Source organism: Patiria miniata, unplaced genomic scaffold, assembly GCF_015706575.1.
Source record: "Patiria miniata isolate m_02_andy unplaced genomic scaffold, ASM1570657v1 HiC_scaffold_1, whole genome shotgun sequence".
NCBI classification, from domain to species: Eukaryota; Metazoa; Echinodermata; class Asteroidea; order Valvatida; family Asterinidae; genus Patiria; species Patiria miniata.
Genome location: NW_024037047.1, coordinates 7,167,794 through 7,390,189, shown reverse-complemented (window position 1 = coordinate 7,390,189; position 222,396 = coordinate 7,167,794). Strand labels below are relative to the sequence as shown.

Genomic DNA, 222,396 nt, shown 5'->3' with positions numbered 1-222,396 from the left:
AATTTATGTTCCCCTATTCGAAGCTTTGAGTGGCAGCATTAGGTCCCAAAAAAAAATAGTCGGTCTCTGGTCAGCGCGCGCGTCGATTTTAACCATGCGCGTCAATCTTTTTTTTTCCTCCAAAATGTTCCGCGGTAGCTCCAACAGCGCCCTCTATTGCCGCACTTCCCCAAATTTTTTTACCAAAGAGCATCAAGGAATTGGAAAATGCACCAAGGCAAATGATTGAGCGCACTAAGGCAAATTATGCAGGACACCAATGTACACGAGGACACCAAAAAAAAAAAGCAAAATAGTACCCCACCTTGTCTGTACAATCGATAATCCAAGCTTGAAATAAAAAAAAGCCGCGTCGCCGCATCAATTCCGGAACTTTGGTCTGACCAGAGACCGATTTTTTTTGTTGGTCCTTACAACTGCATTTTTTTTGTTTCAGCTGAAACCGTTTGGCCGTGTTTAATATTTTGAATATTGTTTTAAGAACCGATTCATGGTTTGTTGGCCGAGTTCGGGCGGGTCCATAGAGCTATATTAAATGTAATATAGCTCTATGGGTGGGTCTTGTTCTTGACATGGGCATCATTCTTGCAAACCCCGACGGATAGGCGGTGTGTGATCATGTTCCGAGCGCAGTGTTCGTGGGTTGTGTTCCCTCCGTTCGAGTGCCAGAACAATAAAAAAATTATACTCGCGTCAAGAACAGACCGCCCGAACTCGGCCCCCGTACGGCCTGTGCGTGCGATAAGGTTTCTGACTGTCAATAGAGGGCGCTGTTTCTTATTTTTTTTTCTCATGTAGAATTTTCGGCGTTTTTATCCGTATTTTCTCATTCCTAAACAAACTGTGGATCGGGGAACAAAGTGTTGTTTTTTTCAAAAGGGTACACCATAATCTACATGTCTGTGGAGTTTTATAAAATTTGGTGAACCAGGCGAGCGAAAAAAAAGGCCTCGTTCCACGGACTTGATGTATGTAGTAGGTCTTTTTCTTTTATACCGGTATCTAAAACAGCTTTGTTCGCATGGATGTGTTGTGGTTTGGCATGAAAATTGCGAATTTTCTGACGCCTTATTTACTGCCTTGTTAGCCTCGCGTTGCAGTCACTTTGTGTGGACGAGAAATGCGACCAGCTACAATTCCGGCCAAAATGGTTGGGACACTTCCTGAGCCTGCCACGGTCACCCACTCCCCCGCTCCCCCGGTCAATGTTGTTCTCTGCAGCTGATGGAGCACACACCGCGCTCCAGCTGATGGAGCACACACCGCGCAATGAGAGACAACATTGAACGGGGGCCGGGGGCTTGGGGGCCCAGCGAGATTTGGCCAGGATTGTAGTATACGCGTGACACGGCAACTGACTGTGCCAAATTCCATGCTTGTATCATCAACGGCACAATCCCATCCTATGTGAGGGCAGTGAGGCCTTCAAACCGGGCCTGGTCACTGAAGCAAAACATTCGTACAGTACTAGGGTAGGGTGTAGTCTATACAGGACACTGGCTCCGTGGATACAATGCTTGGCTGTCTCGAGCTTAAATGCACAGTGACCATTACAGAATATCAACGCGGGTACCATATTGGACATCGTGGATAGAGATTGTACATCTATCTTCCATTTTCAGGTCACTTTTTAGTAGTTTGACGATAGAAGCTAGGCTATGATTTGTAGAAGGTCGCATGTTTTCGCCTTTACCGTAGTGTTCGGTGGCTGCTTGCTGTATGTTGGTGAGTGCATGAGTGTGCAGAAGTTAACTTAATGGAGTTGTCCAAAGTGGGGTTTGGGGTTCGAGCATAAATTAGGAAATTCTCGGATAACTTTTCTATAGTGCTCACTTGATATGTATATTTATGTGTAAATCTCTAGTTTCGCTTGTGTGTTTGTTTTTAAGCAGCATTTCATTTGTATGTTTTGGGGGTGTTTGTTTGTTGGGTTGTTTTGGTTTGTTTGTTGGGTTTGGGGGTGTTTGTTTGTTTGTTTTTTGTTTTGTTTTTTGCCCAATGTTTTGTTTGGGCTTGTTTGTTGGGTTGTTTGGGTGTTCGTTTGTTAGTTGGGTTGTGGGGGTGTGTGTGTATTTTGTTTTTTTTTGCTTGTGGGGGCATTTGTGGGGTTATTGGGGTGTCGGTCTGATGGGTTACTTGTTTGCTTGTTGGGATTTTATTGTTTGTTTGCTCATTTCCTGTTTATTTGTTGGGCAGTTTGTATAGTTGTTAGTTTGTATAGTTTTTGTTTCTTGTTTGTTGACATGCTCAGTTTAATACTCGTGTGATGTCTTTCTTTCAGTGGGTTTATGTTTTTCAATTTCGTTGCACCTTCATATTTTGGTCTGTGTTGTTCATTTTTGCGATTATACTGTATTTGCTGTCCATTTTGTTCTAACTAAATGTGTGTATTTGTGTTTTGTTTTGTTTTGTTTGCTTTGCTTTGCTTTGCTTTGCGTTGCGTTGCGTTGCGTTGCGTTGCGTTGCGTTGCGTTGCGTTGCGTTTACATTGTATTCTTTTTATTTTCTGTGTAGACATTTCGAGCATGGGTAGGCAGGCCTTTGTTTACCCTGGCCGGTTTGAAATGTTATAATGTTCTTGTTTTCTGTCCGTCTATCTCCTCTCCCCTGTCAAACTGTCTACCCTCCCCAAGGGCGGATCCAGAACACAATTTTTTGGGGGGCAAAAAAAAAAATTGGTCCCACAAAAAGTGGGTCAAAAAATTATGGCGTGGGGTTCGGGGCCCGCTTAAGGCTTTAAGGGCCCCGAAATTTTTTTGGATTCTAGATGCTCTGTGGTGCGATCTGAGGCAATTTCTGACCACTTTAACCAATGTTTTTTTGAGGAAAAGATGGTGGTGTACTCATTGCCTGCCTTTATTGCGATGTCACATATACAAAAAATTGGTTTCGTTTTTTGGGGGGCGGGGGCATGGCCCCCTTTGGTCCCCCTGGATCCGCCCTTGACCCTCCCTTCCCTCCCCCTCCCACCAACCCATTCCTATTTGCATCAGTCTTTAGTCTTGTCAGGTCATACTTTTCAATTTCCATTTTTTTGTTCACTATTTTCTGATATATATTTGCTTTGTCATTGTACTTTTGTTCATTTGTTGGCCGAATAAATAATAATAATAATAAACAATAATAATAATAATAATAATAATAATAATAACAAGCCAGTATGGCCCATCAAGCTGGTCTGTATCTCCGGTTTCAGTAGCATAACACGACTGAGCATATTTAAATTCTCCCTTGGAAGGGATATCCCGCTAGTCCATCGCAGGTTACTCCCCATAATGCAGGTATACCCCCTTTATACTCCTGGGTGGTGAGAGGCACACGACACGACATATGAGCAGCAGCTGGATTCGAACCCCAGATCCTATGATCATGAGTCGCAAACCCTAACCACTAACCCACACTAGATCGTATGATATTAAAAATTTTCAATTCATTGCTAAAATGGACACAGTCAAAATTAAGTGCCAAAATATTATGAAAAATTCTACTACGGGGTGAGTAAAAAAATCCGAAACCCAAATGTCGGGACCATTGTTTTAGTGAAGTTCTGCATGTAGCACTTTCAAAATCTAGGATATGAAAGCCCAATTCATAAGCTTTCTTTTAGTACAAGAATCATTCAAATCACTCATGTACTTTTCGGAAGTTACGGAATTTTAAACACAACCACCGTTTTAAAGTTCTGTCCACGGATCACAAAAAGGGTAGTGTTCTTTCAGCAAAACGAAAACAAATCACATAGGGATGTGTATGAATTGTTTTCGTTTTGCTGAAAGAAGGCACATCTTTCTATAGTAATCCGTGGACAGAACTTTAAAACGGTGGTTGTGTTTAAAATTCCGTAACTTACAAGGTACATGAGTGATTTAAATGATTTTTGTATAAAAGAAAGCTTATGAATTAGGCTTTTATATCCTAGATTTTGAAAGTGCTACATGCAGAACTTCACTAAAACAATGGTCCCGACAGTTGGGTTTCGTTTACTCACCCTGTAGATTGTAAATAAATGGTAGGAACAAGCGGGGGCCGCCCAATAGTCCGAAGGTTCTTTAGTCCGAAGGTTCTTTAGTCCGAAGGTTCATTAATCCGAAAGTTCATTAGTCCGAAGAAAAGAAAAGAAAAGAAAAAGAGGCGCGAAGACAAAGTGGTGTAAATTTAATGAGTTGAGGGGGGGGGGGGCCAAAATGTCCCTGCCCTCCCTCTAAAGCTGATAAATCGAGAATGTGTTGAGAAATACAAGCATTTGTTGGCAAAAAGAATTTTGCCCCCCTCTAGAAAAAAATCCTGGCGACGCCCAAGGTAAGGACCAAACCATCTAGACAATAAAAAACGACTCTTCAAATACTGCTCCCAATTGACCCAATTTCATTCAGTTTCAAATCGGTTTCATATACGAGAATAAGAATTACCGTTGCCGAGTGACAAAGTATTATACCACAAAAGGGTGGAGTCCAACGTATTAATGATTTTTTTTTTAAGGAAGGGCTGCGAATTATCAATAGAAGCCATGCACGTTTTCTCAAAAGGTCAGTAGGCCTATCAACTGAGCTGCACTTTCGAGAGGTTACAGTACTTTTTGAAAAATAATTCTGCTTCATTTATTATATCTTTCCTTCAATCGGCAAAATTCATTCATTTTTAGCAAAATTGTGTGCATTAAAAAGTCAGTATTGACTGTAACACAAATAACCACCCCTATTTCAAATAAATCGGCCCAGGGCGCGAAATCTTTAATTAAACGGAGGGTCTTGAGACTTAAGAAAGCCTGACGTTTGATTTCCTTCTTTCAAGATGGTACTTTAATCATAGAAGTCATATTTTCCTCCTCAGTTTTCTGTCTCGAGCTGATGGGCAACCACAGGAAGCTAAACGACATAGACGGCTTGAACTTACGCAGCAGGTTGACCGTTCCCAGACCTGCTGCTGGCGTTAGTGCATCGTTGGCGGGGCACGCGGTGATACCAAGCAGCAACAACTCATGGTCTGCAAACAGTGCATGCACCCAGGCCGATATTGAGAGACGATCGGCCACAGTCGTGCTAACCACGACCAACGCTGGCTTCCTGGACGTGACGGAAAACATGCTGGAGAGCATCAAGCGGACCCGGGCCTGCCCCAACATCACGGTCATTGCCGAAGACGAGCCGTCTTATCAACGCCTGACCCAGAGAATCCAATCCCAACCGGGACTCCACGTCCAGAGAACCCCCATTGGCGTAACTGTATCGAAGAGCCTAAAGCTACACTCGCGAAAGTACAATCGACTTGTACGTCGTCGTCCGCGGTACATTCTCGACCTCCTCAAGAAAGGCTACGATGTCCTCTTCGTCGACTCAGATACCTTTTGGTTTAAAGACCCATTCAAAGACTTTCAAGAGAGCTTTGATATCGCTATGCACAACGATGACGTGAACATAACGATCTTCTGTGCCGGTTTTGCTTACTACCGACCAACGGAGAACACCTTGCGTTTCGTTACGGAATGGTTGCGTTTGTTGGACAAGGAAAAACAACCAAAAACCGGTGATCAATCAACCATGAACAAGTTAATCTCGAGGAAGCTAATCCCGAAGCTGAAAATAAAGACACTTAATGAGACCAACTACCCAGACGGAAGGAAGTATTTTCTACAAGCTGGTTGGAGAGAGGCGCACAGTGACACGACCGTTTTGCATCTGACTTTCATTTTCGGCCACGATGCCAAAGTGGCGAAACTGAAAGAATTCGGTTTTTGGCTCATATGAACGCACGATTAACTTAAGTGAATAGGTATTGAAACTTAACTAAACATGTCACAGACGACACACACCCAAGTTTACGTTACATACCTGATGATCTGTTGCACGGTACCCTGTGGGGACATGAGCACAGTAGGGAACAAGAGATTGCATACGTCTCCACAGGGCAATTTCTAATACGTGTCCACAAGGTTATCACCATGAAATACATATATGAATTTACTCAAAAAGTAGGAATTTCCAAGGTGTGTTGATTAGTCACAAATTGAAGTATGTTATGTAAGGGATATTAAGTCCGAATTTCAGCCCAGGAAATTAATTCTGAGTAAAATAGGAGCAATTTGAAACTACACTTTCAAACTCGAAAACGTTAGTACACGAGAACAAAGAAATAACTCCACAGGGATACAAATTCCAGTATGGGTGTGGACATTCTTTTGTTTTCGTGTTGTTAAGAAAAATCTGTGAAAAAAACCTAATTTTACTCACACTTTGAAAACTTTTTCTGGCGAGCTGCGAAGCAGATTCGAGCCTATTTAATACCAATTTCTGTCCGTCTGTCCGTCCGGACGACCGGGCGCCTGGGCGCCCGTCCGTCCGCATTCAGATTACAATGTTGAAGTTTTTGGTTCTAGCTAATTTGGTAAAAAAAAGAAAAGGAAATGCAGTTTACATGTATCATCTCTATAACTTTTAATTAGGTTCATTTCATTGCAGTAAATTTTATGATTTTATTGAGGAATTGCAATTTCAAGAAAATGGTAAAGTTTTTAATTGTTACATGTACGGTGTGCATATACAGTAGTGTATCCAGCATTGGATGTCATGGGGGGGGGGGGGCAACCGCACATCCGCGCCGAAATGTAGACATGTTGTTTTTTTCCTCCGGACACTTGGCTTCCGTTTACAAAATCCAAAAGCGTGGGGGCGCTCTTCAAAAAATGACCATTATTATGCATACTGCAAATTATTTTTCCATTTTCACGGCGCATTGTAATGCTTTTTGAGGGGGGTTTTCGTTTTTGGGATTGATGTCAAAACTCTTCAACCATTTATTGAAATAATTGCTGAACAAATAATTTGTGACAAAAGACCGCCGGGGGGGGGGCAGACTGACCCCTCTGCCCCCCCCCCCCCCCCCCCCCCCATTGGATACGTGTGTGTACATGTACCGGTATAACATGTACATGTATGCCTTCATTTCCAATGTAACACATTTTATATGTGTAATTTTGGGGGAGCATTTGTGTGTATGGGCATGTGCTTCTGGTTTGATCTTTTGGGTTTTATGGGGTGGGAGTAAGGGTGGGGTAGGGATGTGTGGGGAAGGGTGGAAGATGGGATAGGGGTTGGAGTAGGGGCTTGGGTTTGGGTGTAGGGGTGGGTGGAGATGGGTAGGGGGGGTGTGGTAGGTGGGTGTAGGGGTTGGGTTAGGGGAGGGGTGGGATGTGGGATTGGAGTAGGGGTTGGGGTGGGTGGGGATGTATGGATGGGTATGGGTAGGGGGAGAATGGGGTGTGTGGTTATTGGGGGTAGGGGAGGGGAGGGAGATAGGGATTGGGGTGGAGATGGTTAGGGGGAGGATGGGGTGGGTGTGGGTAGGGGGTGGGGGGAAGGGGTAAGGTTTGGGGGTGTGGTGGTGTGACTAATGAATATAACCATTCTTGTTCCTCATTTGAGGGGACTACACAAGAGGTTTTCCCATGGTAATATGGGGACCAAAGACGCTGTGGGGGCTGCAACAAGTCCCAACAACTAGGTCCTAATTATCCTAACTATGGAAAACGTCCCCATAACGCGGTGACGGCTATCCCATGTACCCGTGTATTTGAAAGGACATTTGTTGACTTTTTTGTTGGCATTTAAAAACTGACCCCTACACCTTGGCACATCATCCTGAATCCTGATCCCCTTCCATCATGCCCATCCTCAACCCTACCTTCAGCCTCCCTTCCCGCCTTCGACAGAGAGCCATGCATGGCGGCTTCGCCGTTCTAGTTTTCTATGATGATTCCCTTTAGTGTTTCTCTTCATTTTGCCACAGATAAACCTTAACCCCAAAAATGCTTCTAAGCATGTCTTCCAGAGAGGGGTAAACATTTTGTGTAGACCTGGGCAAGTCCACACAATGTCGCTGCTACCTGGTTTATGTGGACATCTTTTGTTCGGAAGTCCACACAGTGAATGTAATGCTTGTACAAGGCGAGTAAAAAAAAATCAAAAAAAACCGGAACCCAAACCCCCAAAAATATATTTCTTATTTAAAAAATATGTAGCACAAAAAATAATAATGACTGGAAAGCCAATTCCAGAAACTACTTTTAGATGAAAAAATTATTGCTTTATCCGTTCAAAGAATATCACCATTTAAACGCAATGACCCTAAAAGCTGTTTCGTCCAAAAAAGCAAGTTATTGTGTGTTCTGACTGTTTCCAACAATTAACAAAGAAAATGACACAGAATACTTGTTTCAACAACTGTCAACAACTCCTATTAACAACCCTGGTTAGGCAAACAATATGATTTATAAAATCCATTTTTTTTGTAAAGACGGGCCTTCAAAGGGACTTTGTTGAATATTTTTAACTTTTCAACTGAGGTTTTATCGCTGGTGATGTTTGAAGGAAATTGTGACGACGATTCTTGAAATCGCATTTTTGGACGAAAGAGGTTTTAGGGTCATTGTGTTTAAATGGTGATATTCTTTGAACGGATAAAGCAATTTCAGTAATTTTTTTCATCTAAGAGTAGCTTATGAAATGGGCTTTCCAGTCGTTATTATTTTTGGTGCTACACTGTACATATTGGGGACTAGTGGGGGGGGGGGGGCTTTAGACCCTCCCCCCAAAAACCCACTTTTGTTTAGCTCCCCCCCAAAAAATGCAATGGCAGTAGCAAATGTTAGAAGGTGATGTCACATGCGGTGTAACCCCCCCCCCCCCCCAAAAAAAAAAATAGTCGCGAGAAGGGGGCATCTGGACACTATTAGGTCATATAGTGTGCATGATTGTAGAGTTTATCAGTGCTCCCCATTAAGAATATGGTACGAGCCCCACCCCCCCCCCCCTTCCCCTATTGATTTTCGGAGGCCAGTGTGTTTGGAGAAAAAAACCGGTCTACATTTCAGCATGCCTCCCTACAACAATTTCTGGATCCAACCCTGCTTACCCCCCCCCCCCCTAAAATATAGGCTCTACTGGTCCAGTGCACATCCTAATAACGTTAGTACCTATCCTTGCTCGACATAGGCTATACGTCAGTCCAAACCTCGGGAGTCGCCACAGGATTTTTTCTAGAGGGGGGCAAAGCACATTTTCCCCCCCAAATCCCTATAATTTCCAGCATTTTTCCGATTTATCATTTTTTTCGAGGGTGGATAGGGACATTTGCCCCCCATTAAATTAACAACAATATGAATTCGCGCCCCCTTGCCCCCCCCCCCCCGCGACGCCCATGGTCTTAACCTCAGAAAATTTCACGAAACTTGAAGAGAGCAAAATCCTAAAGATTTCGTTAAATTTTGAGTAAACTTCCCGAGTTTCCAAAGTCTTATCGAAATTCCCAAGATCTTGGGGAAAAGGATCTCAAGGCCGGATTGTTCACCTTCGTGGTGAGGACAAAAGGTCGTTTCTCAAACTACGGCTTCGTCCCTGTTCCGGCTTCAGGCACGCACAGTTTAACAGTTTGGCAATGGAGTTGAGCCGGAAACAGAACGAAGCCAGGGCTTAAAAAAACGGATGTGACAAGCACATAGACCACTGATCTCTATATAAAGACTGGATAGCGGATATGCATACAACATTCACACAGTAGACTTTGCATATTGACCAATTCGCCCCCGGTCTCACGAAGATGGCCGCGTATAATACGAACGTTCTACGCGTAAATACGCGCGCGTTGTATCAACAGTTGACGCGCATTTTGGTCACGTACACATATTATGATGTTCTAAAAGGGACACATTTCCGTAGTGATTATTATTTCAAAACGCCGAAAAAGTTATATTTGCGGCATTTTAGTAACCACGACGTTAGAAAAATTGTAGTTAACCTTGGTCAGTGGTGGTGGTCAAAATATAAGTCAAGTGAACCGCGACGTTACAAAAGAAATCATGCTGTCTATAAAAACGGCAACTTGTCCTTTGTAGATCACCAGCCGGTCTCACCAATATGGCGTCAAATTCGTACATTGTGCGGCTCTGTATTAGCTATCCAGTCTTTATATAGAGATCAGTGACATAGACATAAGCATGACAAGTAGCCAGAGTTCACTGGGTCAAGCCCTCTAGTGACAAGTCCGAGCCAATTACACACATGCGCATTACAAATTCATGTGGCGCGCTGCAAATTACAATAACAAGTAGACAGGCACCACATTGTAGACCGAGATTTTCCCGATTTTTGTCTCGTAATTGGTGAATAACAGAACAGACGCCATGGACCAACAGAATCTGGTTCAGATTCTCCAGGGTTCTATTCATCCAGATACCCGGGAAGAAGCGGAAAAACAACTCGACGAAGTGAGTATGGGAATGGCAAAAATCTTGACAGAAAAAAAACCCGGCCTCGTGTGTGACTTGACTATGGCATTTTTGACACATGCATCTAATCTATATGATCTAGCGCGCCGTGGTATTGCGCAAGCACATGTCTGCCACAGGTGTGCAAATGAATCACATATTTTTATCGCAGTGGCTATTGTTACGGCAGCCGTAACGCATTTCCCACTTTCTATCGTTACGGTAGACTGCAACTTTTATAAAAACATGAGAAGAAAATATAAAATTAGAAGGAAAAAAGTGAATTTGAACGTTGAAATTTGGACTTTATTTCCCTTTTAAAAAAAATCCTCCAAAGCCTCAGGTTATAAAAGGAAACAAATTCGAGTGCAAAACTGAGATTCGAACCCGCAACCTCGCGGTGCAAAATCCTACCCTCTATCGACTGGGCTGTCGCACTGCTCGCTAAATCGTGTGGAAACAAATAACTATATACCTGCGTGCGTATCAAAAAAGTATCGTAGAGGGCGCTAAACAACGACTGCCGTAACGATAGCCACTTCGTATTTTTATGCGTTTATTTAAGCGGACACATAGTTTATGAATTGACATGATTGATGACAGTTGTGTATGCATGTGCAATGAATTAGGCCATATTTCATGTTTTTTTTTCTGTACTTTCAGTTATCAATTAGAAATATGAAATAGAATAAAAGTTGAAACAAACCAAAAATGAATTTTATGAGACAAACATCATGACAAAATGTGCCACCCATTCATCATTCATATGGACGTGCCTTGCTGTCTTGCAAGATTATATATAGCCGGTAATTAAAAGGGGGAGTATTCGACCAGATAAGAAAAACTGGGACTGCCTAGCATGCCTAGTGTGACAGTTTGGCAATGGAGTTGAGCCGGAAACAGAACGAAGCCAGGGTTTAAAAAACGGATGTGACAAGCATGACAAGCAGCCAGACGAGATATCCAATTGGATGCACTGTCAATTATCGACTGTGATAAATGTGAAATGTGATAAACGGAAAGATTGCCATATACGAAGTTCACTCAACACCTGTGTACAAACCCTACGAGATTGGACTGAAAAATTCTAAGTGTTTTCTAAGAAAATGCTTGTATTTTCTCACTGCTCAAATTGACTTTGATGACATGAAATTGCTATCTGGGGGCTTGTTAGTCAATGCAGAGGAAAATTAGTGAACTTCGTATGTATGGAAATCTTTCCCATGCATTACTCATGACATGATCATGTACTTACATGACTTACTTTGTCTGCAGCATAGCATCAATCCTAGTCAGACCATGGAGCTATAGCTCCATGGTCAGACCATGGAGGAATTTCCTCCAAGGTCAGACTCAAGGTTTTTGCTCAGTAATGCGCATGTCAAATGTCTTCTCCCCCCATTACAGTTTCGGACTTTATTTCCCTTAAAAAAAAATCCTCCAGAGCCAGGAATCAGAAAAAGAAATGTATTGTGCCTAACAATTGTTTCCCCCCAAAGTTGTGTCCTCCCCCCCCCCCCTCCCCCGGGCTGTTGAAGTGACAAAATCCCCACCCGCGACATACATACGTGAGGCGCACTAGTAATTGCATTTCCATGTAGTACGCCAATGGTAACAGTGTAATTTGGGTGGCCAAAATCCCCACCCTGGGGCATGAAAAACGTGACCACATAGACATCGGACTTGGGGCATTGGGGGGGACGGAGAGGGGGGGGGGGGGGGACATTTGATAGGCGCATAATAGTCTATAATTAAATGTTGGAGTCAATTTAAAATAATAAAAGAAGAATATCTGATTATTCTTAATTTGTTGGGATGAAAAAAAAAAAAATCGAAAATAAAAACCCTGCTGGGGATCTCTCCTTCATGAGATACACACTATCCACTCGGCCACAGGTGCTGCACAAACAATGGCAGTAATTTAATACCTTTTGTAAGGTAGGCCTTCTCGTATACGCGTCACTGTAGGGCACTGTAGAATCTAGCCAGCTCAATATCGTTTATTGAAAGAAAGCCGGCTAAATCTAGCCGGCTAAATACTTCCTATTTTCTTAGCCCCATCAATGTGGCTTTAAATGCTGGACTTCCTTTGTCATGTCCGTAATGTGAGCTACACATCAATGCATGCAAAATTTCCCGAAAACATTCCAGTGTTGGAAATTGAAACCGTTTTTTTTTTTTTTTTGTAGTTGATACTTACCTGATTAACCCCAGTCCAAAAAATTGGGATTCTCAATACTGAGTATGAGAGTCCCACACCTTAAGGTTTTGAAAACATGCAACACAAGAAAGTAGACTGACATCTGAAACAACCAGTCCAACAACTCTTCAGTACTGCATCAATCAACTGTGCCAAAAGAAACATATGGCATGAACCGGGAACTAGTCTCTATTTCTACTCATTTCTCCATAGTCAGCCACCAGACTAATGACACTGAATGAAGAGATCAGTCTTTTCAAATAGTTGGACCATGGTTGGACATGTACCAGTCTAGTCTTTAGCCTCAATTTGAGATCACTTGACTTCCCTCTCATGTGCAAAATATTGAAGAAAAGTCTCCTTTAACCCTAACCCCCTAGGCCCTTGTTGCTTACAACCATCCTCAATCCTCCAAAATCCTCCAAAATTTTGCAACTCCGCCTAAATTTTTCAAAATTGTCAGACAGTCCTGCCTCAAAATGCATTCATCCTCAATCCTCCAAAATCCTCCTCATCCCAAAACTTTGCACTCATGTTTAAATGAAGGATAACCAACGCCAAATCCTTCAAAATCATCAGACAGTCCTGCCTCAAAATGCATTCATCCTCAATCCTCCAAAATCCTCTTGTGCTTCAATCACCATTCATCCTCAATCCTCCAAAATCCTCATGTGCTTCAATCACCATTCATCCTCAATCCTCCAGAATCCTCATTTGATTCAACCACCATTCATCCTCAATCCTCTAGAATCCTCCAAAACCGCCAGGAGGATTTTGGAGGAGTGAGGTGGGTTAGGGTTAAAAATTGATTGAGTCTGCAAACTGTTGGTGAAATACTGAGGACCCTTACTTTGCCCAATGGAATTATTGGAGAAATTTGCTGGCTAAAGAGTGAGCAAAGTTGGCCTGATGTAGTTTAGCACTTTTCAGAGCATTCCAGGTCCCAGTCTGGGTTAACTCCCTAGGCATTTTGAAAATCTATTTATTAGGAATTGCTCATACAACGAGACTGATTTCCGATTTTTAAATTTTTTTAAATTTTGTCCCCGAACAGGTTCACAAGATCATCCACTTCTCCCCCACCCTCCTGCGGGTGGTCATGGACGAGGGCATTCCCTTCCCCGTCCGCCAGGCCGGCGTCATCTATCTCAAGAACATGGTGAACCAGTTCTGGAACCTGCGGGAGCCGGACAGTCCCCTGGAGCCCATCCCGTTCAGCATCCACGAAGACGACAAGTCCGTGGTCAGGAACAACATCATCGAGGCTATCATTGCCACCCCAGATCTCATTAGGTATTAAACCCAAAACCCCCTGGTAGTTCCCCGGGACTACCCTGCTCAATCCAACAGAGTCCAACGGTTGCTCATGAGTTTCCTGCTCAAACCAACACTCTCCAACATGACCCAACTTGCCAAGTTGTTGGGTACCTGAACATGTAAAATGACTCGCATGCTCAATCCAACAGAATCCAACTGTGCCTTATATTTCTGTTGCCTGCTGGATCCAATACAATACAATACAATAAAAACTTTTATTATCCCAGTGCGGGAAATTCCATGGCCTTTTTACACGTTATTTGGTTTAAAACACATAAAAAGCACGAATGTAAAAACTACACAAATACAAAAATACAAACATTAAAACTTATAACTTATATTAACTTATAACATCTGTCCGTAGGCAAGTAAGATATGTCAATTTACTGTGTACCTGTACTGTGAGATTAGAAGGTTTGCATGGTGGAAAGATACTAAGACAAGTTAAGTCCGCGGTAGCACCACGTGAACAAATCTCCCCCGCGAGCACGTGTGGCTCAGAAAAAGGACCGGAGGGACCCAACGGCCCGAACAGCATGCTCCGCCCGTCGTCAGGAAAATGTTCATTCTCCCGACGACAGGCAGAGCACACCGCTCGAAACGCTGAGCCCCCGACCCCCCAGAACCACACACACTTACTAAAGAGACCCATCCACACGGCGCCACCGCAAACCCATCCCGTCCCAGCAGCTGTACTGTGTTATTCCTATTTGTTTAACAAAAGAAAATGAACTTCGTCAAACGAACTTCGTCAACGGAGGACAAGGGTTGCAATACAGCAGCTCAGCGTTCCAACTGCTCATTGTACCACCTGATAGCTGCTGGAACAAATGAGCTGCCACATCGCGTAGTTCTTATCCTCCGTTGAAGAAGACGGTTACTTCGGGAGTTATGGACAAACTTTGTATGCAGCGGATGGCACCTGTCAGACATAATTAGTTGTTAACAGAGTCCAGCTTGGCGTTGTTTTACTGTACCCAACAGAGTCATACTCTGAATGTTTTCAGTTGCCTGCTGAATCCAACAGATTTCAACAGGAACATTGACAAGGGATTTAGTGCTCAATCCAACAGGACCCAGCGGGTATGTAAAACAGTTGGATCCTGTAGGATTGAGTACTACCGGTAGGAACCATACCCATCCAGGCAAATTGCAACACCCACATGGGAAATCGTATACACATACTGTTGGACTTAAGTTTTTTTGGAGGTATGCCAAACCCAAAGTAAAAGACCATCAGTTTAGGGGTACTGTACCTATCCCAACAGATTTAAACAAAACCTGCTGTTGGACTTTGATGGGTTGAGTTCGGTTGAATAGAGTTAATTGGGCCAATCGATTTTGTTGGTTTCCACTTTAACACCACTCCAAAATCCAAAAGAAGAATGTTCAAAACCTAACCTGTTGAAGTTTCAGCTTGGTGGATATTACACTTTTTGAGAAAACAGTGAAAAAAAAAAAACGTGGACAACCTGTTGATCACGAAATACAATTTTGTCAATAGAACTTGTTTCCTATTTCTTGATGTCTTCTAAATGACAGCCAGCCAGATGGAATAACCTGGGGTGTTTAGTGTCAGTAGAATCTTTAACCCTAACCCCCTAGGCCCTTGTTGCTTACATCCATCCTCAATCCTCCAAAATCCTCCAAAATTTTTCAACTCCGCCTAAATTTTTCAAAATTGTCAGACAGTCCTGCCTCAAAATGCATTCATCCTCAATCCTCCAAAATCCTCCTCATCCCAAAACTTTGCACTGTGTTTAAATGAAGGATAACCAACGCCAAATCCTTCAAAATCATCAGACAGTCCTGCCTCAAAATGCATTCATCCTCAATCCTCCAAAATCCTCTTGTGCTTCAATCACCATTCATCCTCAATCCTCCAAAATCCTCGTGTGCTTCAATCACCATTCATCCTCAATCCTCCAGAATCCTCATTTGATTCAATCACCATTCATCCTCAATCCTCTAGAATCCTCCAAAAGGAGGATTTTGGAGGAGTGAGGTGGGTTAGGGTTAATCCAATAGAATCCAACTGTGCCTTATGTTTCTGTTGCCTGCTGGATCCAACAGAGTCCAGCTTGGCGTTATTTTGCTGTACCCAACAGAGTCATACTCTGAATGTTTTCAGTTGCCTGCTGAATCCAACAGATTTCAACAGGAGCATTTACAAGGGATTTAGTGCTCAATCCAACACGACCCAGCGGGTATGTAAAACAGTTGGATCCTGTAGGATTGAGTACTAGGAACCATACCCATCCAGGCAAATTGCAACACCCACATGGGAAATCATAAACACACACTGTTGGACTTAGTTTTTTTAAAAGTATGCCAAACCCAAAGTAAAAGACCATCAGTTTAGGGGTACTGTACCTATCCCAACAGATTTAAACAAAACCTGCTGTTAGACTTTGATGGGTCGAGTTCGGTTTAATAGGGTTAATTGGGCCTATCGATTTTGTTGGTTTCCACTTTAACACCACTCCAAAATCCAAAAGAAGAATGCTCAAAACCTAACCTGTTGAAGTTTCAGTTTGGTGGATATTACACTTTTTGAGAAAACAGTGAAAAAAAAAAACGTGGACAACCTGTTGATCATGAAATACAATTTTGTCAATAGAACTTGTTTCCTATTTCTTGATGTCTTCTAAATGACAGCCAGCCAGATGGAATAACCTGGGGTGTTTAGTGTCAGTAGGATCTTTAATCCAAGGAAGCTTTTTGATATTAATTCGGTAAGTTACTGTTGGGATTATATAAATGATCCTATATGCCTTTGAAAACACCTCTACGTAATGGGGCTTATCAGGCATGCAAGTTTTCCTCGGATCAGCTGATTTCCTCTTTTTTTACTTCCCATGTGTGCCATTGAAAATAGAAAAACACTGTACAAAGTCTGGGAAAAATGTGAATTTCCTCTTTTTTTTGTGATTTCCCAGTTGCATGCCTGGCTTATATACAGGTGCCGAATGCACTATTTCATTTGTGACATTTTTGTCCCGTTTTGTCTGGGTGTCCAGGGTTCAGTTGGCAGTATGCCTCAGCGTCATCCTAAGGCACGACTACCCAGGCCGGTGGGACAGCGTACTGGTCACCATGACCAACTATCTCAGCGTAGACAACCCAGCCACGCTGTATGGCGCCCTCACAGCAGTCTACCAGCTGGTCAAAAATTACGAGTGAGTAATATGTTGTATCGAGTATGTTACATTAACCCTTTAAGGGAACATCTCAAAAGTCGGTACGCTCCCGTTTGGTATGGAACTTTTCTTTTAGGAACACTGTGTTCCCATTGATAAAGACATCGCTGGCTGGTCTTAAACACTTTTCCTGTGTCACATGAAATTCTGACTCCTTTGAAATCCGGTGCCAGCTCCGTTTTATTGGTTGAACGTTGTTGCTTTGCATTTAGTAGGGTTATGGTTAAAACAAATGAAAAACTTGTGCTGAACAGCTGGATTGTGTTTTTTCTTAATTTAATCAAATACTGGAACTTACTTAATTTTTGCAACTGTGCGACGTTGCGTCCGAAACCATCGGACTTCGTCAGGCAACTGGTGACCCGGTGGACTGGTCACGTGAGAGGCATCAAGGAAGCCATCTGGGAAAGGGTCGAACAACCAACACTCAACAAAAGAGGGGGGCTACACTTCAACCTTTCACATGCATGGGACCGGGCCATTCAAGGGATTCCAAGCCATCTCTCACGTGACCAGTCCACCGGGTCACCAGTTGTCTGACGAAGTCCGATGGTTTCGGACGCAACGTCGCACAGTTGCAAAAAAAAAAAAAAAATTTAAGTAAGTTCCAGTATTTGATTCAATTAAGAAAAATCATGAACTACTACTGGATGACTGATAACATACATTATCAAGCTGGATTGTGTGTTTCGTGAAATGGTGTCACGGTAGCACATAAACCGTTTAACACTCTTCAGCCTGAAAGATAAGACTCCAGACCTCAAGAAATGTGGCCTCGTATACCAGATGTCGTGTGATGGTTGTGAAGACACATACATCGGGGAAACAGCTCGCACTCTGCAGACCCGATACAGAGAACACACCAGTAGGTCAGCCCCCTGACAGCAGTTGGTGAACATATATCCACCCCAGGACATAGCATCTCCTTGGACAATGTCAAGATCATCGCCAGGGAAGACGACCTCTGGAAACGTAAAATCCACGAAGCTGTGGAAATCCGCAGGCACCGCCCCCATATGAACAGAGATGGAGAGTACGAGCTGGCCCACGTGTACCGCCTCCTGTCGTGTGACCAAGCTTGGTCACATGACGGGTCAAGTGAGGGCCTCAACAACACCAGTTGATAAAGACACCGTGATGGTGTCGCAAGCTCCTGATACGAGCTCTGTAACCAAAGTCTCAAAGAGGTATCTTTTGCTTAATTGATATAATAATGGGACAGGAAACGAACTTTCATGCTCGATTTGCCGTACAGGTACAAGAAGCCCAACGACAGGGAGCCCTTGCACTTGGCCATGATGCAGCTCCTGCCTGTCATCCACCATCGCTGCGTCCAGCTCCTCCAGGACGTCTCGGACCAGTCGTTGCTCATGCAGAAGCAGATCCTCAAGATTGTCTACGCCATGATCCAGGTAAGGACATCACGCGGGACACATTGAGGACGCTGTTTGTTTGGCTCGCAAGAGCCCTTTTGTGAAGGTGTGAAGGCCAGTTCTAATTGACCTATCGCAGCAGAAATCGCGTTAGAATCGCGGCAACGCAGCTTGTGAAATATTGTCCAATTACATGATATACAAAGGGACGCGGAACGCGCAAAATCTGAACCAAACGAAACTTAGTGTACAAAAACTCCATAGGGTTGTCTAAGGGGTGTGGCTAACTCCCAAACTGCGATAGGTCAGTTTTAATACAACTCACTGAATTTTGAGACTTGAGTCGAGTCTGTTTATTCTCAAACATTGACGAGAGTCAAGTCAACTTCATAGGGGCCTTGTAGCCGAGCCGTTAGAGTGTGGAGCTACAGAGTGGAAGGTTGGCGGTTCGAATCCTATTCGGACCAAAAATTTGAAAACTCTCTCTGATGACCCAACAGTAAAATGGGTATCTGATTCGTTCAGGGAAGGTAAGATGGCGAGAGGAGAGGACTGGGCACCGCCACTCATATGCCGTGCCCAAGACACAGTGGACCTCCAACATCCCACTGCCCCTACGGCCAGTAATGGCTATGGGACCATTACCTTTACCTTACCAAGTCGACGTAAATCTTGCTCAAGTCGGTTCGAGTCGCTCTACATTGTCATGCCAGGCGTCATATGTAGTGTTCTGAAAGTCTGGTTTGGGAGCGGGGATTTCTGTGATGGCCTGTCTCCATTCATATCAGGGACGAGTTCCGGACATTGTATCGGGTATAAGTTGCAGGATTCTGAACAACTTCCCCGCAATCCTCCCACAATGAAGTTATCAGTATTGGTGAGTCAAGCAGCTGCTAATGAAAATTTCCCCGGAACGTGTCCGGGACAGATGCAGAGCTTTTTCCGGACAAAGTGAATGATTCTACCCGCAACTTGTCCAGAACTCATCCCGGATGTGAATCGAGGCGGGCGCTAATAATACTACGAGGTTGGTGCGATTTATTGCATGTGCCTTGTCAACTTAGCAGGGTGTTTCAAAATATATGGAGATTTTTAGTCCTATTCGCGAGAGGCAAATACCATTAACATAGCGGGGTGTTTCAAAACATGAAATAAAATTGTTGAACAAAATCATTGGATATTTATAATTTTTTATATGTTTTGACTTTCTGACCGAAAGTTATTTACAATGTATGAAATGGAAGAAATTTGTGCATGGCCAGTATTGAACAAGCACGTTTGCAACCAGCTTGGGGCCAAGCACTTGTTTATTCCCTTAGTAAAAGAGTAAACAATATTTACCTCTCTTTAACCCCATGCGCACGGGAAGCGGTCATGGCCGCGGCCGCTAATCCTCATTGGAATGCAGTTGCCAGCTGTGGTATGCCGTGGCACACAGCTAGTGGGTAGTTCCACAGCTGCTGCTTTTGTGCAGTCCCGCTACCACACAAAGGCTGTGCAGTCATGCGGGCCACTTGCTCTATGTGTGGAGGAATGTCCCCATTATAACCCGTGCTTAAGGGGTTAACAACTCACCAGTTAATTTGTCAGTATCGTTCCAAATCATGAAATTGTCAAAACCTGTCCGTTCTTTCCACAGTACGACCTGTCCCTGGACCTGATCAACAGGGAGTTCTTCAAATTTGCCGACTGGATGGAGATCATGCAGACGATAGTCAGCAGGCCGATACCGGAGGTATCCCACAATTCCCTTGTACATTAGTCTGGCATCCTGACCTCATCGTGTCAGGCAGTGCTCTCAAAGCATCCGACACGGTACTGGTTGCTATGGGCTCTGACGATTCCGACTTTCCTGTAATCTCATTGGCCTAGTTTTCAAGTATGCAAACGTGAATGCCAAGTACTCACATCTTATTTATTCTGAGTGTACACTGACTAATGTTGTGCATCGGGTCGGGTTGACCAGGCCAAACTGACCTGAAACATTCTAGATATAATAATGATAGTGGGTATTTAAAAAGCACACGTATCCACCAGGACTGGTGCTCAAGGCGCTACATCATTATTACCCTGCTCATTGGGCCAATTAAACATTCCAATTACCATCTCAGCTCCCTGGGGAGTATACAGCTCGATGCAGCCTGTTAGGTGCAAGGAAGCTAATTCAATCACAGTAACCATCTCTGCCCTCACAGGTACCCATTTACTCCTGGGTGGGGAGAAGCAATGAGTGACAAAGTGCCTTGCCCAAGGGCACACGCACCACGACCCCAGAATGGACTAGAACCCACAACCTGCAGCTTTACCCACAGACCACGAATCCAATGCCCTATCCACGAGGCCACAGCCGAATCTGAACCGAAACCGATCCGAGCTCCCTAAAACCGACCCGACCCGACCCGACCCGACATGACAAAAATTAAAGTAAAACCAACCCGAACCGACCCAAAACCAAACCGACCCGAAAAAACCCCCCCTGAATATCTGGGTTGGGCAACTGTGTCCGCTTTTTGTGCCTAAAGTTAACCACGTTCGTGTGAAAATTGTTGTCTCTCAGTAACTGAATTATACCGTACGGTACTCACAACATGACCTACTGGTGGGCCTACATGTTAAAGACCTTGCGTGATAAGACTGCAAACCACATTTGGTCGTAGTGGACACAGTGACTCTTCAATAATTATTGCACCATGTGAATTTCCCAACTGTGTCGTTTTTTTTTCTTCTTTTTTTCGGGTTTTTCCATAATGGCTTTCCCGACCCGACCCGATAATCGCAAACATCATCAACATCATTTTCATTTAACATCCATTTTTCCCACGCTGCGGGGTGAGACATTGTCTTTCCTGTTCCACGCAGTCCTTTTACTAACATCCACATTGGCGAGGTTTGACAGTCTGAGGTCTTCTGCCAGTGTCTCATCCCAGGTCTTCCCTGACCTGCCTCGTGGTCTCGGACGACTATTTCAAAAGTTCCATGCTTTCTTCAGCCAATGGCTTTTCTCCCTTCTTGCTACATGTCCATACCATCTCAGCAAACGCAAAACCGAAACTGGGTCGGGTCAGTTTCATTTTAGGGTCGGGTTTTACACAACACTTGCACAAATCTGTAACCTCTTTGTGCTAGCATCAGGTATCGTAAGCACTGCTTGTTCTAATTTCCGTGCTAGTGGTTTCCTCAACTCTCCGTTTTGAAGGGTTACTTGTTCACAGAGTCCATGGTGTAAAAATCTCTTTCACCTACTTGCATTTCACAGTGGAGCAGATAACATAAATTTTGCAGTGGAATCGTGCAAAAGGTGATTCAAGCACCAAATTTGGCACAATGATTCTCTAGGGTATACTTTACAAATCTGCCCGATTGGCCACTTGAAAATCCAAGATGGCGGCCATTTTTAAAAGTGTTTTACTGTATTTTGAGTGTTTTTGTTGTTATTCTTAAATAGATTTTGCTATTTTCCACCACTAAGAGTTTAATAATGGTGCTGAAACTATCAAAAATGAATCCAGCATACCTGAAAACATAGACACTGATACCAGGAACATCCAAATCGACCATATAGAAGCATTTCTACAAGAAAAACAGTTCTTAGGGGGTCAGTTTGGCGCCCATCTTGAAAAATGGCCACCATCTTGGATTTTCAAGTGGCCAATCAGGCAGATTTGTGAAGTATACCCTAGAGAATCATTGTGCCGAATTTGGTGCTTGTATCACCATTTGCACGATATTTCTGTTATCTGCTCCACTATCAGATATCCGTTCATTGGTAATTCCTTTTTGATTGAAACTTGCCGTGTGATTGCGTTTCAGTCCACACTGCAGGTTGACATCGACGACAGGCCAGAGCTGCCGTGCTGGAAGGTCAAGAAATGGGCCTTGCACTTCCTGGCCAGAATCTTTGAAAGGTAAAACCACTGATCTCTATATAAAGACTGGATAGCGGATATGCATACAACATTCACACAGTAGACTTTGCATATTGACCAATTTGCCCCCGGTCTCACGAAGATGGCCGCGTATAATACGAACGTACTACGCGTAAATACGCGCGCGTTGTATCAACAGTTGACGCGCATTTTGGTCACGTACACATATTATGATGTTCTAAAAGGAACACATTTCCGTAGTGATTATTATTTCAAAAACGCCGAAAAAGTGATTTGCGGCATTATAAAAGTAACCACTACGTTAGAAAAATTGTAGTAAACCTTGGTCAGTTGGTCAGTGGTGGTGGCCAAAATATAAGTCAAGTGAGCCGCGACGTTACAAAAGAAATCAAGCTGTCTATAAAGACGGCAACTTGTCCTTTGTAGATCACCAGCCGGTCTCACCAATATGGCGTCAAATTCGTACATTGTGCGGCTCTTTAGTAGCTATCCAGTCTTTATATAGAGATCAGTGGGTAAAACCCCAACAAGTTTGCACAGATTTGGATGTGAACCCGGGTCCCTGGGATTGCACTTCCAGGGCTCTACCGACTAAATAATTTAGCCATTTTTAAGCTCTGGCAGGAGCGTCTACATGTCACTTGGTGGTCTGCCTGTTTGTCCCTGGAAAATTTACCAAAAGTATGGTGTTGCATAAGTGCCATCGGTGTCGCAGTTTTCAGCATCGTGTATTTCAGCTCTTGCAGGGATTATTTTGATTCATTTCATGCAAGACTTTCATGCACGACTTCTTGCAACACGGCCAGAACATGTACTTGTACTTGCGCTGTACAACATCTTCCTCGAATAAGGTGGGCGCCATTTTGTGTAGTGGTTGGACTGTGATGGCCTAGTGGTTAAGAGCACCGGACTCACGTTCTGGTGTTTCAGAGGCAACAGTGACGTGGGTTCGAGCCCGGGCCCGGACACTTGTGCCCTTGAGCAAGGCACTTGACCATTATTGCTTCGTCCTTCGGATGGGACGTAAAGCCGTAGGTCCCGTGTGTTGTGTAATGCACGTAAAAGAACCCAGTAAACACTTATCGCTAAGAGAAGGGGTTTGCCCCGGTGTTTCTGGCCTCCTGTATAAACTCCCACGTGGAGTATTTAGGAGAAGAACCAACCAAGAACCAAGAACCAAGAACTGTATCCAGAAGGAGGAAATGTCCTCAAAACGTGGGTGGGGTGCGATTTTTAAGCTCTAGCAGGGGCTTCTACTTGTCACTTGGTGGTTGTTCGCTCGGTAGATCGGACGGTCTGTCTGTGTGTCCCGAAAATTGACCCAGAGCTTACTGTGCACTGGCACTTGTGTATTCACACTCTCCCAGTTTGCCCTTCGCTCATACCCCCCGCCCTGCACACAGGACGCTGGGATACTCTGATGAATTCACACTCTGATTGGTTGGATTTTGCGTGACCATAGACCTGCGCGTCATCAAGGTCATGACTCCGCCAGTTTTGAAACGGCCATTAAGACTGATTCATTACTCTTTTATTCCAGTTTAGAGATGTATTTTTCTCGTTGAAAAGCGTAATAATGTAGGAAATTCTGTAAAACTTATCTGTGTTGTAAATTTACAATTCCCGTCACTTGCTCAGGCTCCGTTTCGAATCACGAACGGTCGGATTGCATTATGCGACGCTCAAATTTTTTTCCACATGGTCCGCAATGAAACAGAAATCACCATCCGGTATTGAATGTGCGCATTTCTATAAGAAGTTTTCGGATAGTATTTGCGCACATTGTCTAACTGCGGTCTTGAACAGCTGCAGCCAGATGCTTTATACATAGGTCATAGACCACTTCCTTCACAAGATTCTGTGAAGCTCATCAGAGTATCCCAGCGTACTGTTTGCAGGGCGGGGGGTACGAGCGAAAGTTTGCGCCTTCGACCGCTTTTCCCCATTTTCTGTCTAACGTTGGAATCTATCGTTAGTTGCTGGCCATTTCTTTGAATGATCCGTTCTTGTACAGCAGATTGTGGCCACAACAAACAGGAATCAAGGATGTATTAGTCGTGGGCTGTTTACAATGTCGATTATTTTTTCTTCTTTAAATCACGGCAGATACGGCAGTCCTGGTAGCGTCGTCAAGGAGTACGTCAAGTTCTCTGACTGGTACCTCAAGACGTTTTCTGGTAAGATGTAGAGTTATGTCAGGTAGGGCCAAATATAAAAAAAAACACAGCAATATATAGTCGTGCACTTCGAAGCCTACCCGACTTTCCTCGTCTAGTGTTGCCAAACCTCTTTGTTGACAAACCTCAAATTCATGCAGTAAAACACTAGTACTTTTACCTTATGAATGCTTGCTATTTAACCTCTGTGAACAATTTCAGTTTCATAAAATTTAATTCGAAATTCAAAAACGGTGGCGTCCGGAAATTGGGCACAAATTGGCGGAGTGTTCCCTAATGTGGCGCAATTCCAATTTAACATTTAAGAATTTCTGTAAACTTGATCAATTCTGATAAACAATTATTATCTCTACTTACATGCCCAGCCAGATGTTGTCAGAAAATTATTTTTCTTATTTTTCGGGGCATTTTTAAAGGGTTCACTTTGCACTTGAAAATAAAATCGGAAAATCACGCCAAAATAAATTTTTCTTCTAACTTTGTTACGGGTAAATAAACTCGGGATTTATGAAGAGGAGTGTTTAGAACTTGATGAAATTTCACTTTCTTGGAAATTGCAGTTAAAACTTTTGCTCTAGGTAGGCGCTACAGGCGAGAAATCAAAGTGCGCCACGTTAGGGGCCGCGCCACGTTAGGGTACATCAACAATATAAAATTTCCTGACAAAATCCCCTCATGCAAAATAAGAAGAGCTCTAGCAAAATGGTAAGATCAGGGGTGAGATTAGTCAGGATTTTTCCTGATTTCTGGATATTTTTGGAGGATTTTTCAGGATTTGAGGATGGTTCCTAGCCAAAAGGGCGTAACGCGGTTGGGGTTAAAACATACCATTGCTTTAAAGATATAGTCTATCATTTGTAATTTGTGCATTTTGTTCGTTTGAAGCAACAAAGTGTTCAAAATCTAATGAAGGATACTGAACAACTAAACCTGACGAAGTTTCAGCTCAGCTTCAGCTGTATATTCCGAGAAAAACGGCATTCTAGGATCTCAATTTCAAATCAAAAGTTGCTGAATCGTGTTTTGAATTGCAGCTATAAGCAATGTCGCGCACTGATCCGACGAATTATAGCAACCACGTGCGTCGTGCCAATGCTTGCGCGCGCTGCGCCGAATAACAAAACGAACTACTAGTTTAAATTTTCCAACGGTGCGTCTTAAGACGCACCGTTGGAAAGGCCTTCTTTCGTTGATTACTTCAAAATGATAGCTTGCCAGAAAGATTAATTTCACAGGGAGTTTAGTCCACTTATTATCTTTCAACCAAGTATGTTTTTCAACAATAATACGCCAGTTACTTTTTCGGATGGCTGCAAATGATGGACTAAAGCTTTAATACAGACAGAGTGTTTTTCAAAATTCTGTTCGAGTCAGTAAGTATTCATAATCAACACTTTTTCCCCCTCTGTTCTGCAGCGTCAACGTTGAAAGTGTTGCTGAGCATTTTAGATCAGTACTGTAAGAAGGTCTACATTGCCCCGCGGGTCATTCAGCAGACACTCAGCTACATCAACACTGGGTGAGATCCATTTTGTCTGTTTTTCCAGGTCAAATCACGATTTGCTTGCATCCGTTCATGGATGTGTTACTGATTGCAAACAAAATGTGTACTTAAATTTAGTTAATTGGGGGCAGTATTTGAAAGTATTTTTTTTCCCAACGATAGTCGGCTGACCATCGTTGGATATTGATACAAAATTGCACTTTTCTTGCAAATGACAGCGCACTAGGTGCCATGATTTCACAGGATGCTTGAGACTGTTATTCATTTTTAATACAGTCAAGTAAGGTATTTCATAATAATTTGATAGTTTTTGATTTTTTTGATATTTGCAAATGTTGTATATTGCAATGTATCTTTAAGCTAAGATTCGTTTCAAAAGGTGAATTCCATAGAATCTGTTCTGCTTTCCTGTGCGAACTGGTTAATTAAGGCAACTACCATTTTCCCTTTATCTTACTTTCAGAGTGAGTCACGCTTTCTCTTGGAATTTCATCAAGCCACACATTCAGGTATGTCAAAATTCCACTCTGTTATATCAAGTTTGTTTAACCCTCCCACTGATAGAACTGTCACAAACTGTCGAAAGAAAAAAAAAACTTTTGTACAGGCTGGTTACCAGCTGCCAGAACCCCTATGGATTAAACCACATAACTACCAAAACCTGTTGAAGGGGTTTGATAGATAGGGTGACCTTGAATACTGCTACAGCTAGTGTAGCAGCCATCTAAGAGGGCAATGCCTTTGTTTGGCTGGAATGCATGAGTGAACCTTTTGTGCCTTCATTGTTACTGAACTAAACCCATCATCGACAGGCACTCACCAGTGCTGACCCACCACATCTATCAATGTCAGTCAAGGCATGGCACCCTCAGTTAACAAAACTACCACAGCCTGTCAATTGTACCAATATCAGGCCAGTTTGACAGGCACTCACCAGCGCTGACCCACCACATCTATCAATGTCAGTCAAGGCATGGTACCCTCAGTTAACATACCTACCACAGCCTGTCAATTGTACCAATATCAGGCCAGTTTGACAGGCACTCACCAGTGCTGACCCACCACATCTATCAATGTCAGTCAAGGCATGGTACCCTCAGTTAACATACCTACCACAGCCTGTCAATTGTACCAATATCAGGCCAGTTTGACAGGCACTCACCAGTGCTGACCCACCACATCTATCAATGTCAGTCAAGGCATGGCACCCTCAGTAAACATACCTACCACAGCCTGTCAATTGTACCAATATCAGGCCAGTTTGACAGGCACTCACCAGCGCTGACCCACCACATCTATCAATGTCAGTCAAGGCATGGTACCCTCAGTAAACATACCTACCACAGCCTGTCAATTGTACCAATATGAGCCCAATATACAGAACTGTAACCTGTCAATTGATAGATTTTGGCGGATAGGGTATCTCTCTCCACATTGTCACTGAGAGAGGGCGTATCATGGATGAAGAGGGGCACTGTGAGGCGTGCCTTTCCATACTAGAAGTTCGTAAATCGTAACTTTTCAAATAATTTGACGTCTTCCACAGCCCATCATTCAAGAAGTCTTGTTCCCGCTGATGTGCTACACAGACGAAGACGATGAGTTATGGAACGAGGATCCATATGAGTACATCCGCATCAAGTTTGGTACGTCTCCATAGCTCATTCTCATTGGCTGATGGTCCGTCACATGGTCTCATTTTAAGCGAATGGACTAACCCTAACCTAGAGGATAATGAACTGATCTTGCTTCTTTTTCTGGGGACAACCTTCATTTTCAATGTTCCCAACCACCCTGGAAATCGGGGAAAACCTTGAAAATGAGTTTCCATTTTTCCAGTCGGGGAAAACTTAGGGAATTTGGGAAAAAACGCACCAAAGATTAGGGACAACTCAGGGAATTTGACAGTGACCAAGAAAGAAAAGTTTTTTTTTTGCTAGTTTAGCATTTGTGCGTGCTATGCCATGTGTCCAAGCTGTGTCCATTGACTGACTAGCTATGATGTACAAGCATTACGTTCACTGTGTGGACTCCCGAACAAAAGATGTCCACACAAACCAGTTTCTAGATACATTGTGTGGACTTAACCAAGATTTCCCCCTGTCTGGAAAACAGGTTTAGAGGCATTTTTGGGTTAGGTTTATCGGTCGCAAAATGAAGACTAACACTCAAGGGAATCCTAGAAATTGTTTTGGGTTGAATGAGTTTTGACCAGGTTTTTCTTAACTACACGAAAACAAAGGAATGTCCACACTAGGTATGTAACGCAAACATGGCTTTGTATTGTTTATGGTGTGGGAATATTACACGCCTCTCCAGACAATGTCTTGGATTTTGCTCCATTTTAGGCTTTAGGAACACTACACACAATCTGCAGAATTACAAGTAGAGCAGTAGTCAAATGGTGGCAGAATCCGAGTCGTGTGATGGTAAATGAGTTGGAATCATGAGGAACATGTTTGTGTCTTTGGGCAAGACATTTAACAAACATTTCGCTTCTTGACCAAGACAGGAGTATGCAATGGGTACCTGTGAGGGTAGAGACCAGATTGTGCTGATCTCAAGCTGCTGCAGGATAATGGTCTCATGGCCTGATAAACAGGGGTAATAATTGTGAATTGTTTCTAGACATTCCTAGAAAGAGTTGTGTGAGCACCACCTTATTATTTAAAAGACGTTTTTGTTTCTGATCATAAATCTTGCAGATGCCTTTGAGGATTTCATCTCGCCGGTAGCAGCCGCCCAGACGGTGTTGCGCTCCTGCGCCAAGAAGCGCAAGCAGGTGCTGCAGAAGACCATGGGATTCTGCATGCAGACCATGACCACGCCAGGAGTCGAGCCCCGGAAGAAAGACGGCGTCATGCACATGGTGGGAACCATGGCGGACATCTTACTCAAGGTAAACTAAACATCTCGTTAAAGGGAAAATACATCATTTGCTTTTGCTGTAATTCTCAGAAATGGATGGAATTGGGGGGTTGGAAATATATAGCAAATATAGTTACACTGACTTTTTTGACGTTTGGGTTCGAAAATGCTATAAAAACCAAGAAAAACAATCATTTTCCTGTAGTCTGGTTCCCTGACTCCATTTAAGAAGAAACAGCAGTTTACATACATTGGGGAATTGTAAGGTCAGGGAACCAGTCTAGCTGGCTTGTACCCGTTCATAGGTGTGTAATCGATTGCAAACAAGTGCGATGGTCAACTGGTTCCAGTATTTGAAAAAAAGCCAGTGTTTTCCAACGCTGGTCGGCTGATCAGCGTTAGAAATCGATAAAAAAATACCACTTTTCTTGAAAATGACAGTATACCAGGTGCCATGATTTTACAGGATGCTTTACACTGTCATTCACTAACAGTCCAGCAAGGTATTTCAAAATGATTTGGTAGTTTTATTTTTTGATGTTTGCAAATGTTGTATTTTCCCTTTAAGGGGCCCATGCAATTTAATTTTGTTTATGCCAACCTTGAAAATGAACCTCTGTGTCTTATTTTGCCTCATTTTTCAATTTTCGTTTTGTCATTTTGAAGGGTATTTTGGTGCCTTTTTGGTTTTGATGCTAATGCAAATTTCCATATTCATGAGCAAAACTGTGATGTCATTCCAGGCAGACACCCTCAATGGTACAGCTATTTCAGCACAAAAAGTTGCTAGAATTTTGGATATTTTGCCATCGTAAATGTTCTTTTCTTTGGTGATTTGTTGTTGTATAAGTGCATGGCAGTGAGCAAGCCTTTAAAAAACCCTCTGTTTAAGACCGGTTGGAGTCTGGATGCTGATAATTACCCGAGCTGAAGGCGAGGGTTATTATCAGCATCCAGATTCCAACCAGTCTTAAACAGAGTGTTTAATACTGGCCAAGCACATCTTTATTCCCATTCCTAAATACCTTTCAGGTAAAACAAATTCAAAACTTTTCGGCCCCAATAGTCAAAACAAGTCAAAAATTATAAATTCCCAATGATTGTTTTCAATAATTGTACTTCATGTTTTTCGAAACACCCTTGTAGCTATACATGTATTATATATTATGGTAGTGTCCATGTCGTAAACAACTCCTCATAGAGATTGGCGCGCGCGTAATGCCCAAGTGGCGCAGAACGCAGCTGTGCGGGTGAAGTGCGAATTTAGGACTATGAAATACTGACTCACTGGTAGTATTGCGCATGCCTACGTGTGCATTGTGAACGTTCAACCAATAAAACGGTAACTAAAAGGCACCGGATTTTAAAGGAGTCAAAATTTCATGTGACACCGGAGAAGTGTTTAAGACCAGCCAGCTGGTCTTTATCAACCGTTTAAAACCGGCCACGTGACAGGCTCTAAACCAATAGGAATGGTAAATTGTCTTAGGTATTCATGAATACTTTTTAAAATTCTATTGTTTTTGTTTTTTTGTTTTTTTTTGGTTGAGTAGAAGAAGATGTACAAAGATCGCATGGAGCAGGTCCTGGTCAGCAACATCTTCCCAGAATTCAACAGCGAGTGGGGCTACATGAGAGCGAGGGTGAGTCGGTTCTCTGCGCACTGTCTGGAAGCCACCACTGGTCCTGTTTTGGACCTCCCAACATGGCCGCCACTCATGTTATACAATAGGCCTATAGCACACAAATTTAAATGCAGTTTTGGGTGAGTTGCCCCTATCGATCTCTATATACACTGACAGGAATAAAATGCATCCATCCCTGTGCACAAGTCTGTGAAGCCTCTGTAAGTAGCTTTCGGACCCCCATTATGGCCGCTACTCATGGCATACAGTAGGCCCACAGTGCAAAGATTTGTGTTCATTTTGGCCTCCCAAGATGGAACCTAAGTGACTTCATCCTGAGACCTGTGACACCGTACAGTCAGTAAAGACTTCTGATTCTTTTCGGTGTGTTTGCTTAGGATTGTCCCAATTCTGCCTATATCTGGTGTATGCCATTGCGAGTAACCTCCACTAGAAACTTCTGAGAGGAAACAGTCAATCTAACTGTAAACTGGCCAGCCCTCTAATCTATCTTAATCCTTTGTCCAAACAGTGGAGTTATAATCCCTAACACTTAGTGTAAATAAAGCCACATGTGCTGTCACACAGCTGATATTGACAAGTGCAGGGGATCAGCAGCAGTATCTGATAACAGGGGCCACTTTGTTGACAAAGGGATTAACAAGATAAGAGTGTACCGCTAGATGTACTGTATTCATTCCGAGTTTACAGGCCCTAACTCGGAAAGCTGCTAGAAGCACTTAGACCTGATGGCCGAAACCAATGGCGTCTTTGGTAAAAAAAAAATTGGTTTTGAATTTGCGTTATAAGAAGTGTATCTTTCATCTTTTGACAGGCCAACTACGTGCTCCATCAATTCTGCGAGGCGCGATTCAATAACGAACGCAACCTGATGACGGCCTTGGACCTGACGCGCAACAGCCTCATCCACGACAAAGAAATGCCCGTCAAGGTACAGACGCCCCCACAATTCTACAACCCCCAAACCTCCTGTTGGGTTTTGAAAGATCTTGGATCTTTGTGAAAAATTACTTTAGACACGTAACATCCATAAAGTTATAGTACTACAGACGTTACGTCTCTAAAATATATTTCAGACGTGGTAACAAACCACACTTGAATCATGGCATGGAGTAATTGCAGAATACCACGCCACTCGGAAATACACCCCGAAAATCTCTGGCTACGCGGTTGGAATCACTGGAAATGAAACAATTCAAGTCCATTGCCAGCTACGCGGATACTGAGTGGGGGTCCCCTTGGGATCAAAGCAACACAAAAGGAATGGGGGTTGCTGAAAAAATTCCAAGTCCAAACCAACTACCCTGTTGCCAGCTACGTGGCTACGGAGTGGGAGTCCCCTTGAATATGCTTGAGAACGAAGCAACTCAAAAGGAATGGGAGTTGCTGAAAAAATTCCATGTCCAAACCAACTACCCTGTTGCCGGCTACGCGGATACGGAGTGGGAGTGCAGTGGAGCATGACGTGTGTAGGCCTAGTACGTACAGGTAGCGCTGAGAAGGTTTATTGAGTGCAATCAACCGTGACTCCGTAGCTGGCTACGAGGTGCACAGATCGATTGGCGGGGTATTCTGCAATTGTGCCCATGGCATTCCAAGTACACATAACTCTAAAATTTCTCTCTGCCTTAACCGGTTCGCCTCGGATGACGTGTATACACGGAAATGTTTTGCAGTATTCGGAACGGATGGCTGATAAACACGCAACGAGCGAGGCCGGAAATATCTGTCAGTGACCCGCTCGCAGCGAGCGAGGCCAGAAATATCAGGGTGTGCAACCCGCAGATTTTGGCCTGAATCCGTCTGGCATCGATCTCCTGAAAAATAATCCTGCGCCTGGATCTGGTCACTGTCAAAATAAACCCGGCGCAAACTGGTTAAAATAAAAACTCACAATAGTTTGCATTTTGCATGTGAAAACAAGATGCCAAAATGACTTCAAAAAAATCATTTATTTTAGCCCCCCCCCCCGAAAAAAACCCACTTTTTTAACGCTCCCCCCCCCCCAAAAAAATAACATTATATACAAAATTCTGTCTCACAGGCACATCACTCAAAAGGTCTTGTCCCATTTTATTTGCTACCGCATTTCAGTTTGTTTGCGTGTAGTTCTGAAGATTTCATAAATGATCCACTTTTCAGCCGTGCCCACTTTTGCGTGGACTTGCCAACTTATAACACGAGGCCATCATTTTAGCAGTTTCTTTTTGTGCGGACATTGAAGGCTTCTAAATGCTTCCAAAGTCAGAGATTACCCGAAGCTGGAAACCGAAGCCGAGGTTTTGCAAACCCCTAGATCTCAGTTGGTAACCAGTAGCTTCTGTATTGTTACATGTAGGTGGAGGCAGCCATCGCTCTACAGGAGCTGATTACCAGCCATGAAGAGAAGGCTAAAGACTTCATCAAACCGCATGTCAAGGATATACTACAAGGTATACGGAACTCAAGAAAAGATTTTAACTTGTTACTACTGTTCTAGCTTCTGTTTCAATGCATTAACCCGGTGCATTTTTTTTCCTCACTTTTGGAGGTAATTTTTTTCACCACAAAAATACACGGTGTGAAATCTTAGATACCCTAGCTACTCAAAAATTTGAAAATTCCAAAATCAATTTTGACATGTAGGCCATCAGCCTGGGGGTTTGGTCGGTATCAAATGAGGGGAATAATTGTAATTTTGATTTTGGCAAGGTACATGTATGCACCCCTGTAGCTGGAAAATATGTGATAGCATTGCAGCGGTGGCAGCTTTTTGGGTGCTATCACTACTTTTTAAAAAAAATGGCAGCCAAAACATGCTTGTTACTACATATAATTAATCCGGTTCAAGCATATTGGTGGCCATTTTGGAAAAAAAATTAAAAATGATAACACCCAAAAAACTGCCACCGCTGACACTACAAAGCTATCACATATTTTCCAATTCTAGATGTGTATACCTTCCAAAAAAAAGCTATGAGCATTGCTCTTTTCAATCATTTAATACCGGTGGCCCAATTTTCGGACCGAAGCTGATAGCCTAATGATTTTCCACACATAGGCAACTTCAGACGCTGATAAACTCGAAACAAAGTTTTGGGGGACATTCCTCATTTAGCCTCAGCAGGTCACATGTTTTTACGTGCGTTAGCAACGGAATCCAGTAATGAGACCCCAAAAATTGCGCCTATGTTTTCTCTTTTTTCTCACAAAATGTGTAGTACCACCGAGCTGAAACTTTCACAATTTAGTTGTTATGCACCCTTCTTAATTCTTTCAGTGCCTGCGAAATTTGAAAAGTTTAACCCTAAAGTGCCCAACTTCGAGCGTTTTGTTCAAAATTCTGTAAAAAAAGAAAAGTAAATAAGTTTTACTCACTAAATTTGTTGTTGTTGCTCTCTGATATATCCTTGGTATATTGGGTATATTGGAAAGTCAATAGTAGTCACGTACACATACAAAGTGATACACCCTGAAACACTGTCCTGCACACAGGAATTCCGCACTTTTTGCAGAAAAAAACGAGTGTCAATACTGCGCCCTCTCACAAGAACTCGAATGAAACAAATAAATACAGGTCGTAACTGAATGAAAATGATATTATTAGAAACAGCGAGAGCGCCCCCTTGTGATAACATGCTTACTCTACCTCGTACATGTACGAGGTTTGGCGATTTTAAGTACGAACATCACCTCGTACATGTACGAGGTTGGTGATTTCTAACTAACAAATATACCTCGTTCATTTACGACTTTGGCACTGAAAGAGTTAAGATTGTGAGCAATTTTGTTGCCTTAAACGACAATTCGTCGTGCGCCCGGCAGAAGGGCATATGCGCATATGCCCTTACGCGTGAACGCGTAATCACCAAAATGTTCCCAGCAAAAGAGCATATGCAGAAAACTGCCTCTGTTTTAATGAAGTTTAAATATTTTGTCAGAAATTTATACAAGTGTTGTTCCAAAACTTATGCTTCATACGTGTGACAAATTTCAAATTTGTCCGATTTATATCACGTGTGGGAGATCATTGGATTCATCATACGCATGGGGGAACAATGGAACCTTTCAATGCAATTTTCTTGAAAATGATTTTTGCGTCAGAACGCTCATATGCCCATCTGCTGGGCTCCCAACGAATTGATTCTCTGTGCCTTTCACTCGGGATGTGGTAAATTCAGTCTTTTACTTTCTTCAACCGACAGCCCTGCTAATTGTGATCAGAGAAACGGAAAATGACGATCTCACGGAAGTCTTGCAGAGACTTATCACCACTTATGGCGATGAAATCATACCGATTGCTGTCGACATCACCCAACACTTGGTATGGCTATTTAATAAATTTACTCTTAATTCCAAATTTGTACGACAAGAGCTATTTCTACAGAGCTCACTTGGCATGAAAGGTTATAAAGTCGAATCTCGTTTGTACAAACTCTGTTAATACAAAATTCTGGTTATAACAAACATAAAGCCTTAGTCCCGACTGTGCATTTATGTACACAATGAATGGGACTGATGTTCCTCTTAATACAAAATTCTGATATAACAAACAATTTGGCTAGGTCCGAACGAGTTTGTATTAACAAGACTCGACTGTATACAGCATTTGCTAATTTTCAGAAAGGGATGGATTCTGGGGGTTAATATTTTATAGCAAATATTGTTACACTGACCTGCTTAAAGTTTTGTGAACATAGATGCTGGAAAAATCAAGAAAAAATATGCTGTTCCTGTAGTCTGGTTCCCTGACCCTACTTCAGATGAAACAGAGCAATTTATAGATGACAGGGAATTGTCAGGTCAGGGAACCTGACTAGCCGGCGGTTCACAGATGTGTAACCGATTGCAAACAACATGTGGACTAACTAAATTCGTTTGTAGTCATCAGAACTTCTTTTGCATAATGAACATTCGTAGTCACATCACTGATAGTTTTTGGTAATACTTTTCCGGTTTTTTTCTGTGTTACCTAGGCAGCCACATTCTCCCAGGTGATCGATTCCGAGGAGAACATGGACGACCGCGCCGCCACGGCCATGGGAATACTGAACACCATCGAGACCGTCTTGAACGTTGTCGAAGAAAAACAAGAGGTAAAGACAAAAAAATCAACTCAAAAATTGATTTCTTTTCTAAATTGCTAATTTTGTAGCAACATTACGATACTCACTTTTGAATGCAACTTTGACCAAAACAAAATGGGCCCATGTTTAGTTGTTGAATTATTACTTTACAAATTTGAATTATTGGTTGCCAGACAATAATTCCGTTTGGGTGGTAGGCTGGTTCCCAATCAGTATCGATAGTGCTCGCACCGGGAGCCAGTCTACTTGCCGGTAAAACACCGCTGTGTTCTGCGCCACATCGCGCAGTACGTGACTGCATGCACCAATCTCCATATAAGGAGATATGTAGCTCTACGCTTGCGAGGTACATATCATAGACATGGCCGGAGTGGTGCTTCACAAAACATGAAGTAAAATTGTTGAACAAAATTGTTGGAAATTTGTTAATTTTGGACTTGTTTTTTTTTTTTTATTTGCTCAGGCCATTATTCCTGTCCAGGCCTCAAACCTTCTTTAAATTTACTTGTTTAAAACTGGCCAATCACATATTTATTCACTTAGTAATAGAAAAAACAAAATTTTTTGAAGAGGTTTGGAATGCAACTTTAAAGATGCAGCTTACTGGTGAATGATATAAAATTGTTTGGAGTAGACCCATATGTTAAAATACATCACGGTCCCAGGTTTTTGTTATGCATGCATGTATAAAAGAAAATTGTTTTGTGGAAAAACATGATATGGTAATTGACAGGGATGTGTACATTATACTTTGCCTTTTGGCCAATTTTCCCAACAGATTGTAGTACAACTAGAAGGCATAGTTCTCAATGTTGTGGCAGTCGTCTTACAGAACAATTTACTTGGTGAGTCACAGGTTTTTTTTTTTTTTTAATCTTGGAGAGTTTCATTGTTATGGATGCCTTAAATATTTTTCATGTGTCTGAATTTGGGCCTGCAACTTTTCTTCGGATCAGCTGATTTCCTCATTTTTCACTTTACACTTATGCCGTTAAAAATTGGGAAACACTGTACAAAGTCTTGTAAAGATTGGAATTTTTCTCCTGTTTTCGGTTGCTAATTCCAAGTTGCATGCCCGTGAATTGTGGAAGTTTTTGAAAAGATTTCTCTGAAAATATACAGTTGCTGTAAGCAAAAACAGAATCTTGACCGTCTCAAAATGGCGTGCAGATGCCTTATTGAAACTAGCCCTTAATAATTAGTATTGTGGCATACCACTAGACCAATGATTAAATTTTAATACATGTTTATATATAACTGTTTCTCCGGGTTTTATTTTTTTTTCAGATTTTTACGAGGAAGTCTTACAGCTGATTTTTAGCATGACCTGCACACACATATCACCCCCTCTCTGGCAAGTCTTTGAGATGCTGTACAACACATTTGAGCAAGACAGCTATGACTACTTTGTGGGTAAGTTACGAGTCACGATGGATTTTGCAGCAGGGAGGTGTCACTTTTGACGTCACGGATGTATTTCATGAAGGCTGTTATGTGGAGTGCTGTGGCCTCGTGGTTAAGGGCACTGGATTCGTGGTCTGTGGGTAAAGCTGCGGGTTGTGGGTTCGAGTCCAGCCAGGGTCATGGTGCGTGTGCACTTGAGCAAGGCACTTTGTCACTCACTGCTTTTCTCCACCCGGGAGTATTTGGGTACCTGTGAGGGCAGAGATGTGATTGAATAAGCTTGCTTGCGCCTAACAGGCTGCATCCAGCTGTATACTCCCCAGGGAGCTGAGATGGTATTTGGAATGTTTAATTGGCCCAATGATCAGGGGTAATAATAATACTGTAAGCGCTGTGATTTAGTTTACTAATAAGAGCGTTCTTAAATGCTGATTATTATTATTATTATCACTCAGTGTTGTCCGAGGGTTTACAAGAAGAAAAAATAACAAGTAGGGCTGTGTGTCGGAACCGGGTATCCGAGTACCCGAGTACCCGATCGCTGATGTCAGGAACCGGTTCCAGATTATGGGATCGGGTACCCGTAACCAACTTTACAAATTACTTTGTAACTTCTCAGTTTCCTCAGACTGATGGGTTTCCTATACCCTAGGTCCTCAGCTACCACCTTAGACTGATGGGTCTCCTATACCCTAGGTCCTCAGCTATCACCTTAGATGGATGGGTCTCCTATACCCTAGGTCCTCCCTCTACTGGCACTGCAACCCTACTGTTCCACTTCAGTGGGCAGTAAGCTTGCTCTAGGCTCCCGTCTACTTGGCATCCTCACAGGATGCAACTTCACACTTCACTGATTTCGCTTTTGCTACTTAAATGTTTGCTTTCTTAGAGTTTAGGCACTCTCCTGAAGACGGTCAGAGCATACTGACCGGAACGTCGAGTTTATACCTCTGGTTCTTTTCAGAACCATCCTCTTAGTTTAGAAATTATTCACACATGGTGTTTCCGCAAACGTTTCATTATTTAACTTCTCAGTCAGTGGAAAAGAAAGGTTTTGACTGTCATTTGTGGAGATCTTAAAAATGAAAACCAGGCTACATGGAAAACAAAACAGATACACAATTATGACAATCGTAAAAATGTAATACACACCCATAAAGCTACATATTGAGCTCACTGTACACATTTGTATCTTGGTGTATTGACGCACCGATGTATCGCGCGGACCTTTACGAACAATCTGAACAGCAACCTCTGAGATTTTAATTTTGGTGTCGGATTTCTTTTATGGTACCCAAGCTTTTTACTACCCGTAAATGCACACCTCTATTCTCAAGTTATAATCGGGTGGGACTCGAACCCACGACCTCCTGCTTACTAGCGCAGGTGTCTTCCCACTCGACCACCGAGCTTGCTGGGGTCGGCTGGCCGGTTGGAGTCTGATGTAGCAGCTTTTACCGCAACTAAACATTTAGTCTAACTCCCATAACTGCTTTACTTGGAAATTTTCTCGAATCCCTCTAAATTCTACAATCTTCCATTGTGAAGAAAAGGAATTGTAAATTCTTTGTACATGAACCTATGTTTTTCAGGGTTTCTCAGTCACTCTTGAAAACAGGGAAAAACCTAGAAGATGAGTTTGCAATAACCCTAACCGCCCTGAATCCTTCAAAATCCTCTTTGCCAAAGTGAAGGAATTTGGAGGATTGGGGTTACATGGCAAAAGTGCATTACTGATTTCGTAGGATGCACTTTGTCAAGGTCTTGGGCCGGACCTTGTGTTGTCTTTTGCTCAGCCATGCATACATATAGGCCTGGATTATGCTTGAAATCCCCGTACTGCTTCAGGATGTCACTGGCCAAACCTCAACATATTGACATTCACTGCCGCAGGATTTAGCAGGATTCAGGCAGTGGTCACCCCTCCACAGACCATATTCAAGAAATAATGGAGGAATTTGCAGGATTGAGGCTATATGCTATTTTTTTCCATGAGGCCAATTGGAGGATTTTGCAGGATTGAGGCTACATCCTAGCAAAAAGGCCTAGGGAGTTATTTCCAGTCAGGGAAAACTCGGGGAATTTTGGGGGAAAAAATAAAAAAATCAGGGAAGCTTCAGGGAATTTAAAAGTGACCCAGAAGGAAAAAGTTTTCACCAGTTTGGCGTATGTTCTAAATAAGGTTATTGTATGCACAGGCTGCCACTCTCTTGAATATGGTGGGGAAAGGATGGCTATAAGGGGAGAAAGGAGGCCCTCGCTTGTCAACAAGTTGCCTGTGTATTATCAGAACTCCTAATTGCTTTGCTGCAACCACCTCATTCAAGTGAAAAACATCTCATGGAAGTATGGAAATATCTCAGGGAAAACTCAGCGAAAATGCAGGGAAGTTTGTTTCATAAAGTGCTTGAAACTCTATAATTTTTTTTTTCAGAAATGATGCCAGCGTTGCATAACTACATCACAACAGACCCTCCTGCCTTTCTGTCCAGTCACAGACATCTTGAGATCATCTACAACATGTGCAAGAAGGTTTGTGACTCGCTAGACAGAGACCCTCAAGGCAGAAAGGAAACCAAGGATTCCTCAAAAGGGCCCTAGGCACTGTAACTCGCAAGCCTGAAGAAACCCGTAGAGAGAAGACAATGAGAAGAAATGACAGTTTTAGAGGTGGGAGGAAAACCCCAGAAGAATATTCTGGGGAAAACCCACGGAATCAGGTAGGGACCGACTCAATTTACATTGTGGACCGGGGTAGGAATCGAACCCAGGCCATAGAGGTGGAAGGCGAGGAAAGAATCACTGCTCTGCCAGCCTGACTCCCCTATTCACCAAATCCACCCAAATTCTCCAAAATTACAATACAGGATGAGTAAAAAAAACCGAAACCCAAATGTTAAGAAGTGTTTAAGTGAAGCTCTGCATGTAGCACTTTCAAAATCTAGATTATAAAAGCCCAATTCATGATCTTTCTTTTAGTACAAGAATCATTCAAATCACTCATGTACTTTTCAAGTTACGGAATTTTAAGCACTTCCAAAATCTAGATTATAAAAGCCCAATTCATAAAAAAAAGGTGTGCGTTCTTTCAGCAAAACGAAAACAATTTACACATCCCTATGTGATTTGTTTTCGTTTTGCTGAAAGAACACTTACCTTTTTGTGATCCATGGACAGAACTTTAAAACGGTGGTTGTGTGTAAAATTCCGTAACTTGAAAGTACATGAGTGATTTGAATGATTCTTGTACTAAAAGATATAGCTTATGAATTGGGCTTGCATATCCTAGATTTTGTAAGTGCTAGATGTAGAACTTCACTATTAAAAACAATGGTCCCGTTTTTTTTTTACTCACCCTGTTTGTTAACAATAAGGCCCTCAGTAATTTTACTATATCGCTGTCTCGCAGTGTGTTCATAATTTCTTGGGTTCAAGTGGCAAATATCCTGTGGCTGGATTTTTATTCACGCCATAGAATGTGTTCTTTTCCAGCGATTGGAGTTAGTTGCATTACAATAACAAAAATCCAAATCGAATCTTCAACCAAGACTACTCCAAATAGTGCGGCAGATATGTGATGGGATTGTGCCTTTGATGATACAAGCATGAAATTTGGCACGCAGTCAGTGAGTCAGAGCATGTCATGAGAAAGATATTTGGCTATAGGGCCATCGCAGATTTGTCCTTTAAAGAAAATATAGGTGGAATAACAAGCAACGGCAGTCGTTTTGAAAATTTTGAAAATTGCTTGTTATTCTACCTATATTTTTTCGAAGGATAACTCTGCGATGGCCCTATAGCCAAATATCTTTCTTAAGATGTACTCTGATTGTGTGCCGAGTTTCATGCTTGTATCATCAAAGGCACAGTTCCCCCAAATATTTCCCCTATCTGCCCCACTAAAACCATAAGGCCACGGCACTCCATAGACAACAACTTAACCAACTTTTTTTTCTCTCTTTGAACTCTTAAGGTTCTAGAAGAGGAGGCTGGAGATGACCCAGAGAGCCACGCTGCCAAGCTCCTAGAGGTCATCCTGCTTCAGTTCAAAGGAGAAATTGATCACGTAATAACTCTGGCCTAGAGGCCCGCAATCAATTTTTTTGTTAACCCTAAAGACAGGTTCATTGTTCAAAGGTTTGTGAGTGAAAAGCAAATTTGAGGTTTCAAAACATTCGCTGACCAGGTCACTGTGAGAGTTGGTAAAGCGGCTCATGAAAGCATTCATCCGGCCCGAGTGCGAGGTCATATGTACACAGGGACCGCACGAACCCACGTGCTGTGGCCAAAAATTTTGTAGAAACACGATACGGTGTATCAAGTCCGAGCGGTAAAATCTTGTTAAAAATATATTTTAACGGAAAATACATACACAGAAAAGAGAGGTCACTTTCTGGGAATTACTTGGCAGATATTCTCTTTCTCCACTGATGTTTGTTTGGTATTTTCTACGATCCAAATTCGTCCTGTTACGCATGGTACATCATAGTACTGTATGTAGGTAGTAGTCACTGGTTCGGATCCTACATTATAGCTTTGATACTGTTAGCATGCTGTGGGAACCAGCAAATACCGATGGCACTGCTGCTGCACGGAACACTGTACAGCAGCATGGCTTTGTTGTCGTGCATATTTTGATCACAAATGCGTCAGAAATATAGGTTTTTCGTCAAGATTTAGCGTGTTAAGATGCAATAATATCGTGTGTAACGATGATACTGTGCATGTAAATAGCGTGTGTAATATTAAACTGTGTGTATCGGGGGCTGAAAAATGTGATCAGCAATTTTTTTTTCTGTACGAGTCACTATACTGACGGCTCGATCGGCTACTTCTACCACGTGGTCTGGGTAATATTTCCCGTGTCGAAAGTCCAAGTGCGGACAGTGGTCACGTTTGACCATTTTTTATTTTTCCATCGGCTCGGTAAACCCTTAAAAAAGAAGTCCAGTGCAGACACGGCTTTAAAGGCAAATTCACCTCATGTCCAGCGAAGCCATTACAAACAGCAATTTGAGCTAGCTTGTAAAGCTCCTTGCGCTTATTTGTTGTGTGTGTTTTTTTGTCAGTGTGTGCCCTTGTTCATCGAGGTGGTCATGACGAGGCTGACTAGAGAGGTCAAGACGACGGAGCTGAGGCAGATGTGCCTGCAGGTGGTGGTAGCAGCGTTATACTACAACCCTCTACTCCTGATGGAGACGCTGGAGAAGATGACGATACCCAACACCAACGAGGCAGTCACGACGCAGTTCATCAAACAGTGGCTGCACGACACCGACTGCTTCTTAGGGTGAGTGTCTGGTGGTGGGGGGGGGGGGGGGATGGGGAACTCTACTAACCCCCTCCTCCTGATAAAGATGCTTGAAAACATGATGATACCTAATACCGACGAAGCGGTCGCAGATGTCTTACCACTCGACCACCAAGGGCAAACCCTAATATTGATTTACATCACCCCGATCATTCCATCTTATGAATAGTTAATGCGGTACCCGCTGCTATGTACCGTACATCATATTCGAACCAGCCAACTGATCCCACAAGCTCGGTGGTCGAGTGCAAGACGTCTGTACTAGAAAGCAGGAGGTTGTGGGTTTGAGTCCCACCCGAGTGATTTTTCCAACTGTCACTCGGGAGGTAACACACTGAGTATACAGTGTGAAGGGCAAAACCTAATTTTTTGATAAACTGTCGTTGCACAACATTGACTGCTTCTTAGGGTGAGTTTCTGGTGGTGGGGAAGGGGAGGGGGGGGGGGGCCTCGAATGTCATGGCCCTGCTAATCACGGTATTTTGTACTTTAACTCATTATTCCCTGTATTGTCCCAAACTGCCCTGCCTGTTACTTATACTTAGGGCTGTCCTGGGTATATCAAATATTCGTTCATCAACTGCATATTCGAAGAGCTTTTTGCCGGTTTCATGTTACAAAAAAAAAGTAGAAATAAAAAAACGACGCACGTGCACACACGGGCCATGATGTTATGTCGGTAAAGTTGCGGCGTTTTATTGTCAGATGCCACATTTGTGTCGACTGCGGTTCAGTGTGCCCCATCCTTTTGGCAGGTTGAAGCTCTTGACTCTTACAAAGTACTTGCTGTAAAACACTCCAGCGGTCCATATTATCGATCGCCGCAAGCAACTTTTAACCGGCGCGCTTTGTGTGTAACTTCTGACTGGTGCGGCATGCAGTTGCAGTTGGAGTGTGTAACTTGATCAGAGAGTATTGAATGTTCGGTGAAACGCAGTTCCGAATAATCAAATACTAAACTAATCAAAAATGGACAGTCTTACTTACATGCATATTTCAGTAAAACTTGACTTTACCCATTATCATGTAAGCTACATAGTTTTACATTGTATTTATTCACTGAAGAATCAATGAAACCATAGAGTGCTCGGGTGGATTCGGGTGCTACAGTTAGTAATAGGCAGGGTGGTTTTGGGCGATACAGTGAGTAATAGGCAGGGTGGTTTTGGGCGCTACAGTGAGTAATAGGCAGGGTGGTTTTGGGTGCTACAGTTAGTAATAGGCAGGGTGGTTTTGGGCGCTTCAGGGAGTAATAGGCAGGGCGGTTTCATGCGCTACAATGACTAAAGGTTTAAGGCCAGTTCATACTTCATGCGGATTTTCAGTGCAAAGCATATTTGATACGGTAACAGTGAACATCACAATGAAAATTCAGTTATTGACGTCATGAACCTCGCTTTGACTTTTGTTTTCACGTGAAGTACGAATCGAAAAATCCAGACAAGGAAAGGACTGTAACAACCCAACCAAACGCTACCTTTTGTTTATTGATTGCAGGTTGCACGATCGAAAGGTGTGCGTGCTGGGGATCTGCACTTTGGTATCCCTACCCAACTTGCCCCCGTGGTCATCGAGTGTGCACAGCAGTTCATACCGGCACTCCTGCTGCTGTTCGGGGGTCTGAAGAGGGCGTACGAATGTGAGTGGGGTATTGATTAAAGGGAAAATACAACATTTGCAAGCATCAAAAAATAAAACTTCCAAATCATTTTGAAATACCTTGCTGGACTGTGAATGACAGTGTAAAGCATCCTGTAAAATCATGGCACCTGGTATACTGTCATTTTCAAGAAAAGTGGTATTTTTGTATCAATTGCCAACGCTGGTCGGCCAACCAGCGTTGGAAAAAACTGGCTTTTTTTCAAATACTGGCCCCAATTGACCATCGCACTTGTTTGCAATCGATTACACACCTATGAACGGGTACAAGCCAGCTAGACTGGTTCCCTGACCTTACAATTCCCCAATGTATGTAAACTGCTCTGTTTCTTCTTATATGGAGTCAGGGAACCAGACTACAGGAAAATGATTGTTTTTCTTGGTTTTTATAGCATTTTCGAACCCAAAACCTCAAAAAAGTCAGTGTAACTATATTTGCTTTATATTTCCAACCCCCCAATTCCATCTCTTTCTGGAAATTACAGCAATAGCAAATGATGTATATTCCCTTTAAGTATCGATGTATCGATGATGAGTCAACACGTATTAATAGGAGTGACGTATACATTGTATAAAACAACATAGCCAGGGTTCCCAGTCACTCTGGAAATCAGGGAAAACCTTGAGAATGAGTTTCCATATTTCCAGTCGGGGAAAACTCAGGGAATTTGGGGAAAACACCAAAATTCGGGAAAACTCAGGGAATTTGACAGTGACCCAGAAGGGAAAGGTTTTTGCCAGCTTGGTGTATGTGCATCTTGTGCCATTTGTCCAAGTTGTGTCCGTTGATCAACTGGCTATGGTGGCGTTTTAGTGTTTATGCAGTGTGAATATCACACACCTCTCCAGAAAATAACAATTGGCTGTGCTATACCACCTCTTGACTTCCCAGTAACCTCGTTAACCAGTTCGCGCCGGGATTATTTTGACATTGACCGGACCCAGGTGCAGGTTTGTTTTTCATGAACCTCGATGCCAGACGGGTTCAGGCCGTCATCTGTGGGTAGCACACCCTAATATTTCCGGCCTCGCTCGCTGTGAGCGGGTCGCTGACAGATATTTCCGGCCTCGCTCGTTGGGTGTTTATCCGTCATCTGTTCCGAATACCGCAAAACCTTTGCATGTGTACACGTCATCCTACGTGAACTGGTCGAAGAATATTTCTCTTGCCAGCTCACGATGAAGACATTTCTCATGGAAATTTGGAAATTTCTCAGGGAAACGTCGGGGGAAAACTCAGGGAATTTTGTTTTTATAAAGTGCTGGGAAACCTGGAAAAACACGGCATTCTACTGCACAGCAGTACTTAGATTGTGTAAATTGTCAGTTTAAATACAGCATGAGCACACACTCTTGTTTTACTATACTCCCAAGGACAATGCTTTGTGTTTCCCATTGTCCCTGTAATATAACACTCTCCCATAGACTTAGCACACAAACTTACTACAGAGGACCGTTTCCAACAAAAGACCCAACTCCCGAGGACTGAGAGGATCTGTTGTTCTCCCTTTGTGTGTCGGTCCTCAAGGGTTATGTAAAACATGTATGCAAGAACAAGTGCAGTTTTTACATTGTCGCTGGCTACAGTTTGATTGATGAGTCTGAACCCTGACATTTCACGTTCCCCCTCAGGTCGAGCGATCGTAGAGGATGAGGAATCGGAAGAGGAAGATGATGACAGTGACTATGAGGAGCAAGCACTCGACAGCGACGAGGATGAAATTGACGAGGAAAACGCTGAATATCTTGAGCATCTGGAGAGAATTGTGAGTACAGTACTTGGAGATGGGAGGAGGACCCAAGTAAGATGGGGTTCATACAAGAACTATCTCTCACCAACCTCCCTGTCCGCGGTGTTTTTATTTGCAGCACACATCGTCAATGGATCATGATTATTCAGCTAGTTCGATGTTTATTCATAAGAAAATAACGACGACGTGACCGTATTGCTATCACTCAGTCATGCATGTACATTAAACAATTTAAAAGAACGGCTTTCGTCGAGCTGCCACAGTGGCCTAGTGGATAGTGGAGTGAGCCATAAATTGCAACATCTGTGGCTCGAGCCCATGCCCATTTTCATCAAATATTTTTTGTTGGTTGGGATAGGTTTAATTGAAGGGAAAACATTTCGAGAACCTAAGTGTCTTCCATCCACACAGCGTGATGAATATTCATGTTAGGGTGCATGATGGGATTGGTGGAAAGACGCAGTATGTATGCATGCATGTATGCTGCAGAAAAAAAAAATACGCACTCTGTCCATAGTTTTTCGGTGACTGCTACTCTGTCTTAACTCTGAATGAGGACATAAGTCTTCCTGCAATGGACAGTTTTGCTGTGGTTCCAGATTGGACCATACGTTCCGTCCACCATTGGTTTGTGTTCACAGTACTTATGACCAACTTTGAGTGAGGTCAACGACCAAAAGTCCTCATCTAATTGGTCAGTGCTAATAGTTCAGTTTATAGTTAAGCTCACATTTATTGACAAGTCAAAAACGTTTAATTCCGAGAAAAAGGCCAATAAAGTTTGGAGTTTTGTATCTGGAGAATGATAGAAGGTAACTGTTTTTCCTGAAAAGAAAACACTTTTATGCCACATTTTTTTTGATTTTTTTTTTTTAATATGTGCAGTAGACATCAAAGATTCCAAATATCAATAAATACGAAAATCAAAAAAAACAAACTCCCATTTGTTTTAAGAATATTTTTCTCCACTACCACCTGTGCCCAGTTCCGTCTCATTTTGCCAGGATGCCTCACATAATTATGTGCTAATAGTCTAGGGGCTAGACGATGTTATGGTTTGATACGCGATAAAACGCCGCTGCGTTAACCCGCCGCCGCGAGAGGGCGTTATTACGACACAGCAATTTCATCACGAACCCTCAGAACCAACGTCAAGGCCAATTCGTTTTTGGTTGTGTAATGCGCGCACACCTGTTTGGCCTAATCTATGCAGCGCGCATTCAAAAAAATTCATTGTAGTTCTGAAGCAAACTCTCAAATTTCATCCAGTAATATAAAACAGGCAGCAAGACTTTTGTGCAACTTCACTGGTCAGCTCTTTTGTTGTGTGCAGTATGCGTGGGACTGAAAATGGACCGTAATTGCCTGCAGAAGTCGCGCATGCACACTTGTTTCCCCCATTTTTCGGGGGAAGATTTTAGAAATTGGCTTAGCCGCCCTCTCGCAGTGGCGGGTAATCGCGGCGGCGGGTTATCGCGTATCAAACCATAACAACGTCTAGCCCCTAGACTAATGTGCTAAGCACGACTGTTTCAAATAGCGTACTGAATTTCAAAACAGTCGGTGATTGCATTTCACAAATCTGATTATTTTGTTGTTGGTTTTGCATCAGGCCGCGGGACGGGAAATCGACGAGGATGAAGACGATGAGGAGACGGTCTTGGAGGGATTCAACACGCCGCTGGATGATGAAGACGGTCCCTTTGATGATGAGTACATGCTCTTCAAGACGGTTCTCACAAGTAAGTCCATGTATTCGCTGACATCATTTTTATATCCCCCTGGCATTCAAGCCAGACAGGGGGATATTGCGATCGCATATTCCTTCTGTGTGTGGGTCTGCGTTTGTTTATGGTGTAAATCGAGGACACACACATGCAACATCATCGGTGAATCGAGGTCAGAAACCGAATCGAGGACTCCTCGGTTGGAAAACGTGTACAAAACTAATGAGAGCTGTTGCGAAAAAGTTAAGAGTACAAACAAAGGAAAAGGGAAGAGGAACAAAAGAAAATCCTTGATTTACACCATAAACAAACATGCGTGGGTGTGTGTGTGTTCCATTTCACTGTAAATTTCAGTCATCAATCTCAACCAAACTTGAAAGGTGGTCTGTGGAGAGAAGGCCGACGTCAAAGAAATCGTTTCAATATGGATATTTACGAGGTCTCTGGAGAGATACTAATGACTCTAACATATTTTTAATAGTCCGGTGTCTCACGGTAACTCTCCATTCAACCCAAACTCCCCATTCAACTGAGAACTGGTACCTACCGGGTGGACAATCAAGGCCGTCACTGAAAATTGTCCTTACTAACTGCCTGTACATGTACATGTGAACAAACTGGCAGGATGCCAGGGGATCGAGCAAGTGTTTAATACTTGCAGTATTTTCTATTTTAAAAAAAATTGTGTTTTTACTCTTTAATTTTAATTAATTTAAATTAATTTACTTTAATTTTTGTAAATCTTTGCATCATGTTTTTTAAGTGTAAATGTAAAAAAAAACTTTCCTTACCACATTGTTTATGGACTTGGCTCTCCCCAGAACTGAATTGTTTGCACAGTCATGCGGAAATCACTAGATTGTAAAAAATGGACAAGTTGAAAACTCACTGTTTCCAACCCAGCTTTTCGCTGCCAAGGAGTGATTAAATCAGAGGTCTTGTGTGTAAAGTCTGTTCCTTGATCTGTACTCTTTATGTGATGTAAAAATGAAGTCCATATGTGAAAATATAAGAATGTTATGCCTGTTTATTGATCTGGTCCCATTTATCAAACTGCAAGCCATTTCACACATGACTAAATGGCACTCCATACCTCAAATTGTGCATGGATACTTCTGAAACACTTTTCTTAAAGCTATAGTCCATCATTTGCAGCTATCCACAAAGTAACTGACGTAATTATTGTTGAAAAGCATACTTGGTTTAAAGATAGTAAGGGGACTAAACTTCCTGTGAAATTATTCTTTCTGGCAAGCTGTCATTTTGAAGAAATCAATGAATTCAAAGAAGGCCTTTCCATGGAAATTGCCGTTACTTAGTAGTTCGATTTTTTTATTCGGCGAGGCGCGCACAAACGTTAACACGACGCACACACGCGCACGGTTGCTATAATTCTTTGGATCAGTGCGCCACATCACGTTGCTGCATTGGGCCCAGTGAGAACATGTCTCGGACGCTGAAATCGGGCCCAATTCAAAACATGATTCAGCAACTTTTGATTTGAAAGCGAGGTCCTAGATCGTTGTTTTTCTCGAAATATACAGCCGAAGCTGAGCTGAAACCTCATCAGGTTAGTTGTTCAGCACCCTTCATTAGATTTTGGGCACTTTTGTTGCTTCAAACGAACAAAATGCACCAATTACAAATGATGGACTATACCTTTAAATGTTTGTAATGTAAACACAATGAATAAGCTACACCATTAGAACTCTGAAGGTCATGAAGATGTTTTTATGCCATCTTTACTGTAGACATCCAAGCCAGCAATCCATCATGGTACAACGCCCTGACGTCGCATCTCACCGTAGAACAACAGAACGACATGCAGGAGATTGCCAAGACGGCCGACCAGAGGAAAGCAGCTGCCGGTGAGTCAAAATATTATAGCTTAGCAAAATACATGTGCTTAGCAAAGATGGGAACTACTTCCATGTAATATACGCTGTATGACATTTTGCCTAGTAACCGTTTTTTGGTGTTTTTTTTGCCTGACAAATATTTTCTGTGCTTAGTTAAATTCATGGGCTTAGCAACAAAATAAGCAGGGAACCAGTTGCATGCAATATACGCTGTATGACATTTTGGCTGGTGACCAGTTTTTGCTCTGCAAATATTTCCTGTGCTTAGCAACTTTTTGTGCTTAGCACAATTCAGCTGGGAACCAGTCGCATGCAATTTACAATGTGTGTCATTTTGGCTGGTAACCGTTTCTTCTTTTTTTTTTTTGCTTAGCAAATATTTTCTATGCTTAGTAAAATTCAGCAAGGAACCAGTGATGTCATTTTTTTTTTTTGGCCTTTTTAAATATTTTCTCTGCTTAAAAGTAAATGCATGAGCTTACCAAAAAAAATTAGCTGGCAACCAGTCACATCCAATATACACTGCATGACATTTTGGCTGGTAGCTGTGTTTATTTTTTTTTTTTTTGGCCTGGCAAATGTTTTTTTTGTGCCTAAGCAAATTCATGTGCTTAGCCAACATTAGCTGGGAACCAGTCACAAACAGTACAAAACCCATGGCATTTTGGCTGGTAACCATTTTTTTTTGGCAAAGCCAAATGTTTTTGTGTCGAGCAACTCCATAAAAAAAAGGCTAAGCAAACATCAGCTGGGAATCATTTCTATGGGATATTCACTGCATGAGTCGTTGGCTGTTAACTCAATGTTATGATGTGTACATAAGTTAATGAAATTTTGCTGAATATATATATGAGGTGTAGTAAAATCAATATACAGTGTAACCCATGTGGTATATTTTCGTGAGGATAGTCAATGTTAGCGCCCCTCGGTATTGGAAGTTGACAAACTAGTTCTTTGTTTGTACTTTCATCGCCTTCCACCGCTGTGACCCGGGTTCGAATCCTGCTTTGGCCAATATGTGGATTGCCAGTTTTAGTCCCTGCCTGATTGCGTGGGTTTTCCTCAGAATACTCCTCTGGGGTATTCCTCCCATCTCTAAACTGTAATTTCTTCACATTGTCTTTTCTTTACTGGGCCCATGGGAGATCAGTGGATTCCATTGAATGGGCTACCCAGTTTAAAGAAAGATTTAAATGAATTAAATAAATAAATAATAAATACACTTCCAATACCTTGGGCCGCTAATATCAACTATCCACTCTCAAACCATGATATATTTTTTATATAATAATAATAATAATAATAAGAAATTTATAAAGCGCAGACAATCGCAGAAAAATCCACCTCAAGGCGCTTAAACAAATAATAAACATACAAACTGTAATATTTAAGTTAAGAAAACTAATTCCAATAAAACCTTAAGACAATACAAAAACAATTCCAAAAGCTGCATGGGGGGATTACAATCTAAAATTTAAAAAGCGATTTACAACACTCAAGCAAACATACTAGATAAAAACAGGAATAAAAGGTATTTGCCGATAAAATACAACCATCAAACTTTTATACATGGAAAATATCCTGTGTGGACCTAAATTGTTCACTTTCATCTTTAGTACGAGATCCAAATTGATTGTTGCCAATATGCTTGTTGTTTTATTAACGCAGATTCCAGACAGATCGAGAAGCAAGGCGGGTACAAGTTTCAGGCCCCGAATGTCCCCAAAAGTTTCAACTTTGGCAGTATGTCGTAGTGGCTGTTTTGATAGCATTGTTTTTTTAGCGATTGAGACTGTCAAATAGCAATCCTTGTCACCCAGAGCCTTCCATATCAGTGACAAATACAGTTTGTCGTTTGCCACCAACAGATTTTAGAAACAAACATGAAGTTTACAATCAAGTCGGCTTCGTGTGTTTTCTGGCATTTTTTTTTTGGTTTTATTTGCTTGCGAGTTTAAATACTATCAGATTGCCTCCTGTAATAGTCTTTAATTCAGATTTTTTTTATGTAAAGAGAAGATGACAGCCTAAAGGCCAGTTTATACTTCACGCAAATGCGAAGTGGATTTTGACGTCACTAAACATTCGGTGCGAAAATTCGCCAGAATGGAAATGTGTTCCACCTTGGCGAATTTGCAACGCGAAAAGCTGCTGTGGCGTGACTAATTCGCGTTCCCGTTCCCGTTCGCGCATAGTACGAACCACCCCTGATTTGGTTTAGAAGTGCACATTTTCTTTATCAATCTTTTTCAAGACCAAATCTGACACTTATTTTCTGCGGTTCTCTGAACACATTGGATACTTTTTGAAAGCAGATTTTCATTGTACAGTTACCATGCAGGGAAAGTCGGTAGTTGCGTCGACATGAGAGAAATTTACTAGAAGCGCCATTTATTGCGCTTTTACTTTTTGGTAAAATTCACATCAATCAGACAAAATGTGGCTGCTTTAATGGAATGTTTAGAATTGAAGTCCAAAATGAATTCGCCTGTCATTTTTTAATTGCCAAGATGTTGGTTGAATTTGAACAATCTCAACCAAAACTGATGTATGAAAAATGACAATAAAAAATGATTTGAACTTGTAAAAAACAAATTATCAAGTTAGACTGACTTCTTTGCTTTTGGTCACATAGTGATTTGGCTTATTTTTTTTATGTCATTACAAACTAATTTCTCGGTTGAACTTGGTTGAAGCAATATGTCATTTTTTTGCTTAAAATGTTTCTATGGCTATTGAAAGTTGTGAACAACCCAGTTTGAAGACCTCAAAATGTGCCAACCGTGTGAAATGTTATTTCACACGGCTGGACTGTGGAGTTTTGCAAGAGTAATGGCTGAAAGCATACAGAATACAGGGTGAGTAAACAAAACGCGAAACCCAAACCCAAAGACATATATTTCATATTTAAAATAATATGTAGCGCCCAAAAAAATAATGACTGGTAAGCCAATTTAATCAATGAAAAAATTACTTCAACTGCTCAATCCATTCAAATTACGTCACCATTTAAACGAAATGACCCTAAAATCAGTTTCGTCCAAAAAAAGCAATGTATTGTGTGTTCAGACTGTTTGGAACAACAAAGAATACGACACACAATTCTTGTTTCAACAACAAACTGTCAACAACTGTAGTACGCAATATCTTTATTAACAATGCTGCTTGGGCTAACATATACTAACTAACTAATAGGATTGATAAAATCCACCTTTTTTTTTAAAGACAGGCCTTCAAAAGGACTTTGTTGAATATTTTTAACTTTTAAACTTAGGTTTAATCGCTGGTGATGTTTGAAGAGAATTATAACGACAATTCTTGATGTCGCTTTTTGGACAAAACAGATTTTAGGGTCATTTGGTTTAAATGGTGATATAATTTGAACGAGCAATTGAAGTATTTGTTTTCATCTAAAAGTAGTTTATGAAATTGGCTTACCATAATTAGTCATCGTTTTTTTTTGGTGCTACATATTTTTTTTTTTTAATCTGAAATACATTTCATTGGGTTTGGGTTCCGCTTTTTTTTTTTAGTCACCCTGTACTTGCAGAGTTCCAAGATGATTCTTGTTTGCTTTCAAAGTTCGTAGTATGTCTCCAAATATATCATCTGCAAAGCTGCTTGATATGAAAATGTCTATGACATCCTGTTTTAAATGTTTGTTTATTTGTGTGTGTGTTTGTTTGATTTGGTTTGCTTCATTTAATTTTTTAAGCAATTAATTGAAAACGGGAAACATCTTCTTGAAATTTTACGAATTGTTCAAATATGTTGTAAATAAGATTTTTTTTCCACAAAATTCACAATATGTGACCAAATCTGAGGTCGGACTGTAATTTTGCGTTTTGTATTTTTTAGGAACGTTTAAATCAAATCAATTATAGTGTAGTAAACGTTTAAATGTTGCTATCAAGTCTGATCAATCTTTGAATAACCTTTGCTTTTCTTTTGATTAGAAGATGTCCCGTTTTTAAAATCTTTCGTAACAATGACTTCAGTCCGGTGTAACAATCAAGTTTGTTTTGTTATCCTGCTTTCTTGGTCCATGTAATGGCTGCAGATATAGGGCCTTTTTATTGTTATTAAATTCACCACTCATAGCCTACTAATTTAAAGGAAAATTCAAATCAATGCCGAATTTGTACAGAATCAAATTTAAATGTTATAAAAACCCAAATGCCCATTAAAGCTTGAATATCTCCAGGCATATCTACAAGTCGAGGACTTGTCATTTACAGGCAAGTTACACTCGGTCAGACCCGAGCTGTTGCAATCTTCTGAATGCAGGTTCCATTGCCATCATTGTGATGTCCCTCGGCAAGCCACTTTTCTGCAATTTCCTTTGTTTTCTGCCAGAAACACGTTTATTTAGCATTTGTGTGGGAGTACTTAGCTAGGAAGCTCTAATACGGACATGGTGAAAAAATATTTGTCTCTCCCTTCCGCGAACTCATACGTACGACTTACTCGTATGTATGCCTTATAACTCGTTTGTACGACTGATATCTCGTGCGTACGACTTGTAACTCGTACGTACGACATATCTCGTATTAAAAGTACAATATCTCGTGCGTATGACTTATATCTCGTAGGTATGACTTATATCTCATACGTATGACTTGTATCTCGTACGTATGACTTGTATCTCGTACGTACGACTTGTATCTTGTATTAAAAGTACAATATCTTGTGCGTATGACTTAAATCTCATACGTACGACTTAGAAATTTTAACTCGTATGTACGACTTATATCTCGTAGTACGACTCATATCTTGTACGTACGACCTATGAATAGTAAGTAGTACGTGTAAGTTGTACGTACGAGATATAAGTCGTACGTACGAGATATAAGTCGTACGTACGAGATATAAGTCGTACGTACGAGATATAAGTCGTGCGTACGAGATATAAGTCGTACATGTGGGTACGGGTTATAAGTCGTAAGTACGAGATACAAGTCGTACGTACGACTTAGCTGAATGGAGAGCAACCTTTTTCTCGCCATGTTCCTATTACAGCTTAGTACTTGGCAATACAGGTAGGCTATCAGCTTCGGTCCAAAACTTGGGCCACCCGTATCAAATGGTCGAAAAAGAGCCATGCTCATAGCGATTTTTTGGAAGGTAATACACATCTAGAATTGGAAAATATGTGATGGCTTTGTGGTGTGAGCGTTGGCAGTTTTTTGGTGTTATCATTTTTTATTTTTATTTTCAAAATGGGCGCCAATATGCTTGAACCGGATTAATTATATGTAGTAACAAGCATGTTTTGGCACCCAAAAAGCTGCCACCACTGCAATGCTAGGAAAGATTCCCATCACTTTTAACCCTGTGCACAAACCCTATGAGACTAGTCTGAAAATTTCTCTGTTTTCTCAGTAAATACGTCAATATTTTCCCTGCTAAATATGACTTTTAAGGACATATCACTTTTTGATGGCTAATAGGTCACTGAAGGGAAAAAGTAGTGATGGCCAGATATGAAAATCTTTTCCAATGCTATCACATATTTTCCAACGACAGGGGTGCATACCTTGCCAAAAATCACAATGACTATTATTCCCCTCATTTGATACCGACCAAACCCCCAGGCTGATGGTGCCAAGGATGAAATTTAGCTTAATAAAGGTAATCGCAAACTCAAAATTATCAGTGAAATCACTATAACTGCCAATCAGTCGTGTTGCTGGTTGCTGTTCAGATTTTCATTTGCATTTTCGTTCAGCCTTGGAGCTAAGACTAGTTTTGGAATTAGTTTGACACCCAGGACGCTTCATTGTGTGAAGGTATTTTGTTGGTGTGTTTAAAGGAGATGTGACTTCCTCAGATGACAAATGAATTGCGACTTAAAAAAAAAAATGAATAAAACGGGAGTTAATACCGAAACTTAAACAATAACCTGTTATTTAATTATTAATGTACATAAAACACGAAGAAAACCTGGCAAAAACAATGACCCTTTTTCATGAAAGCATATTGTAACAGTTTGCCACTGATTTTGAGTCCTCCGTTTGAATATTTAAAATCTGTTTGCCAAACTAATGAATCCTTTGATGTGTTATTATTGGGAGTATAATTTTAGCTTTCATGTGTTAAATTAGGACGGGGAATGTGTTCATGAACTGTATAACGGCTCATTAAAGGGATATTACGTCCTGAAAAGCGCCCAATTGGGCTACAAAATACGTTTAAAACTAAATGATGATAAAGGGAATGTACAACATTGGCTTTTGCTGCAATTTTCAGAAATAAGTGCATTTGGAGGATTTATATGTTTTAGCAAACATTGTTGAACTGAATCGTTTCACCTTTTTGGCTTGTAGATGCTGGAAAAACCAAGAAAACCAATTGTATTCTTGTAGTCTGGCTCCCTGACCCCACTTAATAAGATGAAATGGAGCAGTTTATCGACTTTGGGGATTTGTATGGCCAGAGTTTCAATTTAGCTGGCTTGTACCCGTTCACAGGTGTGTAATCAATTGCAAGGAAGATGTGGAATAACCAAATATAAGGAATATGGAGTAGTTTTTTAACATAGCCAGTTTTCTCCAGCGCTGGTCGGCCGACCAGCGTTGGAAAAATACAATATTTCTTGAAAATGTCGACAAACCTGAAGCAACAATTTTACAGGATGCTTTAGACTGTCATTCCCTTACAATCCAGTAAGGTAATTCGTGATAATTGGATCATTTCTTTTTTTGATGTTTGCAAATGTTGTATCTTCCCTTTAATCGGAAAGAGCTTTAAAAGTAGGATATAAACATCCACACAACTATCCTTTAAAACCTGGGATGTCTTTGGGGGGCATATGTCGAAGTTAAACGTTACAATCTTATCCAGCCAACGCTGAAAAATTTCCTGGGTTAACTTTACCCAAGCAAGGGTAACAACTGCAACTACCCAAAATTGGGTTGTCCTTTACCCAATTGTTTGGGTTAGAATTTCTGTTAAATTCAACCAAAACCTGTGGTTTCAAATTAAATCTAGTCTGGTATGACCACAAGCTTTGGGGGAATTTAACAGAAATTGTAACCCAAACAATTGGGTAAAGGACAACCCAACTTTGGGCAGTTGCAGTTTTCACCCTTGCTTGGGTACAAATTAACCCAGGCAATTTTTTTCAGTGAATATGTGCAGTGTCACATTTCATATTAATATGAGCAAATTGCAAAGGAAATGATTATTTTTGAGAATGTGTGGACGTAAAAATTACAATGAACGTGAAAACACGTAATACACGTTGAAAATAACAATACTAAAATACAGGATACAAATTCATTACCTGCTAATGGACCGATCCAGTAAGCCCCTCCCACTGCGCACGTGGGCAAATTAACACGCGCTCCTCTCCAATGCCACAATGCATTTTTCTGCCGCGCGCATCATACGCGCGTGCACGCATGTCGGACTTTTGTGCGCGCATGTCGGACATGAATCACGGCTGTGATTGGTCAGAATACCATGGGGCGGTGCTTACTGGATCGGTCCATTGCGCTGTCGGGATACAGGAAGCAAGCTCCCCTGCTCTGACACACGAACAATTATAACAAGTGCATCAGTAACAATGTGCTGTATTACAAAAATCTTACGGGCCTGCCCCCCCCCCCTGCAAAAATTCCTGGATCCGCCCCTATTTCACTAGTTGATGCGGCCTTATAATAGTCAAGTGACTGGCCATTGACAGCCGCAGCTGGCTCTGGAGGCTCGTCGGATACGAGCGTCACTGTTAACCTCATATGGGTTGCGAGGGGGCGGCGCCTGGACCATCGGTGTCGCTAGGATTTTTTTTTAGGGGGGGGGGGGCAAAGCACATTCCCCCCAAATCCTTGTACTTTCTCCAGCATATTCTCAATTTATCATTTTTTTCGAGGGCATTGACACCCCTGCAGACGCCCATTTTGTTAAAAATATGTATTAATAGCAAATATGACTTGACACCTCTGTTTTTTCTCTCCCCCCCCCCCTTTTCCCCCCTTTCTTTTGAGGGTGCTTTTCCGGGGCCCATCCTGGCGACGCTCATGGCGGGGGTGCTAGCATTATCTTTCTGTTCAGAATTGTAAGCGCAAACAAAAGCTAGCTGCATGTATATCTTTGGACCGTTTAAGTTCCTTTATTCTGAGCGTCATAACCCTTTTATATAACCCTCTATGCCTTTCCCAGGGCATTTCGACAGACGACGTTTGATGAGAAAAAAAGTATTTGGCTCCAAAAGTTCTGTATGATCCTTTAGGCCAAATAAAAACATGTTTAGCGTCCCCGGCCGCTTCCTTTTTGGAGGCCGCCTCGTGCATAAAAAGAAACCAAAAACCAAGTTGGGTTGGTTTCAAAACTGGATTTAATTGCTTGTCAGTAATTTCTCGTTTCGACCAAGCCACGTTCAAAACAATGTGCCATTTTTCCGAGGATTAACAGTCAAGCCATTTCACAGACATTTCCGTAACAATAAGCACGCCGAGCCCAGTGGGTTTTTTCTTATGAAAGTGAACCAACTGCATTTTTGCACCTAGTTTTCAATACAATGATGCTCAGTGATGCATGACTCAGAAAACCTAAACACGGTATCATTGAAAAGCATAGATGACGCTTTCAGATGATACCAGTTTTATAGCCAGTAATAATAAAGTCTGTCCATACTCATTCTTTGAAGTTGGGTTTCCTTTTTTTTTTAACCCCATGCGTACGGGAAGCGGTCATGGCCGCGGCCGCTAATCCTCATTGGAACGCAGTTGCCAGCTGTGGTATGCCGTGGCACACGGCTAGTGGGTAGTTCCACAGCTGCTGCTTTTGTGCAGTCCTGCTACCACACAAAGGCTGTGCAGTCATGCGGGCCACTTGCTCTATGTGTGGAGGAATGTCCCCATTACACCCCGTCCTTAAGGGGTTAAACACCCTGTATACCAATTGAATTTAGGTTAGCTGGAGTTGCCAGTGATTTTAAACAGGTCAACAGCGTTTTTCTTTATAGTTGAATTAACAGATGGCGAGCAAGACAGTTGCGGTCATTGGTTGTGGAGTAACTGGTTTGGCAGCAATAAAGTGCTGCTTAGACGAAGGCCTTCAACCAACTTCCTTTGAGCGATCAGATGGCGTCGGTGGACTCTGGGTCTACCGCGACAACCCTGACCGCGAAATGGTCGCTTCGGTGTACAAGTCGACAGTCACCAACCCCAGCAAAGAGGCCATGTGCTACAGCGACTTCCCCTTTCCCAAGGAGTGGCCGAATTATGTGCACAACAGCTACATGAAGAGGTACTGCGACATGTACACCGACGAGTTCGGTCTCTAGGAGCACATCCGCTTTTTGACTAGAGTGACCCGCTTGGCTCGGGCACCAGACTTCGAGTGTACTGGACGATGGGTCGTCACTACCCAAGCAAAGGGAGTGTCTGGGCACGTGGAGGAGTTCAGCCAGGAGTTTGATGTTGTGATGATCTGCACAGGGATGTTCAACAACCCTTACATCCCTGAGTTTCCAGGCCTTGAGGAGTTCCAGGGGAAGGTTATGCACAGCCATGACTACCGGAGGTCAAAGGAATTCGAAGGCAAACGAGTGGTTGTGGTTGGGATCGGTAATTCTGCTGGAGATGCGGCTGCGGACATGGGCGGAAAGGCATCACAGGTATATATAATTGTATCCCTTTGAGGAATCAATATCACATGCAAGAAAGTAGAATCTCGGGCACCTTAGAAAGCAATGCAGATGTTAAAAAGCACATTTCTAATAAACTTTTACTGAGTATCAAGCTCAAATTGCGATAAGAGGCTTTGCCTTGTTTGGGTAAACTTTGAGTGTATCTTCTGGACGCACCACGTGAGGTTGTTCTTTGTATAGCGCCATCTCTCTGCAGATAATCACTTCACAATATTGTATATCCGCTCTAAATTCTCTCGAACAGTGATTAAGAGTACTTATTAACTCACTTATTTAAATTAACATGTAAAAATAAGCGTGAAAAGTCACTTATGGACTGGAGCACATACATGTATAATTCACAGACAAAAGTACGCTTTCTTTTGAATTAGGCCTAATGATTTGTATAAACTTTTGATTCTATTTCAGGTCTTTTTGAGTATAAGACGCGGCGCTTGGCTCATCAGCCGTCCTGGCGATTCCGGCTCCCCAACTGATCTCATGCTAATGCGACGATTTCATTCGATATCCGCTAGACTGGACGTCATGCTTTACAAGAATGGCCTGAATCGTCTGTATGACCTGATCAAGGCCCCCATACTGAGGCCTTCCCACGACCTGGCAGCCTGCGAGCCGTTGACCAACGAGAACCTTCCTGAGTGCATTCTTGACGGCTCTGTCATCCTTAAAAGTAATCTGGCGAGGTTGACCAAGAAGGGAGTTGAGTTTGAAGATGGCATCCGCGAGGATGACATTGATGTTGTCATCATGGCTACAGGCTGCCGCTTCAAGTTTCCGTTTCAGGTGGACTGCCCGGCTCTCGAGACAAAGCAGGGTTGCATTCCTCTGTACAAGCTTGTCTGGCCTCTCGGCAGAGCGCACGACACACTGTCCGTCAACGGGGCTCTCACACCAATCGGCCCGGTAATCCCGTGCGTGGAGCTGCAAGCTCGCTGGGCCGCCAGAGTTTTCAGCGGGTGGCCGAGCTGCCATCCCAGTCCGAAATGGAAGCTGGAGTTGAGAAAGCAGATGCGCGCGGGGAAGATGTTCCTGGCTTCTCATCGTTAATATGTGGAACCGATATCATACATGGACTCTGTCGCGTCCGAGATCGGAGTCGAGCCGAACTTTTTGAGACTCTTCTTCACTGAGCCATTGTTGACACTCAGATGTCTCGTTGGTCCCCACGTCCCTTACCAGTATTGCCTAATGGGTCCTGGAAAGTGGCAAGGAGCAAATAAGGCCATCAACACGGTTTGGGAGCGCGTCCTGGATCCATCAAAGACAAGACGCCGCAAACTTCCAGCCGAGTGTCTTTTGGTGATATTCCTTGCACTGATATTAATCGCAGCAACGATGGTTGATTTAATTCTTGGTCTGTAATTTGACGTCACGAGCAAAATCATCTCAGAGCCATGAGTTCTTAAGACTACGTGCATTAAAAGTAGATGATGATCTGTTTGCCCATTTCTTTTCTTGTTATCAATATGGTGGTTTTTTTTAATGCGGCAGAACGCTATGCCCCAATCTATGACATATTAGCTCAAGTTGTCTACCGGCACTCATTCAAATGGTCCATGTTTTGTCGACCGTAAACTTGAAAAATTGACTCTCCGTGGTTGAACTCTTGGTGGCGCACTGCATTGTGAATCGCCCGAATTATTATCAAAAAGCGTACACCAGTCCGTCTGCTTGCTGTCTGAATCAAGAAAATCATCAGGTGATTTCCATACATAAGTCAACTGATTGATTTTGGAAAAACAGAGTGCTTTGGACGAAATCGTAATTCGTGATCAAAAGGTTATGCAGCCAATGCTTGTCACTGTTGTCTTGGAAAGTGTAATATCCACTGAGCTGAAACGTCATCATTAGGTTTAAAGGGAAAGTACAACATTTGCTTTTGATGCAATTTTCAGAAATAATGGATTTGGAGGATTAGTATGTTAAAGCAAATATTGTTAAAATGACTTGTTTCACGTTTTGGGCTTGTAGATGCTGGAAAAACCAAGAAAACCATTCATGTTCTTATAGTCTGGTTCCCTGACCCCACCTTAGATGAAAAGGAGAATTTATAGACTTTGGGGAATTGTAAGGTCAGAGAATCAGTCTAGCAGTCTTGTGCCCCTTCACAGTTGTGTAATCAATTGCAAAGAAAACGCGGAATAACTAATTATGAAAAATTAGGAGCAGTTTTTGAAGGGAAAAAACAGTTTTCTCCAACGCTGGTCGGCCGACCAGCGTTGGAAAAATACCATTTTTCTTGAAAATGTGAGCACACCAGGAGCCATGATTTTCAGGATGCTTTAGACTGTCATTCCCTTACAATCCAGTATGATATTTTGTGATAATTTGATCATTTCGTTTTGTGATGTTTGCAAATGTTGTATCTTCCCTTTAAACATTCTGCTTTGGATTTTGAGTGTATGGTGTTACTACCGGAAACGAACATAATGCATGAACAACAATTGATCAATAATATGCCTTGAAAATGACCTCAGATACTTGTGACATACAAATCAAACTGGATAAAACTCGTGTGGCTTCTCAGTTGGGATGCCAAGCTCATATCTCACTATATAGGGTAGATAAAAAAAAAAATCCTAAAAAAAATTACTGCTAAAAATTATTGCTAATTGGAACAGAAGTAGGGCACAGGTGAATCAAAGGGAGATATCCTCTGTTAGGGTTGAATCTCCTCTTTAAAATGACACCCTGATCATGTCCTTACAGTCAGGTTGACTGAGCAGTGACCAATTTCATGGAAGGGTCTATTTAAAGAATTGCGCCACTTTTCATGGTGACATCTCTTTTTTTCCCCCACCTGCCTTGGTTGGCAACCATGTATCCTTTCACTCTGTGACAAATGACACCACAAAAAAACACAGTTGAAAAGTGGCGCAATTCTCTAAATAGACCCTTTCATAAAATTGGTCTCTGCTCAGTCAACCATGAATGTAATGACATGATCAGGGTGTCATGTTAAAGAGGAGATTCAACCCTAACAGAGGATAGATAGATAGATAGATAGATAAACTTTATTAAAATCCAAAACTGGAAATTACATGTTGTCGTCTCTCATTAAAAATATAAAAAATTCAACATACGCTACAATATTCAGGAAATAAATACACAATCACATCAAAACATTACAATTGCACACAGTATAAAGCACTAGAAACTTTAGAGCGTAAAAAAGCACATGTGAAATTAATGCCAAACCCATTCCCAAAGTAGAACCAGAATAAAGGACTAAGTATAAAAATTATGTCAAAAACTGTGAAAACCCGTTGCTTCTCAGATACCAGAATAAATTAATCCTTTGGATAAAAATCATCTTGTAAAATCATTATTATGACACTTAATGGCCCTGCCTGTGAAAAATGAAGAATATCGGTTTGTGTGTGCAACCACTGGTCTCAGTCTTCCGCTGCGTGGAATGATGTTATCCTTAAATCGGTTGTGGAGCGGATGCCCAGCATCTCCCCACACCAGTTGTAGCTTGTCACGCAGCCGTTGGTTGTAGACCGTGTCCACTGATGGCAAACACTCACCGAGTATCCTACTAGCTCGTTTGATGGTATCGTCAATTAATTTGTTCACTTTCTTATCGGTATTTCCAGCCCAACATAACAAACAATAGGTCCATACACTACAAATAACCGAGTTATAGAATATTGTCTTGATTTCCTTCCTGACATCAAATGAGTTCAGTTTCCTCAAACAGCTAGTACGTTCTTGAGTTCAATCTTTTACCTACATGACTCACATGGTTGCTCCAGTCTAACCTATCATCAAAAACAACTCCAAGATATTTATACTCGGCAACACGTTCTATTTCATGTCCATCAATTATAACTGGATCCGGCACCAGCTTATAAGCTTTGCGGAAGTCAACCAACATTTCTTTCGTCTTTATGAGATTCAGTGCAAGGAAGTTACGTTTACAGTATTCGACAAACCGACTAATTTGCTCCATGTAAATGGACTCTTTGTTCTTTTGAATCAGACCAATAAGGGCAGTGTCATCTGCATATTTTACCAGTGGACAACTCACATCAGTAGAGCGGATATCAGCTGTGTACACAGTAAACAGAAACGGTGCTAAAACAGTGCCTTGCGGAGCTCCAGTACTAGAAACTATAACATCAGAATGGGTGGAATTATTAAGACGCACAAATTGTGAACGGCAAGTCAGATAATTTAAAATGAATCTCACAACAGTATGGGGCACAACTGACATGTCAAGTAGTTTCTGTGCAAGAATGTGGGGCTGCATGGTATTGAAAGCCGAAGAAAAATCGAAAAACATAATACGAGCAGAGTTTCCAAACCTAGTGCGTTCTAAATGAGAATAAAGTTTATCTAAACAAAACAAAATTGAATCCTCAGTACAACGTCCCTTGGTATAAGCAAATTGCAATGGATCGACAAAATCAGCAATCAATGGTTTCAAATAATTCAAAACAAAACGCTCACATATCTTCATTGCCACGGAGGTTAACGCAATTGGTCTAAGGTCATTATTGCACGTGACCACTGACTTTTTAGGAACTGGAATAATACATGACCGTTTCCAAATGTTCGGAATTGATTGGGTGGTGAAACAAAGATTAAAAATGAAAGTAAAAATGTATGACAATTGATCAGCACACTTTTTGAGGAGGCGAGGAGAAAGTCTGTCTGGACCAGCAGACTTAGACTGTTTCAACCCTAGAAATTGCCGATGTACCTCATCCTCAGTAACAGTTAAAAACGGGTCAGAATTAGCTCCTATATTGAATGAACTCTGAAGGTCACTATGCTTACTGGTAAAATCATGACAGTCAAACCTGTTATAGAATGAGTTAAGCTCGTTAGCATAGTCAATTGTTACAGCAGGAAGCTGATGGGATTTGCTAGGCTTAGAGTAGCAACTCATCATACGCAGACCGTTCCATACTTGCTGCATGTTATTGTCCGTGAAGTGTTCTTCAACCTTTTCTTTATAAACTCTCTTTTCGTTGCGAATGGTGCGTTTTAGTTCTTTCTGTATTTCCTTCAGCTCAGCTTTATTTCCTCGTCCAAATACTCCTTTTTTCCTGTTTATCACCTCTTTAATGTATTTTGTGATCCACGGTTTGTTGTTAGGGAATATTTTCACCTTTCTAGATGGAATTAAAGTGTCCTCGCAAAACTGAACGTAGCAGCTCACCGTGTCCGTCAGTTCATGAATATCCTGTGCGGAATCAATGAAAACAGACCAATCCGTGCATGCATAACATTCTTGTAAGCAGGTTGAAGCTTCAGGGGACCACTGCTTGAATTCAACCACACGTAGTTTGTCTCGCTGCACAATAGGTCTGTACTTAGGAAGCAAAAGTACGATATCTCCCTTTGATTCACATGGGCTCTACTTCTGTTCAAATAAGCAAAAATATCTCGGTTTCGGGGTTTTTTTTATCCACCCTGTAGTAAATTTGTACTAGTAATAAACAGGCTATATGAGTTTGTAATGCATTTTTAAAAAGATACCTGTCGGTGTGTTTGCTTTGTTTCCAAATATTCAGCGCAAAGAGAGTTCAAGCTTTACAATTTTTATTGCATCCCTGCGTGCTACAACACAATAAACCAGTATTCGATTTTTGTATAGACTTTCCAAGCAAACGGTGCCTGACCCGGCGGACCATTTGTTACGAGATTTAATGGAATTGATCACAATTGCGTGTGGTTCTGGTTCATGACCTCATTGTTGATCACCTGACGTCACACACAAAGGCCCAATACAAATACCGTATCCACGATGATGGATCGGGGATAAAACATTGGTATTTTTTTAAGTGGCTCAATTTTTTTTCTCAGTAAAAGCTGGGGATTTTTTTCTCCCAAACAACATCCACATATGGGTGTACGCTATGGCGTTTTGGACTTAACTGTATTCCTGATTCTCAAACCTCGAAACTTCAGCACCAGCATACCTCCGTGAACTTATTCAAGTATACCAGCCACAACGCACCCTCCGTTCTAGCTCAACATTGCTGCTCAGTACACCGGTCACTCGCACTAAGACTTATGGACATCGTTCCTTCATGCATGCATCACCATCGCTTTGGAACTCTCTCCCACACCATATTAGAACTGTCAATGCCGAAAATGAATTTAAAACACTCCTTTAAACTTACCTGTTCCATTAATTGCTTTTAATTGTTGTTTCCTGTGAAGCGTATCGAGACCTTGGTGTGATGCGCTATATAAAAACCGTGTTATTATTATTATTATTATTATTAACCATTTTATAAAAACATGAGAAGAAAATATAAAATTTGAAAAAAAGTGAATTTGAATATTATGAAATTTGGACTTTATTTCCCTTTTAAAAAAAATCCTCAAAAGCATCAGGTTAGAAAAGGAAAAAAAAATTGGGTGCAAAACAGAGATTCGAACCCGCAACCTCGCGGTGCGAAATCCTACCCTCTTTCACTGAGCTGTCGCACTGCTAACCAGGGGGAAACAAATAATTATATTCGCTCGTACCCCCCCCCCCCCCCCCCCCCGCCCTGCAAACAGGGCGCTGGGATACTCTGATGAGCTTCACAGAATATTGTGAAGGAAGTGGCCTAAGACCTATGTACATTGTATAAAGCATCTGGCTGCAGCTGTTTAAGACCGCAGTTAGACAATATGCGCAAATGCTATCCGAAATCTTCTTATAGAAATGCGCACATTCCATACCGGATCATTGGATTTCTGTTTCGTTGCGGACCATGTGGACGAAATTTTGAGCATCGCATAATGCAATCCGACCGTTCGTGATTCGAAATGGAGCCTGAGCAAGTAACGGGAATTGCCAATCTACAACACAGGTAGGTTTTACAGATTTTCCTACATTGTTACGCTTTTCAACCGAAAAGAAAACCATCTCTAAACTGGAATAAAAGAGTAATGAATCAGTCTCTTAACGACCGTTTCAAACCTTGCCGAGTCATGATCGAGATGACGCGCAGGTCACAGGTCACGCAAAATCCAACCAATCAGAGCGTGAATTCGTACCTGCGTGCGTATCATAAAAGTATCGTAGAGGGCGCTAAACAACCACATGTGCGGATGGCGTTTGGGAAAAGAAAATTTGCAGGCCGCCCGTGCATTGCAAGTTTTCGAAGTTTACTGGTACACGGTTACATTTCACCCAGGATATTCAGCATTTGTTAAGACTCGGACTGTTCCACCTGAATACTGACAGTAAGTTTATGATAGCAATGGTCTATCTTTATTTTATTGGGGACATTTTTTCCTCGTTATTGTTTCGCTGGAGTCGAGTTAGATTTGTTTGCGATTGTTACCATTTGTGTACACGTAAATAGTTGTGTGCACAAGTACGACTCGCGTATGTTCATAGCCTATTGCCGGTGTAGTCACTTGGGGTTACTTGCTGCACGTGCGCAGTGTGAGACATCCACTAGTCTTCGCATGTTGGCGACATTTTACCAACATATTCTGGCGCTATGGTGGCATAAAATGTCCAAAATTTCCATTTTGTGAGTTTCCCCAAAGTTATACCCCAAAAAGATATACTCAAAATAAGTTTCCAATAAAACTCACCATATAATCAACTGGGCTACATTTCTTTGACAGGAAATTCGTTGCTTTCTTTTTGCCATGCAAATTGACCGTGAATTATACTGATGAAGAGCAAATCAATAATTGTAATAAAAAAAATTGAAGGTCCCTATTTATCACCTGGAAGGGAACATTGACATTGCTGGCTGCACTTCCATAGGTCTCACTTATTCCTAAAAACTCAGATTTTTAAGTAAACAAAATAAACATCTTAATCAACGAAAATCACTGCTTGCGAAAAGAATACTACATCATTTGAATACGGAGCACGCCCCCACGCCCCCCCTTTGCTACGCCACTGCAGGTCATACAGTTAAAGTTTATGTAAACTTGTATGAAAAGTCAAAGAAAAGTAACTCCCATGATCTATTTGACACCAAGTTTGTGTTAACTTGCCGGTAACGCCCTCAAAAATTATCCAGACAAATAGGTTTATTTTGTAACATTTTATGTTCGTCTGTCGGTCTTCTATGCTGTTATGTTTACTTTTAGGTAACTTCAATGGTACTATGTTTAATTAACCTGTTCATTTGTTTAATTAAACTGATATCGCACATATAGTTGCCAAATATGGCACTAACAAGTTTGAGGTCGGCAATTTCGTCTTTAAAAATCTGGGTACGTCGGGTTACCGTACACACAATTGTCCTGGAAACAACAGTACCAAAGTACAGTTTGAAAGTCGTACGCAAGAGCTCCCCAGCAAGTATCGCTGACGCCATTATGATTAAAAAATCTCACTGTGTCACACAGTGAAATAACTAAACAGCGTCGTTGTATTGTGAACACATAAAAGCATTCAAGTCGCGTTCTTGCACATTTTCTGCATGTCGACATGTCCTTGAACCACTGCCCCTGCTTTGCATAACAAGTGCACATGAATGAACGACTCGAGTTTTATTCAAAGAAATTTCTATGTACAGTCACAAGACTTTATTCAGTAAAGTCCCCGTCAAAACGAAAGTAAACAATCCACGTACACACCAATACATAAATTCCCATAGGCACAAAAGATAAATACCCCAATTTAAACAAATCGGGGAGCATACTCTGAACCCTCACAGGTGATCAAAACATTCATCAAATGAAAGCTGAATTAATCCTCTTTACCTTTTTGGAAAAATCTTCTTTTTTTTTGGGGGGGGGGGTTGACCTATGAATTTTATGTGATTTTTCCCTCCAACGATGATCACCCCATCGCCATTTTGAAAAAAAACCAAAAACAAATAGATTCCTTTCCACTCCATATCAATATAGATTCCATTCAAATGTTTTGTTCAGAAATCCAAATTCAGGGACATGGACCCTAATTCACTTCTACAAATACAGACCTTCAAGTGCAGGGGCCAAAATTCTTTATTATTACAGATAAACTAGTATACAAATCGTAATTTGGCCGGATGTAGGCCTACGTGTATCCAATCGCTATAAGAGAAAGACCGACAACTTCACGCCGTCACTGAACTAGACACACATGTACATGGTGTTCAAGTACATGTACATGCAAGTGCATGTACGCAAGCAGTGATTTTCGCAAGCAGTGATTTTCGTTGATTAAGATGTTTATTTTGTTTACTTAAAAATCTGAGTTTTTAGGAATAAGTGAGACCTATGGAAGTGCAGCCAGTAATGTCAATGTTCCCTTCCAGGTGATAAATAGGGAGCTACAATTGTTTTTACTCACAATTATTGATATGCTCTTCATCAGTATAATTCACGGTCAATTTGCATGGCAAAAAGAAAGCAACGAATCACAATTTGTTCGCCCTCAAATTCTTTGCTAGGCCATGAGCATTTTGTGGGCCATGAACTTGAAGGTTTGTGAAAAAAAGACTGCGAGCTCGTATTTCCGTGAAATTGGGATGAAATTAATTTGGGCCCTAAATTGCTTTATTTTGCAATGGAGCGCAGACATCGTTTTTCAAAACGGCGAAGGGCCACAAGACCAATGTAGGGGTGATCATCTTTGGATGGAATTTTCTCCCAAAAGTTATCAGATAAGGGAACAAAAATTGAACAGAAAGTGAAAGATTAGACAAATCGGCTTCAATTTGATGGGTATTTCAAACGCCTTGGAGAGTTGTGAGTATTTTTTTTAATACCCTGTGAAATTGTAGCCTTTGAAATGGTGTCGTTAGAAAGAAAAGACGTGAAGGTTTTCAGTGTGCACGCGTTCACTTGTTCTTGTTTTTTTTTTTTCGATTTGACGAAAAACGTTAAGTACTGCGAAGATTACCCACCCACTGGGACCTCGACGCCATGTCCACTAACCGGCTGATTACGAATCATGCCCTGGGTATATTAGGGACTGTACGGAGAGATGCAATTCATAATGATACGGCAACTTTCGGAAGCAGTGGCAACGGAATCCACTTACAAAACTAAAACAAAGTTAACAAAGATTTCTCTCTTTTTTTCTATCCCTCAAAACGTATGGTATCCACTTAACCGAAACTGTAACACCGTACCTTGTTATGCACCTTGCTTCTTATAACGATTTACAGCAATTGTGTTGCTTCACACACAAAACAAATCTTATTCTCGTCAACATACCTGACCAAATGCTACTCGTTGACTTTACAGATGGGAGACAGCAGTAAGACAGTTGCCGTTATCGGTTGTGGGGTTTCTGGCCTAGCTGCGGTCAAGTGCTGCCTTGACGAAGGCCTTCAACCAACTTGCTTTGAGAGGTCAGATGACTTGGGTGGTCTTTGGAACTATCGCGAAAACAGCAAACACGAGGTAACGACCTCGGTCTACAGGTCGACCACCACCAACACCAGCAAAGAGAGCATGAGCTTCAGCGACTTCCTGTTTCCTGACGAGTGGCCAAATTTTCTCCACAACAGCTACATGAAGAGGTACCTGGACATGTACGCCGACAAGTTTGGCCTCAAGAAGCACATCCACTTCTCGACTAGAGTGACCCGCTTGGCCCAGGCGCCAGACTACGAGTCTACTGGGCGATGGGTCGTCACTACCCAAGCGGAGGGAGCGGCAAGACAGACTAGCCAGGAGTTTGATACTGTGATGATCTGCACTGGGATGCTCAACAACCCTAACATCCCGGAGTTTCCTGGCCTTGAGGGATTCCAGGGGAAGGTTATTCACAGCCAGGCTTTCCGGAGGCCGGAGGAATTCGAAGGCAAACGAGTGGTTGTGGTTGGGATTGGGAATTCAGGAGCAGATGCAGCTACAGACATCAGCCGTCTGGCATCACAGGTAGGAATGCCGTCAGTAAATCTTCAGATGTTTGAGTAAGATCTTAAATTAGGTCAAACTTTCACACACTTCATACCGAACAATTTGCTTGTTGAGGGTTTAGTCGACCTTTTTAATAAAATAATGTCTACGTTTCTGGAAAGGAATTCTTTATTTCATCATGCTCAATATTGAACATGAGCCGATGATCATCGTTATTTTGAGGTTAACTAGTCTCTTTTTTTTTATATCTACGCAACAGGTGTACCTGAGCACCGAACGTGGCGCGTGGATTACAAGTCGCATTGGAGACTACGGTATGCCATGGGATCTTGATTTTTTCAGAAGATTCTTCAGGGTCCCAGCGAAGCTACACTTGATTCTTCATACGGAATCCATTAAGCGTCAGTTCGAGATGTTCTACAATTCTTTGATGCCGGCTCATGGTCTTACGGCCCGCGAGCCACTTATTACTGAGGATCTCCCGGGCTGTATCCTAAACGGCACAGTGATTATCAAGGCAAACATCGCAAGATTTACCAAGACGGGCATGGTGTTTGGAGACGGTACCACCGAGGAGGACATCGATGCCGTCATCATGGCCACCGGCTACAAGGACACGCTGCCCTTTAAGGTTGACTGCCCAGCACTGGAGATGAAAGATGGCCGCCTGCCGCTGTACAAGTTGGTGTTTCCTCTAGGCATGCAGCACAACACGTTGTCGGTCAATGGAGCTATCAAACCCTTTGGCGCGTTCATCCCATGTGTGGAGCTGCAGGCTCGCTGGGCTCCGAGGGTGTTCAAAGGGTTGGCTGAGCTGCCATCCCAACCGGATATGGAAGCTGAGGTGAAGGCAACCGACGAAGCGATGAAGGAAGCCTTTCTGCCTTCCCACCGCTACATCAATCCCGTAGCATACTGCATCAATGTGGCGTCTGAGATCGGAGTCGAGCCAAATTTCCTGAAGCTCTTCTTCACCGATCCTGTGCTGACTCTCCGGTGCTTGTTTGGACCCCATGTACCATACCAGTATCGACTGGAGGGTCCTGGAAAGAATGACGGAGCCCGGAAGGCCATCAACACGGTTTGGGAGCGGGTTCTGAAGCCTACCAAGACAAGACCTATTGGCCCAAAAGAAGACGCCCGTCAGCATGTTATCATTCTTGGTTTCTGTATTTCTGTGCTTGTAGTCGTGACGGCCTGGCTTTTGTTGTAAGCGGAGACAGAAGGTCATCACAACCTTTTGAAGCAAATTAAGATACGACGTGACTTGTTGGCCCAGATACCACAGTGTTGTTCTCCTATTTTTTTTTCGATGATTACAATTGAAGTACATGTATTTAGGAAGGCGTGCTTTTTTTTTCTCGATGATTACAATTAGGTATAAGGAAAATACATGTATCAAAACATATCTTTATAACATTTCTTCGGAAAGGACGAACGTATTTTAAAGCTGGAGTCTATCATTTGCAGCTATCCAAAAAGTAACTGGCGTGATTCTTGATGAAACTAACATACTTGGGTTGAAAGATAGTAAGAGGATTAAACTCCCTGTGAAATTATTCCTTCTGGACAGCTGTCATTTTGAAGAAAGCAACAAAAGAAGGCCTTTCCAACTGTGCTTCTTAAGTCGCACCGTACGAAATTTAAATTAGTAGTTCGTTTTGTTTTGCAGCGAAGCGCGCGCAAGCATTGGCACGACACACAATTACAAGGGTGCGCGGTTGTTATAATTCGTCGGATCAGTGCGCAACATCGCGCAGCTGCAATCGGCTCATTGAGAACGTGTCTCGGACGCTGAATTCAGGCCCAATTCAAAACATGATTTAGCAACTTTTGATTTGAAATTAAGTTCCTAGAATGCTGTTTTTCTCGGAATATACAGCTGAAGCTGAGCTGAAACTTCATATCAGGTTAAAAATGTTCAATACCCTTCTTTAGATTTCGAGCACTTTTGTTGCTTCAAACGAACAAAATGCACATATTACAAATGATGGACTATACCTTTAATGACGTTATTTACATACACAAGTAGCTGGTAATTAACTTCAAGGTGCATGTTGTTTATTTTTCTCGATTGACTATTGTTAAAGGCAAAGGTGCTTATACTTTTAAAACATACTGTATATCAAACACAGTTAAATGCTTATCTTATAATTATTTACGTTTAGGTTCGTTACATTAGGCTAGATTTTCTTTGTTATTCGGTTATTAATATAGCACTTATAACTTTATAGAAACTTTAATTATTAGACTACTTAGAACGTAACATTACTTTATGAGATGTTGGTGTTTAATCAAGTTAATTATGATATATTATAGACTTTAGTGGATTGACTTAGATAAGTTAGTTAAAGCGATTATTGCTCAATATTGGATGAATATACAAATAAGTTTATGGCAACATGCACATGTTTATGAGCTGAATTCAACGTAAATTATTGCTTTATTTTCTTATTCGTTTGGACCAGTTACGCATATGAATTTGTTGTGTTCACTTAAGCTCAAACCTCTGTGCGGGCTCGTTTCCGGGCGAAAATTCATGTACAATGGCCCTTTTCCCGACGTTTTTAGTCATAGTTTGATAACCGCGCGGTCTTTTTTAATTGGGTTAAAGGGTTTCATACACTTTAACTCTTTCTCTTTCTCATGACACATATATTATTTTTTTTCATCTTGAAAAAAAATTACCGTCATTTCGGCTTTGAAAATGTGAAGTTTCCATCATTTTCCTGTAATAAACGCACCGATTGAGTGCCCTCGCGTCGACTCTTTAGATTTTGAGCACTTTTGTTGCTTCAAACGAACAAAATGCACAAATAACAAATGATGGACTATACCTTTAATGACGTCATTTACATACACAAGTAGCTGGTAATTAACTTCAAGGTGCATGTTGTTTATTTTTCTCGATTGGCTCTTGTTAAAGGCATAGGTGCTTATACTTTTAGAACATACTGTATATCAAACACAGTTAAATGCTTATCTTATAATTATTTACGTTTAGGTTCGTTACATTAGGCTAGATTTTCTTTGTTATTCGGTTATTAATATAGCACTTATAACTTTATAGAAACTTTAATTATTAGACTACTTAGAACGTTACATTACTTTATGATCGTTACCTAATAGAGTACCTAAAACCTTGCGTATTTGAAACTTTATAAGAACTTTACTTTACTTTACCAACTTTATTGGAAGTTTACTTTAAAAACTTAGAACTTTGACTTACAGCTTGTATAGGGATTTAATCTTATTGATGATTGTAAAGGCCATAATCATGTTGCTGCCATCTTGATTTTTTCCCATTCAAATCAACGTAACCAAAGCGAGGCTGGAAGGAAAAATAGTCTGGTTCCTTTTTGTCCCGCCCCCCCCCAAAAAAAAAACACATTATAATTCGGTACTGTTGTTGGATACAGGGAACATGGCTGAAATGGTGTCAGCATGACGGTCTAACACTAGATTTGTGGGCTTAAGTTGATATTTATGTCATAAGCCAGACATATATTGTAAAGTCTTTGTGAAAGAACACGTTTCGGAAAGCACATTTGGACTCCCGTTTCCACTCTGTTTGTCTTCGTTGCCTTGGCGTCCTTGAATCAAATAATTTGAGCGGACCTCCTTAATGGCGTATTGCTCCATTAGTTATTTTTTTCCTCGATTTTCACAACTTTTTAAGACGCGTATTGTGTGCCGACAATTCTAACACAACCATCAGAATGGTTCAATATGCTGACGCCTATTATTTTTAACACATAGGCCTACCATTTTGTTATTGCGATACGATACCTCGTGAGCAACCTTTCGAGGTCCTTAATTGATAAGGCATTCGTTTAAGTGAAATTCAATTACTGTGACTGGTTAATTGTCATGTTACTCTGTTCGGACTTCATCAACAAAGAGGCCTAACTATATTACCCCCTCAAATGTGGAAAAGATGAAAAGATGAAGGGTGCTTGAACTTCATGCATGAATGTACCATATAGTTCTTGGTCGGCTAATTAAAAAACAGAAAACAACGTGATGGAAGTATCAACTTAATCTTCTAAAAGTAGAGTGGGATTTTCTTTATGAAATGTTAATCGTCAAACAAATCCTTAATTTTACTCTGTGAGTTGCCCCCTCCCCCGACCACAGTGGTTTGGTAGCATGCAAAATGAGAAACTGGCAATATAGTTGAGCAGAGCAATTGACAGGGTCAGATTTGATCCATGACTTCTCGATAGAAATGTGCTATCAAGATGTACTGTGTTTGGCGATCTTCATTCAAGAGCTAGGTGCGCAAAGACTCGGAACTGAGCCGAGATATGCAGCTATGATGGCATATCTCTCTTGGGAATCCAAGTGTCATTTCCAAGACGATTTTTTTTTTCTGACCTACACACACTCGCAATTGCATGTCGAATTGGAAAACCGAACCATTGGCAAACAATGGTGATCGAAACAAATGATGGACATAAGTTCTGTCTACGAGAACAAACCGCAAAACGCTCAACAATGAAAACAGGTGGGTTTTCTTTGTATTGCTGACTTGTATGTGAGGGCCTATTGAATATAATGTTTGCATAACGTTTATAAGTCTGAGCGAATTGGCGTTTCTCATGTTTAAATACTGCATTCATAATACAAGCTCGAAATGATCTCAGAAGTTGCAGGCCAACGAATTATTGTGTTCATGCATGAGTGACGTGATTGTGCCCTGTAATTTCTCGAAGGGGTATGTGTTCTCAGTACAAACATCAGGCGGGTTGTGACCCTCGACCGTAACCCCATTTTTCGGGGACTGCTAATTAGAGTTTAGAGCCATGGTCGCTGTAACGTCGAGAATATACTAGTTTACAAGTCTAATTCCTTTCATACAAGGTTAAAGGTTCACGAGTAAAGTAATAAATCTAGAAAAAATAAATAGGGTAACACATCTTAATAAGGTACAGCCGGAAGTGACCGTCCACCAGGCCCAGTATGGTCACGACGCAGAGGTCAAGTGCAGTCTGCCTATAAGACCGCGAGGGCACAAGTGCCACGTATTCATTGCCAAGTTTGTAGTTCGAAGCACCAACAGTCGGGTCTAGTTTCAAGATGTTAGCCAGTTAGTTAAAACTATTGATGAGTATAGGCCATGTTATAAGCTATGGTGCATCAGACTCTGTAAGCCAATGTTGAAGAGAGATACCCAGAATAAAGAGACACACGTGTACCATAATACGGCGAGTTCACACTACGGATTGATAATTTTCTTGTGTACGGACGGTACAGTCGCCAAGCAAGTTATTTTAACTCAGTGCAGCATTTCTCAGAAGGTAGGAATGAAATTTTCTGTATCTTGTCCTCATTCTTATGTCGAACACATTTTCTAAAAATCTGATAAGAGGATCAAAAGTAAAACAACTTTTCGAACAAATTTAAGTCGCTGTCACAAAATGAAGATTTTCCTAAGCCTATCATCTTTGTGTTTTTTTTTATAAATGTTGAAAATTTTCTTCAGACTCGATCAGAATTAATGTAGATTAAGAGTGAAAATCTGTGCCTCAATTGAGATTAGAGGCTCGTCAATGCAAACAGTTTTGGAGGACCATACACTGAAACAAACGTTCAAGTCTTCTGGTTTTTGTTTTAATAATAAAAAAATCTTGATATTCTTTTCCAAGGAAATGAATATACATGTGGATCAGATTTACTCGAATTCATGTGAGACACGTTAGACCTTTTAAACAACGTGATAGGTTGGAAAGCTAATTGTTCGATAGTTATAATTTTAGATATAACAGATATTGTTTTAGCAAATGGCAAAATGTTTGGAAGTGTATACATAATCGAGAAGACTTTTGATTTGTGTACTATAGGCCAGAAGGCCTATGTATTTTTTTTTCAATTTGATGAATTAATCAAAATGTATCAATATTGTTTTGAGATACCCGGCCGAGCCAACAACCGTGAACTTGTTACCTGGGGTATATTTTAATTTATAGATCTGAGTTGATTTTCTCTCAACTAAAGCTGGCGCAAATTGGAGTTAGACGTTAAAGGCATAAATAATACTGCTTCAGTCTGTTATAAAATTCCCGCTCAAAGTCACAGTACGGTTGTAAGAGCAACGTACATTAGCATTTCAGTCTGAAGGGTCAGGCCTAAAGTTCACGTACCATGACCGTACACGTATAAACGGTCATCTGGCTTTCATTGGCATGTACATAAGTGTATCAATCTGGACTTTCGGGCTATAGCTCCCAGGGTTTGGCGTGATTTATGGGGGTTTTACCATAGTGTATGGAGTAGGGTTCAGGGCCAGGTCAGCATTGTTGCAAGATGAACGAAAAATACGCGAAGTATAAAAGCATAATAGTATAAAAGGGTCAAAGTTGTTCCTGAAAATAAGACATATTTGGGTGGAAGAGCACGGGGACATCATATTTATACTGTGTTCAAACTCGATTAGTTTTACATATTTCTCAACCTTAACAAATCGTTATAACCCCCAGGTAGGCTTACACAGGTAAGCTATTAGTCTAGGGGCTAGACGTTGTTCTTGTTTGCTACGCCGATAACCGGCCACCGCTATAACCGGCCACCGCGAGAGGGCGCTATCACGACAGGTTCGTGGGTGATATTCACAGACATAAAGGTTCTTTATGTCTATGGTGATATTGGTTGGTCGTGATAGCGCCCTCTCGCGGTGGCCGGTTATAGCGGTGGCCGGTTATCGGCGAAGCAAACAAGAACAACGTCTAGCCCCTAGTAAGCCATATAGACTAGTAAGCTATATATACCTGAGTGCACGGGCTGCAGGATGTGGCATGTTTAACTTTTAACTTCATCAGTCTTCAAGGGAAGAAGTTTGTAATTATTTTTGAAGACCACCCCTACATCTCTTCAAGGTTATTGCCCTAAGTTATTCAACAAACCTGTTATACATGCATCTCTGTAAGCTGGTGAAATTAACTTTTCAAATATGTTAAAAATACACCTTGGTCGAAATGTGTTAAGTGAATTCCCCATGTTCACCAGACACCTATATTCATTCAATTTATGCATTCATGAAATGTATTTATACTGTAACATTTTAGACCGTGAACCCAATGCATGCATAGCCAAAGGTATCCAACTCGGCATTTTATATCACACTTGACTACCAGTAACCACGTCCGCCTTAACAAAGTCATTCTTGTCGAGTCATGCGCCAAAAAAGATGCGTGCCCCGTGCTCTCTCTCTCTCAAAAAAAAATAAAAAATTGCGTTAACCTCCCTGGCGAGAGCCGAATAAGGCGAAGTAAAAAAAACAAACAAGTTTCTCGTCCCCGCCCGCTTCCTTTTTTGGAGGCCGCCTGGATTTTTTAAGTATTTTTTATTTTTGAAAAATGTAGTAGAAACACAACGAAAAAGTCATCGGAAAATAAATACCAATACCAATACAACTCTAAATGACACTGTAAACATGTTCAGTTCTCTTGTCCAAACAACTTGTCTTTCATCTTTAAAAGTGTCTTTGAACAGTGGAACACCAACGGTTGCAGGACATTTTGAAAAGGCGGTCATCTTGAAAAAAATAAAAAATAAAAAATACAAAGCCCCGCTTCCTCCCTTTTTTTCAAAAACCCCGGACGAGAAACTATTTTTTTTTACTCGGCCTAAATTTCTAGCAGGTAATAACTTGAATGTTGTGAAGAAATAATTCATAGACGTTTATGATTTTTATCGGTAGATGTCTAATTCAAAAATGAATAACTTGTATTTCGTAGGAAAATAGCAACTGAAAAAAAGGAAATAAACTTTCGGAGTGAAACTCGAAAGTTGCTTGGGCAACGGATCTTTTATCAAAATAATTATGCGCATATTAAAACTGCAACTGGACGATTCTTCTTAAGATTAATGAAATTGTTTCGTGTGAAATTCAAGTTACTTAAAAAAAATCTTGCGCTCTTTGGTAATCAAATATGTTCTGTATTACATTCAGGTGCCTGCATGACATCGCATGAACTTTTGGAAATGGCAATTCTCTAAATAGACCCTTTCATAAATTGGTCACTGCTCAGTCAACCATGAATGTAATGACATGATCAGGGTGTCATTTCAAAGAGGAGATTCAACCCTAACAGAGGATATCTCCCTTTGATTCACATGTGCTCTACTTCTGTTCAAATAAGCAAAAATATCTCGGTTTGGGTTTTTTTTTTATCCACCCTGTAGTAAATTTGTACTAGTAATAAACAGGCTATATGAGCTTGTATGCATTTTTAAAAAGATGCCTGTCGGTGTGTTTGCTTTGTTTCCAAATATTCAGGGCAAAGAGAGTTCAAGCTTTACAATTTTTATTGCATCCCTGCGTGCGACAACACAATAAACCAGTATTCGATATTTGTATAGGCTTTCAAAGCAACCGGTGCCTGACCCGGCGGACCATTTGTTACGCGATTTAATGGAATTGATCACAATTGCTGAAGCACAACTAAATGAACCTGGTTTTTTTTTGGGGGGGGGGTCTTTGTGTGGTTCTGGTTCACGACCTCATCGTTGATCACCTGACGTCACACACAAAGGCCCAATACAAATACCGTATCCAGTGTATGGGTCGGGGATACAACATGGGTATTTTTTTAAGTGGCTCAATTTTTTTCTCAGTAAATTTAAGCTGGGGGAGGCTTCGTTCATCCCACGTACGTGCTCTTCAACAGATTCAATTTTTTTCCCAATTTAAAAAATTCATCGTGTATATTTTATTCGAACCAAAAGTACCCTCCTTGTAATTTCCGTTTTGGAAGTCTGCAAACCTTTTAAACAACGTGATAGGTTGGAAAGTTAGTTATAATTTTAAATATAACAGATATTGTTTATTTAGCAAAAGGCAAAATGTTTGGAAGTGTATACATATATCGAGAAGACTTTTGATTTGTGTACTATGGGCCAGTAGGCCTATGTATTTTTTTTTTTCAATTTGATGAATTAATCAAAATGTAACAATATTGTATTGAGATACCCGAGCCAACAACCGTGAACTTGTTACCTGGGGTAAATTCTAATTTATAGATCTGAGTTGATTTTCTCTCAACTAAAACTGGCGCAAATTTGAGTTAGACGTTAAAGGCATAAATAATACTGCTTCAGTCTGTTATACAATTCCCGCTCAAACTCACAGTGTACGGTTGTAAGAGCAACGTGCATTAGCATTTCAGTCTGAAGGGTCAGGCCTAAAGTTCACGTACCAGGACCGTACACGTATAAAACGGTCATCTAGCTTTCATTGGCATGTACAATACATAACAAGTGCATACAATTTCAATCCGGGCTTTCGGGCTAGCTCCCAGGGTAAGTTAATTGGGGTGATTCATGGGAGTTTGACCGTAGTGTATGGAGTAGGGTTCAGGGCCAGGTCAGCACTGTTACAAGATGAACGAAAAATACGCTAAGTATAAAAACATAATAGTATAAAAGGGTCAAAGTTGTTCCTGAAAATAAGACATATCTGGATGGAAGAGCACGGGGACATCATATTTATACTGTGTTCAATCTCGATTAGTTTTACACATTTCTCAACCTTAAAAAATCGTTATATTCCCCAGGTAGGCTTACACAGGTAAGCTATATACCTGAGTGCACTGGCTGCAGGACGTGGCATGCATGTTTAAACTTTTAACTTCATCAGTCTTCAAGGGAAGAAGTTTGTAATTATTTTTGAAGACCACCCCATACATCTCTTCAGGTTGTTGCCCTAATAAGTAATTCAACAAACACATTAGCTGGTATAGATTGTCAATTTGGCTGCAAAAGAAAGAAGGCGTACCGATAATAGCATATGACATTTCACATATTTTTACAGTGTATTATTTTTTTATAGCATTTTTGGGTTTCGAAATTTGTTGGGTACTGGCGCCATATGCATGCGTGACTAGAGCAGCGAGAAATCTACATGTCACTGCATGCATTATACCCAGCTAGATATGGGACAGATCAGGTAACTATAATTGCTACGTGGTTTCTGATCATGGATCACTGAACATGTTACAATAGGTCAAGGATTGGGAAGTTGATGTTTTAGTACGTACGTGATGACCTAGCTTGCGCTCCATGCTAATAAAAAGGCAGGATCATTTGCATTAGAGGCCGCGTTCGCAAATAGGCTTCAGCATATGTACCGGTAGCCATTGCAAATAAGTCGTACGTACGCGGCCGAATAGGCACACACCGAATTATGCATGAGTTGCATACGCGTCCCTCAAAATAGTTCCTTATTGTTTCATAATGATCAGTCCCTCAAGCATGTTGGTATAACTAATTATAAGGTTTGGGTGCATATATAAGTGATATCATTGGTTCCTTTATGAGAAATACCCGAGGGTAAAGTGATAGTTGTCAGCTGATTCTAAATTAAATTGAGATTAGTCCGCGACGGAGGGATGTGTTTTACGTATACGCGTACTGTACAAGCATGTCGGCAGTGAGAATCTATGGTGATACAATTATTGTATGCGACCTGCCGAGGTTTTCGAAGGTTACAGCTCACATTGCAGCCAGAATATTCAGCAGTTCTGAAAACTCAGGCTGTTCTTTATAGCTGAATACTGACAGTAAGTTTATTTGACATACCTTTGGGGAAAGTGCATGTCCGGGATTGTGTAAATGGAGCATTTTGCCACACAAAGAGTAATGTATTTTCTGTCTTGGTTGATACGTGTGAACTGTTATCATATCTTGTGCACTATACAGGGTGTTTCAATAAAAAGGAAACCCAACTTGAAGAACCAGTATGCACAGACTAAATGTTTACAGGCTATAAAGCTGGTATCATCTGAAAGCGTAATCTTTATGCTTTTCAATGATACCTTAATTGTTTCCATTTCCAGGGTCACTGTCATGGGGTTTTGATGCAAAATTGCAGTTGGTTCACTTTCATGTCAAACACAATAGGCATGGTGTGCATGAGAATAAGTATTCAAGAAGAGGACACGAGTGCATAAAAAGAAACAAAACAAAAAACAAGTTGAGTTGGATTCAAAACTGGATTTTATTGTTTGTCATGAATTTCTCGTTTTGACCAAGCCACGTTCAAAACAATGTGCCATTTTCCCGAGGATTAACATTCAAGCCATTTCACAGACAGTTCCGTAACAATAGGCACACCGTGCCCAGAGGTTTTATTTTTTTAAGGAAATGAACCAACTGCATTTTTGCACCCAGTTTTCAAGACAATGATGCTGACTGTTGCATGACTCAGAAAACCTAAACATAGTTTCATTGAAAAGCATAGAGATTACGCTTTCAGATGATACCAGTTTTATAGCCAGTAAACATATCGTCTGTCCGATACTCATTCTTTGAAGTTGGGTTTCCTTTTTTTTTTTTGAAACACCCGGTAGTGGGCGAACTGCAATAAGGGTGCAGACCAGTAGACTGCCACAGACCTATAAAGTGGTAATTACGCGCACCTAAATTATTATAAAAAATACATGTACTCACAACTCTCTGAGGTGTTCAAGACGTGCATCAAATTTAAGCTTATTTCATCATCTGTCATTTTTTTGAACAATTTGTTTTGGGTAATTCGATGACTTGTGGGAGAAATTTCCATCCGAAGATGATCACCACAAAAATAGTCCTGAAGCCCGTCGCCATTTTGAAAATAAGCTATTATGGCCCCATTTCATCCGAATGTCACAAAAACACAAGCTGACAGTCCTGTGCTTTTGTTTTTTGCAAACCCTCATTAATGCTCCACAAAATGCTTTTATGCAAATCTTGATTAGGCCGGCGTGGGAAATTGTGGGCCTTTTAACTAGTCTGCACATGTGCGATTCGATTGACGTTGCGTACACATACACAGCAACTGCGAAACTGCTTATTGTACATTGCATAATAGGCAAACCTACATGGTCCCGTGTGTGTATTTTTATGCACTTTTGAGTTTTCCTTTAACGCGTATATAAACGGTTCCTGAATGAGTTTCTTCAGTCTAATCCTTTATTGTTCGATTTCAAATATTTCGCTTATTTCTTTCTAATCATATTTTTTATTATTGCATGTAAAATGGAATTTTGAATTCTCCTGTTTTAGTATTTGTTTAACCTTCACAATCGTAAAATGATCTGAGTGAAGAAATAAGCAATCTTTAGGCAATATATAGCTTATTTATGTGCTTTTGAGGGGAAATCTCATTCATCTGGTTATTCAAAATGACTTCAGCAACATTTGGCAAATATTAGAATGACTAGAATTATTGGGTTGTCAAGTGGGCTGGCCTATGGGCTCCGTGCACAAGTACCCCATCAACGGCCAGAAAAAGAGAGTTGAGGTGACCTAGACTGGATCCTGATCCATCCACAGCGTATTTGGAATGTATCCAAAGTTATTGGAGGCGGGGATTAGTCTCGGAGACCATCACAAGTTGAATTCGAACGTTTTCGCGCGCTGACGTAACGCGACGCCTGACCACTGATCTCTATATAAAGACTGGATAGCTAATAAAGAGCCGCACAATGTACGAATTTGACGCCATATTGGTGAGACCGGCTGGTGATCTACAAAGGACAAGTTGCCGTCTTTATAGACAGCTTGATTTCTTTTGTAACGTCGCGGCTCACTTGACTTATATTTTGGCCACCACCACTGACCAACTGACCAAGGTTTACCACAATTTTTCTAACGTAGTGGTTACTTTTATAATGCCGCAAATCACTTTTTCGGCGTTTTTGAAATAATAATCACTACGGAAATGTGTTCCTTTTAGAACATCATAATATGTGTACGTGACCAAAATGCGCATCAACTGTTGATACAACGCGCGCTGTATGTACGCGTAGAACGTTCGTATTATACGCGGCCATCTTCGTGAGACCGGGGGCGAATTAGTCAATATGCAAAGTCTACTGTGTGAATGTTGTATGCATATCCGCTATCCAGTCTTTATATAGAGATCAGTGCGCCTGACGCTCACGCGAAGACGCGGTGGCTATAGCTTTTGCACATTTTAGGAAGTCGCGCATACATCGAGCGCGAACCAGTACAGTACAGTACGCTCACGCTGTGTGTCCCATCCACGGAGCTCTCAAAAGAGGTAAAAACGCGCCCTCTTTTGTTAGCGCACGGAGCCCATATGGACTCCTTCTGTATGTACATTGTACCACGACGGAGTATAGTAGAAATCAATTAGGACACATGTACTGTATATTTGGGGGAATTGTGCCTTTGATGATGCAAAACGTATGGTATCTACTTTAGCCGAAACTTTAACAGCGTACCTTGTTATGCGCCCTTCTTATAACGATTTACAGCAATTTTGTTGCTTCACACAAAACAAAAATGCGCGAAAAGCAAATTAATATAGGTTTTCCCGGCTATTTTAAAAGCTTTTTCATTCAAATTCACCAACTCTCACATTCAATATCATCCACGAAAAATGTCACACGCTTTTAACAAAACCAATGTAGTCATTTACCATTCAATTTTAAAGTTTGGTCACCCTCTTTAGTCACCGGGTCGAGAATATTCGTCATTACAGATACAATTCGTCTAAGCTGTTGCATAATGGCAGCATTCAGGGATCGAATTCGTCTAATATATATATAAATCAATTAGACGAATTTGATTTCTGAATAACAAGGGTTGGCGTAGACGAGACGAAATCGAATATTCCGGGACGAAAACGTATGCTCATTGTTTGAATTTGCTTGAACTGCAGTTCAAATTGTCTGACAAAAGACCTAATTAAACATCGGAAGTGCACTAAATCGATGTTGCTCGACGAATTTGAATATTAGAAACAGTGAATTCGAATGATAAACGTTTTAAATTGCAGGGAAAACCTATACTTCATGAAATGTGTATTAAAAACAGAGCATCACCAAGCACGAAAATGTAATTTTGTACGATCTCTATTAAAAATTTGTTCAGAATCTTCTGGAAATACGCATTCAGTGGGAGTCTGACCTCAGATGTTTCAAAATTGTACATCGAAACTGAAACACAAAGTTACGTTTGCGTATTAAACACACGAGGAACAGTTCAGAATTCGGAATCGGATCCATGGTTCTGTCCAAATGTTAAATCCCTGATCTTATTCTCGTCAACATACCTGACCAAATGCTACTCATTGACTTTACAGATGGGAGACAGCAGAAAGACAGTTGCCGTTATCGGCTGTGGGGTTTCTGGCCTAGCAGCAGTCAAGTGCTGCCTTGACGAAGGCCTTCAGCCAACTTGCTTTGAGAGGTCAGATGACTTGGGTGGTCTTTGGAACTATCGCGAAAACAGCAAACACGAGGTAACGACCTCGGTCTACAGGTCGACCACCACCAACACCAGCAAAGAGAGCATGAGCTTCAGCGACTTCCTGTTTCCCGACGAGTGGCCAAATTTTCTCCACAACAGCTACATGAAGAGGTACCTGGACATGTACGCCGACAAGTTTGGCCTCAAGAAGCACATCCGCTTCTCGACTAGAGTGACCCGCTTGGCCCAGGCGCCAGACTACGAGTCTACTGGGCGATGGGTCGTCACTACCCAAGCGGAGGGAGCGGCAAGACAGACTAGCCAGGAGTTTGATACTGTGATGATCTGCACTGGGATGCTCAACAACCCTAACATCCCAGAGTTTCCTGGCCTTGAGGGGTTCCAAGGGAAGATTTTTCACAGCCAGGCTTTCCGGAGGCCGGAGGAATTCGAAGGCAAGCGAGTGGTGGTGGTTGGGATTGGTGATTCAGCAGCAGATGCAGCTACAGACATCAGCCGTCAGGCATCACAGGTAGGAACGCTGTAAATCTCCTCCAGCTGTTAAAATAAGATTTAATATTAGGTCAAACTTTCACATGCTGGGATGAAAGTTCATAGTACAATTTACTTGTTAAGGGTTTAGTAATTAGGGTTTAGTTTAATAAGTGTCTACGTTTCGGGACAGGAATTCTTTCTTTCATCGTGCTCAACATTGAGCATGAGCCGATGGTCATCATTATTTCGAAGTTAACTAGTTTCTTTTATATCAACGCAACAGGTGTACCTGAGCACCAAACGTGGCGCATGGATTACAAGTCGCATTGGAGACTACGGTATGCCATGGGATCTTCAGTTTTTCAGAAGATGGTACGGGATCCCAGCGAGCCTATTCTTGAATCTTTATACGAAATCCCTCAAGCGTCAGTTTGAGATGTTTTATCATTCTTTGATGCCGGCTCACAGTCTGACGGCCTGCGATCCACTTATTACTGAGGACCTCCCGGGCTGTATCTTCAACGGCACTGTGATTATCAAGGCAAACATCGCAAGCTTCACTAAGACGGGCGTGGTGTTTGAAGACGGTACCACCGAGGAGGACATCGCTGCCGTCATCTTAGCCACCGGATACAAGGACACGCTGCCCTTGGAGGTTGATGACTGCCAATCACTGCAAATAAAAGATGGCCGCCTGCCGCTGTACAAGTTGGTGTTTCCTTTAGGTCTAAAGCACAATACGCTGTCGCTCAACGGAGCCATCAGACCCTTAGGCGCAGTCATCCCGTGCATCGAGCTGCAGGCTCGCTGGGCTACGAGGGTTTTCAAAGGGTTGGCTGAGCTACCATCCCAGCCGGATATGGAGGCTGAGGTGAAGGCGACCGACGAAGCCATGAAGCTTGAATTTTTACCTAACCACCGACACATTGATCCCCAAGCCTACTGCATCAATCTGGCGTCTGAGATCGGAGTCGAGCCGAATTTCCTGAAGCTCTTCTTCACCGATCCCGTGCTGACTCTCCGGTGCTTGTTCGGACCCCTAGTGCCATACCAGTTTCGATTGGTGGGTCCTGGGAAGAATGGTGAAGCCCGGAAGGCCATCAACACGGTTTGGGATCGGGTCCTGAAGCCAATGAAGACAAGACCCATTGGCCCAAAAGAAGAAGCAAGCCATCACGTCATTGTCATTGCTATATGTGTTTCTGTGTTTGTGGTTGTGGCTGCTTGGCTTCTGATATAAGCAGGGACTGTTAACTGGAGTTGCTCCGTTGCAGTGGCTTTGGGTGGGTCAACATGCTTTGGATGGTTCTCAAAGTGAACTTTTGGCCTGAAAATAGACGCTTAGCACCACGGTGTCCTTGTTCGTGTATCTCTGTTTTGAAGCTGTGATGGTGGCTTGGTCTTGCATTAACGTATGGAATATTAATGTAAATTGTTTTATTATTCAAGGAACATACGGAAGACATATCAACCGTGGCTTTGGCAGTCGGTTCTGATGCCGACTAGGTATGGCCTGTTGGCCCAAAGTAGGACGCCAACCACAACGATATTGCCTTTTGTGTGTTTCGGCGTCGGTAGTCAGCTTTTGTGTCGGTAGTCGTCCAAATAGGTTAAACATGCTTTATTAAAGCACGGATCCTACACACAAGGATAAACGACTGTTCTGAGCTCTAGTACAAAATGTACTGAGCGGACTTGCCTTAATTGGTTAGACGCGAAACGGAAACTTTCATAAAACTTTCATAAAACTGAAAGCAAAACTACTCCTTATGTAAGATATAAATGTTCCAAAATTGTTTAAAAGTATAAATACTTCAGGATATACAGATGCTATTGTGCAGGTTTTTTCGTCATAGATGAAGTATTTACCCGGGAAATAAACGTCAACTTTCGAGGAGAACACCGTTTACCCAAGTTTCGTTTTTAATTAGGCTTTCATTAAAAAGTTTTTGAGAGATGTGGTCCCGAACCGATGAAATAAAAGTGACATTTCATAGTTCATTTTAAAGCTAAAGATATAGTGCTCGGCATTAACATGGTTAATATGTAGTTATCACTTATCAGAATTCCATAATAAAGGCCAAAAACGTAGGATCATGAATATTCAAAAATATAGAAAAAAACCTGTGCGGGCCGTTTAATATCACGCGTCTAACCAAGAGTTTGGCAGAGTCGTTACTCCTTGTGTTCGGGATCAGTGATTAAAGTAAGGGAAACTGTTGCAGCCGTCTTGTAAACAAACACATCGAACGTGGGGTATTATGACAGGTCATTGCGATGAAACGGCTAAGTAGTTTGTCAATTTGTACAGTTATGTTGCTACAGAGCACCGAAGTGTGACGTCAGCTGTCATTGTTCTGGTTCACTCTGGTTCGCAGCTGATGTCTTCACACACTTCAGCTGTGCGCGTGGAACAAAATATGCGGCGCCCTTCGGTACTCTATCACAAAATATAGACAAGTGGTTTTAGTATAAGCTTTGTTGATCAGTGACGTAACTAAATGAATGAGTCTAATGGTATGCCTATTGTGGGGGACAGAATCTCGCTATTACACCAACCGACAATTTGGACGAGGTGACACTGACATTGTTAAATATCACATAAGGGAGCTTGTTGATTTCTAAGAAAACGGGAGTCGTGTAGTTTACGTATTCATTTTTATTTATAAATACCTCAGACAGCTTACCCATTACTATTGGTCGAGAGACCGTCACGTGGCCGGTCTTAAACGGATGATAAAACACCGGCTGGCTGGTCTTAAACACTTTTCTGGTGTCACATACAATTTGGACTCACTTTCCTCGGTTTAATAGGCATGCGCAATAATACCAGTAACACCGGCACAGCTGCGTTCTGCGCCACATCGCACAGTACGCGGAACGCGCGCGCCAATCTCCATATAAGGAGTTGTTTATGACTACTCACGAGAGGCACATACCATAACATAGCCAGAGGGGTGTTTCAAAAATCATGAAATAAACTTGTTGAACAGAATCGTTGGAAATTTATACTTTTTGTCTTGTTGTTACTGTTTGACCGAAAAGGTATTTATGAATGGGAATAAATATGTGCTTGGCCGGTTAAACATTTTATGTTTAAGACCGGTTTGGAGTCTGGACGCTGATTATGACCAGCTCGCCTTCCGCTCGGGTCATTTAATATCAACGTGTATAAAACCGGCCAAGCACACATTTATTCCGATATGTATTACACATGTAGTCAGTTTTTAACATTTACCGTTTTATTAAAGATGTACTGTATCTCAATGTTATAGGCCAAGATGTCGTTGTAGGCAAGAGATGTTTTAAAAACTGAAATAACTTTCAATGAGTAAGCTGAGTTCAAGCCTGTATTTTGCCACCGTGTATTATTTTTATGATTCTATCATTGCTGGAATTTCCTCTGTTTTATACCCGAAAACCGTTTAACAAATTTCATTGAATACAATCTGTGTTATTGCATCGTCATTTGCGCTTATCTTAGTTTGAGTTTTCGCTTGCAAGTAATCTTTTCTTCGGGAAAAGATGGTGTATACCCCCAGCCCCCAGTCAAACGTAGATGTGCCCCAGGTTAAAGATCACTGAAGAAATACCAGGCCGTCAATTCTCGCACTGATTTTCAAAGGTAGACCTAGACAACAGACGGCATGTGTTTATAATAATATTGACCAATCAGAAAATATCTCCTCGTTACAGTTTTTGGTGGCAGCGGTGGGATCGATATTTTAGTTCACCATCCAAATTGTGTTTGTAGTTAAACCGAGATGAGTTCAACGAAATATTTAGCAGGTCAGTTAGAGCGTACTATTGTTATGTTGATGTAAGAAATCGTCATTGAATTTTAAGTTTCTTGATGCAGTTTATGAATATTAATTATCAACTTAATTTCTAAATTTTTTAAAAGCAAGGAACTCAAATAAAACCTTTTTATACCCAGAAATACACGAGTGCTATCTGAGATTGTCCTTGAAATACATTCGGCAAACTTCGGTCATTTTCGGAAAAGGGATGCGTTCCTCCTTTTTCCGAAACTTGTGACGTATTATATAGTCCGCGCGCAGCGCTAGTGGCTACCTGACCTACGACAACCTCGTCCGCAGGGTGTCGAGCAGTACGCGCCCACCACTACCTGCCCTCTCATCCTGGTTTGGATCATTATTTTGCAAGTGCAAGATTTTTGAACACGTATGCAAATGAGGAATAGTCTGGTGCCTGTATGTGCGTTACATTAGCGTTTGTTTTTGTATGCGGTGTCTGGGGTAAAAACAGCATCAATTTGTGACAGCTGTGACACGCCGAAATTGGTCAACCGTAAGACCTACGGCGCTATGAAAACCATGCAAGTGGGTTGGGTCGAAAAAAATACTCGTCGAGATTTTCCTTAGAGATATTTTAAGCTGCACCACAAGCTTTAGCACCAACAGATTAAGCTGAAATTCGGAATATACTTAGATGATATAATTGTTCAACTACTCGTGAAATGACAACTTTCGTACATTCCTAGAAATTGATATAAATACATAGATTTGGAGACGTTTTCGAAGGATTTCTTCCAAACTTGAAGGTCTGCTTTACCAGTAACCAGTATTGAGGTACGTGGATTGCTAATGACAACGTTCGAGTGCAATTTATATTGAATTGCATGTTATTCAGCAGCAAGTATCATTCAGAACTTATGCCTATCTCGTCGAACAAAAGCGCGCCCTTCATACTCGACGGCTGGTATATGTGTGGTGGTCTACCCTATTATAAGTCTAGGGCTGGGGTCCGTCCTTGATTAAACACGGATGAAACTGGACACCAGTCAATCACTTCTCGATCACCACGGTTTATTACCAATCGGATGCTTGGTACGTCAATCATAGAGGTAGGAATAGAAAACCCCAAAACAAAACCCTGTAACAAAAAAAATAAGTATTGCCTATTTATTACATAATACACAGTTTCATAATAATATCTGGGTTCTAGACACACTCTTAGTTCAATAATCGTCTTCAAAAATAATAATAAATATATATAAAACCTTACCCCAGGGTCAGTCAGTCCAAAATGTTAGGATGTCTCAATGCATGTACATGGAGTGGTGAACATTCGGTACTGTGAAAAACACATAGAACTACATGGTTAAACACATGTACATGTACATGTGGCCTACGCAGAAAGTTTCATGTTATACCTCACGTGGCTGCAAACTTTACACAAAAAAAGCTGTAAAGTGGGTCTATGTATCTTAGCTTAATAAATACTCACTTCCTGGATGGAACTTAAGTCCCCCGAAATTATAGGAAGCAGGGTTATCATTCCTGAGTTCATGACAGTGACATTAGCGTACAGCATTCTCCTACATGTGTCTGAATTTCTCATCGATTGCCCACTCGAGCTCTCCGCAAAATTATTTCTCATTCAGGGACAGTCCCTCCGCACGCAATAGCGCGCGGTGTCATGGAGATAAACGATAAACACGCCATACACAATGGCGGTGTCCTGTTATATCGGGACTCCCACATATGCACTAGTCAATCGATCAATCATCGTGCAGAAAATGGTATTCAAACTGCGATAAACTGTGACATTAACTGAGTCTAGCTTGAACTTTGCTCACTTACTTCAAAAGCGCATTTGACACATTTGACTTGCAGTATATGTGGCTCTCTGGCGAACTAGCAACGGTTGATGATCAGTAGTTTGCGAAAACTCGGCTCTGTCTTCCCAGCTTCGGCGACTTCATCGCCTACTTCAAACTATTCCGACTTGTCCAAACCAAATGAACCTTCTCTCCATCGTGGCGAATACTTTGTGTGAATTTAACATTCCCGAAGCAGGATGTGGACAATTCATTGATCGAAAACCAACAAACCAGGAGCCTAAAACAGGCTCCAGAAGCCGAAGCCGAAAATATGCCGAGGTTTGGAGAACCCTAGACATTGATCTTGGTCTGCCCGATGTTGTCTGGAGTTGCCGAAACTTGCCGGAACTCCATTATATGTTTGTTGCCCGTGCACTGCGTAACGTGCGATTGATATATACACTTCATTTTTTGCCATAGCTGAGGTTCACGCACAGCAAAATCTCAACAAACAAGGTAAGAAACTCAGTCATTTTAGCTTGAACATTATTCGGAAGAAAGAAAATGTGTATGCGGGTTTTTTTTTCATCCACGGGATTATGTGAACTCAGAACAGACTGATTCTGCCCTTGTCCCCTGGAATTATATTTTAAAAAAAGGGTATAGGTTATTGTTTTTCAACTTTTATTATGGCGTACTATTTGCATTAGTAGCCTTTATAGTACTGTGGCGGAATCTCCCGAGGTCAATTGAAACCAGAGGTCAGGGAAGGCATTCACCGACTGAGGTGAAAGTTCCCCTAACCCCAAACTATGTTTTCTGCCTCGAACCTAGGGAAGTTTTCGAGCAGCCTCTAGGCCCAGGGATGCAAGCTCGTTTTGGTGGAAATATACCGCCCAGTTGGATACTGATTACCAGGCCCTGTTACTCTAGTACAGAACAGAACAAACAGACGAAGAAACTGCAGAAATATTGGACACTGGGATACACAATTCTCTTTGTGGAAAGGAAATGATTGGTTTATTTAATCACGGACAATTCTGGCTTGATTGGGAACTCTTTGATTTATAAGGTTATTATCGTTGGATTGTTATGATTGTATAAGTTTGAGCGCCTTAGCTGATCAGTATACGACAAAACCCGTGTGACAATAAACTTGACCGAGTACAGTTATTGACTACCTGTGACTATTCCTCCCAGGCCTCTATGTCAACCTCTGGGTCGACCCTCTATGTTATCGCACGTCTCCGTGAACCCACGACAACAATCCTTATGCCTGTACTTAGTCACCCTACTCTGTAAGTCAAACACTCAACTGCAACAATGGTACAAAAATGCACTGAATTACACGATAAAGCAATTCGGTCCTACCAGGCTAACTGGGTCACACCACGGGGCTCTGCGCTCCGTACAATCGCTCAAGCACGGTACGAGAAGTCAGGCCGAAACAGCGTCAACACCGGTACACTGCACCACACACGGCCTCGCCAAAGCAAACGCTAGCTTCGTCACGGACAATGGCAATTTCACTTGTACACTACTACTGAACCCGCTCCATTCACAGAACTGAGGAACAACTTACGCAACTCACGCAACTGAACCAACTGAACTAATTGAACTGACTCACGCCCGGCCGACCATGCGCTCAAGTACCACGGCAAGGGTAGCGGGGCCACGCCCAATCACGCCGTGATTGGCCGCCAACCCTTCACCTCTGCCCGGTAACACCAATCACGCATACGCGGGTACAGGAAACACAGATCGCAGTGCGGTCACGGCCTGCCTCGCCCCGCCCAGCAACAGCGAGCGCGCTCCGATTGGCGGCCACTCCCGCCAAAACCACGAGACATTGTCCGCTGACACGACCTGACTTCCTTGCCAAGAAATTACAAGTAAACACTACCAAATAAGGGGAATTAGACTGGTGTCGGCCCACCCCATCACGCCACACAGGCCCGAGCAGAGCTTGGACTGTCCCAGTCCAAACCAGCTCGAACCCAGTCACGAGATGGGTGACCGGCACCAGTCTAGCTAATTAAATATGCACAAGCTTTTTAAACTTCACGTAAAATTCACTCTTATGTTTTTCGTTATAGAAAACTAAACTTATGATTTCTCTTTATACAAAACCAAACTTATGTGTTCCTTTATACAAAAACTAAACTTATGTGTTCCTTTATACAAAAATAAACTTAATGTTTTTCAGTTACACAAAAACCAAACTATGTGTTTCTTTGGCACAGAATGAAGCTTATGTTTTCCTTTATACAGCATTAATCTTATGTTTTCCTTTACACAAAACTAATGTTATGTTTTTCTTTACACAAAACTAAGTCTTTGTTTTTCTTTATACAAAACTTAGCTTATACATGGTAAAGTTTTCCTTACAATGAATTTGAACCACACAATTTATTTAGAAATCATGAATCCTCGGCAAAGATAAAAGCACTTTTCCTGATTGTTTTTCTTTTTATACAAGGAAATGTTTTGTATCAACAGATTACAATTTATGCAGATAATTTTAGGGATAAGACAGATGGAAAATCACACTTAAACTCGAATAGTATCCAAAATTAACTGGGAATCATTTTAACAAATGGACGGATTTCTTTTCAAACAAGATGTAGGCAATAATCACTGATTTTAAAACTTTAAAGATAAAATAACTTCTCTTTTACACACTAAATAGCACCGACAAAACTTCTTTTAACTGTTAAAACTAAAAACAACTACTAACACTAGATAAACTTTAACTGGCCCTAAGGACTTGCTAGTTGGGTCCCGTCTTCCTGAGGATCATCCAGTGCAGCGTCCAGCTCTGTCTCTCGCAGATGCTCGATGACCTCGTCGTTTCTCTTAACGACCCTGTTGCGGTAGATCACTTCGGTGGTCGTCCTTACTCGGATTGTGACGAGTCTCCTCATCTTCAACGGAGGTGAGTCACGACCACTTCGGGAGGGGGAGGGGGTCATCTCTTCTAGGGGTGGCATAGATGAGTGTGTGGAGGTCGGAGAGGGGGGTGCTGGCGGTTGCATGGCCAACATGCCTCGAGGTTTCCCTCCGAGAGGTGGGGCTATTTTGACTGGAGCTGAAGTTTCCTGTGGCTCTGGTATTGCCAACAAGGCAGAAATGGGGCAGGGGGACAGTGACAGCACCGCCACTTCCTCTTCTGTTATCTGCGCTCGGTCCTCTTCGGACCCTTCTCCGCCTCTGGCTTCAACTCTGCGAAGTTGGAAATCTTCAGCTGGCCTTTCCAGCTGAGGCTTTATGGCTGCCGCCTCGTCCCGGTGCTCACCGTGGAATTTCTCGTAGTGCCTCTGGAGCGTGTGCTTGGCTGTAGCTCTGTATCTACACCGTAGGCAATGGAGGTACTCAATCGGCCCATGTGCCCCTCTGATGTGGTCCCATAGGGAGTCTCCCTGTGAGAACACCTCCCTACACTCTCGGCACTTGAATTCCTTGGCCTTTCTCTTTCTGCTTGACATCATGGCTCTGTAACCAAGAACAAAAACAAAAACAAAACTGTTACTACCACATCTACATCTTTATCAAAGTCTGCCACTCTATCGGTATCTTACCGGCAGGCGATGCTCTCTCCTCGGGTTCCTCCGAGACATACTGGTCCTCTCTGGCACTCTGATGGGGTCAACCTCTATCTGAACATCCCCATTTTCTACCGGAGCTTCTATTTCCGGTTCTTCTTGCTCTATTTGCTCTGTTATCTCTGTTTTCTCTGTTTCCTCAACATGAGGAGTCTCTTCTGTCACTTCGACTGGAGGGTTTTCTCCTGCTTTATCAATCTGAGGAGCTTCTTCACATGCTTTTGGAGAGTGACTCCAGGGTACCAGTTTCTCACCCTGGTATGGCTTCAGTCTGTCAGAATGCACCACTTTCATTTTTCCCCCTTTCCGTATCTGTATTCGGAAGGTCACATCTGACAATCTCCTAACTATTAGCCACGGTCCCTCCCATCTCAACTGCAATTTAGGGGACAACTGTTTCTTCTTAGCCGGGTTGTGTAGCCAGGCAAACTCTCCTTCTTTCAACCCTTTATGGGTGGCTCTTCTGTCATAGTTTCTCTTCTGTCTTTGGGAGTTTTTCCCTAGACAGTCTCTAGCCCTCTGATGTGCACTCTGCAAATTTCTTCGCAACTCTTCTGCAAAGTCTGTCCGAGTGTCAAACCCTGTCTCTGGACTACCGGTGACCAGGTCAACTGGTATACTGACTTCTCGCCCCAACATCATTATATTGGGGGACTCCCCTGTGGAGTCTTGTGGGGTGCATCTATACGCAAAGGTTGCATAAGGGAGGAATCTATCCCAGTCTCTATGCCTCTTCTGTGGGTCAATCAGCACAGCCACCATGTTCACTAGTGTCTTATTAAACCGTTCGACCATACCATCCGATTTAGGATTGTATGCTGTCGTTCTTGTCTTTGTGATTCCTAAGACCTTGCACATTTCTGTGAAGACTTCTGACTCAAAATTGGTGCCCTGATCAGAATGGAGTTCTTGTGGTACTCCAAATCTACACACGAACTCTTGCACCAGTTTGAGTGCTACTGTACCCGCCGTTGCGTCAGGCAATGGATAGGCCTCCATCCATTTTGTACAGTAATCACCCACTACGAGAATCCACTGGTTCCCACTCTCTGTTTTGGGCAGTGGCCCGAGCAAATCTATGGCCACTCTCTCTACAGGCACTCCCACTCTATATTGTTGCAAGGGTACAATCCCTTTCTTCGCAGGGGACTTCCTTCTTGCACAGAGGTCACAACCCCTTATGAAGGAGCGAACATCTGCGGACATACCTGGCCAAAAATATCTTCTCTTTACTTTGGCAAGGGTTTTCTTTATGCCCAAATGACCACTAAGCAGTCCACCGTGCACCTCCCTCAGGGTTTCTTTCCTCAAACTCTGTGGCAACACTAGTAACCATATCACGACTCTACCGTCATCAGACTCCCACCTTTTATGCAACACCTTCTCTCTCACACTCAACTGGTCCCAGTAGGACCAATACGTCTTATGGGCCGCCGTCAAGTGGGAAATCTCTACCCACTCCGGGCGATCTTTGCTCTCTTCCTTGGCCTCTAAGGCCCAACGTATCGTCTCATCTTCTAACTGGGCTTTCCTTACAGCCTCTAGTGGGACACTTGGTTTGGCCTCTATGCCTCTAACCAATGTCTTGTCCTCTTGTGACGTCACTTCCTCTCGACCACATTGTCTACAGGGTTGCCTAGACAACCCGTCCGCGTTGCCGTGCTTCTTTCCAGCTCTATGCTGTACTTCTATGTCATACTCTGAAATCACCTCAAGCCATCTCGCCATCTGTCCTTCCGGATTCTTAAAATTAAGGATCCATCTCAACGCACTATGGTCGGTTCTGACAGTGACTTTCCTACCGTACAAGAACTGTTTGAAGTTCTTTAAGTACACCACTACTGCCAATAACTCCCTGCGTGTGACGCAGTAGTTTCGCTCTGGTCTGGTTAACTTACGGCTGGCATACGCCAACACTTTCTCTTCTCCCTCTTGTACTTGGGACAACACCGCTCCGATACCGTCGCCACTTGCGTCAGTATCGAGGATGAAGTCTCCCTCTGGAATGGGGTAGGACAAAATGGGGGCTCTTTGAAGTCTACTCTTGAGGTCATCAAACGCACTTTGGCATGATTCGCTCCACTCAAACTCCCTTGACTTCTCTGTCAAGGCATGCAAAGGACTGGCTATCTCTGCAAAACCTTGAATGAACTTTCTGTAATAGGATGCAAGGCCAAGAAAGCTCCTTACATCCTTCACGCTCTTGGGAACAGGCCACTTGGCTACCGCCTCAACTTTCTTTGGATCCGTGGCCACGCCTTCGGATGACACTATGTGCCCTAAATAGGCCACTGACTCTTCAAACAAATGGCATTTGCTTGGCTTTAACTTCAGTCCTGCATTCCTCAATCTATTGAACACAAGCCTGAGCCTATCTATCATCTCTATGACTGTTCTACCATAGACAATAATGTCATCCAGGTAGATCAACAGGATTTCCCATTGGAGTCCTGCCATCACCTTCTCCATTAGTCTTTCAAATGTAGCCGGGGCATTACAGAGCCCAAATGGCATACATTTCCATCTGTACAAACCATTTCTAACAACAAATGATGACTTCTGGCTGGCGTCGTCATCCAAGGCGACCTGCCAATATCCAGAGGCCAAATCAAGTGTTGAAAACCACTTGGCACCTCCTAACGCATCGAGAGTCTCGTCAATGCGAGGTACCGGATACGCGTCTTTGATGGTTACCGCGTTTAACTTTCTGTAGTCGATACAGAAACGCTTGGTACCATCTTTCTTGTTTACCAACACTACATTTGCTGCCCACGGACTATCCGAGGGTTCTATCACACCTCTTTTCTCCAGGTCAATGACCTGTCTCTGTATCTCTCTCTGGACACAGTCGGGGTGTCGTCTCGGCCTCTCTTTTATTGGTCTCGCTTCTCCAGTATCAATGTGATGCCTCACGGCATCAGTTGCACCAATATCCTGCTCACTGCTGGAGAAAACATCCTGAAACTCTATCAAGCACTCCTTAACTTGACCATGATAATTGGTCTCTACATGGTTTCTACTCCTTGCATACAAGTCTTGCAAATATGGGGGCAAGCCCTCCTTTGCCTCTTCAGACTCATGTGCCTCACCTCTTATTGTCTCAGGGTCCACGGTGGAAATTAATCCCACAGTGGTCCCTTTTCGCGCCACTCTTTTCTCTTTTCCTGGGTTGAACAGCCGCAACGGAACAATTTGGTCCCCTGACTCCACTAGTGACCTGGCTAACACCAAGCCTTTCTGGGCTAAATCTCCGCCCCCCTCTAGCGGTTCCACTATGGCTGGGCCAGCCCACTCTTTTCCTCTGTGAGCAATAGTGCCAGGCACTACTGCCTCAGAACCAGATGGAATCACGGTTGCTTCAGCAATTACCACTCTCCCAACAAATGGCTCTCCAGCACTACTAGTGCATTTAATTCTCTCGCCATTTATTCTCCACTCTTTGGTGTGGAAATCCAAGTTACCCCCTGTGGGCAACAAGAAATCCATCCCCAGAATTCCGGGATACTTCATCTCTGTAAAAATCGCCCTGACTGGGTGCGTTGTTCGTCCAACTTGAACTTCGACCCAGGCGACTCCTAACACCGACAGGGAACTTCCATCCACCTGTTTCACTTTCACATTGTCTGACTCTAAGACTGGTCTCTGTTCCTTGGGTATCTCATAATACACTGTGCTACTAATTAATGTATCTGTGGCACCAGTGTCAACCAAAAATTGGCACTTGGTTTTTCTCACTACACCCTCTACAAACAAACCAAAGCGGGCATCACTATTTGGGTTCGGTAACGTAATTACCTTTCCCTCCTCATACTTTCGCCGCTTCTCTCCTATGGCCCCCTTGCAATCTCTCCATCGTCTCTTTGCCCCTCTAGCACTTCCGAGGTGCCTACGGGCCCCTCGAGCAGCTGGCTCGACTTTTCCTGCCCCAGGCTCTCCCCCTGAGGGTCTGTTACAGTCTCTGGCAATGTGGCCGTGCTCTCCGCAATTGAAACACTTCCAGCCATCACGCTTTGGACTACTCTTCTTTGGTTTCTTGCACTCTCGCGCAAAGTGACCTCGCTCCCCACAATTGAAGCATTTCCTAACACTTTGCTCACTCTTTTGTGACTTCTGGTCAGCAGGTTTCCCCACTAGGTCACTCTTTTCCTGGATTTGTTTCGTTAACTCTGTTAACAGTCCAGCCAAACTTTTCATTCCATTCTCCAATTCGTGGATCCTCTGTTCCACCCCGGTATCTAACACTCTAGCCAACCTCGGAGGCTTTCCATCGAGCATTCTCTGTTGCTCGACTTTTTCGAAATTCTCTGTTTCTATTGCAGCTCGAATGGCCTCATCTAAATTTTCAGGACGAGCCCTGTTTATGCCCTCCCGAGTTGACCTACTTTCGACCGCATCTAGAAAATGGTTCTTAGCCAACCGGTCACGTGACTCTTCCTGTATGTCAGGGTACGCTTTAACCGTCAACTCTTGTATGGCTTGGCCTAACTCTTGCAATGACTCTTTTGGGCCTTGTCGGCGATGCCTCAACTCGACAAGGTAATTTTCACTCTGGCGGCCTGAGCCAAATCTCTGTTCTAACAACTTCAACAGACCACTGTAGGACTGTGTCTTTTCAGTGGGAACGTCACCCAACAATCTTAGGGCATTGCCTTGCAAACTAGCTACCAAATATTTAGCCGCTTGCTCTTCGCTCCACTGATTCACCAACCGGCAAGACTCGAAGTGCCTGAAATACTCTTTCCATAGCACCTTGCCATTGTATCTATCAGGAGTGATATTTGGCCGTCTACTAATTGGCCGCTCGACACTCCTCTCTTTCTCTGCCACTACTTTGGGCTCACTTGTCGGCGTTAAGGGCCCTGCTGAGGTCTTTAAACTACCTGCCAAACTGTTGGCACCTGTGCCCACTGAACTCGGGGCGAAACTCAGCAAATCTCTATTTACTTTCTCAGGAGAAACTGTTTCTCCCCTACTCGGGTTCTCTACAGTGCTATCCGTGCTCAACAGAAAGGACTGGAGCTCCTCTATTGCACTGCTCCCCGTTAAAATCTCTGGTCGGGTACTTCCTACACCACTACTCTTAAGGGGTGTACTTTCCCCAAACTTCACTCTTTTTCCCATCCTCGGTCCAAGTTCAACTTCAGGCGACCGTGCGGTCACCGAGGGACTCGCCCCTCCCTGGGAAAAATAACCAGAACTCTCTCTTGGCATCTGGAACTCGATTTCCGAATCGATCCGCACTAGCCCCTGTTCTTGGCTCTTTTTGTCTATACTTCCCACCGGGGAAGGTTCCTCATAATTGGCTCTCATGGCTTCTAATTTCTTAGCCATCAACTCTTTCTCCCATTGCAAAAATTGAGCATCTAATCTCAGCTTCTGCAGTTCACTCTCAATACTCGAAGTATTCTCTTGACTCATGTTTGTCTCTTTCTATGATTACTCTTCAACCACAGAAATCACTGTACTCAAAATCCTGCTTGATTTCTCTACTGGCCAACTCTTTAATCAGCACCAACTATCCCACTTCTGACACCATTTGTGGCGGAATCTCCCGAGGTCAATTGAAACCAGAGGTCAGGGAAGGCATTCACCGACTGAGGTGAAAGTTCCCCTAACCCCAAACTATGTTTTCTGCCTCGAACCTAGGGAAGTTTTCGAGCAGCCTCTAGGCCCAGGGATGCAAGCTCGTTTTGGTGGAAATATACCGCCCAGTTGGATACTGATTACCAGGCCCTGTTACTCTAGTACAGAACAGAACAAACAGACGAAGAAACTGCAGAAATATTGGACACTGGGATACACAATTCTCTTTGTGGAAAGGAAATGATTGGTTTATTTAATCACGGACAATTCTGGCTTGATTGGGAACTCTTTGATTTATAAGGTTATTATCGTTGGATTGTTATGATTGTATAAGTTTGAGCGCCTTAGCTGATCAGTATACGACAAAACCCGTGTGACAATAAACTTGACCGAGTACAGTTATTGACTACCTGTGACTATTCCTCCCAGGCCTCTATGTCAACCTCTGGGTCGACCCTCTATGTTATCGCACGTCTCCGTGAACCCACGACAACAATCCTTATGCCTGTACTTAGTCACCCTACTCTGTAAGTCAAACACTCAACTGCAACAATGGTACAAAAATGCACTGAATTACACGATAAAGCAATTCGGTCCTACCAGGCTAACTGGGTCACACCACGGGGCTCTGCGCTCCGTACAATCGCTCAAGCACGGTACGAGAAGTCAGGCCGAAACAGCGTCAACACCGGTACACTGCACCACACACGGCCTCGCCAAAGCAAACGCTAGCTTCGTCACGGACAATGGCAATTTCACTTGTACACTACTACTGAACCCGCTCCATTCACAGAACTGAGGAACAACTTACGCAACTCACGCAACTGAACCAACTGAACTAATTGAACTGACTCACGCCCGGCCGACCATGCGCTCAAGTACCACGGCAAGGGTAGCGGGGCCACGCCCAATCACGCCGTGATTGGCCGCCAACCCTTCACCTCTGCCCGGTAACACCAATCACGCATACGCGGGTACAGGAAACACAGATCGCAGTGCGGTCACGGCCTGCCTCGCCCCGCCCAGCAACAGCGAGCGCGCTCCGATTGGCGGCCACTCCCGCCAAAACCACGAGACATTGTCCGCTGACACGACCTGACTTCCTTGCCAAGAAATTACAAGTAAACACTACCAAATAAGGGGAATTAGACTGGTGTCGGCCCACCCCATCACGCCACAGTACGAAAGCCCTTTAGTGCCATCAAATGTATAAATTGCTCTTTTGCAAGTATATGTTTTGGATGAATATTTGGCGAGTCTTGTTTCGTTGATGTATATGTTAAGCAAATCTTGTTTTTTGCAAGTATATATGTTTGGCAAATCTTGTTTTCTGTAAGTATAAAATGTGGTTTCTTTACACGTCCGCAAAAGGCGAACCCTTACGGCTGGAATCACAACTAGCACGAACAGCCCGACGTTTTGGTGACGCAAAAGAGGACCCCGAAAGTCGTTCTCGCACAAATAAAACAAGAATTCTACATGAAGGGTAGTTGGGTGGATGTTTGTATCTTACTTTTAAATGATCTTAATTCCGATTAACATCATTTCGTTCAGACCTTTAAGGGGGAAAACGTCATTAATCTAGGTCACTTTCTTTCTGACTTAGCCTGTACAAGTCAGATACAAAATGGGTTTACTTCGCTTTATTAATGTGTGGCTTTGCATTGCATGTTTTTATATAAAATCGCTTTTTGAGTAATGCCACTGTATTTATAGAGCTCCTTCATAACATTGGCAATGCTAGGGTCGCGTGCGTGCATTTGTGCTCGTTGCCGTAAGGCCAGGTGTATTCACACGTAGTGTAGTATCAAAAAATGCCGGCTGGCTACGAAGCTTTCTGTAAATTTCACCACTTTTCTAAAAACACGCGTTCAATAGAAATTTGCGATCTTTAGATTATATCTATTTTCAGTAGTAAATATTTAAATAAAGCATGGCTATATAAGTATCAGCCCGGTTCCGTAAAAATATTTAAACTGAAGACCAAAAAATGCCGGCTGGCTACGAAGCTTTCTGTAAATTTCACAACTTTTCTAAAAACACGCGTTCAATAGAAATTTGCGATCTTTAGATTATATCTATTTTCAGTAGTAAATATTTAAATAAAGCATGGCTATATAAGTATCAGCCCGGTTCCGTAAAAATATTTAATCTGAAGTTCCATTCTCTTTCATCGACATGTCTGACCAAATGCTACGATTTGACTTTGCAGATGAGCGAACGCAGTAAGACAGTTGCCGTCATTGGCTGTGGAATTTCTGGCCTAACTGCAGTCAAGTGCTGCCTGGACGAAGGCCTGCAACCAACGTGCTTCGAGAGGTCAGATGGCATTGGTGGTCTGTGGTACTACCGCGACAACAGTGAATACGGGATAATGACCACGGTCTACAAATCGACCATTACCAACACCAGCAAAGAGGTGACGAGCTTCAGCGACTTCCCTTTTCCAGGCGAGTGGCCAAATTTTCTGCACCACAGCTACATGAAGAGGTACCTGGACATGTACGCCGACAAGTTTGGCCTCAAGAAGCACATCCGTTTCTCTACGAGAGTGACCCGCTTGGCTCAGGCACCAGACTACGAGGCTGCTGGGCGATGGGTCGTCACTAGCCAAGCGGAAGGAGTGTCTGGGCACGTGGAGGAGTTCAGCCAGGAGTTTGATTCTGTGATGATCTGCACTGGGATGCTCAACAACCCTAACGTCCCAGAGTTTCCAGGCCTTGAGGGATTCCAGGGGGAGGTTATTCACAGCCAGGCTTTCCGGAGGCCAGAGAAATTCGAAGGCAAACGAGTGGTTGTAGTTGGGATTGGCAATTCAGCAGGGGATGCAGCTGTAGACGTCAGTCGCCTGGCATCACAGGTAGGTTTGCGTAATGCATGCTTCGTTTCAACATTAAGACTGAGCTGACCGATGATCACTTCTGGTTTATTACTCTTTCTCTATTGTAACAGGTGTACTTGAGTACCAGACGTGGCGTGTGGATAGTCAATCGCATTGGAGACTACGGTATTCCGTGGGATCTCCATTTTTACAGAAGATTCCACCTGGTACCAGCAAAACTTCACGTCATGCTTTTCGTGAAATCCCTCAAACGTAAGTTCAAGATGCTCTATAATTCTCTGAGGCCGGCCCACGATTTGTTGGCCGGCGAGGCACTGATTACAGAGGACATGCCAGGTTGTATCATCAGTGGCACAGTGATGATCAAGGCAAACATCGCAAGCTTCACCAAGACGGGCGTGGTTTTTGAAGACGGTACCACCGAGGAGGACATCGATGCCGTCATCATGGCCACCGGCTACAAGGACACGCTGCCCTTGGAGGTTGATTGCCAAGCACTGGAGATGAAAGATGGCCACCTGCCGTTGTACAAGTTGGTGTTTCCTTTAGGTCTAAAGCACAACACGCTGTCGGTCAACGGCGCCATCAGACCCTTAGCCGCAGTCCTCCCGTGCGTCGAGCTTCAGGCTCGCTGGGCTTCGAGGGTGTTCAAAGGGTTGGCTAAGCTACCATCCCAGCCGGATATGGAGGCTGAGGTGAAGGCGACTGACGAAGCCATGAAGGCCGCATGTTTACCTAACCACCGACACAGTGATTTCCAAGCCTACTGCATCAGTCTGGCGTCTGAGATCGGAGTCGAGCCAAATTTCCTGAAGCTCTTCCTCACCGATCCCGTGCTGACTCTCCGGTGCTTGTTCGGACCCCTTGTACCATACCAGTTTCGATTGGTGGGTCCTGGGAAGAATGATGAAGCCCGGAAGGCCATCAACACGGTTTGGGAGCGGATCGAGAAGCCAACCAAGACAAGACCCATTGGCCCAATAGAAGACGCCCGCCATCTCGTCATTCTTATTGCTTTCTGTGTTTCTGTGCTTGTAGTCGTCATGGCCTGGATTTTGTTGTAAGCAGAGTTGGAAGGCCATACAACCTTTCGAAATAGTTTTTGAAGCAGATTAATACTGACTTATGGGCCTAGACGCCACCAAATGTTGTTCTCCTAAAATGTCACAAATTTCTCCTAAAATTTGTTTTGATGTAAGTATCGATTGTTAATTTGAATCGCTCAATTATAGTCATGGAATGCACGTCATTATAGCAATCAACAAATTTTGGGTGAGGTTGAGGAAGACTTAGAGTTTAGGCCAAGAGCAGACGCTCACCGCCATGCTGTTCTCTTTGTTTTGTGAGTTTCTTTCTTAGCAATTGTAGTGGCTTGTCTTTTGATGTAAGCAGAAACTGTTAATTTAACTGGCCTTATGGGATGCACGGAAGGATGTCAACAGGCTTCGGTATGGGTTTAAACACTTAGTTATTCTTTTTTTATTTGTGTGTGCACTTGTGCACTTGTGATAGCTTGGTTTTGGATGTAAGAAGGGACTGGTAATTTATCTTGCCTTGTATGGAAGGCTTTCAACAAGCTTTAGAGTTGGTTTTAAACAAACTGAGGGTTTTGTTATGCGCCATCTAAGTTGAGACAGGTAATGTAACTTAGAGTAAAGGCCCCGAAGTAGACGCCCACCAATATCCTCCTTGTTTAGGCGTGTCATGCACTTGCAGTTGTGGTCGTTTGGCCTATGATGTAAGTATAGAGACTGGTAATTTATTTTGCCTCATTGTATGGGATACACGGAAGGCCGCCAACAGACTTTTGGTGGGTTTTGAAAAAATAAGATACGATCTGTTAGCTTCAATGTAGACGCTCACCACTTGTTATTGCCTTTTTTTAGTGTCTTCTCTGACAGTATATCTAGAACTAATATGGTGTACAAGCATTACATTCACTGTGTAGACTTCTGAACAAAAGAGGTCTACACAAACCAGGTAGCAGCGGCGTTGTGTGGACTTGCCCACGTCCAAACAGTGTTTCCCCCTCTCTGGAAAACGGTTTTAGAGGATTTTTGGGTCTAGGTTTATCTGTGACAAAATGAAAAGAAACACTGAAGGGTGTCAGAAAAAAAAATAGGGTTGAAAGAATGTTCACAGTGTGAATGAAATTACCTTTTTTTACAGGTTTCTCTTAACTACACGAAAACAAAAGAACATGCACACTACGTATGTAACATAAACATGGGTGCATCTCTATGGTGTTGCATATTTTTTTATCTTGATTATTGAAGTACTTATAAAGGCGTATATATTGAACCGATATATTTAATACACGTATCAAAACACTTAAATGATTATCTTCATAATATTTCTTCGGAAGGGACGAACGTATTTTAATGACGTCATTTATACAAGTAGCTGGCAATTAACTTCAAGGTGCATGTTGTTTATTTTTCTTGATTTACTATTGTTAAAGGCGTAAAGGTGCGGATACTTTTAGAACATAATGTACATCAACAACTGTATGCTTATCTTATAATAATTTACGTTTAGGTTCGTTACATTAGATTTTCTTTGTTATTCGGTTATAAATGTAGTGAGACGTCTTTTACGAGGCACCGTACAATTGGCACACAGCCCAGAAAAATGTATACAAACGCGCACTTGGTGCCGTGAACGCGCGAATATCAGCCCTTTTCTGCCTGCACACCGAAGTGTAAGTATAGTGTGCATAGATTTGTGCTTGAAAACCAACATTTTAGTTTCAAATTAGCGAAATTTGTATTTTCTTTACATTCTAATGTCACAATGCAAGTTCTCTGCTACCGCTGGGCTAGGTGTTAGTTTATTTCATGTTGACGAAAGGAGTGATTTTGGGGTGAATTAGTTTAAGTAATGTCAAAGTTTTAATCACCGTGTGTCACATGTTGATTTATTGCAATACGACTGTTTCATGTCAGGTGCAATTTTGAGGCCTAGTTCACTACACAGCCGTACACTGGTCAGGCGTTCGGGGAACCTCATTAAAATGTTAGAACCAAGAATATTAGGAACCTGTGAACTTGGAACCTGATTAAAATATTAGAACCAAGAATATTAGGAACCTGGAAATCTTAGGAACCGGGGCAACTTTAGAAATACAAACTTTGTGATTATAATTTATCATTGGCAACGTTATTACAATTTATAGAGCTGAAAGTTGAATCTAAGTTATTTTGTAACACTTGTTTTGTGAGTTAGATTAAGATTCAGATCCAGAACTATCGTAATTGATTTTGTAAACAAGTAATCTGTAACAAGTTCATGAGACCAAACATAATTTGACTCCTCCTGGTGTTTTGATTTTGTCTGTTTGTCTTGGGTTGTTCTTGGCGCCCTTAAATCTAATTATTTGAGCGGACCTCCTTAATGGCGTACCGCTACATTAATATGGCAGTTACAACCTAGTAGCAGTTATAACTTTATAGAACATAATGTATATCAACAACTGTATGCTTATCTTATAATAATTTACGTTTAGGTTCGTTACATTAGATTTTCTTTGTTATTCGGTTATTAATATGGCAGTTACAACCTAGTAGCAGTTATAACTTTATAGAACATAATGTATATCAACAACTGTATGCTTATCTTATAATAATTTACGTTTAGGTTCGTTACATTTGATTTTCTTTGTTATTAATCGATTATTAATATGGCAGTTACAACCTAATAGCAGTTATAACTTTATATGAACTTTAATTATTAAACTACTTAAAACTGTATATTACTTTATAAACTTTAACTAATAGAGTACTTTTAACCTTGCTTATTTGAAACTTTATAAGAACTTAAGTTTAGGCCTACTTTACTTTATCAACTTCATAGGAAGTTTACTTTATAACTTAGAACTTTGACTTGCAGCTTGTATAGGGATTAAATCTTATTCGTCATAGTATAGACCATTATCATGTTGCTGACATCTTCATTTTCCCATTCAAATCAACGTAACCAAAACGAGGCTGGAAGGAACAATAGTCTGGTTCCTTTTTGCCCGAAAAACATTATCATTCCGTACTATTATTGGATACAGGGAACTTTACTGAAATGGTGGTAGCATGATAAAGGTCTATAATACTAGATTTGTTAAATTGATATTCATGTCATAAGCCAGACATATATAGTCTTTGTAAAAGAACACGTTTTAAAGAGTACATTTGGACTCACGTTTTTATATGTTTGTCTTCGTTGCCTCGGCGTCCTTAAATCTAATCATTTGAGCGGACCTTCCTAATGGCGTAAATTAATATGGTAATGCTTATTTTCCCCTTGATTTTCACAACTGTTTAAGAAGCGTGCTGCGCGTGCCGACAATTCTAACACAACCATCAGAATGGTTCAATGCTGACGCCTTTTCATTTTAACACATAGGCCTACCATTTTATTATTGCGATACAACACCTCGTGAGCGACTTTTCGAGGTCCCTGATAAGGCATTCATTTAGGTGAAATTCAATAAGTCGTGTTTAGTCCACGTTTCTGTCACTGGTCAATTGTCATGTTACTCTATTCGGACTTCATAAACAAAGAGGCATATAAGACCATTACCCCCTCAAATGTGGAAGGGATGAAGGGCGCTTGAACTTCATGTCATGCCGTGAATCCTTTTTTTAACAGAAATCTCGAGTTGGCCTGTTATATTCGGGTTTTTGTACCAGGCTTACTGTCCCCTCTTATCTGGTTAAAGGGAATGTACAACATTTGCTTTTACTTTTTGCTTTTATTTTCAAAAATAAATCGATTTGGAGGATTAGTACGTTATAGCAAATACTGTTGAAATGACTTGTTTCCCGTTTTGGGCTGGTATGCTGGGAAAAACCAAGAATACCAATCATGTTCTTGTAGTCTGGATCCCTGACCTCACTTAATATGAAACGGAGCAATTTATAGACTTTGGGGAACTGTAAGGTCAGAGAATCAGTCTAGCAAGCTTGTACCCCTCCACGGGTGTGTAATCAATTGCGAAGAAAACGCGCAATACTTTATTATGAAAAATTAAAGGCAGTTTTGAAAAAAGCCAGTAATCTCCAACGCTGGTCGGCTGACCAGCGTTGGAAAAATACTGTTTTCCTTGAAAATGACAGCACACCAGGAGCCACGATTTTACAGGATGATGTAGACTGTCATTCCTAACAATCTAGTAAGGTATTTCGTAATAATTTGATCATTTCGTTTTGTGATGTTTGCAAATGTTGTATCTTCCCTTTAATATTGTCGTGTTACTCTATTCGGACTTCATAAACAAAGAGGCCTAGACCATTACCCTCTTCGAGCTGGAAAAGAAGAAACGATGAAGGGCGCTTGAACCGTTCCCATGTACATATGGTTCTGGGGAGTGGCTAATTCAAAGAAAATACCCTTAATAATGAAAGGATTGCGGAAACACCATGTGCGAATAAATACCCTTGATTGAAGTGTCAACTTAATCTTCAAAAAGTAGAATGGGATTTTCTCTATGAAAATGTAAATCGTGAAATAAATCCTTAATTTAACTCTATGGGTAGCCCCCCCCCCCCCCCGACCACAGCGGCTTGACAACACATGACGTAAAATGGAACCTGGGAATATGACGTTGAGTAGATAAATTGACTGGGTCGGCAAGATTTGATCCACTTCTTGATAGAAATGAGCTATCAAGATCTACTATGTTTGGCGGTTCATCGCATGCTTTCAAGAGGTGCGTAAAGACTCGGAACTGATCAAAGATTATGTAGCTAAATATATGCTGGCATTCTCTCTTGGGAATCCACAAGTGTTATTTCCAAAACGATTTGTTTTATAGACCTTCATTGCAATTGCATGTCAACATTGGAAAACCCAACCATTGGTAATTAAACAATGGTGGTCTAGACAAAATATGCACATAAGTTCTGTCTACGAGAACAAAACACGAAACACTCAACAATGCTAAACATGTAGGTGGGTTTTTTTTGATAAAATTTGCTGCTATGTTACTATGTGTGAGTGCCTATTGAATATAATGTTTGTATAACGTTTATATTTTCAGTCTGAAGGAAGTAGCGATCTCGAGTCATGTTTGTACTGCATTCATAACACGCTCGAAACGATCCCACGAATTTGTGTCCATGCACGATTGACGTGATTGTGCCCTGTACTTTCTGGAAGAGTTACTGTTCGCAGTACAAACATCAGGTTTGCACCCTCGACCGTAACCCATTTTTCGGGCACTGCATAAAGTACGGTGATTGATAGCGGCACGTTCCAACCAACCACTTACAACTAACCAACCAACCAACCAACCAACCAACCACTGCGGAGAGCTGCTTTTCGCAGCTACAAATAAATCTAAGTGATCCCTGACAATATAGCGTCATTCCTGGTATATTTACGTTCTTTGTGTAACAAATATCACACTTGGAGTCGGGCCTAGTTTTTGCTGAAAACATTGTGTGCATTATATGAAGATCAATATTCACAGAAGATTCTAGTGTGAACAGCGCCATCAAGTGTCACATTGTGTCCACTCCAGCCGCCGCATCCGCCTGCAACTTAAAGGTAGCAGACCAGTAAATAAACTTCCATAGACCCCAATGGTAAATGCTCCCACTTCAAAAATTCGGGGAAAATACTCACAACTCTCCAAGGTGTTCGAGACACCCATCAAATTAAAGCTTATTTCATCATCTTTCAATTTCTCTTCAATTTTGGGGGGGTCAACTGATGACTTTTAGGAGAAATTTCCATCTGAAAATGATCACCCCTGAAAATAGTCCTGAAGCCCATCGCCATTTTGAAAAACGATGCCTACACTCCATTGCAAAATAGAGCGCTTTTAGGGTCCAAATTACATCCAAATTACACAGAACTGCAAGCTCCCAGTCCTGTGCACGGCTTCCACCCATATTTTTTACAAACCCTCAAGTTCATGGCCCACAGCATGCTCAAATACTGAAGATTTTGAGGGCATGCAAATCGGGATTTGGCCGGCGTAGGCAATTTCGGACCAATTTACTGGTCTGCACCCTATAAAGAAGCGAGGTTTTGAAAAATTTCTCCAAACCACTTGTACGGCACGAGGAAGGATGGATGATTGATATTTCATCAAAAAATTGCGAGAAAAAAATCTCTGACTGCGATTTCTGGCCTGAAAACAAGCCCTCTGTTTGCGGCTACCTTGCTGTAGGGCGCCCCCAACGGGAGTTAATTAAGTTTTTGCTCCTTCCGACCCCAAATTACCCCCCCCCCCCTGTTCGTTGAAATTGCTGTGATCGGACGACGGTCCATCGGCCCCATTCAGATTTTGGGCGCATTTGTTGCGTAACCGCCATTGCTGACCCCTTTTGAAACGCTGCCAGCCCCCCAGGTTCCGACCCCCTGAAAAAAAACCACTGTCGTGGAATGTAAAGCGCCTGCGCAAACATTTGACAACAAACGATGGAAGGCGCCATTTTGAAATTATAAAGAAGCGAGGTTTTGAAAAATTTCTCCAAACCACTTGTACAGCACGAGGAAGGCCAGGATGGATGACTGATATTTCATCAAAAAATTGCGAGAAAAAAAATCTCTGACTGCGATTTCTGGCCTGAAAACAAGCCCTCTGTTTGCGGCTACCTTGCTGAAGGGCACCCCCAACGGGAGTTAATTACGTTTTTGCTCCTTCCGACCCCAAATTACCCCCCCCCCCCTTGTTCGTTCGAAATTGCTGTGATCGGACGACGGTCCATCGGCCCCATTCAGATTTTGGGCGCATTTGTTGCGTAACCGCCATTGCTGACCCCTTTTGAAACGCTGCCCCCCCCCCCAGGTTCCGCCCCCCCCCTGAAAAAAACCACTGTCGTAGGCAATTTCGGACCGATTTACTGGTCTGCACCCTTATAGAATTATCAGCGTTGGGAAAGGTTCCAGGAGTTTTACCTGAGTCCTGTCGTCTTCATAGATTTACGAAACAGACCTTGAAATAGTTCCCCTGATACTTTGGCACATTCTTTACTCCTAACTTTAGAGAAGCTAAAATGTCTACAAACTCAGATGCTGCAGTGTTTACAGATATGGATCTGTAAACGCAGTCTAGTTGCATAAATAATCGCCGAATCTGTTTACGTATAATAGACCATGGTCGGCTAATTCGCCATGGCCATATGGTCTATTACATAGACCAGGTATGCATTACGTCCCTCGATCAATCATCCCGTGCAGAAAATGGCATTCAAACTGCGTAAAGCTGCCACACGAACTGAGTCTAGCTCAGTTAAACTTTGCGTACGGCGCTATGAAAACCATGCAAGTGGGTTGGGTCGAAAAAAATATTCGTCGAGATTTTCCTTAGAGATATTTTGAGCTGTAACACAAGCTTTAGCACCAACAGATTAAGCTGAAATTCGGAATATACTTAGATGATATAAGTGTTCAACTACTCGTGAAATAACGACTTTCGTAAATTCCTAGAAATTGATATAAATACATAGATTTGAAGGTCTGCTTTACCAGTAACCAGTATTGAGGTTTCGGCTTCGATGACGGCGATTTTTCTCACTGACATGAAGTTTAGAATGTCTTCTTCCGTGATAATTTAACATTTCAATCATACTGAGCATATTTTCTGAGAAACACAACGTTCAAAAGGCCATGTTTTTGGGGGTTCGCGAATTTCACTGCTCTGTTAAAGCAAGTACGTAATCAGATTAGCTTTACTTGACAACCAGCCAAGCTTCACCCTCGCAACCATATGGCGGCTAGATCGCCCTAATATGGCCGCAAAAGAAAAAGAATAAAAACACACATGCCTGCTATATACTAATCGTTTGACGATTATACGCTCAGTCCCCAGACAAACGTAAATCTGCCCCAGGTTATAGATCACTGAAGAAATATACCAGGCGATACTAGCACTACATATGTATTTCAAAGGTAGACCTAGAAAACAGTCGCCTTATCGCAGATACATTTATAATAATTATACCAATCAAACAAAAATGACATCTCCTTGGTCCGCAACTCTCACGGATATCTGACGAGGTTCGTGGATTGCTAACGACAACGTTCGAGTGCAATTTATATTGAATTGCATGTTATTCAGCAGCAAGTATCACTCAGAATTCATGCCTATCTCGTCGAACAAAAGCGCGCCCTTCATACTCGACGGCTGGTATATGCACTAGTCAATCGATCAATCATCGTGCAGAAAATGGTATTCAAACTGCAATAAACTGTGACATTAACTGAGTCTAGCTTGAACTTTGCTCACTTACTTCAAAAGCGCATTTGACACATTTGACTTGCAGAAAATGTGGCTCTCTGGCGAACTAGCAACGGTTGATGATCAGTAGTTTGCGAAAACTCGGCTCTGTCTTCCCAGCTCTGGCGACTTCATCGCCTACTCCAAATTATTCCGACTTGTCCAAACCAAATGAACCTTCTCTCTATCGTGGCGAATACTTTGTGTGAATTTAACATTCCCGAAGCAGGATTTGGACAATTCATTGATCGAAAACGAACAAGTCAGGAGCCTAAAACAGGCTCCAGAAGCCGAAGCCGAAAGTATGCCGAGGTTTGGAGAACCCTAGACATTGATCTTGGTCTGGAGTTGCCGGAACTTGCCGGAACTCCATTATATGTTTGTTGCCCGTGCACTGCGTAACGTGCGATTGATATAAACACTTCATTTTTTGCTATAGCTGAGGTTCACGCACAGCAAAATCTCAACATACAAGGTAAGAATCTCAGTCATTTTAGCTTGAACATTATTCGGAAGAAAAAAAATGTGTATGCGGTTTGTTTTCCATCCACGGGATAATGTGAACTCAGAACAGACTGATTCTGCCTAGTGCCCTTGTCCCCTGGAATTATATATAAAAAAAAAAGGTATAGGTTATTGAATTTCAACCTTTATTATGGCGTACTGTTTGCATTAGTAGCCTTTATAGTACGAAAGCCCGTTAGTGCCATCGAATGTATAAATAGCTTTTTTGCAAGTATATGTTTGGTAAATCTTGTTTTTTGGATGTTATGGTTAGCAAGTCTTGTTTTTTGGATGTATATATTTGGCGAGTCTTGTTTTGTTGATGTATATGTTTAGCAAGTCTTGTTTTTTGAATGTACATGTATATGTTTGGCGAATCTTGTTTTTTGCAAGAATGTGTTTGGCAAATCTTGTTTTTTGCAAGTATATGTTTGGCAAATCTTGTTTTCTGCAAGTATAAAATGTGATTTCTTTACACGTCCGCAAAAGGCGAACCCTTATGGCTGGAATCACAACTAGCACGAACAGCCTGACGTTTTGGTGTCGCAAAAGAGGACCCCGAAAGTCGTTCTCGCACAAATAACACAAGAATTCTACATAAAGGGTAGTTGGGTGGATGTTTGTATCCTTCTTTTAAATGATCTTAACTCCGATTAACATCATTTCGTTCAGAACATTAAGGGGGAAAACATCATTAATCTAGGTCACTTTCTTTCTGACTTAGCCTGTACAAGTCAGATACAAAATGGGTTTACTTCGCTTTATTAAGGTGTGGCTTTGCATTGCATGTTTTTTTAATATAAAATCGCTTTTTGAGTAATGTCATTTATAGAATTCCTTCATAACATTGGCAATGCTAGGGTCACGCATGCATTTGTGCTCGTTGCCGTAAGGCCTGGTGCATTCACACGTAGTCTAGTACCAAACAATGCCGGCTGGCTACGAAGCTTTCTGTAGATTTCACAACTTTTTCTAAAAACACGCGTTCAATAGAAATTTGCGATCTTTAGATTACATCTATTTTCAGTAGTAAATATTTAAATAAAGCATGGCTATATAAGTATCAGTCCGGTTCCGTAAACATATCAAATCCATTGCGGTCAAAAGGACCCCATGTAAACCGGCCAAAGCGCACAGCCAGATGAACTTGGACACAGAGATAAGAGCTCCCGGGCTGTGTGTGTGTGTGGTGTATATACTGTACACTAGCGCTGCCTAGCACGTGTACAATTAACAGACCCTACGCGCTGAGCCATGAGCAACGGCAAATTTTATTGGAGTTTAGATGAACATTTATTTTGTAAATGAATAAACACGAGCCTAAACCTCAACCAATCACAATAAGGGTTATACTGTTGGAAAGCTGACGAGACGAAGAAAAACTACTCGAAAGATCTAAGCTCCCAGGTTGCGCTATTTAACGTTGTGATGATGTTAATGGCCCAGTTCTTGGCTGAACGCGTGGTTTACACATAAAACAGGGAGATTTTTGACTAAAAATGCAGTGTTTAACATCAATTCGCGAGTGAAACTCAGTGTTTTATTCAGTTTTTCTTTCATTTTCTAAAAGAGTAGTTTGTTAGGGTCATACTGTAGTGAGATCTAAGGTATACTCTGTCGAATAATGAAGTGGTGGCAACAGATGTGAAAATGGGCCCGTTTTTAATGATTTTTTTTCGCCGTGTTCTAGCTCTCATAGAGGTTGCACATAAAAACCGGCCCGGTGGGTTAGTTCCCCAAAGAAATTCATATGAATATTTTATCTGAAGTTCCATTCTCTTTCATCGACATGCCTGACCAAATGCTACGATTTGACTTTGCAGATGAGTGAACGCAGTAAGACAGTTGCCGTCATCGGCTGTGGAATTTCTGGCCTAACTGCAGTCAAGTGCTGCCTGGACGAAGGCCTGCAACCAACGTGCTTCGAGAGGTCAGATGGCATTGGTGGTCTGTGGTACTACCGCGAAAACAGTGAATACGGGATAATGACCACGGTCTACAAATCGACCATTACCAACACCAGCAAAGAGGTGACGAGCTTCAGCGACTTCCCCTTTCCAGGCGAGTGGCCAAATTTTCTGCACCACAGCTACATGAAGAGGTACCTGGACATGTACGCCGACAAGTTTGGCCTCAAGAAGCACATCCGCTTCTCTACGAGAGTGACCCGCTTGGCTCAGGCACCTGACTATGAGGCTACTGGGCGATGGGTCGTCACTAGCCAAGCGGAAGGAGTGTCTGGGCACGTAGAGGAGTTCAGCCAGGAGTTTGATACTGTGATGATCTGCACTGGGATGTTCAACAACCCTAACGTCCCAGAGTTTCCAGGCCTTGAGGAGTTCCAGGGGAAGGTTATGCACAGCCAGGCTTTCCGGAGGCCAGAGGAATTCGAAGGCAAACGAGTGGTTGTAGTTGGGATTGGCAATTCAGCAGGGGATGCAGCTGTAGACGTCAGTCGCCTGGCATCACAGGTAGGTTTACGTAATGCATGATTCATTTCAACATTAAGACTGAGCTGACCGATGATCACTTCTGGTTTATTACTCTTGCTCTATTGTAACAGGTGTACTTGAGTACCAGACGTGGCGTGTGGATAGTCAATCGCATTGGAGACTACGGTATCCCGTGGGATTTCCATATTTCCGGAAGATTCCACCTGGTACCAGCAAAACTTCACTTCATGCTTTTCGTGAAATCCCTCAAACGTAAGTTCAAGATGCTCTATAACTCTCTGAGGCCGGCCCACGATTTGTTTGCCGGCGATGCACTGGTTACAGAGGAAATGCCAGGTTGTATCATCAGCGGCACAGTGATGATCAAGGCAAACATCGCAAGCTTCACCAAGACGGGCGTGGTTTTTGAAGACGGTACCACCGAGGAGGACATCGATGCCGTCATCATGGCCACTGGCTACAAGGACACGCTGCCCTTGGAGGTTGATTGCCAAGCACTGGAGATGAAAGATGGCCACCTGCCGTTGTACAAGTTGGTGTTTCCTTTAGGTCTAAAGCACAACACGCTGTCGGTCAACGGCGCCATCAGACCCTTGGGCTCAGTCATCCCGTGCGTTGAGCTTCAGGCTCGCTGGGCTTCAAGGGTGTTCAAAGGGTTGGCTAAGCTACCATCCCAGCCGGATATGGAGGCTGAGGTGAAGGCGACTGACGAAGCCATGAAGGCCGCATATTTACCTAACCACCGACACAGTGATTTCCAAGCCTACTGCATCAGTCTGGCGTCTGAGATCGGAGTCGAGCCAAATTTCCTGAAGCTCTTCTTCACCGATCCCGTGCTGACTCTCCGGTGCTTGTTCGGACCCCTTGTGCCATACCAGTTTCGATTGGTGGGTCCTGGGAAGAATGATGAAGCCCGAAAGGCAATCAACACGGTTTGGGAGCGGATCGAGAAGCCAACCAAGACAAGACCTATTGGCCCAAAAGAAGACGCCCGCCATCTCGTCATTCTTATTGCTTTCTGTGTTTCTGTGCTTGTAGTCGTCATGGCCTGGATTTTGTTGTAAGCAGAGATGGAAGCTAGGCCATACAACCTTTTGAAATAGGTTTTGAAGCAGATTAATGCTGACTTATTGGCCCAGACGCCACCAAATGTTGTTTTCCTAAATTGTCACGTCTGTCTCTGCTTTGCCGCTTTGTTTTGATGTAAGTATGGATTGTTAATTAGAACATCTCAATTATAGTCATGGAATGCACGTCATTATAGCAATCAACAAACTTTGGGTGAGTTTGAGGAAGACTTAGAGTTGTGGCCAAGAGCAGACGCTCACCGCCATGCTGTTCCCTTAGTTTTGTGAGTTTCTTTCTTAGCAAAAATAGTGGCTTGTCTTTTGATGTAGCCTAAGCAGAAACTGTTAATTTGACTGGCCTTATGGGATGCACGGAAGGATGTCAACAGGCTTTGGTATGGGTTTAAACACTTAGTTATTCTCCTTGTTTTATGTGTGTGTGCAATTGTGCACTTGTGATGGCTTGGTTTTGGATGTAAGAAGAGACTGGTAATTTATCTTGCCTTGTGTGAAAGGCTTTCAACAAGCTTTAGAGTTGGTTTTAAACAGACTGAACGTTTTGTTATGCGCCATCTAAGTTGAGACAGGTAATGTAACTTAGAGTATAGGCCCCGAAGTAGAGGCCCACCAATATCCTCCTTGTTTAGGCGTGTCATGCACTTGCAGTTAAGGTTGTTTGGCCTTTGATGTAAGTATAGAGACTGGTAATTTATTTTGCCTCATTGTATGGGATACACGGAAGTGCGGCAACAGACTTTTGGTGGGTTTTGAAAAAATAAGATGCGATCCGTTAGCTTCTATGTGGACGCTCACCACTTGTTATTGCCTTTTTTTTTAGTATTTCTTCTCTGACAGTATATTTAGAATTATTATGGTGTACAAGCGTTACATTCACTGTGTGGACTTCTGAACAAAATGAGGTCTACATAATCCAGGTAGCCAAGCGATGTTGTGTGGACTTGCCCACGTCCAAACAGTTTTTTCCCCCTCTCTGGAAAACGGTTTTAGAGGATTTTTGGGTCAAGGTTTTTCTGTGACAAAATGAAAAGAAACACTGAAGGGTGTCAGAAAAAAATAGGGTTGAAAGAATTTTCACAGTGTGAGTAAAATTACCTTTTTTTCACAGGTTTTTCTTAACTACACGAAAACAAAAGAACATGCACACTACGTATGTAACATAAACATGGGTGCATCTCTATGGTGTTGCTTATTTTTTTATCTTGATTATTGAAGTACTTATAAAGGCGTATATATTGAACCGATATATTTAATACACGTATCAAAACACTTGAATGATTATCTTCATAATATTTCTTCGGAAGGGACGAACGTATTTTAATGACGTCATTTATACAAGTAGCTGGCAATTAACTTCAAGGTGCATGTTGTTTATTTTTTTTTTTGATTTACTATTGTTAAAGGCGTAAAGGTGCTGATACTTTTAGAACATAATGTATATCAACAACTGTATGCTTATCTTATAATAATTTACGTTTAGGTTCGTTACGTTAGATTTTCTTTGTTATTCGGTTATTAATATGGCAGTTACAACCTAGTAGCAGTTATAACTTTATAGAACATAATGTATATCAACAACTGTATGCTTATCTTATAATTATTTACGTTTAGGTTCGTTACATTAGATTTTCTTTGTTATTCGGTTATTAATATAGCAGTTACAACCTAGTAGCAGTTATAACTTTATAGAAACTTTAATTATTTGACTAGTACTTAAAATTTATATTACTTTATAAACTTTAACTAATAGAGTACTTTAAACCTTGCTTATTTGAAACTTTATAAGAACTTAACTTTACTTTACTTTATCAACTTTATAGGAAGTTTACTTTATAACCTAGAACTATGACTTGCAGCTTGTATAGGGATTAAATCTTATTCATCATAGTATAGACCATTATCATGTTGCTGACATCTTCATTTTTCCCATTCAAATCAACGTAACCAAAGCGAGGCTGAAAGGAAAAATAGTCTGGTTACTTTTTGCCTGAAAAACATTATCATTCCGTACTGTTATTGGATACAGGGAACTTTACTGAAATGGTGGCAGCATGATAAAGGTCTATAATACTAGATTTGTTAAATTGATATTCATGTCATAAGCCAGACATATGTTATAGTCTTTGTAAAAGAACACGTTTGAAAGAGTACATTTGGACTCACGTTTCCACTAAGTTTGTCTTCGTTGCCTCGGCGTCCTTAAATCTAATCATTTGAGCGGACCTTCCTAATGGCGTATATTAATATGGTAATGCTTATTTTCCCCTCGATTTTCACAACTGTTTAAGAAGCGTACTGCGCGTGCCGACAATTCTAACACAACCATCAGAATGGTTCAATGCTGACGCCTTTTCATTTTAACACATAGGCCTAACATTTTATTATTGCGATACAACAGCTCCCGTGAGCGACTTTTCGAGGTCCCTGATAAGGCATTCATTTAAGTGAAATTCAATATGTCGTGTTTAGCATACGTTTCTGTCACTGGTCAATTGTCATGTTACTCTATTCGGACTTCATAAACAAAGAGGCCTAGACTATTACCCCCTCAAATGTGGAAGGGATGAAGGGTGCTTGAACTTCATGTCATGCCGTGAATCCTTTTTTTTAACAGAAATCTCGAGTTGGCCTGTGATATTCGGGTTTTTGTACCAGGCTTACTGTCCCCTCTTATCTGGTAAATATTGTCATGTTACTCTATTCGGACTTCACAAACAAAGAGGCATAGACCATTGCCCTCTTCGAGCTGGAAAAGAAGAAATGATGATGGGCGCTTGAACTTCGTGTATATAGTTCTGTGGAGTGGCTAATTAAAAAAATACCCTTGATTGAAGTGTCAACTTTTTCTTCAAAAATTAGAATGGGATTTTCTCTATGAAAATGTTAATTGTGAAATAAATCCTTAATTTAACTCTATGGGTAGCCCCCCCCCCCCCGACCACAGTGGCTTGACAACACATGACGTAAAATGGAACCTGTCAATATGAGGTTGAGTATTGACTGGGTCGACAAGATTTGATCCACTTCTTGATAGATATGAGCTATCAAGATGTACTATGTTTGGCGGTTCATCGCATGCTTTCAAGAGGTGCGTAAAGACTCGGAACTGATCGAAGATATGTAGCTAAATATATGCTGGCATTCTCTCTTGGAAATCCACAAGTGTTATTTCCAAAACGATTTGTTTTATAGACCTACATTGCAATTGCATGTCAACATTGGAAAACCCAACCATTGGTAATTAAACAATGGTGGTCTAGACAAATATGGACATAAGTTCTGTCTACGAGAACAAAACACGAAACACTCAACAATGCTAATAAACACGCAGGTGGTTTTCTTTGATAAAATTTGCTGCCTTGTATGTAGGCCTATTGAATATAATGTTTGCAAAGCGTTTATCAGTCTGAGAGAAGTGACCTTCTCGAGTCATGTTTGTACTGCATTCATAACAAGCTCGAAACTATCCCACGAATTTGTCTTCATGAATGAATGACGTGATTGTGCTCTTTGATTTCTTAAAGGGGATACTGCTCGCGGTACAAACATCAGGTTTGCGAGACCCTCGACCCGTGACCCCATTTTTCGGGGACTGCATAGAGTACGGTGCAGGTGATTGATAGCGCCGAGGTGTTTCAAACGTTCCAACGTTTGTTACAACAAGCAAAAAAACCAACGGAGAGACATTGTTGAGCTGCTTTTTGCAGCTAAAATTAAGAACTTGTCTTTGGTCTCAACGTTTCGACTAGCCTGCTCTAGTCATCGTCTAGAGCAGGCTAGTCGAATCGTTGAGACCAAAGACAAGTTCTGTAAGAACTTAAAGCAGGACTGTTCTTATCATAATAAAAACTACTTAGCGAAAGTTGATAATTAATAAGCAGGACAATTTCTTTTCAGAATATCTTCTAAGCAGTAGTTAAACCACATGGTGTTACCGCAAACCGAAACGATATCCGATACTCCACCACGCAAAGCCTCAAATCTTATATATCGATCCTCCTGTAAACTAATCCTTAAAACTCTACCCGGGTATTTTCGGAAAGCTAGAGTCTTCGGTGAAAACAAAACAAAAACAATCAAATACACAGACCAATCCGGGCCGGCGAATTGTTCATTCCCAAACGACATCCGTTTCCCATCTTCTGATTGGTCCATTAGGCCCACGTGCATATCTTATGCCTTCTTCTCCATAACACAAACCCAAGATAGGCTTTACGTCTTGTGAGAAAAAATGTTCCTTCCTCACTTTGGTTATTTAAAAGGTAAAATGAAAAGAAGTGAAAAACGATCATTGGCATTCGAACTCGGATCACCTGATATACGTACTTCCGTCCACGAATCACCGGTGATTTAAACACTTTAATTTATTCCTTGTTATATAACTTCACCTATACACGTACAATGAAAGATCATTAGAGGTCATCGTACTACGGCAAGGACAAGAGCCGCACTAGAAAACGAAACTTACATGGACAATTTGCACTTGTGTAATTTGTTGACAATCATATTGGCTTTTCATCACGATACGTACGTGCGCCAAAACTGAATACAAATCGACGGATCGGTTGTGCGTATATACGGAATTCTTTATGTGCACTGAACCATTCTGCTTTCGACCAGGCTGCCTTGTATACGTGTTTACAGTGCACACATGCATCCCACGTCAAAGGGACGTGTTGCAGTTATAATAGTTGTCAGTTCACTTCAAGCGAAGTAGAGCACAGTCATCGTGTTATTCGGTAAACATGTGTCAACTTCAAGCCAAACTTGCCGTTTGCACTACTCGGCGGTGACGAGAATATTTCCCGCTCAGAGCCTATAGGCCTACATCATGTAAGTTTTATCACAATGTTAAGTTATCGCACAGAGTAAGGCCCTTATCAGTGTCACACGTTTTTTTTGCGTTTGCAGTTCAAGTGGTAGGAAGTACGTGTAGGCCTAGGTCGATCGTGTTGAAACTTCTTTGCTACAATACTGGCAGTAGAATATATTCCACCGCATAATTAAAGCAACTTAAGGAAACAGATTAGACCATAGAACAATTATCTCTACTAAAGGACTTGAACGCAGTAGTTGTAGGCATATTCACACCAAAGTTACCGACATATGTATTCAACCTGATTTTGTACTTTAAGGAAATAAAGTAAAGTCAGGTCAAGTCAGACACGAGGTCGTGTCAACATGAGCCGAGTGTCAGATTTCACATATCTGTATCAGTTTTCCGGGTCTGTTGGTAAATAATATTATCATGGAGGTAGGAAAGGAAACAATGTTGCAACCTGCATGACGCCACTTTTTTTATGCCCCGCGGCGAAGCCGAAGGGGCATACTGTTTCCGCCTTGTCCTTCCGTGGGTGGGTGTGTGGGTGTGTGGGTGGGTGGGTGGGTGTGTGTGTCCGGACAAATCTTGTCAGCGCGATAACTTGAGAAATACTTTACATATGAACTTCAAATTTGGTTTGTGGATTGTCCTTGGTAATCCTAAGAAGCCTTTTACATTTGGGGCCGAAAGGTCAAGTTTCAATGTCACAGTGGCTGAAACAATAGAAATTTTGTCAGCGCGATAACTTGAGAAATACTTTACATATGAACTTCAAATTTGGTTTGTGGATTGTCCTTGGCAATTCTAAGAAGCCTTTTGCATTTGGGGCCAAAAGGTCAAGGGTCAAGGTCACAGTGACTAAAACAAAAGAAGTTTTGTCAGCGGGATAACTTGAGAAATACTTTACATATGAACTTCAAATTTGGTTTGTGTATTGTTCTTGGTAAACCTAAGAAGCCTATTGCATTTGGGGCTGAAAGGTCAAGGGTCAAGGTCACAGTGGCTGAAACAATAGAAATTTTGTCAGCGCGATAACTTGAGAAATACTTTACATATGAACTTCAAATTTGGTTTGTGGATTGTCCTTGGCAATCCTAAGAAGCCTTTTGCATTTGGGGCCAAAAGGTCAAGGGTCAAGGTCACAGTGGAAAAAACAAAAGAAATTTTGTCAGCGTGATAACTTGAGATATACTTTACATATGAACTTCAAATTTGGTTTGTGGATTGTCCTTGGCAATCCTAAGAAGCCTATCGCATTGGGGGTCGAAAGGTCAAGGGTCAAGGTCACAGTGGCTAAAACAATGGAAATCTTGTATTTATTCTGAGATCATAGGGATTAGGGATTAATTCATATAAAACCTACAGAAGACACTAATGCTGTCAATGAACGTTCCATTTGACCAAGGTACATGTAAGTTGATGTTAGAGTGGTGTTATGTCATGGAAACAGTCACGGTTGCGGGGCATTTGTGTTTGTAAACACACCTGACTTGTTCTTCAAATCATCTCAATGAAGCTTAGTCATTCATTGCAAAAATGATAAGACATGATCGAATCTGGGACTGAGAAATATTCCAATTTTGTTAGGAAATACTTAGAAAATGTTCTTTACTCTCCATAAACTGTGTATATCGCAGAAGTGGCGTCATCAGGTACGTTATTGCAACGTTTTTCCTCCGTCTAAACATGCCCCATGGGAACATGCTATGGTGTCCCCATGGGACACCGTGGGCAGCTATTGTAACCCCATGGCACCACCATGGTGGTACAATACCGGCCCTTACAGAAATCTCCCATATGTTGTTCCCATGCGAAATTTTCCCATGGGACCCCATGGGAACTGCATGGTGAATTGGACGTACACCATGAAGCATGGGATTTTTCCCATGGGAGTTTTCCCATTGGCTTTTTCCCATGGGAAATTGTATGTTTTTTTTCCCCATGTATGGTTTCATCATTTCTCAAAAGATTCCAAATTGCTCCATGGTATTTTTCAATAACAACTTTCTTAATTCGCTCGTACCCCCCGCCCTGCAAACAGGACGCTGGGATACTGATGAGCTTCACAGAATCTTGTGAAGGAAGTGGCCTATGACCTATGTATAAAGCATCTGGCTGCTGCTATTCAAGACCGCAGTTAGACAATGTGCGCAAAATGCTATCCGAAAACTTCCCATAGAAATGCGCACATTGCATACCGAATGTGATTTCTGTTTCATTGCGGACCATGTAGACAAAATTTTGAGCGTCGCATGATGCAATCCGACCGTTCGTGATTCGAAACGGAGCCTGAGCAAGTGACGGGAATTGTAAATTTACAACACAGATAAGTTTTACAGAATTTCCTACATTATTACGCTTTTCAACGAGAAAAAGATATCTCTAAACTGGAATAAAAAAGTACTGAATCAGTCTTAACGGCCGTTTCAAACCTTGCAGAGTCATGACCTTGATGACGCGCAGGTCTATGGTCAATCAGAGCGTGAATTCATCAGAGTATCCCAGCGTCCTGTTTACAGAGCGGGGGGTACGAGCGAACTTTCATAATACATTTTAACCCTGTGTATTTTGTGCTATTCACCGAATAGGTAAAGCACATTATGGAACTCCGATGGGGGTTGTTCCACGAGTTAGGAGTGGCTTATGCACTCTATGTCCAATGTCCACATTATTGCTCCCATACCACTTGTCAAGTTGTACCATATTATCCCAGTGTATTATTTTCTCATAAATATGTCCAACCATAATAACAAATGAATCAAAATTATCCAAAGTTTTTTGAATGACACAGCCTGATAAATTACGAGACTGAAAGCCACTCAATTTGTACCCAAATGCATTCACAAGGGGAATGGATATAATGGATATAATCAAATGGATATAGGCCTAGTTACAAAATGTGGGATATGAAAGCCCAATTCATAAACCTTATTCATGGGCGTCGCCAGGATTTTTTCTAGAGGGGGGCAAACATTTCTTTTGGCCAAAAAAATGCTTGTATTTCTCAACACATTCTCGATTTATCAGCTTTAGAGGGGGGCAGGGACATTTTGCCCCCCCCCCACTCATTAAATTTACACCACTTAAATTTGCGCCTCTTTTTTTTTTTTTTCTTCCTTTTTTCTTTTTTCTTTTTGCTTTTTCCAGGGGAGGGGGCAAGTGCCCCCCCCCTCGCGACGCCCATGATGTGTGTGAATTGTTTTCGTTTTGCTGAAAGAACGCGCACCTTTTTTTGTGATCCGTGGACAGAACTTTAAAACGGTGGTTGTGTTTAAAATTCCGTAAGTTGAAAAGTACATGAGTGATTTGAATGATTTTTGTACTAAAAGAAAGCTTATGAATTGGGCTTTCATATCCTAGATTGTCAAAGTGCTACATGAAGAACTTCAATAATAATAGTCCCGACATTTTCGTTTTTGTTTTGTTTACTCACCCTGTATTTCTACCCCTATCCCTTTTTAGTGTTACTTAGTTGTTACGTATTTGTGTGTTATTTCTAACCGTGAGCTCTTGATGCACACAAACAGGAGCCGGTCGAGGACCTATCCCAGAGACGATGCTCAACTGGACTCGGACCCCGCATCGACTCGCGCCAAGAGCAAGCGCGTGCAGAAGCTGCAAGCCGAGGTGGACGAGGTGGCGGTCATCTTACACACGAATGTGGACAAACTCCTGGAACGGGGCGAAAAGCTGGACGACCTGATGGACCATTCTGGTGGGTTCCAAGTCCGCACGTTTGTAATAATTCTTATACCAGACCGTTCAATTTGGCCCCGCCCACTGCTCACGTGGGCAACAGCATGTGTAGCAATCAGTGCCACACAGTGTTTTAGACGCGCGCGTCATTATGCAAGTGCACGCTCGACAGACGACAGGTATTAAAGCTATAGTCCATCATTTTGCAGCCATCCGAAAAGTAACTGGCGTAATTATTGTTGAAAAACAAACTTGGTTGAAAGATAGTAAGGGAACTAAACTCCCTGTGAAATTATTCCTTCTGGGAAGCTGTCATTTTGAAGTAATCAACGAAAGAAGGCATTTCCAACGGTGATTCTTAAGAAGCACCGTAGGAAAATTTAAATTAGTAGTTCGTTTTGTTATTCAGCGCAGCGCGCACAAGTATTGGAACGACGCACACGCGCGCGCGGTTGTTATAATTCGTCGGATCAGTGCGCTACGTCGCGTATAGCTGCAATTCAAAACAATTCAAAACATGATTCAGTAACTTTTGATTTGAAATTGAGATCTTAGAATGCTGTTTTTCTCGGAATGTACAGCTGAAGCTTAGCTGAAACTTCATCAGGTTAGTTGTTCAGTATCCTTCATTAGATTTTGAACCCTTTTGTTGCTTCAAACGAACAAAATGCACAAATTACAAATGATGGACTATAGCTTTACAAGGATATGATTGGTCGAAACATCACGGGGCGGTGCTTATTAGTGGATCACTTCTTGGCTACGGCCGGTGTCATGAAATTGTGGACCTCTACACAAAAGCGTGTCTCCTTTATAATATACCTTGGACTCTACTTAGAACCCTAACACGTGACCCGTCATTGTCCTAATTTATCTTTACCAAGGGCATGCGCAGTACAACAAATGAGCCACTAAACCACGCCCAATGCGCGCACGTGAGCAACAACAGGTACCCCTCTTCGATGCCACACCCATAGGTATAGAATCAAATGTTCCAACTGTGCACGTCATACGCACATGCACGCATGTCGGATTTTTGTACACGCATGTCGGACATAAATCACGGCTGTGATTGGTCAAAGCGTCATTCATGGGGCGGTCAATTATAGTTTCAAATGCGCAAATTTGTGAGAAGACTACACAAGACGCGTGACGACGGTCACCAGGTGTAATGCCCTTTAAAAAAAAAATACAAATTCTTATACAACTGATTGCTTTTTTGTTCTTTTAACTTTTCTCCAACAGATGATCTGATGGCACAGGCTTCGTCATTTAAGACAACGTCAAAACAGATCAAAGCACATTATAAATGGAAGAACAGATTGGTGAGTAATCTCTTCAATTTCCCAGCCCCTCCGGCCCCTTAACAACACTCTTTGATTTGATGTAAGATATGAAATTATCATTGTCAAATGTTCAGTTCCTCCTCGATAGTCTTAGATTTTCATTCAATTACCCTTGTGATCTAACCTTCCATACTCTTTGTGGATCTGTGAACAGTAGAGGTACATAATAGGATGCAGGAAGCGTGAACGCTTTGTGGACTTGCACACGTCCACTCTAGCCCCCCCCCCCCCCCCCCCGAAAACAGGTTTAGAGGCATTTTGGGTTTATGTTTATCCGTCGCAAAATGAAGAGCAACACTCAAGGAAATCATGATACAAACAATTGGGTTGAAAGAGTATTCACAGTGGGAGTAAAATGATTTTATTCTCTGGGTTTTCTTAACTGCACGAATACAAAGGAATGTCCACAGAAAGTATATAAGGCTGTGTGTTTGTGTGTGTTGGTCTTGAGTTTGTATACGCATTGAAATCGTGGACCTTAAACGATTGACTGAAGGTCCACGATTTGGATTCGTGTACAAAACCAATAAGTATAAACAAAAGAAGGACAATAGGGGGTCCACGATAACAGGTGTATACACACTTGGGTGTGTCGCTATTAGTGTGACTGTTGGTGTGACTCGTAATTTAGTGTATAATTCGTTGGTCTCAATTTCATACTTTCAGTATAAAGTCATCGGCGTCATTGTTGTTCTGCTAATAATTGCTGTCATCGTTGTATGTAAGTATCGAGAGACATTTTTTTTCGAACAGCTTTAGCTATAGATAATTGGAGACTATAGATAACAAAACTTCGGTAATAATATTAACCTCGTGCAATATGTACCTGCTATGCCCAGATACTTGCGAATCAAAGTGACCAGCGGCTCAAATAGCGTGCGTCTTTTATTGCCTGAGACACTAGTCCAGTATATTTCCCTCATGTAATAATATTAACCTTGTTAATAGTGTTTACCTTCTATTAGCAGAGATACTTGCGAAGCCAAGAAAATACCAGCGACGCAAATATCATGCGTCTTGTAATGCTAGACGGGTTCCAAGCTGTATTTTGATATAAGCAAATGGAGTCTTCTTGAAATTGTCCGAAACTCCGTGAAATTTGGATCCGACCTAAAAGGACACATAATTATGACCATTGTCCCAAAAGTAACCTTTCAAATTGTTATCAAAAGGCCAATTGACTGAATATGGAAAGCGTTCTATTAAAACGAAATCGTCTTCGTGATCAAAAAGTTGTGCATGGTTTCCACTGTTTTCTCGAAAAGCGTAACATCCACTGAGCTGAAACTTCAACAGGTTAGGCTTTAATTCTTCGTTGGATGTTGAGTGGTGTTATTACTGGAAACGAACAAAATGCATGAAGAGCAAACGATCCTCTGTGCTTTTATTGATCTTGACTTTTATGTATTGTTGCAGGTATAATCAGGCCGTGGGAAACAAGCTGAACACGCCCTAATGTGGAGCGGATGGAGAACTTACCTTTTTTGTGTAACGGCTGGGTCTTTGATTTTTATCCTTATGGTTTGAATTTGCTGGTTATTTGCACAAATTGTTTGTTACTTAAAATCGTCTACGAACATATTGTAATCATTTTAAACATGTTTTCCTCGAAAAAAAAACATATGAAGAGACTTACTGTAAAGTGATCATTTAGGCTAAAAAAAGTCTTCGGTGTCTGGTATGGAGCTTGCCCCAAAAGTGGTGCGGCGACGCGGCTTTTTTTAAACCGTTTTTTCCCCTTAAAATGTCGGCTGATTACTGCATATGGTGCCCGACTAAATCTAGTTTTGAGACATCACCTGAAATTGAATTTTTTTTTTAAATTTTGCTACGGCGACGCGTGAGCACGCCAGAAACCGGAGACCTTTTTTGGCCTTACGAAAGTCAGATGTAGGCTTCTTAAACTGTTCGTAACTACGGCGAGTCTTTGACTCGTAAACGCATTATCAATCGCAAGAGTGCCTGCAAAAGAGGGCTTTATAAAGTCAGTTTTTCCAGGGGGGAAGGGGATGCCGTTGTTTTGTCACAAATCGGAAACCGGCGACGTGCGTGTTTTGGTATGCTTTTGGGGGTCGATAATACTAGAAGTACTATTTACAGGGTATGTATATTGTTGAATTTTTTTATGGAATCTCGTGTCGCTGGATTTTACAAACTGATATTACTTGCGGGGGTATTCTTTGGTTGCTTTTGACCAGATAACGGTACGTATTTGTAGTGTATGGTAGATAGAGAGATGTGGAATATATACGTGGCTCCTGCACATTCTGTGAGGCACATCGTTCATTTTAAACGGCATAAAGCCCGGTTCCTACTTCATGCGAATACGAAGCGAATTTGACGTCGTGAAACATTCGCTGCGAAATTCGCCCGAGTTGATTATGTTCGAATTTTACGAATTCGCAGCGCGAATACTTGCCATGACGTCACAAATTCGCGTTCGCTCTCACTTTCACGCCCCTATGAACCGGGCTTAACATGCGAAGTATAGCTATTTTATTCTTTTAAAGGAGCTGGTTACTTATTTTTGTTTTGTTTAATGGTACATACACTATCCCCACACTGTCCCTGCTCAAAATTTGTCGTATAGACCTTATCATGCTGTCACCATTTCAGTCATGGTCCCTGTATCCAATAACAATAGTGAATGATAATGTTTTTGTGCAAAAAGGAACCCGACTATTGTTCCTTCCAGCCTCGCTTTGGTCACGTTGATTTGAATGGGAAAAATCCAACTGCCCGCAACATGATATTGGCATTATGGTATGCTTCTTTGAACTTTGTGGAGTGTGGCCTAGTGGTTATAGAGTTCGTGACTCCGAGGGGCAGGGGCTCGAATCCAGCTGCTGGTCATAATTATGTTGTGTCCTTGGGCAAGCCACTTCACCCCACTAGGAGCATAAATAGGCACCAGCTGTAGCTGTGGAGTAACCTACGACAGACTGGCATCCCATAAAAACAAACTACAGGGTGAGTCAAAAAAAAAAACGAAACCCAAATGTCTGGACCATTGTTTTAGTAAAGTTCTGCATGTAACACTTTCGAAATCAAGGATATGAAAGCCCAATTCATAAGCTTTCTTTTAGTACAAGAATCATTTAAATCACTCATGTACTTTTCAAGTTACGGATTTTTAAACACAACCGCTGTTTTAAGGTTTTGTCCACGGATCACAAAAAAAGTTCAGTGTTCTTTCAGCGAAACCGTACGAAAACAAATCGCATGGGATGTGTGCGAATTGTTTTCGTTTTTCTGAAAGCACGCGCACCTTTTTGGTGATCTGTGAACAGAACTTTAAAACGGTGATTGTGTTTAAAACTCCGTAACCTGAAAAGTACACAAGTGATTTGAATGATGCTTGTATTAAAAGAAAGCTTATGAATTGGGCTTTCATATCCTAGATTTTCAAAGTGGTACATGAAGAACTTCACTAAAACAGTAGTCCCGACATTTGGGTTTCGTGTTTTTTTTACTCGCCCTGTATTGTCAATCGGTTCATCATGCCGCTGAAACCGGAGATAAACCTCGGCCTGATCGGCCATATTGGCTCGCTACAGACTTTCGTGCTTTTTTTTTAATACGTTAAACATCGGAGATATCCAAAAAAGAAAACCGTCTTACTTTTTGATACTGTAATATTTTCAGCTCACTTTGTTTTGTTTCCGAATTCAGTTAAAACGAATAAGAGGTGTGAGCTTCGGTTTTGTATGACATTTATATTTTCAAGTACTTTTTATCAAGTATATTCTATTCCGAAATATATGTATATAGAAATTAAAAGAAACAAACATCTAGAAGTTGATGAATTGGTTGTTGCATAATAAAGAAATGGATGAACTGGTTGTGTATAAGAACCCGTTATTATTGTTCAATTTATGTTTAAATTCTGGTCCGATTTTTTTTTTTTAGAAAGTAAACTAATTGAGCCTGCCACTGTTTAAAACAATGATGGCAACATGTGTAGGAAAAAAATCCAGTTGTAATATTTGGAGTAACCGTTTGAACACTAAACTCCGTTCAGGCTCAAAATATCGTCGTACAATGTACTTGTAGTTGCTTAAATATTAGACTTATTATAAATACCCCCCGTCCCATCAGCATACAAAAGTTCAGAGCATGTCACACGTTTATATACAAAATATACCAAAATGGCAAGTTGAGTTGCCGACTTTCATTGTACAGGGTGAGTCAAAAAAGCGGAACCCAAACCCCCAAAATATATTTCATATTGAAAAAAATATGTAGCACCAAAATAATAATGACTGGAAAGCCAATTTCATAAGCTACTCTTATATTAAAAGAAATTACTGAAATTGCTCAATCCGTTCAAAAAATATCTCCATTTAAACGCAATGACCCTAAAACCTGTCTCGTCAAAAAAACCCACAAATTTCTCGTGTGTTTTGACTGCTTGGAACAACAAAGAAAATGACACAGAATACTTGTTTCAACAACTGTAGTACACAACATCTTTATAAACAACCCTGGTTATGCAAACAATATGATTTATAAAATCCATTAAAAAAAAAAGACGGGCCTTCAAAAGGACTTTGTATAATATTTTTAACTTTTAAACTGAGGTTTTATCGCCAGATATGGCAATGAACCTCTGGCCCGGACTTGGGGCTTCCAATTCTGAGCATTTTGGATGTAATTGGGCGCGAAAGTGGCGCTATTTTGCCATGTTGTGGAGAGATCGTTTTTCGAGATGGCTACTTTTCCACTTTGGGGAAAAATAGGGGTCGTCTTCTTTGGGTGAGAATATCTCGAAAATTCAATGGTCAACCCAACAAAAATAAAAAATAATAATGAAAGATGACATGTTGATCATCATTTTACTGTGCAAAAATGCCTGTGAAAGTTCTGAGTATTTTTTTAAAAAGAATTTTGAAGTATGGACATTTAGCACTAGTGTCTATGGGAATTTCAATGCAGGATTGCACCTAGGCAGCTCGACGAAAGCCGTTCTTTGAAATGCTTTAATGTACATCTATACTACAATCACGAAAATGATTCGGGGGCGCTGCCATTTTTTCCGACCGGTCTCCTGTCCCCATCGCGTCTGTTGGCTGCGGGGGATGCGGAACGGGGCCCGGCTATTTCCACCCCTATTTCCCATAATTCCCTTCCCCATTGAGCCGGCCGGCCGCGCCGGCCGCGCCGCGCCGGCCGCGCCGGCCATCTTGCGTGTGGCCACGTCGTACGTATATGTTCGTTATGAGAGCATGCAGCGTATGGGCCGGATAATTGACGTGCCACGTATACGTTCGTTATGAGCATGCAGCGCATGCAACTTGCCCCACATTTCTTCAGCACAGCGTCGTTGACATGGTCGATGTATCTGTTCCTTGCTCCAGTTTTCTCTTTGAACGGTAAGTCTCATTTATGATATATATTGTTGTTTGTGAACAGTGGTATTCTTTCGAACGCCACTGGCAATGAGAAGCATTGTTGTTTGTGAAAAGTGTGAGTTTGTGAGTGTCCAATGATGGCGTAGTCTGGTGGTAGTACGGGGAGGGTTGTACGGGGAGGGTTGTACGTACCGGGGGCCCGGGGAGGCCTCGGACATCGAGAGTTTGGCCGTGGGTTTACTTAGCTAGGCTTAATGTGGCCAATTTACTGCATGACCTCTGTAAATACAGGCCTCACTTGGAACATGTACCCGAACATGTTTGTAGAACTTTGCCAACTTTTGGCCTACTAGCTAGAAGAAAACTGCTGCATTTGTATATAGGCCATGAAATGTACATTCATTCCATACAAATGATGCAAACTAAATCTTTGTGGTAATCTTAGAACACGGCAAATCATACTAAAAACTTCCTTTAAAGAAATGACTTTCATACTCATAGGCAAAACAAAATTAATTTACTGCAAATCAAAGACCAATAACCAACTTAATAAAGAAACCCTCAAATCAAAATTAAAGACGTGATCAAGTTCAAACCTCAGGCCAAAAACCAAAAAATACAGGCAAAGACTAAAACCTGAAAGTGAAACCAACACAGTTAGAATAGTGGATCTTAGAGAATACACTCTGGCAGAAAATCACATGACTCGACAACAGACATGAACCCAAGCAGGATAAAGAGGAAACTAATACATTGATGACTGTTCAGTGTCTCTGCTGTTCTGCTGAGATAAACTCATGTGTGGGGGGGGGGGGGGGGGGGGGTCACAAAAATACAACATATAAGACATGTTTCGTTGTTTGGCATGTTTGGTTAGTACTTCAGTAGTGCATTCCGCATAAATGGGGTATTGCAACACCTGTCTAATTTATTTGTAGCTATTGTTAGCCGATGTATTTTTTTTACAAGTTTTCTTCACCTTAGTCGTTATTCTTTTCTTTCTAACTCCTTTACACAGGACTCCCGATGACACCCACATCACATGACCAGCTCCAACCATGCTCCAAGCATGCTCCAGTGCATGCTTCAACCAGTTCCCAAAGCAAGAATCTCAACTCAAGACGAAGACGTGACACACCTATTCTTTCCAGTTCAACTGCAAGATTCCTGCTTTTTCTCTTTACCCATTCAAAACACATTTTCCTTCTAGCCATAATTTTATTTTTAGAAGTCATGACATAAATCACTCTTATCTGCTGTTTTATGTCCATCCTTTTTAAAAAATTATATCCTTGGCTTAGTTGTACCCAGGAATAATGATGGAATGATTACCCGATAATTACTGGCCAAGCAGACTGTGTCGATCCTGGCAAACTTATTTGATAACAAAACAATATCTTTGATTACCAAATTACATAATCACTCTTAAAATTTCACAACGAAATATTCATACTCGCATACCCCTCCATTTCTCATGAGTTTTCACCAACACTCATTAAAAGAATGTTGTCCTGTAACTTACAATGCCACTGTCATTATTTATGATTACAGCTTTTAACACAAAAAACTGCATTTGCATAATAACCTTTGGCCGTCTTGCTTGAAAGTCTTTCATGGAATGTTCGTGCCTATGGTAAACAAGCCTGGACCGACGTCCCTTGCAAAAATTGCTCCGAAAACTGACTACAATTATATCCCCTGAGTTTTGTCGAAGTACTACCCTGTACAGTAATGAATGCAAATACATTATTACAAAAAAATGTGTGTATACCTGATTTCATTTTCACAGTTTTGTAATAAATACATTTTACATGTAGTGCTTGACATAATTATGAAGTGCTCCAATATGTCCTTTCTTTTAGTTTTACTCTCTTCTGCAAATAAACGTGTTACGATACTTTGCTGTACAACCCCATCACCATAATAAAAACACCAACGGCTATAATGACATTAACTTCTACTTTAATAAGAAACACCCCCTTCACCATAACAAATATAAATTGTTGCCCACTTCCCCGGAAATATAAGTGACCATTCACAGGTGTAACATAAATAGGCATGGGCGTCTCGAAGGGGGGGGGGGGGGGGGGGGGGGAGGGGGGGCACTCCGGAAAAGCAAAAAAAAAAAAAAAGGGCGGCCCGAAGTCATAGTGGTGTGAATTTAATGGGTTGGGGGGGGGGGGCAAAATGTCCCTGCCCCCCTCTGAAACTGATAAATCGAGAATGTGTTGAGAAAAACAGGCATTTTTTGGGCAAAAATATATTTTGCCCCCTCTAGAAAAAATCCTGGCGACGCCCACACAATATCCAACCCCCACCCCCACTGGCTGCCCCCTTCTCTCCTCTGTAGTGAGAACGATGGATACGACGTTGTATAGGCCAAGATCAAACCGCGTTTCATCTAAATTACCTATTTGTACAGTTGGTGTATACGTCCTTAATGGTTTGGCACCTTGAAAAATCAATGTTCAAATTGACTGGACAATATTCTAGCACATTATTTATGAGCTTTATATAATGAGACATCGCATGAGACAATCGGTCGGCAATAAATACTTAATTTCATTCAACTGTTGACAGCAAGACCTCCTAATTGGCGCGCAATTTAAAACAACATTTAAACGGTATGAATCCCAGCACAAACATAAACCTCCACAATATCAACGATTTCAATATCACCATCTCCCCTCTATAACAAAAACCATTTCTCCCCATCCCTGGAAATATTTCTCCCCATCCCCGGAAATATTGGTGACACGGTTGACGGGTTTTACGGAAATTTGGCGTTCCAACTAGCACCCTTCACCCTAGCTAGCCCCTTCCCCTATATTGACAATATGTCCTGGACCCGGACCCTCGCACAATCTCCGCAGGAAACGTTATGTGCGCGCACGTTGCTAATTAACGCCAATACAACTTAGGTGAGACTGATGGCGAGTCCAAATAGGCTCGCGTGCAGCAGAGGGTCTGATTCTTTATTTAACTTAACAGTTGTTTGGAGTTATTGGAGTTTAAATTATTGAGATTTCATTGTATACAGTAATTATTACGAAACAGTCAACTCCACCCATCTAGCGGGTGCCGCGCGAAGCGCGGCATCCCGCTAGTGCATTACAGAGTAATAGCAATGATGTGACGCCATGTTATTTTCGTATGAATAAACATCAAACTAGCTGAATAATCATGATCCGTTGACGATGTGCGCTGCAGATAAAAACACCGCTGTCGGCAACCAGCAGGCATGACATCACAGATGAAATGGTCGAGATAACCCTCAAGAATGCCATTCATATTCGGGATTGTTTATGAGCAGAAATCGTTCATCCTGATTTCGTGAAACGAACTTTTCTCATACTTCCTTTCCCCCTCATCTTTTGCAATTGGAATGTCGGCAACAAGTGATTTCTATGGTATAGACTAGTCCATTACTCCCGGGGTATCTGTTCACATTTTCTTTCACGGCAACATCTACCAGTGCCAACAAAAATTGGAATCGTCACTGAAAATTAAGCCACATTTCTGAACTTTAGTAGGCTTAGATCAAGATTAATGTTGCCGGAAAAAAGTTGTTAAATGCTGACATGTACTAAAACATATTTTTTTGTGAAATATAAAGCCCCACCCCTGTGTCAAAAATTGAAGCGCTCCGCACGGGTTCTAAATTATTCATGCATGACAATATAGATGTCAAGAATTCCGCAGTAAGCCACGCCCGTGCCTGACGATTCCAATCCTGGTATAGATAGACACGTGCGTCGTGGGGGCTGCCTCCAGACCACTGGATTTTTTTTACGAGGAACCGCACCGATCGGGAGCTAGCTACCGGGGGCTGATCATGAATTCCCCCGCAGGACTTTCCCCAACCCTGTGGCTGTGTGTGGCAGTTGTCTCGGTCTTTCTCTACCCTGTGAGTAAACGTATACCTAAGATTAAAACATGTTGATAAACGCCTAATTATTTTAACAGAAAAACGTTTGAGCAAAATCACATTGAAATACAATGTGCAGGTCTTAGTTTATTATATTCACACAAGTTAATCTTGATTTATTTTTTTTGTACAACAGCTATATTTTTTTGAAAGTGTTCAATTTACTCTTACTGTTTTCTCATAGTAGAGGGCCGATTTTGTTACCATTATAGGCCTATACGAACTCGCCCAATTGCCAACAAAAGTACGCGAGAAAGTCAACCGCTTCTCAAAAGTGTGTGTGTGGGTGGGTGAGTTTGTCTTACATACGCAGTGTGGACTTCCGAACAAAAGACGTCCACATAATGTAGGTAGCACCGACGTTGTGTGGACTTACCCCACGTCCACACAGTGTTTCCCCATTTCTGGAAAACAGGTTTAGAGGCATTTTTGGGTTAGGTTTATCTGTAGCAGAATGAAGAGAAACACTAAAGGGAATCATAGAAAAAAATTGGGTTGAAAGAGTTTTCACAGTTTGAGAAAAATGAGTTTTTTCACTGGTTTTTCTTAACTACACGAAAGCAATGGAAAGTCCACACTAGTCATGTAAAACAAGTATGGGTGTGTGTGTGTGTGTGTGGGGGGGGGGGGGGGGGAGGGGGCATACCTTGATCAGAACTAATGCGAGCGTGAAGCCCTAACGGCGTGGGGTTTGGAACATTTTGGATAGATGGTCTGTGGTGCGATCTGAGGCAATTTCTGACCACTTTTACAGTGTGAATGTTTTGATCATCATTTACATCATTTTTGAGTTTGGAGTCATTGAATCAGATATTCTGAGCTATAGAAACAAATGAGGCCTACAATTTTTATTCGGGGACGAACAATGTGGGGGGGGGGGGGACAAACGATATGATAGGTCACACAAAGGGTTCGGTCATAGTTTGAAACAATCCAAAGCTAATTTTTGACTTCCCCAAATCCTGAACGGGGAGGGGAGGGGGAGGGGCATGGCGTCGATCGGTGAGGGACGGGGGGGGACACATGTCCCCTCCCCCCATTGGGGAATCCCTCCAGATAATGATGCCCCCTGATGAATTTAACTATTGTGGCGTTTTTTTTCTTTTCGTATTTTTTTTTAAAGAAATCTTCAATTTTGCCTTTTCTTTTAGGCTGAAGTCGTGTGCCAGACCCACCAATGGAAGAACAGATACTCATCCTGTACAAAGCAGTGCGGTGAAGGTGGGTGGTGCTGATTAAAATTTTAGTGCGTTGATGCAGTGATTCGCCGCAACTAAAACAGCGCCGGGCGCCGCCGCCGGGCCCCAAGTTTGCTCGAACGGTGCGAACTCTATGAATGTTCCAACTGGTGTCCGGTTAGAAGACATTTCCAAAACGCGATAAAGCCATTTTGTTACCATTGAGAATCTCTCCCACTCCTGGCTGCCCACAGTCAGTTTCGACGGGTTTTTATAAACTATATTGAAACACAATTTAAGAAGACAATAATAAGGGAAAATGAAGTTTAGCAACAGTGTCAAAAATTGAAGCGTGTTAAAGACACTGGCCAAACTGGAGGGAGTGTTTTCCCCTTTAGATAAGGCTGCGTCCAAACTGCGTTATTCTATGGACCCTCCCTATCTGTCAGTCAAACTAAGCACATTGACCAATTAGATCACGACTTTTGGTCAGTGACCAAAGGTGGGCGGGGCTTATGGAAGGCCGACATAGCCGTAGCCATAGCTTGCGTCCATTTTGCCGCACGACCTAATACTAATCCCAATATCCTTTCATCAACCACCAGGTATCCAGACTCTACAGAAGTATTGTTTTACCACGGAGCAGATCCCCAAGCCAGCCCTGGAGTCCTTCTGTAGTGGCATTCCCATCCGAGAGAAGGACGTCATCTCCTGCAATACGTTCCCCTGTGGCAGTGAGTAGGCATACGTGATTTGGCACTGCTCAGTGCAGAGAATGCGATATCAGGCCTGTAATAATGCTATATCAGGCTTTTATTTCAGAAACGTTTGACGCAGTGTTAGATAATTAACTTTGAGCATTCTTCTTCTGAGACTTTGGATAAACTTTTTTTCCCCTTGTGTTTACCGTGCAAAGGCCGTACCTCTTTTCCTTTTATGAAATTGGCCTACTATAGTCCGAGTAGCACCCATTATCCACGGAGCCAAGTCCCTTCTATAACGTCTGATATGTCTAGACATGCAGATATGCAAGCCGCACCTCAGCCAATCGGAGTCGACTCAAATGTTGACGTCATTTCATTCCTATGTCAGGACGAAATGGTTTGATTGGTAAATTGGTAAACAGCTGGGCATATATCGCGTAACATGATACAGAGGGCGTGACACAGGCTTGTTTTATCCATTGTCTATGACAGGCAACGGGCGGTGAATGACCGAAGACCCCATATAGAAAGCGCCCGCTGATTGGTCAAAATGTAGAGGTCAAGAGACGGTTGTCTTGCCTAATTAATCAGCGAATCTGCTCACCTAACTTTAATAGACCTACGATGAAAACATGTCCCAAAAGCTCCGCCGAGTAAAAAGAGGGGGGGGGGGGACAATAAAAAATGAAAATACTAGGGCCATCTACTACACTGTCTAAATATTAAAGTAAATTAGTGCATGACTTCAAACAACTTAAAAAGTCATCTACCGCGTACTTAGTTGCGTTATTTAAAACCTAAATAGATGCAAACAAAGTTGTGCTTTACATGAACATTCGAATGACGGTCAGTTACAGAACAGAATAAAAGGAAATACAAAAAAAAAAACTCAGCATCATCCGAAGTATATAGTTCAGCGATGGGGACCGCGAAATCGAATCCGCCCCTGTCGAAAATCTGTCATTAAAAATAGACAAGGGGGAAGAATTGAGGGCTCTTTAGGGGGAGAATCTTTTTCAATTTGTTTTTCAACTGCAGTGCACTGCAGTGCATCAAAAACACACGTTTGATTGAAGTTGATGTGAACTTACGAAGCCATAAGTTAAAAGCAAACACGTGCCGGTGTGTGTCGGCGCGGCTGCCCGACGGCCAGCCCCCGGATGGCGGATCGGTGCCGCAGTCTTCGACTGTGCGTCGATCGTCTCTTGGTGGCGCCCTGCCAGACGCGCATGCTGCCTTTGCATGCTTTGCATGGACGAACCTAGCCCGACTGCGTCTGGCCGTACAGTATACTCGGACTCCCTATTATCGCGGCATCCCTATTATCGCGGCATGGGAAATTTCTCTTTTTGCGTTGTCAAAACTCCTTCAAGTGGCGATTTTTATCCAGTTCACCAGTCATCAAGGATTTTCTACCGAGTTGTATAAAAAGGACGATTAAATAATGTTGTGTCTTTCGGGACTTTTAACGATTTTAATAAATATTAACGTTTTCCAAAACTTGCAAAATGTTCCCTCACCGTGTCTGCTAAAAGGTACCGTTTATATTTTAACATAAATCTTTAATTGTGCTCTGTCCATGAAAGTTCCATTGTCTGGTTCCCATTCTTCAGCTGCAAATGTAAAATGAAGTCGAACGACGATATTTGCAGCGCGAAATCGTAACAACTTTTACGGGATCAAAATAAGCACCGCGCGTTAGCGAAAATAAAACGGCACACCGTGTAAAGTGAATGGCGCCCTCAATCGCCGATCAGTAGACTTGCCTCAGGGATTTGTGTTCTCCTTTCGGGGGAAGGGCAGGGTCTTAAGAAATCATCCTGCAGAAATATAGTCCTTAATCAACTTGAACGTTACAGGGAAAATATCAGACTTTATTCAGGGGATGTTTTGGTCAAACATTAATTATGAACAAAAAAGTTGGGATCATTATAAAAACCACTTCCCACATACCGCGATAATAGGGAGTCCACCTCCGTTCGCATACTCCGCGCATGTCTATTTTCACAGGCATCGTACACGGAATAGACCGCACCGCCGTCAGATTTTTTTATATTACTTTAAAAAGGAAGAGTTATACTACACAAAAGACAGGACAATTCAGGAAGGTTAGTGGGCAATCTCTATTCCGAACGAAAAACGTGATAAGTACCGCGATAATAGGGCAACCCATCCTACTATCGCAAGCTCTGTAGTACGGCCAGACGCCCGATGCTTCCAAAAAGACTGAATTTTTTTGGCCGCCGATGTAGCGATTTTGCTACATCTTTCGATCGCGATTATCTTTTCATCCAGGACACAAATTTCCAAAGTTAAGGTTCGTAGTCGTAGAGCAACTCATACCTTTTCGAAAAAAACGTTCTTTGGTCTCAATATTTTCATCCATCTGGCCACAAGACGAATTTCAGTCATCAGATTCCACAAATATCGTCCCCCATGCGATCCCCCATGCGATTTCAAAATGGCGGCCGCGCTGTAATGTATGCATTAGGCGAGCGCGCTTGGGCAAGATAATGAATATGCATCATAGTTTATGACGTATGTCGGACACTCAGCGCGGCTGGCCATACAAACACGAGGTCATGAACTAAATAATGCATATTCATTATCTTGCCCAAGCGCGCTCGCCTAATGCATACATTACAGCGCGGCCGCCATTTTGAAATCGCATGGGGGATCGCATGGGGGACGATATTTGTGGAATCTGATGACTGAAATTCGTCTTGTGGCCAAATGGATGAAAATATTGAGACCAAAGAACGTTTTTTCGAAAAGGTATGAGTTGCTCTACGACTACGAACCTTAACTTTGGAAATTTGTGTCCTGGATGAAAAGATAATCGCGATCGAAAGATGTAGCAAAATCGCTACATCGGCGGCCAAAAAAATTCAGTCTTTTTGGAAGCATCGGGCGTCTGGCCGTACTACAGAGCTTGCGATAGTACTGTACGGCCAGACGCAGTCGGGCTAGGACGAACCTGACTTCCGTCACTGCCGGGAAAATTTGAAAGTAACTGATGCAGTGATGCTGTAAAATTACTGTAGATTTCAATGATTTTTTATGCAAGGGAGCAACTTGTGTACTTTTGTGGTGCACATTACATGTGATTTTCAACTCTTAATAAGTAATTAGGGCCTACTTCTGAAATCAGAAGGCTTCTCTCTGACGCAGAGAAGCCTTCTGATTTCAGAAGTAATTATGGCCTGGCTTTTAAGTTTTAAATGATCATGATTCTGATGCATTTCGTCATTGCAAATTTACCATTGCTAATCTAGGCCTAGGCATATGCAAGCTTCCACTTTCCAGTTCCAGCCAATTTGCTTTTTAAGGTAGCTCGATTGGTTTATTCGCTTGACGGAAAGATTCCCATATCTGGCCATCAGTAATTTTCCCCTTAAATGACCTATCAGCCATCAATATAAAGTGATAATATGTTCTAAAAAGTCTAAATTAGCAGGGACAATTTTGAATTTTTACTGAGAAAACACTTAAAATTTTCAGACCAGTCCCATAGGGTTTGTGCACAGGGTGACAAGTGATGGCCAGATATGGGAATCTTTCCCGCTTGACTACCATGCCGAAGGTTTCGTGATCGAATCCGCACTATTCTAAACAGGTTCAACTTTCATATAGGCCTAGGCCTAGGCCTACTTTTGTCAAATCCTACTTTTTAAAGTAGGCCTAGATTTCATTTTGTTTTTTTCGTAATCCGTGGCTTTAGAGGATTATTTGAAAAAGGGAAAGTAAAAGTCTGAGAACAGTTTGGTCGAAAGTCTGGTTCCAAGGAGCAAAGATCCTGACATTGATTGAATATTGTCAGGTCAGGGAACCAGTCGGTCGACTGCCGTAACGATAACCACTGCATTGGTTTTTTATATTTGGATAATTTGCCAACAAAACAAGAACTGAAGAAAGTGTTCAAGCTCCCCAGTTATATTTACTAGATTTTCATAGAACTTGAAGACACACACAGAACTTAGTAGTAGTAATAGTACAGTTGTATCCATATGTAAAAGAATAATCAATTGTCCTATTATTTTCTGTAGCCTGTGAACGGACCTACACCAGCCCAAGTGGAACCATCACTTCGCCCCATTACCCGGACAAGTTCTCGATACCGCGGTACTGCCGGTTGTTCATCACCCTACCCCCTGATAACCGGGTCCTGCTGGGTTTCTCGGAGTTTGTTCTGGAGGGATTGAATTTGGCTGCCTTCTCGGACTTGGAGGAGAGTACCGTTTGCCTGTGTGGTACGCTAGTGCAGGTACTATTATGAAGAAAATCTGCCTTTTGATCCTTGAGTATTGAATCTCTAACCTTCCCAACTCCATCAAAATCCACCCCCCCCCCCCATAGTGGTGGACTTTCAGGGCATGTCCTGCAGGCCCTTGGAGTATGATGGAAATTTCAAAGCATGTATTGGAATAGTCCGAGTAACTTGGACCCAACTTATCGCCTTTTTAACATTCGGACATGGTCTGGCGATAGTGGGGTCCAAGCTAATGGTTATATGCCGAGCAACACAATTCTGTCATTGACCCAAAAACCCAACATTGCCCAACAAAAACATCAGATTTCACCCTCAAACGGCCTCCAAATTACTAAATACGCCACCTGAGGTACAAGTAGACATCGGCAACGGAATCGCACTCGGGATACGGGGACCATCGAATGAACGCTGGGCATGAAGACCACATAGCAATTCAAACACGAGTCGGAAATTTAACGTGTTCACGATCGCGAGGGGAGCTCTCGGAATTGAACGGGAAATTTCACTTTTCATCCGGATCGTAATAAACTTCAGTACAACCATCTTAATTATCGATGTCTACTTGTACCTTGGGTGGCGTATCAAGTAATTTGGAGGCCATTTTGAGGGTGAAATCTGATGTTTTTGTTGGGCAATGTTGGGTTTTTGGGTCAATGACAGAATTGTGTTGCTCGGCATATAATGATTAGCTTGGACCCCACTATTGCCAGACCATGTCCGAATGTTAAAAGGCGATAAGTTGGGTCCAAGTTACTTGGTAATGTAATGTAATATAATTTTAGACTGCTATTAATTAAACCAATAATATCTCATCCCATCATATTCTGCACGTTGACTGTATTCACGGTCACATCCCTTAAATTTGAAAATACTTGGAATAGATAGTTGGTATACATTGTATCCTTGTACATAGATTTTCTGCCCGTTCTTTATTGTTGGATGCTTACGTTTTACCCAAACTCTGCAGGTCCTGCAGCCGATTTCACGAAACGCTGCGTAACCTACGCCATGCAACAAATTTATTGTGCAACTGCACAATAAAGTGACGATCGATTTTGAGAAACATATCGTAGCTACGCAACGTTTTAAATACATGCATGTATATCTAAACATCTTGGACGAGGATAATAACAACATTTACTGAGGCTACTTGTGTTCGATTTTATTCGTTCATAAAACAGTCTTGAAATCACCCCACCTGCCATTTTGAAATTATGCGCCTATCAATTGTTTCCCCCTCCCCCCCCCCCCCAAGACGTGGGGATTGTCACTTTTGAAGTGACAAAATCCCCACCCCTCGGGCAAAATTTAAGTGACAATCCCCGACCATGCCCCGACATACATACGTGGGGCTCACTAGTGATTGTCTTTCATGTAGTACGCCAATGTTAACAATGTAATTTGAGTGACCAAAATCCCCACCCTGGGGCATGAAAAACATGACTTTCTTCGTAATCGTGCGGCAACTCTAAAAACTCTGTTACAAGTAAAATAGCAATTCATTTACTTCAAACACAAAGCTGTGAGTGTCTTGTATCAACCTTTAAGTTGTGCACCAACAGGCTTTACAACGATCACGATTTGCTGGTTAAATAGGTCATTTTCAGTCGCTACGCCACAACTTACGCCACCTAAAATCATAGCGCAAGTAACGCCATAAATTATTGCGCAAGTCGCGGACTAACGCACTATGAAACGTTCGTGAAATTGTCATAACTGAACATTTCACACCGCGCAACGTTGCTCAACTTGCGCAGTAAATTGTGGCGCAAGAGGACTTATGCCATTGCGTCAAGTTTCGTGAAATCGGCTGCAGCATACACCAGGTGGGTGTTGAGGATTCAGATTTTCAGAATTGGGGATCGGTGACGGTCACAATTACTTCACAGTGGGCTTTGTGTCCAGGATTGAAATTTGAAGTAAGAAGTACGTTTCATTATCCTGGGCCCCCCAGGGAGAACAGTTCATTGACAGCTGCTGGGGCTACCCTGGTAAAATAACACGAAATAAATAAATCAATAAATAACATAAATAAAATCACAATATTCTGGAGTTGAAGGTCCCTAGATAAAAATAAGTTACTGATTAGGCCAAAAAAAAAATACCTCGGTCTCTGGTCAGCGCGCGCGTCGATTTTAATCTTGCGCGTCAACCTTTTTTTCTTCTTCAAATTAACACGGAAGCTACAACAGCGCCCTCTATTGCCGCACCAAGGCAAATGATAAAGGGCACCAAGGCAAATTATTGAGGACACCAATGTATAATGAGGACACAAAAAAGCAAAATAGTACCAACCTTGTCTGTACAATTCAAGCTTACAAAAAAAAAAACACGTCGCCGCATCAATTCCGGAACTTCGGTCTGACCAGAGACTGAATATTATTTTTTTTTGGCCTTAACTCGGGCTTACAGGAAATTAGGAAAGTCAGGGCAACCAAAAGTGTAAAATTATTCTACCTATTTGGTTGGTTTATTTCGCTGTGTATTAAGATTACCGACCAGGAGCAAAATGGACGTTCCAACACGTACTGTGGCACCAAGCAGACCTTCAGCTGGCTGTCTGACTCCAACTCGGTGCTGCTGGAGTTTGTCACAGAATCCTCGCATCTCTTCAACCGCTTCAAGGGACACTATGAGGCCATCACTGCAAAGCCCGGTAGGGAAGCTTTTATAGGGCCACTGAGTCTCAGAGAGTCAGCCACTCTGAGAATCAGGAAAAACCTTGAAAATGAGTTTCCATTTGAATACAGTTGGCATTAAAACCTATTCATAAATACCTAAGACAGTTCACTCATTTCTATTGGTCGAGAGCCTGTCACTTGGCCGGTCTTAAACAGATAAAGGCATGGCTAGCTGGTCTTAAACACTTTTCCAGTGTCACATGAAATTGGACTCCTAAAAATCCAGTGCCTCTTACCGTTGTATTGGTTGAACGTTCACAATCCTCACGTAGGCATGCGCAATACTACCAGTGAGAAGGTATTTTATAGTCGTAAATTCACAACGCAACGCCCCAGGTGCATTCTGTGCAACATCGCGCAGTACACGCGTCACGCGCGCCAATCTCCATAAAAAGACTTGTTTACATGTTATTCGTGAGCTGGACACTCCATTATTTAGCTAGAGGGTGTTTCAAAAAACATGAAGTGAACTTGTTGAACAAAATCGGGGTTTTTGACCGAATAGGTTTGATTTTTTTGACCTTCGGCTCGGGTAATTATCAGCACCCAGACTCCAAGCGGTCTTAATAAACAGAGTGATTAAAACCTCCAAAGCACACATTTATTCCCTTAATTCTGTTTCTCAGTTTTGAAGTGAAGTTCATTATACCTGTAAGTCCGTCCCAAGTCAAGTCACAAAAACATTCACAAGTCTGAACACAACTACAAGGGCTACACAAATCAACAAGGAAGTGCCTCCGTCACAGTTTGTTTGAATAGCTTGTGACGTGACTTGGGCCTGGCGAATTTGTGATTGACTTGTGATGAACTGTGATTGACTTGTGTGATTGACTTGTGTGATTGACTTGCAATGACTTCTGATTGACTTGCGATAACTTGTGATTAACTTACGATAATTTGTGATGACTTGTGATTGACTTGCGATGAATTGTGTGATTGACTTGTGATGACTTTTCATAGACTTGTGATGACTTGTGATTGATTTGTGATGACTTTTCATAGACTTGTGATTAACTTGTATGATAGGACTTGTAATGGAAAGAATGCCATACCTGGACATCACTTGACACCCTGTGCATAAACCCTATCAGACTGGTCTGAAAAGTTCCAAGTGTTTTCTCAGTGAAAGCTTCAATCTTTTCCCTGCTAAATTTGACTTTTTAGGGCATGTTCTCGCTTTCTGATGGCTAATAGGTCACTGCAGGGAAAATTTAGGGATGTCCATGTATGGAATTCTTCCACTTGTTAGGACTTGTGATTGACTTTTTATGGACTTGTGATGACTTGTGATGACATGTTATGGACTTGTGATGACTTGTGATGACTTGTGATGACTTGTGATTGACTTGTGATGACTTGTGATTGACTTGTGATTGACTTGTGATTGACTTGTGATTGACTTGTGATGACTTGTTATTGCCTTGTGATTGACTTGTGATTGACTTGTGATGACTTGTGATGACTTGTGATGACTTGTGATTGACTTGTGATTGACTTGTGATTGACTTGTGATTGACTTGTGAATGACTTGTGAATGACTTGTGATGACTTGTGATTGACTTGTGATTGACTTGTGATTGACTAATTGTGATGACTTGTGATGACTTGTGATTGACTGATGATGCATTCTTGGGACTTGTTATGACTTGTGATTGACTAGTTATTGACTTGTTGACTTGTAATGACTTGTTATTGACTAATGATGCATTCTTGGGACTTGTTATGACTTGTTAAGACTTGTGATTGACTTGACCACATCACTGCTGTGTCCTTGCCCCTAGCTTGTTTTGAGCGCAGGGACCTGTCCGAAGTCGGTAAGGGTTACGTCCGATCGCCCGGCCACCCCAACAAATACGGCAACGGTCTCCATTGTGAGTACGTGCTGCATGCAGACCCGCTACACGCCATTGCCCTGACCCTGCTAGAATTCCAACTGGAGCCCAGTCCTGATTGTGATCTGGACTATCTCGTGGTAAACTTTAATTTAATATTTAATATTTTAAGATTCTGTTAGGATCGAAGAGTTAGGCCGTATAATTTTGCTGATTTGTATATTTCAGGTTAATCCAGTCAGTCAGCAGTTTGTGGCAGTTTTATTCATGTTCAATTCAATTTTTAAGACGTGGTTGAGTGCCAAAGACCTCCATATGTATGTCATATCTATTTAAGTAGCGTAAGGAATATAAAAATGAAACGATTAAAGGGAATGTACATCATTGGCTTTCGCTGTAATTTTCAGAAATGAACTATTTGAGGGGTTAGAATAATAGATCAAATATTGTTACAATGACATTTTTGAAGTTTTGTGTTCGAAAACGTTGGAAAAACCAAGAAAAACAAAAATGTTCAAGTAGTCTGGTTCCCTGACTCCACAAAAGATAAAATAGATCAATTTATAGATGATGGAAAATTGTAAGGCAAGGGAACCAGTCTAGCTGGCCTGCACCCGTTCATGAACATGTAACCAATAGCAAACACAATTTGGACTGGAAAAAATGGTAAATTTGGAGCAGTATTTGAAAAATAGTTAGGTTTTTCCAACGCTGGTCGGCCGACCACCGTTGGAAATGTATACAAAAATACCATTTTCTTGAAAATGACTTCACACCAGGTGCCATAATTTTACAAGATGCTTGAGACTGTCATTTACCAACATCCTAGTAAGGTATTTCGTAAAAACTTGGTAGTTTTATTTTTCGATGTTTGCAAATGTTGTATATTCCCTTTAAACCCATTTAATTATTTCAGGCAGAAAATCATCAAAAAGGTACTTTGCATGTTCTTTCTTGGCCCCACTTGTTCCATGTAAAAGCTTGAAGGAACCAATTACTGTTGCTTATAATTCTTTGTAAGTGCCGGACAAGAAATTTCTGTGGACGTTTTGCTAGAAAAGTTTATTTGCAGTTGGCTCCATCTAGCGGCTTTTTGTTGCAGAATTTGAAACAACTTCCTCAGAAATTACTTTAGTTACTTCAGAAATTACTTTAGTTATTTTTTGTTTTGGGTTGTCAGATTGAAGACATGTACAGTCGACGTCAGCAGAAGTTTTGCGGTACGCTGGGCGATGCTTTGTGGACCTCGGATTCCAACGAAGTCCGACTCGTCTTTCATTCCAATGCTTACGACCCGTACAAAGGGTTCGCCATACTGTATGAGTCCGAAGATCGAGCGCCAAGTAAGGGCTTGTTTAAGGCATATTGGCTTATTTGTCTTGATCCCAAAATTAAAGAGGTTGTGGAATGCTCGAAGACATTTCCGTCATTTTTCGGGTATATGTAGCCTTAGGTGTGATGAAATAAAAACGTCTATTGTTTCTGTCATAAAATGAGTACAAAAGGTACTTTTGAGAGCTGTTTTTCAAGTCCTGTCATGCCTGTTTCGACCCGAAGGTGCAATTTGTGTAAAAGTCGTCGTTGCGGGCAGCAAACCAAACACAGTGTATCGTGACGTTATAAACAGGACTCCCGATGCAGAGTAGCATAAACGAGTCCTGTTTATTACGTCACGATTTACTGTGTTTTGTTTGCTGCCCGCAACGACGACTTTTACACAAATTGCACGTTCGGGTCGAAACAGGACCTGAAAAATAGCTCTCAAAAGTACCCTTTGTACTCATTTCATGACAGAAACAATAGTCGTTTTTATTTCATCACACCTTAGGCTACATATACCCGAAAAATGACGGAAATGTCTTCGAGCATTCCACAACCTCTTTAACCTACCGAATTATCAAAAACACCCTGAGAAATTATTCCGTCTGGCTTGCTGTCATTCAGAGAAAAATCAAGAAATGTCAGCCTTGACGCAACCATTTCCAATTCCTTACGTGTTTCTTCTCATTCTCGGCCGATATTGGCCGAAAATTTCTGATGCACATATTCTAGACGATAGCCAATCAGAGCCTTTGCACTTTGACCCAAACAAAACAAACCACACGCACGTGTACAAAGTTTATTGACCTTCGACTGCATCGTGCAGCAGTGATGAATATTCATTATATTGTCACCATTATCCAATGAGAGAAGACTATTTACCATAGCGCATGCTTATTATCATAATGAGCATATACCGGTACCGTTGCATCAGGGCTGTCTTCTGCGTGACTCCCACGGCATGGTTACTGTATATACTGTACGTCCATGTACAGTGCTGATTTGTATTTGTGTCTGGGGCATTGCACAGGCAAAGAGGAACTAGCCTAGCCAGGGGGTAGCCTTAATCAAGGCGCTAGTTGTTATTTATCCCGGCCGTAGCGCGGTAAACGATATCCTCGCTAGCGCTATGCATGCGGTGCTAAGTACAGCGCGAACAGCGTCCTCACGCGGCCACCATTTCTATGCAAATCAGTTGGACCCAATCTAGCGCCTTGGTTCAATCGTCGGCAAAAGCTTATGTTTTTCTTTATTTTGCGCTGGATTTCTAGCGCACGACCTCGTATGCGAATACAGATAAGTGTAGGCGGGGCTAATATGTGGAGTGTCCAATCACACCTTGGTAAATCCGGACGTCATCAAATTATTTGCAGCTATTCACCTTTTGCGGATGTGACAGGAACCACAGTTTTTGTGCATTGGTGCCGTGTGCAGAGACACACAACGTGTACGTGTATGGATTATGTACGGTGCGCGTTTCACTATGCAAGTTTCCACGCAACGATCGACCAATAAGAAAACGACATTTAAGGTCAGCTAAGGCTATTAACATAATGAGCACCACCCCCAAAACCTCACATGGACGATTGAACCAAGGCGCTAGATTGGGTCCAACTGATTTGCATAAAAATAGTGGCTGCGTGAGGTCGCTGTTCGCGCTGTATTTTTAATGCACTGCATGCATAGACATAAGACTGCATGCATAGCCCTAGGGAAGATATCGTTTACCGCGTTACGGCCGGATGAATAACAACTAGCGCCTTGACCAAGGCTAGCCAGGGAGCTGCGCGTGGCGTACGTGTACCGTGACAAGTAGGGTAAAACAACTGCCGGACTGTTTGTTCAGGGAGAAAGCTTGGCTTGACAGACTTGGTCAAGGCTAAGAAATGTAGGTGATTTCCAAAAATCAGTCAATTGACAGATTTTTGAATAAAGAGGGCTACAGTTGACTCTCGTTAGTACAAACTCTGTTAATACAAAATTCTGGTTATAACAAACATAAAGCCGTGGTCCCGACTGTGCATTTATGTGCACAATGAATGGGACTGATATTCCTCTTAATACAAAATTGTGATATAAAAAACAATTTGGCTAGGTCTGAACGAGTTTGTTATAACGAGACTCGACTGTATTTACAAAATCGTGTTTCGCGGTCAAAAGGTTGTGCATGGTTTTTCACTATTTTCTTCAAAAGTGTAATATCCACTGAGCTGAAACTTCAACACATTAGGTTTTGAACATTCTTCTTTAGATCTTGAGTGATGTTATTATTGGAAAACGAACAAAATGCATGAAAAGCAAATGATCCTGTATGCCTTTAACGATGCACACGGTCACAGGATTCCAATCAGGCATAATTGTATAATCAATGTTAGCAAACAAATAGCAAAAAAAAAAAAACCAACAAAGCCTGACACTTGGCCAATCCGATGTGCCCAGTTCTTCAAGAAGTTAATCTTTTGGTGGTCCCAGAGGGCCTGCCTGTGGTCCTCTCTGTACCTGACTGACTGACTGAATCAATGACTGACTGAAAACAATTTGTGAGCCGGGCAGTGTTATCGTATAGGATTACCCTTTAACACCCATGAATGGGCTTAACCCTAACCCTAACCCTCCAGGGTATGTTTGCTAGAACCCTGCCAAACGTAGCAACATGCAACACTTGACTAAGTGACAAGCCTGCTCAGTGTAGCAAGATCCATCAGGCAAAAAGTCTCAACGCCAAACTGCCTCAGAGTCTGTGGTCACCGCACGCAGCAGAATACAACTGTGGCATTGTTCTATGGGACTGGCTCTCATTGTCTCAGAAGTGGCCGTTTACGCACTGGTGTTTGCAGCTGAATGCATCAAAGTGCACCAGACTTTTCCACCTGATGCACTCACTGTGTTGCGTCTGGCAGGGTTAGGGTTAATTTGGTCCAGTGCGAAGACTGATGCATGAAAAGACATCCAGTGAAAAGCTATTTTAAATCAGTTGAATAGACTTCTGTGCACTTTGAGACCAGCTCTACATGGCTTACCTTGATTCGTTCAGTTTCTTTTGGTGTTTTTTCTTTGTAGAAGGTAGCCAGATTTTCACGGAACCCGAGGGTACGATCACCTCGCCGGGCTACCCGCTTGTCTACCCGCCGGACACCAGCGCCCACTACCGCATCCTTGCCGATCCCGGCCGGATCATCGTGATCAAGTTTACGGAGTTCGAGATGGAACGGGAGGACTCCCAGGGGCAGCCCATCCCGTTGCCGCGACAACGCCGCAGCACACTGGACGTGCTGCAATACGAGAAGGGAGGCGACTGCGATGAAGTGGATTACATCAATGTGAGTTGACACTATAATCCAATTTTGTTGGCCAAATCTGGGAATGAAATGTTCATCTGCAAACAGATTTAGGTAGGTCAGCATAGCACCCGGCTCGCCGTGGGAGGCCGTTAGCCCGGTGCTCTCCGGCGCGGTGAGGCGGAGCGCGCCGACCTGATAAAATTTAATTAGCCATTTGCGAGTGACCTATACCCTTATGGATTTAAATTGACTTGCTCAGAATGCTTGGCACAATTTAACTTTGAAGTCTCCAGACCAAAGACATTGTTGATAATCAAACGATTCGGGGTAAGCTCTTGCATAGTTACGTAAGAGACGCTCAGCACCAATACATTGTTCACAATGGGTGAGAATGGCACAAAGACAGCAGACCATGCCGGAGCTGGGGGTTGCTAGCATAAGGCTTGCCCCGAATGACGTGATATAGTAAGTCAATTTGATCAGGAGAATGCAAATAGCCCTAAACGTGCAAAGCATTGGATTAAGTCAGCGTTCCAGATTTTATTCAAATTTAACTAGCAAATGGCTTGGACACTAGGCCTTGACTGAATACATTTTTATTTCAATTTTGATTTTTTGATTGGCCTAACAGATTTATGACAAACTAGCCGGACTCTCCGATGACTACTGCGGCAAGCTTCCGCCTTTCACCTGGTTCTCTCAGAGCAACGAAGTCATCATACGATTCGTGAGTGACGCGGACGAGAACTACAAGGGATTCAGCGCCGACTACAGAACCGTTGAAAAGCGACCAGCATCAGGTAAAGTAAAATCGCGACTCAATTCAAAAATCCAATCACAAATAACGGGGGCATGTGTACATCAAAAGGCCAGTCACAAGTAAATCATAAGTCATAATACAAGTCTGGTAACAAGTAACAGGAGATATGAACCACAAATCCAGTCACCCCGACTAATGTTGTGTAAACCCGACCCGTAACCAACTTCAGGTCCCGTGGGGAGTTGCACGGGGGTTGGTTTGGTTTGGGGTTTTGCTTGAGTTTTGGCAGGTCAAGGCGGGTCAGATTTGGGGAGTTTAAATCGGTTTCGATTCAGATTCCGTTTATATCTATAATGTTTTATGTTGGTTTTTAATAGCCTGGTCAACCCAACCCGATTCACAATATTATCCCCAACTAGTGTTAATTTCAACTCGCGTCCAGCTTAATGCGAAACCGGGTCCCAACAAACACACTTACAACATCATGCACAGTTATGTTCAACGACACATACAGTTGTGAATTTCTATACGCCCGAGGACAATGCTTTGTGTTTCCCTTTGTCCCTGTAATAACACCCTTCAATAGATTAATAAACACATAACCATATGATCGAGGAACTTTTATCAACAAAAGACCCAACGCTCGAGGACTTAAAGGATCTTTTGTTCTCCCTTAGTGTGTCGGTCCCCTATCGTAAAGCCATACATGCACACGCACACATAAAAATTTCCAGTAAGTAGCCTTTCTAAATCAATTGAATAACAGTTCATGCACTCTGGGACCAGCTTTACTAGACTTGCCTTGGCTTGGTATTTAATTTGAACGTTGAACGATTACTGAAAATCTGCTGCAGAAGCATCCCCAGTTGGAGACAGAGCCGTAGTTTCGTAAACATCTCGGGCCTCGGACAATAAACTTGCTTATTTTTTTTGTCGCACAGAATGGGAGCTGGTATTCCGCGCTGCCTCGGTCACAGAGACCGAGCCTGTCCGCAAGTGGCAGGACACCAGCCGAAGCTACGCGGAGTGGGATCCCAACGCCAAGTCTGTCTTTAAGGAGGACTCGCCGCGGACTTTCAAACCCAGGAAAGTGAACGACTGGCAAGCTCTTCAAGTGCGAAAGGTACGTTCCAGTCAACTCTCCGTGAAATTGCTCACCATTTTTCCTCATAAGCAGCCTTTATCTGATTTCAAAAGATTCAATTTGCGATGGGGTGATGAACAATTCAATATTAACTTTTGCCCTTCACCGACGTATAAACACTGTATACTTGGTATGTTACCCCCCAGTGAAAGTTGGAAAAAATCACTCGCCGGGTGGGACTCGAACCCATGACCTCCTGCTTTCTAGTGCAGACGTCTTACCACTCGACCACCGAGCTAACAGGATCAGCTGGCTAATTCAAATCTGATGCAGCAGTAAAACTATTCATAAGATAATGTAAAATTCAATTTTAGATTTTGCCCTTCACCGACATATAATCACTGTGTACTCTGTATGTTACCCCCAATTGTAAGTGAGAAAAAATCACTCGGGTGGGACTCGAACCCACGACCTCCTGCTTTCTAGTGCAGACGTCTGACCACTTGACTACCGAGCTTGCCGGGATCGGCTGGCTGGTTTGAATCTGATGTAGCGACGGGTACGGCAGTAAAACTATTCATAAGATGGAATTTGCGTCGGGGTCATGTAAATTCAATATTAGGTTTTGACCTTCAGGGACGTATAAACACTGTATACTCAGTGTATTACCTCCCAAGTTTTCACAAAGAGAACATAAGACGTTTGTAAACTTTTATAGTGGAGTTTGCCCTTCAATCAATAACGTTATAAGCACTTTCAGGGTTACCGGTACTTTACAAGACGCTCTGGAAATCAGGAAAAACCTTGAAAGCGAGTTTCCATTTTTTTCCAGTCGGGGGAAATCTCAGGGAATTCAGGGAAACACCAAAAAAAACCAGGGAAAATTCAGGGAATTTGACAGTGACCCAGAAGGGAAAGATTTTCACCGGTTGGGCATTTGAGCGTCTTGGGTTGTGTCCAAGTTGTGTTCATTGACTGACTGAAAGGATGGGGAGAAGAGAGGCCATCACTCGTCAACAAATTACCTGTGTCTTAGGGCACGTGTGGTCTAGCAGTAGAGCACAGGCCTCTTGATCGTGAGATTGTGGGTTCGAGCCCCGCCGTGGCCATGCGTGTTGTGCCCTTGAGTAAGGCACTTTACCTCAATTACTCCTTTCCACCCAGGTGTTAAATGGGTACTGGCATTATTCAATGCTGGGAAGGTAACAGACTCGCTGTGGAGGAGGTGTGGCGATCCCCCCACAGCAGCATATGAGTCTGGCCCAATCGCTTTGAAAGAGAGATGGGCACTCCGCTCCTGTGAACACAGGTTCGTCCCCTTTTACCCTTAACCTAATTAAGGCAATTCCATGGTAACTCACATTACATTTGGAGGGGGTTTTCCATCAACTCTGTCCTGTTATTCAAAAAAAGTCCCAAGTATTTAGGGTGGATTTTTCTCACAAAAGATCCCTTGGAATTCATTGTTAAAACTGAAAACAAAAGGCCAACATAATATACACTTCTGTTGGTTTGGCAAACAGTTTTGTATCGGTAATTATTGAGTTACACAAAAAAGGACGTGGACGCAATTCAAATACCTTGCATTTGAAAGTTTGCCTCATACTGCGCACTGATGGAAAAATAATGTCAGTACCTTAAGATAATTAGGTAAGTCGTATTCTACCATTACAGTTATTAAAGATATAGTCCATCATTTGTAATTTGTGCATTTTGTTCGTTTGAATCAACAAAAGTGCTCAAAATCTAAAGAAGGGTACTGAACAACTAACCTGATGAAGTTTCAGCTCAGCTTCTGTATATTCCGAGAAAAACAGCATTCTAGGATCTCAATTTCAAATCAAAAGTTGCTGAATCATGTTTTGAATTGGGCCTGAATTCAGCGTCCGAGACACGTTCTCACTGAGCCGATTGCAGCCACGCGATGTTGCGCACTGATCCAACGAATTATAGCAACCGCGCGCGCGTGTGCGTCGTGTCAACGCTTGTGCGCGCTTCGCCGAATAAAAAAACGAACTACTAACGGACATTTCCAACGGTGCGTCTTAAGACGCACCGTTGGAAAGGCCTTCTTTCGTTGATTACTTCTAAATGATAGCTTGCCAGACAGATTAATTTCACAGGGAGTTTAGTCCCCTTACTATCTTTCAACCAAGTATGTTTTTCAACAATAATACGCCAGTTACTTTTTCGGATGGCTGCAAATGATGGACTATAGCTTTAAATAATGGTTAATCATAAAATCTGTAGCGGGATATATTTTGGTAACCACGTTACGGTAAACACAAAACTTGCTGCACTTTACGTCAGGAGGTAGTCAAATCAGCCAACAGCTAGGAACCAGTAGTTTCGTCCTGTCAAACCACGTTGAATTTGTAAAACACATCCCCAAGTTTCAGTGTCGCAACATCGACGTGGTTTTGTTTTTTTCGTTCAGGTCAAAATCGAGTTGTACAAGGCTGGGAAAGTCGTGGCCGCCTTTCATTTTAAGAATCTGCCGACAGACGACATAGACGACTGGTTTGATTGCGACCAGCTCATCTATGCATCTTACGAGGACCTCTTGCATATCGACTGTGGGGACTTAGATTTCAGCACCACCGACAACTTTGCGATTACGTGAGTTTAGCCATTTAATCCATTAACCCTTTCCTGAAAGAGTGTTTTCGAATCATTCTAGCGGTGTAGTATATTCATAGTGTTACCATTAAAAAAATTTTAAGAAAAATGCTTCAAAAGTGTCCATGCACAAATTGAGATCATGTGGTGAAATGTCTTGCAGTTTGATAAATGGGAACCGATAAAAAAAACACTAATAACTTTCTTATTTTTGCACATAATGGCCTTGATGTTTACATCACATAAAAGAGTAAAGTTCAAGGGACAAAAGTTTCACACGACATCTTTGATTTTAATCATTCCTTTGCAGTGAAAATCTGGGTTAAAAAAAGTGAGTTTTCAACTTGTCCATTTTTCACGGTCAAGTTATTTCTGCATGACAATTTGGTTCTGGTGAGAGCCAAGTCAATAATTAATGTGTTCAAGGAAGGGTTTACCCACCTGCAACCACCCTTCCCGTTACTTCCTGTACCGCCCTAAACCCCCCCCAAGCACTCCATGTATACTGGGGAGTATACAGCTTCATGCTGCCAAAGCAGCTAAACCAGTCACACTAACCATCTCTGCCCTCACAGGTACCCATTTACTCATGGGAGGAGAGAAGCAATGAGTGAAAAAGTGCCTTGCCCAAGGGCACACGCGCTATGACCCCGGGCTGGACTCGAACCAACAACCTGCAGCTTTACCCACAGACCACGAATCAGTGCCCTTAATCACGATGCCACAGCACTCCACTTACGAGGCCCGAAAATGAGAAACTCCTTTAGATTTTGTCCGCTTCCTACACTCAATACGTCATTGGAAAGCTTAATCAATGTCCTTTCCAAAATGAGCCCCAAATCCCAGTTTTCAAAAGTTGGTGCAGGTGACTGGTTTTGTGTGGGAGGTGCACATATTTAATTCTTATAAGATGGAATTTTGCGTCGGGGTCATATAAATCAAGTTAGGTTTTGCCCTTCACCGACGTTTAAACACTGTATACTCAGTGTGTTACCTCCCAAGTGAAAGTTGGACAAAATCACTCGGGTGGGACTCGAACCCACGACCTCCTGCTTTCTAGTGCAGATGTCTTACCACTCGACCACCGAGCTAATGGGATCGGCTGGCTAGTTCAAATCTGATGTACATAGCAGCGGGTACCGCATAAGCTATGCTCCTAGAAAGCAGGAGGTCGTGGGTTCGAGTCCCACCCGATTGATTTTTTCCAACTTTCACTCGGGAGGTAACATACTGAGTATACAGTTTTTAAACGTCAGTGAAGGGTGAAACCTATAATTTGATATTTAATTCTTGTTATGTATTTTCTTTTTTGAAAGTGACAATTGGGGTTCATCCGGCATGACCTGCAACAATGAGACCGCCAGACTTTGGTTGGATATCCAAGACCGTATTCCTAACCCTGCCATTCCCACGGCGTGTCCCTACGAACGCTCCGCGAGGAGCGTCGCCAAGTTCTTCTACAGCATGGGGCGTGAGGCCGGCCTTACAGAGAAAGGTACTCGCAAGTTCACGTCGATAAAACTAAAGATGCACTCTCCGTGCTTTTCAACAATTTTGATTTTGTTTGTCTCCTAAACAGTTTTGGACCTTTGAGAGTTTCACCTTTAAACATAAAAAGTTTTTTTTTTCTGCATTTGCAATATGCTTAAAAGAATTGCTTAATCGGCGCAAGATGTCTGCACTAGTAAGCAGGAGGTCGTGGGTTCAAGTCCCACCTGAGTATTTTGTGAATTTTTTCTCACAATTACTCGGGACAACAATGAGTATACAGTGTTTATAAAAATACGTCGGTGAAGGGCAAAACTCAATATTGAATTTACATCACCCCAAGCAAATTCCATCCTGTGAATAATCTGAACATAGCTGGATATACGAAGGTTTGGCTTTTTGAATAAGTTCATGTTTATTAATACCAAGGATTTGTACTGAATGAATTTTTTCGCTGTCATTTTGTTTTCAGGAACTAACATAGCAACTGCCGATGTGGTGACGATATGGATTCAAAGAGGTGAGCGGGAAAGTGTAACATGTTGAGTATTTTCCTAGGAGAAATCATATGTCAATTGTATTTCAATCACATGTCAATCGTATGTGAATCACATGTCAATCACATGTCAATCACATGTCAATCACATGTCAATCACCTGTCATTCACCTGTCAATCACATGTCAATCACATGTCAATCACATGTCAATCACATGTCAATCACAAGTCAATCACATGTCAATCACAAGTCAATCGTTGTGTCAATCACATGTTAATCACATGTCAATCAGCGTGTCAATCACTTGTCAATCACCATGTCAATCGCAGGTTAATCACATGTCAATCACATGTCAACCACATGCCAATCACATGTCAATTACATGTCAATCACAAGTCAATTACAAGTCAATCGTTGTGTCAATCACTGTGTCAATCACATGTTAATCACATGTCAATCACGTGTCAATCAGCGTGTCAATCACTTGTCAATCACTGTGTCAATCGCATGTTAATCACATGTCAGTCACATGTCAACCACATGTCAACCACATGCCAATCACATGTCAATTACATGTCAAGCATAATGCCAATCACATGCCAATCGCATGTTAATCACATGCCAATCACTTGTCATTCGTATGTCAATCACATATCCTGTCATAACTCATGTGAGAACAAGTTTTCAAAATGAACAAGTTCTTGGAAAAGCAAACAAAACATTTCTATTCTTACCGCCTGACCGTAAAACATAATTTTATCCTGATATAGCCTTCATAGTTATTTCATCCCAAAAAGCATAAGAAGTAAGCTTAGCAAAGAGTTGTACAGATTTGTGCTTTCTTGGCATTTACTGCAATTTATTTTCCTAATCTTCCCAGATTGCGACCAGATATTCACAAACATCCCTTCTAAAGTAGAGATTGAGTCCGAGGGGTACGGCGTTAGTGCGGGCTACCCGAACAACGAGTATTGCGACTACTACTTCTTGAATCAACCCTACGATCGTTTCTTTCTACACTTCAGCGAGTTCTCCCTGGAATACGACGAAAACTGCAGCAAGGATTATGTTGAGGTTGTTAATAGGTTCCAAATGTATAATGTCAAAGTATCACATGACCAAGGGTGGGGGACACAATATCAAATGTTCCCCCCCCCCCCCAGATTTTTGAACTCGTGCCTCATTTAATACAGGGCCCTATTATGTACTACAATGTATCTGTTGCTAAGAAAATATTGGTTAAAGTGGTCATAAATTGCCTCAGATCGCACCACAGAGTATTTAGAATGCAAAATTTTTCGGGGCCCTCAGGCCCCGAACCCCACGCCTTTAGCTGAGAATATAATAGCTTATTCAATGACTTCAACCTGAAAAATGATGTTTAAATCATTATCTTTTGCTCAGAAAATATTGGTTAAAGTGGTCAGAAATTGCCTCAGATCACACCACATGAGCATCTAGAATCCGACTTTTTTTCGGGGCCCTTAAGCGGGCCCCAAACCCCACGCCTTTAGCTGAGAATATAATAGCTTATTCAATGACTTCAACCTCGAAAATGATGTTTAAATCATTATCTTGTGCTTAGAAAATATTGGTTAAAGTGGTCAGAAATTGCCTCAGATCACACCACATGAGCATCTAGAATCCGCTGTAAGGGCTTTTCACTTCGCGCTCGCATTATTTCTGATCAAGGTATGTCCCCCCCACTTTTGAGAAGCCATTGACACCCCTGGATTTGCCACCATTGCAACAGGCAAGCTTTGGGTTTATAGCAACCACGTCTTGCATCATAAATTAGAAAGTTAAGGACTTATTTTCACATAAATAACCGTGAATTCTTCATGAAATGGGGAAGAATGTTGCATCCTGACGCCAATTTTTTTCACCATACATTATCTCAATGAAGGTCAGTCATCACAAAAATGTGGAAAAGACTTGAATCTGGGACTGAGAAACATTTCCAATTTTGTTAGGACATACTTTTGAAAATGTTTGTGACTCTCCATAGACTTTGTGCACAACCGCTGAAGTGGCGTCAGGATACTACATTCTTTCCTGAAATGGCATAATGGTCACTACTTTCAAATCAAACACTTTCGATATCAGGCTGTGCTCCGTGGTCATATATGGGTCGATGTGGCCGGCAGCCATAGGCGCCTTTACGTGCCAGCGGCCCGACCACGTTGTAGCCGCGTCCTTCGCAATTCAGCATACCATTAGCCTCCCAAATTATTATTATTATTATTACCTGTGCCACGTGCAGTTGTCATAATCGTGCCGAACCCAGCACTGGGTGTTGGCTCTGCGTTTTTCTCGTATTTTTTGCCATCCATCACAGCTTTGAAGGCTTTCCTACCACCTATTGCGCGGTGTGCTCTACCATCTTTGCCTACCACAATGGCGACGCTGACTTTCTGGCGCCCGGATGTAGGCCTGGTCGTGAGAGAGCTCTTTTTCACCTCCGTCGAATAAAATACATACAGAAATACCTGACCACAGCCTCATGTCGCACTGCCATCCAATCTCTCGTCCTCTCCAATATTGACTACTGCAGTTCTATCCTGCATGGAGCTGTGGTTTATCAGATTGCCAGACTACAGCGAATCCAAAACCATGCAGCCCGCTTAATAACCGGAACCGGCAAATTTCAACACATCACCCCTATCCTTCACCATGTTCACGAACTTCATTGGCTTCCAGTTTCTGAGAGAATCAAGTTCAAAATCATGCTCTTCGTCTGAAAATGCATTCACTCCACAGCACCCGTCTACCTAAACAATCTCCTCACCTTCTATCACCGCAACAGCCGAGTAGACTCAACAACACTTACCACACCCATCTGTAACAAATCGATCGGTCAGGGTGCCTTTGGTTATTCTGGCCCCCATCTGTGGAACAAACTCCCTCAAGAAATCCTCCAGTCTGACTCAGTGACAACATTTCGAAAACGTTTGAAGACAGAACTATTCAGAGCTCATTAATTCATTAATTTTTTTTGTACTGTTTTTTTTTTTTTTGGCAAGCGCCTTGATCTAGCTTTCAGTTGTTCAGGATATGTGCACTTTATGAGAACCTGCTATTATTTATGATTATGCTTTGTATGGTGCCTTGTCTACCTATTCGGTAGTCCCATTACAATCAGTAAATTTGTATAACAATGCAGATAGAGGACCTGACTACCGGACGCACAGACCGGTTTTGCGGCAACCAGCACCACCCGTTGTTCACCACGGACGGCAACGCGGCCATCATGAGGTTCCGGACCGACAGCTACTCCACTTTCCCTGGCTGGAAGGGGGAAGCTAGCCTAGAGGGAAGAAACAATGAAGGTATAGACGAAATGCACAAAAACGCCCTCTATAGTTACGGACAGTTAAGGCCGGTTCATACTCGGTGAGAAAGCGAACGCGAAATCGAAAGTAAATGCGAGTGCAAATGGCGAACGCGAGCGCGAATGCAAGCGCGAAAGCTGATTTTTTGGCATCACGTCAAGTTTTCACGCTGCGAATTCGGAAAAAGGGGAACACGTTTCAAATCCGGCTAATCTGCAGTGAATGTAATTGCGTGACGTCAATTTTGCATCACGCTTGCATTTGCGTGAAACATATTCCTGCTGGACGCCTGGCGCTCAAGCATGCCGTGAATCCTCTACCAGAAAACTTGAGTATAGCCGGTATATTCGGGTATTGGCCCAAAGTCGTACCAGGATTTCAGATCTCTCTTATCTTGAGATTAAAGCTCCTTAGGGCAGATGATCACCTAATGAATGCCTACCACCAGCAGGGAACAGGTAGTATCGCTTGACTGAAGGACTCGTTAGGCATGCCTGAATCATTCTTCAGTGGCCTAAACGCACGTGGATTTTTCATAAATTTAATATCCCTTAATATTTGTTTTTGTCCAGTATTTGAAATACGTTCTCTTTCTTTTTTATCGTTTTAATTGATGCACAAGCAACGGAATTGGTGCTTTTCACAAAGAGCCAGTATGCGCCCACTGTGGCCTGTCCACTTGGCTCTTCAAAGTAATAAAAAGAACGCCCTGTCTTGTTTGCCCATGGAGCCCATTTTGCACAGGGATACGCTGTCCAGTCGTTTGTGTATGAAAGGAATAGAAATTTAGAGAATGAGGATTTTGAGGAAAAAGTGTGAAATCAATTGTTGTTGGTGACTATCCGCTCCGTTCACAAGTACCCCCTCACCGGCAAAGCAAGTACAGTTGGGGGTGACCGACCGACGCCATCTTGCCTGACTGCAATTCATTTGCCGCGAAGCGCTGCCACTGCGTGTGCATAGTACAAATCCCCTGGTGTACGTGCGTCACACACAAGGAACGGTGCGCGTCAACCAGCAAAATGTCTCGCCCATGGGACGTCGTTGCTAGGTAAAAGGGCGCCCTCTTTGTCGGCACACGGAGCCCATAATAACTGGCCTTACAACAACAAAAAAGTCAGGCTCCCTGACTTCTCTGTTTCTCGTCTTATCATCTTCCACGCAGATTGTTCGTCCATTGTGACAGACACCTCAGGGAACCTGACCAATGCGGATTATCCATTGCCGTTGACCCACTTCAGACTGCAGGGCTGCGAGACCCTCCTCCACGGTCACATTGCTCACCGTGTGACCGCATCTTTCACCAAAGTCATGGTTGATCTGGAGGACTGCCCCGAATTGACTGTAAGTCCGGCGGCCGATTTCGCAAAACTTTATACAATGGCGTAACTCCACTTGCGCCGTAATTGATTGTGTTTTAAAGTTTCACTTCATTCCATGCTGCGTGACACTGAAAGTTTTTGACACATTTCACGAAAGTTTTGTAAAAAAATTGTACTTAAGTCCACGACTTACGCAACAAGCTTTGGCGTAACTTAAGCAATCTCTTTAGTTGGAGTCAGTTATGTCATGTCAACTGAAAGTCAACTATTTCACTGGCAAATCGTGATCATCGTGGAGCCTGTCATCGCTCAACTCAAAGTTGTTCTGTCTGCGCACAGAACAACACATAGAACATGTAGAACAATGCGCGTGCGTGCCCAACAGCTAGCTGGTGCCCCACAAATTCGACTGTGCAGTCGTGCATGCGACGCGCAAGTGCCGTATCATGCATGTAACCAGTTTTGTGACACTCGCAGTTTTGTGCTTGAAGAAAATGATAAATTGCTGTTTTAGCCGTTACAGAAAGTCAGACCAAACTATTTTCAAATAGCGTGTGGAAGTGATTCTGTTTTGTGACGGGCAGAAAGTATTCAAAAACTGTCGTCATAAATGCTGATTTGCTCCTCGTACAAGATGTACGATAAAAATGATGTATTAAGTCTTATTGCACAGCTGCGCAACAACTTTTCTGATTCGTGGAATCGGCTGCTGGGGGCCAATTCAAGGAGCTACCTAATCACAGAAACTTACTAAGCATGACAAAAAAAATTGGCTTAGCACAAACTGGTTACCAGCCAAAACGCTATTGATGTACATTGCCTGTCACTGGTTCCCGGCTGCACATCTGCTTAGCATGTACATTTCCTAAGGCCAAAAAAAAGAATAGTTCTGCTTCCGGTTACCCGACCGACCCTATTTTTAGGCTGCGACCCTAAAAATTTTAACGGCAATTCCCAAAAAAAATTTAAAAAAAAATTGAATAAATAAAAATAAAATCTTGTTGTCTTTCTGTCTTCACAAAATACCTCTCAACAACCCTTTTGCATCAAAAAATGCTTGTATTTATTTGTTTTCTTACTTACATTCGCTTTTTTTCAAAAGAAACCTCCGTTATTTTTACAAATTCACTTCGCGATATAACTACTTCGCAATTCGATGTCACGGTGACTATAATCAAAGATAATCACGTGGCGACGACTGGTTCCCGCCGCGCCGCGCAGGGGCCAATTTAGAAGACATGATGAAAATGCGGTAACCAGTCCACAGCTATGCGACCGATAGCGCGCTAGCAGTGCAGGCCACTGTCAACTGGTCAGCTGGTCGGATTCGACATCGTAAAAATGCCAAGAAAACACCGATGGAGAAAGAACATTTTTGCAAGTTAATTTACAGAATTGATCTAGCTTGTCTGTGTATGTATTTTCTGTGTTCAAGAGTTCATTTTGAGATCGCACTACTCGCATTTCAAGTGATACATGCCGCGTGTTTTCCGAAATTTTTGACCGTAAAAACAGGTCTGTTGGCCCATGGTGGGCCGCTCGCCACACACGCACGCATCACACACCTCGGAGTTTTGGCCAGCTCCCCGCGTCTTGACTAGCGTTGTGCATATGGTGCGAATGACCTGAATTTTCCATTTTTTTTTGAAATTATCGAACGTACATATATTGACAATAATTAAAGGTAGGTTTTATTCACTTTTTGTTGCCATTTCGTTTATAGCTTTCGTAGTGCAATGGAAATAGTTCAGGCTAAAACTTCGCATATAATTGAATACCCCATTCAATCTGCATAAAAAAAATTGGCAAAAAAAATATATTTTCCGACCGACCGACCCTATTTTTGAAAGGCATGTAATCGGAAGCAGAACTATTTTTTTTTTTGGCCTAAGCACAAGTATTTGTTTTTAAAAATTGTTTGCTCAGTTTTATTTTATTGGTTTTTGTTGTACAGATTATTGATCATGTGTCATCTACCCCCGTCGTTGAAGTCTCCGGCAGGATCCTGCCGTTTTCCTGGACGTCCGTATCCAACGAGCTGATTCTGTGGTACTGCGCCAGCCTGCCGTATCGCTCCTATCTCTACTACGAGGGCAACTTCCGAGCCACCATCAGCCCTTCTCCAGCAAGTATGCAACTACGAAATTGTCTTTAATGTGGTTCATCTGGTGTTGCATCTCAAGGGTGGGCCATGGCGTTTTGTACTCGTAGAGGGTCCGTGGTTAAACCTTGGGGGTAAAATCAAGGGCGGATCCAGAGAGGTTACTGTGGGGGGGGGGGGGAGGGTTTGGCGGCTGGGGAGTGATGTGTGTTAATGATACCAAATTTATTTCTGTATCGCCATTAATTCCAAAGATATATCGTGGGAAAGTTGGTAGTACGTCGCGGAACTTCCGTGACCTAATTTCGAGAAAAACAGCTTTGAAAAAAAGTTGCACGTGGCATGTTGTGCATTGCAAACTTTATGCGCGACGTGTACGTACCTACGTGTGTGGGACGGTTTTGTTACATTGCAAACACTTTCTGAGCACGAGCGCTGTAGGCAAGCACTCACAGATCAGATCACGGATCAGTGCTAAATTACTCAAAACAAGTTTTTGGGAGACATTCCTCAGTTGGCCTCAGTAGGTCACATTTGAAAAACTTCGGTCTCTGCCGGGGGGGCAGGTGCTCCTTCGGCACCCCCGGGATCTGCCACTGTAAACGGCACTTGATTCAATTGAAACAATTTTGTGCACTATGGGACCAGCTTAGTTGAGTTTGCGTGCCATGGTCTTAATTGTTTTATATTTACTTTTCATCTTAAATGGAATATACAATGTACATCATTTGCTTTTGCTGTAATTTTCAGAAATGGATGGAATTGGGGGGTTGGAAATATATAGCAAATATAGTTACACTGACTTTTTTGAGGTTTTGGGTTCGAAAATGCTATAAAAACCAAGAAAAACAATCACTTTCCTGTAGCCTGGTTCCCTGACTCCATATAAGAAGAAACAGAGCAGTTTACATACATTGGGGAATTGTAAGGCCAGGGAACCAGTCTAGCTGGCTTGTACCCGTTCATAGGTGTGTAATCGATTGCAAACAAGTGCGATGGTCAATTGGGGCCAGTATTTGAAAAAAAGCCAGTTTTTTCCAACGCTGGTCGGCCGACCAGCGTTGGAAATTGATACAAAAATACCACTTTTCTTGAAAATGACAGTATACCAGGTGCCATGATTTTACAGGATGCTTTACACTGTCATTCACTAACAGTCCAGCAAGGTATTTCAAAATGATTTGGTAGTTTTATTTTTTGATGTTTGCAAATGTTGTATTTTCCCTTTAAAGAAGGACGAAGTGAAATGATTAATGTCTGCATGGACATTTCTTTGTTTTAACGGTAAAACATTGATTGTCCAGCATGACTGCCAAGACATTCTGCTGATTTCCTTAATGTTCACCACAATTGCTTGAATTGATACAGAAAGATTTCTTTTTCCTTGTTTAGCATGCGTTCAGTATTTCGATGCGGAGTTCCCCGGCACCTTTGATTGGCCGTCGACGTCCCTGACAACGGGCGCGGAGAATTGCTACATCGTCATACGCACCCATCCGGTGCTGAACTACCGAATCATCTTGACCATCAAGAATCTCGTCCTGAAGGACAAAGATTGCAATAGCTACATCAAGGTATGTCAGATCGCAAGGCTTATCGTTATGAAAAATAAGAAGTTTTTACTGAAAAAATATTCATAAATACCTTAGAAAGTTTACGCATTCCTATTGGTCGAGAGCCCGTCACGAGGCCGGTCTTAAACGGATGATAAAGACATGGCTAGCTGGTCTTAAACACTTTTTCAGTGTCACATGAAATTGTCTATTAACGTTTCATTGGTTGAATGTTCACATTTCTCATGTATGCATGCGCAATGTACTACCAGTGAATCAGTATTTCATGGTCCAAAAATTCACATTACACCAGCCTAGCTGCGTTTTGTGCGAAATCACGTAGTACGCGCGACGCGCACGCCATTGTCCTTACAAGGTAACGAGTTGTGGAGGGGCATTCCATATTATAGTCAGAGGGTGTTTCGTAAAACATGAAGCAAAATTGATGAACAAAATGCTTGGCAACTTCTAGTTTTTGACATGTTTTGATTTTTGATTAGCAACTGCTTGACTCACCAATACTGATAACTTCATTGCGGGGAAAATTGCAGGGAAGTTGTTCAGAATCCTGCAACTTATACCCGATACAATGTCTGGAACTTGTCCGGAACTTGTCCACAACATGAATTAAGATGGGCCCTTAGTCCATGTACTTATCCAAAACCACCCCAATGCTGGCTGTTCATGGATTCATGAGGAAATAAATGTAAATGCAATACAACGTAGTGCAGTTGCTAATGGGATAAAAGTTTTTAAAGAATCACAATTTGATAAAAACATTTTACAGCTTTTACTAATACCTGACTCCAAAATGAGCAGACTCGGGTATAAAGACAGAAATGGTGCCAAACTTTTTGCAAAAATGTATTCAAAAAAATATTTGAAGAAAACAGAAATCGTGCATGGAAAACTTCAGTGGTTTCTCAGAGGCCAAATCGTTGGAGATTTCTCGTGGCTATCTTTTGAAAACGTTTGTGAGTTGACCCATCGAAAATGCTGTTTACAATGCAAAACATGGACAAGTTTTTCTACATTGATAAGTTCACTTCACACTTAATTCGGGAGCAAACATTGACACAAGTATTCACACCGTAAATATGCAAAATTAAACACCCATCAACTTCTGCAGTGTTGCCACAAAATTTACTTGACGCCGCATTCACTTTGTATTTTCATTCGTGTTAAAGATATAGTCCATCATTTGTAATTTGTGCATTTGTTCGTTTGAAGCAACAAAAGAGTTCAAATCTAATGAAGGATACTGAACAACTAACCTGATGAAGTTTCAGCTCAGCTTCAGCTGTATATTCCAATAAAAACGGCATTCTAGGATCTCAATTTCAAATCAAAAGTTGCTGAATCATGGTTTGAATTGTTTTGAATTGCAGCTATACGCGACGTCGCGCACTGATCCGACGAATTATAGCAACCGCGCGCGCGTGTGCGTCGTGCCAATGCTTGCGCGCGCTTCGCCGAATAACAAAACGAACTACTAATTTAAATTTTCCTACGGTGCGTCTTAAGATGCACCGTTGGAAAGGCCTTCTTTCGTTGATTACTTCAAAATGACAGCTTCCCAGAAAGAATAATTTCACAGGGAGTTTAGTTCCCTTACTATCTTTCAACCAAGTTTGTTTTTCAACAATTATTACGCCAGTAACTTTTCAGATGGCTGCAAATGATGGACTATAGCTTTAAAGTATGACCAGGGCCCAATTTCTGCTAACCACACAATTCCATGCTTACCATCACCATTTTGTGCTAACTGCGCTAACAGAAAAATTCTGTGCTAACCCTGTAAGCACAGAATCCTTAGTTACGGGTACACATGCGTATAAGCCAAAATTCCAAGCTAACCTGTCAAATACGCTTACTGTAAGCACGGAATTTTCTGTTCTAGTAAGCAGGTTTTTTTCGCTAACAGTAAGCAGAGCCAAGAAATTGGGCCCTGGCCTGCAGAAAACATTTGAAGTAGTTGAAGCAGAAAGTTTGAGTTTTAAGGAATGGACACTGTATTTTAATTTAGATGACGGATACCACTACACAGCGCAGCGACACCACGTGCACGACAGCACGGCAACCGTTTACGTGGACGTCTGATGCTAATGAGGTATGTAATACACCGATACACTTGTGCATTTGCCGCCATAAAAAATGGCGGGGTTTTTTTACCGCATGATAAGCACTTCCATTTACCATGCATAGAAAATCTATACTTTATTCATTTGACTTGTTCTCACAGGTTTCCCAGCCACTCTGGAAATCAGGGAAAACCTTGTAAATGAGTTTCCATTTTTACAGTCAGGGAAAACTTAGGGAATTTGGGGAAAACACCAAAAAATCAGGGCCAACTCGGCGAATTGGACGGCGACCCAGAAGGGAAAGGTTTTCCCCAATTTGGCATATTGTGTGTCAGTCATGCATGCAACTTTTCCTCGGATCCACTGATTTCCTAATTTTTTTACTTTCCATGAATGCCATTACAAATGGAAAAATACTGTACAAAGTCTTGTGTGGTTTGGAGTTTGCTCGTTTTTTCTAAATTCCCAGTTGCATGCCTGGTGTCTCTGTTGCTTATGTTGACGAAAGGATGGCTATAATAGGGGAGAAAAGAGGCCACAGCTTGTCAACAAGTTGCCTGTATATTATCAGTATCTTAGTTGCTTTGCCGCAACCACCTCTTGACTTCCCAGCAACGTCGCTAAAAACAAACATAATTCTCACAGAATTTTGGAAATTTCTCAGGGAAATATCAGGGAAAGCTCAGGGAATTTTGTATTCATAAAGTGCTGGGAATGCTGTCTCAGCTGACTTTTATTTAGCGCAGCAATTGGTTAAGCAGTATTGTTATATCGTGTGCTTGGATACTGTAATTTCATTGGTCTAGGAGGGCCACGTGTCTGGACAATAAACATGCATGTCCCACACAGAGGGTGATATCGCCCTGTGTTCAATGCGCTCGTTGCTTGCGTAAGGAATCTGCCGGTACGCTAGCTTTGCGCGATGAGAACTGCAACATCAAACGCTCATCAGCCTCATGACCGGCAGGACATCAAAACCTGCAGTTATCAAAGGTTACATCGCAGTGATTTAATTTATTTCTCCGACAGTAATTAACAATCATTTACCTTTTCAATTGATTGGCACGATATAACAAAACAATAGGCCTTTATCATGCTGCCACCATTTCAGTCATGTTCCCTGTATCCAATAACAGTACTGAATGATTATGTTTTTTGTGCAAATAGGAACCAGACTATGTAATCAGGATGGCCGCAACATGATAATGGTCTATTGTTGACTGCTGTGATGTGGGATATACCATGCTAGGTGCCCCTCGGGTGTTAAAAACGTCATATCCCACATCACAGCAGTCAATAATTGTTAACTGTCTTGCTTTGCACCTCCATGAAGTTATGCCATTGTTAACTTTTTCCCTTTGTTTCTCGCTACAGGTGATAGTGCAGTTCCTCAGTGGTTCCTCGGTCAGCGTACACACAGTGGATGGGTACTTCTCCAGCGGTCCCCGTCCCAGACTCAGTGGTGAGTTCACTTTTAATCGTGCCGTGAAATCCTCCTTCAAGAGAAAACCCGAGTATGCATGGGCTCCGTGCACAAGTACCCCTTCAACGGCCAGAAAAGGAGAGTTGGGGAGACCTACACTGGTTCCCGGTCCATCCACTGCGTATTTTGAATGATCCAAAGGTATTGGTGGCAGGGATTAGTCTGGGAGACAAGTTAAATTTGAACGTATTCCTGCGCTGACGACGCCTGACGCTCACAGGAAGACACTGTGGCTAATAGCTTTGGCACATTCACATTCAAGAAGTCGGCGTACTTCGTGCGCGAACCAGTTCAGTACAGTACGCACAAGCTGTGTGTCCCGCGCCCACAGAGCTCTAAAAAGTGGTAAAAACACGCCCTCTTTTGTTGGCGCACGGAGCCCATAGAGCATTCATTCCGTTTTTTTCCCAGAGTCTTTACCAGGTTTTCACAATGAATCCCCGTGGGCAGTGTATCACCAGTTGACCGGCCTCCACCAGCAGGAAACAATTATCACTTGACTGAGTGACTTGTTACTTTTGCAAGCAAGCACTCTGACTAGTCACATTCAGTCAACAGACAAAAGCAGGAAACTGGTGGCGCAGTTATCTTAAAGGGAATGTACATCATTGGCTTTTGCTGTAATTTTCAGAAATGGAGTATTTGAGGGGTTAGTATAATATATCAAATATTGTTACACTGACATGTTTGAAGTTTTATGTTCGAAAATGCTGGAAAAACAAAATTGTTCAAGTAGTCTGGTTCCCTGACTCCACTAAAGATGAAATGGATCAATTTATAGTTGCCAGAAAATTGTAAGGTAAGGGAACCAGTCTAGCTGGCCTGCACCCGTTCATGAACATGTAACCAATACCAAACAAAATTTGGACTGAAAAAAGGTAAATTTGGAGCAGTAGTTGAAATATAGTTAGGTTTTTCCAACGGTGGTCGGCCGATCACCGTTGGAAATGTATACAAAAATACCATTTTCTTGAAAATGACTTCACACCAGGTGCCATAATTTTACAGGATGCTTTAGACTCTCATTTACCAACATCCTAGTAAGGTAGTTCTTAAAAACTTGGTAGTTTTATTTTTCGATGTTTGCAAATGTTGTATATTCCCTTTAACAATCAGCAAAGCTGTATCAAGTTACATAAACAGCCACAGCCAGTCAATCCTGCTTTGTTTAGGCTGGGAGCTCTTTACCGTTGAAAACAGTCACTTGATTGATTTTGACCGAAGGCACAACTCGGCACAGTGTATATTTGCATAGGAGGGTTTACAGGGAGAAAGGCTCACAGTTGATTTTAGTGCAAATGTGAAAATGTACAATTCAGAAAGCTGTCATTTTGTACACACTTGTATGGGTAAACCTGTGGTCATTCTGTTACTGTCATTCCGTTACCGATTCTTCATCTCCTTAATAAATGTCTGTACTTAATTACTGAACAACAAACGTTCAATTAAAAATCATTGATGTTACTGCCTAAACTCTTGTTTTGGGATTGCAACCCGTTAAATCAAGACTGCCTTTAAAAAAATCACAGAGATTTGGCAAAATGTACATTACTTTAAAAAGCAATGTCCATTTTAGCGTTATTCCGTTACGGACTCGATTGTTCTTCGTAATTCGTAAACGAAAAGAAGTTTTCCAAAAATTGAAAATTGAAAATAAAAGGGAGTGGTTAGAGTACAAGAATTGCAACCCAAAAAAATGGTATTTGTAGTACACATGCTTTGAAGTTGAAAAGAAAAAAAGTCTGAATGTCATTCCGTTACCATGGAATTGCCCAATCACCATGTTTGGTACATTTTGTCTCCTCTCGTAACAGAAAGCCAGACGTTCACTGGTACCCAGGGCTCATTTACCAGCCCCAACTACCCTAAGGACTACCCCTCCAACCTAAGGATGGACTACCTGTTCCACGGCAAGGCCCATGAGATTGTCTTTCTCAACTTCCAGGAACTGAACCTGGAGTTGCCAAGCACTACGCCTGTCGGCAGCCCGCGCGACAAGCGACACCTCCCTCGCCACATACTGTACAAACGACAGGCCATAACCACCACCAAGACGGCATGCGAGTACGACTACATTGAGGTATGATTTCAAAAATTATCCTCCATCCTGATTGGTTGATCCATGGCAACAACAGTACATGTACCGGCACAATTGCAGAATACCCCGCCACTCGATCTATCCACCTCGTAGCCGGCTACGGAGTCACGGTTGATTGACCTCAATAAACATTCTCAGCGCTACTTGTATGTACTATGCGTCATGCTCCATTGCACTCCCACTTCGTAACCGCGTAGCCGCCAACAGGGTAGTTGGTTTGGACTTAGAATTTTTTTCAGCAACTCCCATTCCTTTTGTGTTGCTTCGTTCTCAAATAATGGACCCCCACTCAGTATCCGCGTAGCTGGCATGGACTTGAATTGTTTCTTTTCCAGTGATTCCAACCTCGTAGCCAGAGAATTTAGGAGTGTATTTCCGAGTGGCGGGGTATTCTGCAATTACTCCCATGTACCTAATATCATGGTTCATGTTACACTCTGCATGCCACGTTGGGGAACATCTCGGAGTGCTGTGGCCTCGTGGTTAAGGGCACTGGATTCGTGGTCTGTGGGTAAAGCTGCGGGTTGTGGGTTCGAGTCCGGCCGGGGTCATGGTGCTTGCGCCCTTGAGCAAGGCACTTTGTCACTCATTGCTTCTCTTCACCCAGGAGTAAATGGGTACCTGTGAGGGCAGAGATGGTTATTGTGATTGAATAAGCTTGCTTGCGCCTAACAGGCAGCATCCAGCTGCATACTCCCCAGGGAGCTGAGATGGTATTTGGAATGTTTAATTGGCCCAATGATCAGGGGTAATAATAATACTGTAAGCGCTGTGATTTAGTTTACTCATAAGAGCGTTCTTAAATGCCTATTATTCTTATTATTATTATTAAATGGTCATTTGATCATTAGTCCCTGAATGTGTTTTATAAATTGTAAACTGTTGAATGGGATGGTGCCTGAGTACTTTGGCATTCCAAGCCTCACTTTCAATTGTTGTTATTTAAATGTGGCTTAAAACGTTAGGGTATGTTTAATCACAAAGCAGACTGGTGTTAATTTTTATTCATAGATACCTCAGACAGTTTAGTTATTCCTATTGGTCGAGAGCCCGTCACGTGGCCGGTCTTAAACAGATGATAAAGACATGGCTAGCTGGTCTTAAACACTTTTCCAGTGTCACAATAAAATGTGGACTCCAAAAATCCAGTGCCTCTTACCGTTTTATTGGTTGAACGTTCACAATCCTCACGTAGGCATGCGCAACACTACCAGCGAGTAAGAATTTTATAGTTCTAAATTCAAAATGCAACGCCCCAGGTGCGTTCTGCGCGACATCGCGCAGAACATGTTACGCGCGCGTCAATCTCCATAAAAGGGTTGTTTACATCTTACTCGCCAACTGAACACTCCATTATTTTGCTAAAGGGATGTTTCAAAAAGCATGAAGTGAACTTGTTGAACAAAATCGGGATTTTTGAACGAATTATTTGATTTTTTCTTTACCGAAAAGGTATTTATGAATGGGAATAAATATGTGCTCGGTCGGTATTTATCACTCTGTTTAATACCGCTTAGAGTCTGGGTGCTGATAATTACCCTCGCCTCCGGCTCGGGTAATTATCAGCACCCAGACTCTAAGCGGTCTTAAACAGAGTGATCAAAACCTCAGGAGCACACATTTATTCTCTTAATTAACTTCATTTCATTGCTTTCATTTATATTCGCATTGACCACAAATGAAGATTTTTCCTAAGTTCCAATTTAATATGGCCGCCTCGTGAATAAATCCTATTATAAACAGAGAAACTGAACGGAGTTCAAAACCTGAGGTTCTACAGGTACCTGGGTTGGTTTTGAGGGCTTTTAAAAAAAAAAGATCTGATATGATGAGCCTTGGATATGTCAAAAAATCTATTCGTTAGGCAAAAAAAAAAGTCTCCGGGTTCTTGTATGGAGCTTGCCACCAAAGTGGTGCGGGGATGCAAGGGTTTTTTTTTCCCCCACTTGTTTTTTCTTCAAATGTTGGCTGATATTGCAGATGACAATTCGATCCCCTTAAAACTCTCAAAAATATCCATCAGGGTGGAGCTTGAGGTGACCTCAGTAAGGCCATAAGGCTTGAGAATTCTGCACCCGCTGAAGATCTCGACCGACACAAACGTTCTTCGGGAAATTTGGATAGTCAAGAGCAAAATTAGAGAAAACGGTAATTTCAGACCATGCATCGACATCATGCATGCGCTGCCAGGCTGGTCATTAGTCTGCTCCCTTACATATTGCGCTAATTCAAAAGCGTTTACAGGTTCCAGATACACAACCATCGCTCCCTCAGTCTGGCTTCCAGACGCACAATAACAAAATTACAACACCTTCTGGAAATAGAGCCCAGAGAGGCCACATGCAGCTTATACTCGATCGTAACCCCATCGAAAAACATGTTGAAATTGTGCAGCAGCAGGATTCCAGTCAAACCAGTGAGTTTGGCGGTTTTGAGACATCGTCTTACATTGAAAAAAACTTTTTAATTTTGCTGACGCGCATGGCTATGGCGATGCGCGCGCAGACCAGAAGCCGGAGACTATTTTCGTTGGCCTAGTGCTATTTTGTGTTAATAGCGCTCCGCACTAATGACATCACTTTTGCTCCGCGTCGTATGCGCGCATACCCTGGATGTCAGACAAACTTTCGAACAATCAAGTGCGCGTGCACACACACCTGGCCGCACACACACAGGCACGTAATCTTCACACAAGAAGTTTGTACAGGATGATTACAACAAAAAAGGATGGATCTGCAATTTATTTTCGGTTAACACGTCGCTGGCCCATGGACATAATCATTTCTAAACCTGGCGCATGCATAAAGCCCGGTTCATACTCGGTGCGAAAGCGAACGCGAATTGGTGACGTCATGGCAAGTATTCGCGCTGCGAATTTGTTAAAGTTGAACACATTTCAACTCGGGCGAATTTCGCAGCGAACGTTTCTTGACGTGAAATTCGCATTCGCATTCGCGCCGAGTATGAACCGGGCTTCATTCTGGGCACAAGAAGTGTGCAAACAAAATTTCAGCTTCCTCCATCAGGTAAAAATATGAAAAAAAATTGCTTTATTTTTTCGCCATGGTACCCTGGACGCCATGGTTGTCTGAGATCCGGGCACTTGCGCGACGTTCAGCTTCTATTTTTAGCATTAGTGCGGAGTGCTATTATCAGGTGCAATAGTAGTAGGTGGCACTTTGCGACCACTCACGAGAGCTCTAGTGAGCAGGACACACTGTGCTCTTGCACCGGTTTTGCGAGTGTATGGTGCAAAGCCCACATCTGAACCAATAATGAAAACAAACTAGAACCTCTGTTTTTTCTAAGAATCACTAGATACCTGATGTTAATAACTCTTAACAGAAAATTGATTTTGAGAACAAACAGATGCACCAAAACTCTAGTTATTCTAAGCACCAGGTTCTTAGTTCTTCTTATTACCAGAGTCTGGTTCTTTGCTCTTGCCAGACCTGTTTCTTCAAAGAACCACCTCTCTTTTTACAGTAAGTTTTAGCTCACATGTTGTATCGACAATCCTGTCTTATATTTTGAAAGGGTGTTTTGTAGTGACTAGAAAAGCAACGCAATTTGTTGCTTATTTTTGTTTGTCATCCGTTTCTCCCAATTTACCACTGTTGTAGATTAAAGATAACTTGGACACCTCCAGGAACGTCAAGTATTGTGGCAACCAGTTACCCTTCAGCTGGGTTTCATCTGCCAATGAGGCGTTGGTGACGTTCATCACGGACGGCAGCGTCGTCAAGAAGGGTTTTAAGGCAGAATACATATTCCAACAGCGGCCGGATCCAACCGGTAGGCAAACATTCACTACAGATGTTACACATGCAGAAGAAAAAATAACGTACTAAAATCAGTGATGTAGGTCTCGAGACCGGTCTTGAGACCACTTTTTTTGCCGGTCTCAGTCTCGGTCTCGGTCTTGTTACCCTGTAATCTCAGTCTTGATCTCGGTTTTGGTACCCTGTGGTCTCGATATTTTTGCTAGTCTCGAGTCAAGACCAGCAATATGCAGCGTTTATCGCTCATAATACCACTTACATTGATTGTTGTTTTTGTTAAGTCTCGTTGGTTATCATAACCAACATTATATTGATTTTTCGTCTCGTTTTTGATGTAGTTTATCACTGCAGTGTGACATGCCCGTATTTGTTCTTTTATTTAATTTGCTCCTTGCTATATTCTGACGTCATTAAAAAGGTTACAAGTTCAATTAAATGTCTACATGCAATGAACTTTTTATTTATTCATTAATTTATTATAATTTTTTTTACATTTATTCTCTGTACTATCCGCGTTCTCCGACCATCTCGGTCTCGGTCTCGGTCTCGGACCATCTCGATCTCTCTTGAAGGTCTCGGAACTCCAGGTCTCGGTCTCGGACCTCCAGGTCTTGGTCTCAGTCTCGGTCTCGGTCTCGGTCTCGGACTATCCGGTCTTGACTACAACACTGACCAAAATTGTAAACTTTGTGTTTTCCCAGACCTTGGGAGAAAAGAAACTTTTTAACCTCGCTGATGTTTTCATTATTTATTGGTTCCTAAGATGGGATTTCCATCTGGGTGATGTAATTTCAATAATTACAGACGTATTTTATAAACGCTGTTACTCATTGCTGTCCTGAGTGATTGTAAGAAAAAAAATCACAGAGTATTCATCAGGTGGGACCCGAACCCAGGACCTGGTGCTTGCTAGTGCAGACGTCTTGCCACTCGACCACCGAGCTTCCTGGGGTTGGTTGGCTGGTTGAAGTCTGGTACAGCAGCGGGTACCGCAACCAAACTATTCATAAGATGGAATTTGCATCGGTGTGACGTAATTTCAATATGATCACGAACGTTTTTTATAAACGGTGTTTACTCGTTGTCCTGAGTGATTGTAAGAAAAAAAATCACAGAGTACTCGGGTGGGACTCGAACCCAGGACCTCCTGCTTACCAGTGCAGACGTCTTAACACTCAACCACCGAGCTTGCCGGGGTCGGCTGGCTGGTTGGAGTCTGGTATAGCAGTGGGTACCACAACCAAACTATTCATAAGATGGAATTGGCGTCAGGGTGACATAAATTCAATATGGTTTGTTTTTTATCCTTTTTGCAGGATGCGGAGGGATCTATGAGACCTCCAGTGGGGGCTTTAACTCACCCGGCTACCCCGGGATTTACCCACGCAACTCGGAGTGCACCTACTCCATCCTGGCGTTGGCCAATCAGCGTGTCAGGCTCACGTTCAACAGCTTCAACACAGAGTCGGACGACACGTGCGAAAAGGACAGTGTGGAGGTTAGTTGTAGAGTTGTATTCCAAATCCATCACAGGTCCGTCATGAGTCTGTCATAAATCAAGTCACAAGTCAGTGGCAAGTCAGGTCAGAAGTCATGTTGCCACTCGCAAGTCAGTCATTAGGCCGTTGCAAGGAGGTTGCAAGGCAGTCGCAAGTCAGTCGCAAGTCATTTTAAGTGAGGTTGCAAGTCAGGTTGCAACTCACAAGTCAGTCGCAACTCAGTCATATGTTGGTCACAAATTAGGCACGGGTCAGTGGTAAGTTAGGTTGCAACTTGCAAGCCAGTCGTGAGGCAGTTGCAAGGAGGTTGCAAGGCAGTCGCAAGTCGGTCGCAGGTCAGTCACAAGTCAGTTGTAAGTGAGGTTGCAAGTCAGGTTGAAAGTCAGGTTGCAACTCACAAGTCAGTCGCAACTCAGTCACATGTTGGTCACAAATTAGGCACGGGTCAGTGGCAAGTCAGGTTGCAACTTGCAAGCCAGTCGTGAGGCAGTTGCAAGGAGGTTGCAAGGCAGTCGCAACTTGGTCGCAGGTCAGTCACAAGTCAGTTGTAAGTGAGATGCAAGTCAGGTTGAAACTCACAAGTCAGTCACAAGGCAGTTGCAAGGAGGTTGCAAGGCAGTCACAAGTCGGTCGCTGATCAGTCACATGTCAGTTGTAAGTGAGGTTGCATCTCGCAAGTCAGTCACAAGGCAGTTGCAAAAAAGTTGCAAGGCAGTCACAATTCAGTCACAAGTTGGTCACAAATTAGTCACAAGTCAGTGACAAGTCAGGTTGCAACTTGAAAGTCAGTCGTGAGACAGTTGCAAGGAGGTTGCAAGTCGGTCACAAAGCATTCACAAGTCAGTCACAAGTCAGTCACCAGTCAGTCACAAGTCAGTTGCAAGTCATTCACAAGTCAGTCGCAAGTCAGTCACAAGCGGGTTGTAAGTGAGGTTGCAAGTCAGGTTGCAACTCACAAGTCAGTCGCAAGGCAGTTGCAAGGAAGTTGCGCGGCAGTTGCAAATCAGTCACAAGTTGGTCACAAATTAGGCAAGGGTCAGTGGCAAGTCAGGGTGCAACTTGCAAGCCAGTCGTGAGGCAGTTGCAAGGAGGTTGCAAGGCAGTTGCAAGTTGGTCGCAGGTCAGTCACAAGTCAGTTGTAAGTGAGTTTGCAAGTTAAATTGAAACTCGCAAATCAGTCACAAGGCAGTTGCAGGGAGGTTGCAAGGCAGTCACAAGTCGGTCGCTGATCAGTCACAAGTCAGTTGTAAGTGAGGTTGCATCTCGCAAGTCAGTCACAAGGCAGTTGCAAAAAAGTTGCAAGGCAGTCACAATTCAGTCACAAGTTGGTCACAAATTAGTCACAAGTCAGTGACAAGTCAGGTTGCAACTTCAAAGTCAGTCACATGGCAGTTGCAAGGAGGTTGCAAGGCAGTCAAAAGTCGGTCGCAGATCAGTAACAAGTCAGTTGTAAGTGAGGTTGTAAGTCTGGGTGCAACTTGCAAGTCAGTCGCAAGGCAGTTGCAAGGAAGTTGCGTGGCAGTCACAACTCAGTCACAAGTTGGTCACATAGTAGTTATTAGTCGCAAGTCGGTGACAAGTCAGGTTGCAACTTGCAAGTCAGTCGCTATGCAGTTGCAAGGAAGTTGCACGGCAGTCGCAAATCAGTAACAAGACCGTCACAAATCAGTCACCAGTCAGTGGCAAGTCAGGTCACAAGTCAGGTCGCAATCAATAATTCTCTCCTTTATGAAATTGAGCCTTGTTAATTTGAAATGTTCCTCCTTCCCCAACTTAGGTCACAGACAAACTGAGTTCCAAGGCGGACCGTTACTGCGGCAACCAACAGACTCCATTCAGCTGGACGTCAGACTCCAATCTGGTGTTTGTCATCTTCCAAAGCGACGGTCAGAGACAGTATGGGGGATTCACCGCCAAGTACGAATTTGAAGACCGACCTGAAAATACAGGTAATGTGAGTCCTTGAGTGCAGAAAAGCAGGCAAAAAAAAAAATGAGATGAACTCGTCCTGTTAGTACAACAAGGTCGTAACTCCATTCTGCAACAAATCATATCTCGCGCAAATACGCTCCGTGCAACAAGGTCGTATCTCGACGTCCGTTGACTTTGTGTGTACATCCAGGTTATTGTAAGCGAGATACGACCTAATGACATTCTAAAACTCACGTTTTGTGTTCATGCCATTTTAGGGGATACAACCTTGTTGCATTGACGCGACAAACTTTACTTGCTCATTAACCAACAAAATTCTACCAATTTTCCATGAAGGGCTATTTACACAAAATTATTATTGAGAATTTTCATAGAGCAACTTTAGGCCAGCTCCACAATGTCATAACCATCGGAAAGCAGACTCATCGCAATAATTAATATTTTGGAAAAAAATATCACTCACTTTTTCTAACTTAAGCATTGTATTGCTCTACCATTTGGAAAGTATGGACACAAAGTTAACCAGCCCAAACATCAGTTGTACGCGTGGCAGTGTATTAACTACATGTACGCATATACTTGTTCCGCAACTGTGGGGACTACATATGAGTTGTACCCATGGTACTATGGGGACCGAAGACGCTGTGGGGACAGCAGAAAGTCCCCATAACTCGGTCCTAATTTGCCTAACAATAAAAAAACTTCCCCTTAACGCAGTGACGGCCCGCCCATGTCTTCCCGCCTATTCTCTCTTTGTCAAAAGTGAAAAGCGTACTTGCAGGGTTCCCAGTATCTCTGGAAATCTGGGAAAACCTTCAAAATTAGTTTTCATTTTTCCAGTAAGGCAAACTCAGGGAATTCGAGATAAACACCAAAAATCAGGAGAAAACTCGGGCAAGTTGACAGTGACCCAGAACGGAAAGGTTTTCGTCAGTGCCATTGTCTTGTGCCATGTGTCCAAGTTGTCTATTGACTAACTGAAAGGATTGCTATAGACCATTATCATGTTGCAGCCATCTTGATTTTTGCCATTTAAATCAAAGTAGAAAAAGTGAGGTTGGAAGGAAAAATAGTCTGGTTGCTATTTGCACAAAAACATCATCTTTCAGGACTGTTGTTGGATACAGGGAACAGGACTGAAATGGTGGCAGCATGATAAAGGCCTATAAGGGGAGAAGGGATGCCATAGCTTGTCAACAAGTTGCTTGTGTATTATCAGGATTTTAAACTCTTTGCTGCAACCGCCCCTTAACTTCCCAGCAATCTCGTTATAGTGAAAATATTTCTCGTTGCATTTTGGAAATTTCTCGGGGAAATATCAGAGAAAAACTCAGTGAATTTTGTTTTCTGGGAACCCTGAACCTTGAACACAGAGTCTATAGCACTGAATGACACTCATCTTCTTGACCGTTTGGTTTTCTTCGTAGTCTGCCAGTACAACTTTGACGATCAATCCGGTGAGATCCAGAGCCCCATGTCATCGGGCGAATACCCGAACCTCAGAGAGTGCAACTACGTTGTTACCGTGGAGTCCGGTTTCGGTATCCACCTGACATTTGTAGAGTTCAACCTGGAGGGTCCGGCACCAAACGGAGAATGCGAGTACGACTACCTTCAGGTAAGTGTGTGTGCGCTGGAAGAAAAAAACCACTGACCGAGGTTTATCCATCAAATAATTTTGCAACTTAATCAGTTTGCGCCGGATGACGTGTATACACGCAAAGGTTTTGCGGTATTCGGAACGGATGGCGGATAAACACGCTGGGAGCGAGGCCAGAAATATCTGTCAGCAACCCGCTCGCAGCGAGCGAGGCCGGAAATATGAGTGTGCTGCCCGAGGGTGATGGCTTCAAACCGCCTGGCGTTGAGGTCGAGTGAAAAGTAATCCCATGCCTCGGTCTGTTCATGTAAAAATATTCCCGGCTTGCACTGGTTAATTAACCTTCCCTCTCTGGCTGGCAATTTCAACGAGGCCAGCCCAGCAGTCAAAATAAATCAAGTGACTGTTTTTCACAGTTGAGTGCTCCCTGCTTTCATAAAGCAGGATTGACTGGCTGTGATTGATATGAAAACTGATATAGCTATGCTTTGACTGTCGGAGATTGATAAGTCAGCTGTGCCTACCAGTCACCTGCTTTTGTCTGTCGATGGAATTTGACTAGTCACGGTGCCTACGAGAAATGTGATCTGACTGTTGATGACTGGCCTGTGTACAAGGCATGGCAGGGGAAGAGGATTGACAAACAAAAGGGTTAATGTAAATCAACAGAGCTGAATATTATGCGTGAAATAAATACAGAAATTGTGTAATTTCCAATGTTTTGTATCTCTGTTTGTGCACTGACTGCAAGGTTTCTCCCAAAAAAATTAAAGGGAAGATGCAACATTTGCAAACATCAAAAAAACAAAATGATCAAATGACCACGACATTAATTCTTTACTGGACTGTTAGTGAATGACAGTCTAAAGCATCCTGTACAATCCTGGCTCCTGGTATGCTGACATTTTTAAGTAAAGTGGTATTTTTGTATCAATTCCCAACGCAGGTCAGCCCGTTGGAGAAAACTGGCTTTTTTTTTCAAAAACTGCTCCTAATTTTTCATATTTAGTTATTCCGCATTTTCTTTGCAATTGATTACACACCTGTGAGGGGGTACAAGCCAGCTGGACAGATTCTCTGACCGTAGGCCTATAATTCCCCAACGTCTATAAATTGCTTCGTTTCATCTTAAGTGGGGTCAGGGAACCAGACTACAAGAACATGATTGGTTTTCTTGGTTTTTCCAGCATCTACAAGCCCAAAACGTGAAACAAGTCAGTGTAACAATACTTGCTTGAACATACTATTCCTCCAAATTTATTTATTTCTGAAAATTACAGCGAAAGCAAATGTTGTACATTCCCTTCAATACCATTTCAAAAGAAGTATTCTGTTGATGCCATTCTGTTTTTCCAATGAGATGAAAAATTAGTGGCCGAGTATGGTTGGCCGTTAACTTTCTCGCTAGATCTTATGCATATTCCTGCCATGTTCCTGTATTCTCTCTGTCTGTAGATTGAAGATGCCGTTTCCGGCTCTTCGGACAAGCTGTGCGGCATCAAGGATCCCTTTGAGCGCGTCATCGGGACCAACCAGGTCCAGTTGATCTTCAAGAGTGACCTCATTGTCTTCTACAAGGGATTCAGGGCCGTCTACGAGCAAGTAGACCTCAGCGCTCCCTCAGGTAAAACAAAGATGGTGTCGGTAAAATTAAGTCAAGTCTGAGTCACGAGTCACTTGCCTTGAGTCTGGGCCCCAAGTCTAAATTGTTGAGTTCACTTTATGAGTCACTACAAGGGATTCTGGGCCACCTTTAAATAAAGCGGGCCTCAGGTCGACCCACGATTTGCTTGTGCCAAGACGCAACCGTCGGCATCAAGCACACAAGTTATGCTCAGGTCACAAAACTGAGAAATCGTGTGATGGTCGCGGAACACGTCGCAGAAGTTGAAATTTTTCTACTCTTGCAACTGGTGATTTGAGCGCCAAGTTGCTGATCATCTTAATATCGTCACAGTTACACTCAGGTCGCACAAAATCAGCGACTGAGTTGTTCCCGACGGTCGTAGCTCAGGCGCGGCTTGATCCTAAAAAGTCAGTCGCCGACTGATCTTTGCCGTCGCAAGGTCGACCTGAGGCCGGCTTTAGTAGACCTCAGCACATATTCTGTTAAAGTTTGTTAAAGCAAAGTTAGGTTAAGTCCCGGGTTTTGAGTCTAAGTCTGAGTCAGTTGGTTTGAGTCTGAGTCGTGAGTCTCTTTAAGGGATTAAGGGTAGACTATAAACAAGTTGACCTGAGTGAAGTCAGTTTGAGTCAAAATTTGAGTCCCGAGTCACTTAGTGTGAGTCTGAGTGACTTGGTTTTTGAGTCTGAGTCAGAGTCTTAAGTCACTTCAAGTCACTTCAAGTCTCAAGTCACTTGTTTCGAACTTGAGTCACTTTGTTGAAGTTCTAGTCTCCAGACACTTAGTTTGAGTCGAGTCTGAGTCTTGAGTCTGAGTCTTGAGTCTGAGTCTTGAGTCTGAGTCTTGAGTCATTGGGTTGAGTCCGAGTCCCAAGCCAACTTGCTCTCAGTTTTCAAAAAATTTCACACATTAGGTTAATTGTTCCCATTTTAAAAAAAAAAATTTACTCTACAAGGGCTCAGTTCTAAACGATGCACTCCTTTGAAAATCCATTTTCTTTTTTTTATCATGTAGATTGCGATAAGGATTTCAAGACTCCATCTGGTATCTTCACAAGTCCCAACTATCCCGCCAACTACCCGAACAGCAAGGAGTGTCGCTACCGCATTGTTGTGGCGCAGGACCAGCGCGTCAAGATCACGTTTTCCGCCTTTGGTCTCGAGAGCTCTTCAAACTGCCTGTTTGACTACGTTGAGGTGTGTTCTGAGTCCAGTGGAAAAAATGGGGCAGTTGAGGGGCCTTTTGCTGGGGAAGGGGCACTTTTTGCCTTTCCCAAATTCTGAGCAACGGGGGGGGGGGGGGGGGGGGGGGGGGGGGTGATGTGATTGGGCACAAGGGCTGGGTGGGGTCACTAGCCAGGTTGGTGGATGGTCCTCATATTCCCTCAAAGGCTGCGATATATCAATATCTAAATTCATTTCCTAAGGTTTTCTTAAGTTATTATTTTTGGGGGGGAGTACCCAGTTATCTGGAAACGTATCTACCGATTTAAAGGGAATGTACAACATTTGCTTTTGTTGCAATTTTCTGGGAAAAAAATGGATTTGAAGGAGTGTGTTGTGGCAAAAATTGTTAAACTTACTTGTTTCACATTTTGGGCTTGTAGATGCTGGAAAAACCAAGAAAACCAATCCTGTCCTTGTAGTCTGGTTCCCTAACCCCTCTTAAGATGAAACAGAGCAATTTATAGACTTTGGGGAATTGTAGGGTCAAAGAATCAGTCTAGCAGGCTTGTGCCTCTTCACAGGTGTGTATCAATTGCAAAGAAAATGCGGAACAACTCAATATGAAAAAAAACAGGAGCGGTTTTTGCAAAAAAGCCAGTATTTTCCAATGCTGGTCGGCCGATCAGGATTGGAAAAATACAATGTTTCTTGAAAGTGTCAGCATACCAGCAGCCAGGATTTTACTGGACGCTCTAGACTGTCATTCCCTAATAATCCAGTTAGGTATTTTGTAATAATTTGAGCATTTCAATTTTTTGATGTTTGCAAATGTTGTATCTTCCCTTTAAATGAGAAAATCTTCCTTCAAACTGAAGATAGGACTGGTACCAAATACCCTGTGAAATTATTCAGCCTGAAAAACAATCATTGAAGAAAATTTTAAGATAACGTACCTGCGGGGAAAGGATTTTTAATGTGCATTACTAACCTAGTCCAGTTAGGAGACCTTCAAAATTGTGCGTACGATTCCGCTGTTTTCTCAAAATTTGAAGTATCCACTGAGGTGAAATTTAAAGGTATAGTCCATCATTTGTAATTTGTGCATTTTGTTCGTTTGAAGCAACGAAAGTGCTCAAAATCTAAAGAAGGGTGCTGAACAACTAACCTGATGAAGTTTCAGCTCAGCTTCAGCTGTATATTCCGAGAAAAACAGCATTCTAAGATCTCAATTTCAAATCAAAAGTTGCTGAATCATGTTTTGAATTGGGCCTGAATTCAGCGTCCGATACACGTTCTCACTGAGCCGATTGCAGCTACGCGATGTCGCGCACTGATCCGACGAATTACAGCAACTAAGCGCGCGTGTGCGTTGTGCCAATGCTTGCGCACGCTTCGCCGAATAACAAAACGAACAACTAATTTAAATTTCCTACGGTGCGTCTTAAGAAGCACCGTTGGAAAGGCCTTTTTTGGTTGATTTCTTCAAAATGACAGTATGTTTTTCATCACTAATTACGTCAGTCACTTTTTGGATAGCTGCAAATGATGGACTCTGGCTTTAATCAAACTAATTTGTCAGTGATTGTTGCGCTGTCCATGATTTTACTTGCAGATCCCTTTATATATTTTCTCAATTTTCAAAATTGGATGTACATTTTTGATCAGGTTTCGGACGTCGGGCGAAATAACGAGGAGAAATTCTGCGGCAGGAAGGTGAACCCCTTCAGCTGGTCGTCTGAGACCAACGACGTCATGGTGCTGTTCCACAGCAACGATAGGACGCCCTCTACCGGCTTCAACGCAAAGTACGAGTCCGAGGCCTTACCAGTGCAGGCTGCTGTCAACATGGGTAGGTTTCCTGCTTAGCCAGTTGCGTTTCTACTGACAAGTAGGGTCAATTTATCTGCTTAGCAAAAACAGGTTACCAGTCAAAACTGTATGAAATGCAAATTTGATGTGACTGGTTCCCAGGAGATTTGTGCTAAGCGCAGAAAATATTTGCTTAGCAAAATCAGGTTACCAGCCAACCTGTAATGTGATGTACATTACTTGTGACTGGTTCCCTGTAGATTTTTGCTCAGCGCAGAAAATATTTGTTTAGCAAAATCAGGTTAATTTGCTTGCTTCTGGTCCCGCTGATTCAGGCTTATAGCATTACTTGTGATTGGTCCCCAGCAGAAATTTGCTAAGCGCAGAACATGTTTACTAGCAAAATCGGTTACCAGCCAACCTTAATGTGATGTACATTAGGCCAAAAAAATAAATAAGTCGGTCTCTGGTCAGCGCGCGCTTAGATTTTAATCGTGCGCGTCGATCTTTTTTTTTTCAAAAATGTTCCGCGGTAGCTCCAACAGCGCCCTCTATTTCTGCACCTCCTCAATTTTTTTTACCAAAGAGCACCAAGGAATGGGAAATTGCACCAAGGCAAATGATCGAAAGCACCAAGGCAAATTATGGAGGACACCAATGTACATGAGGACACCAAAAAAGCAAAATAGTACCCACCTTGTCTGTACAATCCAAGCTTGAAGAAAAAAAAAAAAAAGCCGCGTGGCCGCGTCAATTCCGGAACTTTGGTCTGACCAGAGACCGAATATTTTTTTTTTTTGGCCTTACTTGTGACTGGTTCCTAGCGGAATTTTCTAAGCGCAGAAAATATTTGCTGAGCAGAAACTGATTACCAGCCAAATTGTCATGGGATGTACATTACTTGCAACTGGTTCCCAGCTGATTCATGTTTAGCACTTGCTAACATTATTCCCTGCTTAGAAGCGCCATGAAATTAGGCCCTTGTCATAAGCAATATGGGGGAAGTGTGGCCTAGTGGTTAGGGTTTGCAACTCATGATCAGAGGATCAGGGGTTCGAGTCTAGCTGCTGGTCATATGTTGTGTCCTTGGGCAAGCCACTTCATCTCCACTTGCCTCTCTCCACCCAGGAGTACATATCAGTACTGGCATTAGCTGGGCAGATAACCTGCGATGGATCGGCATCCCATCCAGGGGGAATAGAGATACGCTCAATCGTTTCATGCTAAGGAACCGGAGATAAACGCCTGCCTGATGCGCTATATTGGCTCGTGACAGACTTTACTTTAACTTACATGAGCAATATGCAGCACATGGCAGTCTGGCTTAAATGACCCGTTTCTCCGACGTTCAGGTTGTGGGAATGACTACAACATCATCCTGAGGGACAGCACAGGCAAAATGACGTCACCAGGCTACCCCCGCGATTACCCCCTCAACATCGAATGCAAGATGCGCATCGAGCTACCAGACGGCATGCTGTGCGAAATCACCTTCACGGACTTCCAATTGGAGGATTATTACCAAGGCAACTGGTGTTATGACTATGTGCAGGTAAATCTTCATAGAGTACCGAAGTGTGACGTCGTTTTGATCCGGGAAGTGTAGTGCAAACGAATGGAGTACGCGCGCGTGTTGGTTCACGGGCTGAATCACGCGCTAATGTCTTTTACACACATAATTGTGCGCTTGATGTATTCACTTCGGTACTCTATACGGTCAACTCCTTTTAGAACAGAAATCTTTGCATGTCTTCTCTTTTTTTGAGGGGGGGAGGGGAGGGGAGGGGAAGGGGAGGAGTAGGTAAGCCAGTGCACTGCCTTTAACCCATGAGCACTTATTGATTCTTCAGTGTATAAATACAATGTAATACAATGTAGTACATTGTGTTTTTTCATTGAAGAATCAGTAAAACCATGGAGAGCCCTGGTGGTTTCATCTCTACAGTGACTAAAGGGTTAACAAAAATGGCGTGAAGACGGCTGGTTAGGACTTGTGAGAAAATAAACGTACACCAAAAAAAATCGGTCATTCACTCAATCCAAATTATAAAGTGCCAAAATATCGATGAATCGATAGAAAAAGGTTTGTAAAAAAAACCTGTTGTGGATAGAAATGTCCTTCTGTGGTTATATTCCCCAGCAGATAAATCAAACTCAAGATCTTTGAGTGATTCTGCAGGTAGTGGGTTCGAGTCCAGCCTGGGGTCATGGTGCGTGTGCCCTTGGGCAAGGCACTTCGTCACTCGTTGCTTCTCTCCACCGAGGAGTAAATGGGTACCTGTGTGGGCAGAGATGGTTATTGTGGTTGATTTAGCTGCTTTGCTCCGAAATGGCAGCATCGAGCTGTATAGTCCCCAGGGAGCTGAGATTGTCTTTGGAATGTTTCATTGGCCCAATGAGCAGGGGTAATATTGAGGAGCACAAATAGCATGATCTTTTAAGCCCTGCCCCAAGACGCTTTCAAGTTGACCAATCACAGCTGCGATGAATGTATTTTTGCTTTATGAATATGCATTATGACTATTTTATTATTCATGAGCTGACAAGCATCCCTGACGGTCACACCATGTCATACTGCGGCTATTAATTAATCCCTGCCCCAAGACGCTTTCAAGTTGACCAATCACAGCTGCGATATGAATGTATTTTTGCTTTATGAATATGCAATTATGATTTATTTTATTATTCATCAGCTGACGAGCATTCCCGATGGCGACACCGTGTCGTACTGTGGCACCATGTCCACCCCCTCCACTTGGCGCTCCAAATCCAAGTCCTGCGAGATCCTGTTCTACAGCGACTCTGTTCAACCCGCCGAGGGCTACAAGGCCACCTACGAAGCGGTGGGCGCCTCCCCGACGCCTACCTCTGGCCCCGCCCAGACCGCACCCCCCTCCTCGGCATGCATGCAGGATCTCGGGGGTCCGGCGGGGACCTTCACGTCCCCCAACTTCCCAAATAACTACCCCAAGAACGTGGACTGTGTCACCACAATCACGGTGGCCACTGGCAAGAGAGTGAAGATCGTGTTCGATAAGTTTGACGTCGAGTACGAAGATCAATGCGGGTGGGACTGGGTTCAGGTAATTATCGTCAGAACTTTTTTCTACTCTTGTACAAGGTTTCCAGTCGGAGTATCACGCATTATCCTTTGAGTCAAGTCTCCTGTCTAACGTCTGATATGTCAAAGCATGCAGATTTATGCGATCCCGCGCCTCAGCCAATCGGAGTCGACTTTACTAAATCGTGACGTCATTACATTCCCAAATCAGGACAAATGGTTTGATTGATCAATTCGAACGCAGTGTTTTGTAATGCAACAACAGCCGCGGGCGTACGTGTCGCGTAACATAATAGCACGTGACCAAAGCCTTTGTTGCTGTGTCTAGCGGGGTTGTTTTTTATCCATGTATAGACGCGACAAAAGGGGAATGACCGAAGACGCGACATAGAAAGCGCCCGCTGATTGGTCAAAATCTAGAGGTCAAGATGCAGTCGTCTTGCCTAATTAATCAGCGAATCTGTTCATTACTTAGAATACAAGGTTCCCAAACACTCTGGAAATCAGGGAAAACCTGGAAAACGAGTTTCCATTTTTTTTCTAGTCGGGGAAAACTCAGGGAATGTAACAGTGACCCAGAAGGGAAAGGTTTTCGCCAGTTTGGTTTATGTGCGTCTTGTGCCATGTGTTCCAAGCTGTGTCCATTGACTGACTGGCTGTGGTTTTTAAGTGTTTATGCAGTGTGAATATAATAAGTTTCTTAGTTGCCTTGCTGCAACCATTTCTTAACTTCCCAACAACCTCGTTAAAGTAAAAAACAATTCTCATGGAATTTTGTAAATTTTTCAGGGAAATATCGGGGAAAACTCAAGTGATTTTGTTCTCATAAAGTGCTGGGAACCCTGTTGTATTATTTTCAAATGAAATAGTCTAACACCAACGATTGTGATGGACTTGTGATGGACTTGTGATGGCTTGTGATGAGTTGTGATGGCTTGTGATGGACTTGTGATGGCTTGTGATGACTTGTGATGGACTTGTGATGGCTTGTGATGACTTGTGATGGACTTGAGAGGACTTGTAATGACTTGTGATGGCTTGTGATGACTTGTGATGGCTTGTGATGGACTTGAGAGGACTTGTGATGGCTTGTGATGGACTTGAGAGGATTTGTGATGGACTTGAGAGGACTTGTGATGGACTTGAGAGGACTTGTGATGGACTTGTGATGGATTTGTGAGGACTTATGTAGACTTGTGATGGACTTGAATGGGGGCTTATGTGGCTTGTGGAGCGTTGTGGTCCAATGGTTACAGTGTTCGACTCACTTGCCGGGGTACGTGGGTTCGAACCCGGACGGGGAACATGGTGCTTGTGTTCTTGGGCAAGACACTTTACTACAATTGCCTCTCTCCACCCAGGAGTATAAATGGGTACCTGTGAAGGTAGAGACCAGAATGCGCTGATCTCGAGCTGCTGCATAAACTGGTCTCATGGCCTGATGAACAGGGGTAATAATTGTGAAGCGCTTTGAGACCTTTGGTATAAAGCGCTATATAAGCACTGTATTTTTTATTATTATGTGGACTTATGAGGACTTGTGATGGACTTGTGATGGACTTGTGATGGACTTGTGATGGACTTGTGATGGACTTGTGTGGACTTGTGATGGACTTGTGTGGACTTGTGATGGACTTGTGATGGACTTGTGATGGACTTGTGATGGACTTGTGATGGACTTGTGATGGACTTGTGATGGACTTGTGATGGCCTTGTGATGGACTTGTGATGGACTTGTGAGTGACTTGTGATGGACTTGTGATGGACTTGTGAGGACCTGTGATTGACTCTTCCTCCCCATTTTCAATTTTTCTTTTCTCCAATTTTCTCCTGTGATTCCCCGTGACAGATTACGGACTTGGGCACCAACGAAGCGATCAAGTACTGCGGCGTGTACAGCAGTGGCCTGGACTACCAATCGACGACCGACGCAGTCAGAGTAACCCTGCACAGCGACAACTTTGTACCCCGACCAGGTTACTCTGCCGAGTTTACCGCCGTCCCGTAGTTTATTCAACATAATCCGTGTGTTACCTCCCGAGTGAAAGATGGAAAAAAAATCACTCGGGTGGGACTCGAACCCACGACCTCCTGCTTTCTAGTGCAGATGTCTTACCACTCAACCACCGAGCTAACGGGATCGGCTGACTGGTTCGAATCTGATGTACATAGCAGCGGGTACCACATAAACTATTATAAGATGGAATTTTGCGTCTTATAATAGTTTATAAGTTAAAATTCCATCTTATAATAGTTTATGCGATACCCGCTGCTATGTACATCAGATTCGAACCAGTCAGCCGATCCCGTTAGCTCGGTGGTTGAGTGGTAAGACATCTGCACTAGAAAGCAGGAGGTTGTGGGTTTGAGTCCCACCCGAGTGATTTTTTCCATCTTTCACTCGGGAGGTAGCACACTGAGTATACAGTGTTTAAACATCGGTGAAGGGCAAACCTATTTTAATTTATATCACCCCGACGCAAAATTCCATCTTATAATAAACATAGTCCAATACACGCATTTGCAAAAGGGCAATTTCCAGCGTTATGTGTGTGACCGAGCTTTTAAGAGCTCAGTGAATAAACCCGAAAATGAATTTTTCAAATCGTCTACACCCATTATCTAGTAATGGTCAAGGAGATTACAGACTAGGAGTTTGGGATCATTTCTCTGAATCGTTAATTAGATATCATGGTTCATTGGCTCTGTCACGGACATTACAACTCCCTTGCATAACTCCAGAATATCCCGTAATCTAATTTGTGTGTACCTAATGTACTTATTTATTTGCAGGAGAGCATAAAACAAATTGAAATTGAAAAATGAACTTCCATGATTTATTTTAATACAGATATTTATTTAACATAATTCAGTACGAACATTTTGCATAATCTAATTTATTGAATGATGTTTACGTATTTATTGGCAGGATTGAATAATAAAAAAAACCTAAATTGAGAAATTCGAATCGTGTTCCATGATGAATGACGTTAATACAGGTACAGTTGAATCTCGCTAATACAAACTCTAACTCGATACAAATTTGTAGATCTGGTCATAGCCGACATAAGGCCAAAAAAAAAAAATAAGTCGGTCTCTGGTCAGTGCGCGCGTCGATTTTAATCATGCGCGTCGATCTTTTTTTTTCCCAAAATATTCCGTGGTAGCTCCAACAGTGTCCTCTATTTCCGCACCTCCTCAATTTTTTTACCAAAGAACACCAAGGAATGGGAAATTGCACCAAGGCAAATGATCGAAAGCACCAAGGCAAATTATGGAGGACACCAATGTACATGAGGACACCAAAAAAGCAAAATAGTACCCCACCTTGTCTGTACAATCCAAGCTTGAAGAAAAAAAAAAAAAAAAAAAAAAAAAAAAGCTGCGTGGCCGCGTCAATTCCGGAACTTTGGTCTGACCAGAGATCGAATATTTTTTTTTTGGCCTAAAGCTTTGGGTCGAACTGTGCATTTATGTGCTCAATGAATGGTACCACCACTCTGCCTTCAGGTAGAGTAGATCGTTTGCAGCTATCCAAAAAGTAACTGACCAAATTATTGTTAAAAAGCTTACTTGGTTTATGGATAGTAATGGCACTAAACTCCCTGTGAAGTTATTCCTTCTGGCATGCTGTCATGTTGAAGATAACAATAAAAGGTCATTTCCAAAGATGAGTCAAGTGACACATTTTCGGAAATTTCTGTTAGTTGGTTTGTAATTGGGCAAATCCGTGAATGGGTGCACGCAAGCATTGACACTAAGCACATGCACGCAGTTGCTGTTATTTGTCGGTTCGGTGCGTGCTATCGGCTGAATGAGCGCGTGTTCCGGACGCTGATTACAGGCGCAATTCAAAATGTGACTCGGCAAATTTGAATTGAAGTCGAGATCCTAGAGTATTGTTTTCTCAGAATATACAGCATTCACAGAGCTAAAATTTCATCAGGTTAGTTGTTAAGCACCCTTCTTAAGATTTTGAGCACTTTTGTTGCTTCAGTGGAAACAAATGCACAAATGACAAATCATATACTCTACCTTTACTACAAAATTCTGATATAACATTTTAGCTAGCTTGGGTTTAGTTAGTGTTATCGGGAGTTGACTTTTTTCATTTTTGAAGCAATTACTTATTTATTGGAGCAGCTCAGAAATTCATGAGACGCAAATTATAAAGGATTTGCCGAGTATATAATCCTCAAGCACGCTGATATCATTTTAGCATAAAGTTGGGAGTACACTTTGAGTACAAATTTATCCTTGCAAGTATTGTTGAAGAACCACTCTTACTAAATCCTAGCAAATCCACCGATTACATACTTCAATAGCAATAAAAACCAGTTGAACGGAATTTTGATACTAAACTACTAATGTAGGCTAAAGGTCCACAATATTGAGAGCAGTGCGATGAAGCCTATCCCTGCCGTTGGTCTGGCCACGGACCCACTACTGCAGTCCGGCATGCAGACTTGATACACGAACTCCACGGGCGCGGTCTTCTTGTTCATCCAGTCCCGGGCGCGGTCTGTCTTGAGCAGCGGCCCCACCTCGTCGCGGATCCGCTTGTTGTAGGCGTTGTAGTAAGTCAGCTGTATACCAAAAAAAAAATTAAAAGAGGTATCAAAACCGTTTTCCATTATTTTCACCAGTTGGAAGTGTACCATGTATGTCGTCATTTGTTATGGAAATTTTATACGCATTAGAAGTGGTTATGTCACATCATACGTCCCCGAAGTCACGCGTTGCCTGGGCTGATGTTTCCACGCAAACCTGGACACGCGATACGCACGGCGCCCACTTTACATGTTCATCCGCTAGAAAAGATAAATATACGAATCCGTCACGTTTTGAGTGATAACTGCAGTCAGCTTCAAAGCACCGTCCTATTTTTCGGTCTTATTTACTCTAAATGTCTGAAAAATTTCAACTAGTAAATATTCACCTAAATCGCCCGTGCAAATCCTATATGGTAAAAAATGGCAGACGAGACATTGTTTCAGGACACATTACTAATGAAGACGGGTGCATACCTATGTTCCCCAATACCTATTTCCCCCAATACCGATGTTCCCCGAAATCCTTACCCGAACCCTGGCCTTACCCAAATCCTAATCCTAAGGATTTCGGCGAACATCTGTATTGGGGAACATAGGTATGGGGAACATCGGGTAGACCCAAATTAAGACGACCCCGCATGGCGTCACACTTCTACGGCGTATAGGTATACTCCTGTGGAAATGTGGAGATCGCAAGTAAATGTAAACAAAACTAACTGTTACCTGTTTAGGCGTCATGAGGTTGAAGTCGATGAGATTCGGCTCGAAGGGCACCAGTGAAATCATTTCAAACGTCATGTACTTGTAGGTGTAAAACTGGTACTGCAACGACAAAATATAGTTTTGTTTAATGTTATTATTACCTAAGGAATTGTATCATTAGTTTTTCAGAAAAAGGGAAACCTTTGGTATAAATATACGAGCCTTTAGCAGAGGTACTTGTACAATAAGTTTCAAAGTAATTTCCCAAACCCACCTCTAATTATACTTCCTGACAATCAAAGTTAACAAAACAAGACAAGCAGAATCACAAATTCCACAGACTCCCATTCATGGAAGTCTATCCATGAACCATCTGTTCTACACAATGGACCGGATTTAGCCCCATTAATTGGCCATTAATATGGGTAATCCTATATGACAGCACTACCCGGCTGACGAGTGACAGTCAGTCGGTGAGTCAGTTAGTGAGATAGGTACAAAGAGTACACCAGTTGGCCCTGAAGAGCAGCAAACTGGTACTGGAAATTTGTGAAGATGTTACACCTACTGTTTAAACAGTCACAGACAGTCATAAAGTCCATCCACTTTCCATGCCAAGGCTTTTACACAGGCTAGTCACAAACAGTCAGATCATATTTCAAGCAAGCAGGCTGACTACTAAAATTCAGTCAACAGACAAAAGCAGGAAATAAACTGGTTCGCACAGCTGTCTTAATGACCTACGTTCAAAACACAGGTGTACCAAGTTGCATAAACAGTTACAACCGGTCAATCCTTCTTCATGTAGGCTTGGAGCTCTTTCATGTAACTGTTGAAAACAGTCCCTTGATTGATTTTGACTGAAAAGACAACTTTGCACAGAATGTATGTTTGCATAGGAACTATAGTTTTAGGAGAGTTTTTCTTAATTACATCAGTTTGGGCTGCCACAGACATCATGACGTTCTCTATACGGATCCCGAAGTCGTAATCTTCATAGTAGCCAGGCTCTGGTGGAATCAAACGAGAAATCACATGTAATCAAATAATGATAAAGTTTGATTTAGTATCTAATAATCACATTGATTTATTTGCCATAGAAAGAACCTTCACATACATGTCAGAAGTTTATTTTTTTCTCTTGGTTGATCATAACATGAAAATCAAATCCTAACGTTCGATTAAAAAAAAAATGTAAGGGATTTACCATCGGAGAAGAACATTCCAATTTCGATGGGTTTCTCCGACGAGACGTAGCCAAGGCTTATCCTCGCTGGTCCTATGGGTAAAAAAAACCCAAAATGTTTTTAGAAGTTAGGGCATCTGTCATGGTTATCCATGCCGATTTATTTGATGAGATTCTATAGGGCGCCATGTGGATACAGCACCTTCATGACCAGGTCTGTGTTCACAATTTTAATCTAGTTTTTATTTCATAACTTCATAATGAACACAAATAAAGTACGTCACTTAAAAGATAAACAAAACATAAAAGTAAATGACAAAGATGGAAAGCAAAGAAGTTTTGAAGAAGTTGTAAGAAGTTGATTAAGGGGATAAAGCGCCCCCAAGAGATGACATTTAGGAGTAACCAAGCTGTATGCATGACGACCCTAATAGGCCTCACAACTTTCCTGACTTCATAATGCGACTTTTATGCCAAATTTTGTAATTTGCATCGACTGTGTATATGTGTCTCTGAGGTCAGCTAAATCGCCAGAATTTTACAAGAATCATGAACATGACTTAATTGTGAATAATAAATCAACTAGCGGCTCGGCCGGCGAAGGGTATGTAAGCCCCCCCCCCCCTCCGGAGTTTGTCGTAGCATGATATTGTTTTTGTACCTTCATGCACATTCAGAAAACTGCCGATGCCATGACCTGTTCCATGGCGGTAGTCCAGCCCATTACTCCACAGTGGATTTCGAGCGATCGCATCAAGAGAACGACCTTTAGAAGAAGCAAAAACAGTCACTAAATTAGATGGTGAAAAATTGAGAGACAAATTTAGGTAGTGGTTTAATTAGTACATTACGTAGTCATTCTCCAGTATTATCTAAATTTTGTCGAAAAGTTGTTTGCTACATTCTTCGTGCTGGATGCGGCTTCATAATACAAGCCGTGATCATGTTCAATTTATTATAAAACTTGTTGCCCAAGTTTCAACAGAGTATGTACAAGTATGCTTTTCGACACCCGGCATTAGGACAAATAATGCAAATTTATTTTATCATACTGGGGAATAATTACATAACGCTTCTTAATGGTATTACAAATTGAAACAAATAACTGTATATTTACCGTAAACATTTGTGCGGAAGTGGCTTGTCACTAGATCGATGTGTCCCATCAGGACACGTGTGTAGGCTTCCTGTTATGTACAAAATAACAAACATTAAGAATTTCGGTTTGCATTTACCAAAATATACACGTATTTCAAAAGTAGGCTAACCACAACATCTTTATATACAGCAGATACAACAAAAAGGATTGTACCTTGGAGAAAATTAACAAATATTTGAAGACAGAGTGGGAGATGTTCTATCAAAATGTGTTATTTTCAGATATTTTTATTTTCTTTATTTAGTGGTTTTGCACATTTGCAATGATCAATTATTTTGGTGGGGAAAATAGCATTTTAGGTCTGTTGCCGAAACACGTATATTGGGTAGGCCCTTTACGTATTATAATGAGGTCATTTTGACAATACACAAGATTTTTCAATACGAGATCTTTTCATGATATAAACGTCTACAAAATGTTGATAGTTTTATTCTATTTAATAGGCATTTACCTTTGTTTTGGTCTTAGGGTCTCCGAAGTGGAATGTACGAGTTATATCGGTTGTACCAGATCTGTAAATGTAAAGCAAAGGACACGCACGTGGAGTCACGTTGGACACGTTTATATATTGAACATCTCACATATTGTTTTTGTAATGATTTCGGTCGTGTGTTGAAAAAAAACATGGCTGGTTTAGGAGACGGGTTTCTATATACTTCAACTTAGTATATTTAGATTCGTGGAGCTCTGAACTTTCAACTTGTGGAGAAATAAAATGGGGAAAGTTAGGCGCCTACAACGATACATTTTGTAATCAATTATTTATTTCACACAACAAATTATGGCTACGTTTCATTGCAAGTGGAACGTTGGTGATGTGGAAATTCAAACAACACGTGCATGCTACCTTTTGATCAATTTTCAATTTAAAAATGCTGGACGTTGTTTGAGTAAAAGTATATATGACATAGTTTAGGTGGACGGAAAATTGATCTTTACACATTCATGATTATGGCATTAATTGGGTTTGACGCCTCACAAACTTACAAATACTGGCCGCCAGAGTCCAGCAGTAGTGTGCTTTTGTCGGTGATTCGTACGTTGGTTTCTTCAGACGAGCTGCGGTAGAATTCCAAGTTAAAATGTGTAAATTGGACATTCGAGGCCTCTGATTTTATTGTGTTTCGGGTGCTGCTTCGAAATAAGCTTGTGCAGTGCCTCTGTGAATGTCGTCTTTTATACATGTACTTCACCACTGTTTGCTCTTTGTCAAATTTATTGCCTCAAATAGCGAAGACGAGGATCAGTGCATATGCCAACAATATTTACCATTTGACTTAAGTCAGCATCTTGTGCAAACGGTCACCGATACATAGGTTTTCCCGGCCAATTTCCTGAAATGTTCATTCACTTCTGAAAATCGGTCATTCATTTTCGTCTGAATTTGAGAATCGCTCTGAACACGCGTTTCACTTTCGCTACCAGAACTTTCGATTCCATTTCAGTTCAATTAATTAAGCGATTGAGCAGCACCTTTCGTTTGTGTCCATTCAGATTTGTTCACAAGACTTCTTTTTTCGCTTTTATTTCAAACCTTGACTACTCTATTTCAATTTTAGTTTAATGTTCTGTGATGTAATATAGTATTTTGAATGAGAAAAAGCGCTTTTGATTGCACATTCACGAAATTGTATTCCAGAACTCTGCGCGAAAATGTATGCTTGCGTAAATTAAAACGCAGGGATAACATAATTGGCCGTCTGTTTCTCAAAACCGAATGCACGGACAATGAAAACGATTGAACTTTCGTTGAATTGAAATGGGATTAAAGACGTGCATTCAAACTCCGAAAAAAATTGAATGACCGATTTTCAGAAGTGAATGAACATTTCAGGAATTTTTCCGGGAAATGCTTTATTATAAGAAATATCCTGTGCTTTACTTGTGTATTATGCGCAAGCTATATTTTTCGGTGTTCCTCGTATTTGGTTGGGTGATTAATTAGGCCTACTTTGAAAACAAATATTATAAATTGATATTACGAACATAAAGTAATGGCAAACCTGTAGTGGATTACAGCTGCGTTTGCGCCAAATCCAGTGATGGTTCCGAAACTTAGGGTGTCAAACTCCTCGTCATCTCTGCATGAAAAAAAAGATGAGTGAAGTCGTACCTTTCGACGTTAATACTCGGGCTGTCTCGTACGCACAAAGTTTAAGGATAGGCATATACGTTGTTGAACGTTACTGCAACACTACATCGGGTACCGAACGGCTCAGTGAAAACTCTTTAAGGAATGTCTCCATATGACGCAGTGACGTCTTTGAATGCTTTCAAACACACCGTAAACCGATGTATTGAACAAATGTAGATTTGAGACTTTTCACAATGCCCTCTGTTTTCTTGTTGAAAACTCATTGGAAACTTTTTGGTGACTTACTTTCTGAAGTCGTAAGCCATCTTTTCCACGTCCAGTTCCATCAAGGTATCGGCTCCAACTGCAGGGTCCTGTTATTTTAGTGGCACAAAAAAATTGATCATATTCCTGTCAAAAATTGACTCACGAACTTGGCTCCTAATAAGAAATAAACACGCACATATAACCAGTAAATTGTGATTCTGTTTTTTTTCTTCAATCGCTTGCCTTTTTACCAGTACGTCACTTTGTGAGCACGTGTGGTCTAGCGGTAGAGCACAGGATTCATGATCGTGAGGTTGTGGGTTCGAGCCCCGCCGTGGTCATGCGTGTTGTGCCCTTGGGTAAGGCGCTTTAACTCAATTACTCCTCTCAACCCAGGTGACGGTGTTAAATGGGTACCGGCATTATTCAACGCTGGGAAGGTAACAGACTCGCTGTGGAGGAAGTGTGGCCATCCCCCCACAGCAGCATATTAGTCTGGCCCAATCGCTAATGAAAGAGAGATGGGCACTCCGTTCCTGTGAACACATGTTCGTCCCCTTTACTTTACTTTACTTTACTTTTAATTACTTTGCAAATGAACTCACCTCTAAAGCGTCGAATGTCTCTTGCAGCCAGCCTCCCAACTCCACGAGTGCCACAGAATCCTTCAGCTGTGCGGCAGAAAAGATAACATATTATTAATCATACAAAGAGGGCTCAGCTTTGATGGAAGGATGGAGATTTAGCCGCTTGTTGATTGCTCTGATACTGTTAATAGATCGGGACTGTGCTGGGTGTGTTGTGGAAGAATCGTATGAAGCTCCATGCTACTACTTGGCCTAATTTTATGACGAAGTTACGCAGAAGTAACTATAAAAATCGGGGTTTTTGCTGTCTACAATACTGGCTCAACTCAATTACAATGACCTACTAAACAAGTTACAGAAATGCCTTTAAGTCCTTAAATCCAGTTTTAGAAAGATAATAGGTTTCAAAACAGTTTGAGTTAGTTTACTTAAAGGCACTTATTTCAAGCAAGTTGCTATTAAATTTTATACTCTTAAGAAAAAAATCGTCCTGTTTCCTGTGATTATTCTAATTTTTTTTTCGAAGTAGTGGGAGGGTTATATTATTTCTCTCATCCAACCCTGTCTTAGTACACACCACAATTCCTTGTATATATCACAGAAATGGACTTAACTAAGTGGACATCACATTCTAAGCTGTTATCCGTATAACAAGCTTGTGACGAACACACCTTAGTAGTAGTAGTTCCCAGGCAGACTTACGTGAGCTCGTTTCATGCCCTCGATTTCCTTCTCGCTTTTCACGGCTTTCATCAGAAGGATCGGGGAAGGAGACATGATGCGCTTGTCCTGACAATCCAAAAAAAAAAGTACAGTCGGCTCCCGTTATAACGAAAACGGTTAGGACGAAATCCGGTTATAACAAACACGTATCTCAGGCCCCGGCACAATTGTGCACATATATTCTATGGGGAGAAATTGTAGTTATAACCACGTAGAAAATGCAGAGCTCGGTAAAAACAGTCAAGCATAATCCTAGTATAAAATAATAGTTCTATTTAGACTTAATTATTTGGTTCCGAAATACTAATTTGAATATCATCGTACCAATTCGGTAAAGTGTGCAGGAGTTTTCTATATGAATGTGGCAACATTAATATTTGCGACGGTAAAATTTTGCCTCTTTATAGGAGTTGTGACATAGAAATGTCTCCTTAATGTCCGGTGTCTCCCTAAGGTAGAACTTATGACGAAAAATGTCTCCTGAAGGGTACTTTAACAGGAACAACATCTCCATAGACTTGTGCACAAGTTGTTTTCTAACTTTAATGTCACCTAACCCCAATTTGACCTTACCAAATTTTGGTAAAATTATGTTTTGGACCACGAGCAATCTATCTAGCCTATTCGCGACAGGAAACTTTTGCCTCTAAATAGGAGTTGTGACATTCGGGAGACATCCCCGATGTCCGGTGTCTCCCTAAGGTATAATTTTTGACAACAAAAAGGTCTCCTTAACATGTACCATTAACATATGTACAGATTCTTTATTCCGGCAAATACAATTTTTAAAAATGCAGTACAAAATGACAGCAAGAGCATTGAGAATAAAACAGAGCTACAAGAAAGATTCAAATACACAAGGAATAAAAAATGAAACAAATACCGTGTTCGAAAGCTGTTCAGGTTTTATAAACATTCAGCCAAACGTGGGTTCACCGGCGATCGTGGACGTCCTATTGTCCCTCTTTTGTTTGTACTTTTTAGGAAGACTCCCATAGGTTTCGTACACGACAACAATCGCGGACGTATGCTGGGAATCGTGGACGATATTATTTTCTTTTGTTCTCTGGTATTTTTCGTCCACGGTTTGAAAAGATGGACACTTACAGAAATACCCGTTTTTCAAATCCAATTTCCTGGGGTTTTTTTGGTGTATTTTACAAAGCAATTTCAATCTCTGGAAAAATAAACAGCTCAGAATCTACCCCTTACTTCTGGGACTCGTTCATAGATGGCGTAGCTTGAGGCATCACTGATCCATATCTTGCCGATGTCAGACTCGCCCAGGGTTCGCAGATCCTGCAGGAACTGACTGTAGGGCAGAAACTGTGTGCAATCTAACGGGAAATCAAATGAGATATGAATTACAATTGCGGTCTTACCTAAGTACTCGTATTGTTTTCCGATGAAAATACATATTTTTTTAATGTTTTTGTTATAAGATTTCTAATGAGCCATCGCAATATAGTTAGTCGGTCTACGATCAGAGATAGATAAAATAAATTTCGGATCGACTACCGTAATTTTTAAGTTAAGCGCAAGCCTTAACTGGCTACCCACTGACCGTGTATTATGCTTCCAATGTGTTGAGAATTTGAAGAGGTATAAGAGTATAAAGAATAATGCTGAATTGTTATATTTTTTTACCAGCTGCTGCACAGCCGTTAGCATTCAGGTGATCCATAACTGCAGTGGTTGCACGTGCATCACGTCCATTTACGTACAACCTAACAAGGAAAACAAATGAATATTGATTTACTCTTGAAATATTATGTTTTGAAAACAACTTTGTCTTAAAAAGTCTACAGAGAATGTATCGAAATAGAAATTGTGCACTATTCGTCAATTTACATATTTTACATGTGCCTGCCTGTTCACTGTAGCGTTTTCTTTATTGGTCTAACTTGCTGTTGTAATAATTTAGTTTAGCAACTCCAGGAACTATTGAAAACCCCAAATTTTAATTCCGATTTTAATTTGTACTTACTTGATGTCATCTTCAGTGATAATCAGATAGGATATGATCATAGGGTTATTCGGCACGTCCCTGCTCCGCATGTTGAACAGCCCTTGGTAAAAAGACGATGGAATAGTAAATTAACGCCGATCAAAATTAGAACCATTATCCTATCAACACAAACTTGCATGCGGTCTAAATTGACATGTACATCTTGCTAATGAGGCATAAAAATTAATCATTTCAAAATGGAGCAGTTTGCACTTTCTGTGTGTCATCAGTAATGACTCGAGTCAATGACTCCGACTCGAGTCACAAGTTTTTGTGACTCGACTCGACTCGAGTCCCTAAGGGTAAATGACTCAACTCGACTCGAGTTCCTCATTAGAAGACTCGACTCGACTCAAGCGAAGGCTAATAAGACTCGAGTCCCAAAACTAAAAACACAACTTTGCTAAAACTATTTGCAATGACTCACGGTTCAAAATTTATGTTCACGTCACGTCACTTTGCGAATAGAGTATGGTACAGCGGCCGCTTGTCATATGCAAACATACAACGTGTCGCAGACTCCCACCTCATGGTTCTGGAACGCACAAAATACTATCCAGGAACCGGACTTTAAACACACTTTCAAATTCGTTGTTACATCATTGGCTTTGGGCGATTTCCTATAAAGCCCTTGGATTCGAACGCCGGCTAAATTTATGCCCTCCTTTTATAAGTTTTATTAGGGTTTTCAAATATTCGTGACTCGAATTGACTCGATCTATATATTTGACTCGACTCGTCTCGACTCGACCTTCTTGACCTATTGACTTGACTCGACTCGAGCACTTCTTTAAAATGACTCGACTCGACTCGAGTCACAAAAATCATTGACTCGTTTATACAACAATTAACTGCGAAACAATGTGCGCAATTGCATCACCTTAACTAAGTTTGAATTATGTATTCCCACCACAACTCGGAATTAAGTAAAATGATAGCATAAAAAACTAAGTTACTTGACGAATCTATTTAAAACGAGGAAGCTTGGAAAATATCTGTGCAAGAAAACTCCATACAGAAAGTCAGGAAGGTCTTGAAAACTAAACTAGCCACTTACAGGCAATCTCATCCAGCGCGCTGATCACCAAGGCGTTGGCCGCCTCCGGTTTTAAGTCCTTCATTTTGCCGCGAACGCTGTCGTCATCGGGAAAGGAATAAATCTTCTGCTGCCATGTCTCGCCTTGTTAATCAAGAAAAGAATAAGTAATCATTCCATCTGCATTGTATTACTTGGTAATTGTCAATTAAATCAATCAGTGATCAACTTATTCAGATTTAACTGGACTATAGTGGTAACTTTGGTCATGTCAGAGTTAAGCAATCAGCAAATTTGGTGGCAAATTACCAATTAAATTCAATTCAATTGGTTCAATATAACAGGAGTTCCATCCTTCCATTAAAAAGAATTCCAGTATACAACAGTATAACAGGAATGAAATGTTTACTTGTAAAATCATAATAACATAAACAAACGTAGATGTGCAGTGAATGGAAAGTACACTGTACAGGGTGAGTCAGAGTGATTTGGACCCAAATTAAAGAAAATATTAAAAACGAGTAGCAATTATCAAAACATGTGCATATGGGATATGTTACTGTTTGAAATGAAGTCACATCAGTACGCGAATTCAATCAACTTGTTGAACTATGGAACCGTGGTCAGAGTGTTTTTAGCGTGTGTTCTTTGATAGCACTTTTCTTCAAACGGTGTTATAGATATCCCATGAAACTTTCACCAAACATGTCCAAAATACCAGCCTATAACATATCTCAGTTGCATTTGTTTTGATAATTGATACTTATCTTTTTAATATTTTCTTTAATTTGGGTCCACATCATTCTGACCCATAGTATAGAGAATGCAGCTGTACTGATCTAATGTACAGTTAACCATACACTCATCAAACAAATCGTTTTACCACTGCATATATTATTATGTCAAACACCGATGCCGATATTTCTTAATACCTGTGTATATTGTCGAGTCGAGAATCGTCAGAGGATCAGTCGGGTAACTTGGCTGCGAGGGAGTGTCCGCGCCCCATACGGTGTCCACCAAATTGGTAGTCTCGGAGACCAGGTACAAGACCTTATCCTTCTCCTCAGCGAACACACTCAGATAGTCAAGATATTCGCCTGTAATTGAATTAACACAACATCAAATCATTTGGGTTGATTTGAACAGATTACTTCAACTTTCATTTTCAAATTTGGGACCAAATTTTGGAAACAGTGTAGCATCTATGCACTGAAAAATTGCCTGGGTTAATTTTACTCAAGCAAGGTTGAAAACTGCAACTACCCAAAATTGGGTTTTCCTTTACACAATTATTGTTTGGGTTACATTGAATTCAACCGAAACTTGTGGTCATACAAAACCGAATTACATTAAGTCTGGTATGACCACAAGTTTTGGTTGAATTTTCAGAAATTCTAACTCAAACAATTGGGTAAAGGACAACCCAATTTTGGGTAGTCGCAGTTTTTCACCCTTGCTTGGGTGAAATTAATCCAGGAATTTTTTTATTGTTGCAGACGTCACTTGTTTTAATTCGTTGTCTAGTCCATGGAGAGTTGAGTACAAGTGTTTTCTAACCAAATTGGAAATGTGTCTCAGTCCCAGATTCATGTCTTTCAACATTTTTGCAATGACTTATCTCTATTGACATAATATCTGATGAAAACAAGTGGCGTCATGGTGCAAAAATTGCATCGGAAAATCTTCTTGAAATTATAAATCCCTTTGAAGGACTGCATACCTCAAGCCACTAATATTACGGGGTTTGTTTCTTCGACATAATGCAAACGCGTGGAGTGCAAGGGCAGAAGGGCAAATGCGTGGAGAATTTGGTGAGGAAGGAATTTTGGACAACTACAAAAAAAGGACTTACTTGCTGATATGAGGGTAGGATCGAACCCTATCCGGCTGCCATTGGCCATGTTTGTAGCCATCCAATCGTCAGGGTAAAGAACTCCAGCTGAACCTATACGATGCCAACGTAAATACACTCATTTCAAAATTGGTGCGAGCTTAATCTTTATCGAAATGCCAATTGAAGAGGAATATCGGTTTCCTTATTTATTTTTACTCACCCTACACACAATGTTTGTTTTACATACATAGTGTGGACATTCCTTTGTTTGCGTGTAGTTAAGAAAAAACAGTGAAAAACCCGTTTTACTCAAACTGTGAAAACTCTTTCAACCCAAATTCTTAGTTTCTATGATGCCCTTTAGTGTTTCTCTTCATTTTGCCACGGATAAACCTGACCCCTAAATGCCTCTTAATCTGTTTTCCAGAGAGGGGGAAACCACAGCATCGCTGCTACCTGTTTTATGTGGACATCTTTTGTTCGGAAGTCCACACATTGAATGTAATGCTTGTACTCTCACACAAGTGTGCAAACACCGGAAATCGTGGACCCCCTATTGTCCCTAATCCTCATTTCTTTGTTTGTACTAAAAAGCTCTCATTAGTTTTGCACACGAATTTCAATCGTGGACTGTCGGTCAATCGTGGACGTATTGTTTGTGCCCTAACCCTTTTGTCCTAGGTCCACGATTGCCAGTGTTTACATAACCACGCCCCCCCCCCTGAATGGAGCAACTATGCTGCACGCTATAGTGCAATTAAAAACAACTGTCCCTCAAAGGATTATCTGAACAGTATAGCTAGCGCATTGCTCTCGCCATTGAAGGAGGCCTTCGTGATAGACGTGACAGCGTGACTTTGTTTATGTTGTAAATCGAGGACTTACAGGTGCAACATCATCGGTGAATCGAGGACAGGGACCAAATGGAGGACGACCTCGATTACAAAACGTGTACTAAACCAATGAGAGCTGTTGCCAACATGGTAAAAGGAAAGTGAAACAAAAGAAAATCCTCGATTTACACCATAAACAAATGTGGGTGCCTGGATTGGTGTGTATACCATTCACCCTCGTGACATTCTCACACATAGGCCTTTACAGGGTGGGGAAAAAACCGAAACCGAGATATTATTGCTAATTGGGGGCCGCCCGATAGTCCGAAGGTCCGATAGTCCGAAGGTTCTTTAGTCCGAAGGTTCGATAGTCCGAATGCACAAAATTTCCATAAGAGGGGGTTCGTTAGTCCGAAAATGAAATAAGGTTCGTTTATCCGACCATTTGATGCAATAGTCCGAAGGTTCATTAATCCGAAGGTTCATTTGTCCGAAGGTTAATTTATCAGAAGGTTCGATGGTTCGAATTTAGAATAAGGTTAATCAGTCCGAAGGTTCAATAGTCCGAAACGAAAATAAAGTTCCATAGTCCGAAGGTTCATTATTCCGAATTGATAATAAGGTTCGATAGTCCGAAAAGACTATAAGGTCCGATAGTCCGAATCGACAAAAAGGTCCGATAGTCCGAATCGACAATAAGGTCCGATAGTCCGAATCAACAGTAAGGTCCGACAGTCCGAAGTGTCATACTGACGAACCGTGTTGCCCATTCGGACTATCGAACCTTATTCTCAATTCGGACTATCAAACCTTATTGTCAATTCGGACTATCGAACCCTACCATATATTCGGACTATCGAACCTTATCATCTATTCGGACTATCGAACCTTATTGTCAATTCGGACTATCGAGCCCTATCGTCTATTCGGACTATCGAACCTTCGGATTAATTAACCTTATTCAATTTTCGGACTAATGGGCCCTTCGGACTATCGAACCTTCGGGTTATCGAACCTTCGGACTATTGAGCCTTCGGACCAACGAACCTTCGGACTAATGACCCTTCGGACTAAAGAACCTTCGGACAATCGGGCTGTAACCTGCTAATTGGAACAGAATTAGGGCACAAGTAAATCTCCTCTCTAAAATGATATCCTGATCATGTCCTTACATTCACGGTTGACTGAGCAGTGACCAATTTTATGAAAGGGTCTACTTAGAGAATTGCGCCACTTTTCATGTTGAAATCTCTTTTTTTCCCACCTGCCTTGATTGGCAACCATAGCCTTTCACTCCGTGACAACTGACACAACAAAAAACACAATTGAAAAGTGGCGCAATTCTCTAAATAGACCCTTTCATAAAATAGGTTACTGCTCAGTCAACCGTGCATGTGATGACTTGATCAGGGTGTCATTTTAAAGAGGAGATTCAACCCTAACAGAAGATATCTCCCTTTGGTTCACATGTGCTCTACTTCTGTTCCAAATAGCAATAATATCTCTGTTTCGTTTATTTTGGTCCACCCTGTATTATTTGCCAACCTTGTTCCATAAGGTTCCAGTTGCAATCCAGCTGTCGCCTGGCCTGTACGAAGTAACGCGAGTCAGTCCATATGTAGGCACCATCGCTGGCCGTTACTATCGCGTATCCTGAATGGGGGAAAAAAATATTTAAAAACACCCGTTAGAAGTATCATCAGGAAATGATCTGAATTTTGCCTAAAAGGAGCAGATCTAAGCTTATACCGGGTCAGTCAAAAGGGAATTTCGTCGAAAAATTAAGGTAAAATCACTCAAACATTTTCATTTATTTTCTTCAAAAATGGATGTTTTCTGCCCAAATCTTCACAATTTTGCGAGCTAGAGTATTGATGAATTTCTGCCTTGTTTTTAGAAAAAGTCAATGTTTCCCAAGTTTGACTAAAATGTAGGGTTAACCCCTTGTATTTTTTTATTCAATTTTTGCCAAAATATGAAATTGCTTGAAAGTAGCTGGAAAACTGCCTAAAGGGCACTAGAACACACTCCAAATCGACTTCAGCACAGATGTGCTATACAAAGGGTAATTTCGTCAAAATGTAAGGTAAAATCACTCAAAAATGAAAAATTTGTTTCTTCAAAAAAAGGCTGTTTTTTGCCCAAATGTGCACCATTTTGAGGGTTAGAGTATTGATTGATGTTCCTCTTGTATCCAGATGAATTTCTGCCTTGTTTTGAGAAAAAGTCAATTTTTGGCTGAATTTGACTAAAAATGTAAGGTTAACCCCTTGTATTTTCTTCAATTTTGGCCAAAAAATGAAATTGCTTGAAAGTTACTGGAAAGCTGGCTAAAGAGCCCTAGAACACATTCCGAATCGATTTCTGGACAGATGAGCTATACAAAAAGGAAATTTCGGCGAAAATTTAAGGTAAAAAAACTCAAAAATGTTAACTTTTGTTTCTTCAAAAATGGGTGATTTTTGCCCAAATCGTCACAATTTTGCGGGTTACAGTATTGATTGATGTTCCTTTTGCAGCCAGATGAATTGCTGCCTTGTTTTGAGAAAAAGTCAATTTTTGGCCAAATAAGACTAAAAATGTAAGGTTAACCCCTTGTATTTTCTACAATTTTGGCCAAAAAATGAAATTGCTTGAAAGTTGCTGGAAAGCTGGCTAAAGAGCCCTAGAACACATTCCAAATCGATTTCTGGACAGATGAGCTATAAAAAAGGAAATTTCGGCGAAAATTTAAGGTGAAATCACTCAAAAATGATAACTTTTGTTTCTTCAAAAACGGATGGTTTTTGCCCAAATCTTCACCATTTTGCGGGTAAGAGTATTGATTGATGTTCCTCTTGCATCCATATGAATTGCTGCCTTGTTTTGAGAAAAAGTAAATATTTGGCTAAATTTGATTCAAAATGTAATGTTAACCCCTTGTTTTTTCTTCAATTTTGGCAAAAAACGGAATTGCTTGAAAGTTGCTGGAAAGCTGGCTAAAGAGCCCTAGATCACATTCAAAATCGATTTCTGGACTGATGTGCTATAAAAAAGGAAATTTCGTCGAAATTTTAAGGTGAAATCACTCAAAAATTATAACTTTTGTTTCTTCAAAAAAGGATGGTTTTTGCCCGAATCTTCACCATTTTGCGGGTAAGAGTATTGATTGATGTTCCTCTTGCATCCAGATGAATTGCTGCCTTGTTTTGAGAAAAAGTCAATATTTGGCCAAATTAGACTAAAAATGTAAGGTTAACCCCTTGTATTTTCTACAATTTTGGCCAAAAAATGAAATTGCTTGAAAGTTGCTGGAAAGCTGGCTAAAGAGCCCTAGAACACATTCCAAATCGATTTCTGGACAGATGTGCTATAAAAAAAGGAAATTTCGGCGAAAATTTAAGGTGAAATCACTCAAAAATTATAACTTTTGTTTCTTCAAAAATGGATGGTTTTTGCCCAAATCTTCATTATTTTGCGGGTAAGAGTATTGATTGATGTTCCTCTTGCATCCAGATGAATTGCTGCCTTGTTTTGAGAAAAAGTCAATATTTGGCTAAATTTGATTCAAAATGTAAGGTTAACCCCTTGTTTTTACTTCAATTTTGGCAAAAATTGAAATTGCTTGAAAGTTCCTGAAAGCTGGCTAAAGAGCCCTAGAACACATTCCAAATCGATGTCTGGTCAGATGTGCTAAAAGAATGGAAATTTCTTAAAAAATTAAGGTAAAATCATTCAAAAATGATAACTTTTGTTTCTTCAAAAATGGATGGTTTTTGCCTAAATCTTCACCATTTTGCGGGTAAGAGTATTGATTGATGTTCCTCTTGCATCCAGATGAATTGCTGCCTTGTTTTGAGAAAAAGTCAATATTTGGCTAAATTTGATTCAAAATGTAAGGTTAACCCCTTGTTTTTACTTCAATTTTGGCAAAAATTGAAATTGCTTGAAAGTTGCTGGAAAGCTGGCTAAAGAGCCCTAGAACACATTCCAAATCGATTTCTGGACAGATGTGCTATAAAAAAAGGAAATTTCGGCGAAAATTTAAGGTGAAATCACTCAAAAATTATAACTTTTGTTTCTTCAAAAATGGATGGTTTTTGCCTAAATCTTCACCATTTTGCGGGTAAGAGTATTGATTGATGTTCCTCTTGCATCCAGATGAATTGCTGCCTTGTTTTGAGAAAAAGTCAATTTTTGGCCAAATTTGACTAAAAATGTAAGATTAACCCCTTGTAATTTCTTCAATTTTGGCCAAAAAATGAAATTGCTTGAAAGTTGCTGGAACGCTGCCTTAAGAGCCATAGATCACATTCAAAATCGATTTCTGGACAGATGTGCTATAAAAAAAGAAATTTCGGCGAAAATTTAAGGTGAAATCACTCAAAAATGATAACTTTTGTTTCTTCAAAAATGGATGGTTTTTGCCTAAATCTTCACCATTTTGCGGGTAAGAGTATTGATTGATGTTCCTCTTGCATCCAGATGAATTGCTGCCTTGTTTTGAGAAAAAGTCAATATTTGGCTAAATTTGATTCAAAATGTAAGGTTAACCCCTTGTTTTTACTTCAATTTTGGCAAAAATTGAAATTGCTTGAAAGTTGCTGGAAAGCTGGCTAAAGAGCCCTAGAACACATTCCAAATCGATTTCTGGACAGATGTGCTATAAAAAAAGAAATTTCGGCGAAAATTTAAGGTGAAATCACTCAAAAATGATAACTTTTGTTTCTTCAAAAATGGATGGTTTTTGCCCAAATCTTCATTTTTTTGCGAGTAAGAGTATTGATTGATGTTCCTCTAGCATCCAGATGAATTGCTGCCTTGTTTTGAGAAAAAGTCAATTTTTGGCCAAATTTGACTCAAAATGTAATGTTAACCCCTTGGATTTTCTACAATTTTGGCAAAAAAATGAAATTGCTTGAAAGTTGCTGGAACGCTGCCTTAAGAGCCCTAGAACACATTCCAAATCGATTTCTGGACAGATGTGCTATAAAAAGGGAAATTTCGTCGAAATTTTAAGGTGAAATCATTCAAAAATGATAACTTTTGTTTCTTCAAAAATGGATGGTTTTTGCCCAAATCTTCACCATTTTGCGGGTAAGAGTATTGATTGATGTTCCTCTTGCATCCAGATGAATTGCTTCCTTGTTTTGAGAAAAAGTCAATTTTTGGCTAAATTTGACTCAAAATGTAAGGTTAACCCCTTGGATTTTCTTCAATTTTGGCAAAAAAATGAAATTGCTTGAAAGTTGCTGGAAAGCTGGCTAAAGAGCACTAGAGCACATTCCAAATCGATGTCTGGACAGATGTACTATAAAAAAGGAAATTTCGGCGAAAATTTAAGGTGAAATCACTCAAAAATTATAACTTTTGTTTCTTCAAAAATGGATGGTTTTTGCCCAAATCTTCACCATTTTGCGGGTAAGAGTATTGATTGATGTTCCTATTGCATCCAGATGAATTGCTGCCTTGTTTTGAGAAAAAGTCAATATTTGGCTAAATTTGACTCAAAATGTAAGGTTAACCCCTTGTTTTTTCTTCAATTTTGGCAAAAATTGAAATTGCTTGAAAGTTGCTGAAAAGCTGGCTAAAGAGCCCTAGAACACATTCCAAATCGATTTCTGGACAGATGTGCTATAAAAAAGGAAATTTCGGCAAAAATTTAAGGTGAAATCACTCAAAAATTATAACTTTTGTTTCTTCAAAAATGGATGGTTTTTGCCCAAATCTTCACCATTTTGCGGGTAAAAGTATTGATTGATGTTCCTCTTGCATCCAGATGAATTGCTGCTTTTTTTTGAGAAAAAGTCAATATTTGGCTAAATTTGATTCAAAATGTATCAGGAACATCAATCAACCCCTTGTTTTTTCTTCAATTTTGGCAACAAATGAAATTGCTTGAAAAATGCTGGAAAGCTGGCTATAGAGCCCTAGAATACATTCCAAATCGATTTCTGGACAGATGTGCCCCCAAAAAAGGGGGAAATTTCCGCGAAAATTTCAGGTAATATACCTCAAAAATGATAACTTTTGTTTCTTCAAAAATGGATGGTTTTTGCCCAAATCTTCATTTTTTTGCGAGTAAGAGTATTGATTGATGTTCCTCTAGCATCCAGATGAATTGCTGCCTTGTTTTGAGAAAAAGTCAATTTTTGGCCAAATTTGACTCAAAATGTAATGTTAACCCCTTGGATTTTCTTCAATTTTGGCAAAAAAATGAAATTGCTTGAAAGTTGCTGGAACGCTGCCTTAAGAGCCCTAGAACACATTCCAAATCGATTTCTGGACAGATGTGCTATAAAAAGGGAAATTTCGTCGAAATTTTAAGGTGAAATCATTCAAAAATGATAACTTTTGTTTCTTCAAAAATGAATGTTTTTTGCCCAAATCTTCACCATTTTGCGGGTAAGAGTATTGATTGATGTTCCTCTTGCATCCAGATGAATTGCTTCCTTGTTTTGAGAAAAAGTCAATATTTTGCTAAATTTTATTAAAAATGTATAACAGAAACCCCTTGTTTTTTCTTTAATTTTGGCAGAAAATTAAATTGCTTGAAAGTTGCTGGAAAGCTGGCTAAAGAGCCCTAGAACACATTCCAAATCGATGTCTGGACAGATGTGCTATAAGAAGGGAAATTTCGTCGAAAAATTAAGGTGAAATCATTCAAAAATGATTACTTTGTTTCTTCAAAAATTGATGGTTTTTGCCTAAATCGTCACAACTTTTGCGGGTTACAATATTGATTGATGTTCCTCTTCCATCCATATAAATTTCTGCCTTGTTTTGAGAAAAAGTCAATATTTGGCTAAATATGACTCAAAATGTAAGGTGAACCCCTTGTATTTTCTTCAACTTTGGCCAAAAAATGAAATTGCTTGAAAGTTGCTGGAAAGCTGGCTAAAGAGCCCTAGATCACATTCCAAATCGATTTCTTGACAGATTTGCTATAAAAAAAATAAGAAAATTTCGGAGAAAATTTGAGGTAAAAAAACTCAAAAGTTATAACTTTTGTTTCTTAAAAAATGGATGGTTTTTGCCCAAACCGTCGCAATTTTGCGGGTTACAGTATTGATTGATGTTCCTCTGGGGCTGAAAACCATATGACACCACGGGGCGCTGTTGTAGATACAACTCTACGTCGTAAGCAAAATGTGTGTATGCTTACGTGCCTTAACTTTGACATCTGAACGGTACATTAAAAGCTTTTCTACTGAATGGTCTCTTTTTTTGACAACTTTTACATTTTCAATGTTAAAGAAAACCTCGAAATCGGCAGATTTTGGTTTTTCACCACAAAAATCTGGGGACGGGGTTCCTATGGCCCATCCAAGCCTTTCAAAAATCTAGGGGTGGGAGAATATATGCCCCCTCCCAGCGTGATGTTCGCCCTTGGTTTTGCAGAGAGATAACAAACTCCCTCCATTCATGGGCGTCGCGGCGGGGGGGGGGGCAAGGGAGGCGCTTTACCCTCCTTGAAAAGAAAAGGGGGGGGGGGAGAGGGGAAAGGGGGGGGGAGAAAGAAAAAGAGGCGCGAAGTCATATTGCTGTTAATTTAATGGATTGGGAGAATGTCCCCGCCAACCCAGGACAAATGATAAATCGAGAATATGCTGGAATAGTAACGGGATTTCGGGGGGTGGGGTGTGCTTTGCCCCCTCTAGAAAAAATCCTGGCGACGCCCATGCCTCCATTCCCCTCCCTTCCCGATAGGATGTCAACCACGCCCCTTCTGCAAGATGAGATTCGAAGTTGATATGGGGCATCAGTTACTACACCGTCAGTATCTTGTACGGTGGAAACTAAATAAAACCAAGAGACTGAACCGCTTACCTGCTGATCCGCTCAAGCCGCAGATGTACGCCCGTCGTGTATCACGTTCTGGAACATCTTCACTCTGGTTTGGTATCAAACATATATGAGAAGCGTTTAAAACACTATATTGTTTCGGTCATTGAGTGGTCGGTCACCACTCGACAACTGCTTAAAATTGTTCTGATAAATCTTGTTTCTTTGAATGGTCGGGCACAACCCGACCACTGCTTACAATTGTTCTGATAAATATTCTTTCTTGTTTGCTTTCTTTCTTCTTCTTTTCCGGACAATTCTTCTCCGCGGGTTTTCTCCTTAACGGTTTACGGTATTTAGCTAGTAACTTTCAACATACAGTGAAATCTAAATAAGTCAAACTCTGATAACGCAAAACGACTGTTAAGTCAAACAAAGGATCCATTCCCCTTTTTGTAGTAATGATATACAACCCTGCTTAGCAAATAAAAAATCTGCTTATTAAGCCAAATTTTTGAAGCTGTTCCCGTCAGATTTGACTTATCGAGATTTCATTGTATATTGACCATCATCTCGAGTGGTGCATATTACTCTGACGTCATGATGACGACATCAGGTGTCAAATTACAAGCGACTTTCGTTCAAAAATGACCAACGTCTTTCACTTACAACTTCAATCATGTTCATACGTTGCAATCAGATAGCCCATTACACATTTTGTCGTGTACGTGAAATCGCTTGACCTTTACTTCCGGATCAACGAGTATGCTGTTTTTGTTACACGAAAGTTGACTTTTGTTCGGACTATTGTATTTTTCGCGCTGAACACATTGGGTTGTTCGGGCTATATTATTTCAATTATTTGACAAGTTCTCTTGACATTCCACAAATTTGTGTTATTATATCATGTCAAATCACCAGATGTAATTTCAGTTCAATACATGGGGTATTTATAGAGTTATCTTCTTGAAAACGTGTATGTTGTTTTTGTTAAATAAAAGTTGACTCCCGTCGGACTAGTGTATTTTTCGCATTGAACACGCTGGGTTGTTCGGGCTATATTATTTTAATTGTTGGACATTTTCTCTTGACATTCCACAGATGTGTGTTATTATATCATGACAAATCAGAAGATAACTTTCAGTTTGATACTTCGGGTATTTCTAGAGTTATCGTCTGGAAAACGAGTATGTAGTTTTTGTTTAATTAAAGTTGACTTCCGTTCGTACTAGTGTATTGTTTTGCGCTGAAAACACTGGGTTGTTCGGGGCAATATTATTTTAATTAATTGACAATTTCTTTAGACATTCAACAGTTTTGTGTTATTATATCATGTCAAAACACCAGATGTTATTTCAGTTCGATACATATCGGGTATTTCTCGAGTTATCGTCTGGAAAACGAGTATGTTGTTTTCTTTGCGTGAAATTTAACTTACTTCTTTCGGACTTTGTATTTTTCCTACGAAGCACACTGTTCGGGCAATATTATTTTAATTGTTTGACAATTTCCCTTGCCATTTCACAGATTTGTGTCATTAATCGTGTCAAAACACGAGATGTTATTTCAGTTTGATACATTGGGTATTTCTAGAGCTATTGTTTGAAAAACGCGTATGTTGTTTTTGTTCCATGAAAGTTGACTTTTCGTTGGACAAGTGGGTTTTTTTGCGCTGAAAACACTGGGTTGTTCGGGGCTTTATTATTTCAATTGTTGGACAATTTCTCTTGACATTCCACAGATGTGTGTTATTATATCATGTTGATCACCAGATATAATTTCAGTTCGATACATGGGGTATTTCTAGAGTCATCGTCTGGAAAACGAGTATGTTGTGTTTTTTTCCATGAAAGTTGACTTTTCTTCGTACTAGTGTACTTTTTTGCACTGAAAACATTGGGTTGTTATATTGTTTCAAGTAGTCGACAATTTCTTTGACATTCAACAGATATGCGTAACTATATCAGTTCAAATCACCAGATGTAATTCCAGTTCGATACATTAAGTATTTCTAGAGCTATTGTCTGAAAAACGAGTAGGCCCTATGTTGTTTTTGTTCAATTAAAGTTGACTTTCGTTCGGACTAGCGTATTTTTCACAATGAACGCACTGCGTTATTCGGCCAGACTATAGTATTTCAATTGTTTGATAATTTCTCGTGGCATTCCACAGATTTGTGTTATTATATCATGTCAAATCACCACATGTAATTTTAGTTCGCTACATGGAGTATTTCTAGAGTTATCGTCTGGAAAAAGAGTAGGCCTATGCTGTTTTTGTTACTTGAAAGTTGACTAATCTTCAGACTAGTGTATTTTTGGTGCTGATCACACTGGGTTGTTCGAGCTTTATTATTTCAATTGTTTGGCAGAATATTAAGAATAAATATTGTTTGTCTCCATACTGTTTTGTGTCAACACGGAGAAAAACTTGCGAATCTGCAGTCACAGTCCAAACAGAACATTTACCTTACCTTTTGCACAGAAACGACATAGTCCTCGTGGACACGCTCACTCAAAAAATAAATTATCCATTGATTGTGGCCAGATGATTGGTCATGAAAAATAGACAAAAAAGCCAGAGTATTGAGAGTAAATATTGTTTTTCTCTCCATCAATAGTGTTTGGTGTCAACGCGGGAAAAAAAACTTGCGAAACTGCAGTCACAGTCCAAACAGAACACTCTTGCACCGAAACGACATAGTCTTCGTGGACACGCTTACTCAAATATTAAATGATCCATTGAATTGAATCGTGGCCGGATGATTGGTCATGAAAAAAAGACAAACAAAATCTGAGTATTAAGAGTAAATATTGTTTTTCTCTCCATCAATAGTGTTTGGTGTCAACACGGCAAAAAACTTGCAAATCTGCAGTCACAGTCCAAACAGATCATTTGCCTTCCTTTTGCACAGAAACAACATAGTCTTCATGGACAGCTTACTCAAAAATTAAGTGATGCATTGATTTGAATTGTGGCCAGATGATTGGTCTTGAAAAATAGACAAAATAGACAGAATATTTAGACAAGATATTGTTGCGTTCCCTAATAGCAGTTCATGAAACATTTATTAGAGTCAACAATAATTCAATAAGTTGGAGGGAAACAAAGCTTTGGGGTGACAGTCACACATGTCAATACACTGATTTATTCATCTCATCACTTTACATAACTTTGTTAGATTTCATCAACCTATAGGGTTTCTCCTTTTGGTAGTCTTTGGTAGCGTTATAGAGATAACAGGTTGGCGTCTACAAAGTCTATACATGTATTATGTACTATGGCAAAACCATGTCAACCAATACGAACTGAGTGGGCACCGGCACGGTACGGGTTATCGACGGTCAGACCGAAGCGGGAGCGGTCCGCTACGGTGACCGGGGAGGCAACGGCAACTGGACGGGGCCAGCAAGTGTACCAGGCCGCACTACAGTTCGAACCAAAGTGTGCATGTGGCGTATCGGGTATCCAAGGTCAATCGAGGCACTATGCACCAAGGATAGTGTTTATGACAAGACCGGGCTAGCATATAGCTGAACTACGGGGGGAATGGCTACGGGGAGCCGGCTGGCCACAGCGGGAGCGGTCCGCTGTGGTGACGGGGATGAACTAGCTCTGGCTGGGCTAGAACACCAGACAACCGCACAACATGTTCAAGCTATGACTAGCAGTCCAATGGCCATTAGAAACCGCACAGCACCATTGGGACTAGTGTATTACTATTTCACCAGCTTCTACACACTCCTCGAGGGATCTAGGAGAAGGATGCTTCATAATAACACTAGTACTAGTGATTGCACTATTACTTCACCGCGCCTCAACCACCAAGGGAGGCCGATGCTTCGTAGTGACAAGAGTCGCACGACAATCGGTCTGTCAGAGTCGAGTTCGTCGCACATCATACGATTTACCGCACAACATATAAGTTCGCCGCACAACTTTGGGTTTAGGGTTCGTACGCACTACATTGGTTTCGTGGTTCGCCGCACTGCCGAAAGTGAGGAAAACCTCCGGTATTTATAGGCAGTAGAAGTCTCGGGATTAAATAATGCATGAGCACTGATTTAGGAATTAACCAATAATAATCTTCCATGTCTAAGGGTCACATGACTAGTCACATGGTTTACTAAGAGTGCCTAGTGCAAAAGACTAGAAACGTGTGCATTTACATAAGGAAAAACATGGAGAGAGAAGTGTGCAAATACAGAGATAGATGTGTGCAAATAGTTAGATCAGAGTGCAAAAGTGTTTACGCAACATCTCGAGCAACCTTGATGGAGTGAGTGACAAGCTAAAAGGTTACTGTGTCACAGGTTATTGACACCGCAGGATGTCTTACCACGCCCAGCTACGCGACCACGCAAGGTAACATTCCATTCCCTCGAGCTAAGTACGGGACTAGAAAACTGGACCGAGAACTCCAGTTAGTGTTCATGGGTAACACACGGGAGAGAGAAACGCTCCGTGCCGCTGAGCAGTCTCTCGGAGAACGCCAAAGCACGCATGCTATGGGGAAAGGAACTTAGCTCGCTGGGGCGAAGGGAGGTGTGGTCAGTCGCGCACATGTACATCGCTACATGAATAATGCATACAGTAGCGCGCGTGGTATTGCATCATGCGCTGTGCTTGGTAAGAGACCCTGGGAATAAAAGTGCAAGTTGGCAATTTACGATAAATGGGTAAAATACAGGAACTATAAAAGACAACAAGAAGATTGTGTACTTCATGGACAGAGTGAATCCAGAGGGCGCTAGATTTCCATAATCAAGCAATCTGGGTTCGTAACAATATTATTTTTCTCTCCATCAATACAGTATTGTGTCAAGACGGGAGAAAAACTTCCGAATCTGCAGTGACAGTCCAAACAAAAAACTGGCCTTACTTTTGCCTTACTTGAACCCCCTCCCCCCCCCCCCCCCCCCCCACCCCCGCCCACCCTCCCCCGGCTGTGAGATGGTCAAAATAATCTGGCCCTTTTTATGGTTAACTTGCTTATAAGTCAAGAGAACATCAAAATTCAAGAAAAAGAACACAAAATTAATGGCAGATCGTCATCCGCATTGACAAAAATCTGTATACGTTCATGACTAGTGTTTGTGTAGCGCGCCCTCTTTTGGAAGAAATTGATGGCAGCAAAAAGTACGGAGTGTCCTTACACACTGTTGTTTTGTTGTCGTTGTTTGTATTTTTTTTCTTTCACAGTTCCTGTCGATTTTCAAACTGTTAATGTCATAATATCCTCCATTATTCTTGAACAAAATTTCAAATTCAATGCCATATGATTGAGCTATCGTCTCCACAAAGAGTGTTTTTCTTTTGTTCATTTAAAAGTAAATTGAATTCAGAATGGATTTTTTCGCGATTAAAATACTGTGTTTTATTGAAATCATATTAAATTTATTCTTCCACGGTTCCCGTTAATTTTCAAACGGCTTTTGTCAAACATCACGGCCAATTATGAAACGATATTTCAATTCAATGCAATGTGTTATTATTGAGTTATCGTCTCCACAAGAGGCGTTTTACTGTGTTTATAGCTCCATGATTAATAGTGACTTGAAATCGGAATGAATTTTTCGCGATTAAAAAACACTGTGTTTTATTCAAATCATATTAAATTGATTCCTCCACGGTTCCCGTCAATTTTCAAAAGTCTTGTGTCAAATATCGTTGCCAATTTTTGGACGAGAATTCAATTCATTGCAATGTGTTTATCTTGACTTATTGTATCCACAAAGAGTGTTTCATTTTTTGTGTAATTGGCAGTTCATGATCCGCATTGTCTTTACGGTGCTGACCACCGATCGTGCTGACCAGTGTTTGTGTAGCGCGCCCTCTTCTGGAAGAAATTGATGGCAGCAAAAAATACGGAGTGCCCTTACAAACTGTTGTTAATTGTCGTTGTGTGTATTTTTTTTCTTCCACCGTTCCCGACGATTTTAAAACTTTTTATGTCATAATATCACCAATAATTTTTGAAGAAAATTTCAATTTCATTACCACATGCAATTATTATTTATTTGTTCAATTAAAAATCGGTCAACTGGAAATGACACATTGTATTGATTACAAGTTAAAAGTGGCAGCAAGTCAGATGGAATAATTTCACGGGGTGTTTAGTACCAGCACGGTCATTAATCAAAGTAAGCTTTTAGATAATAATTCGATATAGGGGGTAAACACAAAATGATATTTATGCATCTTTAAATGGCTGTATAATGGCTTTGTTTATATGTGCAATTTCCTATGGGAGCGAAGTCGGGACGCAAGACGTAGAAGGGACCGTCTACCACATAGAAAAGCGCACATGTAAACAAAACGGGACGTCATTAGGTCTCAGGCCTATCGCTTGAAGTAGCTGCTAATTGGTGTTTAGATGTTGGTTGTTTAGGTGCTTATTTTAGGTTGTTGTTTCTTTTGAGTCAAAAATAGCGCAACCCAAACCCCAAAAAGTATATTCATATTTAAAAAAAAATATGTAGCACCAGCAATGATAATGACTAGAAAGCCAATTTCGTAAGCTTCTTTTCAATGAAAACAAAATACTGAAATTGCCGCAATCGTTCAAAGAATATTACCATTTAAACACAATAACCAAGACCTATCAGTCTCGTCCAAAAATGCGATTTCAAGAATCGTCGTCACAATTGTCTTCAAACATCACCAGCGATAAAACCTCAGTTTAAAAGTTAACAATATTAAACAAAGTCCTTTTGAAGGCCCGTCCTTAAAAAAAGTGGAATTTTGTTTGCGAATTGCTTAACCAGGTTTTTTTCCATAAAGATATTGTGTACTACTGTTGTTGACATTTGTTGAAACAAGTATTCTGAGTCATTTTCTTTGTTGTTCCAAACAGTCAAAACACGCAGTAAATTGCTTCTTTTTGGACGAGACAGATTTCAGGGTCATTGTGTTTAAATGTTGATATTCTTTGAAAGGATTGACAATTTCGGTATTTTTTTCCATCTAATAGTAGCTAATATGAAATTGGTTTTCCAGTCATTATTATTTGTGGTGCTACATTTTTGTTAAATATGAAATCTATTTTGGGGGGTTCGGGTTCCGCTTTTTTATTTGACTCACCCTGTAAATGTTTACATGCATGGGAATCAGTGTCGTTCTTACTTACCCCGTGAGCATCTTCCGAGGGAATGAGGTAGGCGTCGAAGGAGTACTTGGCCATCTCTACTCTCAGTGCTGCAAGGCGTGACGTAGTGACTACAGCAGTTGGTGGAACCACCTACATTGAGAGACAATGAACATGGTGTTTAACCCTGAGATGGGCATGGTCTTTCAGTTTTCTGGACTTGCGATCGATGGCCTTTCTATTGTCGTCCGCGAGCTAACCGAGTCACTTCATGTAAATTAATGTCATAAACTGGACTATTGGTTCCCGCTCATCTATAGTCTTGCTTTTATAAAACCAAAAGAAATACTCAACCAAAAAAAGAAAGTCCCCCCCCCCTCAATACTTTTTTGTCAAACTGAAAAACTACTGGGCACATCTTGCTCAAACTATCAGTACAGAAATTCCTTAGCAATCCAGCCATACTCTTTGTTTGGCCCGAAACAGTGATAATGTGTACACAATTATGCAATGTATGACAAACGGTACCGGAAATAAAGTTGCACTTTTGAATGCGTGCAAGGTGAGTGTGAACCACAACTTGCACGCATTCAAAAGTGCAACTGTTTTCAGTACCATTTGTCATAAATTGCATAAATTTGCACACATTATCACTGTTTTGGGCCAAACAAAGAGTATGGCTGGATTGCTAAGGAATTTCTGTACTGTGTAGTCGTTATTTGAGCGAGAGGTGCTCATTAGTTTTTGAGTTAGACAAACAAGTATTGGAAGGGGGGGGGGCTTTCTTTTTTGGTTGAGTGTACATGGTATTCCTTTTTGTCTCCTAATTGTTACACTAAACCATTATCATCTTGCTGCCATCTTGATTTTGTTCCCATTCAAATCAACGTGACCACAGGGAGGCTGGAAGGAAAAATGGACTGGTTCCTTTTTGCACAATTAACATTCAGTACTGTTATTTGATACAGGGAACATGACTGAAATTGTGGCACTATGATAATGGACTATTATATTAAGTAGTTTCGGTCAATCAAGTCTACAAGGTGGTTTAAAATAACTTTTTTTCACAATTTTTTTTTCACATAGTAAAGTAAAGTCCTCTTACCACATATGCTGAAGAAAAAATAGTAAAAGTCGTACGAATAGCGATATATTATGATTATTTGAATACAAGCCTCAAATCAGTTTTCTCCACGTATTATTCTGTGTAAATTGGACACTTTTAGTTCTCAAAAATTTGAAACCTTGCCAAAAAAAAAAACGTTTCGAACTGGTAACTTTGATTGAGGCTGACCGATTATTCATGTCAGTGTTAATATCATCTATGCCAAAGGAGCTGAATGTTAAAGTTGCATAATATTACATAACAACAAACAAGAAGTAGAACTAACAATCCTTGTTTGAAGTGTGTTAATAATTATTTTGTCTACAAATCAAGCTCGGATGGCTGAGCTTAGTCAAGCGGATGGAATGTTTACCTCCTTTGACAAACAGGTTTCGCACATGAAAATGTTCCAACCACATAATATTTGATTGAGGCTGACCGATTATTCATGTCAGTGTTAATATCATCTATGCCAAAGGAGCTGAATGTTAAAGTTGCATAATATTACATAACAACAAACAAGAAGTAGAACCAACAATCCTTGTTTGAAGTGTGTTAATAATTATTTTGTCTACAAATCAAGCTCGGATGGCTGAGCTTAGTCAAGCGGATGGAATGTTTACCTCCTTTGACAAACAGGTTTCGCACATGAAAATGTTCAAACCACATAATCTTTGATTGAGGCTGACCGATTATTCATGTCAGTGTTAATATCATCTATGCCAAAGGAGCTGAATGTTAAAGTTGCATAATATTACATAACAACAAACAAGAAGTAGAACTAACAATCCTTGTTTGAAGTGTGTTAATATTTATTTTGTCTTCAAATCAAGCTCGGATGGCTGAGCTTAGTCAAGCGGATGGAATGTTTACCTCCTTTGACAAACAGGTTTCGCACATGAAAATGTTCAAACCACATAGCTAAAAAACAAAAAAAAAATGCACTTGCGACATTTTTTTGTCTCTTATGCTTAAAGGCCAATACTTTAATAGCTACTAATCAAAAGTTTACAATAATTTTTACAAATAGATGAAAATTGCTGTCATGAGTGGATTTCCTTTACTTTGAACCACCCTGTATAAACCATTAACACTGCTGCCATTTTAGGGTGGGCGCTTTTCGGATACTGAATATACGTCTGACCCAAATACCGCAGAGATGACGTTTGAAAGCAAAGCAGTTTGCAACACAAGTTGTTGTTCTTCTTGTTAAAACAAAAGGTATAGTCGGATATTTTATGAAAAGCAGCCAATCTTGCATCCAACTGCATGACCACACTTGGAGTCAACTAGGTTTGAAATGAATTTGTCATGAAATGAACTTTTTTTGTTTAAGTGTCCTGCCCACTATCGCCCATTACCGGTGGTGTCACAGTGCAGTCCCTAATCACTTCATCCGCCCTTGTCTGCCGCTCCTTTCCTCGGTAGGCCGACGAGGCCAGGAACTGATCCAGCTCTTTTCCCTTCATTGATACCGGACTGCCAAACACCACCACACATCCTGCAAAAAAAACAACCAATGCATTCATTCAGCCTTTGCTTGTATACAGGGTGAGCAAAAAAACCCGAAACCCAAATGTCGGGACTATTGTTTTATTGAAGTCCTACATGTAGCACTTTCAAAATGTAGGACATAAAAGCCAACTCAAAATCTTCCTTTTAGTACAAGAATCATTCAAATCACTCACATACTTTTCAAGTTATGGAATTTTAAACACAACCACCGTTTTGAAGTTCTGTCTGCGGATCACAAAAAAAGTGTGCGTTCCTACAGCAAAACGAAAACAATTCACACATCCCTATGTGATTTGTTTTCGTTTTGCTGAAAGAACACTGAACATTTTTGTGATCCGTGGACAGAACCTTAAAACGGTGATTGTGTTTAAAATTCCGTAACTTGAAAAGAACACGAGTGTTTCGAATGATTCTGGTACTAAAAGAAAGCTTATGAATTGGGCTTTCATGTCCTATAGATTTTAAAATTGCTACATGCAGAACTTCACTAAAACAATTGTCCCGACATTTGGGTTTCGTTTTTTACTCACCCTGTATAGCAAAGCATTCTGTTTGACCAATTTGTTTATGGACCTGTTTCTTTTTAACTTAATGGTAGGCCTATACCAAAAAATGCAGACCCACCAAGCCGGCCTTTACTTCTTCTACTTCTTCTACTTCTTCCTTTTCCTCTACTTTCTCTTCTTCCGCTTCTTTTTCCAATTGAGTGCTAACTTCACAATTGAAGACTACAGCACTTTTGGCGGGGTGTAATGCCAGAGGAGGCTTAATTGTTTTGTTATAGCCCCTTTGAATGTATCGGCTGTTGGTGCCAAACCTCCGGTGCTTTACCCCCGTTTTACGTCATAGTTGCATAAAACGACTGGAAACATCATTTTTATTCTCCCTGGATGGGATGCCGGTCCATTACAGGTGACCGTTACTCCTCGGCTGATGCTGGTACCTATTTACCTGTTTATGCTCCTGGGTGCATGGAGAGAGGCAAATGGGGGTGAAGTGACTTGCCCAAGGACACAACATATGGCAAGCAACTGGATAGGAACCCTGACCCTCTGATTATGAGTCAGGAACCCTATCCACCAGGCACACTCCCACTTGCCATATTGGTTTCCTTTTCAATTCATCAGCAATGTTAAACTTTAGGTAAAACCTACCTGTGAGCAAAAGTGCCGTAAAGAGCGCCAACAATGTTCCAGTCGCCATCTTGACTGCCCGGTACAGAGTGTCACGACTATATGCAAAGTGATCGCTTTATCACAGCAAACAATTTAGGCAGTTATCGGTTTCATAATACTTTGCACCTTAAGTCAATAACGTTATCTGACCTGTATAGCGGAGCTGTCCATAATTTATTTAAAGGTATGAGATGTACCATTCAGAAATAACCTGGTAGAGCACACACGCTACGATAAAGCAAATGGATCAAACAACAGCAACTTTATATTAAACTAAATAAAAAGGAAGGTGTAGGTTTAC

The 222,396-nt window shown here is 41.7% G+C and overlaps 9 protein-coding genes and 1 pseudogene across 11 annotated transcripts; 9 read left to right on the top strand and 1 right to left on the bottom strand.

Annotated features, from left to right (window-relative positions):
* The first annotated feature begins 1,366 nt into the window (after positions 1–1,366).
* On the top strand, positions 1,367–5,968 carry LOC119721368 (UDP-D-xylose:L-fucose alpha-1,3-D-xylosyltransferase-like). Its single transcript, XM_038191429.1, has 2 exons — positions 1,367–1,725; positions 4,831–5,968. Exons 1-2 carry the CDS (start codon positions 1,659–1,661, stop codon positions 5,742–5,744), a joined length of 981 nt encoding a protein of 326 aa, XP_038047357.1. The 5' UTR covers positions 1,367–1,658; the 3' UTR covers positions 5,745–5,968.
* Positions 5,969–10,047: 4,079 nt separating this feature from the next.
* LOC119721364 (importin-7-like) lies at positions 10,048–51,802 on the top strand. The gene is given in 27 exon segments (XM_038191418.1): positions 10,048–10,258; positions 13,513–13,751; positions 16,796–16,954; positions 18,231–18,387; positions 19,988–20,083; positions 22,159–22,253; positions 24,342–24,412; positions 25,829–25,931; positions 26,380–26,425; positions 27,463–27,562; positions 28,622–28,815; positions 30,338–30,427; positions 31,245–31,361; positions 32,769–32,862; positions 34,615–34,733; positions 35,386–35,505; positions 36,275–36,341; positions 36,784–36,909; positions 39,335–39,432; positions 40,874–40,966; positions 41,970–42,190; positions 43,709–43,773; positions 43,776–43,850; positions 45,503–45,636; positions 47,234–47,363; positions 49,100–49,216; positions 50,876–51,802. Coding segments are annotated over 27 exon segments (3,096 nt in total). The 5' UTR covers positions 10,048–10,174; the 3' UTR covers positions 50,962–51,802.
* Positions 51,803–58,121: 6,319 nt separating this feature from the next.
* Positions 58,122–60,244, top strand: LOC119721357 (annotated as a pseudogene).
* Positions 60,245–65,557: 5,313 nt separating this feature from the next.
* Positions 65,558–71,324, top strand: LOC119721346 (flavin-containing monooxygenase 5-like). 2 transcript variants are annotated; one of them, XM_038191393.1, is made up of 3 exons: positions 65,558–65,680; positions 69,018–69,656; positions 69,898–71,324. In XM_038191393.1, the coding sequence occupies exons 2-3, from the start codon at positions 69,018–69,020 to the stop codon at positions 70,849–70,851; spliced, it is 1,593 nt and encodes a 530-aa protein (XP_038047321.1). In that variant the 5' UTR covers positions 65,558–65,680; the 3' UTR covers positions 70,852–71,324. The 2 variants fall into 2 exon arrangements, with proteins under 2 accessions (XP_038047321.1, XP_038047313.1); XM_038191385.1 differs by lacking the exon at positions 65,558–65,680 and adding an exon at positions 65,922–66,056.
* A 3,311-nt stretch (positions 71,325–74,635) lies between these two features.
* LOC119721330 (flavin-containing monooxygenase 5-like) lies at positions 74,636–86,229 on the top strand. Of its 2 annotated transcripts, none has more exons than XM_038191366.1 (3): positions 74,636–74,938; positions 83,728–84,366; positions 84,613–86,229. In XM_038191366.1, exons 1-3 carry the CDS (start codon positions 74,795–74,797, stop codon positions 85,567–85,569), a joined length of 1,740 nt encoding a protein of 579 aa, XP_038047294.1. In that variant the 5' UTR covers positions 74,636–74,794; the 3' UTR covers positions 85,570–86,229. The 2 variants fall into 2 exon arrangements, with proteins under 2 accessions (XP_038047294.1, XP_038047302.1); XM_038191374.1 differs by lacking the exon at positions 74,636–74,938 and adding an exon at positions 80,045–80,197.
* Positions 86,230–101,292: 15,063 nt separating this feature from the next.
* LOC119728511 (flavin-containing monooxygenase 5-like) lies at positions 101,293–103,073 on the top strand. The gene is made up of 2 exons (XM_038201160.1): positions 101,293–101,940; positions 102,033–103,073. The coding sequence occupies exons 1-2, from the start codon at positions 101,293–101,295 to the stop codon at positions 102,984–102,986; spliced, it is 1,602 nt and encodes a 533-aa protein (XP_038057088.1). The 3' UTR covers positions 102,987–103,073.
* A 10,396-nt stretch (positions 103,074–113,469) lies between these two features.
* Positions 113,470–115,662, top strand: LOC119721324 (flavin-containing monooxygenase 5-like). The gene is made up of 2 exons (XM_038191353.1): positions 113,470–114,117; positions 114,210–115,662. Exons 1-2 carry the CDS (start codon positions 113,470–113,472, stop codon positions 115,161–115,163), a joined length of 1,602 nt encoding a protein of 533 aa, XP_038047281.1. The 3' UTR covers positions 115,164–115,662.
* A 4,122-nt stretch (positions 115,663–119,784) lies between these two features.
* Positions 119,785–128,037, top strand: LOC119721316 (vesicle-associated membrane protein 3-like). The gene is made up of 5 exons (XM_038191342.1): positions 119,785–120,017; positions 123,534–123,721; positions 124,948–125,027; positions 125,715–125,769; positions 126,465–128,037. Coding segments are annotated over exons 1-5 (354 nt in total). The 5' UTR covers positions 119,785–120,015; the 3' UTR covers positions 126,494–128,037.
* Positions 128,038–134,130: 6,093 nt separating this feature from the next.
* On the top strand, positions 134,131–189,452 carry LOC119721308 (cubilin-like). Its single transcript, XM_038191328.1, has 32 exons — positions 134,131–134,306; positions 135,479–135,548; positions 136,111–136,239; positions 140,256–140,473; positions 142,970–143,135; positions 144,942–145,132; positions 146,173–146,335; positions 149,373–149,632; positions 150,225–150,393; positions 151,295–151,476; positions 153,875–154,056; positions 155,373–155,551; positions 156,017–156,064; positions 156,922–157,115; positions 159,205–159,370; positions 160,539–160,717; positions 162,650–162,824; positions 164,189–164,370; positions 166,376–166,459; positions 167,805–167,892; positions 169,728–169,993; positions 173,635–173,806; positions 175,110–175,291; positions 177,070–177,241; positions 178,652–178,842; positions 180,280–180,448; positions 181,463–181,644; positions 183,280–183,460; positions 184,773–184,975; positions 186,117–186,506; positions 188,334–188,506; positions 188,992–189,452. The coding sequence occupies exons 1-31, from the start codon at positions 134,235–134,237 to the stop codon at positions 188,490–188,492; spliced, it is 5,364 nt and encodes a 1,787-aa protein (XP_038047256.1). The 5' UTR covers positions 134,131–134,234; the 3' UTR covers positions 188,493–188,506; positions 188,992–189,452.
* Positions 189,453–190,468: 1,016 nt separating this feature from the next.
* LOC119721302 (xaa-Pro aminopeptidase 1-like) lies at positions 190,469–222,181 on the bottom strand. Its single transcript, XM_038191317.1, has 23 exons — positions 222,075–222,181; positions 220,767–220,906; positions 218,343–218,453; positions 211,259–211,322; positions 204,995–205,102; positions 202,635–202,727; positions 201,712–201,879; positions 200,801–200,923; positions 199,723–199,804; positions 199,383–199,462; positions 198,948–199,072; positions 197,715–197,801; positions 197,031–197,096; positions 196,465–196,532; positions 196,088–196,165; positions 195,072–195,143; positions 194,536–194,596; positions 194,043–194,112; positions 193,587–193,691; positions 192,947–193,018; positions 192,673–192,749; positions 191,761–191,859; positions 190,469–191,070 (listed from the first exon to the last, which is right to left on the bottom strand). Exons 1-23 carry the CDS (start codon positions 222,121–222,123, stop codon positions 190,849–190,851), a joined length of 2,220 nt encoding a protein of 739 aa, XP_038047245.1. The 5' UTR covers positions 222,124–222,181; the 3' UTR covers positions 190,469–190,848.
* Positions 222,182–222,396: the final 215 nt, after the last annotated feature.

Coding starts and splice junctions, on each gene's coding strand:
- LOC119721368 (XM_038191429.1), top strand. CDS start 1,659: ATGATTTGTAGAAGGTCGCATGTTTTCGCCTTTACCGTAGTGTTCGGT. Junction 1,726..4,830: donor TGGCTGCTTGCTGTATGTTG/GTGAGTGCATGA, acceptor TTTCCTCCTCAG/TTTTCTGTCTCGAGCTGATG.
- LOC119721346 (XM_038191393.1), top strand. CDS start 69,018: ATGGGAGACAGCAGTAAGACAGTTGCCGTTATCGGTTGTGGGGTTTCT. Junction 69,657..69,897: donor TCAGCCGTCTGGCATCACAG/GTAGGAATGCCG, acceptor TCTACGCAACAG/GTGTACCTGAGCACCGAACG.
- LOC119721330 (XM_038191366.1), top strand. CDS start 74,795: ATGTTGAAGAGAGATACCCAGAATAAAGAGACACACGTGTACCATAAT. Junction 74,939..83,727: donor AGTGCAGCATTTCTCAGAAG/GTAGGAATGAAA, acceptor TTGACTTTACAG/ATGGGAGACAGCAGAAAGAC. Junction 84,367..84,612: donor TCAGCCGTCAGGCATCACAG/GTAGGAACGCTG, acceptor TCAACGCAACAG/GTGTACCTGAGCACCAAACG.
- LOC119728511 (XM_038201160.1), top strand. CDS start 101,293: ATGAGCGAACGCAGTAAGACAGTTGCCGTCATTGGCTGTGGAATTTCT. Junction 101,941..102,032: donor TCAGTCGCCTGGCATCACAG/GTAGGTTTGCGT, acceptor CTATTGTAACAG/GTGTACTTGAGTACCAGACG.
- LOC119721324 (XM_038191353.1), top strand. CDS start 113,470: ATGAGTGAACGCAGTAAGACAGTTGCCGTCATCGGCTGTGGAATTTCT. Junction 114,118..114,209: donor TCAGTCGCCTGGCATCACAG/GTAGGTTTACGT, acceptor CTATTGTAACAG/GTGTACTTGAGTACCAGACG.
- LOC119721316 (XM_038191342.1), top strand. Junction 123,722..124,947: donor CGACCTGATGGACCATTCTG/GTGGGTTCCAAG, acceptor TTTCTCCAACAG/ATGATCTGATGGCACAGGCT. Junction 125,028..125,714: donor ATAAATGGAAGAACAGATTG/GTGAGTAATCTC, acceptor TCATACTTTCAG/TATAAAGTCATCGGCGTCAT.
- LOC119721308 (XM_038191328.1), top strand. CDS start 134,235: ATGAATTCCCCCGCAGGACTTTCCCCAACCCTGTGGCTGTGTGTGGCA. Junction 146,336..149,372: donor GTCCGAAGATCGAGCGCCAA/GTAAGGGCTTGT, acceptor TTTTCTTTGTAG/AAGGTAGCCAGATTTTCACG. Junction 184,976..186,116: donor GGTGTTATGACTATGTGCAG/GTAAATCTTCAT, acceptor ATTATTCATCAG/CTGACGAGCATTCCCGATGG.
- LOC119721302 (XM_038191317.1), bottom strand. CDS start 222,123: ATGGCGACTGGAACATTGTTGGCGCTCTTTACGGCACTTTTGCTCACA. Junction 199,073..199,382: donor TAACGGCTGTGCAGCAGCTG/GTAAAAAAATAT, acceptor ATTTCCCGTTAG/ATTGCACACAGTTTCTGCCC. Junction 194,597..195,071: donor GACTCTGGCGGCCAGTATTT/GTAAGTTTGTGA, acceptor TTACATTTACAG/ATCTGGTACAACCGATATAA.